We start from the raw sequence: 270,762 nt of genomic DNA on the forward strand, positions 1-270,762 counted from the left end.
TTTATAAAGTAACTCTGTTGCCTATCTTCTTTCAGTACTAATTCATATTTTTGGCCATTTCCTTAAAACGATGGTGACTAATCCATGGAATGTGTCGCACCCATGAACATCAATTCGGATTGTTCAAATTGTGGGCCCCAATGGAGTTAAGTACATCTGAATGCTACACTTATTGAATGATCCTAGCTATCTAATTGGCAACCCTGAGATGGACAGTTAAATAGAACATGGCCACCAGACCAGCTTCAGCCAATGGGCTCAGACCTTGATATCACCCAATCAAGGTAATTTTTGGGTTATGTTCATACATGATTTGGACGGTCTGGATTGGAGTGCGGGGCAGATGAGACTCCGTGATAGTTTACCACCATTTTCAAAATGGTAATGACTCGGCCTTCTTACATGTGGCGTCCATCCAAAGTGCAGGGCGCATTATCCATGGGAGCATTGCTAAAAAAAATTTCACACTGATCTAACAATCCTAACCATGCAATTGGCAGCTATAAGATGGATGGTTAAAATAAAATAGCCAGTGTTCCAAATTCCATGAGCAAAAACAGATGGCTACTATCATCTGCTGCAGTGTGGATTTTGGGTCATGCTCTATATCCCCAATCAGGTTTTTGACTTGAAATTTTGGATGTTCTGATTGCCTTATGACTATCCTGAATGCTGCTGAACTGTGTTAATAAAAGTACCCACAATCATCATCTTTTTCAAAACCATAGTACCAAAACTAAGTAGCTAGACTTGAAACTTAGATGCTGAGTCTCTTGGTAGCTTGTTGATGAGTGTGATTCAGTCCAGTCAGGCTCTCCGTCAACTCGACGCAACTTGTCATGGCTTCATTGAGTCGGTCACCCAGTCAACTTGTTTATTGCATGAGGACTCAATCTATTGACCTACCTCTGGAGCATGCAAACTTGCTACAAGCTAGGAGTGCAACTTGGGCGTGTTGGGTCAGGTTGAGGGGCTAGGAGTGCAACTTGGGTGTGTTGGGTCAGGTTGAGGGTCAACCTGTGCCCGACCCGACCTGAAGAGGACTCAACCCATAACCTGACCCAGCCTAAACTCCAACCTGAGGTGCCCAACTTGAAGCCTGATCCAATCCAACCCAAACACGAGCCGACTCAATCTCAATCTGACCCAAATACATGTGATTATTCACAACCCGACTGCTCAACCCAAACCCAACCTGAATTCAAATCGGGTTTGTGCTTTCCAAACTGAACTCTCTCACACACACACACACGCACAAATTGTTATTGGATTGGAAAACCCCTTCAACTGGAAAAATACACCCGTCTGTGACACTTCTGCATTTAGGGTTGCCCTCGTAATTTTAATCTTAAAAAAGGTGAATCAGAGTAGATGTATATTATGCAGGATATGAAAGAAACTAAGGGCTTCAACCCATGTGGGGTGTGTGTAAAAATAAAATAAAATAAAATTTGGGCTTCAACCCAAACATGCCCAAATGATGTATGTAATTCTTTATTTTTTTTAAAACAGTTAAAAATGTCTTGGAACATCTCTCTCTCTCTCTCTCTCTCTCTCTCTCTCTCATTTAGAAGTGTTTGGCAAATTAGCAAAGGGGCGTTCAGGGAGAGTGGCTTGGCTCAGGTGGACCACACCACAGGAAGGAATGGTTATTGACCATTAAAAACCTTTTGTGAGCCACGAAAGTTTTGGATCAAGCTGATATTTGTTCTCTTCTTTCATCCAGGTCTGTTTGACCTTATCAACAGGTTGGATGGTCAAGAAACATTCTGGTGGACACTAGGAAGTTTTTAATGGTGGGCATTCAACGACTATTGTTTTCTGTGGTGTGGTCCACCTGAAATTTGTATCTTCTTCATTTTGGGACCACGCTCTAAAATAAGCTGGCAAAACATATGGACATCATGGATATACTTTCCTCAGGAGAGAGTCAGCGGACCCTTCATCCTCTAATTCCTTCCATTCTACTGATGATCTTTGGTAATTCACAAATCCGAATAGGCTAATTGTTCTCTGATAGCACTTGCTCTAATAGAAATTTCTTTATTCTGTTGGAACAAGTTAATAGGATCTCCCTTTTTACAACCCCATGCTACTCCCATGTGGCCACATGGGGGTGCAAAAAGGAAAGAGAGATGAACTTTCTCTTGCTTTGGCATAGTACGCCTCCTCGTGGGAGGTCTACAAGGGCTATTAGCTCAATGATAGAGTGTGCCCTTGATAATTGCGTTATTGTTGGAGGAGAAATGTGGAGCCCTTCCATATTGATCAACTCGACATTGCTTGACGGGTAACAATCCCCCTGAGATTATGATACTGATGTGCTAGGCAAATGGAATTCATTATGTAGTAGGAGCTTTGCGAGTGAAGGAAAATGAGAGCGAGTTCAGTTTAGCTTGCTTACACTAAAAAAATATTTCTTTAATTGACTTGTAATTAGAAATAACTGACTTGGAGTATTAAACACGAGCATAACTAATTATGAAAAGAAAGTTCTGGAGTATGGAGCCCTTTTGTTTTTTTTTTTTTGTTTTTGTTAGCTTGTTAATACACCCCACTATCAGTTCACACTTCACTGTTAGCCACCTTGGAGTACGAAACGAAAAACGAAAGAAATAAGGTCCGCCGCTGAGAATTCAATTCTGCCCCTTGCCCCCCCTTCACAGAAAATGGAGAGATGAATTGATGGATTCATCGGATTCTAGGTCGGGACTGACGGGGCTCGAACCCGCAGCTTCCGCCTTGACAGGGCGGTGCTCTGACCGGTATCGAGCTGGAACAACCTGTTCTTCCTGAACACCCCAATTCAACGCCAAAGAATTTCCTGCCGCTACCATATAGTATTCATCTCTACTTGGTGATAAATAAACCATCTGTACTTCTTTGGATCTCTCAGATATTTCATAAAACGGACTCTCTATAGACCCCGGGGTGGGTAGGAGCGGGTCGAGTCCATATCGCCGCGGAGCAACTGCAGCGTCCGGATCTGATCTATCTACTCGGCAATTCATCCGGTGACTTCACGGTCGCCAAAGAAGCCCCAAGAACCTTGGAGTATGGAGGCCTAAGAATAAACTAGTCTGGTAACTGTGAGGTCGCCTGAGTCACCGCCAAAGACATCCGCGGTAGCATAAGCTGCCCATCCGCAGTAGCATAAGCTGCCACAAAGTCGACGTGGTGGCTTATGGGCAACTTGCGGTCCATGCCTCCTATTTGTTCAAGGTAGGTGGTGTGACCTTTGATTTGATCTGGGTATTCAATGATGGGAGCATAAGCAATCTTATATTAGAATTAAACAAGCAACAGAGAACGAAAAAATTCAAGCAAATATAGACACGAGTTTTAACGTGAAAAACCTTGTGGGAAAAAAATCATGACACAGAGCGATAATTAATCCACTATAATTAGAAGAAGGTTTCAGGAGATGGAACAACTTATAGTAGAAACCCTAACTTTCCCCCTGAAAACCCTTGAATATTCATGCTAGGCTCCAAAGACATCTTTCTCTCTCTTCTAATCTTAATCGTAATTAGGAGGGTATTTATACACTCTCGTACAAAATTAAGAAATAGAACCTGCACTTACGTGTTCCGTCGGTCGGACCAACAGGAACCAACACAACCACCAGTTGAACTGAAAATATGCAAAAGGTCACATCATACAATATGAGAATGCGCCCACTCTTTCGGTAGAACCGGTAGGGATACGAGTCGAACCAACATAGGTTTTCTCTGCACTAGGATTAAAGGTACTCAATCAACAATCTCCACCGTGACTTTAATCCTCCAGCCCCACTGCTCTAAGTTGCTACCACCATCTCTAATCATCTTCAATATAACGCCATCATCACTTTGTGCACACTGTCTTCATTTCTTCTTTGCCAAGCCCAGAGAAGTCGAGCAAAACTTGAGCTTCTCTACAGGAATAATCTTCAGAAGTATGTCCAATGGATTCTCACTGGTGTGAATCTTTTCAAGACTGACATCTCATTCCTCTAACATATGCCAGATAAAGTGATGATGAACATCAATGTATTTAGTCCAAGAGTGATACACTTAATTCTTCACCAAATTGATTGTGCTTTCGTTGTCACAATGCACATGCATAACTTCTTGTTGAAGCTCCAACTCATTCATCATCCCTTTCAACCAAACATTTTTCTTAAATGCTTTCATTACTGTCATATATTTAGCTTTGGTTATGAAAAGTGCAACCAAAGATTAAAGCTTCGACATCCAATTGATAGCTCCACCCGCTAACACAAACGAGTAACTGGAAGTCTACCTTCTATTATCCATATTTTCTACATAATTTGCATCAACATAGCCTACGAGTTTCTCCTAAGAATTGTCGAATGCCAAGACATAGTCTGTTATACTTCGCATGTACCGAAGTAAGCATTTCACTGCTTTATAATGCTGCTTGTGGGGTTATATATATATATATATATATATATATATATATACTCACAACACCAACCACATGTGAAATATCCGGTCTAGTATAAATCATGTCATACATAAGACTGTCAATCACGCTCGACTGGGGTACACAAGACATAACTTCGAAGAAAGCCAAAAGTTAGCAGCGTGTGGAGTGCTAACTAGTTTTTTTTTCCAGTCCAAACTTGACTAAGACATTTTCAAGATATTCCTTCTAAGACAACTATAATCTGCTCCTTTTCGTCTTTGTGTATATCGATGCCGAGAATCTTCTTTGCAGCCCCTAGATCTTTCATCTCAAGTGTCTTGGATAACTGAGCATTCAATATGTTGATTTTAGACATGCTATGGCTAGCGATAAACATATCATCGACATACAACACCAGAATAATGAATTCCATGTCACTTAGTACTCTAAAATAGAAACAATAATCGAATTCATTTTTGATAATGGCTGACTTAATATGAAATAATAAAATTTCTTATATCACTGCCTAGGCGACTGTTTCAGGCCGTACAACGACATCTTTTAACCTGCAAACTTAATTCTCATTTCCCTGCAACTTGAACTTTTTGGGTTGCTTCATGTAGATATGTTCTTCTAATTCCCCATGTAGAAAGGTAGTCTTCATATCTAACTATTCCAGTTTTAGATTGTATTGGACAACCAAAGCCAATACAAATTAGATAGATACTTTACCACTAGCGTGAATAGCTCACCGAAGTGGATATCCTCTTTCTGAGCATAACCCTTTGCTACCGATCTTATCTTGTACCAATCCAGTTTTTTTCGAATAAATCCACTTGCAACCGATTGCTTTTCGCCTAATGGGTAACTTCACCAACTCCGACATTTGATTTTTGTACAGATAGTCCATCTCATCATGTATCGTTGTCATTCCCTTTTCTGCATCCTGTTTTTTAGTGCTTCTTGAAAAGTAGACGGATCCCTCTCATCTGTAAAGAGAGCAAATGCAATGTTTGAGTCATCCTTGTATTTTAATGGTAATCCGTGATCCCTTGGTAGATTTCTCCTGACAGGTGGTTACTCCACCTCTTCCTGTACTTCTACCTGCGGTTTTAAGTTCTTTAAGTTTTTCACCTTTCAACATCAATAACTGAATTTTCTATTTCCTTGTTCTCATCCTTCTGAAACAATGAACTTTCATTAAACTTGGCATGCCAACTAAATATGATTTTCCAGGAAACCTTGTCATACAATCTGTAACCTTTCACCCTATCATCATAGTCGACATAAGTACACTTCTTAGCCCTTTAGTCTAGCTTATCTCTCTCAACCGACAGTACATGAGAGTAATCATTACAACCAAATATCCGTAACCCCAAGTAATCAACTACCTAACCACTCCATATTTTTTTCAAAATTTTATAATCAATAGCTGTAAATGGAGATCGATTTACCAAATAGCAAGTCATAGAGATAACTTCGACCCATAACTCCTTACCCAACTCAAAATTACTCAACATGCTCCAGGCCCTTTACAAAAGAATGGTTCATACATTCAGCCACACCACTTTGCTCTGGTGTATGTCTCACTATCCTCTCACTCTTACAATATTGGTTAAAATTCCTTGACGTCTATAAATTCACCGTTGCTATCCGTCATCAGAAATTTCACTTTCCACCCCATCTGATTTTCAACCATTACATTCATGGTCTTGAAAGTGGAGAAAACATCAGATTTATGCTTCAGAAAGTAAACCTGAACCTTCCTAGAGAAGTCGTCAACGAATGTAACAAAGAATGACGACTTTCTTCTAGAAACAACATGTGACGACCTCTACACATCAGAATACACATAGTCCAGTTGACCTTTACTAGCATGCTTCCCAATTTTAAAGCATAATTTTAATTGTTTCTCATATACGCAATGCTCACATATTTAAATTAAAATTTTTAAAATTAGGAATTAAACGACGATCAGGAAGTACCTTCATACCACGCTTGCTCATGTGGCCTAGGCGCGCATGCTACAAACATGCCGACGTAGACTCTACTACAGACACATCAGCTTCACCTAATATAGTATTCTCGATCAACTTGTAAAACTTTTCACTCCTCTATTCTTTCATAACTGTGAGCGCCCCTTTTGCAACTCTCAGGATACATTCACAACCGTTAAACTTACACCTAAGTGTATCTAGAGCTCCTAAGAGATCGTATTAATTTTCAAATCCGAAATGTGCCTCATATTGGTCAGAGTTCGCTCCACCCCATCAAAAGTCTTGATGCGAACTGAACCAGTTCTGACCATCTTACAGGCATGATCATTACCCATAAAAATCAGGCCAACATCATACTCGTTATATGTTGTGAACCAACTCCGATGAGGACACGTATGGTATGATGCTTCCATAATAAAAATCCACTCGTGATAGATGTAACCGATCTTGGACATTGATAATATGTCACAACCATCCGATCATTCATAGAATTTTGTTGAATTGGCTTCTTTCGGCGAATCATTTAATATCTTCCCATTCTGGATTTTGGAATATTGACAGTCCTTCTTCATATGTCTAATCCTCTGACAATTTCTACACTTCAACTTTCATTTGCCTCTTGACTTGGATCTAGATAGCGACTTCCCATTCACTCGCTCGGACAGTCTTTCCTGAGAAAACAATGTATCCATAGAAGTACATTCGCATCCACTCTTCATTCTCAACTACTTCGATTGAGGGGCTGAGATAACGATCTCGATGTCCAAAGTATCCCCAACATAGCAGAGAGTATCAACCAAATACCCACAGGACTCCGGAAGATATGTCAACAAAATAATGGCTTTGTCCTCTTTATCAATCTTTACCTCTATGCTTGTCAACTTGCAAACCAGTTTGTTGAAGACGTTAATGTATTCAGAGAGATCCAACCATTTTGTCATCTTTATTTAGAGTATAAAATTGTCTCTTTAGATATAGACGATTGGTGAGTGACTTTGTTATGTAGATGCTTTCCAACTTTGCTCATAAGCCCGCGATATTCGTCTTATCGATGACATTGTAAAGGACTTCATTGGTCAAACATAATTGAATTATGTTAATCGCCATCTAATCAAGTTCATCACAATCCTCTTCCTTCATATATTATGGACGATGCGCTTTCCCAATTAGTGCATGTTGCAAACCTTGTCGAACTAGGAGGGCTTTCATGTTCAACCTCTATAGTTCACAGTTATTTTTTCCTATGAACTTCTGTCTCAAAATATTCGATTCCCTCAATACCATATTTCTAAATTCAAACTAATACCCCTACTTACGTGTTAATACCACTTGTTGGGAGCGAAAACAATCTCATATTATAATCAAACAAGCAATAGAAAATGAAAAAATCCAAGCAAATACAGAGACACAAGTTTTTACGAGGAAAATCCTTGCGGAAAAAAAGCACGGCACAAAGCAATGATCAATCCACTATAATCAGAAGGTTACAAGATATGGAACAACTTACAGTAAAAACCCTAGCTTTCTCCTTAAAACCCTTGAATATTTGTGCTAGGCTTTGAATCACTCTCTCTCTCTCTTCTAACCCTAATCGCAAGTATGAGGGTATTTATACACTCCATATAGGATTAGGAAATAAAACCCACTCTTGCACGTTCCGCCAGTCGGACGATGGGACCGACACAACCACGGGTTGAACCGAAAAATGTACAAAAGGTCACAACCTGCAATTTGAAAATGCACCCACTAATTCAGTCGAACCGGCAAGAATACTCCTTGAACTGACGGCGGTCTTCTCTGCACTAGGATTAAAGGCATTCAATCAACATTCAATCCCACTGCTGAGTGCTCTTTAGTTGTTGGATCAAACCAAATGTAAACTACAAAAAGGGAAAAGAATAGCACTGCATTAAACAAACTTTTTGTAACCTTAATAGGTGTCATAATAGTAGTCGCTGGAGCCTAGCAAGTGAGAGGGGAGCGTATTTTCAGATTATTGAGGTCAATCGAGAGTCCATCAAGGATAGGTTATGTGCTACGTAACATGTCGGATGGTTGAGCAACAAAGAAAAGATTTGTGATTGATGGGCTCGCCTCATAATACACAAGTAGTGAAGAAATCTTTCTTCCTCAAGACTGATGAATCGATGGTTATGTAACATGCGGCGGATGGGAAGCTTTTAATCGCCCCATGATACCTAAACAGTGAAGAAATCTCTCTTCCTCAGACCGATGAATCGGCAGTTACGTATTATCTGACGGATGGGAAGCTTTTGAAGCTAGTAAAGACTTCAAAGCCCATATGTTTTTCAGCTTCAAAGCCGTTGCGCAGAGTCCATATTCCAGCCAACTGACATGGTAGGAAGTTCTACCTTCTGGTGTGTTTTTCGCTGGTTATTTATCTTTCCCATCCCTGCAGGTGCCCAGAATTCATGGATTCTAGTGTAGGGGGGTTTTGAGGTGGAATTCTTTGGTAGGCTGAGCTCATCATCTTGATAAGACAATCACAGGCTTTGGATAGTGGCCTGCACATATTTAAATGAAAAGTCCCAAGACTGACTATAATCCATCAGCAAACACCAACAGACCAATGGTCTGGATCAACCGTCTTTGTAAGAAATTGCATACACTGCTCCCTTAGTGGCTTGATTCTCAAAGAGAAAACTGGTGAGGTGATTTTACCATCCAAGTACACCCTTAGTGGCTTGATTCTCAAAGAGAAAACTGATGAGGCGATTTTACCATCCAAGTACCAACGTGGCCCACATAAGGAATCAATGCCGCTCATCAGTTAGGTGCCAGTCGTAGCCCAACCTGATGAATGGCACAGATGACTAGCACATGCTAATTAGTGCATACATTGCAAACCTACTCTTCAATCTAGCATGGCACTTATCACGTCATACATGCAACCCACATATAAACATGATGAGAGATCCGGCCTGATTTACAGTCCAAAGATGTAAGTTGCCTTGGTGACTCGTATCAAATCATCCGGATCTTAGTGGAGTTGCAACTCACCTGAGTAGGTGTCAAATGGGCCCAACTCAAAACGGAATTGGTAATAATGAATCCAAGCCAACTTAGGATAGGCTGTAATATCAGACCTGTCCAACTCTTAAAACCATTCAAGGTGTGGGCGGAAACCAAGCCGCATTATTAGTCAGTATCAAACTGGATCAAGTAGTCAGCTTGCACTGGACAAGCTCACCCCAAGGTGTGGCCCACTTGCCGTTTTATCACAGCAGAGGCCATCTTCAATCTCACACTAAATAGCACTGCATTCTTCTCATACATATGACCTACATGATGGGTTGTTAGGATATAGATTGTCCATTGATGCAGCCCCGACTGATGACTTGTCAGCGCAGCCCATCTCTCTCACGTGTGCCAATTTTGCACCACATTAGCACTTGCTCAACTTGACAAGACAGACTTGCCTTTAAATGATGAACTACATCTTGCTCCCCCAAACTATGATTTTCAATAAGGCTCGATTGGGGTCCATAGTCCACTGGTAATGATCATTTCTTAAAAATCTCCTTCACATGACAACCCTTAAATCTTTGTGGGCTCTGGACAGACAGTTTTAAGAGAGAGAACGGGGTCATGCAACCATCTGGACACAATTCAGGAGTTTTAACGCCCTGCTTTTTCAGTAGCCTCGATGAAAACAAATTCATTTGGAAGTTGTCCAGTAAGGTATTTAGCAGCTACTTTGCTTAGAAGGGGATGAGGCAGGGTCAGCAAAAATGCATCTAAAAACATAATGCAAAACACCGCATCTGACATCCCTACTGAAAAGAGTCTAAAGAATCTTACAATCTGGGAGATAATTTTAAGAATGGCCCGGCCGTCCACAGTAGCACACAAACGGTCGGGATTGCTACTGAAGACCATATCCTCAGGTTGAGAATCATCCAATTATCTTCCCATGGATATCCTATACCCTGCACATGGCATAGGAATTTTCAGTCTGTACACGAGTGGGACCAGACGTTCAGTGACTGCCACAGACGGGCAACGGCCCAGAAATCTCGCAGCTTGGAAGATTCTATCCTCTACAGATGGGCTTTCTTATGCCGTATTTCTCTTATCAACCGTCTATTTGCAGGGGAGGCATCGAAAAGATGGGATCATACTATCAAGGTGACTCGCATGATCCATCCATGTTGGGGTCTGGTAGAACAATGATCCGGATCCCCAAACCATGGGCCCCACATGTAGAACCACATTATTGGGATGAAGATTTCAACCCCAGCCTCCAAGAGGTCGAAAGCACAAGTGCTTCAGCAAATCACACACCATATTTCGTAATAGAAATGCCAAAAAAAGAAAAACAAGAGTAATTCTGCAACAGAAGAAAAATCAATCTACCAGTTCAATGTCCAATGAATTTAGCATTGGTAGTAGTTGCTCAGGCTGCAGTATATTCAGCATTTAATAAAAGGGAAAAAGAAAAAAGAAAAAAAAAACAATCTAAAATGATAGCTCAGTATTTCCTACAGAAATGATGGCGAGCTTCGCTTGAAGAACCTAACCAAAAACATTGTATAGAAAGGAATACCTCAGAAGATGCGGTTCGGCTTCCCCATTGTGCTCTTCAAGTACAGGCACCTCACCTGCATTTTACACCCACATGACAAAACATCAGAACTGAATGAACAACCAGGTTTTTGGTAAGCACTGCTTGCGCATTATACATCACCACACGGCAATCGAGACCGTTAATCCAGTAGGTCCTATCTTGGATGGGTTATGCGACAAAAGTCTCATAGGAGATCTTCACTGACCATGTTTAGGGCAGTTGGAAATGACAGTCCACATTTCAACACCTTTGGGAGGGGCAGATATCTGATCAATGAGATGAGGTCCATCCACACTTGTGGGCCCAATGGAGGAACTAAATGGATTTTGCAAAGCACGGTGGAAACCAGTGAAATTTTGAATCAGGCAGGAGTGTGACCCAGCTAGATCTAAAGATGGCTGTGCATGAGTGGGATGGCATACACGTGTGAATATGGATGGGGTGGATAGACTATGATTTAAGTTTGCCAGTGTCAAATGATGGCATTCATATAAATCTATCCTAATCACACTTGGGTGATCTTGAGTAACACCTGCTTTTGCAAATTGAGTCTGGAGGTTGACCATGTTCTTTTAAACCATCCATTTGATGGACCTCCACTTGGACAATTAGGACCATTCAATTAGCGCAACTTCCAGGCAGCACTCCATCTACAATGAGGCCCACAATACGGGCAGGTTTTGATTGATGTACATGTATGCATGCATTTGAGAGCAACTAATAATAAATAAACATGGGGTATGAACTAAGCACAAACCATTATAATCACGCTGCAGGAAAGTTGTGTGGGCCCCACTATGATGTGTTGACGACATCCACTCGGACCATCATGCAAAACATAACTAGTTTGGCCATGGACCCAAAAATCAGGCCAATCGATGAATGAGCAGGAACAGTTGAGGGGGGAGGGTGTGCCCTCACAACTGTTCCGTATGGTGTGGCCACTTCAGTCATGGATTGGCATGATTTTTGGGGCTGGGCCAAACATGGGAGGGCATGTAAGATGGTCAGGGTGGATGTCATCAACACATCATGATAGGACCCACAGTGCATTTGCACATAATTGTGATGAAACAATTGTGCCTGATCAGATTCCATAAATAAAAATTCTCTTTTAATTTGAAAGTGGAACCTCAACAAAGAGACATTATAGGCTATCCTCCAACCCAAGGCTTCACATGGTATATTTGAATTTTCAGTTCTTGTAAGTGGAACCACAGGCCCACAGTCACTGCCTGAAGTCTCCCCAATTGAAGGATCCTAGGCCACCCATCTAGGACCAACTCAGTTGGCTGTGAACTGCTGCTGTGTTCCCTATTTGTAGGCCACGTATCCAGGAGATCTCTGGGACATGGTCCAAGCATAAAGGGGACATGGTCTTGATCACTGAAGCATAGCCCCAACTTGTCCAGTATGTTAAGCAAAGCATTGGGTTGTTGGTCCTATAATTCCACTTGATATTGCCCCAAATCCATGCAGATAGGGGGTGCAAGGCCACTTCTCGGACGTCAAAGCAACAAGGCAGAAATAAAACTCCCAAGGTACCAATCAAAACTAAGATATTTGCATAAAGAAATGAACAAAGTGGAGCAGGCAGCAGCATGTTGTCCTTGGTTGTCTTATAGATTGAAGGGGTCATTAAATGGAATTACAGGTTACAAGCAAGGGATTTGTACTGCAAAATTCCTCAGGAATTCACATTTTACCAAATAACTCATGAATGGTTAGAAATTCTAGGGAAATGCTTTTTTGAGGGGAAATTTACCAAACTTCCCTCATCTTTTTTAATTTTTTTCCCTTTAAAACATAGCATTAGTTGGCAATTGTGGGACCCGCATGATGTTTAACATCCAGCCCATCCAACTTATGCAACCCATGATGGCAATCACATGAACAAAAAATCTAGCTGACCAATCAACAGAGGGGCTACACATGAGTTTGGATGTTTTCCAAGGCAGCTCCAAAATTACCCTTTGTTCTACCAAAAAGGAGATTTGGTGTTTCCTAATAGAAACCCAATAAGATATTGACGTTATTTTAGACAGGGTAAATGATTCGGCATTTTTAAATGGATTGAACAATTTGCCCAGTTCTCTGGGCAAAGACAGCATCTCTCATTCATCCCCATGTATTGGGAACTCCTTTCTTGTATAAGGTTGATTTTTTTTAATAAACTTCTTGTTACCAAAAAAAAAAAAGTTGAATTTGGACTGACGAGAAAGATAGTGCAAAGGATGAGCAAGTAAACTCACATTTTGCCAGTTCTTCTTCAGCAAAGATACAAGGAAGTTGACGCTAAGTTGCACATTCTGAAAGATTTGCTTCTCTTCCATCCCGCAGTTCCCAACGGCAACTCCCATGCAAAGCACCTTCTTCAGTTGGAACTTCACCATAGCTTTTGTCTCATTAACTTTTGCCTCTAGGGATTCCTGATGAGACACCAATGTGGGGAACTTTCCTGCATTGACAAAGGGACAATTGGAAATTATGAAACAAGATGGAAGAATCAGGTACGAAAGATCTCTATGCCAACTCCACCTGGAAGCCAGCCAGTCCCAAGCCAGGTTAAGGGAAAGAATTGAAGTCATGTGGGCAGCCGGTTGTGCAACTTGTGAAACACAATTATAACATTCATGTTCCAAACATAGTTGACAAGCATGCGCATGCACTCATACATAAAACAGGATTCATAAAGCCAACCCTGAATTGCAGACACGGCTAAGATGATCATCAGACACATCCATACACAGTATATCTGATCTATTTGCTAGTGCCTAGAGGAGGGGGTTTTAGATCAGCAACAAACAGCAGACAAGATCATTAACACTATAAATAACTTGGAAAACAATACCCTCTCATGTTCAGTTTAAGTTCTGATTCGGGATTTTTCTTTTTGGAATTCTTTTACAAAGATCCAAATACTTGAAAGGAAAGAATGGTAGAGGGAGAGAAACTGGTTATTTGTTCCTCATCTATTTTTGATTTCACATAACAATTTCATGTATTCTCTTTTCCTGCACCAATGAGTAGCTTAATTACTTAGATACAACAAGGACAGAGGCATAGACCCTACTGGATAGCCTTAAAAAAAATTCTCCTTTACGAAGCCTTACACAAAAGAGACCTCTTCCTAAGCACCAGCCAGATGAGAATCTGGATATTTGTCAATGAGAACCATGATCTTTGCCCACCTACCACAATCTCCTTATACAGCGACCATAGGGGGAAAAGAAAAGAGGACCACCGCAGCAAAAGGAGAAGTCTGTTAATCATCTCTTTCTTCTATAATTCACTAAGACTTGTGTCTTTTCTTTTTCTCAACCAATATAAACTGCTGCTACTTCTTAATGAAGATAACTGCTGTACAGTAATAAGCTAAAGCAAGGCACATAGGAAGCCATTGAGCAAAAGACTGGTTAGGAGAATAATGGCATGTGGAAGTTCATTTTTTTATGGCAGTTCATGGAGGGAACTGCAGACAGCCATTAGCAGTGATCAGGGGAAGGGAATTGTCGTGTTTTCAGGGCCCAATCTGGAATGCTGACTCTAGTAAAGCTGAGTTCTGTTCGGGCGGGTATGAAGGAACTCAAACGGTTACAAGTGCCACGCAAGGTGACTCAATGCGATTAATTGGGCTTCATCTGTGGGTGGCTACCATTGCAGATTGGTTAGATGCGTGGAGAAAATTAGGAAAATGAGGCAGATTTGGATGACCACTTGTTCTAATAGTATTTCTTTCTTTTTTCCTTTTAAAGAATCAAACTCTCCACCCTCTGAAACAACAAAACACAAGTTGCAGGAAGCAGGAACCTTCATAGCAACAGAAAGTAGACAATTAGCAACGACCCATCTATGATCACGTATGGACCCAACCATATGGGAGCAGCACTGCATGTAGAATATTCATGCAAGTATAACCCTGACAACAGAAGGAATCAATGCCCTGCTCTTGATAGCAATCAAGAGGAGTTTTTGGTTGCTTGACTTTACAGTGTCCAGACACGCAGGCCTCGGTGCATGCAGGTCAAATGGTTTTGTGATCCAAACAGAGCCATGGATGGAGAATGCCCAAGCAATTCCCCAAATTAGAAGGCCATAGACCTTTGGTCAGTCGCTTAGAAAAAGAACATTAAAAAAAAGTCATGGCAATGTCATTCAAAAAAGATTAAAAAAAAATAAAATTTACAGCAAGAGTTGACATCCAACAGAAAATAGACCAATGATCAAAGAGTTGAGATCTTGTATGATGTAAATTTTGGGGAATCCACATCCTCAATGGTTTCCATCAGAACAACAGCCTGAATCACTAATCCATAAGGCCCATGCATATTGAATCTCGTGCCTCACTGTTGTTGAGGCCCAATACCCTATAATTTTTTCTAAAAGGTTAGTACCTTATAACTCCTGGTCAATCATCAGGGCACAATTCATTCCTATAACCATAATCAGTGAATAACAACTGAAAATGCTTGCCTGCTTTGTTGAGACCAGGGCCCAGAAGTCGAGGGATCTGCTTGATGATGGCTTCTGATGCTAGAAAAGCATGGTATTTCTTCGCAAGCTTCTTGACCAACTTCTTGTTTTTGTTCATCTTCTTGAGTCCTTCAACATCCATATAGTCCAATCCTATCTTCTCTGCCTGCAATTAATATGAAATAACATTACAAAAGTACCAACAGGCAAGGATCTCAAAACATGGGATATTTGGGGGATATGGTCCATCCCCAGTAGGGCCCATCAGATCAACAGTCTAGATCATTTAACCATGCACACCCATGCCCCAGACTCTACAAACAGAAAACTGAGGGTACTGCAAATATCCTTGGGTTGAGGATCCACATAACTTCTCATGAGATAAATACCATAAATTCAAACCAAATACAGTGAATAAAATCTTGGTTAAAGTTTTGGCAATTAAAACTAAATTTACCTCTTCAACATGCTGGGCATCACCAAGCATGCAGACCTTCATTTTAGGACGAGGAATGTGTGGCAACTTCACAGACCCACTGAAACGCTTATCCTTTTGTGGATCATAGTTTTTTAGCCCAATCTGCAGCTCAATGGTCTCCGTAAAGTTACGCTTTTTCTCCTTGGCATCGCTGACAAGTTGGGTGATGGCCTCCCTCAATGCCTCACTCTGGAGCTTGCTGTTAAAAAAAGGAAAAAAATTCCAATGCAATCAGGGCCATTGAGAGATGAAAGTAATCGTAATTTACCTCTTATTAAATGTAGCATTTGGAAAAACTCTTTTTTCGCTGTCTTGGCAGTTTTTCAAGCAGTTTTTTTTTTTTTTAATACTAAAATCATTCATAACTCTTCGAAAAAAATGTAGCATTTGGCAAATAACTCGAAAAAAGCAGTTACACACGCACTCAGAGAGAGAGAGAGAGAGAGAGAGAGAGAGAGAGAGAGAGAGAGAGAGAGAGAGATGTATGCAGGTCTGTGTATATGGACCATGGCAAAAATCATTATGCATGCAGGTCTGTATATATTGACTATGGCAAAAATCATGGCTCCCAAGGAGAGGCAGCAAATGATGGGACTTCGTTGTTACACAAAGGTGAAAAACAGTTTTAAACAGTTTTTTTTAATGTTCCATCCGCATCTTTCCAGCTTAGTTGCAAGAAGCATGAGGGGAAGAGATAGCAAATTTATGTGTGGGATCAGGGAAGTGTTTGTTTCAAAATATTAGCAACAAGTTGAAGGCTTTGAAGCATGAGCCAAAGTATGAGCATGGGTTTTCAATTCTTCCTGAAAATAAAGAAATGTACCTGAAACTGAACCAACTGCCAATTGAGTGAAAAGTTTTTGGTTTGTTTTGAATGAGAAGCTCTCAGTTTTCAAGCCATCAAAGGACTTAAAATGGGATCGTATTTTCAGGTGGATGTATAAACTACATAGTGGAAGCTATTAGCCTATTACACTGCAAAATGCTTGGTGGGATCACCCACTTACAATCACCAATTAACGTTAGATAGAAGGGGCCCATAGCAGATCAAGTGTGGCCCAAATGACTTGGACCCAAAGACCAGAGCCATCCAGTTAAGAGCGTGAAAAATGGACAAAGACCAGAAAATGATCTTACCGTACATCTTACAAGCCCTTAATACAAAAATGTTATCATCTGATGATCAGGATGATTTTGGCAGCATGTGAATTCCATAGTGGCCTCTCCAGTGAAATGATCCACCACAAATGCAGGTGTTCCCACCTCAGGCACAAGAGGAATTTGCACACAATATGGTACAAGGAATTCTTACTTGATCATTATTCTACACAAAAGAATTGTCAGTTTCTTTTATATAAAAACACATTTTTTCTGTTCGACACAATGATTGTGGCTACATTTTGCAGGTTCTGACACACACACACACACACTCCTCAGCACAAACAGATTTGCTCAAAGAAACTCTGTTCACTCAAAAGAAGAGGTTACTAAAGGAAGAAGAACAATATCATACTATAGCAGAACTAGGTGGATCATACTCATTCATGGACGATTGGATGGACATCAGTCACAATTTTCCATTTCCATGTGCATGCATTGATAAATTTTATGCTTGTATTTTTTGAATTTGGGGAAAATTGAACCATTTAAATAGCGAGTGGAGCGTCAAAACATTATATGACACTACTTGTAGGCCGATCTACGGATTGTTGAAACTTTCTCGAATTTTCAACAAAATTGTTTTAAATTAAAAAAGGAAAAAAATATTTAAAAACTCATTTTCAGAGAAAATATGGTGATCAACCAAAATTGGTTTATCTGTCTTTTGATGAGTGTAAGCTGATCTATAGATTGGCCACACTATTGTATTTTGGAAATAAAATTAATTTTTATAAAGATTTATTTAAAAATATTTTTTTTTTACATAATGACTGAAATAAATATTAACTGTAACTAAATGATACAATTAATCTGCTCATACATGGTATGTTTCTGGAAAATATTGGAGATTAAAATATTATTACTTGTATTGTATTATTATAGCCACATCACTTTTGTTAGAAAGCGCATAGTTTATGCCTCCATACAAACAAGCTTATCATGCATACCTTCTATTTTGTACGATTTTTGAGTTCTAAGCGTGTGATCATGTCTCTTTTAAAATCCTATGAAGGTCCATTGAAAAAGTCCGATACAACCCCCCCATGTGATGCTGAAATGTTTGTATCCCAGGGGTGCAAACTGTGCAATACAGGCAGCGTTGCCAATACTTTATCCACTGTGCACATGCACTTCAATCCATCATCCATATTTTGGGGCCCATTTTGGATGCAGCATGCACGTCAACCAATTGAGGGTACAATGGTCAGTAGTCCAAATTCAATTATCAAAATCACATGGTTAAGGTCATAAGTCAGTATGAATTTCAGGCTACACTCCATACACAAAAGGACCAATGATGGATTGCACGAATTATAAGGCTCTGATGCATCTGGATGTAAACAGCATCCATATACATCTCTTCTATACAACTGGTGCCCATATTTAGTGATCCAGACAATTTATATGATGAGAGCTACCATGGATTGAGTATGGCCAAAACTAATTCCAATCTGGATGATTCTACATATCCCATCTGTCGCTGTAACTCTGGACCGTGTTATGTTCTCTCCCTAACCATTTACTCCTGGGCCACTGATCCAAGGGTTAGAATAGTTGGAATGTGGATAGTTTTATGGATTGTAATCTGTTGTTGGTACCATCATAGCAATGGTCATTCCCCAACAGCAGAACACTATTTAAGTTGATAGGTTTCGATACATCAGCACCGCATAATTCCTCTTTGGATGATCAGATTCTCAAACATGTATACCACTATTGCAATGGATGATAAATCACAAGTTCACAACAATAAAGAAAAACGTAACTGGTGAACTATCACCGTACAGGGCCAACAGTTCCCTTGATAAATGCCAAGACATTTTGCATGAGGAAATATCGAGAAGATGATTCATGAAACACCCATGATTGGGCCACTCATGAGGGGGCCACCATGAACATGCTTTGGCCCAAAATTCGACCGTTTACCAATTAGGTAGGCTACATGTATGCATTGAACAGATTGTTGACCTTGGTCATCTTTTTATCTAACCGTCCATTTTTTCCCTCATACATATGGCCCACACGTTGAGGGGAAAGGCCTGAGTTTGGTCCATGGCATGCTCACAGTGCCCCCCACCAGATGAATGGCCTGGATCTTGCACATGCATCCCACATGAGCAGGCATGTTGTGAATTGCCTCTTCAATCTCTCCATTAAATCGCTCTAGCACTTCACATATTTTGTCAATGGGGAAGAATCCATCACAAAATGTTAATATCCATGTTAGTCATCAAACACTCAAATCTCACTTGATGAGGCACACATGTATAAGATCCAGGCCATTCATCCTCACCCTTGATGGGCCATACACCAAAAATCACACACATCGGACAATCCTATATGCTAATTGGCGGAAATTTAAATTCACCATTGATTGGACCTTCATCTAACCGTCTAAATTTCTATATTAAAAAATCGTACAATCAGTGGCGTTGACTACTCGACAAGCATAATCATCAGGGGTACCCCCATCCAGTGTAGGACCCAACAAATGAAGGGTTCAGATCTACTACATGCTTGCCACGTGTACCTAAATGAGAGATCAATAAATACAATGGTAAAAGGAGGAAGAAAAGGCCTAGGAATCCAAATACCTCATGATTTTGATCTTCTCCTTTCTGAAATTCCTTCAGAAATTACTCTCCTGATTTCAGAAGAACAAAAACACTCAAGTATTAGTCGGATCGGATTATCAACAAAAATGAAAAAAATGAGATTTTTTGTAGGACGAGAAAGCGAGAAATGAGGGTTTTGTATCTTGACATGAATCCAGATGCAAAAGCCTAGAATTTCAAATTGATAAAGCTGGTAAGGAGAGATACGGGCCAGATGAGGAGGCGGAGAATGGAGAAAGAAAAACCCTAGCAGGCACTCTCGCCTTTATATAAAAACCCTAGTCGGGCTTGTCTTCGTATTGTCTAGAGTGCGCAGGGTGCGCAGTGCGCGAACTCATGTAAGGGCGGCCGAGCACCGCATGTGAATTTCCTAAGCACAGAGCCCGTGTAACCAAAAGAGCTGTGGGGCTCACAGTGATGTCTTTGGGAAATCCAATCCGTCCATCCGTTTAGCTAGATCATGTTAGGACTTGAGATGAAAATTCAAGTAGGCTAAAATCTCAAGTGGACCACACCGTGAGAAAAAAGAGAGGATTGAATGACCAGCATTGAAACATTCCTCATCTTCGTGTGAATTACTTTTTGAACAAGTTGAATGGCATATAAAAGTCACGGTGGGCCTTGGGAAGATTTCAATGGTGAGCGTTTCTGTTCGCCTGTTTTTTTTATTTTTATTTTTTATGTCGTGGCCCTTGAATCTGCACCATTCTTTTATGTAATGCGGGTGGAACCCTGGTGGCAGGGCTCACCTTGACGTATGAATTGTTTATCGACATTGTTCATCTTATTTTTCAGCTTATTTTAAGCCGTAGTCCATAAAATGAAGTAGATATATCTTTCAAGTGGACCGCATTATGGAAAATAGTGGCTGAGTTCAATGCTCATTGTTAAAAACTTCCTAAGCCCCACCTAATGTTTATTGACCATCCAAAACTTTTGTGCCTAAGAAAGGTTTTTAACAGGCAATAACCACTACTTGTGTTGTGATTCCTGTATTTGCTTCATTTTTGGTAGCATGGCTTAACATAAGTGGGTAAAAATGAAAGGTTGGTTCTTTTCTTTTTCTTTTTTTTTTTCTTTTTTTTTAAAAATTTTTACACACGCACACACACCCCACACACTCATGCTAGTGGAATTTCACCACATATGGATACTTGAACCCTTAACCGTGTGTTGAAACTCCTGCGAGTCTACCACCTGAGCAAGAGTAAGGATCATGAAAGGTTGGTTCTTACTTATGCATTAGAGACTTATAAGTAGGGGTGCACATCAGACCAGTAGAATTGTGGAACTGGACTAGAACTGACCAAACTATACGGTTTGGTCTAATTCTAAAGTGCACCGGATTTGATTTCGAAAATCAAAGAACTGATTACTTCAGTTCGGTTCTTAGTTTGGGGGTATGTAGAATTGAAACAAACCGTGGATATGAATCGTGTATCTGAATCGTGAACCAAACTGTGGATCCGAACCATAACCGGACCTTATTATTATTATTTTTTTGAAAAAAACATAAACTATTCATTCTACCTTCAGTCTTCACGTGCTGCTCCCCCTGCTGCAAGCCTGCATCTTGCGACAATGTCTGGTTAATTATCTCTCTCTCTCTCATAACCGTAGAACTGATCCGGAACTGAATTGGTTTTAACGGTCCGGTTCCGGTTCGGTTCCGGTTTCACCCTGGAATTGGGCCGAACCGATCCATGTGCACCCCTACTTCAAGAGTTTTAACACGAGGTTATGGGTTTGACTATCCATTGTAGTGAAAATCTATTATAGTATAAGTGTGTGAGTGTGTGTTGGGTGTAAGTACCTGTGTGAAAAAAGAAATTATGACATAACAAATACATACATCAAAAGTGGGCTGTACAGACTGTATGGATTTCCTAATAGGAGAAAGAAAACTGAAAAACTTGGGCACAACTTAGCTTACCTAGAACTAGCAATGTGGGGTGGAGCCTTGACTAGGTGGCCTACTTGATGTATGTGTTGTACATTGTCCATACATTTTCTCAACTCATTTTATAGCATTAGCTCAAAATTAAATGAAGTAATAAAAATCTTAGGTGGACCATACCACAGGATCCATGGTCATTAAATGCCTACATTTAAAAACTTCATAAACCTACTGTAATGTTTAGTTGCCATCCTAAGGTTACACATAGCTAGATGAAAGGAAAATGCAATTATTAGCTTGATACCAAACTTTTGTGACCCACAAGAAGTTTTTAATAGTCAATCACTACTAGAGTTGTACATGAGTAGAAATGAGTTAAGCTTGGTGCAGCTCGGTTCGGCCAGCAAACTACTCTAGCTCGAACTCAGCTCAGCTCGATCCTTGAGCCTGACTGGATAGACCGGTTCAGCTTGGTCACTGGCTTGGGCTAGCTCAAGCCAAGCTTAAGCTTGAATATTTCGAGTTAAATTCGAATTTAAGCCTAAATTGATTCAAACTGAGTCAAGTTTGAGTCAAGTTCTGGGCCGAGTTGAGCTTGGTCTAACTGGGACTTTGGCTCAAAAATTTTTCAAGATCAAAAAAATCAACTCAACTTGGCTTGAACCTAATTTTGAGCAGAGTCAACTGGAGCTTTTCAAACTCAAGTCAAGCTAGTTAACCAAGTTAACTCAGTTCACGTACAGCTCTAATCACCGCAGTTTAGGGGTGTGGTCCTCTTGATATTTACATCATGCTATAAAATGAGTTGGCAAAACAGATGGACAACATAGATATCAACGCATGCGTTGAGGTGAGCCCCACAGTCAGGACACCACTCACACCACTGGTTCCAGGTCCCGGCCAAGTCGCACGTGGGAATGTGATGGGGATAGAGCGAATGTCATGCAGTCATCACGTCCGTTGCAAGAGCTCCCTCAAACAGGTGTTGTACGAAAATAGCTTTTATGGCTACTTGCTGTGCGCATGAGTTCAGCCCAATTATTGTTGGGTCCGAGCTGGGCTCGGGTTCAATGCTCTTTGGGTTCGTCCGGAGGCACCTTCTGTAGTGGTTCTTGAGGTGGGCCGTGCATAAGTCGAGCCTAATTTTGGTTATGTCTAGCCGAACCGTCATGTCCTTTGAGCCCATTTGGACACACCTTACGAAGGGTGCTTGAGGTGGGCCTTGCAAGAGTCCAGCCCAATTTGGTTGGGTTTGGGCTGAGGCTCCATGCCCTTTGGACGCACCCTCCGAAAGGGTGCTTGAGGTAGGACCTGCTTTGGTTGGGTCTGGGCTAAGGGTCCAGCCCGAGCTCTGGCCCAATAGATAAAAACCTCTCACCTACCCTTGGCAACAAAAATATTCCAAAAACCTCTTAATTGACAAATATTATCCATGGAATCATGGCCGTCCATCTCCTCAACGTGTCCTCTCCTCTCTATTCAGTCTCTCTGATGGTCTGGATCGCTACACATCAGTGCCTCGTGGGAGTAAAATGAGTCACTATCATTTTTAAAATGGTGCAAAACTAACATGGAGTGCACTATTCTTCACCTGCCAAAACCCTCTGCACCCACTTTCTGCAGGGCCCGTCAGTTGTATGTAAAATCCACTCCGTCCATCAGGTTCCGTCCTTGATTATAGGCCATCACCATAAAATAAATCAGATCCACAACTAACGTGGACCACACCAAGGGAAACAGTGAGATAGGATGCCGATTGCCAACCGTAGGTTTGTGTGAACCTTTCATCAAACCCGTTAATCAGTTGTACTCATCAGGATAAAGTGAAGTTACAAAAATACGCCCATCTAAAACTTAGGTGGAACACATTGAGGAAGGATTTTGAGAGTAATTTTACATTGATGTGGCCATCAGGAGGTTTCTTAGTAGTCTGATATTTTGTATGTACAGTTCAAATAAGAGTTCCCACCTGATGGACGAAGTGGATCTACATGTACAACATAGTGGGCCCCACTTATCTTGGGTGACCATCCCGTTCCCTTTAGACTAAACTCGATCGGATGACCATTGCAATGAGTTATTTGATGCACTGGCGAAATAAAACACTTGATACACAGGAGCTCCTAAATTAAACACGTGTCATAAATTACCCCAAATTAAACCGATTAAAAAAAAAAAAAAAAAACCAATGTTACTTCTACACTGTACAAAAACTAGAATGGTTGAACCATCCAAACCCCTGATTCGTGGACACTTGTATAGTGAAATATAATCATAGGATAATTTTCAAAATATAATCATTGGATAATTTTCATTTTTAACCGTTCAATAAATATTTACCAGTGAATCTTTAGCTTAGTTGGTTGTAATGGAATTTATGGAGAGGAGGAATAATGCCAAGTAATTGCTCCCAATCATCATCAGTAATCAAAGGGAGCCTTTGTGCACAAGGAATTAATGGACTGTGGAAAGGAAGACCCAAGTGTAAGAATGCATCCAATTGCCTAATTCCCCATTCCCTACACAGCAACTGAAAGGTACGGGTTTCATCCCTCCAGCGCTCACAGAGAGCCGCCATTAGAAATCGATTGCTGGGATTCTTCTTAAATCTCAAGCACAACAAATTGGAGAAGGGAGTGTCCGTAAGAACTCTGTAATTTGGGCTTTATTGATTAAACGTCTGGATTGTCCAAAGGGTTGGATCATGTGATCAGCTGCACTAGCAGGCCCCACTAAGTTGTGATACATCCAAATTTGATGTAAGGGGTGGTGTGCTACTAATATAATATGCACACAATGTCTTGATGTAATTGGGATTACCAATTCGTGTGTAGTCACCACGGTCAAAACTCCTCTCCTTGAGAGGCTGAACACGAATTGGTAATCCCATTTCTATTAAGACACTGTGCATATCACAATAGTAGCGCACTACCCATTACACGAATTCTAGATGTATCACAACTCAGTGAGGTCTGCTGGTGCACCTGGTCACATTATCTAACCTTTAGGACAATCCAGACTATTGATCAATAATGCCCACCTTATAGAGTTTTTACAATGTTGACTAAGACAACATCTAGAAAGGGTCGAGAGCCAGGAAACCACTCATCCCACATCTCGGGAATACAAACACTCTTTTATGTTAGGGAGTGGAGCACTTTCATGAGCTGTAAATGACATGTGATGATCGAAGCACGGTATATATGCTGGATCTAACTCTGGCTTAGAAAGAATGGAACGGCCATGCGTTCCTCCAGACATGGATACACAAAGGCAAGATTGAGATAAGAATCTAACCGCCACTCCCTTAAAAGTCTAAGAAATTCGGGGCACACGGGTGAGTCATGAAAGGCCACATGAAAAACCATTCCATCCCATGTTTCATCAAGGGTCATAAGAGATGACACCCAATGAGGAAAGGAAGACCCACTTTGAATGTCCCTTTAAGGAAGCACATGTACCAAAGAGGAAACCATTAAGGATGTCCAATGAAGAAAAAGGGTAACTACCTCATGTGTTGGCCCATGGAGATATACAAATAAGCAATCTCCTTTTTTCCAAGTACTCATCAAAGACTTGGGAGCTTAATCAAATCCCTTCATTTACATCCACATGGGACTCAAAAGCAATTCAAGGCCCACTTGAGTCTCAAATAAAGAAAAAGGAAAATGGTCGTTCTAAACCAAACCACAAGGACCCAACAAAATTGTTCAAGGAAAAGCTCACAAAAAGGGGTTGCCTGAATGTCTATATCCACATGAACCTGACAAGTTTCGAGGCCCACTTGAGACAAAAGATGGTGCAATGGATTGTGGGCCGATCTCTTATGCCCATAGCAAAGTTTAGGCACTTTCACAAAAGACCTTGACGAAGCAAAATTTGACGTGGGCCACCCAAACTTCATGAGGGCCTAACCATCTTCAAAGATACAAAGGGAAAGGAAATATGAGAAAGAAAGAAAAAGGAAAAAAGAGAGAGAGAGAGAGAGAGAGAGAGACAAAATGTAAAAGAGGGAGCCAAAATGAACCTTGGGCTCACCAAAGTACACATGGGGCCCAAAGGTTCACTTTGGAACCATTTGTTTACATGACAAAGTCTCTTCTCAAAAATGAAATTCTCCCATGTATACTGGGCATACATGAAAAGAATGACATTTGTACAAATGGGAGAGAGAAATAAAAATGGAAAATGGATAAATAAAAAAAAAAAAAAGGAAAAAAAAGATGAAAGCAGAAATAAGAAGAAACTTCAACTCTATTTTGCACCACCTTGGTAACTTGAGAAGCACTTAAACTTGTTGCACTCAGTCTCCTTTGAACAATCCAAACACCACCTATGGAGATAAGAAGAGAGAAGGAAAAAACATGAGAATGATGAAAAGAAAAAGAAAGAAAAGTAAATAATGAGAAACGAAGCTTACCCACACACTGTTGTTGTCCAAAAAGCCTCCAAATGACCACCACAAAAAAAAAAAAAAAAGTTAAGGGGGAGAAGAGAAGAAAATGAAGAAAGGAAAGATAAGATGAGAGAGAGAGAGAGAGAGAGAGAGAGAGAGAGAGAGAGAGAGAGAGAGAGAGAGGATCTTGAAACCGATGCCAAAAATTAAATGGCCACCCTTGGGCCACATTATATAGTAAAAGTCAATGCATACCATTAACTAATGCATAAAAAAAATCAATGGAAAAAATAATAATTGAAGAAACAATTTAAACATCAAATATTCATTAAAAGGTTCATCCCTTAGCCTTAGTTAAGAGATTAGCCAAGTATGACTAACATTTTAAACAAAACATAAGAAAAATTAGACAACACGAACAAGAACCGAAGGATTTAAAAGAAATGGAGATTCCGAAGAGGCTCCGTAACTCCTAAGTCTCTCTCCTCTACCCTAATTTATACTTAAAAATGCTTAGAACACCCCTTTAACTAGGAAAAGTTTGCATAGATTTGGAACCGACTTTAATTTTCGCACTTTTATTACGCTTCGGTCACACTGATAGTCACCTTCGGTCACACCGAACATTACTTTGGTCACACCAACCAAATTTCTTCAATTTTCTTCTGAAGTCTCTGTCTCCCTTAGGTCACACCAAACTGTCCTTCAGTGCCACCAAACCTAGCTTTGGTCGGACCTATATGTCGAGTCGAATTAAGTTTGAAAATTACAATTTCTTGATGGACTGCTTCGTGCACATTCAGTTAAACCGAACCAACATCAGGTGGGACCGAAGACTATGCTATTTCTATTATTGAATTGTGTAATTTTTCAATCATTCGTTCATCTTTTGCACTTGGTTTTCTTGGATCTTTATCATGTGGACTCTTCATTAATGTCTTCCAATTCTCCAAGTCTTTTATTGATTAATATTTTGAGCTTTATTCCTTATTCTTAAGTATGATTTCATCTTTGTTTTTCGGATTACCTCGCAATACAAAATATATGTTAGTTAACCAAGAAAGCACTTTGAATGCGTGAAAACTAGTGCAATTAAGAGGATAATATATGAAATATTTAGATGTTATCAGGTGACTTTTATCAGAAAACTTCAAAAATAGTGCCTGACTTCAAAGGCACTAAGAGATCTTCCATATTTTTGCGTGGGGGCCAACACAAAAGCAAATAAGATCTGAATACTCTTGGTTTTTCCAAAAATGTTGGATCCTCACGTGCACAAAGTATGGTCAGTCTGAACTCAGAGTGACAGAAAAATTGTATTAAATGTTAATACCATGAATGAATGATAAGTCAGTAAGTCTTAGTCAAAAGAAACCATTCGAAAGGGTGAAAAAGACAAATTGTAACCTAACTATTAAAACCAACAGACTGCATAGAAAAAGATCACCTACACATACATAGTCCTGGATATTTATGTACCTTGATCAAGTCCAAGTCAGTGTATTGAGATCCTTGTAAGGCTGCAGAAAGTGTAGAGTAAGTTAACCATTTTGACGATAAAATGAAACAAGTACTCCTGTGGTGATCTGGGAAGAAACGGGCATTCCAGTTCCAGATAGTATCCTCGTAAGGCCGTAGAAAGTGCATGGGCTCTACTATACTGGGTTCTTCCGATCTTAAGTGAAAAGGTCGCGATTAATTATTTGTGAAGCAGCAGAAAGTGCAGGGACAATCACAACATTTTCTCCAAACCCTTGTGATATGTACAAGTCATTTACTTTTAACAATCAACTGACTCAGATACAAAGGCAGGAAACATGTTTAAACCGCATTTTAATATGACAATGGCGGGTACGGTGTCCATTCGCTTTGGCATTAGGTTCTCCCAAAGATGGGCATCTGTAAACACCCTACCTTAGGCCGATAAGCTTGATTGAACAGAAATCATAATCCATATTCCATACCCTTAACCCTAAAATCCAAGGAACCAACCCTAAAACCCAATTAACCTAGTCACAATAACCTGACAAAACTCTAAACCTGGTCCCGAACCCAAACTTTAGAAAAAACTCAACCTATAGAGTTAGCCTTTAAGTCAATCCACCGAGTCAACTCACTCAGTTAGATCACATATCCTACCCAATCAACTCACCTTGTCAAACCAAGTCCATAAACCCATTTTGGCCCATGCCCATTTCAAAGCCCAAATTGGAGGAAAGAGGAGGCAACAAAGCAACTTCAGAGGACTAAAGCTGTCAACGTGTACAGGAGGAGACTCCCTTCGAAGCTGGAGCAAAAGTGGAGGACGAGTGGCACCTAGGGTGCTGCTTGCCACGTGACATTGGCTAGCTGCCTACTCGTATGCATCTATCCTCCCTGCTTATTTCATGCATGTGCGAAACTTTGAAATTACTCTGAAACTTCTCTCTTAAGCCAAAATTATACCTTATGCTATCTAAACCAACACATGAGATTTTGATAGATGACAATCTTAAATCACAGCTATCCAAACCCTTTTTAACTTCAAGCTTTACAGGAATGACTAGAAAACTAGGTTGGAGGGCTATAAATACCCCAATTCTGTTCACATTTTGAGGCATCCTCAATCAAGCATCCATTATCATTCTTTTATCATTCACTAACCATCCGTCTCATCCACAAGCCTCTTTCAAGCATCCTAAACCCCCTTAGCCATCTCCCACCAAGGAGAGTGAGAGTGAGGAAGAGAGCTTAGCCTGGGTCCAGCTCTAACACCGGCCTTGAGCCGACCCAAGTTCAATCCAAGCCACTTGATACGATCCTTGTGACACTACCATCCGCCCAATTATTTTCAATCAACTTTCATCTAGCCATAGCATTTGCATAACACAACATTCATCTCATCAATTAACACATTTTGCACCAAATTGGCTCAAAAGTATGCTATGAGGCTTGACGATTTAATCGGATCCTGCTCAACAGAAAACATACCAATTACTTTACATTTTGTCATAAGTATTACACACATTTATATACGAGCACCGAATCATAACCCTCAAGAACAATAAGATCTTGTGATGTAGAGACCATACATCTGCACGAGTAGAGTAGGTGCCTAACACCTTCCCTCTCTGTAACCGCAGTCCCCTACAAAATCTTTGATCGTAAAACCAAATAGCCATCTTAGGGCTGCAAATCTTTGGATCCCTACCCTAACATTTGTATAGGGTCTGACCAGCTGTAGAGATGAAGAAATTGTCTAGTGGTGACTCTGGTAAAAAATAATCAATCAATCACAGTGCAAAGCCCTCGAAAAGAGACAACCCATAGAAAAGCTGTCTTGAGTCGATTCCGACCCAGGATCTCAGCGTCCACACATGTAGAGCTTGTTAATAACTTTATAATGACATATTATATGCACAAAATGGATAACCGATTGCAAAGCTATGATCATCGGAAGCCATATCACATGCTAGATCCTATAATCTAACTCCCTAACCCGATTTCCTTTGATCCTAGTTGTCTATGTAATTTTCATTACCATGTCCTTGACAAAGTAATTCTAAAAAGCTCATATTATCCATCATAGTCTCCTGAAATATATCAACATTAAAGCCTCTCACTTCTAACTTTAATAAGCCGGGCAAGCTCATGTGCATATAAGAATACCATTTTCATGCATCACATGTGACTATATAACTTATAAGTGCAATATCCAAGTTGGCCATCAGGTGACTTTGATTGTGTGTATGCCGTCTCTTTGAATAAAATCTAATTCATTGATCAGGTGGGAAAGAAATTAAGAAAATTTAAATGAGTTTAATTAAAGTATTTTTTAGCCTTATATCCATTTAGTAAATTATGTCACACCTAAAAAGTGTACAAACCTAATTATAGGGTGAGAGCATAGCCATACTAGTCCTCTTTTGATGAATGAATTAGCCCATGTACTAATCTATCATGTTGCTACACATGGAAACTCTTGTCATGCGGATGTGATGAAAGAGAAATGGTCTAATACTCACATGCTTATTGGCTACCATACAAATATCATAACGATAAGACAATCTTAACCACGTGGTCAATAACCCTTAACATGGGTAGCCTAGATCATTTATTAAAAAATAGTTTAATTAATATTTTAATGTTAGCATTATGGGCCACGAAAGAGGATTGTGTCCAACCCCCGCTCGGACCTAGAAAGGTCTGAACAGATCTATGTGGGGCCTACCATGATGTATCTGTTTATCCATGCCGTCGATTATGTTAAGGTATATATGGGCTAAAAAAGGAGGCATATCTAATGCTCAAGTGGACCACACCAAATAGTAAGCTTGGGTTGCATTAAATACACAAAGCATTAAATGCACATTACTGGAGTGCTGAATCTGTCTCATTTTTTAAGGCCATACCTTAACATGATCTGAGAAAAGGGATGGACGATGTGGATAAACAAATACATCACGGTGGGCCCCTACACAAATCTAATTAGACCTTGTTAGGTCTAAGCGGGGGTCAGATACAATTCGCTTCTATGGGACACACATGACATCAACAAAACAAGCATTGGGTTACTAAATTGGGCATTAGGTGGGGCCCATAGAGTTGTGGTGCATGCAATTTATACACTAAAGTACCATATTCTCCTTAACAAAGAGATAAATATGTATTTTTTTCCCTTAGGATGTGTTACGTAAAGGTGTGCATGAGAAGGAAGAATCTTTCCAACCATTATTATCTTCCTCATCTAGTAGAGCTTGAAGATGACCATTAAAGACAAACAATCCAAGCATGTCTATCACCTTAATCTCCTTGTGTAAAATGCAAGTGATCCATTAATTTATACTTTAACATTTAATCTATCTATTTGTTAAGGCTATATAGATTACTTTTAATTGTAAAGAATATTATTTTAGTTAGTCAATCTTAACCGACCAATCCACAACATAAAAAATAAAATGGATTACTAAAAAAAGACTAAATTAAAGATGGATTGTCCAACTAGTGAGACTTATGCATGGAAATGAAAAGGGTTAGAAGAGCCTAACTAATTGGGGCGCCTTATCAATAGAAGGCTCCTGTGCTGTGGGGGCACCATTACTATACAAGGGCTTTGAAGGCATGATCCTCTCCTCGCTTGAGAGCGAAAACACTACTCCATCCTCTAACCGACTTACCTATGGAAAGGAAGGAATCTGACAAGAGAGAGATTGCACAAGTGGTACGGTAAGGCGATATTGAAGTATAGATCTCAAGTAATACGTATTAACTTTTTTTTTAGTCAGCTTGTTAGTACACCCACTGTTAGTTCACACTTCACTATTAGCGACTGTAAGGCTCGTATCCTAGTCCGTACCATTCCTTAGACTTCTGCGATCCTCCCCATTGAATTTCGACAATCCGCGACCTGTAATTGGCATTTGCGCGCGACCCTAAGTCGCATCCCGTATATCTGAGTCGATTCAACCCAAGACTTGTATCCTAGTGACTGCACTATCGTCGCAGTTTCAATGCCGTGTCTTGCGCACCGATGCGATACCTGGGCCAGGAGTTGTGGGCTTGCGTTTATTTCGAGGAAAACGCCGTGCGTTACAAATTCCAAGAGAATCTCTACCATCCATCACATCAATCAATCAAATACAAGTCAAGTACATAACCCATCCCCCTCTTACACAAGCCATTCTCTAAAGTCAACTCTCTCTCTCCACCCATCCCTTTCTTACACTCACCCATCTCTTCCTTACACCTATCACCCATCACTCCACTTATCACCCATCTTCTCTCTCTTACAACACCCTCTTTCTCTCATTCTCTACCCATTTTTCCCAAGCACCCAAGGAGAGCAACTGTCCAAGTTAGGGAAGCTCCAAAATTTGCCAAGTGTGGCCCACTCCCTACCCCTAAATCTTCATCTCCACCCTTCAATCTTCATCATCTTCCATTAAAGAAGAAGCTTAGGAGCTAAGAAAGCCAAGGGACTAAGAAGGAGTGCAATCGGTGGGTGGGTGATCTTAAGATTTCCACCATTGATTTTATTTGAGGGCTCACTTGTGGTGGGACCCATTTTGATGTATGTGTTGTGAACTGAGAGGAGCTCATAGTGGCGAAGCTCCTCCCTCACACACACCGTCTCTCTCTCTCTCTCTCTTTCTCTCTCTCTCTCCCCTGATTATATGGCCCACCTATGATGTATGTATTTTTATCCATGCCGGATACCCGTGGGGCCCACCTTGCCGACGTCCAGCAGTTGGCTAGACGGTCCAGTGCTGTTGGCATTGTCCAACAACCTGGATGAAGGAAAAACACAAATATCAACTGATCCAAAGCTTTGGTGGGCCACCACGTGGACCCACCTTTGATGTATGTGGTGTACCCACACTGTCCAGCAAGGGACGATGGGTCCCACGCTACTCTTAGCTGCTGTATTGACGTCAGCAAGTCTGTGGGCCTGATCATGTAAGACCCGTATCCTAGCCTGTCCCATTCCATAAACTTCCGCGGTCCTCCCCGTCGAATTTCGACGACCCGCGACGCGTAGATAACATTGGCGCGTGCTCTTGAGTCACATCCTGTAAACCCAAGCCGACTCAAAACGAGACCTATGTCATTGCGACCACGGCATCGCCGCGGTTTCGACGACGCGTCTCGTGCGCCATTACGATGCTCAGATTATGAGATCCGGCCCGTGCATTATCTATGTCGTTGATCGCTTGATCGTGGGACCCACCTACCCCTATTGTTGTACTTTCCTAGAAAAAAAAAAAAAAATAATAATAATTACTATGATGTCACCCTAGGGTGACATCACCCTACCCTACCACCTTACCTTCCCTTTTCCCCATAAGTCAAACTCATTAATTCCCATTACCTCACCATCCCTCTCTCCCATCACTCCCTTACATCATTTCTCTCTTTCACTTCTCTCCATTCCAAGCAATCCCTCCATGGAGCAACCCACGTCCATGGCTCCCATGAGAGAGCTAGTGTGGCCCACCTCCCTATCTCCCATCTCCACCATCTCAGGATCATCTCCACCGTTGAAGTTGTCTCTTTGGGGCTCTATCATGCATTGGCGGAAGAAGGAAGAAGAGATCTCGAGGTGGGTGTTTCTAAAGTAGATCTTGACCTTTGGATCCTAGTGGGACCCATCTTGATGTATGTGATTGTAAGCTAGAGGGGCCCATAGTGGCGGAGTCCCTCGGCCCATAGTGGCGGGGTCCCTCCTATTTCCACCAATCTCTCTCTCTTCCTATTTTGTGGACCCCGCTATGATGCACGTATTTGATCTCCACCATCCATCCATTTTGCTGTCCAAGTGGTGGGACACACCATGACGTGTGTGTTGTATCCACGCAGCCATCCATCACCATGGAGCCCACCTTCATATGTGTTTCATCCATCCGTCCAGCTGGGACGGTGGAGCCTGGATGAAGGCAATCATAAATATCAGCTTTACATGGAGCTGGTGGGTCCCACACGTGTGGACCCACCTCAATGTATGGAATTTTTTTGTTGCTGACCGTCCATCTGCTGATGTTAGCGCCAGCAGGTAGTCTTGAGGTATGTGTTATACACATAACAGCCATCCATTTTTTTTGTCTGGTGCATGGGACCCACCCACACATGTCGCACGTGTGGGGTAGGGCCCACCTTGGATGCATATATTCTATATCAACGCCATCCATCCAGTTCTGCACCGGGACGTGGGACCACCATGATGCGTGTGCGCTATCCAGCACCGTCCAGCAAGACGGTGGGCTGGACGTTGGAGATTTTAACAATAAAATAAAATATATAATAATATTATTACATAATATATTGTATTATATACATTCATCATATTTAATTATATATTAATATACCTAGGATATGGTGGGCCCCACGTGGGACCCACCTGCTTGGAAGGATTGGCTGGTGTACGCTATATGGTTGAAGTTTTTACGTCAGCAAGTTATGTGGGCCCCACATGCGGGACCCACTGTGATATATGTCTTTTATCCGTGCTGCCAGCGTGGCCCCACATGTGGACACGTGTGGCATCCTCACCGTCCAGCAAGGACGGTGGGATCCACCGTGATGTAAGTGTTTTATCAAAACCGTCCATCTACGTGTGAATTTCACACGTGACTGTGGGTCTAAACATAAGGTATGTATTAATATCCTACAACTTCCATCCGTTGTGGACCCACTCCACACGAGTTGTACAGGTGGAGATGGGCCACATTGATGCATGCACTCTATCATCCTCACCGTCCAGTGGTCTGGACGGTGGGACCACCTATAATGTATATGATGTATACTCACTGTCCAGATGTTTTTGGATGGTGGGGATTCACCAGATGTACGTACTGGCAGCGCGTGGCCCACCAAAATGTAAGTGTTTTACCTACGCAGCCCACCCATGCGGCTTACCTTGGTGTATGTATTTTTGAATCCATGCCGTTCCATCTAGCCGTCCACTGGAATGTTTTGCTGGGTGGGGCCCTTGTTGATGTATGTGTTGTAAATCCATCCATCCGTCCATCCTTTGGACGGTGAGGCCCACCACATGATGTATGTATTTTCAACCTCGCCGTTCATCTGAATTCTGGGCAAGTAGGGCCCACCTTGAGGTATGTGATGTTTTCACACCGTTCACCGGGCTGGACGTGGGCCTAGCATACTGTAAGTATTTTATCTAGGCCGTCTATCCCTGGACGCGGACCCCACCATATGATGTATATGTTATATCCAAACCAGCTATCAAGTGGACCATCCTGCAAGAACAGTGAGGGGATTGAACGGCTACCCTTAAAACCCACTTAATTCAGGTCCTTGTGACTATATGAACAGATTGGGTAGAAAATAAATGTTACGGTGGCCCTATGGGATTTTAACGGTGGAAATCATTATCTCCATTGCTACTTGTAGTATGGTCTGGATGATCTTTCGATACGATTTATTCTTTTTTTTTTTGGGAATGTGTGTGTGTCCCACTTGATATGTATGAGGCCCATTAGTGCGGCCCATTGATGTGGCCCACTTGTCGTATATGAGGCTCATATGATGAGGCCCGACTTGATGTACACCAGGCCCATTATGATGTGTATTAGGCCCTTATCGTGCTGCCCATTATGACGTGTATTAGGCCCATGACGCGTTGCCCATTTGATGTATTCGAGACTCAGATACGTGGCCCATTTGATGTTACGAGACCCATGTGTAAGGCCCACCTATTGTGTATTCGAGGCCCATGGGTTGTGGCCCATTGCAATGTATTTTAGACACATGGGCGAGGCTCGATGTGATGTATGTGTGGCCGTTACGTTGCGTATAAATCCCGTATGTGGGCCACTCCTTGGGAGCAATGTTGGTTAGATGTCCCCATTGTGACATTCCCTTAGGCTTTGTTAAGGCCATTCTTACCAATTTCGATTGTCGTGGTCGATTGATCTCGATTGACATGACCGATTTGCGATTTTGATCATTGATCGATTTCGATTGTCGTGATCGATTGCCGACTCGATTGACATGACCAATTTGCCGATTCGATCATCGATCGATTTCGATTGTCGTGACCGATTGCCGACTCGATGGACGTGACCGATTGTCGATTTCGATCATCGATCGATTTCGATTATCGTGACCGATTGCCGACTTTGATTGACATGACCGATTTGCGATTCGATCATTGATCGATTTCGATTGTCGTGACCAATTGCCGATCTCGATTGACATGACCGATTTACGAATCCGATCATTGATCGATTTCGATTGTCGTGACCGATTGCCGACTCGATTGACATGACCGATTTGCGATTCGATCATTGATCGATTTCGATTGTCGTGACCGATTGCCGACTCGATTGACATGACCGATTTGCCGATTTTGATCATTGATCGATTTCGATTATCGTGACCGATTGCCGACTACGATTGACATGACCAATTTGCCGATTACGATCATCGATAGATTTCGATTGTCGTGACCGATTGCGAATTCCGATTGACGTGACCGAGTTTCGATTCCGATCATCGATCGATTCCGATTATCGTGACCAATTGTCGACTAATGTGACTGATTGCCGATTATGACTATCAATCGATCCCTATTGTCGTGACGATTGCCGACTACGATTGACATGACCGATTTGCATATTCGATTATTGATCGATTTCAAATGTTGTGGACCGATTGCCGATTAGCGTGACCGATTTGCCGATCCCGATTATCGATCGATTCCGATTTCGAGACCTCTATGATATATACACGACCCATAGTTAAGGCCTATTATGATGTGTATTCGGTCGTGTTTAATGCCTAATGTGAATAGGATGTCTATGTAATAAGGCCCATTATGATGAATGTTAGGCCCATGAGAAAGGCCTATTGTGATGTATTCATGGCGCATGATGCATGGCCCATTTGATGTATTCGAGACCCATGTGTAGGGCCCGCATGTCATGTATTTGAGGCCTACTGTTGTATATATGTGGCCCTTGAGTAAGGCCCACTTTGTTGTATATCAGGCCTTTGCGTGAGGCTGTGGGCCCATTATATGTTTAGCCCTATATGAGCCATTGTCCACATTGTCGAGGTCGATTGTCGATGCCGGTTGTTGATACCGGTTATGAGTATGTGACATCATAGTATCATGATACATGCCCATACACATCATCTGCATGTTTGTTATGAGAGGTGGTTGATCATTACATATGTCATTAAGCATGTTGTTATGAGACTCCCTGATAGGTGGAGGTTATCTCACGTGAGCACGCGGTATGTGCAGGACTGATGCATGACTGGATTGTATGACTCATGCATCTCGCATTATGATTACTGTACGCCCTAGCGACATCAGGGCCGTAGCCTCCACAGGCATATCGTGGATGGCCAAATGGGACACTGGAAATGTTTGGTTTTAGCATACGGGCGCCATAGATGTCCCTGGGTGAAAATCCCTAAACCTCCGTGGCCAGGAGACGCCCCAATGTCGAGACCGAGTGGATATATGAGCGCTCGAGTGCCGAATACCAGGAGGCCGCGTCTCCCACTGTGTCGTGGTCGGTTGGGAGGGGGTGTGGCCTTACCCGCCCGAGGATAGGGGGCAATACTAGGCTGAGTTTGACCAGCTCGTGAATGGGTCCGCTATCGACATGCCGGATAGGTATTGGCAGACTATTGGTCAGGCGGATAGTGAGGTTTCTTACGCTCACTTGGACTGGGCCGCTGGGAGAGCGGCAGTGCCATTTGGAGTGTACTAAACCCCGGTGATGATCCCAGAGATGAACCGTACTGATATGTGGACTTAGTGAGTAGGAGTTGCATACTCATTCATTCATTCATCATTCACTATCCACTCGGGCTGGTGGTGCGCAACTATTTATTACGTGTACTTTCACAATGGCCAGGATTTCGGTTGGGGCGCGCGACTAACCTGAGATCAGGAGTTTACCACATTGGGTCTGACCATCCAAATTAGGTATGGGACTAGTTTGGATAGAAGTCCATTGTGATGGACCCCATAGCCTGTGATACTACGTACTACCATACCGACTTCACACTCCAGCATGGTCATTCCATTTGTACTGCATGTTGCATTATATCCGCAGCATATGGTATGGTTGACGCTATTCATTTTACTTATCAGGAATGTATATTGTATTGCATCCTCTGCATCTGATACTTGGCTCTCTACGACTCTTCATTTGCATACTGATTTGTATCGTGTATTTTAATATTGTATGATTTGTGCACTTATCAATATTTTCGCTTACTCTGTTATCGTGTGATTTATGATTTTGTCAGTATTTCTGCTTACTCTGATAATTCATGATCTTGTCAGTATTTCTGCTTATTCTGATTATGTACGATTTATGGATTACTAGTATTTCCCATATTGTATGATGATGGCATTGTATTGAATGCTTGACACTTACCTTGTGCACATACTTTCACCACCCTCTAAGCTTTCTATAAGCTTATGCACGATAGATGCGTGCAGGTGTTATTAGGTTGCAGCAGCGTTGAGCTTGGAGCGTGCAGTTGTATTCTGGAGCTTTGGTTTCGATATATGTATTTTCTCTTTCAGCATTGTACTCAAATGATTATATCAGTGGATATGTGATGATGATGTTGCCTTTGTGAATTGGGTAATCTTGTGGTTATGCTTATTATGAGTTACATGTACAAAAAAAAATCCTCCTTGTAGGATCTCAGGATCGGAATCTGGCGTATGGACGCTAGGACCCGAGAATGGGGTACTACGGAGGCTGTCGGCACCGAATTCGGTGATCGGGATCCCTGCGAATCCGATTTCCGGGTTTGGGGCGTGACAGATCATGTGGTACATGTTATATCCCAACCTTCCATCTGTTTGACGTCTGCAAGTTCAGGGGGTCTGATCATGAGGTAGGTGTATATCCAGACCGTCCATCGAACTCCCTGGCCATGGGCCAGGGAATGTGGCAGATTAAATCTCTGGTGGGCCACGCACGTGGACCCACCATGATGTATATGTTGTATCCTTACTGTCCAGATAGGCTGGATGGTAGGGACTTGCTGTGATGTATTTTCAAACCATCTGTCCAGTTTGCTGGATTGGTGGGCCACACGTGTGGACCCACCTTGATGATGTGCTGGATCCACACCGTCCAAGCAAGGACGATGGGTCCCACGCAGCATGCAGTTGCTGCTGCATTAACGTTAGCAAGTTCGGTGGATCTGATCATTAGGTATGTGTTATACCACACCGTCCATCCATTGGCGGTGTGGGACCCACCCCACACGTGCTGCACATGTGGGGGTGGGGCCCACCTTAATGTATGTAATCTATATCCACACCATCTATGGTTGGGACGGTGGGACTTCACCGTGATGTATCTGTTATCCAAGCTGTCCGTCCAATGCACGGACGTGGGGCCCACCTTGGTGGATGCCTTACATCCACACATGTGGGGCCCTACCTTGATATATGTATTCTTTATACACACCATCCATTTAGAAGATGCTGTGAGAGGTCGACCGTGATGTATGGGTCCAATCCGCACCGTCCAGCACTCTGGACAGTGGGACCCACCCCATGTATGTGTTGTATATCCAGTCCGTCCATCCCTGGACGGTACTATTTGGGGCCCACCTTTGATGAATGTATTGTACATCCACCCCGTGCATCCGTGAGGCCCATATGATGTATATCCACACCGTCCACATGGGACGTGGGCCCCACGTAATGTATGTGTTTGATCCTAGCCGTCCATCTGGTGGGGCCCATTTAGAATGTGCATGGCCCACTTCAATATAATGTATTTGAGGCCTGATGTGTTGTATTTGAGGCCCATATGATGAGGCCAGATGTGTTGAATTTGAGGCCCATTTGGTGAGGCCTGATGTGATGTATGAGGCCTATATGATGAGGCCTGATGTGTTGTATTTGAGGCCCAATGTGATGTATATAAGGCCCATATGATGAGGTCCGATGTGATGTATATGAGGCCCATATGGCGAGGCCCGATGTGATGTATATGTGGCCCTTGAGTGAGGCTCATTATGATATATATTAGGGCCTTGTGTGAGGCCATGGGCCCACTATATGTTTGGCTCTATATGGGCCACTCCTTGGGAGCAATGTTAGTTAAATGTCCACATTGATGGACAATGATGGTTAAATGTTTAGGCCCATTCTTATCATTCTCTAAGTGGGTTGACCCTAATCATTGGGCCCCATTTGCATGATCCATCTATTCTCATTGGGCTAACCCAAGATGTTGGGCCCTCATTGGTTGTTAGTAGGATCATTTCTTTTATTTTGGAGTCTATCTAAGACTTATTTGGGCCCTCTAGGGCATCTTGCAGGGCTATATGACAGTATGGAGAAGGAACCCTTTCTGGATCCTTAGGAATTTAGGTAGGCCACTTAGGCCCAACCTTGATGTGAGGAGAGTTCATCATCGCTGTAAACGGAGGGATCCATGCTATTAGATTTGTTATACCCACAGTTGAGGACTGACCTTCATGTTATGGGTCTGCTGTCCATCTATGGACCCTGCCTTGTATATAGGCCGGTTATCGTACTGATTATGAGTATGTGATAGCATAACATCATGATACATGCCCATACGCATCATCTGCATGCTTGATATGAGATGTGGTTGACCATTGGATATGCCATTGGGCAGGTTATTTATGGGACTCCCTGATAGATGGAGATGTCCCACATGAGCGCACGGTATGCTTATGATTAATGCATGATTGGACTACGTGACTCATGCATATTGTGTTATGTGATTATGATTACTGTACGCCCTAGTGATATCAGGGCTGTAGCCTCCACAGATATAGCGTGGACGACAGGATTAGATACCAGAAATCCTTGTTAATCACGGGGGGTGCAAAGGATGTCTCAGGGTGAAAGTCCCCAAACCCTTATGATACCATGGAGGATGCTCCAATGCCTAGACTGAGTGGATGTATGAGCGCACGAGGGCTGAATACCAGAAGGCTGCGTCTCCCACTGTATCATGGTCGGTTGGAAGGGGGTGTGACCTTACCCGCCCGAGGGTAGGGGGCAATTACTAGGCTGAGTCTGACTGGCTCGTAAATGGGTTTGCTATCGACGTAATGGATAGGTATTGGTAAGCTATTGGCTAGACGGATAGTGAGGTTTCTTACGCTCACTTGGACCGTGCGCCTGGGGAAGGGGCAGTGCCATTTAGAGTGTACTAGACCCCAGTGATATTTCAGAGAGATGAACTATAGTGATATGTGGATTCTAGCTGAGGATTGGTGTGCTTGCGTTGCATCTTGCATATGACATTTGGCCACGTAGGCCTTACATCGCATAACCTTGATATGGCCATTAGCATTGATGCATCTTGCATCGCATGGCCTTGGTACGGCTGATAGCATTCATGGACTTACTAGTGTGTTTCCGCATTACTCTGATATTTCATTCTTGATTGCTATCTTGCGCACACACTTTCACCACCCTCTAAGCTTTCTATAAGCTTATGCACAATTGTTGCGTGCAGGTGACGCTAGGACGCCGCATAGCATTGAGATTGGAGCGTGCAGCGGACTGCTGGAGCTTCTGATATTGTTATTGTATTTCCTTTTATGTATTATACTTAAAAGTTTTTTTTATCACAGTGGAAATGCGATAGAGTTGTTGGTTGTTGTTTGTGGATTATGCTTATGGTTATGCTTATTACGAATCAAATTCATGTTGAAAATCCTCCTTGTAGGATCCCAGGATCGGAACCTGGTATATGGGTACCAGGAGCCGAGAATGGGGTACTACGGAGGCTGTCGGCGCTGGATTCAGCGATCGGGAATTTTGTGAGCCCGGTTTCCGAGTTTGGGGCATGACAGCGACCCCCACTAGGGAATCGATATCAAGACCTCACTGTTAGCTTGTTATTAATAACTTGGATTTGTGATAAATTGTAAAATACATATGCTTGGAACAAGGAAGATAAGTCACAATAAATCAGTGATTTCTTATTACTAATATTAGAAAGCAATTTTTTTTATAGTCGAAATAAAGTAAATTGCATTTTGATTTGTTTCATCAATTCCTTTGGACATTCGAAGGATTAAAGCCCCTAGTTCTTCTTCCATCGTCTGTTGTTATGAATTCTGCAACTTTCTTCTTGATATCCGCGTCTCCTATCTGAATATCCGTCGTCGGAGGGATTTGTACTGGGAATGGTTTCGTACCCGTCCATTGGACTGTCCAAATAATCCGATGCAATTCAAAGTACTCTAACAAGTGCATTTCTTTGTATATTATAAAATAAGTAATTTTGACTCTATTTAATTGGAATTATTTTGGCTTTCAATTCAAACCTTATTATAATACCCAAACGTATTTGTCACTGACCTTTTGGCATCTACATTTTATTGGTGAATTTTTAATTATATTTTTAAAGGGATTTTGTGATAAAATTCCTTAGAATTTTGGATTTTACCAATAGTGCCTCTAGTGACAAAAAATCTAGGGTGGTGGTTTTTAAGGAGAGAATTACATAAATGCCCTCATATATTTTTTCTTTGAAAACTGGGGAATTGAAAAATGTGGGACTCGGTTTAGCTAGTGATCCCAACACCAACCAGCTAACTGGTGTCAAAGCTCTGTGTGCCCTACCATGATGTATGTGTTTTATCCATGGCATCCATCCATTTTTCCAACTCATTTTAGGGCATGAGCCCAAAAATGAGGCTGATCCAAATCTCAGGTAGACCACACCATAGGAAAATAGTGTTGATTGAACGTCCACTATTAAAAACTTCCTAGGGCCCATAGTAATGTTTATTTGTCATCCAACCACATAGACCTGGCTGAAGTGAAAACAAAAATATCAGCTTGATCCAAAACTTTTGTGGCCCCCAAAATGTTTTCAACTATAAACGTTTAATCCCTACTATTTCCTATGGTGTGGTTCACTTGAGATTTAGATCTACCTCATTTTTTGACTCTTCCCTTGAAATGAATGGGAAAATCGATGAACGGTGTGGATAAAACATACATTGTGGTGGGGTCCATAGAGGTTTGACTTGGCTAGCTGGCTAGTGTTGAGGTCACTAGCTAGACGAAGTCTAGATTACAAGGCCCGCCTGGTATGTGTTTTACATACAACCTATCCAACCGATGCATGCCACCATGATTATGGGATGAATTAAATATATGATTGATCCAATCATAAGGTGGACCAAATCATAAAAGATAATATATATCACTCAAAGACATACAAATTCAAGTGTGGCCTATCCGATGATTCAATCGGCTAGATTTTTGGTTTGTATTTTCAACAATGGTGGGGTACATACGTTGGATGATTTGAATGTCATACATATACCATGTTGACCTGGAGAATAGCAATAGAGTTGTAAACGAGTCGAACCAAGTTGAGCTTGGCCCAGCTCAGCTCAGCTCAGCTCAGCCAGCAGACTACCCTAACTTGAACTTGGCTTGGCTCAATCTTTGACCTGACTGGGTAGCTTGACTCAACTTGGTCAGTCTAGTAGCTTGGGCCAGCTCGAGGCAAGTTCAAGCCGAGCTCCACTCAATTTTTCGAGCCAAGTTCTTGTTCGAGTATGCGAGTTGACTTCGAGTTTAGGATTTATAATTTTTAATATATATAATATATATTATAATATAAATAATATATAATTTATTTAAATATATAAATATATACAAAATATTTCTACTAAGTAAACCTGACCGAGTTGAATCAGCTCTAACTGAATCAAGTTCCAAGCCGAGTTGAGTCGATTTTGGTCTAGCTTAGACTTGGCTCGGAATTTTTTCGACCTAAAAAAATCAGCTCAACTCAGCTTGAACCCAGTTTCGAGCCGAGTCAAGTCGAGCGAGTTAACCGAGCTAACTGAGCTCGTCTACAGCTCTAAATAGCAACGGCATTTTGGTGATTTTACTCGTCTGATATTTGGAAAATATCACGATAACATCTGTCATGATATTATCTCGATATTCTCAAACTCTCGGGGATATTTCTCATGCCGGTGGGCCACCATTATAAAAAGGAATGGGCTTAATGTGGATTTAAAAGGATTTCTGGAGACTTCATTTTTTAGACCGTTTGGACGACAAAAATTTCAAGAGATTTGGATTTTAGGAGAATTAGAAATTTAGAATGATTCAAAAGAACCTTTTTCGCATTCCTTTTTAAAAAGATGATTTGCAAAATCCACGCATTTTGGATTGCAATGTATTTAAAATTTATGCTGCCAAACGAGCCCTTAAAACCAGATTTCATATTTCAATTATCTAAGTTGCTTAAATGATGGGACATACCATCGGTGGCCCGAACCTGTGCAGATAGGGCCCAGCCCAGCTTTGGGCCTTTTCATCTGGGCCAGGGATTAGAAGTCAAAAAAAGAAGTACACGATTGACGGTCTATATTCAGTGAAGACGGGTGGCCAACGTGAAGATTGGAACGACTTGATTTGTGGGCCAGCACATTTTCACGATGGCTATCACCTGATCAATGGTCCAGATCTTGTAATCGTGGCAACTAGACTTGTTGGGAGCCCAAGCCATGTAGCCAATTAAGCACACGTGTGAGATATCCAACTTTCCACCAGGTGGGCCACACCGATTAGGTCTTCTAATTAGAACTCAGGGTGCTTCAATCCTTAGGTGGGCTAGAAGACAAATGGACGGCTGAAACACTCGTTTTATAGCCACCCATCTGTTCGGTGCTATTGCTACTGCCTAAGGAGGGAAACGGCCTGATTTTTTTAGGTATATACAGTACGCCCCACGTGATTTAAAGCTAGGATATCACACACGTGCGCTATGTTGATACGTGTGCTTTACGGCAGATGGGCAGAGAAAAGGAGAGATGGTATAGTGGAGCATTGCGTCATGGGGGCACGCTCAACCTTACGGTGGTAAACCCAGATGTGGGGCATCGTGATGTTTTCACCGAATCCAATCCGTCCATTGGACGATTCACTTGAAAAGGAAACCATTTCTAAAAATTCAGCTTGATCTAATACCCATACGGGCTACAGTACACGAAACATGTTGACATTGAATAATAACCGTTGATTATAATGGGGGCCTACCATTATGTATATATCGAATCCAAACCGTTAAGGTCCTTCATCCATGCTAGATGAAGGGTAATGACAAAATATAAATATTTTAATATTCAGGTATACCTCTGTAACGGGCGTTCCCTCCCAACTTGTTTCCGTTGTGGTATCCCATTTGAATTTTATGTCTATCTGAGTAGTTGGCCTCACGGGTTTTCTGAGGTGTTTCATCTGATGGATGGTCTGGATGAATAATCACGTGGGGCCCATATCTGTCCTGTACCAGCGTAATTCCGGTGGTACCTGTACCACTGGAATGCGCCGCCCAATTTGGAATTGACTCGGATTGCGTGGCGAACCCAACACCACGTAGCCACGTTGTCGGACGCGGATTTCCTGCGAAAGCCTTTCGCAGGAAGTTCCTGCGCAAGAATGCTGTGTGGGGCCCACCATCATGTTTTTGAGAAATGTACTCCGTTCATCCGTTTGGTGAGCTCATTTTAGGAAAATTGACCAAAAACAAAGTGGATCCAAAACTAAAGTGTGCCACACGAGAGGGAAAATTGGGGAAAGAAATACCTACCGTTGAAACCTTCCTGGGCTCCACCTTGATGTTTATATGCCATCCAAACCGTTTATAAGGTTATTGACACAAGGATGAAGTGAAAATATAAAAATTTATCTTGAAACAAAGCTTTTATGGTCATAAGAAAGTTTCAACGGTTCTAACTGAATCCCTACTGTTTCCTCTCGTGTGGCCCACTTGAGTCTTGGATCCACCTCGTTTTTTGTAGCTTGTCCTAAAATTATCTTGCAAAACGGATGAACGGAGCATATTTCCCAAAAACAATGGTGGTGGCCCCACCCAGCATCCTTGCGCAGGAACTTCCTGCGAAAGGCTTTCGCAGGAAATCCGCGTTCCACGTTGTCTAAGGACTCTGTGGGGTCCAAAGATATGTATTTGTTTTTATCAACTCCTTCCATCCTATTTTCCAGATAATTTTAGAATATGATGTAAAAATTGAATGATATCCAAGGCTCAAATGGACCGCACTAGAGTAAACAAATGGGAATGAACGCTTACCGTTGAAAACTAATTGAAGGCCACAGAAGTATACATCAAGATGATATTTGTATTTTCCATTCATCAAGGTCTTTTAGACCTGATCAAGAGGTTGGATGATAAATACACATCACGGTGGGCCCTAGGAAATGTTTTAACGGTGGACGTCATTATCCCCACTGTTCCCTGAGGTGTGGTCCACTGGAGCTTCGGATATTTTTGGATTTTGGGATCATACTCTAAAATGATAGTGAAAAACGGATGGACAGCGTGGATAAAATACATACATCACTGTGGGCCCCACAGAGTCCTCATATCATGTAGCTACGTGGTATTGGGTTCACCACGCAAGCCGCGTCAACGTGGACGTGGAACGTTCTCTACTTTTCACAACCGAATGCAATGTCCTGACTCACGAGTTTAGTTAAGCTCACACGTGCCAAAATGTGGGACATCCGACCTGTGCATCGGGTGGATATAGCCCACACATCATGGTGGGATCTACACAACTTGCTAACATCGAGTGAAATTGGTACGGGAACCAATGCAATTCCATCTAATCTAATTCCAAGCTTTTCCATTCCCCCTAAACATTGGGCGGAATTGGCAAGAACCGAATGCAATTCCATCCCACCTGATCCCATCTAATACTATGCGCCAAACACCCCCTTAGGTCACACCAAATTGTCCTTCAGTGCCACCGAACCTAGCTTCAGTCAGACCTATATGTCAAGTCAAATTAAGTTTGAAAATTAGAATTTCTTGATGAACTACTTCATGCACATTTAGTCAAATTGAACCAACATCAGGTGGGACCGAAGATTATGCCATTTCGGTTATTGAAGTGTATAATTTTTTAGTCATTTATTCATCTTTTGTACTTGGTTTTCTTAGATCTTTATCATGCGAACTCTTCATTGATGTCTTCCGATTCTCCAAGTCTTTTATTGATTAATATTTTGAGCTTTATTCCTTATTTTTAAGTATGATTTTGTCTTTGTTTTTCGGATTACTTGGCAACACAAAATATATGCTAGTTAACCAAGAAAGCACTTTGAATGTGTGAAAACTAGTGTAATTGAGAGGATAATATATGAAATATTTAGATGTTGTCATGTGACTTTTATCAGAAAACTTCAAAAAGAGCACCAGAATTCAAAGGCACTAAGAGATCTTCCATATTTTTGGGTGGGGGCCAACATAAAAGCAAATAAGATCTGAATACTCTTGGTAGGTTTTTCCAAAAATGTTGGATCCTCACATGCACAAAGTACGGTCAGTCTGAACTTAGAGTGACAGAAAGATTGTATTAAATGTTAATACGATGAATGGATGATAAGCCAAGTCTTAGTCAAAAGAAACCATTCGAAAAGGTGGAAAAGAGAAATTATAACCTAACTATTAAAACTAACAGACTGCACGGAAAAAGATTACCTCCACATACCTAGTTACCTTGATCGAGTCTAAGTCAGTGTATTGAGATCCCTAAAAGGCCGCAGAAAGTGTAGAGTAAGCTAACCAATTTGACGATAAAATGAAACAAATACTCCTGTGGTGATCTGGGAAGAAATGGACATTCCGGCTCCAGATAGTATCCTCGTAAGGCCGCAGAAAGTGCATGGGCTCTACTGCACTAGGTTTTTCCGATCTTAGTACTGATCTTAAGTGAAAAGGTCACGATTAGAGCAGCAGATAGTGCAGGGACAATTGCAACATTTTCTCCAAACCCCTTGATATGTGCAAGTCATTTACTTTCTAACAATTAACTGACTCAGATACAAAGGCAGGAAACAAGTTTAAATCGCATTTTAATATGACAATGAAGGGTGGGGTGTCCATTTGTTTTAGCATTAGGTTGTACACAACTTCTACCAAAGATGGGCATCTGTAGACACCTTACCTCAGGCCGATAAGCTTGATTGAACAGAAACCATAATCCATATTCCATACCCTTAACCCTAAAATCCTAGGAACCAACCCTAAAACCTAGTTAACCTAGTCGTAATAACCCGACAAAACTCTAAACCTGGTCCTAAACCCAAACTTTAAAAAAAACCTAACCTATAGAGTTAACCCTTGAGTCAATCCACCGAGTCAACTCACTCAGTTAGATCACATAGCCTACCCAATCAACTCACCTTGTCAAACCAAGTCCATAAACCCATTTTGGCCCATGCCCATTCCAAAGCCCAAATCGGAGAAAAGAGGAGACAATAAAGCAACTTCAGATGACTAAAGCTGTCAACGTGTACAGGAGGAGACTCCCTTCGAAGTTGGAGCAAAAGTGGAGGACGAGTGGCACCTAGGGTGCTGCTTGCCACGTGGCATTGGCTAGCTGCCCACTCGTATGCGTCTATCCTTCCTGCCTATTTCATGCATGTGCAAAATTATACCTTATGCCATTCAAACCAACACATGAGATTTTGCCAGATGACTATCTTAAATCACAACTATCCAAGCCCTTTTTAACTTCAAGCTTTGCAGGAATGATTAGAAAACTAGGTTGGAGGGCTATAAATACCCCAATTATGTTCACATTTTGAGGCATCCTCAATCAAGCATCTATTATCATTCTTTTATCATTCACTAACCATCCCTCTCATCTACAAGTCTCTTTCAAGCATCCTAAACCCCCTTAGCCATCTCCCACCAAGGAGAGTGAGAGTTAGGAAGAGAGCTTAGCCTAGGTCCAGCCCCAACACTGGCCTCTTGAGCCGACCTAAGTTCAATCCAAGCCACTCGATACGATCCTTGTGACACTAGCGTCCACCCAATTATTTTCAATCAACCTTCATCCAGCCATAACATTTGCATAACACAACATTCATCTCATCATTTAACACACTTTGCACCAAATCCTGCCCAACAGAAAACCTACCAATTACTTCACATTTTTTCATAAGTATTGCACACATTCATATACAAGAACCAAATCATAACCCTTAAGAACAATAAGATCCTGTGATGTAGAGACCATACATCTGTACGAGTAGAGTAGGTGCCTAACACCTTCCCTCTCTGTAACCACGGTCCCCCACTCAAAATCTTTGATCGCAAAACCAAATAGTCATCTTAGGGTAGAAAATCTTCAGATCCCTACCCTAACATTTCTATAGGGTCTGGCCAGTTGTAGAGACAAAGAAATTGTTTAGTGCTGACTCTGGTAAAAAAATAATCAATCAATTACAGTGCAAAACCTTCGAAAAGAGATAACCCATGGAAAAGCTGCCTCGAGTCGATTCCGACCCAGGATCTCAATGTCCACACATGTAGAGATTGTTAATAACTTTATAATGACATATTATATGCACAAAATGGATAACCGATTGCAAAGCTATGATCGTTGGAAGCTATATCACATGCTAGATCCTGTAATCTAACTCCCTAACTTGATTTCCTTTGATCCTAGTTGTTTATGTAATTTTCATTAACATGTCCTCTTCAAAGTAATTCTAAAAAGCGTATATTATCTATCATATTCTCCTGAAATATATCAACATTAAAGCCTCTCACTTCTAACTTTGATAAGCAGGGCAAGCTCATGTGCATATAAGAATACCATTTCCATGCATCACATGTGACCATATAACTTATAAGTGCAATATCCAAGTTGGCCATCAAGTGACTTAGATTGTGTGTATGTCGTCTCTTTGAATAAAATCTAATTCATTGATTAGGTGGGAAAAAAATTAAAAAAATTTAAATGAGTCTAATTAAAGTATTTTTTAACCTTATATCCATTTAGTAAATTATGGCCCACTTAAAAAGTATACAAACCTAATTATGGGGTGAGAGCATAGCCATACTAGTCCCCTTTTGATGAATGAATTAGCCCATGTACCAATCTGTCATGTTGCTACACGTGGAAACTCTTGTCATGCAGATTTGATGAAAGAGAAATGCTCTAATACTCATATGCTTATTGGCTACCATACAGATATCATAATGATAAGACAATCTTAACCATGTGATCAATAGCCCTTAACATGGGTAGCCTCGATCATTTATTAAAAAATAGTTTAATTAATATTTTAATGTTAGCATTATGGGCCACGAAAGAGGATTGCGTCCAACCCCCACTCGGACCTAGAAAGGTTCGAAAAGATCTATGTGCGGCCCACCAAGATGTATCTGTTTATCCATACCGTCGATCATGTTTTAGAGGACAGAGTAGTGTTTTCGCTCTCGAGCAGGGAGCGGATCATGCCTTCAAAGCCCTTGTATAGTAATGGTGCGCAACCCCCCTCCCCCCGCAGCGCAGGAGTGTTCTATTGATAAGGCGCACCAATTAGTAAGGCTCTTCTAACCCTTTTCATTTCCATGCATAAGTCTCACTAGTTGCATAATCCATCTTTAATTTAGTCTTTTTTTAGGAATCCATTTTATTTTTTATGTTGTGGATTGGACGGTTAAGATTGACTAACTAAAATAATGTTCTTTACAATTAAAATCAATATATATAGCCTTAACAAATAGATAGATTAAATGTTAAAGTATAAATCAACGGATCACTTGCATCTTACACAAGGAGATTAAGGTGATAGACATACTTGGATTGTTTGCCTTTAATGGTCGTCTTCAAGCTCTACTAGATGAGAAAGATAATGATGGTTGGAAAGTTTCTTCCTTCTCGTGCGCACCTTTACGTAGCACATCCTAAGGAAACATATTTATCTCTTTGTTAAGGAGAATATAGTATTTTAGTGTATAAATTGTATGCACCATAACTCTATGGGCCCCACCTGATGCCCAATTTAGTAATCCAATGCTTGTTTTGTTGATGTCATGTGTGTCCCATAGAAGCGGATTGTGTCCGACCCTCGCTTAGACCTAACAAGGTCCGATTAGATTTGTGTAGCGGCCCACCGTGATGTATTTGTTTATCCACATTGTCCATTCTTTTTCTCAGATGGGCTTAAAAAATGAGACAGATACAACACTCTAGTAACGTGCATTTAATGCTTTGTGTATTTAATGCATCCCAAGCTTACTATTTAGTGTGGTCCACTTAAATATGCCTCAATTTTTAGCCCATATATACCTTAAGGGCGTGTTTGGATCGCAGGCCCAAAATGTATTGCATCGTTTTATTTTAAAATAATACATTAACGCGCGTTTGAATTTAATTTGATATCCGCCATACATGTGCCGCCTGTGTACGTCGTCGAACCAAAAAATGATGGCCACACGTCTTGATGCAATTGCCTCTTCACATCGTGCAGTGCAACGCCTTCATTACGTTGCCTCGCCTTTGAACAAAAAACTTTTTCTCTTTGGTGTTTCGAGATACCATAGCGCGTTTCTGCGCTCTCATTCTTCTTCTCCGTTCATCTTCACCTCTGGGACGCTTGCCTAGATATTTGCCTCAGCGTCTTCGGCTAGGACGGAGATAAGATGAACTTAGACGCTGCTTCATCCTGCCAAAAATCGATCCTTCTTTTCCCTAATATAGATCATTCTAACAGATTCTGTAAGACCAGGTAGTGTATTTTCTATCCATTGCAGTTTTAGGGACAAAATTCGATCAGTGTTTTGAGTTGACAGTATCCATTCTCTATGTTGTGGATGTACTTTCTCTCCATGTACCTTCTTTTGTTAGAGCAGTTGAACAGGGTTGTGGAGATAGTTCTCTCCTATACCCTACAAAGATGGTGTAGTATGCAATACACCCGATTTTGATTTTCTTCAAATGAAAATTTTCATGACAATGGTGCGTATCAGAAGTGTATCTGGGAGATGGATTCACCTCCCGACACCTTAGACATGACTTCTGCATGTCATCCAGTGTGAGAGTAATGAACTTCACTGACCGATACTAACTCTATTTCATATATGGCTATAAAAGACATTGTTATCTTCCATCTTTGGCTATAAAAGACACTGTTATCTTCCATCTTCTTCCACAAAAGAAAAACTTAGTTCTGAAAATATTTTGTAGGTTTTCTAACATCTAGTGGCTTGTTGATTGTTGAAGGTAATATTCTATCTTCAATCTTACATGATTTAGAATGCATCAATATTTTTCACATAAGGTCGATAGGATGCATCTTCAATCGCTTGTTTGTATTGATTGTATCCTAACTTATTATGAATATTTGTTGGCTGTGATAGATGTCTGAAGGACTAATATATAATTTCACATTTTGCAAACTGTTTTTTTTTTTTTAAATACACCAGGATCATTTCAATTTTGTATTCCATATTATTGTTCAATACAGTATATATTAACATCTATACGTCGCCCACTGGTGCAGACAAATCTCGCAAACGGTTAGGTAGATCCTGATTAACAAAGGTGCGTAATTACAGTGCTGATACGCAGTTAAAATCAAACATATATTACTGATCACTCTTATGTCAGTCTTATAGTATTTTTGTTTATGTTATTGTTAAACTTCTCCTGCTCACGAACTCATTTTACTCGACTGTAACATGTGTTATATCTGAGACTGTCTGACTATAATATACTGAACTGATATATATATTTTGCTGATATGAAATCCTCTGAAGAATCCATATGCATTGATTTCAACTCACCTTCTGTGTACTTGAATTCCTTGCTGTACATATAGTATTCTACTGTCATTTGCACTAATAAATAGAAAATAACTGAAAAGAATAACAGGTCAGTTCCCCATTTGTCTTATAGGATCTCATAATGGTAAATCTAGTTGTGATCAGTCCTCCAGTAGTGATTGGAATGAAAATAAAATAGCAGCTGCATTAACCGCAATTGCAGAGTCTGCGTGTGTTATAGGAGCTGCTGAATATTATCGTCGTTATTGTATAAAGGCTTCGCCTAGAGGTGGTCATATAGAGAGAAATAGATTCATAAATGGAATCATTAAGAAGAGCGATGTTGACTGTCTAACACAATTAAGAATGACTCGGGATAAGTTCTTCGAATTGTGCTATCTAATTAGAGATAGAAATTTACTTTCTAATTCAAGGACGTGCAGCTTAGAGGAACAAGTGGTATTATTCCTCCATACTATCAGCCACGATGTACGAAATCGTGTTATTGGTCATCGATTTTCAAAGTCTAGTGAGACAGTTAGTTGTTATTTTCATAGAGTTCTTGATGCTGTAATTGGACTTTATTCGGAATATCTGAAGTTCCCAAGTTTACATACTCCAAAAGAGATATCTGATAATCCTATGTGGTTACCATACTTTCAGGTAAAATAATTTGTGTTATAGATTTATATGAAATGAAGTATGTACTAAATACTAAATCTTGATATAAAAGTCATAACTACTTTCTTGAAGGATTGTACTGGGGCACTTGATAGGATTCATATACCCGCATATTTGGCCAAGGAAGCAAGCGCCACCTTTCAAAATCAGAAATATTTTTTGTCTCAGAATATAATGGCAGCTTGTACTTTTGATATGAAATTTGTATATGTGCTTGCGGGTTGGGATGGTTCGGCCTCTAATGCTTGTGTTTTGCAAAATGCGTTAACCCGTCGACCAGATTGTTTCCTTATTCCTCATGGTAAATAAAGATTGTTGTTATTTCCTCTAAAAAGTAGTAGAAGGTCAAATGTAATACCCTTAATATCCATACCTTGGTTTGTGTAGAAAAATACAATGTCGTTGATGTGGGATATGAGCATTCTCCTGAGTTTATGACACTTTATCGAGGTGTCAGATATCATTTGAATGAGTTCCGTACAGGACGAAAGCTCGATAATAAGAAAGAGCTCTTCAATTATCATCATGCACAGCTACGAAATGTTATAGAATGTTGTTTTGGTCTCTTGAAAGGCCGTTTTCTTATTCTACGTGTAGCACCATAGTTTAAGTTTATAACTCAAGTAAAGATTGTTATAGCTTGTTGTGTTATATATAACTTCATCTGTGTTTGTGGTGAAGATGGTTTTATAGAAATAGTTGAGGATAGTGCAGATAGTGCTGAGGAAATCTCGCCATCTCCTATGGACGTAACTGCGGCAGAAGAAGATCGCGCTTTATCTCACGTGATAGATAAAGCAAGAGAAGAATGGCCGAAAAAGAGAGATGAGATTGCACATAGGATGTGGAATAACAGTCTCTCTCAAACTCGATAGCGACATTGACTTTGTCAATGTTCTGTTTATGTATAATGTTATTTGTGTAACAGTAGAATTTTTTTCTGACAGTATTTTGGTTTATGGGATATGTGATGAATTTGCGGTTAAGGTAGTTTTGGATCATGCATGAATTTTATTATCACAGAAACTTATTCTGTCTGCTACCTGCTATATAAAAGTTACTGTCATATACTATTTAGGATGTCATCATCTCTAATTTATATCGGGTCATATATCTGCAATGTTTCTTAATTTCATGTATTCCTATTCCCATTAATTATTACTAATGCGTAGGTAAAATAAATTTCTTATGGAGTTTGTACAAGGGAAAAAGGTGTTTGATTGAAACGAGTTCCCCCACAAGTGATACGAGCTCCCCAAAAAAACAACTGCATCTCCGAGTAAGTTATTCGGTAGCCCGAGTAAAAGAAATTCGACACCGAGCAGAAATAGAAAACCTACGAGTAGTAAGAAATCAGGGCAGATTCAATGGACAGACCCTATGGATAATGCATTAGTGGATACACTAGTCAAATAAGTTAATCTCAGAAGGAAAAGTGATATAGGATTCAAAGCAGAAGCATATAAGGCCACAATAACTGAAATTTTTGATAGATGTAGTATTGATCTAGAGAACAAACACATTTCAAACTGCTTGTGTACCTTAAAAAGATTTTATTGGGCCGTACAAGACATGCTGAATGCTTCTAGGTTTAGCTGGGATAATAAAAAGAAAATGGTGACAACAACAGACGAAGTGTGGGATATGTACATTGCGATAAGTAATACTCATAACTCAAAGTATATATCTTTAATTTTGTATGTTGCTAAAAACGTGCTGCTGAGGGTCAAATATTGCATAGTAGACCCCATTTATTACATGGATTTATGAACATGGTATTGTTTAACGGCTCAATTTAATCGTGTTTGTGATGCAAGGTGTATTTACGAGCTTGGATTGAAAAGGGGTGCTAAATGTATGGATTTGACGCTCCAGAATCACCAAGGTAAGGGATAGACCCCAGGGGAGTGAGATCGACGGATTTACACACCTGAGATCCGAGAAAATTGAGAAACTGAAGCTCAAGTGGCCCGAAATTGGTCCAAAATGCAAGATCACAGGGTTCCCACTATCTGCTCGGCTCGAAACTTCATACATGGCCTGAGGACGATGAATTAACCGTATAGGTCGAATTTCAACCGTTCGATCCCTGTAGAAGTGGCCCAACGGACAGATTAGCCCCATAAATCCTTAAGTGGGGCCCACCTGATCTCTGAATACTCTTCAATTTTGGACTCAACGCCTTAAATGAGGCAAAAAAATGGATGAACGGTACGGATTTCTCACAAGCATTGCAGTGGATCCTAAATATACAGTAAGTGTACATAGTGTACACGCACCGGCTGTGCACCGGACGGTCAACCCGGTCAAAGACGGGCTGACCCGTCTTCTTCTTGCGCAGGAACAGCGAACGGACGTTGTCCGTCCATTTTTCAGTAGTGGGGCCACTCATCATCTGGTTCGATGATCCGAACCGTTCACCTGTCTCAGGATATAGCCAAGACCCTCTCCTAGGTGTCCTTATGTTCCCATGCGTGCACACATATGTAAATCGCGATCAAACGCAGGATGGACGGCGGAAGAAAAACATCACTGAACCGCACCAAAATTCGACCAAAACTACCCCTTCCCACTGGATTTTCGCAAGGAATTCAATTGACGGTGTGGATTTCCCAACTGATTTTAATCATGGGCCCCACCAGCAGCACATCGGAAGAAATTCGCTTTTCTCTCTGTCTACGCAAGAACAGAGCCTGCGGAGGAATCTTGTGGGCCACCACCGTGCTTCATCAGTCGGATTTAGACCGTCCATAAGAAGCCTACGCTCCCTATCATCCACCTAGATAACAAAATTTCAAGAAACAACGAAGATCGGTTTTCAACCGTCTAAACGGAGGACGAATGGTGCAACAAAAAGTTATGAAGGCCACACCAAAACAGAAGAAAAACAGTCATGTCCGACCAGTTTTCCGTGATGATCTCAGTGAACAGAGTGGATTTTCTATCAGAACTCGTTTATGGGGGCCGCCAAACATCAGCCTAAAAGCTATACGCAGGGTAACTGCGTAAGTGGCCTACCGCCTCTCCCAATGCCGACTCCAGCACGGACTCTACACCACTCAGGCTGTTTATAAAAAGGGAGATAGAAAGAGACAGAGGGGATCGAGATCTGACCAGTTGGAGGCAGCCGTGGAGCAAACAGAGAGAGAGAGAGTAATATTTAATTTGTATTTGTTTTATTTCTACTATTTCTTTCAGGATGTTTAGCCTAATCATGTTGCCAGGCTAAACCTCTTAGCTAAGGCTAAGAGGTGAAGCTTATAACGAGATGGGAGACTCTATTTTATGCTTTTAATTTAACTTAAATTTATGAACTGAATTTGATTTTAGTTTGATTATTAAGGGAATATTTTTAGTCTTTAATGGTCTGTTGTGACTGAAATTATAATGGGTTTGCAATGGCTTTGAGCGTGTTCCTTTCCGTTTCATGTTTATGACTGAAGGAAGCCCTGTTGTTCGCCATCGTCTCTTGGGCATGGTCCGATGATGGTACCCTTCCTAACCTTCATATCATTTTGATTGGTTTTTAATTAGTTTAATTCTGTTGTTTACTTTGTCTCCTGGGCATGGTTTGGTGATGGAATCCATTCTAATTCGTATACCTTTCATCTCTTGAAAACTATATCAAAGGAAGTTCAGTCTTGATTTCCATGGTTACACCCTTCAACTGGATGAAGATGGGACTCTAAGTCCAGTTGACTTCTTGAAACAAGCATAAGATCTCTCTGATCTCTACAAGTGGATCCTCTGAATCCCTAGTGTCCTTTCTCTGAATTCTTTAAGTTTTAAATAATTATTTCATCATTATTCCTCAATTTACACTCGATTTAGATTTCATCTTAGTCTAAGTTCTAGTTCTATTTAGTTTCAGATAACGTACAGGTATCAGTCCCTTGGGATTCGACCTCGGTCTCACCGAGTTTATTACTACATCACAACCCTATACTTGGGGAGTGAACAAGTTTTTGGCGCCGTTGCCGGGGATTGACGGTTACGTTTTTCTAAGATTAACTAGTTTTAGGATTAGTTTAAGATTAGGATTTTCTAATTTTAGGTTAGAATTTTTTCTGTTTTTAGAAACTAATCTGTTTTCCTATTTTGTAGGATCTCGACATAAACTTCTAATTTGGTAAACCCTTTATAACTTCTCTACTTTTTCTATTTTTAGAATTAGGATTTTAGTTTTAGAAACTTTCTATTTTTAGGCTTTTATTTATTTTAGAAAGTTTTTTTTTTCCCTCTTTAGAAACTAACCTAACTTTCCTGTTTTGTAGGATTCTGAGATAGGTTTCTAAATTGGTAATTTCTTTCTTAATTTCTTCCTTGCTATTTCTAAATTAGGATTTATTTTTTTTAGCAAGTTTCTAATTCTAACTCTTTTAGAATCTAACTTTGTTTCCTAATTTATTTCTAGAAATTTTCTACTTGTAGACTTTTTGTTTAGAAACTAACTTTACTATTTTGTAGGTTTTTAAGATAGAAATTTCTAATTCGGTTTTTAACTTAGGGACTCCAATTTGGTAACTTCTTTTCAACCCTCTCTTTCTTTTTAGATTTTCTTTTCCTTTCTTAGGATTAGGTTTCAAATTTGATTGAGGGCTGCGAGTGTTTCATGCCCAAGTGGGCCCGTGACAACACTCGATGTCTCTTGACCGAAGGAGGATTAGTTAAGGGGCTAACTATCCATCGCAGGACTAAATACCACTTGAAATCCCTTGAGTTAATTGAAGTGATGGGTGAAAACCAACCTCTTCTACCCCAGCCTAGGGTGGAGGACATTCAGGATGAGAATGAAGTGCATCAAGCACCCCCGCCTCGTACTTTACGAGATTATTTACAACCAGCGGAGGTGAGTACGCCCTCATGCATGATTTTTCCTGAAAATACAGGACATATGGACATCAAGCCAGGGGTTATCCAACTCTTTCCTAAGTTCCATGGGCTTGAATTTGAAGAACCATATCTACATTTGAAAGACTTTGATGAGATTATAGCCACTTTATATTTTCAAAATGTGTCTGAGGACACAGTCAGGCTGAAACTCTTTCCTTTTTCCTTTAAGGAGAAGGCTAAAACGTGGTTACATTCACTGCGTCCTAGATCCATTGGCACATGGAATGATATGCAGAGGGAATTTATAAAGAAAATTTTTTCACATCATAAAACGATTACCCTTAGAAAAGCAATCATGAACTTCACCTAAAAGGAGGATGAAACATTTTACCAATGTTGGGAAAGGTTCAAGGATTTGGTCAGTTCATGCCCACAACACGGTTTTGAAATGTGGCGCATTACAAATTTTTTCTATGATGGACTGACATCTTCCATGCGCCAAATGGTCGAGACAATGTGTAATGGAGAATTCATTAATAAAAATGTTGACGAGGTATGAGATTACCTTGATAGTCTTGCTGAAAAAACACAATCATAGGACTATTACCCAAAATCAAACACCACATCTAGGCCGACTCAATCTAAGGAGAAAGGTGGATTGTATCTCTTGAAAGAAGAGGATGATATCAAGTATAAAGTGACTACGCTCATAAGAAAATTTGAGGCCATGGAAGGAAAGAAAGATAAAGTTAATGAAAGTGTTTGCGGCATCTGTGATTGCAACATTTATACAACTGAAAATTGTCCTACGATACCCGCCTTTCGAGAAGTGTTGAATGAACAATCCAATGCTGTAAATACTTATCAAAGACCTTTCAATGGACCGACCTCTAATACGTACAATCTTGGTTGGAAAAATCATCCAAACTTTAGTTGGAGAAATGGACAAACTGCTACCCCTCAAAGTTTCTTCATTCAAAATCCAAATCAGGGGAAATCTCAAGAAGAACCGGTTCAAAATTCCATGTAAGAGCTGACCCAGGCAATGCGAGATTTTATGCAAAAGATGGATTCACGTATGACGGTTATAGAAAAGGGGATGTTTCCTGCACAACCGCTCCCCAATCCTAAACCGCAATACAAGATAAGTAATCCCAGCTCTTCAAATCAAATGGAGCACGCTAAATCCATCACTACTCTTAGAAGTGGGAAGATCATTGATAAAACCCTTCCGGTTAGGCCCGCAAAACCTTAAAAACCAGAAGAGGTCAACAATGATGGATCTAGTGAGGCCCCGCAAAAATTAGAACCGGAACTGATAGAAAAGCCAGTTGCTCCATTTCCCCAATGGTTGGTCTCACCAAAACCTCTCTCTAACTCTCAGGATATCCTAGAGGTATTAAAACAAGTGAAAGTAAACATTCTTCTACTTGATGTCGTAAAACAGATACCTTCATATGCCAAATTTCTGAAAGACTTATGCACGACCAAACGACGGCAGAGTATTCAAAAGAAGATCTTCTTGACCGAGAAAGTGAGTGCCATCCTAAAGTAAGATGTGCCACAGAAATTCAAAGATCCCGGTAGCACAATTATATCATGTGTAATCGGGGACCATCGAATTGATCATGCACTTCTTGACTTAGGAGCGAGCGTCAATCTGATTCCCTACTCAGTATACAGGTAGTTAGGTTTAGGGAAATTAAAACTCACCCTAACCACACTACAACTTGCTGATCTCTCTGTTCGTGTACCAAGAGGGATAATTGAGGATGTATTGGTCCAAGTTGATAGATTTTACTACCCTGTAGATTTTATCATCCTGGACACCGAACCCATCAATAACATGAGCACTCAGATTTCCGTTATTCTTGGTCGCCCATTCCTTGCCACTTCAAACGCAATTATCAATTGCAGGAATGGTGTCATGACTATATCTTTTGGGAATATGACATTGGAGTCAAACATCTTTTTCAATAACGGCAGAAACTCATAGGATGATGACGATTTTCACGACATTAACATGATTAACTCTTTAGTGGAAGATACGACACCTCTGACCTTATCCTCTGACCCTTTAGAGCCATGCCTGGCCCACTCCCATGATTTTGATGATGACATGATTAGGGAGACGTGTGCCTTACTTGATATTGCACTGGTACTTGAAGTTAACCGGTGGAGGCCACAATTTGAAGAGTTGCCCCAAACTGATGTAGTGCCTTTACCATCTAACCTCAAGCCGCCGAAGCTTGACCTAAAACCTTTACCCTCTGATTTGAAATATGTTTATTTAGGTCAAGATGAGACATACTTGGTGGTGATCTCTGCCCACCTAGAGAAAGAACAGGAGAGTATGCTCATATCTACTCTCATTGAGCATAAGGGAGCCCTTGGATGGACGATAGCGGACCTCAAGGGAATCGACCCCTCGATTTGTACTCACCGCATCTATCTTGAGGATAATACGAAGACCACTCGGCAATCACAACGTAGACTAAATCCAAACATGAGGAAAGTGGTTAAGGCCGAGGTTCTTAAACTATTGGATGTGAGTATCATATACCCCATATCCGATAGTCAATGGGTGAGTCCAACCTAGGTGGTTCCTAAGAAGTCCGGGATCACCATCGTAGCCAATGCCAATAATGAACTCGTGTCAACTAGAGTTACTACTGGTTGGAGAATGTGCATTGACTGCAGGAAGCTGAATACCATCACGAGGAAGGACCACTTTCCTTTGCCCTTCATTGATCAAATCTTGGAAAGGATAGCTGGTCATTCCTATTACTGTTTCCTTGACGGGTATTCGGGCTACAATCAGATTGAAATCGCCCCTGAGGACCAGGAAAAGACCACATTTATATGTCCCTACGGCACCTTTGCCTACAGAAGGATGCCATTCGGATTATGTAATGCCCCTGCCACCTTTCAGCGATGTATGATGAATATCTTTCTGACATGGTGGGGAAATATCTAGAAGTTTTCATGGATGATTTCTCTGTTTTTGGTTCATCTTTCAGCGAGTGCTTAGAGAGTCTTAAATGTATGCTGAAAAGATGTGAAGAAAAGAACTTGGTACTTAATTGGGAGAAGTGTCATTTCATAGTTCATAAGGGAATTGTCCTTGGACATATTATCTCGTCCAAAGGAATCGAGGTGGATAAGGCAAAAATCGATCTTATCTCTAACCTACCTCCACCCAAGAACATTAGAGACGTGCGATCCTTCTTAGGACACGTAGGATTTTACAGGCGATTTGTAAAGGACTTTAGTCTCCTCTCTCGTCCTTTATGTAATCTACTTCAAAAGGATGCACCATACGAGTGGACTGAGCCATGTCAGGAAGCTTTCACTAAGCTTAAGGGCATGTTGACTAGTGCACCCATCATACAACCACCCGACTGGGGCATTCCTTTTGAACTTATGTGCGACGCATCTAATTATGCTCTTGGGACGGTTCTAGGCCAGCGACTCTTGGCTGTAGTGTTCACTTTGGACAAATTTTGGTCCTACTTGATTGGATCCAAGATCATTATTTATACTGATCACGCGACGCTCAAGTATCTTCTGTCTAAGAATGATGTTAAGCCCCACCTGATACGATGGATCCTCATACTCCAGGAATTTGACCTAGAAATAAAAGATAAAAAGGGAGTAGAGAACGTAGTAGCTGACCATCTTTCTAGCCTTAATCCCTCTGATTCCCTTGAAACGACACATATCAATGACATGTTCCCTGATGAACAATTGTTCAGAGTCTCCCATTCACCTTGGTTCGCTGATATTGCTAATTATCTTGCAACAGGTTCCATACCGACACATTGGACTGCGCAAGATAAGAAGAAATTTTTCACCGAGTTGCGCAACTTTTTTTGGGATGATCCATATTTATTTAAATATTGCCCAAACCAAATCTTAAGGAGATGTGTGCTAGACGTTGAGCATCAGTTTGTCATCTCTTTCTGTCATTCACAGGCCTGTGGTGGTCACTTTTCTGCCAAAAAGACCATAGCCAAGATTTTGCAGTGTGGCTTTTACTGGCCCATTATATTCAGGGACACTCATTAGTTTTGCAAAGCTTGTGAGCATTGTCAGAAATTGGGAGCGTTGTCCCGTCAAAATATAATGCATTTGAATCACATTCTTATCATCGAGGCATTTGATTGCTGGGGCATTGATTTCATAGAACCATTCCCCCAATCTTTTGGAAATCTATATATTTTGTTCGCTATAGACTATGTTACTAAATGGGTTGAAGCGATTCCATGTCGGAATCATAACCATCGCACGGTCATTAAATTTCTAAAAGAGAACATCCTTTCCCGATTCGGAACGCCTCGAGCTATCATTAGTGATGGGGGCTCACACTTTTGTAATAGACCATTCGAAAGCTTAATAAAGAAATAGGTATCTCTCACAAGGTGAGCACCCCATACCATCCACAGACAAGCGGACAAGCTGAGATTTCCAATAGGGAGATCAAACAAATCCTAGAGAAAACGGTTAACCCTGATCGTAAAGATTGGTCAACCCGATTGACCGATACCTTATGAGCATACCGTACTGTATTTAAAACCCCTATTGGAACGTCTCCCTTTAGACTTGTCTATGGGAAGGCTTGTCACTTACCTATGGAGTTGGGACATAAAGCGTACTGGGCGATCAAAAATCTGAATTTTAATCTGGACAACGCTGGCTCGCTACGCAAACTCAGTTGAATAAACTCGAAGAAATTCGGAATGATGCATACAAGAACTCGAGAATTTATAAGGACAGAATAAAGGCGTTTCATGACCAACGTATTCTACGGAAATCATTCACACCTGGTCAGAAAGTCTTTTTGTATAATTCTCGATTACATCTCTTTCCAGGTAAGCTTCGATCTCGTTGGACTGGCCCTTACATTGTGGTCACTGCGTATCCTCATGGGGCTGTTGAGATAAGATATCCTGACAATGGCAAAGAGTTTAAAGTAAATGGACATCACTTAAAGCCATTTGTCGAGAAATTTGATTCAGAGGACATGTCCATACCTCTGACTGATCCTGTTTACCAGGATTGATCTCCTAGTCTGATGGAGGTATAGGTAGGTTTCCTGTTTTCATAAGACTAGGGTAGTTTGCTTTGTACTGTTCTAGGTTAATTTGTTTTCTATATTGTTTTATGATAGTTTTCTTTTGTTGGTTTCTCTCTTATGCTGACTTGCTTTCATGCTGAGATCTTTGTGTAAAAACTTCTTGAATCCCTTGTCCAGGTACAATCTTCCCATCACTTCTCATTTACTTTCATTGTCTCATGTACATTGCGAGCATATCTTTTACATTGAGGACAATGTAGACTTTAGGTTGGGGGTGGGAGATTAGGTCTCCTAATCGGTGTTTTCTTGGTCTTAAGTGCGAAAATTGTGAAAATTTTTAAATTTTTCTGGAATTTCGTATGAATTCGAAGTGATTTTGACGGCCATCTTGGATTTAGAATTACAAGATAAGTGATGTTGGAAATTTATGACTCTTAGATTCAGCTATTTGTTAGATTTCACAGTTAAGTTCGAACTATTAATCCATGGTTAGAGGTTTTAAATATTGATTGAGTCATGATTTCACAAAACATATCTCACTTGCACATTAAGGGTTCAGTTCGATATTAAAGGATTAACTTGGTGATCACTAAGCTTGAAAGGAACCAACCTGAGAAATTGAAAGGATTGGGCGAATGGTCTACACTATAGGTTTGCTCCCTATAGGTGTAGATTTAATTCCCCATGGATGATATGTGAAGAAAGTTGGGTGTATAGTCTTCACCATAGGTTTGCTCCGTATAGGTGAGGATTTGATTCCCCTTCTTGGCGTGACTTTTACTAGAAAAATCAAAAGCTAAAAAAATGAAAAGATGATCTATGAGGCAAGTTTTGGTTTAAGTTTTGGTTATCATGAATTATCTTGTTGGTTACCAATGATATCCTGAAATAAAGAAGTGAATTTTAATAATGATAAGTTGAGATTACACTATACACTCATGGAACTCAATGTTTAGAATTTTTCTAATTGATGGAGTAATACTTTGAACTTGATTATGAAGTTTACCGTGCGCTTGAGTCTAGGAAAAAGTAATACTTAACATTCATGAATCTTAGAATTCTCGTATCTGGATTATTTTGCAAAAATCACTCGAGTTTATAGGAATTGTTCTGTAATTCTCAACTTATTTTTCGCATACTTTGCTCGGGACTAGCAAGATGCTGGTTGGGGGTTGTGTTGAGGGTCAAATATTGCATAGTAGACCCCATTTATTACATGAATTTACGAACATGGTATTGTTTAACGGCTCAATTTAATCGTGTTTGTGATGCAAGGTATATTTATAAGCTTGGACTGAAAATGGGTGCTAAATGCATGGATTTGACGCTCCAGAATCACCAAGGCAAGGGATGGACCCCAGGGGAGTGAGATCGACGAATTTACATGCCTAAGATCTGAAAAAATCGAAAAACTGAAGCTCAAGTGGCCCGAAATTGGTCCAGAATGTAAGATCACAGGGTTCCCACCATCTGCTTGGCTCAAAACTTCATACATGGCCTGAGGACGATGAATTAACCGCACACGTCGAATTTCAACCATTCGATCCCTGTAGAAGTGGCCCAACGGACAGATCTGCCCCTTAAATCCTTAAGTGGGGCCCACCTGATCTCTGAATACTCTTCAATTTTGGACTCAACGCCTTAAATGAGGCAAAAAAACGGATGAACGGTACAGATTTCTCACAAGCATCACAGTGGACCCTATATATACAGTGAGTGTACATAGTGTACACACATCGGCTGTGCACCGGATGGTTAGCCCGGTCAAAGACGAGCTGACCCATTTTCTTCTTGCGCAGGAACAACGGACGGACGCTGTCCGTCCATTTTTCAGTAGTGGGGCCCACTCATCATCTGGTTCGATGATCCGAACCGTTCACCTGTCTCAGGATATGGCCAAGACCCTCTCCTAGGTGTCCTTATGTTCCCATGCATGCACACATATGTAAATCGCGATCAAATGCAAGATGGACGATGGAAGAAAAACATCACTGAACTGCACCAAAATTCGACTAAAACTACCCCTTCCCACTGGATTTTCGCTAGGAATTCAATTGACGGTGTGGATTTCCCAACTGATTTTAATCATGGGCCCCACCAGCAGCACATCGGAAGAAATCCACTTTTCTCTCTATTTACGCAAGAACAGAGCTTGCGGAGGAATCTTGTGGGCCACCACCGTGCTTCATCGGTCGGATCTGGACCGTCCATAAGAAGCCCACGCTCCCTATCATCCTAGCTTAGATGACAAAATTTCAAGAAACAACGAAGATCGGTTTTCAACCGTCTAAACGGAGGACGAATGGTGCAACAAAAAGTTATGAAGGCCACACCAAAACAGAAGAAAAATGGTCATGTCCGACCAGTTTTCCGTGATGATCTCAGTGAACGGAGTGGATTTTCTATCAGAACTCGTCTGTGAGGGCCGCCAAACATCAGCATAAAAGCTATATGTAGGGTAACTGCGTAAGTGGCATACCGCCTCTCCCAACGCCGACTCCAGCACGGACTCTACACCACTCAGGCTGTCTATAAAAAGGGAGATAGAAAGAGAGAGGGGATCGAGATCTGGGCAGTTGGAAGTAGCCGTGGAGCAGACAGAGAGAGAGAGAGAGAGTAATATTTAATTTGTATTTGTTTTATTTCTACTATTTCTTTCAGGATGTTTAGCCTAATCATGTTGCTGGGCTAAACCTCTTAGCTAGGGCTAAGAGGTGAAGCTTATAGCGAGATGGGAGACTCTATTTTATGCTTTTAATTTAACTTAAATTTATGAACTGAATTTGATTTTAGTTTGATTATTAAGGGAATGTTTTTAGTCTTTAATGGTCTGTTGTGACTGAAATTACAATGGGTCTGCAATGACTTTGAGCGTGTTCCTTTCCTTTTTATATTTATGACTGGAGGAAGCCCTGTTGTTCGCCATCGTCTCTTGGGCATGGTCGGATGATGGTACCCTTCCTAACCTTCATATCATGTTGATTGGTTTTTAATTAGTTTAATTCTGTTGTTTACTTTGTCTCCTGGGCATGGTTTGGTGATGGAATCCATTCTAATTCATATACCTTTCATCTCTTGAAAACTATATCAAAGGAAGTTGAGTCTTGATTTCCATGGTTACACCCTTCAACGGGATGAAGATGGGACTCTAAGTCCAGTTGACTTCTTAAAACAAGCATAAGATCTCTCTGATCTCTACAAGTGGATCCTCTGAATCCCTAGTGTCCTTTCTCTGAATTCTTTAAGTTTTAAATAATTATTTCATCATTATTCCTCAATTTACACTCGATTTAGATTTCATCTTAGTCTAAGTTCTAGTTCTATTTAGTTTCAGAAACGTACAGGTATCAGTCCCTTGGGATTCGACCTCGGTCTCACCGAGTTTATTACTACATCACAACCCTATACTTGGGGAGTGAACACGTGCTAACGAGATTCCATTACCATTTTTGCAGTCTCACCCATTCGCAGAAAGAGTGCGTGGGAAAGATATTGACAGATACATGATCTGGCATTCATGTTCGGCAACGACTGTGCCCATGGGTCATTTGCGAACACGGCTTACTCGTTACCACTTTCTAGTCGACGACGATTTAGAAATGAGTTCAATTTTGACTATGAATCCGTTGATTATGGGTTTGAGACAGTTCGCCTTTCATCTGACTGTGGGGAGGACCATGACAGTGGTTTAGCCCTTTGTGTCAACGATGGATCACAACAACCAAACAGGGTTAACACAGTCCCTATTGAGACCTCTAGGGGGTCGAAAAACACTAACTCAACTGCTACTGGCTTGACCCAACAAAAAAGGGGTAAGTCGAGTGATGTCATCGGTGATAGGATGAGTGAAGTGGCTGATGCTGTCAAGTCTCTGACTATCACTATGTCTCAGGGCAAAACAATGACCAGACTCTAAAAATGTTGGGCATACTTGAAGAAGTTGACGGACTCAGCCCCGAGGACCAACTTTGTGCTGCCCGGTTGATACAGGGGGATCTTGTTAGCACTAGCTTTTTCATGAAGATGAGCCATGAGAGGAGGAAGGAGTGGGTACAAAAACTCCTCGAACGTAGTGGCCCTATCTAAAAAAAAATTTATGTTTGATAAACAAGACTGAAGAAGTTGATGAAACTGAACTCTTTCTTTGTTTTTGTTTGTTTTGTATAACTGTTATGGTAATCTGGGTTTGGATGGGTGCTCAATGGAGCACAGATCACTCTAGTTTTTGTTAATTTTGGATAGTGGTGATGCTGATGGGAACACCAGCAGCAATTTTGATAATATATATATTATACCGTAATTTTATTTGCATAGATGTTACTATATTTCAACTAACTTCATATGAAATATTGGGCAATGTATGTAGGTTGGTTAATGCAGTAACCTGCAGTAATGTCTGTCTGAATCTTTACATTTGGGTTTGGAGTTATTGCTGTTACTATGTTTCATTATATCATCTCAGCCAAATGTTATAGTTGTTATAATCTGTTATAATTGTGATAATTTCTACATCTGATCAGCGTTGTTTTTACAGTCTAATTTCATATCATGATATTAGAACTTGTATGATTCTTCTTTCAAGTAAACAAGGTCTGTTAAATTCTATTTACAACAACCAGGATTTGAATCCATCACTTGGATGGGTAATATTATGTCAGTTTGAGATTAAATGAAGGGTCCGTATCAGGTGAGTAAGCGAATGTTTATATTGTAGAGAGAATTTTCATTTTTTTAGTCTATGAATTCCATCTTAAACTCCTCATGTGCTGTTTTTAATTACATCTATACAAGGCTGAAGAAAGTGCTTGACCAGTCAATGCACATCAAAACTGGTGTTAAATTACTTATTTATAGGTACAAATGAGGAAATATTATGTGGTATTTGTCGGTATAGTGCCTGGAATTTATGACAAGTGGGAGCTTGCTCGGGCACAAGTAGAAGGATTCAGTGGGTGTAAACACCAATCTTTTAAATCTTACGCATCGGTTGTGATAGAGTGGACGAGATTCAAGGTATGAATTTTATTTTTATATGCATAATTTGATTAATTTGTTGCGTATTTTGGTTATGAAGAGATTTGTAAACCATATCATGTAACAGAATAATAGATGGTCATTCCAGTTCAATGAATCTAGGCCACTCAACAGAATGTTGGATCTTTCACCAATCCTGCTACTCCGTACAAGACCTTAGCAATCATGAACAAAGGCCTCACCAAAAGAGTTGAAAGTGAAGCTGCTTCGTTTCATCGTTCGGCTTCCAGTGACGAATTTGAAGTTAGGGTGCACCTTCCTGATCTATCGAACTCAGAGGTGAATCGATATGATACAGAAGGAGGGATTATGGATGCCATTTCAAAGTTCTTATTGGAGTGGTGCTTATATATGCAGTGATTTCATGGTTTGTTTCATCTTTGTGATGATAAGGATGGGATCAATTGCTTAGCTGGACGATTGGGGCAAGAAAGATGGATACAGGGACTCAGAAATTGCTCTTTTGGTTTATTTTTGCTATACTTTTTTTTTACTTTTTTGTTTAGTTTAGTTAATGGACATATATAATCAGTTATTTGTATTAATTGTATTATGTTTCTGTTATGTGAAACCAGGTAATTATTTTTTTCAAATTGGGTATGTGAGTGCTGTGGACTGCTAAACCATACTAATCAGCCACATGGCTGGTGGTCGGTGCTCTGTAGGCCACACCATGATATATGTGCTTCATCCATTCCGTTCATCCAAATTTTCAGATGATTTTAAGGCATGATACAAAATTATGGGAGGTATATGAATCAGAGGTGGACTAGACCACATTAACACAGTAGTGATTGGATATCCACCACTTAAATCATCTTAAGGCCCACTATATTGATTATTTGATATCCAATCTGTTTATTAGGTTAAAGAGGCTCAGAGGAAAGGCTCAAATAAAAATCAGCTTGATCCAGATCTTTTATGGCCCCAAAATATTTTTTAATGGTGTCGATTGATTGAACATTGTTTCCTGTAACCTGGTCCACTTTAGATACCAAATATACCTCATTTTGGGTATCATATCGTATATTGATCTGTAAAAGTAGATGGACAGTTTGGATGAAACACATACATCGTAGTGGGGCCCCCAGAGCATCGAACAACATCCATTAGGTGGTGTCAGGTTTTAGTAGCCAATCCGTGGTCCATAGCAAGTATTGTATGTGGTCTGTGTTATAGACACTTTCTCACTACAGAGTCCGATCCTTCAACAAACAATGAATTAGGTATATCCACTGATTACATTTCCAAACCCACTCCATACCAAATATTCTGCTTATCAATGATAAGACTCGTTGATACAGTCTACAATGTTCGGAGTACATGTGTCTGAAAAGGCCAAGCTATATGTCCTAGAGGGGGGGTGAATAGGACAATGCCAAATAAAAACTTATAACAGCGGAATAATAAAGAAAATGATAGCCAAATTAAATAATAATGCAGGAAAGAAAAACAACCTCAAAATTCAGATCTTGAGAGGTTGATACAAACGTTATTCTAAGGACAACCTTACACCAAAAACAGAGTTTATGGTAGGACAACCTTATTTCTAGAAAGGTCTTTGTATCAAGTCTCAAATCGAAGAGGAATACAAAAACAAATATGAACTGAATTGAAATAACTTGTAATTAAAGATGTATTGTTCTAGGGACAGCCATACACCATAAAAATGGCAGGGCAACCTTGCTGGAACAACTTTCAAAATGAAATTGAAAATCAAGCTTATAAAGGAATAGCAGAAAGTAAATTCTAAGCTATTACAACATTCTCACAAAGCTTGAAATAATTACAACATTCACCACCATACATACATCCCACAAAAAGAATAAAAAAAAATAAAATTAAAAGAATAAAATAAACAACCACAACACAAGGGTTTATAGTGGTTCGCCTGTATGTTCACCGACTGTTATCCAACAGCCACACAAAAAGCTACTCCACTCCTAATATCCTCACACAGGGGATATTAGCGTTCACTAAAGATAGGTTTTCTCAGGTTCACCCAAAACCCTTACAATTGTGTCTTTGTATGTGGGCTTACACAATTAAAAAACCCCCACTTCTGAGTTTTCCTGGCTTTCCTCAGATAACCAATATAACAAGATTTTTCTGGCAAATCTTGAAAGAAACCAAAATAATAGAAAGGAATTTACAATATGTAAAATACCTGAATATCTTCTTCGTTGTAGCAGCCCGGTAGAACCAAATCAAAGTAGATGATTGAATGTCCAAGTTCAATGTCCAGTACTCGATTACAATGGTTCTAGTTCTAATAGATTTTAAATTAAACCAAATAGGGCTTGCCTTAATTGATTTTGATTCCAAAGAAAGGGAATAATAATTCCTCTTTATCAAATCAGATTGGAATATAAGAAACAAAATCAATTAAAATAAAGCTAAGGAAAGAGAATATTAAATAAGCACACTTAGCTTAAATGGAGCACGAACTTATCTCACAAGTTCGACGAAGATTGGCTTGAATACTATAATTAAATCGATAATTTCTTCTCAATTCGTGCACTATATATAGGTGAGAAGATCGGGTCTTCGGCTAGAGTGCTCTACGACTAGTCGAAGCTCTAACAGATATTTGAAAAATTCGGCGGGATATGCTCGGACCGAGTGGTCGTAGCTCTCCTACGATCGTCGTAGGTCACCTACGATCGTCGTAGGTTTCCTTCGGCGTCGTAGGTCCGAATATCTTCATCGGACTTCGAGTCGTAGATTCTACGATTGGTCGAAGATGCGTCGACACTGTTCCTACGATCGGTCGAACATTCCAGGACTAGTCGAAGGCTAACAGATTTTATCCGAAATTTGTAACAAACTTACAAGTGGTCGAGGATTTTCTTAGACTGGTCGAAGCAAGTCTAGGACTAGTCGAAGAAGGCCTAGGACTAGTCGAAGAACAGACCAATCACATGTAAAATAACATTCGACTTATGTATCCGAAATGACCTACTTCTAAGGTCATCCTATGGTCAAACAAACCTCAATCATGAAGTATGGACATTGAAACAAGAGACCATGAAGAATGAGCCTTGAAGTCTTGATGTAGACTAAACCTTGAAGTAGCTCAATCATGAAAGTGGCTTGAGTTTCAGCTTGAGTCTTGAGTTCAGCTTGAGTCTTGCCTTGTACTTTCTTTTCGGCTTGAGTCTTGTTTTGTGAGCAGCTCTTGCATTCAAGATCTTGTCTTGTGATCAGTTCTTTCATTCAAGATCCTGAGTCTTGTACTTGAGAGCTTTACTTGATGTGAGCTTAGCTTGTTCATGTATGTTGATCCTTGAGAGAGCTTCACTTAAGCAGGTTATATATAACATAACAGTGATTTTGGCACCACAAATTTGACAACAAACAGGGATATAAACTATAGCACTTACAATCTCCCCCTTTGTCAAATTAGTGACAAAAACACATAACCAAACAAAAGTAAAACAACTGGTTAATACATGCAAATCAATAATCAACATTTAACATTCAACCAGTTTCAACATTCAACCATTATCATTCAACAAGATCAAACATATATTCTCCTTGACACCCCACTCCCCCTGAGTAACATAACCAATGCTACTCCTCTCACAATCACATTAACAACAAACCATTCTCCCCCTTTTTGTCACAATATGACAAAGGAGAACTAAATAAAGGAATGAGAGTAAACATGAGGAGGAAATAGAGTAGAGCAAAAGAGACATAGAGATACTCAAGATAGCATCACAGATATCCAGCATAAATATTACAGTAAGAACAAATATCCAGCATAGAATCCAACTCAAACTCAATCAAACAAGAGCAAAGTAATAAAGTTATTACATACCAAAAGTCTCATAGAAACTAGTCAGAATTAGAACTTGAAGATGGAGCAGGAATAGAAGGATCAAGTTGGTGCATGCCTTTGTTCAAGCGCCTTAGGTATTTGCGCATGTACTTGAATTGCAAATCATGAGCAACAGACATGTTCTCCAACTTAACATTAATATTCTCAACTCTACCTTCTAATGCACTCAAACGTGCATCAACATCAGATGGTACAAAATCTGGATCATTAGCAGAGTCAGAATCCAGTTCCTCAAAAATATCATCCATATTAATATCAACACCAGCTTCTTCAGGATCACCACCAACACCACCACCTTGTTCAGGAAGCAGATCCAACTTCATCTTATTAATATTTGTATTGTTGAAGATCAGATGATGGATAGGTGCTTCATCAACAGGCATATCGACTAACATATGAGTAGCCAATACAGTCATAAAGTATGCAAATGGAATGTCACTATGACCAGGATGGAGTCGAAACTGAAGAATGAAATGACAGATTAAGGAAGGTAAACAAATCTGAGTACCATTTGAGATAGCATGGATAACACGAACCATAAATGAAGTTAAATCAGATTTATTACCCGATCGAGGATACAGATTAGACACAAAGATTCTGTGAAGAATTCTGTATTTGGGTAACAAATACCTTGCGGGGAGCGCATTCCCTTTTTGAGTCCATTGAACATCCATATTACACAGGTCTCTAGTGAGCATGCGTTTTTCAGCCATTGAGGGTTTATCAGTTAAATTATGAATTGGAATACCCTCATCATTCACAGGAATTTCCATAAGGGCTGAAATTAAATGACGATCAACGTCAAATGGCCCTTCTCTAGTAGAAATTTGAAAAGTTAAATTATCCTGTGAAAATGCACTAATACATGAAAACATGGATTGGGCAATGGACCGGTATGCAGGCCCACCCCAATGCAATAAGTTAGTCCAACCTACAGCTTCAAGCATAGGAAGGATGTCAAATGGAGCAATATGATTGACATCAACAGGATGTTCAACGATAACCTTACGAGATCTAATGTCCTTAACAAATGATGAATCATCATTGGGAACAAGAAGATGACGTTTAGATATAGGGGTAGATCTGGAGGAAGAAGAAGGACCACGTGAAGTAGTTTTCTGACCTCTAGAAGCCATTTGCAACAAGGATTTAAAGGAATAAAGAAGTTGCAAAGGATTGAGAAGAGGGTTTGCTCAAAACAGATTTTTCAAAATCTCAACCCCAAATCTCAATGATTTTCAAGATAGAAAGCTTCAAGAGAGAAAAGGAAGCAATCTTGACACAAATATGCAAGAAAAACGGATTTGGAACACTAACCTTAAAGAACTTGAAGGATGGGTTCGATGAGTCGAAGTTCGGCTCCAAGGAGAAGAAAGAAGAAATGAGGAAGAAAGTGAAAAATCCCCAATATGAAGTGAAATCCGTGCTCCATGACTGGTCGTGAGTATCTACGACCGGTCGTAGTACGACTGGTCGTGTATACTCACGACTGATCGTACAAACCCAAAAATTCAATATCTTGCAATTTACACAAAAATTAAAATTTAATCTAGCAAATATATACAATAATATACAAGAAGGCATAAATTATCAATTTAAAATGCACATGCCAAGATCAAATTTCATCTTTTTGAACCTGCTTTTATCAAGAGGTTTTGTGAAAATATCAGCGCGTTGATCTTCAGTCGGAATATATTCTAGAGATATAACTTTTTCTTCTACTAATTCCCTTATATAATGAAATCTAATGTCAATATGCTTAGTACGAGAATGCTGAATAGGATTTTTTGAAATATTTATCGCACTGGAATTATCACAATGTAATAACATAGAATCTGTTTAATTCCATAATCACTTAGCATTCGTTGCATCCAAACAAGTGTGTACATGCATTACCAGCTGCAATATTCAGCTTCAGATGTTGAAAGTGATATAGAATTTTGTTTCTTACTAAACCAGAAACTAGACAATTTCCAATGAAAAACAACCACCACGGTTGATTTTCTATCATCTAGATTACCACCCCAGTCCGAGTACCCAACTAATTGAACATTGGTTTCATGAGGATACCGGAGACCGAGATTTACATAATTCGCTTGACAGGAATCAAGTGAGATTCTTTTGGATCGATTGATATCTTGCGCAAATACCAACACTTAGAGAAATATCGTGTCTACTAGCAGTTAGATATAACAAATTACCAATTATACTCCGATAAAGTTTTGAGTCAACATTTTTACCATTAGAGTCTTTTGATAGTTTCGGGTAGTACTCATAGGAGTATCGAAATTCTTGCCATTTTCAAATCCAAATCTCTTAATTAGATTCAAGGCATACTTAGATTGAGAAATGAATATTCCTTGATTGTTGCTTTACTTGCAATCCAAGGAAATAAGTCAATTCCCCAACCATGCTCATTTCAAACTGTGATTTCATCAAATCTGCAAACTCAGTAGTCAAGTCAGTACAAGTTGATCCATCAACATAAATCTGTACCATTAAGATATGATCATTTTGTTTTTTAACAAACAGAGTTTTATCAACAGATCCCATTTAAAAATTATGAGTTAAAAGAAATTTCGTTAGTTTCTCATACCATGCCCTAGGTGCTTGTTTTAATCCATCAAGTGCCTTTTAAGCCGATACACATAATCAGTATTTTTGGAATCTTCAAAACCCATTAGCTGTTCAACATAGACTTCTTCATGTAAATCGCCATTTAGAAAAGCACTTTTTACATCCATCTGATAGATCTTTATCTTTTTAAAACATGCAATGGATATAAATAGTCTGATAGATTCAAGACGTGCTATCGGTGCAAAGGTTTCATCGAAATCAATCCCTTCAATTTGAGTATAACCTTGTACCACCAGTTTAGCCTTGTTTCTAATTATATTTCCACGTTCTCATCGGACTTATTTTTGAAAATCCATTTTGTTCCAAAGATGTGTTTATCTTTAGGTCATGGTACGAGAAAACAAACATCATTTCTTATGAATTGGTTGAGTTCATCTTGCATCGCAACAATCCGGTTTCTCATCAGTGAGCGCTTCTTTTACGTTAGATGGTTCAATTTGGGATGTAAAACATACATAATTACATATATCCTCAAGTTGTCTACGGGTGCGAATACCGGTGAGAGGGTTTCCAAGAATTTGTGTGGTTGGATGATCTTTAACAGTCCACTCAGAATCAGTTTGATTTGATGAAGTATCGGGTTTATCAATGATTAGTACTTCATCATTATCTGAATTAGAAGTTGGTGTGTTTAAATGATCATCAATGACAACATTAATGGATTCTTGAATCACACCAGTCCTTTTGTTCAGGACCCTATAAGCTCGACTGTTTAAAGAGTATCCTAGAAAAATACCTTCATCACTCTTCGTATCGAACTTTCCCAAATTTTCACGATCACGTAAAATATAGCACTTGCTGCCAAAAACTCGAAAGTATTTAACAGTAGGCTTTTTATTGAACCACAATTCGTAAGCCGTCTTATTATTATCCTTTTTTGTGTAGACTCGGTTAATAATATAGCAAGCTGTGTTGACTGCTTCAGCCCAAAGATTTTTAGAGAGCTTCATGCTATTCAACATGACATTAGCCATTTCTTGAAGCACCCTATTCTTCCTTTCTACAATTCCATTTTGTTGTGGAGTTTTGGGAGCAGAGAATTCATGTAATATTCCTTGGTCGGTACAGAACTTCTCAAAATTGCTATTCTCAAATTCAGATCCATGATCACTATGAATTTTACTGATTTGAGAGGATTTTCCAGTTTGAATCCTTTTGAGAACTTTTCTTACTTCTTCAAGGGTTTCAGATTTATCCCTTAAGAAGACTACCCAAGTGAATCTGGTAAAGTCATCAACTATTACCAAGATGTACTTTTTCTCACCTCGACTTTCTGTTCTGGTAGGTCCTATCAGATCCATGTGGAGAAGTTCGAGTGGTCTTGATGTGGTATTTGAATTCACCATTTTGTGTGAGTTCTTTGTTTGTTTGCCTATCTGGCACTCACCACATATTTTATCTAATTTCTGAAGTTTGGGTAAACCTCTTATAAGTTCTCGTTTGCTCAATCGATATAGATTTCGATAATGTACATGTCCAAGACGTTTGTGCCATAAATCAGTCTCGTCTGTATGGACCATGTAACATGTTTGATTAAATGAGATGGATTCGCTAATAATATAGCAATTTTCAGACGTTCTACGTCCAGTTAATATTACAGAACCCTTATTATTTAGTATTTCACAGCTTTGATTAGAAAACCGAACATTATGGTTATTATCACATATTTGTGATATACTAAGCAAGTTGTGCTTTAGGCCTTCAACATATAAAACATTTTTAAACACTGGAAGATTAAAAAGTTGAACCGTACCTTGGCCTAAAATCTTGCAGTTGCTTCCATCACCAAATGTGACTGAACCATCAGTCATATCTTTCAGATCGGTGAATAAGGCTTTGTCACCTGTCATATGCCTGGAGCATCCACTGTCTAGGTACCACTTTGAATGACTTGTTGCTTTGAAAGCAGTGTGAGCAACCAAGCAGGTGACTTTAGGAACCCATTTCATAACTGTTTTGGGTTTAGGAACATAGTTGGTCTTCTTTTGTGTATACTTGTAGGAATGACCTATAGAGTTAGATTTTAATAGCTCCTTGAGTAAATCAACTATCTTTTCAGCTAGTGGATTTCGATTCTGATTAAAGTTGACATGGCTGCTTCTAGGTTTTTGAAAAGTTTTTGAATTTCTAGAAAAATCTTGATAAGTACTTTTCCCTTTTGAGTTTGAGGACTCTCCTTTAACAAACATAGGAGGAGTATACTTTTGTTTAGGAGGTTGATTTTTATCATAGTCCAACCCGGATCGATCGCCACATTTTCTTGATCCGGATAACAATTTTTCTAACTTTGGATCACCTTGGGCATATTTCCATGTGTCCTTTAAACTCAGAAGAGAGGAAACTTCAGTTTTAAGTTTCTCAATTTCAGATTTTAAATCAACAATTTGAGAGTTTTTAAATTCCAAATCGTATTTTGATTTTTCAAAATTATCTGAAATTTGTGATTTTTCTAAGACAAGCGATTCAAAACAATTTTTGAGTTTAGAAAACTTTTCTTTTTGAAGTTTAAGCTTTAACAATTTTACAACTTTCCTTATATAGGGCATTGTAAGCATCTTGAAGATCATCTTCATTTTAACATTCACTATTCAGATTTTCTTCACTTGTAGAGTCATTATCTGAAAATGTGAATTTGGCTAGAGTCATAAGAGCTTTGACCTCATTGCCCGACTCGGTTTCAGAATCTTCTGATTCAGAAGAACCTTCAGAATCAGATGATTCATCCCATGTAGCCAACATACCCTTCTTTTTGGGTTTGTCCCTTTTAGGACATCTATTTGCTAAGTGCCCATATTCTAGACAGTTATAACATTGACTATCTTTCAAAGATTTTCGAGATTTGGGTCTAAACTTCTTTTTGTCATTTGATTTTTGAAAATCAACTCTTTTCTTGCTTTTGAAAATTTTGTAAAATTTTTTAGCTAAAAGAGCCATGTCATCTTCTGAATCAAAATTTTCTTCTGAACTACATTTAGAAGATTTTAGAGCGATAGATTTACCTTTAGGAGCTTTAAAGTTTAACTCGTAGGTTTGTAGAGAACCAACTAGTTCTTCAACCCTCATATTATCCGTATCACGAAGTTCCTGGATTGCAGTTACTTTAGAATTGAACCGTTCAGGAAGTGAGCGTAATATTTTTGCACATACTTTACTTTCTGGGATTTTATCGCCAAGACCCCACATTGAGTTTACAATGTCATTCAATCTGGTGTAAAAGTCTATAAATATCTCATTTTCCTCCATATGAATTTCTTCAAATCTGGTTGTGAGGAGTTGGACTTTAGATTTTTTGACAATTGTAGTACCCTCGTGTGTCATTTCTAATATATCCCAAGCTTGCTTTGCAGTATCACAAGAGATGATTCTTTTGAACTCATCCGGTGATAGTGCGCAAGTAATTGCATTTAGTGCTTTAGCATTTGCACTACTCTCACTTTTCTGAAGGGTGGTCCATTGGTAATATGGTGTGGTTTTCATAGACTTTGAACCATCAACCCCAATAACTTCCATGATAGGAGGATTCCATTCAGTCACTGTGGCTTGCCACACATTTTCATCTATTGATTTGAGGAAGATCCTCATTCTGGCTTTCCAATAAGCATAGTTGGAGCCATCAAAGGGTGGAGGCCTAGTGACTGAAAGGCTATCAAAATTTGACATCTGAATAGCTTAAATCGTTAGCTCAGGAATTAAATCCAAGAATTAAAAAGGAGCTATTAGGCTTTGATACCACTTGAAAAGGCCAAGCTATATGTCCTAGAGGGGGGGTGAATAGGACAATGCCAAATAAAAACTTATAACAGCGGAATAATAAAGAAAATGATACGTGAATCCAAACACACCCTAACTGACTTACCTACGGAAAGGAAGGAATCCAACAAGAGAGAGATCGCACAAGCGGTACGGTAAGGCGATATTTAAGTACAGATCTCAAGTAATACTTATTAGTAACTTTTTTTTTGTTAGCTTGTTAGTACACCCACTGTCAATTCATACTTCACTACCCCCCACTAGGGAATCGATACCAAGACCTCACTGTTAGCTTGTTATTAATAACTTGGATTTGTGATAAATTGTAAAATACATATGCTCGGGACAAGGAAGATAAGTTACAATAAATCTGTAATTTCTTATTACTAATATTAGAAAGCGACTTTTTGATAGATGAAATAAAGTAAATTGTATTTTGATTTATTTCATCAATTCCTCTGAACATTCGAAGGATCAAAGCCCCTAGTCCTTCCATCATCTACTGTTATGAATTCTGCAACTTTCTTCCTGATATTCACGTCTCTTGTCTGAATATCCATCGTCGAAGGGATTTGTACTGCGGATGGTTTTGTACCCGCCAATTGGACTGTCCAAATAATCCGATGCAATTCGAAGTACTATAACAAGTGCATTTCTTTGTACATTAGAAAATAGGTAATTTTGACTCTATTTAATTGGAATTATTTTAGCTTTCAAATCAAACCTTATTATAATACCAAAACGTATTTGTCACTGACCTTTTGGCAACTACATTTTATTGGTGAATTTTTAATTATATTTTTTAGGGATTTTGTGGTAAAATTCCTTAGAATTTTGGATTTTACCAATAGTGCCTCTAGTGAAAAAAAATCTAGGGTGGTGGTTTTTAAGGGGAGAATTACATAAATGTCCTCATATATTTTTTTTTCTTTGAAAACGGGAGAATTGAAAAATGTAGGACCCAGTTTAGCTAGTGATCCCAACACCAACCAGCTTTGCTGGTGTCAAAGCTCTGTGTGCCCTATCATGATGTATGTGTTTTATCTATGGCATCCATCCATTTCTCCGGCTCATTTTAGGGCATGAGCCCAAAAATGAGGCAGATCCAAATCTCAGGTAGACCACACCATAGGAAAATAGCGTTGATTGAGCATCCACTATTAAAAACTTCCTAGGGCCCACTGTAATGTTTATTTGTCATCCAGCCACGTAGACCTCGCTGAAGTGAAAACAAAAATATCAGCTTGATCCAAAACTTTTGTGGCCCCCAAAATGTTTTCAACGATAAGCGTTTAATCCCCACTATTTCCTATCGTCTGGTCCACTTGAGATTTAGATTTGCCTCATTTTTTGACTCATCCCTTAAAATGAACTGGAAAATGGATGAACGGTGTGGATAAAACATACATCATGGTGGGGTCCATAGAGCTTTGACTTGGCTAGATGGCTAGTGTTGAGGTCACTAGCTAGACTACGTCTAATTACAAAGCCCACGTGGTATGTGTTTTACATCCAACCTATCCAACCGATGCATGCCACCATGATTATCGGATGAATTAAATATATGACTGATCCAATCATAAGGTGGACCAAACCGTAAAAGATAATATATACCACTCAAAGACATCCAAATTCAAGTGTGGCCTATCCAATTGTTCAATTGGCTAGATTTTTGGTTTGTATGATCAACAATGGTGGGGTACCTACATCGGATGATTTGAATGTCATACATATACCATGTTTACCCAGAGAATAGCAATAGAGTTGTAAACGAGTCGGCTCAGCCAGCAGGCTACCCCAACTTGAACTTGGCTTGGCTCAATCTTTGACCCGGACTGGGTAGCTCGACTCAACTTGGTTAGTAGCTCGGGCTAGCTCGAGGCAAGCTCAAGCCGAGCTTAACTCAATTTTTCGAGCCAAGTTCTAGTTCGAGTCTGCAAGTTGAGTTCCAGTTTAAATTTTATAATTTTTAAAATATATAATATATAATATAAATAATATATAATTTATTTAAATATATAAATATATACAAAATATTTATACTAAGTAGACCTGACCAAGTTGAATCAATTCCAATTGAGTCAAGATCCAAGCCAAGTTGAGTCAATTTTGGTCTAGCTTAGACTCTACTCGAAATTTTTTCGACCTAAAAAAATCAGCTCAACTCGGCTTGAACCGAGTTTGGAGCCGGGTCAAGTCGAGCGAGTTAACCAAACTAGCTGAGTTCGTCTACAGCTCTAGATAGGAATGGCATTTTGGTAAATTTACTCGTCCGATATTTTGAAAATATCACGATAACATCCGTCATGATATTATTTCGAGATTTTCAAACGGTCGGGGATATTTCTCATGCCGGTGGGCCACCATTATAAAAAGGAATGGGCTAAAAGGATTTCTGGAGATTTCATTTTTTTAGACCGTTTGGACGACAAAAATTTCAAGAGATTTGGACTTTAGGAGAATTAGAAATTTAAAATGATTCAAAAGAACCTTTTTCGCATTCCTTTTTAAAAAGATGATTTGCAAAATCCACGCATTTTGGATTGCAATGTATTTAAAATCTATGCTACCAAACGAGCCCTTAAAACCAGATTTCATATTTCAATTATCTAAGTTGCTTAAATGATGGGACATACCATCGGTGGCCCGACCTTGTGCAGTAGGACCCAGCCCAGCTTTGGGCCTTTTCATCTGGGCCAGGGATTAGAAGTCAAAAAAAGAAGTACACGATTGATGGTCTATATTCAGTGAAGACGGGCGGCCAACATGAAGATTGGAACGTCTTGATTTGTGGGCCAGCACATTTTCACTATGGCTCTCACCTGATCAATGGTCCAGATCTTGTAATCGTGGCAACTAGACTTGAACCATATAGCCAATTAAGCACACGTGTGAGATATCCAACTTTCCATCAGGTGGGCCACACCAATCAGGTCTTCTAATTAGAACTCAGGGTGCTTCAATCCTTAGGTGGGCTAGAAGACAAACGGACGGCTGAAACACTAGTTTTATAGCCACCCATGTGTTCGGTGCTATTGCTACTGCCTAAGAAGGGAAACGGCCTGATTTTTTTAGGTATATACAGTACGCCCCACGTGATTTAAAGCTAGGATATCACACACGTGTGCCATGTTGATACGTGTGCTTTACGGCAGATGGGCAGAGAAAAGGAGAGATGGCATAGTGGAGCATTGTGTTATGGGGCGTGCTCCAGTGGTACTGGTACCACCTTAACCTTACGGTGGTAAACCCAGATGTGGGGCCCAGTGATGTTTTCACCGAATCCAATCCATCCATTGGACGATTCACTTGAAAAAGAAACCATTTCTAAAAATTCAGATTGATCTAATACTCATACGGGATACAGTACACTAAACATGTTGATATTGAATAATAACCGTTGATTATAATGGGGGCCTACCATGATCTGTATATCGAATCCAGTCCGTTAATGTCCTTCATCCAGGTTAGATTAGGAAAATAACAAAATAGGACTATTTTAATATTCAGGTATACTTCTGTAAAATTCAATAACGGGCGTTCCCTCCCAACTTGTTTCCATTGTGGTATCCCACTTGAATTTTATGTCGATCTGGGTAGTTGGCCTCACGGGTTTTCTGAGGTGTTTCATCTGATGGATGGTCTGGATGAATAATCACGTAAGGCCCATATCTGTCCTGTACCAGCGTAATTCCGGTGGTACCTGTACCACTGGAAAGCGCCGCCCAATTTGGAATTGACTCGGATTGCGTGGCGAACCCAACACCACGTAGCCACGTTGTCTAAGGACTCTGTGGGGTCCACAGATATGTATTTGTTTTATCAACTCCGTCCATCCTATTTTCCAGATAATTTTAGAATGATGTAAAAATTGAATGATATCCAAGGCTCAAGTGGACCGCACTGGAGTAAACAAATGGGAATGAACGCTTACCGTTGAAAACTAATTGAAGGCCACAGAAGTATACATCAAGATGATATTTGTATTTTCCATTCATCAAGGTCTTTTCGACCTTATCAAGAGTTTGGATGACAAATAAACATCACGGTGGGCCCTACGAATGTTTTAACGGTGGACGTCATTATCCCTACTGTCCCTGAGGTGTGGTCCACTGGAGCTTCGGATATTTTTGGATTTTGGGGTCACACTCTCAAATGATGGTGAAAAACGGATGGACAGCGTGGATAAAATACATACATCAGTGTGGGCCCCACAGAGTCCTTATACCACTTAGCTACGTGGTATTGGGTTCACCACGCAAGCCGCGTCAACGTGGACGTGGAACGTTCTCTACTTTTCGCAACCGCATACATTGTCCTGGCTCACGAGTTTAGTTAAGCTCACACGTGCCAAAATGTGGGACATCCGACCCGTGCATCGGGTGGATATAGCCCACACATCATGGTGGGATCTACACAACTTGTTAACATTGAGTAAAATTGGCACAGGACCCAATGCAGTTCCATCTAATCTAACTCCAAGCTTTTCCATTCTCCCCGAACATTGAGTGGAATTGGCACGGGACCAAATGCAATTCCATCCTACCTAATCCCATCTAATACCATGCGCCAAACGCCCCCTTGGGTCACACCAAACTGTTCTTTAGTGCCACCGAACCTAGCTTCAGTTAGACCTATATGTCGAGTCGAATTAAGTTTGAAAATTAGAATTTCTTAATGGACTACTTCATGCACATTTAGTCAAACCGAACCAACTTCAAGTGGGACCGAAGACTATGCCATTTCTGTTATTGAATTGTGTAATTTTTCAGTCATTTATTCATCTTTTGTACTTGGTTTTCTTGGATCTTTATCATGCGTACTCTTCATTGATGTCTTCCAATTTTTCAAGTCTTTTATTAATTAATATTTTGAGCTTTATTCCTTATTTTTAAGCATGATTTCGTCTTTGTTTTTCGGATTACTTCGCAATATAAAATATATGCTAGTTAACCAAGAAAGCACTTTGAATGTGTGAAAACTATTGTAATTAAGAGGATAATATATGAAATATTTAGATGTTATCAGGTGACTTTTATCAGAAAACTTCAAAAAGAGCACCAGAATTCAAAGGCACTAAGAGATCTTCCATATTTCTGGGTGGGGGCCAACACAAAAGCAAATAAGATCTGAATACTCTTGGTAAGTTTTTCCAAAAAAGTTGGATCCTCACATGCACAAAGTACAGCCAGTCTGAACTCAGAGTGACAGAAAGATTGCATTAAATGTTAATACGATGAATGGATGGTAAGCCAAGTCTTAGTCAAAAGAAACCATTCGAAAAGGTGGAAAAGACAAATTGTAACCTAACTATTAAAACCAACAGACTGCACGGAAAAAGATCACCTACACGTACCTAGTTATCTTGATCGAGTCCAAGTCAGTGTATTGAGATCCCCATAAGGTTGCAGAAAGTGTAGAGTAAGCTAACCATTTTTACGATAAAATGAAACAAGTACTCCTGTGGTGATCTGGGAAGAAACGGACATTCCGGCTCCAGATAGTATCCTCGTAAGGCAGCAGAAAGTGCATGGGCTCTACTGTACTAGGTTTTTCCAATCTTAGTACTGATCTTAAGTGAAAAGGTCGCGATTAGAGCAGCAGATAGTGCAGGGACAATTGCAACATTTTCTCTAAACCCCTTGATATGTGCAAGTCATTTACTTTTTAACAATTAACTAACTCAGATACAAAGGTAGGAAACAAGTTTAAATCACATTTTAATATGACAATGAAGGGTGGGGTGTCCATTCGCTTTGGCAATAGGTTGTACACAACTTCTACCAAAGATAGGCATCTGTAGACACCCTACCTCAGGCCGATAAGCTTGATTGAACAGAAACTATAATCCATATTCCATACCCTTAACCCTAAAATCCTAGGAATCAACCCTAAAACCTAGTTAACCTAGTCGCAATAACCCGACAAAACTCTAAACCTGGTCCCAAACCCAAACTTTAAAAAAAACCTAACCTATAGAGTTAACCCTTGAGTCAATCCACTGAGTCAACTCACTCAATTAGATCACATAGCCTACCCAATCAACTCACCTTATCAAATCAAGTCCATAAACCCATTTTTGCCCATGCCCATTTTAAAGCCCAAATCGGAGGAAAGAGGAGACAACAAAGCAACTTCATAAGACTAAAGCTGTCAACGTGTACAGGAGGAGACTCCCTTCGAAGTTGGAGCAAAAGTGGAGGACGAGTGGCACCTAGGGTGCTGCTTGCCACGTGGCATTGGCTAGCTATCCACTCGTATGCGTCTATCCTTCCTGCCTATTTCATGCATATGCAAAATTATACCTTATGCCATCCAAACCAACACATGAGATTTTACCAGTTGACAATCTTAAATCACAACTATCCAAACCCTTTTTAACTTCAAGCTTTGCAGGAATGATTAGAAAACTAGGTTGAAAGGCTATAAATACCCCAATTCTGTTCAGATTTTGAGGCATCCTCAATCAAGCATCTATTATCATTCTTTTATCATCCACTAACCATCCCTCTCATCCACAAGCCTCTGTCAAGCATCCTAAACCCCCTTAGCCATCTCCCACCAAGAAGAGTGAGAGTGAGGAAGAGAGCTTAGCCTGGGTCCAGCCCCAACACTGGCCTCTTGAGCCGACCAAAGTTCAATCCAAGCCAGTCAATACGATCCTTGTGACACTACCGTCCACCAAATTATTTTCAATCAACCTTCATTTAACCATAGCATTTGCATAACACAACATTCATCTCATCATTTAACACACTTTGCACCAAATCCTGCCCAACAGAAAACTTATCAATTACTTCACACTTTGTCATAAGTATTGCACACATTCATATACAAGAACCAAATCATAACCCTTAAGAACAATAAGATCCTATGATGTAGAGACCATACATCTGTACGAGTAGAGTAGGTGCCTAACACATTCCCTCTCTGTAACCGCGGTCCCCCACTCAAAATCTTTGATCACAAAACCAAATAGTCATCTTGGGGCAGAAAATCTTCGGATCCCTACCCCAACATTTCTATAGGGTTTGGCCAGCTATAGAGATAAAGAAATTGTCTAGTGCTGACTCTGGTAAAAAATAATCAATCAATCACAGTGCAAAACCTTCAAAAAGAGATAACCCATGGAAAAGCTGTCTCGAGTCGATTCCGACCCAGGATCTCAACGTCCACACATGTAGAGCTTATTAATAACTTTATAATGACATATTATATGCACAAAATAGATAACCGATTGCAAAGCTATGATTGTCGGAAGCTATATCACATGCTAGATCCTATAATCTAACTCCCTAACCTGATTTCCTTTGATCCTAGTTGTCTACGTAATTTTCAAAGTAATTCTAAAAAGCTCATATTATCCATCATATTCTCTTGAAATATATCAACATTAAAGCCTCTCACTTTTAACTTTGATAAGCCGAGTAAGCTCATGTACATATAAGAATACCATTTCCATGCATCACATGTGACCATATAACTTATAAGTGCAATATCCAAGTTAGCCATTAGGTGACTTAGATTGTGTGTATGTCATCTCTTTGAATAAAATCTAATTCATTGATTAGGTGAGAAAAAAATTAAGAAAATTTAAATGAGTCTAATTAAAGCATTTTTTATCTTTATATCCATTTAGTAAATTATGGCCCACCTAAAAAGTGTACAAACCTAATTATAGGGTGAGATCATAGCCATACTAGTCCCCTTTTGATGAATGAATTAGCCCATGTACCAATCTGTCATGTTGCTACACATGGAAACTCTTGTCATGCAGATGTGATGAAAGAGAAATGGTCTAATACTCATATGCTTATTGGCAACCATACAAATATCATAATAATAAGACAATCTTAACCATATGGTCAATAGCCCTTAACATGGGTAACCTCGATCATTTATTAAAAAAATAATTTAATTAATATTTTAATGTTAGCATTATGGGCTACGAAAAAGGATTGCATCCAACCCCTCTCGGACCTAGAAAGGTCCAAACAGATCTATGTGAGGCTCACCATGATGTATCTATTTATCCATACTGTCGATCATGTTTTAGAGGACAGTGGTGTTTTCTCTCTCGAGCGGGGAGCGGATCATGCCTTCAAAGCCCTTGTATAGTAATGGTGCGCACGCGCGTACAGCGTAGGAGCGTTCTATTGATAAGGCGCACCAATTAGTAAGGCTCTTCTAACCCTTTTCATTTCCATGCATAAGTCTCACTAGTTGGATAATCCATTTTTAATTTAGTCTTTTTTTAGGAATTCATTTTATTTTTTATGTTGTGGATTGGACGGTTAAGATTGACTAACTAAAATAATGTTCTTTACAATTAAAATCAATCTATATAGCCTTAACAAATAGATAGATTAAATGTTAAAGTATAAATCAACGGATCACTTGCATCTTACACAAGGAGATTAAGGTGATAGACATACTTGGATTGTTTGCCTTTAATGGTCATCTTCAAGCTCTACTAGATAAGGAAGATAATGATGGTTTGAAAGTTTCTTCCTTCTCGTGCATACCTTTACGTAGCACATCCTAAGGAAAAAAACACATATTTATCTCTTTGTTAAGGAGAATATAGTATTTTAGTGTATAAATTGTATGCACCATAATTCTATGGGCCCCACCTAATGCCCAATTTAGTAATCCAATACTTATTTTTTTGATGTCATGTGTGTCCCATAGAAGCGGATTGCGTTCGACCCTCGCTTAGACCTAATAAGGTCCGATTAGATTTGTGTAAGGGCCCACCGTGATGTATTTGTTTATCTACATCATCCATTCCTTTTCTCAGATCATAATGAGGTATGGGCTTAAAAAATGAGACAGATACAACACTCTAGTAACGTGCATTTAATGCTTTGTGTATTTAATGCACCCTAAGCTTACTATTTGGTGTGGTTCACTTAAGCATTAAATATGCCTCAATTTTTAGCCCATATATACCTTAAGGGCGTGTTTGGATCGCAGGCCCAAAATGTATTGCTTTGTTTTATTTTAAAATAATTCATTAACGCATGTTTGAATTTGAATTGATATCCGCCATACATGTGCCGCCCGTGTACGTCGTTGAACCAAAAAATGAAGGCCACACGTCTCTGTGCAGTTGTCTCTTCACATCGTGCAGTGCAACGCCTTCATTGCGTTGCACCGCCTTTGAAAAAAACTTTATTTTGGTCTCTTGAAAGGCCGTTTTCTTATTCTACATGTAGCACCACAGTTCAAGTTTATAATTCAAGTAAATATTGTTATAGCTTGCTATGTTATACACAACTTCATCCGTGTTTGTAGTGAAGATGGTTTTACAGAAACAGTTGAGGATAGTACAGACGGTGCTGAGAAAATCTCGCCATCTCCTATGGACATAACTGCAGCCGAAGAAGATCGCGCTTTATCTCCCGTGACAGATAAAGCAAGAGAAGAATGAGCGAAAAAGAGAGATGAGATTGCACATGGGATGTGGAATGACAGTCTCTCTCAGACCCATCAGCGACATTGACTTTGTCAATTTTCTATTTATGTATAATGTTCTTTGTGTAACGGTAGAATTTTTTTCTTACAGTATTTTGGTTTATGGGATACGTAATAAATTTACGGTTAAGGTAGTTTCGGATCATGCATGAATTTTATTATCACAGAAACTTATTCTGTCTGCTACTTGTTATATAAAAGTTACTGTCATATACTATTTAGGATGTCATCATCTCTAATTTATATCAGGCCATTTATCTGCAATGTTTCTTAATTTTATGTATTCCTATTCCCATTAACTGTTACTAATGCGTATGTAAAATGAATTTCTTATGGATTTCGTACAAGAAAAAAAGTGTTTGATTGAAACGAGTTCCCCCACACGTAATACAAGCTCCCCAAAAAAATAACTGCATCTCCGAGTAAGCTATTTGGTAGCCTGAGTAAGAGAAATTCGACATCGAGTAGAAATAGAAAACCTACAGGTAGTAAGAAATCAGGACGGATTCAATGGACAGACTTTATGGATAATACATTAGTGGATACACTAGTCAAACAAGTGAATCTCAGAAAGGAAAAGTGACATAGGATTCAGAACAGAAGCATATAAGGCCACAATAACTGAAATTTTTGATAGATGTAGTATTGATCTAGAGAACAAACACATTTCAAACCGCTTGTGTGCCTTAAAAAGATTTTATTGGGCCGTGCAAGATATGCTGAATGCTTCTGGGTTTGGCTAGGACAATGAAAAGAAAATGGTGGTAGCGACAGATGAAGTGTGGGATGGGTACATTGTGATAAGTAATACTCATAACTCAAAGTATATAGTTTTAATTCTTTATATTGCTGAACTCTTTCTTTGTTAATTTTGGATGGGTGCTTAATGGAGCACAGATCACTCTGATTTTTGTTAATTTTGGATAGTGGTGATGCTGATGGTTACACCATTAGCAATTTTGATGATATATATATATATCATACTGTAATTTCATTTGCATAGATGTTATTATATTTCAGCTGACTTCATATGAAATATTGGGCAATGTATGTAGGTTGGTTAATGCAGTAACCTGCAGTAATGTCTGTCTGAATCTTTACATTTAGGTTTGGAGTTATTGTTATTACTATGTTTTGTTATATCATCTCAGTCAAATGCTATAGTTGCTATAATCTGTTATAATTGTGATAATTTCTACATCTAGTCAGCGTTGTTTTTATAGTTTGATTTCATATCATGATATTAGAACTTGTATGATTCTTCTTTCAAGTAAACAGGGTCTGTAAAATTCTATTTACAACAACCAGGATTTGAATCCATCACTTGGATGGGTAATATTATGTCAGTTTGGGACTGAATGAAGGGTCCGTATCAGGTGAGTAAGCGAATGTTTATATTGTAGAGAGAATTTCATTTTTTTAGTCTATAAATTCCATCTTAAACTTCTCATGTGCTGTTTTTACATCTATACAAGGCTGAAGAAACTGCTTGACCAGTCAATGCACATCAAAACTGGCGTTAAATTACTTATTTATAGGTACAAATGGAAAAATACTATATGGTATTTGTCGGTAGACCTGGAATTTATGACAAGTGGAAGCTTGCTCGGGCATAAGTAGAAGGATTCAGTGGGTGTAGACAACCAATCTTTTAAATCTTACGCATCGGCTGTGATAGAGTGGACGAGATTTAAGATGTGAATTTTATTTTTATATGCATAATTCGATTAATTTGTTGCGTATTTTTTGGTTATGAAGAGAATTGTAAACCATATCACATAACAAATTAACAGATGGTCATTCCGGTTCAATGAATATAGGCCACTCTTCAGAATGTTGGATCTTTCACCAATCATGTTGCTCTATACAGGACCTCAGCAATTATGAACAAAGGCCTTACCAAAAGAGTTGAAAGTGAAGCTGCTTCGTTTCATCATTCGGCTTCCTGTGACGAAGTTGAAGTTAGGGTGCACCTTCCTGATCTATCGAACTCAGAGGTGAATCGAAATGATACGGAAGGAGGGATTATGGATGTCATTTTCAAAGTTCTTATTGGAGTGGTGCTTATATATGTAGTGATTTCATAGTTTGTTTCATCGCTGTGATGATAAGGATTAGATCAATTATTTAACTGGACGATTGGGGCAAGAAAGATGGATACAGGGACTCAGAAATAGCTCTTTTGGTTTATTTTTGCTATACTTTTTTTCTTTTTTGTTTAGTTTAGTTAATGGACATACATAATTAGTTATTTGTATTAATTGTATTATGTTTTAGTTATATGAAACTAGGTAATTATTTTTTTCAAATTGGGTATGTGAGTGCTGTGGACCGCTAAACCATACTAATCAGCCACATGGCTGGTGGTCGGTGCTCTGTAGGCCACACCATGATATATGTGCTTCATCCATTCCGTTCATTCAAATTTTCAGATGATTTTAAGGCATGATACAAAATTATGAGAGGTATATGAATCAAAGGTGGACCAGACCACATTAATACAGTAGTGATTGGATATCCACCACTTAAATCCTCTTAAGGCCCACTGTATTGATTATTTGATATCCAATATGTTCATTAGGTCAAAGAGACCCAGAGGAAGGGCTCAAACAAAAATCAGATTGATCCAAATCTTTTATGGCCCTAAAATGTTTTTTAATGGTGTCGATTGATTGAACATTGTCTCTTGTAACTTGGTCCACTTTAGATACCGGATATACCTCATTTTGGGTATCATATCGTGTATTGATCTGTAAAAGTAGATGGACGGTTTGGATGAAACACGTACATCGTGGTGGGGCCCCCAGAGTATCGAACACCATCCATTAGGTGGTGTCAGGTTTTAGTAGCCAATCTGTGATCCATAGCAAGTATTGTATGTAGTCTGTGTTATAGACACTTTCTCACTACAGAGTCCGATCCTTCAACAAACAATGAATTAAGTATATCCGCTAATTACATTTCCAAACCCACTCCATACCAAACATTCTGCTTATCAATGATAAGACTCGTTGATACAGTCTACAATGTCCGGAGTACACGTGTCGTACAGTAAAACAATGCAATACAACCCTATACACAAATCCAAACACACCCTAACTGACTTACCTACGGAAAGGAAGGAATTTAACAAGAGAGAGATCGCACAAGCAGTAAGATAAGGTAATATTGAAGTACAGATCTCAAGTAATACTTATTAGTAACTTTTTTTTGTTGGCTTGTTAGTACATCCACTGTCAATTCACACTTCACTACCCCCCACTAGGGAATCGATACCAAGACCTCACTGTTAGCTTGTTATTAATAACTTGGATTTGTGATAAATTGTAAAATACATATGCTTGGGACAAGGAAGATAAGTCACAATAAATCTGTAATTTCTTATTACTAATATTAGAAAGCGACTTTTTGATAGTCGAAATAAAGTAAATTGCATTTTGATTTATTTCATCATTTCCTCTAAACATTCGAAGGATCAAAGCCCATAGTCCTTCTTCCATCATCTGCTGTTATGAATTCTACAACTTTCTTCCTGATATCTACGTCTCTTGTCTAAATATCCATCGTCGGAGGGATTTGTACTGTGGATGGTTTTGTACCTGTCAATTGGACTGTCCAAATAATCTGATGCAATTCGAAGTATTATAACAAGTGCATTTCTTTGTACATTATAAAATAGGTAATTTTGACTCTATTTAATTGGAATTATTTTAGCTTTCAAATCAAACCTTATTATAATACCAAAACGTATTTGTCACTGACCTTTTGGCATCTACATTTTATTGGTGAATTTTTAATTATATTTTTTAGGGATTTTGTGGTAAAATTCCTTAGAATTTTGGATTTTACCAATAGTGCCTCTAGTGACAAAAAATCTAGGGTGGTGATTTTTAAGGAGAGAATTACATAAATGTCCTCATATATTTTTATCTTTGAAAACGGGAGAATTGAAAAATGTGGGACCCGGTTTAGCTAGTGATCCCAACACTAACCAGCTTAGTTGGTGTCAAAGCTCTGTGCGCCCTACCATGATGTATGTGTTTTATCTATGGCATCCATCCATTTCTCTAGCTCATTTTAGGGCAGGAGCCCAAAAATGAGGCAGATCCAAATCTCAGGTAGACCACACCATAGGAAGATAGTGTTGATTGAACATCCACTATTAAAAACTTCCTAGGGCCCACTGTAATGTTTATTTGTCATCCAACCACGTAGACCTCGCTGAAGTGAAAACAAAAATATCAGCTAGATCCAAAACTTTTGTGGCCCCCAAAATGTTTTCAACGATATGCGTTTAATCCCCACTATTTCCTATCGTGTGGTCCACTTGAGATTTAGATTTGCCTCATTTTTTGACTCATCCCTTAAAATGAACTGGAAAATGGATGAACGGTGTGGATAAAACATACATCGTGGTGGGGTCCATAGAGCTTTGACTTGGCTAGATGGCTAGTGTTGAGGTCACTAGCTAGACTACGTCTGAATTACAAAGCCCACGTGGTATGTGTTTTACATCCAACCTATCGAACCGATGCATGCCACCATGATTATCGGATGAATTAAATATATGATTGATCCAATCATAAGGTGGACCAAACCATAAAAGATAATATATACCACTCAAAGACATCCAAATTCAAGTGTGGCCTATCCGATTGTTCAATCGGCTAGATTTTTGGTTTGTATGATCAACAATGGTGGGGTACCTACATCGGATGATTTGAATGTCATACATATACCATGTTTACCCAGAGAATAGCAATAGAGCTGTAAATGAGTTGAACCAAGTCGAGCTTGGCCCAGCTTGGCTCAGCCAGCAGGCTACCCCAACTTGAACTTGGCTTGGCTCAATCTTTGACCTGGACTGGGTAGCTCGACTCAACTGGGTCAATAGCTCGGGCAGTTCGAGGCAAGTTCAAGCCGAGCTTAACTCAATTTTTCGAGCCAAGTTCTAGTTCGAGTGCGCGAGCTGAGTTCCAGTTTAGATTTTATAATTTTTAATATATATAATATATATTATATATTATAATATAAATAATATATAATTTATTTAAATATATAAATATATACAAAATATTTATACTAAGTAAACCTAACTAAGGCGAATCGATTCCAACTGAGTCAAGTTCCAAGCCGAGTTGAGTCGATTTTGGTCTAGCTTAGGATCCACTCGAAATTTTTTTGACCTCTAAATATCAACTCAACTCGGCTTGAACTCAGTTTCGAGCTGAATCAAGTCAAACGAGTTAACCATACTAACTGAGTTCGTCTACAGCTCTAAATAGCAATGGCATTTTGGTAATTTTACTCGTCTGATATTTTGAAAATATCACGATAGCATCTGTCATGATATTATCTCGATATTTTCAAACTCTCGGGGATATTTCTCATGCCGGTGGGCCACCATTATAAAAAGGAATGGGCTCAATGTGGATTTAAAAGGATTTCTGGAGACTTAATTTTTAGACCGTTTGGACAACAAAAATTTCAAGAGATTTGGATTTTAAGAGAATTAGAAATTTAGAATGATTCAAAAGAACCTTTTTCGCATTCCTTTTCAAAAAGTTGATTTGCAAAATCCACGCATTTTGGATTGCAATGTATTTAAAATCTATGCTGCCAAACGAGCCCGTAAAATCAGGTTTCATATTTCAATTATCTAAGTTGCTTAAATGATGGGACATACCATCGGTGGCCCGACCTTGTGCAGATAGGGCCCAGCCCAGCTTTGGGCCTTTTCATCTGGGCCAGGGATTAGAAGTCAAAAATAGAAGTACAGGATTGACGGTCTATATTCAGTGAAGGCGGGTGGCCAACATGAAGATTGGAACATCTTGATTTGTGGGCCAGCACATTTTCACTATGGCTCTCACCTGATCAATGGTCCAGATCTTGTAATCGTGGCAACTAGACTTGAACCATATAGCCAATTAAGCGCACGTGTGAGATATCCAACTTTCCACTAGGTGGGCCACACCGATTAGGTCTTCTAATTAGAACTCAGGGTGCTTCAATCCTTAGGTGGGCTAGAAGACAAACGGACGGCTGAAACACTCGTTTTCTAGCCACCCATGTGTTCGGTGCTATTGCTACTGCCTAAGGAGGGAAACGGCCTGATTTTTTTAGGTATATACAGTACGCCCCACGTGATTTAAAGCTAGGATATCACACACGTGTGCCATGTTGATACGTGTGCTTTAACGGCAGATGGGCAGAGAAAAGGAGAGATGGTATAGTGGAGCATTGTGTTATCCTTAGGTGTGGTCCACTGGAGCTTCGGATATTTTTGGATTTTGGGGTCATGCTCTAAAATGATAGTGAAAAACGGATGGACAGCGTGGATAAAATACATACATCACTGTGGGCCCCACAGAGTCCTTATACCACGTAGCTACGTGGTATTGGGTTCACCACGCAAGCCGCGTCAACGTGGACGTGGAACGTTCTCTACTTTTCACAACCGCATACATTGTCCTGACTCACGAGTTTAGTTAAGCCCACACGTGCCAAAATGTGGGACATCCGACCCGTGCATCGGGTGGGCCCCACCGTGTGTATGATCCGTCCCTTAATATTAGATTGCTAAATGACCAGGCGGGCTGACCATGTAGTGAGCGCGGGATACCTTACGAATCTTCGTAGACCGTCCATTTGTTTTCATGCAGGCATGACGAGACGTATGAGCTCACCGTCCAGATTTTTGAGCCAGTCCATCTAAATAAAGAGGCCCATGTGATACATGGCTGAGATATCCCGTCCACATGCCGCGTGTGGATATCCGTACGAGACTCACCAAAGTTTCCTTGTCACGACGTAATGAAAATTAAATATAGAGGGTGAGATGTTTAATAGGAAGAAATCCAATACCCGTCCGGTGCATGGAATTTCCATGCTCCCATGTCATGGACTTTACAAATGCTACATGATCTAATCATCCGAACCATTAATCCTGTGGGGTCTACAATAGATGACCCAAAAAAATCCTTTGATCGGACTATTCTAAGCATCTTATAGAAGAACATGAATGTAACCCATCGCTAATGTTTGTCCTCTGGCCGAAAACTAGGACGACATCAAATTAAATGCTAGGATCATCCAAAAATATGTGATTCATATATGTGTCCCATCTAAAGTTAGACTCACTGAATGAACGGTTATGATTTCACTTGTACGTGCCACATGTGCAACAATGACATGGAGCGCCATGCATCCACAGAAAGATGGGTGTGAAGAGATAACCAATGGTTAGATGCAACATCGTATAAAAAAATCTCTCCATGGGACCCACATTCTACATCTCTACATCCATTGGAATCTTATTTACCCTTTACTTGATGTGTCTACACCACCCAAATCCCAATCACAATCTATCATCTCATTGGTCCAAACACCTTTAAAAATCACTCACCCGATCAACACCAACCTCACACACCCTCTTCTCAAAATGTGCTAACCAGGAACACGTGTACATGATCTCATCCGTTCATCAGGCAATCCAAAGACTAAGATATCATATCTATAAAAAAAATGCTTTAATATGAAAAATGGGCCACACCAATACAAAATAAATGAACAGTTAATTAAATGGTAAAAATGATGATAAAATATGGGCCTCTTCCAAAGCCTATTTTGTCAACTTTTAAATGGGGGGAGTATAGACGGTGAGAAAATCTCGATGAACGGATCAGATCTTACACACACATGATCTATTTCCATATGTGCAGCGAGAGTGTAATTTAGAAACATGCACCAACGAATGAAATGAGTATTTATCATGGAATTTTCCATGACGTGAATCAGGCCACAATCTCCAGCCTAACAACCAACATGACACGTACCTATGTCCGGCACCATACAAATGAACAGTCCTATGATGACACGTGTCCATAAAAGACCCACCCATTTCCTGTCCTTGGATTCGTTCTCACACATTAGAAATTCATGTGGTCTGTGACGGATCCAAAACTCAGCTAACATAAGAGGAGAAGAGAAGAGGAAGAGAAGAAAAGAAAAGAATCCCAATACCCATTTCTCATTCAATTCAGAAGAGGCCCATCAACATGATCAAACGGCAGCGCATCAACGACAGCCAATGGATACCGTCAATTCCCATCGACCCCACAAAGACCCATGAAACGGACGGTGATGATCGCATCAAGTCACCACCACAATCCCCACCCGTAATGGCTCCATCTCCAGGCCCGGACAGCGGCTGCATGGAAACTGCTAAAGAGAGCGCTGATATGGATACGACCGTACTTGAAGGAAGTGGCCGTGAGAAGCTACAGAGACATCGAACTGATGTAGCAGGCCAGGTCTGGATACCAGAGATATGGGGCCAGGAGGAGCTACTGAAGGATTGGATTGATTGCACCGCCTTCGATAACTCGTTGGTCCCCAACGGAATAATGTCGGCCCGTGAGGCGCTGGTCGAGGAGTGCCGGCGGGCTTCGGATCGAAAACCGGTGTTGAATTATTGTTAGAAAAAGAAAATCATGCCGGCTGTTGATGTTCTAAAAACTGTTTGTTTCTTACCCCATTGTCCCTATTTTTGTTAATGTCATTACAAAAGAGAAGATATTTGAAGATATTTCTATGGTTTTAATTTGAAGAAGGCATCGCTGAATCCAATCAACTTCGATATTGGGTTATATTTTTCGAGTTTTTCAGGAAGTGTTCATGCATGAATCCATAATATTTGTTTCTTATTTTGTTTGGTAGAGTTCGCTAGGTGTGTGTTTGGGTGTTCACTTCATGATAGGGCCAAATCATATCAAGAAAATAACTAGCCCCTCGCCGCGGGACAACGAGGGTGCTTGAATTCATCCAGACATAATTAACATCCCATAATTTTAAAACTCAAATAAAAAAATGATGATTCGATTCAATTCAAGTCCATCGTCTTTCATCAAATCAAGATTCCAAAAATAAAAAATAAAAAATCATCTCAACTCATCAAAATTTGCCGTGACTCAAGATTAATTTCATATATGATTATATTTTATGTAATAAATACTAGAAAAAACTCATAACGGAAGCTCGAAAAAACTTGGTGATTCAACTCAGCTCGACAGTCATGGAGAAAAGAAAAGCTAAGTTCCATGGTTTTCTTTTATTTTGCATATGGTGTTTGATGAAGCTGGGTTTGAATCAAGGATTGAAGAGCGGTTTCTGTATCTTGATTCAGTTAACACTAGCTACAAAAACCGGATCATATCGCTCCGTATTAGGCTGATACCGTTCATGGACAAAACAGGTTTGTGTCGGCTCGATGTGTATAGGTTTCAGAGAATACTTCAAGCCTGCTGAGTTTGAATTTCATTCACCAAAATAGGAGAAATGCAGTGGTGCATCTGTCATTTACTGGTGCATGACATATGCAAGGTCCACACCATTTGGGCGTTTGGGCCACGAAGCAAAACTGCATAAGCATGTCATGGAAGATTTTCTAAGTCATGGGTGGCCCCGACGTGGATGTCGCCTATGTGTTTCTTCATTACCATGATCGAACCCCATTGCTAATACCGTCCTTTGGCCACTCTTCTTATCATGCATGGATAGGTAATCGATAGCCATATGGGATTGGCATGATCAGCAACGCATTCTCCAGTGTCCAAATGCATGGCTACTGTTGTGCGATCTGTAGATGAAGGAAAATGTGGACCATGTTCACAAAATCATGTTTGTATTTAGTAAGCTAACCGATGATGATTTCACCACCGTATTGATATAGGTTGTTGCCTTTACTGAAGCTATTCATAGTCATTGGAGTAGCAGTGATCACTCAAGACAATTTGGAGAATTCTCTTATAATTTCTTATATGTTACTTTATCCCGAGTAGGGCTTAAATAGAAGAGTATGATGTATATACAAGGAAAGAATGGATTACATCTATTTAGGATCACATATACATGGAAATAACCCATTTATAGCCACCCCCCAACCTTCGTGAGAATATCTGCAATTTGATCCTAAGAGGCTACATGAGGAAGAGATAATCTTAGACTAAAGTTTTTCTCAATCAGCCTCAATATGTTTTCTCCGTTTACCGTAAAAGACATGTGATGAGGACATCATGTACACCTTTGCATATGTATTAGAGGAGGAGGCGGGCTGTATCGATTTCTCTATGGTTAGGTGAGTATCCATTATCATGTTGAAGACCCCCATGTGCATGTGCGAGCATATGGAAGATCCCACATTGGGAAGATACACATGGGTTGCTTTAAGGAGTGATTTGGACATCGGATTTGAGGGACGTGACAATTGGGCCATTAGATCGCATGGATTACATGATCGGATCATTGATCGTAGACCATTAACATCATCATTAAACATTATTATGTTTTAGGATTTAGTTTATGATTAATTTATGATTTGAACACCTTACGAGTGACTTTATTTGATTTTTCATTAGACTATGGTTATTTTGGTCAAAATTCACTAAACAATGTTTAATTTGTTATTTTGAAAAAGGTCTTGAGACTATAAAGATGTGGGGGGAGGGGGAGCGAGGGGTTGACCTCCTCATTACTTGATTTTGTGAAAAAAAAAAGAAGAAGAAGAAGAAGAAGAGAACTCATTGTTTTCTTCTCCAATCTTCTGTGATATGAAGATGTCTTCCATGTGACATAGAAGGAAGATCAGTGCGAAAGATTATCTACATCAACGGAAGTACGGGACTTCCATCTATCCCCACACTCACATCTCTTTATCAACAATCAAGGTGTTTCTTCAAGTTCTTCGTGTCTTCTTTCCCTTTCTTTAAATCCATCAACAACATTTTGTTTCTCATCATTTATACATTCCTCGACAATCAGAATCCTACACATCCAAAACCTACCTACGTAGCCCACACGTGTAACCGTATGACGACACATGTGAACCCACAAGGTTGGCCGTATGGCCCCACCCATACTCCTTTGGCCTCCCACTACCCACATAACAAAACCCTACCTTCTTTTGTCCAAACCCTAACCCTAAACCTATAAATCCCAAATCTTCCCATTTTCCCAAATTAACAAACCTTAGATCTTCTCAATCTTCAATTAAACTCAAATTCCTACGTTCCCTTAATCCAAAACCCTAATTTCCTTATCCTAATACCTAAACCCTTTAATTCATTTACCTAATTTACCCCATTAACCTTGATTCTAAGTTTTTTCCAATTTTTCTAAACCCAAACCTCACCCTAGTTAGTATTATACATTCTTCTTTGAAATAGGCTTCACCCTATGTTATTTGGATGTTTCTACATCTATTAGATCTTACTTTTCTTTATTTAATGGTCCTATAGGATGATGCTTAGCAACCTAAACTTGAATTATGCGTGATCTCCCTTTGGAATCTTGATATTTGTCATGATGGTAGTAAGTTTTGTGATTTTTGTTAATTAATTTAATTTTGTTGATTGATCTCTCACAATATTTGAGTTCATGCACCAGTCTTACATCAAATTTGATATCAGAGGCCATAAGTTTAACATAGGATTTTTGTGTTGCATTTAGGTTAGAGTCATATATAGGGTTAGCAGAGCATACATTGCATCTAAGATCATATTACTGATATATATTTTTTATTTTTTGTCATAGTTTAGAGTATCCTATTGCTGATTTTTCAGCTAGCATTTCCACTTATACCATTGTTGAATTTTCAGCATAGTAATCTCAGGTTTTCACCTTGCTGAATTTTCGACTTGTAATTTTCATATTACACACTTGCTGAATTTGCAGTCCGCTATTCTCAGATTATTGCCCTGTTGAATTTTCAACATAATATTTGAGAGTAATGGCTTGCTGCAATTTCAGATTAATGTCTTTAGTATGTCCAATTTGGTCCCTAGGTTGGTTGTGTCCTTGCCACAACATTACCCTATGATGTAGGTTCTTTTCCTAAGAGTTACCCAATGTATGCTCACTCATTACGGACGTGATTTTGGTCCACATCCCATAATGAATCTAGAGCAGATTATCGATGCCCTTAATGCTATTAATCATCGTCTGATAACAATTGAAACTCACAATAGAACCACCGCTACTCAATTGACCGCGACCAATGCACGTGTCAATCAACTTGAGGCCTCCATACAGGCAAACTTCGACATTGGGGAAGATGTTCAATATCAAGTTGGAGATTAAGTTGACAGGCGAGGGAGTGGTCAAGCACAAGTGCAACCATAACGTGAGGAACATCATGAGCGTCATGACCCAGACGCGCAAGTCATGAAAGGTGTAAAAGCCAAGCCGTCCATCTATCTTGGACGTGGGACCCACCCACATGTGTCACATGTGTGGGGTGTGTTCACTCCCCAAGTATAGGGTTGTGATGTAGTAATAAACTCGGTAAGACCGAGGTCGAATCCACAGGGACTGAAACTTGTACGTGTCCTGAAACTAGGTAGAAATAGAACTAGACTAAGATGCTATCTAAATCAAATAGAATTTAAGAAATAATTGTGGAAGAATTATCTAAAACTTTAAGGAATTCAGAGGAAAGGAACTAGGGATTCAGAGGATCCACTTGTAGAGATCAGGGAGATCTTATGCCTGCATCAAGGATTATGGAATTCAACTGAACTTACTTGATTTGATTTTCAAGAGATGAAAGGTATATGAATTAGAATGGATTCCATCACCAAACCATGCCCAGGAGACAAAGTAAACAATAGAATTAAACTAATTACCAACCAATCAACAATGTATGAAGATCAGGAAGGTACTGTCATCCTACCATGCCCATGAAACAATGATGAACAACAGGGGTTCCTGACTTCATAAACATAAAAAGGAAAAAAAATACTCAAAGCCATTGCAGATCTATCGTAATTTCAGTCACAACACACCACTAATAACTGAAAGTATTCCTTTGATTGAACGAAATCCAAATTCAGTTCATGAATTGAAATCAAATTAAAGGCATATGAATAAAATCCCCCATTTCACTACAAGCTTCACCTCTTAGCCCTAGCTAAGAGGTTTAGCTACACATGATTGGCCTAAACCCCAAAGCAAATGGAAAATACAAAGAGAAAGAAAAGGGCAAAAAGGAAAGAAATAATATAACAGGAAACAAAAAAAAAATAATAAAACTTCACTCTCTCTCTCCAATCTTCTAGCTTCGTCCCCTGTCCTCCGGTTCAATCCTTCCCCTTTTTGCTCTTTTTCCCTTCTTTCTTATAGCCCCCGGCGCCCTAGAGACCTCGTTTGATGTTCTGCTGTAGGTGGAATTCCTTACGCAGCAGCGTGCGCAAGCAAAGATTGCGGACCGAGCTGCGTTGTTGGTGGGGCCCACGATCAGTGTTGCGTGAAGAATCCAGTCCGTCCACTGGATTGTGGACGAAAAACCAGTCAGACATGACCGCTTCTACTCTAGTTTGGTGCAACCAATCAGGCTTTCAACTGTACCGTTTATTCTTATGTTTACATGAGATTTGCCTGTGTGGGCATGCATTGAAGCAAAAGGAAATCTTGGCTGGGGTCATCCCCATCCCCTGGAGCCTGTGTACGGTCCAGATGGACCATACAATCAATGGTGGTGGCCCACGGAAGGCCGGACACGCGATCGCACGTCCCTGCGTAAACAGGGACTGCGTAACTCTTATCCTCCATTCCCTATCTATTTAGTAAATCCATGCCGTCCAATGTTTTCTTCGCGAAAAACCGGTCGGATATGGTCGGTTTTGGATCGACGCTGAAGCGGCCCACCTGATTTTTCATATCACCGTTCAACCTAAGTTTCGACGGTCAAAATCCGCTACCCGCTGCTTCCTAGAAAAATTCCACCTAGGCATTGGTAATGTGGACCAATATGATCTAATGGACGGTTTAGATTGGTCTTTGGGACCGTGATGGCGGCCCACTTGATCGAACCGCTATCCCTGTTCTCTTCCGCTGGAGAGAAGTCGAGTCGGAGAGGGAGAGCTCGGTCAGCGCTTGCTGACCGAGGTTCCGAATTTTGGTGCGCGTCCTGTGCTACACCACCCCGTATACACGCGTCACGTGTTCGGGTTCCAAGGCGATGTATGTGCACAATCTGATCCGTCCATCCGTTCACTCATCTTATTTTAACCGTGGGGACTGAAGATGAAGCGCATTCATACAGCAGGTGGGCCCCATATCACTGTTTTAGTGGCTGATCTGTTCATTGGGCCACTTCCACAGTGATTCAGGAGCTGAATTTTTATGTGTACGGTTCATTTATGGTCCTCAGGCCACGTATGAAGTTTCGAACTGATCAGATGGTGGGAACCCTATGATCTTGCATTCGAGAAGATTTCAGGCCACTTGAACTTCAATTCCTCGATTTTCTTGGATCCCTGGCGTGCAAATCAGTCGATCTTGATCTCCTGGGGTCCATCCCATGCTTTGGTGTCATTAGAGCGTTAAGTCCATGCTTTAAGCACCTTTTTTCGGTCCAGGCTCGTACAAACACTCTGCATTACAAACACGATTAATCAGGCCATTACACGGTATCATGCGTCCTAGTTTTGATGGTTGTGTGGATCCCAAAGCATTCATTGATTGGGTGGCAGACATGGACCACTATTTTGAATGGTATGATATATCTGATGTCCATCGAGTGAGATTTGCCAAGATGAAGCTGGTGGGCTAGGCCAAATATTTTTGGACCAACATGGAGCGTAAAGTTGAAAGGAAAAGAGAACCCCTAGTTGCGCACTGGGCTAAGATGAAAGAGGTCCTTAAAGAAAAGTATTTCCCTCTCTCTTATCGCCAGAGGCTCCTAAACTAGTGGTAGGCCTTGCGCCAAGGGCCTATGACTTTGCCAGACTACATCACCAAGTTCAAGGAATACATGATGTGATATCACATTGAAGGGGACCCGATGATTACATTGTCCAGATTCAGGATGGGCCTCTTATTCGAGATTCAACGAGAATGTTATTCTTATGACGTTGACACATTAGAGCACTTGTACCAAGTGGTGAAAGACATCAAGTACTATCTCAAAGCACCAGTTGGTAGGTATTATGACTCTCAGGATCCGAGTGTCAAGACTTATCCTCGAGGGACTAAGTCTACCATGGGGAATCAATCCAAGCCCCAAGTTGGTTCCTATTCCAACCCTAGAGATGTCAAAGGAAAAGGGATAACAAGTGCTAGCTATAGAGGATGTGAACAAACGCGATGCTTCAATTTCAAAGGATTTTGTCACTTTGCACATCCATGTCCCTCGAAAGAGAGGAATAAGGCTCTAGTGATTGATGAAGGTGAGGAAGAAGGAAAAGAACATGCCAATTTTGAAGAAGAAGTCTATCAAACCAATGTCACTGATGATAGTGATGAGGAAGTAAAGGAAGAAGAGACCATACCACTTGCAGTAGTTAGGCACGTCTTGACCAATGCTAAGGAGAATGATGTTTGATGAAGCCGGGTTTGAATCAAGGATTGGAGAGCGGTTTCTATGTCTCGATTCAGTCACTCCAAAAACTGGGTCATATCGCGCCATATTAAGCCGATATCGTTCATGGACAAAACGGGTTTGTATCGGTTTGATGCGCATAGGTTTCAGAGAATACTTCAAGCCTGAGCTTGAATTTCATTCACCAAAATAGGAGAAATGCAGTGGTGCATCTTTCATTTACTAGTGTAGGACATATGCAAGGTCCACACCATTTGGGCATTTGGGCCATCAAGCAAAACTGCAAAAGCATGTCATGGGAGATTTTTTAAGCCATCGACAGCCCCGGCGTGGATGCCACCTGTGTGTTTCTTCCTTACCACAATCGAACCCCATTGCTAATACAATCCTTTGGCCCACTCTTCTGATCATGCATGGCTAGGCAATCGATAATGATATGGGATCGGCATGATCAACAACGCATTCTCCAGTGTCCAAATGCATGGATATTGTCATGTGATCTGCAGATGAAGGAAAATGTGTACCATGTTCACAAAATCATGTTTTTGTTTAGTAAACTAACTGATGATGATTTCACCACCCCATTGATCTAGACTGTTGCCTTTGCCTTTACTGAAGCTATTCATAGTCATAGGAGTAGCAATGATAACTCAAGACAATTTGGAGAATTCTCTTGTAATTTTTTATATTTTATTTTATCCCAAGTAGGAGTATGATGTATAAACAAGGACAAAATGGATTACACCTATTCAGGATCACCTATACATGAAAATAATCCATTTATAGTTATCCCCATTCCCCCAACTAATGTGGATGGTTAACTAGAAACAATTTGCAAACTAAAAAAGAATCTTTGGTTGTTGTTAGTGTTTTCGTGAGAATATCTGCAATTTGATCTTGAGAGGCTACATGAGGAAGAAATAATCTTGGACTAAAAATTTTCTCAATCAGCCTCGATATGTTTTGTCTGTTCATCATGAAAGATATGATTATGAGCAATATGGATAGCGCTGGCGTTTTCTACATGAAGTAGAGCCAGGGGAGCAATACAAATTTCAAAATATGAAAGAAAGTCTTGTAGTTAGACGATCTCACTACGGGCGAAAGACCTACCTCAATATTTAGCTTTCATGCTAGACTTAGAGACTTTGGATTGCTTTTTACACTTCCAAGATATAAGAAAAGTGCTAAGAAACATATAATACCCAGGTAGTGACACAACCGGCCTAATCAACATCAATATAGGCAACCACTTCAATGAAAGATGTAGATTGGAATAATGAACAATCTAAGGTACCTCTCAAGTAATGGATAATTAGTAAGATGATAGTCATATACAAGGTGCGGTGTTCAGCAGGAAATTGACATACGACTTGTACAAAATATGCGATGTTGAGTCTCATCATCATTAAGTTAATAAGACTTCCAACAAGGGAGATCACCATCTTGTTTATCATATTGGACATTTAACTCCATCAGTGTTTCGATGGTTCATTGATTAGAAAGTTGTGCCATATTATGAGATCCTGAATATATTTTCACTAGCTGACAAGTATACCCCGATTGGTACGAGAAACTTTCAATCCGAGAAAGTATGTAAGATGGTCGAAATTTTTCATGTGGAATGATAACTGAAGAACTTGCTAAAGCTCCATGATTCTGGCTATGTCATTGCCAATCAAAAGTAACCAGCATAAACAAGAAAGATCATAATAGAATGTGATAAAGATCATATGAATGAGGGATCGTGATAGCTTTGTTGAAATCTTGCACCACATATAACCTTGTGGAATCCTTGAAACCAAGCACAAGGGGCCTGTTTTAAGCCATATAATGCTTTCTAAAGTTTGCATACAAAAATTTTCTGGTCTATCTTGAAACCAAGGGCTAAGCCATATACATAGTTTCTTGTAAATCACCATGAAGAAAAGCATTATTTACATCAATCTCTCGAATAACCTAACTACAAGTCGCAACAACTACAAGAAGCATATGAGTAATCTTCATTTTGGCTGCCGAGACAAAGTTCTCCTCATAGTCGATACCATACTCCTGCTTATAGCTTTGGCCCATAAGACGGGCCTTAATTATATCAATCAAGAGAGTCATCCAACTTAAGCTTAATAGAATATACCTATTTACTACGAATCACCTGTTGACCAGGTGGACAAAGAACCAGATCCCATCTGTGATTATTTTCTAGTGCCTGTAACTCGTCTGCCATAGCGTCCCTTCAACATTGTTGTGTAAAAGCCTCAGAATAGGGGGTATGTACAGAAATAGACTTAAAAGTAGAAAATATGGAGCAAATGAGTGTGTTTGAAAGGTGTGATGCATGAGTAGAATGATGTACTGTCACGCCCCAAACCCGGAAATCGGATTCATAGGAATTTCGATTACCGAATTGGGTGCTGACAGCCTCTGTAGTGCCCCATTCTCGGCTCCCAACGCCCATATGCCAGGTTCTGATCCTAGGATCCTAAAAGGAGGATTTTCCAATGTGCATTTATCTCGTAAGAGGTATAACCACAAGTTTACCCAAATCACAAAGGCAACATCACCATCACATATCCACTAATATAAATATTCGAATACAATACTGAAAGGGAAATACATATGTCGAAATCAAAATTCTAAAAGATAGCTACACGCTCCAAGCTCAACGCTACTGCGACCAACGTCACCTGCACACTCCAAGCTCAACGCCGCTGCGACCAGCGTCACCTGCACGCATCTATCGTGTATAAGCTTATGGAAAGCTTAGAGGGTGGTGTAAGTGTGTGCACAAGGTAAGTGTTAAGTATTCGATACAATACCATAATTATACAACATCGGAAATACTAGTAAGATCATGAATCATATAATATCAAAGTAAGCAAAAATACTGACAAGTTCATGAGTCAATCAATATTAGAATGCGCAATACATATCAGTTATGCAAATGGGGAGTCATAAAGAGCCAAATACCAGACGCCGATGATGCAATGTAATATACAATTCCTAATGAGTTCACTTATATCATCAGCCGTACCTAGACCATATAAATGCAGAAACACAGTAATCCAAAATACCATATGTCGTGGATGTAATGCAATATGTGGTGCGAATGGAATGACCATGCTGTATTGTGAAGTCGGGATGATGGTATGTAGTATCGCAGACTATGGGGTCCATCACAAGGGACTTCTATCCAAACCAGTCTCATACCTAATTTGGATAGTCAAACTCAATGTGGTAAACTCCTGATCTCAGGTTAGTCGCGCGCCCCAATCGAAATCCTGGTCATTGCGAAGGTACACGTAACAAATAGTTGCGCACCACCAGCCCGAGTTGATAGTGAATGAATGAATGAATGAGTATGCAATGCCTACTCCACAAATCCGTACTGTACATCTCTGGGTCTAGTACACTCTACATGCAAATTGCTGCCTACTGACTCGGGACCATGTAAGTGGAAGATACCTCACTCTCCGCCTAGCCAGTAGTCAACCAATATCTACCAAGTACGTCGATAGCGGACCCATTCACGAGCTGGTCAAACTCAGCCTAGCTATGCCCCCTACACTCTGGCGGGTAAGGCCACACCCCCTCCCAACTGACCACGACATAGTGGGAGACGCGGCCTCCTGGTATTCGGCACTCGGCGCTCATGTATCCACTTGGTCTCGACGTTGGGGCGTCTCCTGGCCACGGAGGTTTAGGGACTTTCACCCACAGACATCCAAAATGACTAGATGCTGAACCAAACATTTCTGGTGTCCCATTTAGCCATCCACGAGATGCTTGTAGAGGCTGCGTCCTTGATGCCGTTAGGGCGTACAGTAATCACAACACACAATGTAAGATGCATGAGTCATACAATCAAGTTATGCATCAACCTTACGTATACCGTGCGCTCATGTGAGAAAACCTCCGCCTATCAGGGAGTCTCATAACAATCTGCCCAATGACATATGCGATGGTCAACCACATCTTATAACAAACATGCAGATGATGCATATGGGCATGTGTCATGATGTTATGTTGTCACATACTCATAATCAGTATTAATATTTGGCATTGATAATGTGGACATTTAACCAACATTGCCCCCAAGGAATGGCCCACATAGAGCCTAACATATAGTGGACCCATGGCCTCACACAAGGGCCTAATATACAACACCATGGGCCTCACTCGATAGCATAATACACATTATGATGGGCCTTTCACATGGGCCTAACATACATCACAATGGGCTCCATCGCCTGGCCCTCAAATGCATCACAATGGGCCTCATCCCATAGGCCTCATATACATCATATTAGGCCTCAAACACTGGTCGAATGTGCATCACAATGGGCCTCAAATACGGGCCACATATTCATCACATTAGGCCTCGACAATCGGCCTCGGTATCTGGCCTCGACAATCGGAATCGATCAATAATTGGCCTCGATTATCGGAATCGACAATCGGCCACAACAATCGGAATTAATTTATAATCGGCCTCGATAATCGGGATCGACAATCGGCCACAATGATCAGAATCGATCAATAATCGGCCACAACAATCAAAATCGATCGATAATCAGCCTCGATAATCGGAATCGGCAATCGGCCACAATGATCGGAATCAATCGATAATTGGCCTCGATGATCAGAATCGACAATCGGCCACAACAATCAGAATCGATCGATAATCGGAATCGATAATCGACCACAACAATTGGAATCGATCGATAATCGGCCTCGATGATCGGAATCGGTAATCGGTCACAATAATCAGAATTGATCGATAATCGGCCTCGATAATCGGAATCGACAATCGGCCATAACGATTGGAATCGATTAATATTCGACCTCGATGATCGGAATCGGTAATCGGCCACAACAATCGGAATCGATCGATAATCGATCTCGATGATCGGAATTAGTAATTGGCCACAACAATCAGAATTGATTAATAATTGGCCTTGACGATCGGAATTGGCCTCGGCAATCGGCCTCGATAATTGGCCTAACAAAGGGCCTAAGGGAAGGTTACAATGAGGAGTTTCAACTATCATTGCCCATCAATGTGGACATTTAACCAACATTGCTCCTAAGGAGTGGCCCACATAAGGGATTCATACACAACGTAACGGGCTATACATACATCAAGTCGGGCCTCATCACATGGGCTGAAAATATATCATAATGGGCCACGTCCCATGGGCCTCGAATACATTACAATGGGCCATAACCCTTGGGCCATGTCCCATGGGCCTCGAATACATTGCAATGGGCCATAACCCATGGGCCTCAATACATCACAATAGGCCATAAAAACGTCACATCGGGCCTTACAGATGAGACGTAAGTAAATCTCAATGGGCCTCATGCCTGGGCCCTAATTACATTACATCGGGCGTCATTAAATGGGCCACATATGCATCAAGGTAGGCCCCATGATCTGGACATTCTGGGTGACCCAGATGGCTAGACGGTTTGGGTATAACAGGTACCTCAAGGTAGGCCACATGTCCAAGGGGCGGACGACAGAAATATACAATACATGTATCAATGGTAGGCCCCACATGGCACCATCCAGCGATGGACGGTGTAAACATAGAATACATATATCAAGGTGGGCTGCATTGCTTAAGATAGATGGCGTGGATAACAAATACATCACGGTGGGGCCCACGGCACTGTCTAAACATTATCTATGTAAATCAGCACTTTCCAAACATTGGACATCGCCGTCCAAATACTATCCATGCAAATTTGCACCGTCCAAATGTTGTCCAGCACCGTTCAACACAATCTGGACGGTGTGGAAGAAATAAATACATGATGGTGGTGTTCACCGTCCCATGGACGGGGCAAACATACAACACATCAACAATGTGGGACCCACAGAACTTGCTGACATCTAAGCAACAGCTATAGCTGCTGATGAGGGGCCCACCGTTTGGACGGTGTTGGTGAAATACATACAGCATGGTGGAGTCTACACGTGTGTGGGTCCCACAGTTGCAATGCAGCAGGCATAAAACACACCTATCATGTGTGGCCCACGAAATGCATGGTGTGGTTATAACACGTACCACATGATTAGACCCACTGATCATGTCGACGTCCATACAGTAGCTATAAAAGGTACACCAGCCACTCCATTTCCATAGCAAGTGGGTCCCACGTGGGGCCACCACATATACATATGCTATACACGTACATATCATATATATATATATATATATATATATATATATATATATATATATATATGATATTCATTTATTTATTTACTTCGATCCAGTGTCCATGTGAGCTGCACGGACGGCCTGGATGAATAATACATCAAGGTGCGCTCCCACCAATCACCATCCAGAAATGGACGGTGTGATATACAATACATACATCAGTGGGTCCCACGTGGGGCCCACCATAACGTTTATCTGTCATCCAATTTATTAATAAGGTCACAAAGACCTAGATGGAGAGGAAAAACAAATTCCATGATGATCTAAAACTTCTATGAAAACCCCAAGGGGTTTCAATGGCAGACGATTCAATCCCTCACTGTTTGCTGCGTGTGGGCCACCTGACTTCCACGTACGGCTGATTTTGGGAGGGGGGCCACTGCCCTAAAGGGCCCTGCAAATGCATGGCGTTGATGTTCAACGCACATCATGATGGGGCCTACGCAGCATCTTGATACTGCAGCAGCAGCAGTGTCAACTGCTTTATTTATTTATTTAATTATTTGTTTTTGGGTTTTCTCGAGGTTTTTCTTAGGTGGGGCCCATATCCAAAAAATCCAACTCAGCCATTGGATTCTATGGCTCAAGATAGTTTAAATGAGCCCAATATTCAATGTGTTTTGGCGAATTGAAATATCAATGTGGGTCCTAACAGCCTTGAACGGTAAAAATTACAGTTTTCTATGGTATGGCCTGCTTGATTATCAGATTGGTCTCATTTTTTGGCTCAACGCCAAAAATGAGCTGGGGAATAGGATGGATGGCATGGATTGAATTCATACATCAAGGTGGGGCCTGCATGAGCAGTCCACCCCAAGGCTTGTTGAATTAAGCTAATATTTTTGGTTTTATTTCACGTCCAGCGTCCTTAGACGCTGGACGGTTTGGGCATAATGCCTATTTGAGGTGGGCCCTGATCAGTGGGCCACTAAATGGCTTAATGGTGTGGGTAAGACATACATTAAGGCGGGGTCCATCTGGGTGGGCCACACGGCCATATCATCACCCAAAAATTTAAAAAGAGAGGGAGAGAGAGAGAGATAGAGATGTGTGATGGAGGGACCCCGATACTATGGGCCCTCTCTTCCATACATCACAACATAAATCAAGTGGGTCCCATTACATGTGGGCCCACCAATCAAAATCAACGGTGGAGATCCTTTCTCCACCAAAATGCAAGGTCTAGATGACCCTATTCATGCAAGAAAAATAAACATCATGATAGGGTCCATGGAAAATGGTCCCATCATGGAATGATGATGAGGATCAAGGTGGGCCATCGGCCACGCCTAGAGTCCAAAGTGAGATCCATACCATCAATCGGTAGGCCTAACTTGGCCCATCATAAAAGCATTAAATCTAGCCCTATAAAGCACCCACCGTTCGATCTTCTTAGTTTGATGGAACACCGAACTCCTTGTGTCTCCAACGGTCGAGATGAACTTTGAATGGTGGGGATGGGAGGTAGGAAGCTGGTAAGGAGTGGGCCACACTTGACACTCTCATAGGAGGCTTGGACATTGGCTCTCCTTTGGTGCTTGGGGATGGAGTGAGAAATGAAAGAGAGGATGGGTTGTTATAAGGGAGATGGGATGGAGGGTATGGTTTCTTTTGACTTTTGGTAAGAAGGGAATGGTTAGGTATGGGTGTTGTTGACTTGGTGAAGAGGGAGGTATGGGTGAGTGATGGCTTTTGATGGGATGTACTTGACTTATGATTGATGTGATTGATGGGACATGTCGTAGAGATTCTCTCGAAATTCACAACACGCTGTATTTTTCTCGAACTGAACGCGGGCCCACATCTCCTGACTAGGGTATTGCCTCGGCGCGCGAGACGCGACGTCGGAAACACGACAACGGCGCGGTCGCACTTGTACAAGTCTCGAATCGAGCTCACCCTAATATGTAGGACTCGGCTTAGGATCCCACGCAAACGTTGATAACAGATCGCATGTCGCCGGAATTCGACCAGGATGACTGCAAAGGTCTACGGAACGATATTGGTCAGGATACGGGTCTTACATGTACCTCAACAATAAATGGATCAGCTGTAGGTTGAGCAATAAGAGGGGAGGGGGTAGGTGCTTCTCTCTCTCTCTCTCTCTCATCATTAAGAATCCTGCAGAGGAGCTAGAGGCACATGTGATGCACATGATTTATCTGAAAACCTAGTTAGGCTTGTGGGACTAACAAAGCTATTACTTGGAGTTGGTGAGAGTGGAGCATGAAATAGAACATGTTCTAACAAGACAACATTTCTGCAAACACAAACACGATGGACATTAGGGTCATAGCAATGATATCCTTTCTAGGTGTCTCCAAAATCGAGATACGTGCATCGGACAGACTTTGGAGATAGTTTATTTTGTTCATGTGAAGAAAGATTAACATAACAAACACATCTAAATATGTGAAATAATGAGTAAGAAAGAAGAGAACCAAAGGGAACAAAATAAGAAAAATTATTTTAAAATTTTTTGGTTAACATATGAGATAGACAATGTGTAATATTGCCTTTGCCCAAAAGGTATCTAGAGTAAAGGTGTCTACCATTAAAGTGTTGGCTGTCTTGATAATGTGCCAATTTTTTCATTCAGCGACACTATTTTGCTGAGTATCTCTACAAATCTTCTGATGAATAATCTCATAATCCCGTAGATATGCTTTAAACTCTAAAGAAATGTGTTTTCCCTCATAATATGAGTAGATAACCTTAATCTTTTTTTCTTGAACTGTGTGGCTACTATAGCGTAGAATTGTTGGAAAAAATGAAAAACCTATGACTTGGAGTGCATTAAATATATCCAAGTATATCCGGTGAAATCATCTATGAATATCACATAATAACGCATGTTAGACATGGATAAAACAAGGAAGGGCTCCGAACATCATCATGCGCTATCTCAAAAGAGAATGAAAAGTATTAGAAGAAAAATATAAATATTTACTTTTAGACAAACAATATGAAGACCACGATAGATCGAGAAAAAAAATTATTTACTTTCAATTTGTCTAAAACACTAAAAGAAAACATGTGAGATGATCTATTAGAGTATGGATGACTAATGCGACAATGTCAAAGTTTTCACACTTTATTTGCAAGTATAATGTCAGTAGAATGAGAAAAAAAAAAAAAAAGCAAAAGTAATGGAGCGATCAATGTTCAACAAAAATAGTTATCATTTCCTCTTACCCCTCCTAATTACTTTTCTCGTTGTCAAATCATGCATGAAACAACCATCAGGTAAAGAATCACCAAGCATTAGTTTTGGATTAACTAACGCACAAAGATAAGATTAATAGACAATTATTTTACATGAAAGACATCAACCAAGATAAATTTATGATCCCGAGAAGAAGAGAAAGACGATGACACAACTTATGAAATAGGTAACCAACTCCATTTGCAGTGGATATGAATTGGGTCCCTTTGTATGACTCAACATTAATTATGGAGGTAAGAGATGGTATCCATCACATAATTGGATACACTGAAATCAAAATACCAAGGAGACTGAAGGGATGCACTTGATAAATCAACTACAGACAAGGCCTGGATGATCTTTTAAACATCTTGAGAGTAAGAGGACTACTGGGAGTAAGCATAGTACTAGTAGATGAATCATCAGTCGCAGCCATGTAAGCTTTTCGATGGGCCTTATTCTTCTTCTTTCTACACTTGTGGATATTATGTCCGCGGATTCCGTAAAGCTCATGGAATGGTCTGTCTTTGTAGGTGATATCAAGATGATCGAACTTCTTACACCAATGACATTGGACGCGAGACATGTCACGTTTTCCTGGTGTGGAGGAAGATGCCAAAAAGATAATATCTGAGGTGGTAAGAAGCTATGGCAGACTAGAAAGAGCTTTGAGACTCTGTTCTTCTACCAATAAGTCAGACAGATCACAACACTCATGGTAGGAAGCGAACTGTGGTTGAATAACTCAGCTTCCAATATTCAAATTCCAGGCAGAGTTTCATAAGAAACCACCGAACACGAGTCTACTTGCGCATGTTTTGAATAAGGGTGATGGCATATACTGGAAACTCATGATCCATAATCAACATCTTAGTTCAAATGGCCACGATTGCATTATAAAATTCCTGAATTGTCTGAACCCCTTGTGTTATTTGAGCTAATTTTTATTATAGTCAATACAGTTGAGCATAATTGATTTGCTAATATATCAATTTTAAATGGTCTCACATAAACTTTTATAGTTATGTGAGAAGTGAAGCCAACGACAATAGTTTTGTTGACCAAGTCCGGTATCCAAGTTACAAATTTTCCATTCTTTATTTTCCAATCTACCAATTCTTTAAGTTGAACAAAAGGAGGAATGGGGTCGGTTCAATTAACCATTCCCCATAATCCTCGTCTTTGAAAAAAACTTTCAAAATGGATGACCCAAAGTCCATAATTTATGCCATCAAACATGAAATGAAAAGGAAAATCACAATCCATTATTTGAGGCATGAATGATGAATGCTTGGCAAACCACAATGTGGGTGGAAAAAAACTGAATACAAGATGGGCCTTTCCCTCAAAAGAATTGATCTGGTAAGCACAAAGCTGATGGTGGTCCCCTTGTATGCAGTGATGGAAGTGTGTCGCAAGATGGAGACCCAAGTGCTTTGGTGTGCACCCACAGGCTAACGAGGCTTCGTGATGGATGCTCGGGATGCACGGATCTAATGTTATGCCAACGAAATGGCAACCAACGATCAGATTTAATGGCCTAGATTTGATGAGTGGATGAGAATGGGCAGAGATATGGTAACGGTGTGTCGACAGAGATTGGAGCACTACACTGGTAAGGGGGCAATGAAGTCGTAATGCAAGGATGATTCTCGAATTTAAGCCAACAATAGAATAACAAGATCCAATAGCAGACAATGATGGTGGTAATGGTGGAAGTGATTCGCAGAGAAGAGAGGGTTGTGTTGTCGGGATGATGGATGCAATGGAGATGGCTTTCCACTAATGCCATTAATAGAGATGACATTGAAGGCAATGGATTGGCACTCAGGTGGGAGGTTGGAGCAATAGGGGCTGCGGGCTCGACATGGAGCTATGGGCAGATGACAATGAGTTACAATCATGCTAGAAACAAATGAGCTTTCATGGGTTTTAGGCCTTGATAGGGGCAACAATAGAGGCTAATGGGTTTTAGTGCGATTACCCGATGACAAAGTTAAGGAGCAAATTTGTAATAGTAGATCTGAGAAGACAATGGCAACCGAGGATGGCTACTGGAAATAATGAAAGTAATGGTAGTTTGACTAGAGATAGATTGTGGTTGCTGCAACTGCGATGGATTCCAACGTCGTTGTTGTTGATGAAGTTCGTCAGATGGGATGGCAAGGCCACTTATGATTTGGCACTTCGACTGAGAGAGGATTATGATGTGTTGGTCACCAGTGGAACCAAAGATCAGAGGTCCAACAAGAGTAGTGAGTAGGGTCATGGTAGTTTTGTAAGTGCTTGTATTCAAAGCACACATGTAGTTGTCAAATTTCGTAGACAAAATGCTGGTTAGATCTTCAATACACTTCATTCCTCTACGACACTTCACAAACAGTGGCTCAACATCACAAGATTAATAGAAGATTCGATATGGTTACAAGTGAAAGATGTGAAAGATCAATGTTTATGCCAACCATTAGGTAAAATAACCCTAGGTAAAGACCTTAGGTTAAAGGTTTTTTAACATGGCCCTTATAAAGGTTTTTTAAATTCAATTAGAGAGTTATTAAATTATAATCCACAACTATTAGGGTTTTTTTTCTTTGAAAAACATTAGATTCCTAGATCCTTTATAGTTAAGCATACACTGTTTCATCGTCATCCAAGAAAGAAGATCGCTGCATCAATCAAAGCCTTGACTTCATCAATTATCTTCACATGTACGTTTTGTCATCTGAAGATAAGTATTTATTTCAGTTTATTACTTTATTTGGGTTTGTTGAGATAGCCCGAAAATCTTAGTGAATTGATTGGTAGTTAGCTCGTGAAAATCACTAAGAGGTTTTGTTGTGGTAAGCCTGTGAAAATCACAAGAACTATAAGAGGTTGTTAAGTTAAACCTGTGAAAACCTCAAAATAGTGGAAATCCAAAATAATTTGGGCAGTAATTTTGCGGGTAGAGTAGGTGTGTGTTGAACACTGAACTACTATAATTCTTTGTATATTTGCGGTAATTGCTTTATCTTATTCTCTGACTTTATTATTTTGAAAGATTGATTTCAAGGACGTCGCGAAATAAGGTTGTCTTGCCTAAAGATTTAGATAAAGGTTGTCCTACAAATTAATTGGAATCAATGTTTCAATGCTTTATGCGATTGTGAATATATTTTCCGTGATTTATTATAAGGAATTGGTTTAGTCCTATTCACCCCCCTCTAGGACATCGATAGCTCATCTTTCAGTAGTGCTGCTGAGACAGAGACAAATTTGGGTTTGATGAGGGTGGTGGTGCGATTTACAGATGACGATGGTGAATTTTGTAGTGGTGGTAGATGTGAGGGTTTGGGGCCATGGGATGTCGCCGGTCATGGGATTTGAGGCAACAATGGTGACAATGACAGCAACGTTAAAGTGCTAAGATGGATTGTGGATGGGATGAGTTTGAGGTTTGGGTGGTGTTGGGATTTGTGTTACTAGATTGGGGGCAATGATAGGGCAACAACAAGGAAGGATGAGTTGTTGGATTGGGGGTTGGGACAAGGTAGTGACAAAGTAGCACATGTTGCTAGCAAGCGGCAACAAGGATTACGAACTTGGAGATTGTTGAAGTATAAGAACTCAATGATCAATGTTCCATATGAGCCGCTTTGATACCATGATAACCCAAGACAATTTGAAGATTTCTCCTCCGATTTCTTGTATTTTAATTTACCCCAAATAAGGTTTAAATAGAGTACAATGTGTATACAAGAATAAATATACATGGAAGATAATAAAACTAGAATACATAGAAAGTAATAAAGTTTACACCTATCCAAGATCACCTGTACATGAAAAGAATAATTATAGCTATTAGGAAATGGGCCATCCGGCTAGGATGAACCCGGGGTTTAGCCATAGTCCCCTAAGTCTTTACCTTGGCCTTATGCCAGGCTCGAAGGGCTAAGGTTGACTAATAAGGAAAATGACAGGCTTGTAAGACTAAGGTTGGCCGATAAGAAAACGATTTAAATGATCAAATGTTTGAAATAATCAGATTTGACTTTTTTTCATCCTCCATCTACAATGATTATCTTAATATAGATGTTTTGGATGACAGAAACATAACCCAAATCCAATACAGGCTCACAGGACTAAGGTTGGCCAATAAGAAAAAGATTTAAATGATCAAAGGTTTGAAATAGTCATATTTGACTTTTTTCCCATCCTCCATCTACAACGAGTATCCTGATATAGACGTTTTGAATGACAAAAACATAACCCAGATCCAATGAGCACCTTTACACTACACATGTCAAGTGAATGGAAACCATTCATAAGTGTCTAAATCACCCATTCTTTCTGTCTAAATCTCATCTTTCTGTATTCTCCTCCTCTCCATTTTTCTCTCCACTAATTTACATGGTATCAAAGTTACGTTATTTCTAATCCTTCTCTTTCTCCAATTCTTTCTTATTTCTTCTTTTCTTTTATCCTCTGGTGCCCCTTATTTTGCTTGTATTGAAATTTTCTTTAAAAACATATTTCCCTCTTTTATGTGTTGGGCCTTTTATAATAGTCCATGTACGCATGGGGAATGAAGGCATTGACTTCTTGAATGATATCACCTCACGTGAGATCATTACAAACATCCTAGGTATTTGTCATGTTGGATAGTGTGTTCATGACTATATTTCTTCATGGCCAATTGGAAGTAGTGGATGTGTGGGCTTTTTTCTCTTTTTTTTTTTTTGTCTATGTAACATGTATATCATGTGAAGTGTTTAAGTGCGGTGATCATTGATTGTGCTAGGTCAGCCCGCGTTTGTGCTTGTGAAGTACTCGTCCTTTATTTGATATGGAGATAAAAAGTAACCCAAAATCTAAATTTATAATCTCATTTGATTTTTTTAGAGGTCCAAATAACATTTATTAATTGAAATTAGAAAAATTATTTACGGTGGTTTAAGTCAATCCAAAGTTTTTTTTTTTCATAGCCTAAGAAAAACTGAGATATCTAACAATGGGGAAACCTAATGAATAATGCAGTACTATGACCAATGGATTTAAGAAAATGCCCAAATTATGACCAGCTGGTTATGGAATAGTGTGAACCCCTTCATAAATAAAAATGTCATATTACTAGATATGACTAAGGAAGTGCACAATGATTTATGAGAGATGTATTCATATAACTAGATATGACTGAGGAAGTGTTCGAGCTTCAATAAGGAGATAAATAATTAGATGAATACTATTCCAAACTCAAACAATGTGAGAAGAACTTAATGTGTATCAGCCATTTACTACGAATTTGGAGAAGCTACATCAGTGACATGAAGAATTTCAAGTGGTCGAGTTCTTATTTGGGTTAAAATGTAAGAATAAATCGATTCGTGCACAAATTTTGAGTGTTAGAGATGTGTTATCTCTAGACGAGGCGAGTGCATGCGTCTAGTGTGTATCTTTGAACTTTACAAGTGGAGTCAATAACATCACAACTCTAGCATCAATCTTAGGAGTGGTGAAAGAGGTGATCATGATAAAATGGGAAGTGGTCATGTGCGACCGCATACGTGCATCTGTGCATATCCATATGCGATCATGGCACATATGCGATCACATATGTGGCATATGAGAAAATATGCGATCGCGTATGCGATGTATGCGATCGCATACAGCATATGCGATCGCATATTGGCCATGGCACATTGAATATTTTATTTTCGTTTTTGCAAAAAAAAAACAACAATTTGCCTATAAAAGGCTTCCAAATCTCATCCATTTCCAATATTCTCACTCAAAAATTCTCTTACTCTATTTTTCTTTTAAATTTCTTAATTACAAGTGGTCTTAATCTCTCTCTCTCTCTCTCTCTCTCTCTCTCTCTCTCTCTCTCTCTCTCTCTCTCTCTCTCTCTCTCTCTCTTGGAAGTTGGAAGATCAAGATTCAAGCACTTTCAAGTTTCAAGGAAGATAGCTTGTTGATTTTCTTTAATAATAAATAAATAGCTCGTTGATTTTGTTGTTTTTTCTTATTAACTATATTGTTATGTGGATGACTTGATGTTTAATTCATTGTTTAATTGATTTTATCTCTCTCAAATGTATTTTAAATGTGTAAAATTAGTTATCTATTAACTTATAAAAGTTCTCCTTAGTTCTTATATTTTTTTACTTTTTTTTTTGAATTTTTCCCTATATATATATATATATTAATTTTTAAAAAAATGCGGTCGCATATGCGATTCGACGACATTGTGGGCAATCTAATCATTTTATTGAAAAATGCCGAGATTTCTATGGACTAATCAAGCTTCCTACACTAGAGAGAGAAGCTGGCCTCCCTTGGCTAATTCTACATCCACTGATCTGCAAACACGTATTATTGGTGAGATGATTACTCTAACTCAAGAAAAATATTTCAAGTTGTTAAACAATGTAATTCTAATACTTTTGTAACTACTTCCATACCTATTGTTACATTCATGGCCTCAAGTATGGCTTGTTTAGGATACAAGTAACATACTTTATAGGTAATTAACTTTAGAGTGTGCGAACATGTGACAAGTCAGTTTAATGTGTTTTCTTCTATTGATGGCTTATTAATGGGCTCTTTTGTTATCCTGGATGATGGTATCCAATCCAAAGCATTTAGAATAGGTATCGTTCATATAAGTCCCTCTTTTTCATTATCCTCCATTTTATTTGCTCTAAAATTTCTTCAAATCTTGTCTGTTAACAACCTTACCAAATATCTTAATTGTTGTATCACTTTCTATCATTTAAATGGTGTTTTTTAGGACCTAAAGATGAAGAGGAAGATTGGTGAAAGACATAAGCATAGTCGGTTGTACAATGTTGATTGACATTGTGGGCACAACAACACAAAAAAAGGCATGTTAGCTTATTAGTGGCATTGTCATCTAGGCCATCCATCATTTAAGATTCTTAAGAGTATCATTCATTCCTTGTCAACGATATTATATCTAAAGTGTAGTGTGAGTTGAGTAAGCATCACTTTGCTATTTTTCCACCATGTGTTGAGAAGTATCATTTAGTTACTTTATCTTTGGTTAATTTAGATGTTTGAAGTCTAATTAAAATATTTAGTAGATCTGTGTTTAAATATTTTATTGTATTTATTGATGATTATTCGAGAATGGCATAACTTTATTTAATGAAAGATAATTCTGAATTATTTTTATTTTTAAGACTTTCTATGTGAAAGTACAAAATCAGTTCAATTCAAAAGTGTATGTTTTTCAGCTTAATAATGTCAAGTAATACACGTCCCAAACTTATTTAACAAAAAAAAAAACATAAATCATATTTTAGATATCATGCGCACACACCACACAATAAAATGGGATTGCAAAAAAATGAAATCAAAAATTGTCACTTTCTTGAGGTCACTCATGCTCTCTTAATTCAGGTAAATGTTCCTAAGAGTTTTTGAAGTGATATAGTATATGCAGGATGTTTTCTAGTAAATCAAATGCCCTCGTTTGTTTTAAAGGATCTATATCCTTATCATGTTTTGTTTCAAAATACTCAACTGTTTCCTCTACCTACTAAAGGGTTTTTTTTTTCTTTTTTTTTTTTCTTTTTTATTAAATTTTTTTTTGTGTATGTATTTGGTTTGTCCACCAATTGGAGTTTAGCTATGATAGGTTTGATCATTGATTGAGTAGTTAAATGTATTTTTCTTGGATATTATTGGGCACAAAAGGGTTATCATTATTATAATCTATTGCTTCAAAGACAAAATGTAGAGTAGATGTTACCTTTTTTTAGTATACTCCGTTCTCTTCAAAAGAAAATAAATCTCTTGCTACAAAATTTTTTCACATACTTATTACGTACAATGAAGTCATCTGACCTCCATCATCTACTGCATCTTCGATTCCTACAATACCTTAGTTGAATGTACCCTTATGACGAAAACGAATAAATGATATAGTCAACCTTGACGTGCCGTCCAATATATTTTCTTTAGAAACTTGTAGTCTAGTGAGCTTTCCAAATACATCTAATATTCCTATTACCCTAAGAACATATAACCATACGTATACTGATCATTCCACCTCTAAATATATTTCCTTTCTTTACTATCTCCAAATTTTCACAACTTTACCATGTTCTTATTTTGTAACTTTGTTTCCAAGTCATATGAGGAAGCGCTATTACATAAGGGTGTATATAAACGGACTATGGAGGAAGAGATTGATGCACTTCATTAGAATGCCACTTGGGAACTTACCATTCTTTCAACAGGTAAATGTGCTATGGGTTGCAAATGAGTCCACTCATCCTGAGGTATACTCAAGAATTTGGTGTTACCTACGGTGAAACATTTATACTATGGTCAAGTTAAATTCCATTCAAGTTATATTGCCTATAGTTGTTAATCATAACTAGCTCATCTTCTAATTTGACATAAAAAAAATGTCTTACTTCATTGTGATCTTACAAAGAAAGTTTATATAGAGCAATTTCTCGGATTTTTTGTTTAGGGGGAGTCTAACAAAGTGTGTAAGCTACAAAAGGCAATTTATGTGTTAAAATCATCTCCAAGTGCATGGTTTGACCATGTAGATGATATTATTATTATTGAAAGCAACAACAAGGGAATTGAAGAACTAAAGAATCTTCAACAACATTTTCTCATAAACGATTTGAATTATCTTTGATACTTAATTAGTTTAAAAGTAACTAGATCCAAAGGAATTAATCTATCTCGACAGAAATAGATTTTAAATTTAATAGGTCTTCTTAGGACTAGGCTAGTTGACACTCAAATAAATTCTAGTCACAAGCTTATAAGTGATCAAGCAATTACCAACTTTGCATTACTTCAAAGGAGCACCAAGTCAAGAAAATATAGTCACATCAAAGAGCAGAATATGGTGGCCCAATTGAGTGCTGCTCATACCTTCCATGAGTTTGAAGTACATCAAGAAATTGTTGCAAGGAATGAGATTTACAATGCACCTACCCATACCATTATTTTGTGAAAATCAAACTGCTTCACACATAGTAGACAATCCGTAGATTACAAAAAAAAACCTAAACACATTAAAATCAACCGTTATTTCATACATGAAAAAGTTTATAGTGACGAAACCTCTACTCCATATATTCCACTCAGGACCAATTTCGGATACGTTTACCAAGACTCTTCATTACACTCAGACCACATATTCCGACTCTTCATTACACTCAGACCACATAGTCCAAGCTTAGCATGGATAATATCTATACTTCAAGAGGGGTGCAAATATAGACCTACACAGATTCACTTAGATGAGTTATTTTGGTCTAAGATTGAGAATTTTTTGCTTTTGTTATTGACAATATTTTTATAATTACGTAACTTTCATAATATAAGGGGGTAACTCCACTTCAGTCCTTTCTCCTCTCTGCGCATTCTCTTCTCTCTCTTCTTCTCTATTCCTTCTCTTTTCACTAATCTACAAACTCCAACCACCGTTTCCAAGCACTTGTCATACATCCACTCCACAGGATAGCATTCCTCTGGTGGGCCCTACCCTTGATGAGCCATTCCCATGTATCAAATAGGTTGCATGATTCTAAACAGGTCAATCAACTGTCAACATTCAATGGACCAGCATATGCTCAGAGGGTTCATCTGACCACTTTTTTTTTCAGAGCACAGCCCACTCACTGTAGGGCCCACGAGATGAATGCTCTGGATCTCATGTGCAAGATAGAAAGTTGGAAAAAAAGAAGAAGAAGAAGAAAACAACGACAACAATATCAATTGGATCCTTTCCCATTTCTAAGTGGCCCACTGCACAGATATTATTTTTTGAAGTGGTCAAAAACATAGCCAATGCTCAGATAACAACCATCTTTTTACCAATGTTAAAATTTTCCAAAGCTCGACTCATTGAAGTATTCTACACTTTCCACAAATACATGCCCGCATGCGTACATGAAAAAAGCATAAATATAGAACACAAAGATGGGCAAATTATTAGGAAACTACAGCAAATTCCCATATCTTTACAGTCCCGTCATCGCTCGCCGAAGCTAGAAGTCCAGGATCCTGAAACAAGATAAAGCACACAATGAATAATCTTATCTCAATTTCATGTGTGATGTGTAGCTGGTGCGTTCAATTTTCATTCCTTTTCTTTTAGAATGCTTGATAACTAGGATATTTGGGTCCAAAATGTATTCTACCAACATATGTCATGCATCGGAGATAGAATGCTTGATAACTTCGATATTTGGGTCCAAAATGAATTCTGTCCTTTTATCAGATTGGAGCCTCGAAAGGAGAAAAAAGGAAAAATAAATAAATAAACAAAACAATAGTCCAGCCGATAATTTAAATGATCATTTTTTTTTTGAAAGCCTATAATTCAAACAATCATCGAGTGGAAAATGAAACAGCAATAAATAAATACAGCTCACCTTGGGATTCCATTGCACTGAATTTACATCCATGTCGTGGGCCCTTTCGTTCTTCAATAGCATTTTGTAAGATGGCCCATTCACCTATTTGGTGTACATTTGATGTATAAGAATATCCAGCAAGTACTGGAAATAATAATAATACTAATAACAACAACAATCTAGAGAGTGTGCATTGATTGATAGAGACAAGCATTCATTTAACACGTCTTCAATTGTTTGATGCACTAATCAATCACAACTTTAATGGGATGGTGGCTTGCTGTTGTGCCCCAACCTTGAGGTCTCATATTCAATGTCCAACCCCAGCATACTTATCAGAAACAAATCGAGTTCACTGTATACATACATCTTTCTCAAAATCCGATAGGGTTGGATTGGCTGTAAAATTAGTTTCATTACTTCATATGAGAGAAACAAGATAGGCTTGAGATAGCCTATAGGAAATGGAGGCTCGCTCTCCAACAGCTCACATTGGGGCAACCAGAACTGTTGATCTGATGGGCTACATCATGGACAGACCACTCACATGGAAGCCCAACTGATCAATGGCTCTGATCCCTAAGTATGCCATGTCGCAATTGACTAGCAAGCTTCCACCACCAATAGGCTCTTGCAAACTTCCCTATAATCTGCCGGAGCGATGTAACCATGAGTATTAAACAAAAGGGATTTTTGGCACAAAAGTCCTCAGGTGTTGTCATTTACCAAATAATGCCTCCTCTGATTGAAATTATCAGGAGGCAGTTTTTTGAGGAGAAAACTACCAAAATCCCCTCTATAATCTTCTTCTTCTTCTTCTTCTTTTTGAGAAAAGAATAAACATATATTGCTGAAAGATAAAGAGATCCTGAATACAGCACGGAAAACAGAAAAGGAACAAAGCTGAGAGAGAATAGAGGCTGATGGCAGGTTAAACAAAGAATTTAAAAAAAGCTGCAGCCTGCAGCGCCATCTCCTATCCACCAGATTGGACCCCTCGTGAGCTAAATCATTTACAGATAGACCACATAATTTTGGAAACAACTAAGCCCATTCAATAATCCATCCTTTAATTTTCTCTATCAAGGCCTCCGTTGATATTTGAGCAACTTTAAAGATCTTGTTGTTTCTTTCTTTCCAGATCTCCCAGCAATAGCAAGAGGAACAAGGTTAGACTCAATTATGCTCATACTCTCAATTAGTTCTCTTCTTAAAAATTGCGGTGAAGTGGAGAATATGGGGCCCATGTGGCATGTATATGACATCCAAACTGTCCAACGTATACACTCCATGATGATCAGTCAAACCAAACACATGGCCGGCCAAATCATAAAGATGGGTTACACGTGAATTTGAATATTTTGGGTGGTCAACATTGTTTTCTAATGGTCTATCCCACCTTATGATTGGATTGTCCAGATTTTTGGTTCATCTGATTATCATGGTGGGTTGCATTTGTTGGATGGCTTGGATGTCATACACATTATGTGGCCCCAGAATTCTTGGCTTCACCACTTTCTAAAGAAAAATATAAATAAATAAGGGTACTTTGGTAATTATATCCCTCACAAAGTACCTTCCCAGAATTTCAATTACCTGAGGCACTATTTGGTAAAACCCCAATTGCTGAGGAATTTTGAGGTAAAAATCCCAAAGCAAAATTATTTATAATTTCTTCATCAACCAGATTCAATTTATGTAAAAGCTAAAACAATAGTAGATAAATCTGACACTTAAGTGTATTTTCTAATATCATACACATCTGAATGAGATATCGACAGTTTGAGGTGGGATACAGTCAGACTCAATTCAGGTGTGGGCTTGCCAAGATCTCAAACTCGAAATGAGAAAATACCAGTCAAGCAAAGCAACCAAGTCCTTTTCAATGCATTCCTACCAAGCTCAACAGAGAGGAGAGCAGAAACAACCAATTTCGTGAGGGGGGATGTACCTAGGAAATGTGGTGGGCCTTAAGTGAGATCCTGCTGAGCTTGAAGCAAAGCAATCAGTGTAGTGCATAGATTTTTGTTCAGTTTGAATAAGGAGATTGTGACCCATCTTCATTTTTTTCCTCTCTTGGGCCTGTTTGGTTCTTGGAACTCATTCCCTGGTTCTCATTTTTCCTGGGGAATGTTAAAGAAGGCCTAGTATTTCCTGGGGAAAGATTAAATCTTGTTTGGTTAATACACTGGGTTTTTGGGAAACTGCAAAAAGTCTAAAATTATGTTTTATTTTTTGGAGAAGAAGCTGGGGTATGGAATTCCTAGGGAATGTAAAAACCAACCAAAAAGTATGAATGAAACATATTTTTCAAACAAACCAGCAAATTACTAAGTCGAGAAATATAAAAACCAGCAATCAAATACCCCTTAATATTTTGCTCGTTTCTCAGAGCATGCTAAGGCTAATTGGAGTAGGATTTCCATCCAACTCTCACCACAGGCACCAAAGCTGCATGTGAGATCCGCCAAAAATTAGGCTGTTCATCATCAGATGAGCCAGACACGTTTTTTGAATGTGGACCGTTGTTGGTCAATCCTTTTAAACTGTCCATTTTTAAAATACACGCACAGTACACCTAATGACTGGACCATACTAACTTTCAGGCTACCACACAAAGGGTAGGGCTGAATGGGATGAATGTCCCAAACCTCAAACAAGTGTAGCAATTGCACGCATGACAGGACTAGGATCCAATATCCAACTCTAATACGTAGCATTTACTGAAAGTGATTTGAAAGGGATGAACCATCAAAGGTGGGCCCCAAATGATGGACAGTCCATCAACGATCGGACCTTTGTAGTATTATCAACACAGATCACCCATTTCCATAGCCATTGATTGAATGGTTAAGATCATCCAATCAAACTGATTTAAGAGGGATGGGCCATCAAAAGTGGGCCCCACACAATGGACAATCCATATCAACAATTGGACCTCTTCTAGTAGGATCAATATGTATCATCCATTTTCATAGCCGATGATCAAAGTTTTTATGACATTTTCTAGACCCATATAATGGGTCCCATGCCTATTGATGTGTGTCGTGCGGCCCATTTACATGTGTTGGGATATATACAGCAGATCCATATTTCCACGGCTATACAGGACAGAATGCTGTTCATAAGATAAGTGTAGTTGAAATAAGGATATTGAGATGGATCAGTAGCAAAACAAGGATAGAATTAGAAATGAATGAATTCAAGGGAACTTGGGTAGCACCAATAGGTAATAAGATGAGGGAACGTAGACTTAGATGGTTTGGTCAGGTGCAATAAAGAGACCAAGAACTGTGTGTGTTAGGAGGGAGTTGGTATAAGTTGAAGGCTCTAAAAGGGGCAAGGTGAAAGCCCAAAAAGATGTGGGTGGAGGTAATAAGAAAAGACTTAATGACCTATGGTCTAACTGAAGTTATGGCCCTTGATAGAGTAGAATGGCGGAAAAGGATTCATGTAGCTGATCCCAATTAGTTCGGATAAGGCTTAGATGATGATGATGATGATGACCCAATATTTCCATAATGTGTACTAACAACGTAGCCAGGTCAAAATTTAAGTAGAGAGAGATTTTCACACTTTTATGTTGTAGTGTAAACAACTGTAGAAAAATAATTTTCATAGGAAACAATACACCAAAACAGCAAACATAGTAAAACACTTGTATGGTAAAAACTAAAACTATCCAAATGGATGCATAAGAAAATACTTCACAGCATAAGGCATTTGCATATGCAAATTCTCTGCAGAAAAACAGGCCTATGTGTTTTCTATTTGCACAACCTTGAGCTCAGAAATATTTCCATCCACGAAGTCCGATGGGAAATCCAGTCAAATCAACTTTTTCTAACAACCAGAACAAAGGTATCCTGCATGAATTTAGATCTCTCCATCTTTTGATTTCGTCACACAGAGCATGAGGGAGAGTGGGAGCATACACAGGTGCAGTGCAGGAGCAGGGAACTAGCAAGATCTATAAGATTTAGAAGGTTCCTGAAACTATGCTTCTGAGATTTAAATCTTTGAAAAGAGAATCCATACTTCTAAAACTCACCGAATCGACTCAAAATGGCTTAGTCAACTCGATTCGGCGAGATTTAGAAATCTCGTTGAGTCGTCAGGAAATTCGGTGGTACTATGTCTGACTCGGTTCCAACTCCGGAAGACTCACTGAGTCCGCTTGAAGATTCAAGCTGACTCGACACAACTCAAGTTGATTCGAACCAAGGCACTCACCTTGTCAAGTCAATTTAATAAAAATAATCTTAACGGGGGAAAGAGAGTCAAACCTGTGGCAGGAAAAGCAACTTTTTTACCAGCAGGCTACACAACATCTTGTTGATTGGTGTTGTATTCTATATATTTCATATACAAACATAAATGTTTTATTTACTACTAATTCAATTATTTTTCAGTTTTAAATTATTAAATATTGAGTCGAGCCGGATCAAGTCTTTGAATCAACCATACCCAGCTGCACATTGAGTCGAGTTTTTGGGTTTTTGAGATATGAGAGAAACTTCCAAAATAAAGCATTGACATAATTTGTTTTTTTCTAAGAAAAAATATTATACATCTCAGATGTTAATGTCCACAAAGATCAGTAACGCTAATATAAGCTACAATATGAGTTCCCTTACCAGTGAAGCAATCATCTTTAGTTTTAAGCAATCATGAGTAGTTGCTAAAAAGAAGAGGGATGTGATCTTACCAAGTCATCTTTGCTCTCGACGAAAAGACGTATAGCATCATCGGCTGCTCCGCTAGCAATTACACCTTCCCTATTTCGCACGTGAATGAAAATTGTTACTGGAAATGTATTTGCACTATCCGGACATGACAATGTGGAGTCTTAAGTTGCAAAAAGATTAGTTGGATGCAAGGTATTCCATATCGGCATCGGTTGGCGTAACGGTGCCCACCGATACCGATACGTATACGGGGGTGTAACGGCGATATGGGGGCATAACGGTAACGGTGCAATTTTTTTAAATTTTTTTTTTTTTGCCCAAAAAATATGAAAAAATATAGATTAAATCCGGAATATTCTAAGCATTCCAAATATGCATTTATTTATAAATTGGAACATGTTTATGGTGGTTTAACGGTCCACTCTTTGGTGAGAAGTTGCACCGGACTGTTTGATGAATTTATGAACCAGACAACCTGGATTTGACTGCAAAACTCATATATTTAATTTTCTAACTATCTACTATCAATGATAGATATATTAGAATTTTTTAAAAAATGGCCGAAAATAGTGCGTAAATAGAAAAACTTTATAAAAAATATAAAATCACATCCAAAATCTGAAAAATGGACATTAATATGTTCTAATATGATTAACACATCATATTCTACCATTAAAATAGCAACACAAAATAAAAAATGATTTTTCGAATTTTAAAAAATAAGGGCCGAAAATAGTGCGTAAATAAAAAAAAAATTATAAAAAAAAATATAAAATCACATCCAAAATCTGTAAAATGGACATTAATATGTTCTACTATGATTAACACATCATATTCTACCATTAAAACAACAACACATTAAATAAAAATGATTTTTCGAATTTTATTAAAAAAAAAGACCGAAAATAGTGCGTAAATAGAAAAAAATTATAAAAAAAATAAAAAATCACATCCAAAATCTGTAAAATGGGCATTAATATTTTCTACTATGATTAACACATCATATTCTGCCATTAAAACAGCAACACAGTAAATAAAAAATGGTTTTTTGAATTTTTTTTTTTAAAAAGGCCAAAAATAGTGTGTAAATAGAAAATAATTATAAAAAAATATATAAAATCATATCCAAAATCTGTAAAATGGACATTAATATGTTCTATTATGATTAACACATCACATTCTACCATTAAAACAGTAACGCATTGAATAAAAAGTATAAATACCTATTTTTGAGGAATTTCTGAAAAATGACCCACGGAGCTTCGAATCAAGAAAATCCTTAATATAAGTTGTTTTTATCTGTAATTTCAAGCTAAGAGTGGTCGAAAATTGCTATAGAATGATTTAGAAAGAGTTTGGAAGAAAGAAGTACCAAAAAAAGTGAAAAATCGGACCTTAAAAAGAAGAAAAAAAAAACTAACCATTATTGGACCGTTACGTCCTGACCGTTACGCATACAGAATCGGGGTGGGGGGGTGCCCGTTTCTACCCCGTATCACGTAACGGTCCAGACTGTTATTGTTTGCTTAGCATTCTCAGGGCGATTAGAGGAGGACGATTCCAATCGGGTGTAGTCAGAGGCTATTAAAATTGGTCTTTATTTACTGACTATTTCTCAGCCCGTATTTGTTGAAAATGGCTAGTCGAATGCAATTGCATGGGTTTCAGGTGTTACTTTGCAACCTATGATGAGAAGCTTCATTGTTAAATTAGAGTGCAATGCTTTAGAGGGAATTGATCCAGTCATGAATGCCAGTCTAAGGTTTTAAATAGGTGCATCCAGTATGGTATCATTGATCACCAATACAGCCCCATTTGGCTCAGGCTGTTTCGAGCTGATATAGGCTGATTCAGCCGTATCATTCATGGGGGATACCGGTATGTATGGGGCGATACGTACCGGTTTCAGATGACTCTTTAAACCTTGTATGCCATCCAAGCACAAGAGTGACAGGGTGTCTGCCTGTTTCCCCAAAAAGAGGGCTGTAACTACACTGCCAGACTATGCTTTACAATAACATGCTACGGTACCACTGCAACATGCACTATGGTGATCTTCTTGTTTAGGGTCTATTTGAAGTTATTTCACTTGGAAATAAATGGCAAAGACAAAAGGCCAAGATTTTTCTGGGATGATGTGTAGATGGGTGATAGGCCCTTCATGATGACTTCCCAAGGCTGGCCAGTCCCTCCCCTAGGGTGGGCATCTCTGTTGCTAGTTGCTACTCGGTTGCAGGTAGTCAAGTGGTTTGGACCCCTTCATGCTGTAGAAACCTTCTAGAGAAGAAAGAGGAAGAGTTCATCACTCTGTCGTTGAGACTCAAAAGCATCCTTCCATCCCTTTCATCAGTGGATTCAGCGGTTAGGACCGCATACGGTCTGCTCTGTTAGTCTTCTCCTACCGACAACTATGAACATACCACCTTTCTTTGGTTTTATGGTGCTCCGCCCAAGGTTGTAGCATTTTCTTGGCTGATAGGCAGGAGGAAGGCGCTTACATTGGATAATATGTGTCAGAGGAAGATGACTCTGTGTTTGTGGAATGAGGAGATATTCAACCTCATTTGCTAGGGAGTTTTATGATCTAATCTTGGACTTCTTTGGAAGTGCTTGTGTTATCCCGAAGTCAATTGAAGGTTTCTTGCTCACTTGGCATGGAAGAGAAGTGGGGAAAGGGGGGAGTGAGGTTTGGAGATGGGCCTTGCAAGCCAGCCTATGGGTTTTATGGTGAGAAGAGTAATCAATGCTTCCGAAATATTAGCGGGTATGTTGCAGACGTCTTTAGAAGGGAAAAGTTTGATGTATTGGAATGGGCTTCGATCTCTCAAGTGATAGGAGATCTTCCTCTCTCTTCTTCCTCTTGGGCATATTTGTAATTCTTTGTATTCTTTAGCCGTTTTGGCTCCTCTTCAATAAAACCGTTATTTTCCAAAAAAAAAAAGGGGGGGCCAAGATTTTAGTAGGGCTTTCAGGGTTATAATGTGGGACTGACAGACTCTTCATGGCTGATGTTTGAAGTAGTGTTTTGGTATCTTTTTGCTAGAATCTCTTTTATTGTGGATGTGATCTCATAAATCCATGAAGTAAAGATCTTCCAATTTTTATGGTCATTCCTCCATTATTCACTTTAGTGATTTCTGATTGTTTTCTAGGGTTTAAGGCAAAGTAGAGGACTACATTAGTTGCATGCATCATTATTCAGTTTTTATGGTGTATGCACATTAGTTTCATACACCATCTACCTCGTGCCGCTCCTACTTTGAATGCGGACATTTAATTTTTTTTTTGTTAGCTCGTTAGTACACCCCACTGTCAGTTCACACTTCACCGTTAGCCACCCCACTTTGAATGCGGACTTCCGTCCCCACCATATTGACGAATCTTGCTCTCGGCAATTTCTAAGCCCGGAAATTTATAGGGAGATTTCAGATTTTGGCATTTATCTCGTGATATTATCGGGAAACTCTCACTAAAAATAAAATATTTAAAAATATTATTATAAATTACTAAATAATTATAAAAAAGAGTATACAAGTACTAACTGAATTATTTTAAGTTGTAACTATGTTCTCCGCTGCAATCGCGATAATTTTGTGATAAAAACTTTAAAAAATTAAAAACTTCTTAGATTTTGAAAATCTCGTCATATTATTGTGATAATATCATTTAATCAAGCTTCCATAATGATATTGAGAGATTCTCAAAATCTAGGCAATATTTATCACAATGGTTTCCACTTCCTAGCTGTTCATACTTGCTAACATTTTTAAAACTGACACTTCCACACTACTGCACATGAATCTATGACGGGTGACCTTCATGCTTCTTGGAACCATATGCGGGGTGCGATCATGTGTCGAGATGTATGTGAAATTCGCTGCTATAACCACTGAATGATGGTGTGTGATTACCAGAGAATAAAGCCTTACCTTTCCATCGCATATAGATATCAGAAATAATAAGCTCTATTTTCCATAGTGAAAAATCTCTTTCTCAGCAATTTCATGCCATGGTAATTTATCAGAAGATTACGTTTTTCTCATGATATTATTGGGAAAATCTCACTGAAAATAAAATATTAAAAAATATTTATTACAAATTAATAAATAATTTCAAATTTTAAAAATATGGGTAAATATTTATTTTGATGAAATCGCAAAAATAGAAAACTGCTGAGATTTTGAAATTTTCATGATATTATTGTGATAATATCGCGTATTGAATTTTCTGTGAAAATATCATGACATGTTCGATTTTTTTGGTGATCTTTGTCTCAATGCTATTTTCCAATCCCCACCATGCCATGATAGGAGAAAAAATACGCAGAAAGCTAAGAAAAAAAATATATATATATATATATATATATATGATAAGCTTTTCTTAGAGATAAGATAAATATGAATTATGATAAGTTAGAACCTTGACCAATGAACTGAGAATATAGTCCGGTCATGATATCCCGAGAGAGTGCAAAGATGTCTCCTGAAGGAACCAAGAAAACAATATAATCAGATGCATAAAGATAAAAGAAAGAAAAAAGATCATAAAAATATGTAACAATGGCAATCCCTACTACATAGAGAATTGCAAAAATTAGTCCTTGCCTTCATATTAAATGAAGAGAAATGCTCCAGTGCTCTGCCTCTCAGAACACTATGCATTACAGTGCTCCTTGCATTGTTCACTAGAACAGTCCAATTGATTGATCTGAACCGTCCATTAAGTCAAGAGCACATTTCATGGACATTCACGCAAAAATTCACTGATTGGATGATCCAATTCATCCTTGATTGGGTCTTATTTTCTATAGCCATCCTTTTTCCAGTCCATGGATGGGATAGCTAAGATGGCCCGATGAAAGTGATTGTTTTGAATCATAAGCAATCTATGATGTGCCCTAACAAATAAATGGACTAGATTGCTGATCAGGCCTATTTTGGAATAAATAACCTTGACATTCAACTTAAGTCCATCCATCCATCAAATGGTTAATATTTGTCAGATTGGTGGCACGTTTGCTTGGTGATCTAATGAACAGTTTGGATCAGTAGATTGGACTGGCTTAAGTGTCCAAATGCAACTAGGAGTGCTATAACTTATAGTGCTCTGAGAGCACTGGAGCACTTCCGTTAAATGAAAGTGCGATTAATTTTGGCAGATATGCTGCACTTAGGTAACCAAAACCTAATGCCTCCTGGTATAGAACTACTGAACCAAAAGTGTGCTGTGCCAGTACGACAATCATGCCACTACATGGAGAAGTTTCAGTTCAACTGCAGCCTACCTACCAAAAAATAAGAGCGGAACTAAAAGAATTATGTTGCATTAACTTTAACCATGCAGCTTACACTAAGTTAAAATATTTGCATGACTTGGACTTAAAAATTATGAAGCAATACACACCCAATTCAGCAAGCAATTTGCAACACAGAATTCTCCAAATTTAAATAAAAGCCTGATAGATAGCTTTCAGTCCCAAATCCCAGAAAATCATAGTTCAAGAACTTGGTGACTCGACTAAACAAGATTGCCAGTGGAGTCATTACGAAATTCAGATGAGCATGACTCAGAATTGACTCATCAAAACTCACAAAGACTAAAACAGAGTCGCTTGGTTGAAAAGAATACTTTGGCAGAGGGGGGAGACCAGCATAGCAGAAGACTTTTTATTTTTTTTGGCAGTTTTGTATATTTTACATGTATATCCCTACTCTAACTAGTACAATAAATGACTTGTCTACCAACGGGACATTGAGTCCAGTATTGTTTTCAGGTTTTTGAACAGCGCAATAAATAACAAATGCAACACTCTCAAAAAAAAATAAAAATGCAACACTAGTATATCCTTAGGAGCATACATACCGAAGCAAATGGATGTAACATACTATTCAGAATACAAAAACAATCAATCGAGAAAACTGAATACAAAATGTGTATAAGAAAAAATCTTGAATGTTGTGAAGCATATGGCAAACTCAGCTGGGACATTACGGGATGATTTACAAAAAGAATGAAGTGCACTACCACATCTGATGATAACAACCACATGCTGGAACTAAAGAGCATACAATATCTTCCCAACAGGCAGACGGCAGTGTTCGATCTGAAAGCAACTAAAATTGAAAATGCAACTGTAAGATATGAATTAATCGTCATCAAATCACACAGCCTGCTTCTTCTCAAAGCATATTTTATTTACAACATGCATCAGAAACAATATCAACCTCATGAATATGAGAATGTTTAGATTTGGGAAGGCCTCAGTACACACATAATCTGGATGGAAATCATGGATCACATAAATGGATAAATCAAGTAATTTACATATTTTCTCAATCATCACAGACCTCATGAATATGAGAATGTTTAGAGTTGGGAAGGCCTCAGTACACACAGATGATCCGGATGGAAATCATGGATCACATAAATGGATAAATCAAGTAATTTACATATTTTCTCAAACATCACAGACCTCTGTTACCGAATTCACTTTATAGTAGCACAAACTATGAATTGGTTGAAACATCCTGGTTCACAAAATGGTCTCCTTTGGTAGTAATTTACACATTTTCTCAAATATCACAGACCTATGTTACCAAATTTGCTTTGTAGTAGGACAAACTATGAATTGGTTGAAACATCCTGGTTCACAAAATGGTCTCCTTTGGTTCAATACAATCCCCTGAACCATGCAAACCAAGGAACCACAAAGGGTGTGGAATCACTTAGGCCTATTATTTAGGTTATGCAGACAAACAAGCTCTTTACATTAAAATCTGGTAAACTAGATATTGAGCTTTGCTAAGCCCACACATATTTGCAATAAAGCTAACGTATACGCTACACATGTGCCCGCATGGCATGATAGGTCCAAGATCCAATCCATCCGTGAGAATGGCACCACAGTATTGATGCCCTATCCAACAAGCAGGTTGATCCACAGGTAAGGTGGGCCACAGTTTTCGAAACAAATGTAAGGCTCTGAAAAAACTTGGCCGAAGTTTTCTAACCCATCCACTAGTTTCCAATATTGGGGCCCACATGCTTATTGGAAAAAATGTACAAGGCCAGCAAAACCTGATGGATGTATTAGATCTTGCACCTATCTGCCTTGCTGGCACATACATGAGCTTTATTGCACATGTATGCGCTTAGCAAAGCTCCTAGAAATCTGACTCGATCTTTTAACAGTTACGAATTGCCCTTTTATTTTCAAAATATATCTGAAATATCCTCACCTTCTTCTGTCCTCTTTATATGATCACCCCACCAAAGAGAAATTGGAGAACCACTGCTAATGACATGGGTCCATTTGAAAGTTGCAAAGAGAGTCCAAACCAAGCAACATGACAAACCAGGTAACTTACTTCCAAATAAATAGCATAATTTAACCCAAAACAAACATCTGATGAAGTGAAGCACGGGCCAGAGCATGGATGAGCAGTTTGTGATTCTCTTATAGGATTAGATTGTTTCAGCCCTAGCAGGTTTCCCAATTATGCAAGATTTAGACCCATTTCTATAAAGGCTGCAGTTAAGGAGATCTTGGTAAACAAAATGGGATCTGCAATTGCAGTTTTTATCATTGAATAGAAGAAATGCATTTTGGTGTATTTCTTTGAGCCTTTGGGGTCTCTTTTGAAGTACCCACGCAGAGGATATTTGTTCCCTACAATGGATAAACTTAACATTTCAACGTAATACCACCAAATTCACAAACTCTGAACCTTCTACATGTCGGGATAGTACACATATTCTTCATAAGCACTGCCAAACTAATCTTCCCCACACCAAGTTCCTTTACAAGTTCCTTTAGAGGATGATAACCCCACCAATCATTTTCTGTGTTTGAGATGGACGTAGAGTTTTAGGGAGGAATATACATGATTGACAATCCATGGTCCCTACTGCTGCAAATAAAAAATAAAAAAATCCGGCCAACAACCTCACTAGCAAGCTTTTGATATCAGTATTTAGAGGGGAAATATGGATACAATACGCCCAATATGTATCAAATAGTTAAAACCTTGCTTGCTAGACAAGGTATCCGGCAGTATGTAGGTAGTATCATGTATTCTATTCCCTTGATTTGCCCTTTTGTTTTAATAAAGTTCAATAACCATAAAAGAATAAAAACATGCATGTCCATTGCTAATTTGTAAAAGACAACTTATTAATTCAATCGTTCATTTTGTATTTAGTTCTTGAAATTCAAGTAGGAAAAGACCCAAAGAGCAAAAATTGAGGATGTTGATACATTTTTTAAAAAAAAGAAGAAACATAAACAGGCAGAGATGTCACATGCAGCATGCTCCTCATATAAATATTGTTGTTTCCAACGATGACAATGCGACAGCAATTAGAAAATATAATAATCGCAAAGATAAAAGGGTAGCAATGATTTATTACTAACGGTACTTGAGGCTGTCAATAAACTCATCCTGGTAGTTATTGCACCAGTCACTCCCCAGCCCAGTAAAGGAGGAGGATCGATATCAGGTGTGCAGCCAGTTATTGAACATTTTTGCCAAGCTACCATTTCATAAAGCCAACCGAAATTAGCTAGGGAAACATGACGGTGGTGGTTATGACCTTTTTCTTTTTTCTTTTTTTTTTTTTTGTGGTGGTTATGGCTTTTGAATTGCTGAGTGGAAAACAACGCATTAAATTGAAAATGAAGTTGGTTAATAAGGACCATGTATTTCATAAAACCGACTGAAATTAGCTTGGAAAAGGCTATGATGGTGGGGGGTTATGGCTTTTGAATTGATGAATTGAAAATAATGTATTTAAATTGCGAATGAAGATGATCAATAAGGATAGTTTATTTATAAGTGTCTCTTCTTACAGTTATTTTCTTACGGAAAGCATAGTTTTGAATGATAGAATTACTTTCTGGATTGGGGTATGAATTCTCTATTGATTGCTTGAAAAATCATGCAATATTAGAGAATAGGATTACAAGAAGATGCTGCAATATGGATCCATTTCTTCTTCTTCTTTTTTTCTTTTTTTGAAAAGCAGCTGATTTTATTAAGGGCAAAACAACCCAGAGAGGAACAACAAGCTACGGGCGTCAAGGAAGCGACCCAGCTACAAGACTAAGATATCCAGATTACATCCCTTAGTTTTGGAGTTGGCCTCCAGGCCCTCCACCCATTCGGCAATCAGTAATCTAACTCTGAAAGCAACTCTGTTTGCCTCCATTTTGGAATTATCGAAGCACCTGGCATTCCTTTCCTCCCAAACTGCCCACCAAATGGCTAGAAGTGACATTCTCCAGATTTCCTTCTTGATATTAGGAAGGGATGCTGATGCGGACACAGGTGCATTCAAGGTGTACCAACGAAGAAAGCGCCAACCACAAGTGCCGTCCTTGTGGATAAGCGAATATTGAGGAGCTGAAGACCTTTCACATGTGATTGGACATATAGAAGACCCCACTTAGGGAAGACACATGTGAAGGAAGATTGGAGAAATAAGACTGAGCGCCCAAACTTTCCCATACTTATGTTATTTGCGCGTTTTTTGACTTAGTTAGGGGTCTTTTAGTAATCTTATATCTTTATTTGCTTATCCTAGGGGTATTTTAGTAATTTTATGTCTTTATTTGCTTATTTAAGTGGGGTAAAGCCTTAAACACGAATTTCAACTATTGATTAATGAAAAGCAAACCCTTTGGTTGCCTCCTTCCTCTCTTCTCTCTAATGGTGCTTCTTCTCTCCCCTTGATCTTCTTCTTTTAATTTCTTCTTGTGCCCCTCCAACTTCCTCAAGGTAATAACTTTCTTCCTTCTATTTTTCAGTTTTGGTTAATTCTTCTTCGATCAAAATCTTGAGAACCGATCTAAACCCTAAATCCCCAAATTCTCAAATCCCTAATCCGAGAAACTTCTTGGTTCTTCGGACTAGTGATCTTCATTGATCGATTGGGTGTGACCATGCAAGATCGGGAGGTCTCATCCCTCGCCGGATCCAACCTAAGTAGTAATTGAATTCCATACTCCATGGTTGTAGTGATGGCCCGCTCCATTGCATGTTTCCTTTATGATTTTCTCAGTTATGATGATTACTGTTAGAATTTTATATCATTTATTCCTTTTATTTCCGCTGTTTAATTATCTCCATGAGCATGCATCATAATTAGGGTTGTCCTGCGTCAGATGCACCATGTCACGCCAGCAAACAAGAATCCACCGCACTCGGCATGGTCCACCTAACTTGGAAGCGAACCAAAATATCTGCCCAAATCGGCTTCAAGAAGGAACAATGCAAAAACAAGTAGTCGACGGACTCTCCATCTTGCATACACATACAACACATGTTCGGAATAACCATGGCCCTTTTCCTTAAATTATCTATTGTGAGAATTCTCTTCCTTCCCACAAGCCACCCGAAAGCGGCTATCTTTGGGGGGACAGAGTAAGACCAAAGGAATTTAGAATAACACTACTCTCTGGATTGCCCGTCAAAAGAGAGAAAAAGGACTCTACCGAAAACCGACCTGAGGGATCTACTTTCCACACCCTCTTATCCAAATCGACTTCGTTTGGGGCGCAAGGGGAGAAACGCTCCAAGAGGCCGACATAATCGGAAACTTCTTCGTCTCGGAGGTTGCGTCTACAAGGGGGGGCCCGCACCACAAATCCTCCAATGCGAGAGAAGCAATCAGCCACGAAAACCGAAGTATCCGGCGCCAAGTTGAAGATAGAGGGAAAGACGTCCTTTAGAGCGTAGTTGCCAACCCATTCATCCTCCCAAAATCTGATTTTTTGTTGTTGCCTAGGGAGAACCCAACACCTTTCAAGAATGAATCTTCGATGGCAGAGACATCTTTCCACAAGGCAGTGACCCTATAAAGAGTAGAATCTCTAGTCCACCAACCATCCCTAGAAATTCCATATTTACAAGTAAGGACCTCTTTCCAAAGGGCCCCATCTTCCTCCCCAAACCTCCAAGCCCACTTGCCAAGCAATGCCAAATTCATAGCTTTGAGGTCCTTGATCCCACTTGAGAAGGTGGAACTTGTTCTTATCCTCCGCTCCTTGCTAAAAGAAATACCACCTTAGCTTCTCGATTCTAGCGATAACCAGTGTTCGCATTATCAACGAATTGTCGATAATATCGATGTCGCTAGACACCGAAACCCCCATTTTTCGTTTCTCTTTGGATTATCGGCGAAATATCGGCGATATCTTCGATAATTTTGGATTTTTTTCTGACAAAATAGGTAAAAAGCGAAAAAAATCGAAAAAAAAAAAAAAAAAAAAAAAACTTTGATTTCAATAATACCTGGTTGATGGTTGATCGGAACTCGGAAGAAAAGAATCTCATGGGCAGAAATCGACAGTGCTTGTCTCGTGTGACTCACAAATACATGATTTTGGCGAAAAATCAGGGATTTCGGCGAAAAATTAGGGATTTCGGGAGATTGTTTGAAACCCTCAGTCGAAAATTGCCCCTCTTCTCCGAAAACCCCTCTTCGCAAACGAAATCCCCTTTTTTGTTTTTTGTTTTTTGTTTTTTTTTTTTTCTTTTTTCTTTTATGCTTCAGAACTACGGAAGCAAACCAGGCGCATGGTGTGCTTCAACATACTAAGTAAACTTTCTAGGCCCACCGTGAATGTATGTGATTTATCCATGCCATCCATTCATTTTTCTAGTTCATTTTAGGGGTAAATACCAAAATTAAAGCATATCCACAGCTCCAGTGGACCACACTACAAGAAACAATGAGAATAATGATTTTCACCGTTGAAACCTTCTTAGGCCCCACAGTGATGTTTATTTGTCATCAAACCTTTTTTAAAATATAAAAAGGCATGGATGAAGGGTTAAAATAAATATCAGCTTGATTCAAAATTTTTGTGGCCACCAAGAAGTTTTTAATGATATGCGTTCAATTCACACAGTTTCCTGTGGTGTGGTCCATTGAAGATTTGAATGTGGTTCATTTTTCGGATCCACTAAAATGATATGGAAAAATGAATGGATGGCGTGGATAAACCACATGCATTCAAGGTGGGCCCCCAACAGAGCTTACTCGGGATGGTAAGAGGATTTGCCCGTGTACCACACAAAGCTAGTAGTAGCTAGCTATAGGTAAGTGTCGTGCGAAGACGAGCACTGGCGCTCCTCGAGCTCCGAGTTGTACGAACGGTTCAAAGGAGATCAAAGTTACATCAGCCCTACAGTGATATATTTATTATATTTATACCGTTCATCTATTTTTTAGAGCTAATTTTAGGGCATTATTCAAAAAAAAAAAAAAATCATATTTAAAATTTATCTGGACCGCACTACAAATAACAACAGGGATCAAGATTTTCACCATTAAACAATTTATAGGGACCACCATAAAGTTTATTTTGCATCCAATCTGTTCATAAAAACACAAATATCTGAATGAAGAGGAAAAACAATTTTCATATTGATCAAAAACTTTTGTGACCCCAAAAAGGGTTTCAATTGTAAACATTCAATGCCCCACTGGTTTTTGCAGTGTAGTCCACTTGATAGTTATATCTGTCTTATTTTTCGTCTAAAGACTTGAGACGAGCCCTTCAAATGGATGAACAGTTTGGATATAACACATACGTCATGATCAAACCCACATAACTTGATAATGTCGGTGTGAGATACACCAGCCAATCCGCTTCCGGACTGCGCCAGAACGGAAGTGAATTGCATACTGAGTAAACTCAGTGGGCCCATTGTAATTGCGAATTTGATCCACTCAGTCCATCCATTTTATTAGATGATTTTAAGGCACAAGCCAAAAAAATGAAGCATATCCAACGCTCGGGTGGACCAAACCACATGAAACTGTGTGAATTGAATGCTTAACATTGAAAAATTCTTGGGGCCACAAAAGTTGTGTATCAACCTGATATTTCTGTTTTTTATTTATCCATGTCCCTGTGATCTTACGAACAGTTTGGATGACAAATAAACATCACCAGGCCCTATGAAGATTTCAATGGTGGAAATTATTATTACCACTGTTTCATATGGTGTGGTCAACTTGAAACTTAGATAAATTTATTTTGGTTATTATTAGAATAATTTCTTATGGAAATGTATGCTTTTTTGGGCCCCATTAGATAAATTTATTTTGGTTATTATTAGAATAATTTCTTATGGAAATGAATGCTTTTTTGGGCCTCATTAAATGAACACTTATTATTTAATACATTTTTTTACTAATTTTTAATTTCTAAATATGCAAATATGTGTATTTAGGCATGTCCTGAAGTTTCATTAAAAAATTTCACCGTTATCTCCATGTTTTCGCATATTTCTCCGAATTTCCGGTTATCGGCGATAACGATATTATATCTTTATCTCTGGCCAACGAAACTTGTAGCGATACCGACAACTCGAACACTGGCGATAACCGACATTAGTCACTTGAACAGTGACATGAAATAGACGACAAGGTTTGAAAGAGCCACTTTGATCAGAGTAATGCGGCCCCCAACAGGCAAATATATGCTTCTCCATCTTGCTAGCATCCCCTTGACTCTTTTGATCACTTTGTCCCACAAATGCTTAGCTCGCTTGCCCACACAAAGAGGGATCCCTACAAAAGTAGCTGGGAAAGATCCGACCACACAACTAACAATCTCTATGAACCTCTCCACTTCATGGGTCTCCATCCGCACACCAAACATTTTGCTTTTGGAAAGGTTGACTTTTAAGCCCGAAATAGCTTTGAAGCACTTAACAATGGTGCACATATTCTCCACCATCTCCTGAGAAGCATCACAAAAAAGGAGCGTATCATCCGCAAATTGAAGGTGCAAAATAGAAGAAGGCATACCTTCTATCAAGAAACCTAGAATGAGGCCTTCTTCTTGGCCCTTTTGGAGCATGTTGCTTAATGCCTCCATAATCATGATGAAGAGGAAGGGAGACAAAGGATCTCCTTGCCTTAGACCCCAAGAGATACCGAAGAAGCCTTTGGGGGAGCCACTAATAAGAACCGAAAAGCGGGTTGAAGAAACGTACTCCCGAATCTAGAATCTTCATTTCGAGCCACAACCCAATCGCCTTATCATATAGTCGAGGAAAGCCCAATTAACATGATCTTAGACTTTTTCAATATCAAGCTTGCATATAATCCCTATTTGTCCCCCGATGTGTCTAGAGTGAAGGCATTCATGAGCACTAATAGCGTTATCTAGAATAATAGTTGTTGAAAACCTTCTCAAGCTGGATCGACGACCAAGAATTGGTGGATCTTCATTTGATTGGGGCCAGATTCACCTGGTCTAATGAACGGGCCAACCCAACTCTCCCTAGGCTCGACAGATTTTTGGTTTTGACAGATTCGATAGAAGCCTTCCCTTTAATCTCCCAATCTATACTCCCAAGACCCACTTCTGATCACAGCCCGCTCCTTCTATCAACAGACGTTGAAAATTGGGGCCTAAAACCGTTCTGATTTGACATTTCCTGGCTGAAGATAAAAGGTTTTCAACGACTTATTCAGGAATGGTGGGCAGATCTCAAAGTGGAGGGCTATGCAAGTTTCAGATTGTGCAGAAAGCAGAAATTATTGAAAATGAAGATAAAGGACTGGAAATTAGTTGAGTTTCGCAAGAGGGAGTTGGAAACGAATGATATCCTTGCCGAACTGCAATCAATTGATTCCAATACTGAAACAGATCAACGGATCAGAAGACTTCAATTAATCAAAAACTATTCAACCAGGGTCCTTGAAGACGAAATTTCCTAGAGACAGAAATCGAGGAGCAAATGGATAAAAGGAGACAAAAACACAAGATTTTTCCACTCTATAGCCTCTGCTCGAGCAAGAAACAACAAAATTATCAATCTGGTGGTGGATGGGGTCCAAACAGAGGACAAAGAGCGAATAACGGTAGAAGTTATTCAATATTTAAGAAACCTGTTCTGCGAAGAAGGATGGGCTAGGCCAAAGCTAGATCAACTCCATTTTGATCGCATTTCAGCAGAGGAAAGCAGCTAACTTGAATCTTAGTTCTCTCTTGAAGAATTAAAGGAGCGATAGATGAATTACAAGGAGACAAGGCCCCCGGTCCAGATAGATTCCCGATCATATTCTTTCAAACATTCTGGGATATCTTAAAGGGAGATATTTTAGATTTCATATCAGAATTCCACGACAGAGGCAGAATATCAAAAGAATTAGGGGCTTCTTTCATGGTTCTCATCCCAAAATGCCCAGGAGCAAAATCCGTAAAAGATTACAAACCGATCAATCTTTTGGGAGGCCTTTATAAGATTCTGGCTAAAGTTTTGGCGTCCCGTCTTAAAGGTGTGTTAGGAAAGATTATTTATGACAACCAAAGCGCATTTATTCCAGGTAGACAAATCACTGATGGTGCTCTAATTGCATCAAAATGCTTGGACTCCTGTTATATATCCGGTTGCAAGGGACTCATATGTAAGCCTGACCTTGAAAAGCAAACGACCACATAGACTGGACTTTCCTTCAGTACATGCTGAATCGGATGGGTTTTAGGGAAAAGTGGATTCGATGGATGGTGGAATGTGTCTGCTCTGCTTTCTTTTCCGTATTACTTAATGGATCCCCAAAAGGATTCTTTAGTAGTTCTAGAGGACTAAGACAAGGCGACCCTTTATCCCCATTCTTATTTCTAATCGTTGGTGAGGCATTATCTAGAATGTTGAGAAAGGGTTAAGAAGGCATAGTCAGCGGATTCTAGGTGAAAGGGATGGAAAATTCGATATCTCATATTCAGTTTGCCGACAATACCCTCCTATTTTGTGAAGTAGAGCAGACAAAAGTGAGTAATCTGTGCACTATAGTTCGATGCTTCAAGGCAGTCTCAGGTCTCAAAATCAATCTTGCAAAATCAAAGATGTTTGGCGCAAATATGGAGGAAGAAGAAATACAAAGTTACACTAACCTTTTCGACAGTCCGATGGGAACTCTTCCAATAATGTTTGTAGGCCTGCCTCTATGTATAGGGAAACCTCTAAAGTGCTTATGGGACAAAGTAATTGCAAGATTCAAGAAATATCTTGCGAGATGGAAATGCAGATACCTATCTTTGGGAGGTTGGCTAACTTTGATAAAAATCAATTCTATCAAATCTGCCCCTATATTTCATGTCCTTGTACAAATGCCAGGCATCGATTCTGCTGACTCTTGATAGACTTAGAAGAGACTTTCTATGACATGGAAAGGAGGGAAAAAAATTTCATTTGGTTGAATGGAAGAAGGTGTGCAAGCATGTGCAAGATGGTGGTGCAGGAATCAGAAATCTCAAAACAATGAACCAGTCACTTCTAGGTAAATGGTTTTGGAGACTCAGAATTGAAAAAGGGTCGTTGTGGAATACACTCATCAAGAGCAAATATGGCAACTCAGAGGGAGGTTGGTGGACAAAGGAATCGTCAGTAAAGCCTCAGTTTTATGGAAAGGAGTTCTTTCTTCAAAGATGGAGGTTATCAAAGGTATTGGCATAGCAATAGGAAAAGGTGATAATACACGATTCTGGGAAGACATATGGGTGGGGGAATCAACCTTAAAAGAAGATTTCCTGAATATTTTTCGTCTCGCTCCAAATCAATCCATCCAGGTGGCTGATTTCTTTTCTATTATAGGGGGCGAAACAGTGTGGAATCCCATCTGCAGAAGAAATCTCCAAGACTGGGAGATCGAAGAATATGCAGCCCTGCAAGGCCACATCATCAGATGCGAGATAGATCAGGAGAGAGAAGACAGATTAATATGGAGATTCGACAAATCGAGCTCCTTCTCGGTTAAGTCTTTGTACAACCTTATTGATAGGAAATCATCCTCGGTGGCAAAAGCTAGGACAGACGTAGTGTGGAAATTCAAAGTTCCCGCAAAGATAGTTGTGTTCAGCCGGTTAGTTGGGAAGAACAAGGTGCTGACTGTCGACAACTTGAGGAAAAGGGGTATGACAATTACAAATATTTGCCTTTCTTGTATGGACGAAGAAGAATCAGTGGACCATTTGTTTGTCCATTGCCCTTTCATATGTCAAGTGTGGACAACCATTCTTCAATTCTTCAATATTTCTTGGTCCTTCCCTGAATCTACTGGTAACCTGCTAAAAACCTGGCATGGGCCAAAGTTAGGAAAAGAAAGGACCACAGTCTGGAGAATGTTTCTTTTGGCTGCTTGGTGGTCGGTGTGGGAAGAAAGAAACGGGAGATGCTTCAATGGTGTATCCAACTCGGCAGGTACAATAGTTCAGAAGGTGCAACAGTATGTAGTCGAGTGGGCTTCTTACACTGTTAATATAAAGGGTTGCAATTTGTTTCATGATAGAGGATAATCTTCTCGCATTCTCAGCGAGCTGATCTTCTTTTTTTGTAATCCTCTTTTTAATCAAATCATCGTTACCTCTCGAAAAAAATTTATGACAACCCGGGACAACGGCACTTTGATTCGCAGAGATGACACTTCCTATAACATTCTGAAGCTACACAGCCAAGACTTCTGCTAAGATTTTAGATGGGCCCCCTAAAAAACTTATAGGATGAAAATCCTTCAAGGACTTCGCATTGAAAACTTTAGGGATGATAGCAATGAACTAAGCGCCTAAATCTGATGATAAGTGGCCCCTTTCATGAAATTCCTACAAAAACTTCATCACGTCATCTTTCATCACATCCCCAAAAGGTTTGGAAAAAGGCCATCGTGAAGCCATCCGGGCCCAGCGCCTTGTCCCCTTCTAAAGCAAAAATTTCTGCTTTGACTTCTTCTTCCAGAAACGGGGCCTCAAGGAATGTAGACTGGAACTCGAAAAGGCAATTGTAGTTGAGATTGTCCAGCTTAGGCCTATCCCACTTTTCACCCTGCAGCAAATTTTGGAAGAACAGAGGGATTTCTACTAAGATATTATCTTTACCTTCTACCCGAGACTCGTTAATAGAGATGTTACTGATTTTGTTCATCCTGGCACGAGCGCTTGCTATGCTGTGAAAGAATTTCATGTTCGTATCCCCTTCCTTGAATCAAGCATTCCTGGAGCGTTGTCTCCATTTTGTTTCATATTCTAGCACCCTCCCTGCGTAGGCTTGATTGAGACTGATTCTATCCGCAACCTCCGCCTGGGACAAAACGTCCTCTTCCGCTTTGATGTCCAGGTCTTGAAGCTTAAGAAGAATTTTTGTTGTTTCCACATCTCTATTATAGATAACCTCTTGCTTCTACTCTTTAATCTTGCTTTTCAAGAGAAAAGGCTTGCGAGATAGTTGAAACCTTGTCAAGCCCTCCACCTCGAACGATTGCCACCAATCTTTCAATTTCGTCTGAATGGCTTCGGACCCCAATCCTCATCGTCCACTTCTAAGAGCAACGGACAATGGTTTGAAATGATTGGGCCATGTGAACCTCGCTCCATCCGGGGGAAGGTCTGCTAGCTCTAGAGAATTGATCCAATACACACACACACACACACAAATCGCATACTAGGAGTAACCCGACCTCCATTTGATTTTTCTAAAGCACACCGAGAGATGTTGAAGTCCCCTCCAATGCACCACGAGCCATCGAATTTGAGGCAGATGGCAGAAATCTCGATCCAGAACTCAGCCCTTCTACCTTCTTGGTTAGGACCGTAAATAGCAGTAAACAACCACTCCCAACCTAACAATACATCTTTCAACAAAACAGAGGCTGAGAAGGATCCATACCACGCATCCGATTTCGACCAAATTTGAGAATTCCATGTGACCAAAATCCCTCCCGATCTCCCTATAGCATCCAAGTGGATCCATTCTGCAAAATCGACTCCCTAAACGGTCATCAATAGAGCTCGGCTGAATCCCTGGACCTTAGTTTCCTTAAGTGTAATCAGTTGAGCTTTATACCTCCTGCAAACATCTTTGATCTAGTTTCTTTTCTGTTTATTCCCCCAGCCCCTCACGTTTCATGAAATTATCCTCATTTGGAAACTGAACTTAACCCTTCTCCTCTTTCTCCTTCCCAAATCGACAGGAACAAACTTAATACTAGAATTACGACTAACAAGTTCTCTGTTGCTAGTAAGAATGTTGGTTGTGCTTTTCAGCGATCTGGGATTGCATTTAGGTCTGCCTCGCTCCTCGATCACTTGGAAAAGAGCTAGGTAGTCTTTCGGGCAATCTCCAAAAGACATGCCAATGAGCCTCCTGAAGTGGCCCAACACTTCCCTAATCCAGCGTTTCTCTTTGACAACTTCCACAAAAGCTTCCCGTCTTGGTTTCGGTTTATCTTCGAGGAGCAAGGTCCTTTCTATTGCATCCACCGTTACTGCCTAAAGAGGGGCGATTTCGAGAGTCTCCCCGCTATCACCTACAGGTCTCAGAGACACCGCTGCAGCAGGTCTTTCTCCTGGAATAGTTCGACCAACGCTTCCATATCAGTCGTATGAGTTTTCGCGTCAGTTGATTCAGCCCCCCATTTCCACTCTGATTCCCCATTGTAGAAAGATGCAACAACCTCATCTTCCTCGGAGGTCATACCTAGAAATAAAAGAGCTTCGCGAGGAATAAAGATCGGTTCCCTTAGGCTGGGTATAGCGTCACACGTGGCATACTTAAGACTAAGGTGTGAACATGTGAGATCCTGAAAAAAGTTCGCACATGTAACGTTGCCGCACGAGCTAGTGCTTCTGTCCAAATGCGGATGGGACCCTAAGCAAGCCGTACGGACTCCAATTGTACTCTGCGCCTCCATGCATTCCACATCGGAACCAATAGAGGGATCGAGAGCCGAATCCGACCCTCTCCTCCAAAGAAATGGCAGATGTCTCGTCCGAAGACGCCAAGCCTCGCTAGTTCATTTCCGGACCAAGCATGCCACCTAAAAAAAGGAATCTGAGCCTCGACATCCACGCCTCCTACCTTCAATTCGCGTCCATGCGTCTCACCCTCAACTGCTGCAGCATCAGAATCCCCAGATCTGTACCTTCCAGAAGCTGTGACCTTCACCCACAATTGCCACATGTTGCAAGGAGGCCTCTACATGAGACACGTAGTCTCCTTTGGGTCTCGAGTTCCTAAGGAGCATCGAAACAATACTCCATCATCCCTGCGAGTCGATGAAGCCGTGTCCATGGTTGACCTTGAACTAGTGAGCTCCAAGATGATTCTTGATGGGTGGCCACTATCCACATTAGAACTGTCTTTGCCCGCATCTTCCTTGAAAACTCGAACCTCCCAAGAATCGTCACCTACCAGGTGGCACTATCTTCCAGATTCTCCTAACACACCCAGCCCCAACAGATTTCCGTCCTGGAGATGGTCTACGGATCGATGGAAACCACCTCTCCTAACCACTCTCCAATTAGGGCAAACGCCTCCCCCATCCACAATTCCAAGGGGAGTCCCTACACCTAAAACCAACACACCTCTTCCCTAGCGAGGAGAACTCTGACCACCTCTGCAGATCCACCACAGGGCCTCCAGCAACCGCTGCTCTTGGATTTAAGATCCGATCAGCCTCCCTTTGCAATGGGAATGGAATCCACACTTGGTCTTCGTGGATGATTTTGAGGTCCTGACTCAAAACTTGAGCCCCCAGATGCAGCAACCATCCGAAAATGTCTTCCAAAGTCACCCCTCTATTGGCTTTCACAACCAAACTCAACTAAGGGACGACCTTGGTTGTTCCGCCATTGACGTGTGAAAGTGGACCCCAAGACAATCGAGGGTACCTACCTTCCAGATTAAGTAGGAGATGGGAGAGCCTTTATAATCGAAAGGGGGATAGATGATACTGTTGTGATTCGAGATTAGCGCTTCTTTATAAGAGATTTAGTGCCTCAGTTGTTCTCCTAGGGCCTTATCCCATGCCCGAGCACAACATCTTCATTCCCACCAGCACTGACCCGAGCATCTGCCCTAGCGGGCCTCCGATAAGAGGATTTGCGATAATCCCCCTTTTCCAAAAGTCTTCTCTTGAGATTCACTTTCTCCAATCCGTGGCATGCAACTTGGACTGACAAGGGGATCCCATCAAACCATTTGTCGTGGCGGTCATTTATCGCCCTTTTGATTTCTTCTGTTGTTTGGAATCGAACAAACATGAACCCACACAACTCTCCAGATCCCTTAAATCTTGGAACCACCACCTCACATACCTTCCCCGATTTGCCAAATACCCCTCTGAAGTTGATCTCAAACCATTTAGGGGGAAAGCTATCCATGAATAATGTCGAAAGCACTGGCAAAGCAACGTCGTGTGCATATTTATCATTTGCAGACCTTCTTCCCCTTTTGAGCACGGGAATCCAAGGACCCAAGCTGTCTGATGCTGAGTCATGTTTCTCTTCAGAAGTCGAGTTATACAGACAACCATCAATGACGACCACCGATCTCTCTGGGAGATTACAGGCCGTAGCCCCATATCTCCGACTCTGTTCCCATCGCCTATCGCTATTGTTGATGTCTCCGAGATTGGGGTTAATGTAGATCTTCTAGCAGATGGTTTTCTTCCCTATTTTCTTAGAAGATACATATCACTGCATTTTTTTCTAGAAAATAGCTGTTGTTTTTTAGAGAAATTGAACTCCAATTGAGAATTGAGATGAAAATATCCGACCATGTGATGCCAATCAACCATCCTTGTGATTCGATACCAAATTCAATTTTGACAACCATGACTCTGCCATCCACATGTATCCTTGTTTGGCATTCATAATATAAGTCCTCAATTCTTACCGTTAAAAAAGAATAAGACTTCAATTTTGCCTCTCAATCCCTCTTAGAAATGGAAACAAAGAGGAACAAGCAAAACATGAGTTACTACCCGTCTACCCCCCAACCATCTACAATGAAACTAACTGTGAGAAAGCTACAAGAAAAGGAAATAGAGAAAAATACAAAAAGAAAGGGTATACTAGACGGTCAAAATGCTCCCTTTTAAGGGTGTTTGAACATTTGAATGGATTACAAAATATAAAAATAAAACCACTTCGCATTCAAAAGATCTTGTAGAATCTTTGAAAAAAAAAAAAGAACGGGGATTTTTACCACAAAATTCATCAAGAAACCTGATTTTAGCAGACAATGCTTAGATTAATTGAAACGGCCAAAAAAGTGTGTTTTTGGCAGTTGAAATGACCAAAATGTGTCTATTTTTTCCAAGGAGCGTGAAGTTGAGCACAGGCCCCTGTGGTGTGTATATCACATCTGACCCATCCACCAGAGAACCTCACCATGACAATCAAAATAACCAAAAATTATACCAATCCAATCATCAGGTGCGCCACATGAATTAGGAGGTTTTTAAGTGGTGTAAATTAGCTCGCTTGATTATAGGAAAGGCTAATATTTTTGGTTCGCCTGATCATCATGGTGGGGTGCACTTGTTTGATGGGTTAGATGTCATTCACTCACCATGTGGGCCCCACAATGCTCAAGCTCACCGCCTTTTAGAAAAATAAAAATAAAATTAATAGAATTAAATAGATGATGGCATTTCTGTCATTTCACTTGTCAAACAGCACTTTTTGGGCATTTCAATTAATCAAGACATTTTTTTCATAAACTCGGAACTCTTGGGGATTTTGTGGTAAAAATTCTAAATGAAAAACATAGATTTTGCCTCTTGAAGTGGAGTACAAACTGGAATTATAGAAAGTTGAGAGTCTAAGCTAATTTTGAGAGTGCATGGGAGATCGTAGTTTATTTTGGTTGACAAAGTCATTCAACAAGATTGTGCTAACGAAGAAAATGCCAAATAAATGGAGGAATAGTGTCGTGGTACCTATTTACAAGAATAAATGAGACAGAGCTGCATGAAGACATGAGACGAATGTATTAGAAAATCATTTTGGATTTATGATAGGAAAGTCAACCATCGAGGCTTTTTTCGTACTTAGCTGATCGAGAAATATAAGGAGACTAGGAAGGATCTCCATATGGTCTTTATTAACTTAGAGAAAGCAAATGATAGGATCTCTTGAGAGTTGATCTAGTGGGTGTTGGGAAAGAATGAGTCTCAAAAGAATATATTGACATTATTAAGGATACGCATCAGGGAGCAGTAACAAATGTGAGAACCACCAGTGGAGAAACAAGTGAGTTCCTAGTTGTTGTAGGCTTACAACAAGGCCTAACATTGAGCTCGTATCTTTTTTTGCACCGATTATGAATGAGTTAAGATGGAATTTATACAAAAAGGTCCCATGGTGTATGTTGTTTGTGATGACATAGTTTTAATTGACGAAATGAGAAGGGGGTAAATACAAAGCTAGAACTATGGACGGATGCTTTAGAATCTAATGGTTTTAAAATTGGTCAAATTAAAACAAAGTATAAGGAATGCAATTTTAGTAATGATAGAAGTGAAAACAAGGAATTAGTTAAGATTGATAACCAAGAACTACCCAAAAAAAAAAAAACGTCACGAGTTTGGGTGAACGGCTTCGGTCATGTGTTTACTCCCCACAGACATGAGTTTGATTCCCTTTCCTGTGGATTACATGGTGCACATGATTCGCGAGTGATTGCGTGCATCCACAGGGAATAATCTCGCCTTAAAGGGGTGGGGACACCCTGCCGTCATTTAAACCCAAAATGACCATTTTTAGTATCCTTTTTAGTAATTTGTTAGAGCAGAGAGATAGAGAAGGATGTTACTTGTCGAATTCAAGACGGGGGGAAGAAGTCACATTTAGAGTTTTATGTGTCCCCCATGTGAAAATCAAACTAAAGGGGAAATTTTATAGCATAGTTATAAGAGCAGTCATGCTTTATGGGACAGCATGTTGGGCAGTTGAAGAACAACATGTTCAAGGGATGAGCGTAGCTTAAACGAGGATATTGAGATGGATGAATAGCAAGACGAAAAAGGAAAGAATTAGAAATGAATCCATTCAAGGGAACTTAGGAGTAGCACTAACAGATAATAAAACAAGAAAAAGTACACTTAGATGGCTTTGCCATGTGCAACAGAGACCAAGACCTGCACTAGTTAGGAGTGAGTTGCTTCAAGTTGAAGGACTAAAAGAGCAAGGGAAGGCCCAAAAGGATGTGGGGGGAGGAAGTAAGAAAAGAATTGATGACCTATGGTTTAACTAAGGATATGGTCCTCGATGGAGTGGAATGGCGGAACAAGTTAAGGCTTAAATATTGATGATGATGACGAGTCTATGATAATTTTCTCAATGATTTGTAGAAACGCCCTTGCTTTTCACCAAAATATCATAAAGGGGCCTATAATTTCTAAATCTTGCAAGCACAAACAAGAAAACGTGAAGTAGAAAAGATTGCAAATGTCTTTCAAAGATTATGTGGAAGATAGTGATAACATCCAGTGTTCGAGTTGTCGGTATCACTACAAGTTTCGCTGGCCAGAGATAAAGATATAATATCGTTATTGCCGATAATATCGCCGATAACCAGAAATGCAGGGAAAAGAGGGAAACATAGGGAAAACGATGGAATTTTTCAATGAAACTTCAAGACATGGCTAAATACACATATTTACATATTTAAGAATAAAAAAATTGCGAAAAGAATACATTACATAATAAGTTTTCATTTAATGGGACCTAAAAAGCATGCGATGCCATAAAAAATCACTTTAATAGCAACCAAAATGAGTTTATATATTACAAATGCAGCTGGCATACAGTAATTAAGACACGTAAAAGTAAATGAACTCAAAGAAAAAAAAAAACAAATATATGATTGATCCAGAACTTTTGTGGCCCATTAATCATCAATCACCACTTTTTCCTTTGGTATGGTCTACTGGATAATTGGATGTGCATATTTTTTGGATAATAAGCTAAAATGATTTGGTATCTACACTGTTAACTCATTTTGACAAATCATTTTATGGTATGGGCCAAAAAATGAAACGAATCCAAATCTTAGGTGGACCACACCACATGAAAAAGTGATCATTGAATGGCAACCATTAAAAAATTTACGGGGGCTACATAAGTTTTGGAGCAAGCTAATATTTATGTTTTCCCTTCATCCAGGTCTATTAGACCTTATGAACAAATTGGATGGAAAATAAACATCATGATGGGCCCCAAGAAAGCTTCAGCGGTGGATATCATTCCCACCACAACTTCCTGTGGTCATCATTCCCACCACAACTTCCTGTGGTGTGGACCACTTGAGCCTCATATCTGGCTACATTTTGGGCTCATTCCCTAGAATAATATATCAAAATGGATGGACGGTGTAGATAAAACAAATATATCATGGTGGGCCTTACAGAGCCCTGACAGACCATCCATCTCTAGGCTCCTGATCCGCGCCAACATGGATTTTCCCCGCAGTGGAGTTATCGTGAGAACTTTCTGAGAACTCATCATATGTGATGTGAGTCCAAAATCTGAACAGTCTAGGTGATGCAGCACTCCATGAAACTTCTATGGTTCAACTTTTGCTTTCATCTAAGACTTCAGTGGGCCATTATAAAAGAAAACATTTTTCTCCCTTGATTTGCATCTTTCTTTGCTATGGCCCACCAGAGTTTTAGATCAGGGTAAAATTTGGTCCCTGGGAGTTTCATAGGATGCCACATCACATGAACCGTTCAGATTAGAGGCCCACTACACGTGTGAAAAGATATGCACGTGCCTCAGTAGCCATGCCTGATAAAAAAGGATGCGGATTAGCTATATGACAGGTTGAGTAGCGAGACTCGCTACTTAAGTGACGTCACCAAGTTATGTGGATCCTATCATGATGTATGTGTTGTATCCATACCGTCCATCCATTTGGAGAGAACATTTTAGGGCATGATCCAAATAATTAGGCAGATCCAAAACTATAATGGACCCCACCACGGAAAACAGTGGAGTGAGTTACACCCACCGTTGAAACCTTCCTAAGGTCCACCGTGATGTTTATTTGAGATCCAATTTGTTCATAAGTTAACACAAACATTAAATAAGGTAAAACACAAATATCAGCTTCATTGAAAACGTTTGTGGCCATTAGAAATTTTTAATGGTGAGCGTCACTCTCTCCACTTTTTTTGTGGTGGGGTCCACTCGAGATTTGGATTTGAATCATTCTTTGGCTCATGACCTAAAATGGTCTCTCAAAATGGATGGACGGTGTGGATACAAAACATACATCATGGTGGGACCCACAGAACTTGGTGACGTCACTTCAGTAGCGAGTTGGCTACTCAACCCGTCAGTAGCGCATCCGCGCCAGATAAAAAAGGGGCTCTGAACCCATTTTTTATCCAAGAGACCCTGAAACCCTGGATTCTTCCCCAAATCTCTCAATTTTTTTTTCCCGCATTTTCTTCCTAAATCAATTCCGTTTTCAAGTAACAATCTAATAGAAGAAAGAAAAAAAGGGAATCGAGATTTTCTTTACGCTAACCTACGAATGGCGAGCTTCGATTCAAATGGCCCACTAAATACAGCTTCCAATCAGGGCAATCTATTCTACAGGTGCAGAAATCCACCCTATTGAAAGTTTCTCTCTCTCTCTCTCTTTCCAATTTTTCAGAATATTTCTTCCGACGTGTTTCGTATCGTTGGACTGCGATACCGATACTATCGGCCGATATTGCGAACACTGAGTGACAACTAGACTTTTCGCAAAAAATCAATAAAATCGCCGAAAAATAGGCGATATTAGGAAGAGAAACGAAAAAAAGGAGTTTCGGTATCGCAACTCTAGCGATACCGAAATTATCGGCAATAATTCAATAATATTGCCGATAATTTAAACACTGATAACATCAAGGTATTCCGTATCCGTTATGAATCTTATGATACGCCCGTAAAGGCTAATACGTATAGGTAACGGTCATGACCGTTACGCGATACGGGGGTGAAACGGGGCAGTTGATTTTTTGGGACCGTATCGGCCGTTATGGTGGACATAAAGGCCGTTACGGGGCATAACGACCGTTACCCCCGTAACGGTCAAAAAAATGCCACTTTTTTTATTTAAATCTATTTTCTCCCTTTTTTATACTTTTTTTCATTCCAAAAACTCTCCTAAATCATTTTACAATAGATTTTGACCACTCTTACTATAGTTTTAAATATTAAAATCGTAGATTGAAGTGATTTGGGCGAATAGAAGCTCCGATGCCCTTTTTTTTTTAAATTGAAAAAATAGTATTTATGCAATTTTTCTTATTTCTAGTTTTAATGCTTGATTGTGATGTGTAAACATTAGATACATATAATCATGTTCACAAATTCACTAGACAGCCCGATACAACACTGTCACCAAAGAGTGGACCGTTACACTACCATAAACATGTTTCATACAAAAAATGAATACATATTTGTAATATTTACATTATTCTTGATTTTCTAAATATTTTTTCAGAATTTTTCAGGCAAAAGAAAATTTTTGACCGTCACGGTGGTCGTAACAATTGTTACGCCCCCATATCGGCCGTTACAGCCGATACCCGTATCAGTAATGGTGGTGATCGTTACGGCCACCATTACCGATACGGAATACCTTGGATAACATGCATGGTACACCATACACACACAGATATATGTGGGCGCATGTGCATGTACAAGTCACACTAACATGGCACCCGGCTATTGGGGGCCCATGTGATGTGTGCATCAAATCCACCCAATCCCTTACACGAGACCTTCGATGTGAGGCAATGGGCACCAAAATCAGCCCAACCAGAAACTCAGGTAGGCCGCACAACAGGGAATGGTTGGGAGAGGATGCCACCCATTAAAATCTTCTAGATAGTGGGGCCCACTATGACGTTAATATGCCATCCAATCCATTCATTTATCAAACCACATGAGAGGTTTTAGGCATGATTTTACATTGTTTCCTATGGTGTGGCCCACCTGAGTTTTGGATAAACCTGATTGTTGGCCTCTGCAGTCCAAAAAAGGGACCCGCGTGGCGGAGATGTGTGGGTGTGTGAGAGAGTATACTTAAATGGTTTGGCCAAGTGCAACAGAGACCAAGAACATGAGTGGAGGTAGTAGAAAAGATTTGGTGACCTATGGTTTAACTGAGGATGTGGTCCTTCAAAGAGTGGAGTGGAGGAGCAACATTCATGTAGCCGACCCCAATTACTTGGTAGAAAGATTTAGATGATGATGATAGGTGTGTGTGTGTGTGTGTGTGTGTGTGTACACGTGTGTGCGTGTGCACACGCATACACATGCCGGAAGTCCGATCTTCCAAAAACTTCTTAATCCTTGCAAAAACAAAGTGGAAACCATCTCACCGTTCCATTTGCTACTGTGAATCCTGACCAGTGCTGCATATTCCTGTACAATTTGCTAAACACTGCTGGAACTTCCTCCTGAATACTTTTAAATAATGGAAAAGAAAGTCGGCTTGTGGTTGCCACTATACCATCAGCTGACACTGGAGGAAGCCCCATGATTTGTATGGGCCCCAAATTGTGTCAGTCGACGAGGTCAACAAGCTTCCAAGTCCACAGAAAACATAGCCAGTTCTCCTTTAAATAACCCTTTCATTTTGTAACATTGACCATACGACTCATCCTATCACTCATTGATGAACACTTACTAGAAATGATCTGTGCCCTTTCTCTATATACCAAAGAAATTACCTAAATATTAATGAGCAAGATATTTCAAAAGATTCCGCACAAGAAAACATGAAAAGGTTTATATACCATAAAAAATCAAATATGCGAGAAGCACGCCTCTCACCAGTGTCCATAACCATCACCGCTTGTCTGGGTAGGATTGTTGCTTGTGTCCCATATCTTTAGAGTAAGATCATCACTGCAAAATTTGTCAACCCCTACTTGAGATTATTTAGGTGAGAAGTTTAAGTTTAGATCATCCATATCTTATTTAAATTTTTCCTTATCAGTACTGTTACTGAATACTGTAGAAATATTGTGACAAAGAGAACTACTTATCAGATTGATATGCATACCTACAAGTAACCATTCTATCCCCCGTAGAGTTGAAAGATAGTGCCCATACTGTAGATGAATGTCCACTATAAAGCACAAATTTCCGCCACCAAAAACAAATATCAAATATAATTGCATAGTAACAAGGATAATTGGTAAAAATAAACATAAATGTAAACAGGTAAACGGTACATAACTGGTAAACATGCATAAATGGGAAACAAATTTGGTGCAGAATATGCATCAAAATAACATTTAAACAGATCTGGAGATGACACTATGCGACAAACTTGTCCAGAAGCCAAAAGAAATGATGTCTAGGAAATGGCTTGGGTGACAGATTGATAGTTGCTTAAACATTTCATTCTGACCATATAAGAATGTAAGACTAGAAAGAGGACTGATGCCTTGTTCAATTTGGTGACTGTCAACTCCAATAATTTAGCTTAGGCACTCTTAAGTGGGCTATGGAAATGTTGAATACTTTGTAATCATAGAACATCAGCAGTCCTTGTTGAATCACAATTGCCTCATTTTTAACAGAAAGTTTTGTTAAGGAAAAAGATAGTTAATCTTCTTGTCTTCAGTTTTCTTTTGATTTTCTATTGGTTATCTCACTTTATTGTCCTCGTAATAGAACAAAGCAGTTTGGCGGTTTTACGTCTCCATTGCACTCCATATGGGATGTCCAGCCCTAATCTAATTCGATGAGATTTTTTTTTCTTTTTTTTCACTTTTGAGGCAATAATGAAGATTTTATCAAAAGTAAAAGACCTACAAACAGGAAGTGAATTCCCACAACACAGAGCCTGAAATGGATTAAAACTATTTAGAATTGTTTGTTTAATCTTCCTAGGATTCTATTTTCTGCTTCAACTTGTTATGGAATGGTATAGTATTCTGAAATGAGGAGTATCAATAAATGATTTTACTTATAGCAAAGCTGTACGGCACTCCATAAATCAGTCAAACATTTAGACCCCTAATGTCAGTAATTCACTTAATCCAGCAAATAATACCAACCCCCTCAGATCAGTGAAATGAAACAGATGAATCCTGCAGTCGTCCAGCCATGTGCTTTCCCAACTTGCAGAGGACTAGTTCAGTTCTAATCATGTTAATACCATAGAATCCACCTTTCAAATCCTGATAGCTTATAAAAACCTCAATTAACAATATTAACTTTAGTGTAGATATCACAGGTACAGGAACCAACTAATAAACTAGAAGCAAGAAGATGGCAGTAACTCCATTCTCTAAGGGGGTGTTTGGAGCATGGGATTAGATGGGTTTAAGTGGGATGGAATTACCAAAATGTAATGATTACACTGTGTCAGGGATTGTCGTCTAATCCCATGGCTTGGAGGTCATCCCACTTCATGTTTGGGAAACGGATTGGCTACTCATCTTGCCACTACCGGTCGGTGCTCTGTGGGCCCCACCATGATGTATGTGTTTCATCCATGCCGTCCACCCATTCTTCCATGTCATTTTATGGTATGAGCCCAAAAATGAGTTTGATCCAAATCTCAAGTGGACCACACAGTTGGCCCTAGGAGGTTTTTAATGGTGTAATTCAATCACTACTGTTTTCCCATGGTGTGGTCCACCTGAGATTTATATCTACCTCATTTTTGGGATCAAGCCCTAAAATTATATTTCAAAATGGATGGACAGCATGGATAAAACACATACATCATGGTGGGGTCCACATAGCACCGACCACTAGCCACACGAAACCCAAAGTAGGATTGCAGAAACCCTTGCCCCGGCGCTGATTCCAAGAAGGGGCTTCACAACCCATACCTTATGTGAGTCTCAAACAGGACATTGCAACGATCCATGGAATCTTAAAACCCACTCCCACCTAATCCCATTTAAACCCATGCACCAAATGCCCCCTAAAGAAACTACACAAGTTATTAAAACAAAAAAAAAAAAAAAAATGTTACCATTTCAATACCTGCTAGATTCACCTAACGTTTGAACACAGTGCCAGTCATCGCTGTCGCCATCCTCTGCCCAAACCTGCCAATATATAAATCAAACCATGTGCACCATCCCCAACAAGAAAACCTTTTCAACTTTATAGGGCAAACATGTAATACTTTAAATGCATTGTGTCCATATAAATGACTCCCAACAGTCATACCTTAACAGAGTTGTCATAACTGACAGAAACCAAAACATCCAAAAATGGGTGCCATTGCACCATCTTCACATCCTGCGTATGTCCTTGCAACACCGAAACACACTCAAATTCATTCCCTAGCTGCACTTCCCATATCCAAACAGATTTATCTCGGCCACAAGTGGCCAGTAGAGAACCAGATGAATTCCATGATACACTTTTGACTTCATTTTCATGACCCTATACACACAGGAATGAGAATCAACAAACTATTGGGTGCAAAAGAGTGCAGCAGACACCACCATCAAACTGTGAGTATCACATGTACAAGAATTATACCTCCAAGGATGCAACACATTCAAAATCATTTCCAACATTCTCCCAAATTGCAATGGTAGCGTCGAAACTTGCCGTAGCCAATTGCTTCCCTGATGGTGACCAAGCACAAGACCTGACAGTCCGGGTATGTGTTTCTTCCAAAACAGCCTGTACGATAAGTAGCCAGAAACCAGTTACTAAAAATTTTGACATAAGAATTTTTTCAATGTATGATATGTATTATGATGGCTCATAGAAAATGAGAATGTAACTATGGAAGAAAATATAATCAGCATGATTTTATTTTATTTTTAGGATTAATGGGAATTTTATTAAATTAAAGGCCCACTTGCAAACAAGCAGGAAAAGAATACAACGAGGAGAACACTACTAATAGATTACATCCCAACAATAGTTTTAACAAAATCTGTGTCAACTTTCAAAGCAGAAGCCCATTCCAAAATATTCACTTTAATAGACAGCAGTAAAGCATCAAAAGAGCCTGTGGAATCTCAAAACCGGTGTCTATTTCGCTTGCCCCCAATGGCGAGCAGAAAAAGGTTCCAAATAGGCCTAGCCTTCTTAGACACACCCCCGCCATGCCACACCCAAAGAAGGCAAAGAAGGGCTGACACAAATTGCGGCACCACCCAAGCCATTTGAAGTTGAGATAGACAGTGCTCCCAAACATAGGCAGCACATGTTCGAGATGATCATTGCTATGGAAAGCAGGAAAGAGAGAAAAACCCCCACCCCCACCAAATAAAAAAAAAAAACCCCCGAGAGATGATATTTAATTAAACATACCTTGCATTGTCAGAGAATGGTGGATGATCATCATGCACTCTCTCTCCTTTCAATGAGCCATGAAGCTGGATACAAAGAGCATCTTCCGTGTCTCTGTTAAACCCCCAGCTGATGCCAAATGTGTTTAGGAAGAAGGCTCAAACTGATCCGGCCAGCTCATAGTGAAGAAATAAATGAACCACAGATTCCAATCCCACCTTACACACACTGCATCTATTGGGCATCACCCAGTGTTTTAGTTATTGGCGACAATATCGAATTGCCGCCGATAATTTCGGTATCACTAGCTCTCCGAAATCGAACACCACATATGTCGTGTCTCTTCCAGATATCAGCAAATTTTCAACGATTTTTTCGGATTTTTCAACATTTTGCAATTATCGCCGATAAGTTGCTGTTGCCAGCTATCACAAGTGACATTCTAGCCAACATCCACCCTTTTATTGCCGATAAAAAGGTAATATTGTCGACATTTTCATCCAGCGACGGAGTCAAGGCAAGTCCAAACTCCATATTAAATATTGGAAAATTTAAAAAAAAAAAAATCAAAAAATAGAAAATACCTTCTCTTTCGGATTGTTTGAGAAATTCAATTTCAACAACTTTGAACCATTATGGGAAAAATTGGAAATAAGGGTAAACCTTCACTTTCTTTTTTATATTTCAATCTCTTTTTATTGTATTTCAATGTAATGAGCCATAATTCACCAAATCATTCTTGATTTGTGTTCAATTAGGGCCCATTTAGTTGATCTTCAATAAGTCGAACCCACGAATGACATTCTCATCAAAAAGAATAATCCAATACACCATCATATGCATGTCCAAAATACAAAAATAAATAAAAATAAAAATAAAAAATTGCTAGATTCTTGAATATCTTATTATTCTTTTTTTCCCTAATATTTTCCCACCAAAAGCAATCTTGTTCTGATCCGAAACGCCAAAGCCACTGAGAGAAAGATAGCAGCTTCTCCACTTGATTAGTTTCCTCTCGATTCTTTCTATCACCTTGTCCTAAGATGAATCGCATGTTTCCCAATACAAAGCAAGAGACCCAAATATGATGAGGGAAAGGAGTTTTCCTTGCAACCGAAGGAGGATGCCAGACGACGGGTCTCATGTTTTGACAAGCAGATTCCCAACAATTCACTCTTCCCTATGTTAATTTTCAACCCATAAATTGCTTCAAAGCAAAGCACCACTTTCCTCAAGTCTTCCACCATCCCTGAGTCTGCTTTACAAATAATAAGCATGTCATCACAAATTGAAGGTGCGAGGCCATGTTTTTATCTCCTTCTTTCAGCCATAAAGCATGCGAACACTGTCTCCACTTAATTTCTTCCTCCTTCAAGAATTTGAAATAGTCCACCTCCGCTGCCCTCTTTTTACAATGTCTTTGGGGGAGGCCTCACCCCCTTCCTCCTTAAGATTGATAGCATGGAGTCAATCTAGGATATTTGAAACCTTAGCCTCTTTAGCCCCGAACACTTCCCAGTTCCACTCCTTTAAATTGCCCTTGAGAAGCTTCAGCTTCTCATGCAACTTGAAGCCAGCCGAGCCCACCACCTAAAAGGAACGCCACCAACCAGACACCGTCTCCTTGAACCCTTTATCCTCCAACCACATCAGCTCCAACCAAAATGGTTTGGGCCCCCAACTTTCAGACGCAATCTTTAAAATGATAGGTTTGTGGTCAGAGTCGTCAGACGCAACTCTGGGCAAACCTGAATCTGGACCAATGGGAATTTAGACACCCAGTCGGAAGAAGCCAGAAAGTTGTCGAGCCGCAACAATGTCGGGAGGCAACGCACATTAGACCAAGTGAACTTGGCCCCTAACATAGGAATATCAACTAAGTCAAAGCTCTAAATCCATGCAGAAAAATCGTGCATGCTTCTGGTAACTCTCGTACCCTGGGATTTCTCGTAACTGAAGCGCACTAAGTTGAAAACGCCCTATGCAGCACGGGACTAACCACCAAGAAGGGATAGATTTCAGCTCCTCACAGAATACATGCCTTTTGTTCACTTTGCAAGGACCATAAATAGAGGAAAAGATCCAACGGAAACCAAAGGAAATGTCGACAAGGACAACTGAAACTAAGAACTCATGGCAAGGAGGATGGTTTTGGATGGGCCATTCATTGAGCACAAAATGGTGGATGAATGACAAAGTATGGCAGCAACGGTTTCCTATTTAAAGCAGACATGGAAAAGGCTTACGACTGGGTAAAGTAGAATTTCGTGACTATCTACTTGGGCGAATGGCTTTTGAAGATGGATGGAGAAGATGGATCAAAATGTGCATTTCTTCTTCATGGTTTTCCATTTTCTATCAATGGTACACCTAAATCATCATCATCATCATCACATAAGCCTTGTCCCAACTCCCAACTAATTGGGGCCAGCTACACGAATCTTGTTCCACCATTCCACTCTATCATGGACAATATCCTCTGTCAAACCATAAGTCCTCGAGCCTTTTCTTACTACCTCCACCAGCATCCTTTTAGGCCTTCCCTTTGCCCATTTAGAGCCTCCAACTTGAACCAACTCATCCTAATCAATACAGTTCTTGGTCTATGTTACATGTTGTCAGACCATCTAATTACACTTTCCCTCATCTCATCACCTATTAGTGCTACTCCTAAGTTCCCTCAAATGCAATCATTTCTAATTCAATCCTTGTCTTGCCACTCATCCATCTCAACATCCTCATTTCCGCTATGCTCATCCTATAAGCATGTGTCCTTATCTACCTAACATTGTCCCATAAAGTATGGAAACATAGCCGGTCATCCTATAAAACTCCAAAGGCACATCTCCAATTCTTCCACCCATCATGAATTCAACGAGCAACATCCTTCTCAATCTCTCCACTCTCATAAATAATTGACCCAAGATATCGAAAATGGTCATTTTGGGGTACTTCTTGTTCTTGGTCAGCAATCTTAAATAATACCCCACTTCCAGTACTATCGTTGCTAAAATAGCATTCCATATTCTCTGTTTTAGCCTAACTATTTTTAAAACCTTTGGATTATAAGGCATCCCTCCACAGTTCTAGCCCTGTGTTTACGCCTTCCCTCCATAACAGACTAACAATACACCTAAAGGGTTCTTCAGAAGTGGTTGCAATCCATCAAGGGGATCCCTTATCCCCTTCTTATTTATGGTCTTTGTTGAATGTCTGAGGAGCATGATGAAGAAAGCTTTGTAAATCAGTTTGATTCAATGGATGGTAGTTACAAATGCTCCATTTCGGCCTCTCATGCCCAATACACCCAATGATATGGTCTTATATGGAGATGGTACTATTGGAGAAGCCCAAACCTTTAGAGATATTCTTTGTTGCTAAGAAATTGTTTCTGAGCTAAGGTTAAATCTCTCACAAAGTAGCATATCTGTCAATGAAAGCTCAGAAGTAGAATCTATGGCTCAAGAGTTTGGTTGTGGTATGACAGCTCTTCCAATGTAGCTTTTAGGGTTTCCTCTCTATGTTGGTAGACCAGCTATTGAGGTTAGGAACTCATTAACTGAAAGACACAACCATAAGTTGGCTAACTAGAAAAGTAAGATGCTTCCTCTGGGGGACAAAATAACATTGACCAAGGATGTTTCTTGCTAATGTGTCGTTATACCCCATTTCTTTATTGAAATGACCCTCCAAAGTCGTTGCTAAGCTTGAGTTTATTCAAAAGGTCTTATGGAATGACACTAGGATTGGTCACTTGGAAGGAGGTGTAATCCCATTAAAAATGGTGGTCCAGGAATCAAACAAATCAACCAGCTTAACAATGCTTTATTAAGCAAGTGGCGGTGGAGAATTGGTAGCAAGAAGGAGTCTAGTCTCAAGAGTATCCTTAGGGGCCGTTTGGATGGGGAGTAAATGGAGGTAAATGGGTGGAATTAAAAGTAAATTGAGCTAAATGGTATTTGAGGTGTGTTTTGATGGGAATAAATGCATGTAAATGAAATTCAATGGGAGTAAATGTGCATGTAAATGAAATCCTCTCCATGAGAGAGGATTTGGAAGTAAATGGGGGTGAAATGCCTTTTTGAGCTCCCTTGGAGAGTCCCACGTGTAAACAAAGGTGTCGCTACGCACATGTCTGCCTTTCATTTACTCCCATCCAAATAGACTCAAATCCATTTCATTTACTCTCATCCAAACACAATTGTGTAAGCCATTTACTCCCAATACATTTACCTCCAATTCCATTTCTCATCTACCTCCATTTACAAGCTCCCAATCGAGCCCTTATTGTGAAACACGGCATACGAAAACATGGGTGGGATGTGAACTGCCAGCAAGAGATACAGGTCAGCAATTTAGAGATAAATTTATGTTGTTCATAGCATGTTCTCCAGCCATATCAAATTCAGGATCAGTGTGGGTGACAGGATTCGCTTCTAGGAAGATCAACAATGTTGTGGGGTTCCATTTTGTAGGAAATTCTAGAGAGAGGTAAAGTAATTTCTATTAGCATATTGGCGGAAATATTATATGGGTGCCAGCCTTCAGCTGTAATCTCAAAGATGAGGAGATTGTGATGCTAACTCAGATGTCAGCAATGCTCGAGGAGGTTTATATTCCTCGATTTGGTATTGATAGAAAGACATAGTAGCTTTAAGCATATGGATGATTTTTGGTTCTGTCCTTTTTAGCCCTTTTTTGTGGAGCACAGCCTTCTAAAGCATGCACTTAAGAGCGTGGTTTGCTACAATTCCATTGAAAATTAATGCCTTTTGATGAGCAGGGAGTTTAATAAAATCTTGACCCATAACCATCTCTTTGCCTAACAAATGTGTCATGTGTTTTAGTTTAGAGGAAGACCATATGTTGTTGCATTGCTCTTTTGCATGGACTTTGTGGTCTTGGTGCAACCTAGTTATCGAGTCTGAGATATTGAAACCGAATTGCAAAGAAGTAGACAAGAATTACACTCACAAAAATATTAGAGTAGAGAGAGAGAAATAACTTTATTCATATCAAACTTCTTACAATACTTAAGAAAAACTCACACTTAGAAAAATATTGGAATTAACTACTTCCTACACCACCACCCTTTTTATAAACTCTTAAGTGAATATCTAATGAGAATCCCCCCAACTAAGAGACTGATTTCAAACCAATCATAGTTGACTTTAAATCAATCTAATCTACCTAAGATGGTAAACGCCTAACAATAGTATAAACAAATATAGAAAATCCTAATTACATCTCTAAATCAACCCTATATCTTCAATCACATCTTCAAATCAGCCCCAGTATCCTCCAAATATATTAAATTGCAATCCTTGATTTAAGCTCCCAAATTTATAAATAAACAATCCAAAAATTAGCACATGTTGGGCCCCCTATGGTGAGTTATGGGCCTACATTATTGTTGGGCCCTATGGCATGCTGTCATCCTAGGTAGGTTGTGAGCCTAAGTGGGTCATGGGCCTACATCAATTCTCCTTGGCTTTGAAAGAACTCGTCCTTGAGTAGGAAACCAAACTCAACCTTTGGACTTGTACTACTTCTACAACAAATCTTCTTCTTCTTTGGTAGAAGCTGGTGGTGCAACCCTAAACATCGACTTGGCATAACCTTTGTTGCAGACCACTATAAATGATGTCTCATTCACTTGTTTTTTTGTGAGTGCCAACTTTTTTGTTGTAACTTTAAAGTTCTCCGTGGATTCTGCAACATTGGCCTCGTTTTTCATGCCAAATGGCATCTTTTGCAAAGCTACTCTAATTTGAGGGTTGAGACTCATTGGCATGTCTATATGAATGTGAAGGCCACTATCAATGAATCCCTCAACTATAATTGGTGAATTCAAGTTTAGTTCCAATGTTAATGCATCGATTACTTCAGATGTCAACTGTTTCTTTAACTCTATGGATCCTGTTTCTTTGACTCTATGGATCTTTTTGTCATTTCTGGAATTTCTACCTCAATTATGGGTTTCATGTCATGTTCCAACAATCAAAGGATTAGATTATTGGTGTCTTTGTAAGCCGGGGCCGCCCGTTGTTGGTTAGAACATTGGTGGAGACCTTCCCCTACGTGTTCACGTGTTCCAACTTCAATCTCTGGATTCCCTCCATGTCAAAGCTCTCACACTTGACTAGTGAGATTGCCCACCGCATGCATGAGTTGACCTACCCGCTCCGCGAGTGCATGGATTAGATTATTTGCGCAAACTCTTCTTGTGCGAACCCCTTCGAAGCCATTAGGAGATGATATAGAGTTGACAATTCCCTAATGATAACCCGCTCTAATAACAAAATGGTGCAACCCAATTATCGAGTTAATGAGATATCGACACAAAATCACAAAGAAGTAAACAAGAATTACACTCACCAGAATATTTGAGTAGAGAAAGAGAAAACTTTATTCATATCAAACTTATTGCAATACTTGAGAAAAACTCACACTAAGAAAATTGTTAGAATTAATTATTTCCTACAACAACCAACCACCCCCCCTTCCCCCCCAATCGGATCTTTAAATCAGCCACTGTATCTTCCAAAAACAGTATATTGCAATCCTTGATTTAAGCTCCAGATCTATAAATAAATGGTCCAAAAAAGCAGCACATATTGGGCCTACGGTGGGCTTACATTATTGTTGGGCCCTACATTGGGCCTAGGTGGACCTAAGTAGGCCGTAGGCCTGTGGCTTGTGGGCCATGGGCATACATCAAGTCCACAGCAACTACTATAGGCATTGTGTGGATGATTCCGATATCAAATTTAGCTCTTTCCAGGAGAAGGTGGACTGAAACCATGGGGCTAATTGGTCAATTCCTCTACAAACTAGCTATTCAAGCAACCCTTTGGTGTTTGGGGATAGAAAAAAATAGTAGGATCTTTAAGGGGAAATTAAGCTCTGTGAATATAATCATTTGGAAGATATTAATGTGATTGTGGAGTGGAGTAAAGTAGATAAAAGAATGAAAGGCATCCAAAGAATCTGTTTTGGTCAACTTGGGAGGTCATATTATCATGTGGATGGAATGAATTGATGGTGGAAGTAAGATTGAGAAGACCCATGTTAGATCCTTTAAATGGAATTTTGACAACTGCTCTCTGGGAATACTTGCACAGTAGGGATCAAGGCATCATCAGAATGATCAAGGAGTCACTGTAGCTAAGTTCTCTGAGCCAAATGGCGTGTGTGATTCTAACTTTGTGGAAGCAGTGGCCATTCTCCATGGAGTGAAATTAGTAGTTATACTCAACCTTTCTCCAATAATAATAGAGGGTGACTTGACAAATGTGACCAGGTGGGCCACTACTGATCACTGCCCATCCAACCTAATTGAGGAGGCGACTAATTTACGTGACTTGTTGGAGGAGCATTTCTCCCACATGCAGGTGAAGTGAATTTTCAAGCGAACAAACAGTCATTCTAAATAGGGAGTAGGGAGTCTATTTGTAGTCATCAGGAGATGAGGGTTGTTTGTTATTTGAACTCAGTTGAGAGCTTGGTTGGCTGCTTTTTTATGTTGTTTGTTGATGTTCTTCTTCTTTTCTAATAAATGTTTTTCAGTTATTCGTATTTATAAATAATAATTAAAAAAAAAAGTAAGCCCAGCCCACCCCAACTTATTTAATATTAGTGACTGAGTATTGAATTTGTGGGCCCCACGCAGTATAATACCAATTCCTTAGCTCATGAGCATGGCTGGGCATGACTCTTGTCCTTAGATGATGGGCTAGACCTGGACTTGCTTCAACCTGGCCAATTTGCCACTCTACATATGGTTCCATCTGATGAACAGACCAGCCTTATTTATGGCCCAGGGCACACCCGGATCTCACACTCATATATGGCAACCCCCCCACTCGATCTCTTCAAGTGCAAGTGGTATTAAAATCTCTCAACCCATTAGACATTGAGGATTGACCAATCAGTGAAATTATTCTATAGCGGATGGTCCAAAGTGCAGCCTGTCCAATGAATGGTTCGGATCAAGGATTATCAAGCCATGCCCAATTCCGGCAGGAGATCAATGAGGAGAGGAGGTACACCACTTGTAAAGCCACAAAAGGAAAACCATTTACAACCCCCTTTTTTTCTTGTTTTGTGAATTATATTATTCTCAAGCAGTGTATGGCGCTTGATATGCAAGTACTCCAAAATTGTACACCTGCATTAGATTCACTCAAATTAAACGGAGTAGATTGTGGAACCCAATGTAGCTAAGTCAAAGTCCCACAATCAGATTGATTGAACAATCCTAACCTCTGATTCATGGACACTTGTTTGTTGAAATAGGTCCGTCGATTTTATTTTTTTTCCATTTTAACCGTCCAATAAAGGTTCCCCAATCCGATATCTGGGTAATCAAATAGGTGCAATTTTTTGTTCACGATACATCTAAACTGGGAACAATGATTTCAACAGTTTAATTTGACTTACTCTATGACACGTACAAAACTTCTAAGTAATTTCTAAGAGACCGTGTATCATCCATCATACTGTGCCAGAGTATCAAAGTCTATCTTTTTTACCCAAACACCCTTTCTAAGAGCCTATATTCCCAGTATAATCCACAAATGTTGACAAAAGAGAAACACCCAAAGTGAAAAAAAAAAAAAAAAAAAAAGGTGCGTGCATAAAAAACAGAGGGTGTAAATATCATTTGCCGAAAGTACGGAAAAGAGAAAAAGAAAAAGAAAAAAGTCTGACCTTGCATTCCCATGCATCTGATTTCATGGCGGAGAGATTCTGCTGCCAGATTCTGACCGTCTTATCGCCGCTGCAAGAAGCCAGCATCGACGGAATCCCAGCAGCTCCCGTCGCCGGATTCCACGCCAGCCCCCAAACCCTATCGGTGTGGCCTTCCAGCTTCTGTATCTCCTTCAGTTCCATCCCTCGGTCGAGGAACTCCATGAGTGGTTCTTCTCTCAGGGATGGAATCGGATGGATTCCACTCGTTCCGAGTCGATTCGATATGGAGAGAGAGAGAGAGAGAGAGAGAGAGAGAGAGAGAGAGAGAGTCGGACCGATTGCACTCTTTCCGAGTCGATACGGAGAGAGAGAGAGAGAGAGAGAGAGAGAGAGAGAGTCAGACCGATTCCACTCGTTCCGAGTTTAGAAGAGTCGAGTCGATACGGAGAGAGAGAGAGAGAGAGCTGTTGGGCATTTTATATCAGTGCGGTGAGTTCTTTTTGCCTCCGTCGCGACTTATGATTCATCGTGTGTCTCTGCGCACTGGGGCCTATGTGATGAGTTTTCTAATAATCTGAACCGTAGAAGTTATGTAATCCATATATATAAAGCATATATTAGGAAAGTTAAGCTGAAAATATGGTTTTTACAATAATACGAAATTAGCACAATAGGAAGGAAATTTTCAATGGTTTTCATTCAACTCTAGAAATCGAAGGTTAGGATCAACAGTGAAGCGTGGTTATGGAATAATGAATTATTTATAGAAGTAAAGAGAATATGGACGGTTCAAATCGTCGGACAGTCTCGGAATGGCGAGATGCAATGTATCCCTAGTCGTCACAGAGGCAAAACGAACTCCGGGCGGCTGCGGAAGAAGATAAAACGCTTACGTTCCTCGCGTAGGTACCAACCGGAACCACTCTCTCGAACGTGGGACAAAACACTTAACGATTATGAAATCCACACCGTCCCATCAGATTCTTCACCTATTTTTATCATTATTCCAAAAATAGGAATTATTAAAAACTTATATGGGCCAGCCTGTAAATTATTCCTAAACCTCGAAAAAATCACATGGTACGGACCAAATGATTTTGGAATGCCGTAATTTAGTAGTAATCCTAATGAGATAGATCGAATGAAAGGATTAGATGGAATATAAAAACCACGATGGATCCTACACAAACTAATGGTGAGCGCCCCATCCTAAACTTTTTTATATATTTTGGCTCACATGTATATTTTTCATAATTATTTTTGGGTCATATGATTAAGGTGAGGTATTATACATGTTGGACGGGTTGGATCTTATGAAAATTTCATCCACGTGGCTCTCAGTTAGCGAAACTTACCTCGCGAGCAATCAGCGCGAGGTACGCTAGCGTGCTTCTTTAGAAAGTGCTAGGGCGACTCGCGCGCGGAGAGAATGAAGAAGCCTTTCTCGTGATTCGTGCCCGTGTGGCATACGTATGTGGGATCTCGTCTATTTATCAGGTGGGGAGAATATCTACCCGGCCAAAATTCAATCTGGTCTACTCATCGGATAGATGTGAGTGTCTGAAAAAAAAATGTGCTGTTGAGAAAATGATCTCAAATGGTCTATATCTGTTTCTGGAATGCAGACGACCTCAGAAATAAAACGTTCTGATTTTTCTCATGGAGCATTATCTCTGTGGTACCCACCTGATGAGTGGATGTGATCCAGACCAAATATATCAATTGGCTAATACCCTGCGAATCGCCTCTTCGCTCTCTCTTCGCGCAACTCGCATCAGTTCTTCTCCGAAGAGAGTTCACATGCCTGGAGAGAGTTACTATTGGTCAAAGGAGTGTGGAGGACTCGTGGTGCTGTTAAATTACACAATACAATGGTAAAAAAAATTATAATAATAATAATAACAAACCCTTGAAATGCGAAGATGTGGATTGGACCCAGCAATGGACGGCCCGGGCCACTTTTAGGAAATCGAAGTCGTCCCATGGCCTCATTACGTAATGGGTCATTTAAATGTCTTTGAAATAATCATAGACAATAAATAGAGAGAGAAGAATGCTCACCTTTGCACACGGTTATGGGCATAAAATCTGAACGGTCCACGTGATGCGGCACCCCTTGAAACTTTATGGGCCTAATTTTCAGTTATCAAAACTCTAATAGGCCTTAGCAAAGAGAAATGTAAATTAAGAGATGAAATTGTTTTCTTTTGCCATGGCCCATCAAAATTATGTATTAGGCTGAAAGTTGGTCTTTATTTGCATTTCTCTTTTTTATAACATACTAGACTTTTGGATCTGGCTAAAAATTGAGCCCATAGAGTTTAAAGGGGCACCGCATCATGTGAACTATTCGGATTTGGTGCACATAACACGTGTGCGTGGGTGCTCACGTGAGAAAGTGTGCAGGTGAGCATAACAACTAATGAGTCACTGAAGAAGTCACTTAACTAAGCATGTGCATGTAAGATTCTAAAGATGATAGATCGGCTCAATATATTAGAAATTTAGAATAAGTTATTTCATCATTATCATTATCAACCTTCATGCTTTCAAAAAGTTCAAATATATGTAAACAGATGTAATTGGAGGGTTACAGCTTTTGTCTACTGTGATGATAAATGTATTTTATATTGTTATATATATTTACTATTTAATGTTTTAAAATATCATTAAGTCATATTATTTTCTTCATTGAGTCTTAGTAGCTCATGACACATCAAAACATTAGTGTTCTTATTCACGTATGTGCATGTGTATGTGTACGTGTGTCCAACATTTACTTGTGGAGGATTTTGGGATATATTTTATTTAATAAATTTTCATGAAAAAATAGGCAGAAAAATAATATTGTACCATCTGCTTATATTATTGATACTTTGTTCAGAAAATAAACATATGTTCGTAGGATTTATTCTCTCCAACGGCTTGTTTGTTAAATCTGAATTTGAAATATGAATCTAAAGTTTGAATATGATGTCAAAAACTAGTGGTGAATCTATAACAACCAAAAACTATTAGTGAATCTATAACAATTATTTGTTAACTAACGTCTATAATGTTTAGAATATGCTAAGATGGATCAGAAAAGGCCCGGTCGACGACAGAAGTGATCCGGACCATCGAACCTTAAATCGGGCGTATCTTGCAATCCGGAATGAGTTATCCGACGTAAAATATATGATTTTGGGGTAGAACGAGCTACTGAAGCCAACCAACCCGCTACGCTGGTTGCGCAAGCCGGATTTGCAAAATACCTCTGGATCGACGGTCGTTTCCTGTTTTAATTTCGTTTTTACTATAAATAGTAAGTTTTAGTTTGATTATAACTCTTCATCCGTCAAGCTTTAGGTGTGCCAACGTGAAAAGAGCTTAGAATAATTAGGAGAACAGGTTTGGTGAAGCCAAATAGGACACTTACTATTTTTGGGCGAAAACCTTGTGCACTAGGAGAAATCATGCCGTCTATAAATAGTTAGTTTACTATTTATAGTAAGTCATGATTCTAGGAGTTTGAGTTGTAGTTTGATTCTAATATCTTTCTCATTGCTCGGTACCCCTATTTAAAGGGTTGTGAACTCGTTTTTAGTCATCAATTAATCAATTTCGAATTTATTAGAATTTATTTTTATTTTCGCTTTCTTTCCTCGTAGATTCGAGAAGTCTCGTGAGGAGTCCAGAGAAGCTCAGCAAAAACTACCAGTGACTCTATAACAACCTTTTGTTAACTAACGTCTGGAATGTTTGGAATATGTTAATTTGACACATTTATCCATGTGAAACAATCGTGATTGAATCCCTACCATTAAAAACTTTATGGATTCCATCGAAATATTTATTTTTCCATCCAACTTGTTGATATGGTCAAAAAGACCTAGATAAAGAGACCACACAAATATATCTTAATCCAAAGCTTTTGTTGCTCACAATAAATTTTTGATGATCATTTATCATTGTTCATATACCATGGTCTAACTGAGATTTGAATCTGCTTCATTTTTTAGATCATGTCCAAGAATGAGCTTTTAATAAGGATGGACATAATGGATGCAGTCACATACATCATGGTGGGCCCTCATAGTCAAGGGTCCCACCCACCTCGGTGGATCTATATTGCGTATCAACGATGTCAGTAACCCCTAGCTATTGGACAGTGTTGTATGGCCCCCATCATGATGTATGTGTTTTATCTATGCCGCCCATCCATTTTTCCAAATCATTTTAAGGATTTATCCCAAAAATGAGAATGATCCAAATTTCATGTGGCCTATAACTTTCGCGGCTTATTAATGGTCAATCACCACTGTTTCCTATGGTACGGTCCACTCGATGATTGGATTTGCTTCATTTTTTGTATAATGCTCTAAAATGATTTGGAAAAACAGATGAATAGAGTCAATGTAGAATATATACATCAAGGTGGGCCCCATGGTAAGGGTCGCACCGTCTTGGGTGAGTATCAAGTGTGACGCAGAAGGAAGGTCGATGGCTTCTAGCACACCAGGTTATCGGAACATGGATTTCCTGGGAAATGGTTTCGCAAGAAGTTATGCGCTGGGATGTTGGTGGGGCCCATCGTGATGTTAGTGAGAAATCCACCCGTTCATCCATTTTGCGAGCTCATTTTAAGACAATGACAAAAACAAAAATAAAAAATGATGCAAATCCAAAATTCATGTGGGCCACATGAGAAGGGAAATTAAAGAACGAAATGCACACTAAATATCTATTATTTAGATTGATAGAAAACTTTTGTGGCCATACTAATATTTAAACAGTGGTCACTAAATATCTATTATTTCCTCCCGTGTGATCTACTTGAGTTTTAGATCCACACCATTTTTTGTATCGTGGTATAAAATGAGCTCGCATAGTGTATGAACTGGGTGGATTTTTCACAAGCATCACGGTGGGCCCCCACCTAGCATCCAATGCAAGAAGTTCCCACCAGAGAGTTTCGCAGAATATCCTGGAGTGGATTATGTGAGACCCAGTATCTACCAACATGGGTATGACCTTGACTGTGGGGCTCACAGTGATGTGTGTACCTTAAATCCATACCATCCAACCATTTTGAAAGTTCATTTTAGGGGGGTATCCCAAAAATAAACCTGACACAAATTTTAGGCGAACCACACCATAGGAAAAAAAAAATTGTGATTTAATCCTCACCATCAAAAGCTTCATGAATTCCACCAAAATGTTTATTTAGCATCCAGCTTATTGATAAGGTCATAGACAACTAGATGAAGAGACCACATAAATATCATCTTGATCCAAAGCTTTTGTGGCCCATAAGAAGTTTTTAATGGTCAATCACCATTGTTTCCTGTACTATGGTCCATTTGAGATTTGGAGCTGCTTCACTTTTTGAATCGTGGCCTAAAATGAGCTTTCAATACGGTTGGACGGTATAGTTGTAGTCACATGCATCATAGTGTGCCCCACAGTCAAGGGTCCCACCCACGTGGATTCGAGTTCTCACCTAATCCACTCCCCCCAAATTTGGACAAGGATTGCGTACTACCCCCACCAGGATCTAGAGACGGACAATCCAGTCAAAAGGCTTTGTGGGGCTTACCATGATGTATATGTTTTATCCACACCGTCCATCCATTTTACATATCATTTTAGAAAATAAAACAGATTTTAGGCTCAAATGGGCCACACTACAAGAAACAGTGGGAATTGGGTGCTTACCATTAAAAACTTCTTGAGGCCATAGAAGGCTTTGATCAAACTGTTTTTTGTGTTTTCCCTTCATCTAGTTCTTTATGACTTTATGAAGAAGTTAGATGGCAAATAAGCTTCATGGTGGACCTTAGGAAGGTTTTAACGGTAATTGTTCCATTCCCACTACTTTATGTGGTGTGGTGACTTAAGGTTTGGATGTGCCTATTTTTTGGGATCATGCTCTAAAATGATATAGAAAAGTTGATGGATGGTGTGGATTTAACACATAAATCATGGTGGGCCTAGAGAAGTGTCACACGTTAAAAGTTGGGTTGTGTATTACGTAAAGGAGAAAATTTCTATCAGGGCAATTTTGGATTTTATTTTTATTTTTTTTTTAAGTTAGCAGAGTGCATTATGGATTCACCATTAAGTTAAACCTTGGTCGTCGAAAAAATCCAACATAAAATTACGGAGTGCTTTCCACGTTCGGCGTTAACAAACACCACTAAAAACCGAGTGTTTTCTGAATTCCGCATTAAAATAATAATAATAATAAATCAATGTTAACAAACAGGGCCTTACCATCCTTGATCTTAGTATTTATAATTGGGGAAATTTATTTAAAAAATAAGGGTTTCATTTCAATAACCACCTTAGTTATTTAGATACATCCACTCTTCGATTTATAATCTAGCTAAATAATATACTTTTGCGCATATTTTGTCTTTCATAGCATAAAATGAGTATAAATAGTAGCTCTTGTATAACACTACTAACAGATTGGTTGTCATCCACTACCAAAATCTAATTCTTAAAATAATTGAATAAAAAAAGTGGTGAGTTCAAGAGGATGGCATCATTATTAGATACTTTTTACCAATATGTCGTGATTGTATAATTACAAATATAATGGATGATAATGATATTCCTATAATTGTTGACTCATATCCAAAACCTTCACAAGCTTAGGTCTTACTTGATTAGATTTAAAATAATCATCTTTACCGACCATGCGGCGTTGAAATACTTTCTTTGTAAGAAAGATGCTAAGCCTCGTTGCTGAGATGGATCATTTAATTTCAAGAGTTCGATATAAAAATCTAAGACGAGAAGAAAGTAAAAAACGTAGTGGTTAACCATCTCTCATGGCTTGTTCTATCCGATTGTATGAAGACGACACCTATTAATGATATGTTCCTTGATAAACAACTCTTTAAAGTCTCATAATTACCTTGGTACACTGATATTGTCAATTATCTTGCCACATGTACAATTCTTACTCATTGGACTGCTCGAGATAAGTAGAAATTATTCATCGAGATACACAAGTTCTTCCGTGATGATCCTTATATTTTTAAGTATTATCCATATCAAATCATAAAGAGATGTGTTCTCGATCATGAATAACATGGTGTCATCTCCTTTTGTCATTCATACACGTGTGGTGGCCACTTTTCATTTAAAAATACCATAACAAAAATTATGCAGTGTGGCTTTTATTGGTACACTATGTTCAATAACACAAATAAAATTTGTAAAGCGTGAAAGACATGTAAAAAAATCGGGTGGGATATCCCATCAAAATATAATGTCATCGAATCCATTCTTAATCATTGAAGTATTTGATTGTTGGGGCATCGATTTCATTGACCATTTCCTCCATCTTTTAAAAATTTTTATAATCTAATTGCCATCGACTATGTTTTCAAATGGGCTGAGGCAATTCCATGTTAAAATAATGACTATCGCACAGTTATTAAGTTTCTATAAGAAAATATTTTGTCTAGGTTTGAAACGCCTCGAGCCATCAATAGTTATGGAGGATCTCACTTTTGCAATAGACCATTCGAAATATTAATAAAGAAATATGATATTTCACATAAAGTGAGCACCCCTATCACTTACAGACGAGCGGCCAAGCTAAAATATCAAATAGGGAAATCAATCAGATTTTGAAGAAAACGGTGAATCTAGATCACAATAATTGATCACTCCTACTAACCAACACATTGTGGGCTTACCGTATGACATATAAAACCCCTTATTGGTTCATCATCTTATAAACTTGTCTACAAGAATGCTTAGCACTTGCTTGTGGAGTTGAAACATAAAGCGTATTGGGCTATAAAGCATTTCAACTTTAATATCAACAAAGATAACTCACTACGCAAATTACAACTAAAATGAACATGATGAAATCCGGAATGAGGCTTACAAGAACTCTCGATATACAATGACAGAATATAAATGTTCCATGATAAGATCATTCGTAAAAAATTTGAACCACATCAAAAAGTTATTATTATTATTTTTTAATTTGAGATTGCTTTTTTCTCGAAAAACTAAGATCTTGTTGGACCGGCCCTTCTACAGTTAAAATGGTTTATCCTCATGGGGTTGTTGAGATAGAAATTTTGGCAAATGGTAACATTTTTAAAATAAATGGTCAGTGCTTTAAGCCGTTTGCTAAGAAATTCAATTCAGAGGATATGTCCATCCATCTGGAAGATCATGTTTATCAAGATTGATTGCCTAGTCTAATGAAGATTCTTTCTCTTGCTTTTCTAAGATTTAGTTATTTTTTTTTATAGATTAGAATGTTTTGTTTATAATTTTTTGTCATTGAAGCATCGATCTTTAAAATTCGCTCCCATATAGGTTGTCCTTCGGGTATTTGTTTCCACCTACTCTTATTTTGTTGCTCTCATGTTGTGCATATTGCATATATTTTATACATTGAGGACAATATAGATTTTATGTTGGGAATGAGTTTCCTTACGAGAAATCTTTCAATTTGAGTTGAATTTTTAAAATTTTTGAAGGAAGATTTCTATAATCTCAGGTAGTTTCAGAAGAAAAATCCGATGAGTTTGAAGATTTAAATATTGAGTATTTTTTAAACCTAGATGATAATATTTAACGAATTTTAAGATTAAGTTTAGTTTAATATTATTTAGTTGAAAAGTTTTGAACATTTATTAAGTCATGAATATAATATGTTATATGTAACTTACATATTAGAGGTTTGGTTGGATAATGAGTTTTTAACTTGGTAGTTATTGAGAATGTTACGAACCAAGCCAGTAGAATTTGTCCATCATGTTCATATGATAAGTGAAAGACTGAGAGATAGAAAAATACCCCAAAAAAATATCAACAGGGGTTACATATTGAATTGTCCATAAAAAGGTTGTTTGGTGTGTGTGTGTGTTTATATATATATATATATATATATATATATATATATATATATATATATATATATATATATATATATATATATATGTATAGATATATATAATATGTATATGTTATAGAGTAAAAGTTGTCGATGGACAATTCAAAAGCTGGAAGAGTGAAGTGTTGAATTGTAAGACAAGTTTCTGTTTGGGCTTTGGTTGATCTGATCATTCCTTTGATTGTCTTTGTGGATATGAAAGTGGAAAAACTAAATTTGTGGTGGTGATAATTCTAGATTTTATAGTGCATTCATAAAACTTAATGTTGGAATTTATTCAATTATATTATTATTTTAAACTTAATCAGAATACTCATTTAAGTACTAGAATTTATGTGAAGGTTGTACTTGATATTAATATAATTGATTCTCTCTGAAATAGATTGGTTTTGAGAATTACTTGAGATTATATGATTAATTCTTCTAAGAATTTGTTTTTGGATTCAACAACTTTTACACGTTTTGCTCGGGACTAGCAAAATATTGGTTGGGTTGTATATTGAGACTCAAATATTGCATTCGTTTTCCATTAATTTGAGTATTAATTTAATATACTTATATGTGTTTTTATGCATGCGAGGTGATTTGGAGCTCAATGATGAAAAAATGCTTTCAGTGATAGAATTAGAGTTCAAAAGAAGACACAATGAAGAATTGAAGATTCTAATGTCATGAATAAGGATTTAAAGTGCTAAAGGATTAAGGAAACAAAGTATAAAAAGATGAGAAGTGAATATTCAAACTAAAGTTGTAAATAGAAGAATTTCAGAGACCTTTAATCCCATCGATGAGAGTTCGATGCCATTGAGTGGACTTCGATGGGAGGTTGATGCCATCGAGTATAAATTAAGGAATTCCGAAAGCTTGACGAATAAAAATCTGTATTTCTACTTGATGTCATCAAATGATTTTCGATGCCATCAACATATTCCCAAAAATTAAAAAACCATTGCTGGACGTTTTATGTTTCTACTCGATCCTCGAGGTGATCTTCGGCGCCATTGACAGAGATTTAAATGGAGTTTAATGTCATCGAAGACCCATCGATAATACACGTGGCTGCGTAAATTCAATATTGATTTGTGATTTTCCTGAGGTGGTATGTAAGATGACTTGTAAATCTTATAAATAAGAATTCCTAAAACATATTTAGATATCAATTTAAGGTTTTGGAGATGGAGCAATGATTACGGAGCGTCTAGGGAGTCGTTCTTCCTCTCCAATATTTCAGTTCTAAGTTGATTTTCATGTTTTATTGGAGTTTAGTTTAATCATAACTATTGTTGGCTAAATCTTTTAAATGGGGCTAAGAGGTGAAATTTGTAATAGTTTTTAATATCCTAGTTTACTTTGATTCTGGTTATTTGGTTTGAATATCGAACAATTCATTAATATTAGTTTAAATATAGCTTTAGTTTTGGTTTATATAATTACCTCGGCACGCTGATATTGTCAATTATTTTACCACATGTACAATTCATACTCATTGGACTGCTCGAAATAAGCAAAAATTATTCACCAAGGTACTCAAGTTCTTCTATGATGATCCTCATCTTTTTAAGTATTATCCATATCAAATCATAAAGAGATGTGTTCTCGATCACGAATAACACAGTGTCATCTCCTTTTGTCATTCATATACGTGTGGTGGCTACTTTTCATTTAGAAATACCACAACAAAAATTATACAGTGCAACTTTTATTGGCCCACTATGTTCAAGGACACAAATGAATTTTATAAAGTGTGAGAGATATGTAAAAAATTAGGTAGAATATCCCATCAAAATATGATATCGTTGAATCTCATCTTAATCATTGAAGCATTTGATTGATGGGGCATCGATTTCATGGACCATTCCCTCCATCTTTTAAAAATATTTATAATCTCATTGCCATCGACTATATTTCCAAATGGGTTGAGGCAATTCCGTGCCGAAATAATGACCATCGTACGATCATTAAGTTTTTATATATAAGAAAATATCTTATCTAGGTTTGAAACGCCTCGAGCCATCAATAGTTATGGAGGATCTCATTTTTGCAATAGTCTATTTGAAACATTAATGAATAAATATAATATTTTACATAAAGTGAGCACCCTTATCACCCACAGACGAGCGGCCAAGCTAAAATATCGAATAGGGAGATCAAATAAATTTTAGAGAAAATGGTAAATCTGGATTGCAATGATTGGTCACTCCCACTAACTAACGCATTGTGGGCTTACCATATGACGTATAAAACGCCTTATTGGTATGTCACCTTATAGACTTGTCTATAAGAATGCTTGCCACTTGCTTGCAGAGTTAGAACATAAAGCGTATTGAGTTATAAAGCATTTCAACTTTAATATCAACAAAGATGACTCGCTACACGAATTACAGCTAAATGAACATGATGAAATCCAGAATGAGGCCTATGAGAACTCTCGGATATACAAGGATATAATGAATGTCATGCCCCAAACTCGGAAACCTGGCTCACAGAACTCCCGATCACCGAATCCGGTGCCGACAGCCTCCGTAGTGCCTCATTCTCGGCTCCCGGCACTCATATGCCAGATTCCGATCCTGGGACCCTATAAAGAGAATTTTCAATATGATTTTTTTTTTTGTAATAGAACATAACCAAGTCACAAAACAACATCACCACACCACATATCCACTATATAAAAAACTTTGAGTACAATGCGGAAAGGGAAATACAAAGATAAACAAAAGCTCTAAGATGATTTAACTCTTTCGGCTTGCATCCAACGTCGCACAACGTGTCGTGCATAAGGTTATAAGCTTAGAGGGTGGTGTAAGTGTAACACCGACTTTTCAGGACACGAGTATACGACCCATTTCCCAAAAACCCTAGTGTTAACTTATAGGGCCAATTTCAGATATAATATTTTTCTTTTATCAGAGTTAACAGATGAGTGTAGGATGGACAAATCAACATAAGGAAAATTTTCAAGTTTCATTTAGAGTATACAAGGGAATGCCATAATGACTTATACAAACCAATGTCTACATTCTTACCAATACAAAATGAAATAACAGTACATGTGAAACAAAGTAAATTGCAATAATCTTGAGCTGTGAAATCGTAGCAACCCTTAGCAAACACAATCATGCACCCTTGTCAATTATAGCTGCTCCTCACCAATATGAATGTGAATATCATCTGGGCCACTTATACCCATACGATTATATATGTGATGGATGAGTGGCCAACTTAGTGTGAATTCCCTTCAAGATTATACACCGCCATATTAGATAAGCATAGTTATAAAACAAAGCATACAAAACAATACACGATGCAGTCTTATTAGATGCGTGAATGCGTGAATGCAATCATCGCCCGGAGATGCTCATCCGTGCGACAGTGGGCTCGTCACCCATGCAATCATCTACCTAAGAATGATCATCCGATCGGACAAATACATTACAATGGGCCACACCCATCGGCCTCAAATAAGATGAACGGCGTGGATGTAAAACAGGTGGACGGCGTGGATGTAAAATACATACATCATGGTAGGCCCCTCCTCAACACATGTAGTACGTGTGGGGTGGGTCCCATGGATGCACGGTCTGGGTTTAACACATATGTCACAGTGGGTTTCCACCGTCCAAATAGCTAGACGGTGTGGATATAAAATATATACATCACGTGGGGTCCACGTGTATGGGCGGTGTGGATTACAACACATCCATGTAGGTGGGCCCGGCGTGGATGAAATCCATACCTCATGTGGGTCACGTCCAGATGGACGAATGGTATAGATAGAACACATATGCCATGTGGGTCCCCACACAGGTGGACGGTTGGGATGAAACACATACCTCATCATCAGACCCACTGAACTTGCTGACGTCAAAACAGCAACTATATGGCTGGTGGGTTGCATTATCCACAGATGGACGATGGATAAAACACATATCAGGGTGGGTCCCACTTGAAATATATATCTATCTCATTCTCTTTGTAATGTCATAAAACGACCTCTACAAATGGTTGGATGGTATGGATGAGACACATACATCACGTGGTCCCACCGTCCCATCTGTCTGGACGGTGTGGATTACCACATACATCACAGCAAGCCCCACCGTCCTTTGCTGGTTTGGACGGTGGGGATAGAATACATGCATCAAGGTGGCGCCATGTGGGTGGGCCACCGGGATCTGAATCAAGCTGATATTTTGTGTTTTGCCTCTCCAGCAGTGCTTGCTATTGGACGGCGAAGATACAACACATATATCATGGGTCCCACGTACGAATGACTTGGATAGAACATGTACATCATAGGTGGGGTCCAAGTGAGCGTGGCCCACTATTTTGGATCAAACTGATATTTGTGTTTTCCCTTCAGTCCGGGCCAGTCCAAACGGACAGCAAGTGTGGGCCCCGGACATGGCAGCGAGGTGGGTCCCGCTTGGACAGCGGCGTGGCCCACTAAATGGACAGCGTGAATCAAATACTTGCATCATGGTGGGCCGCAAACAGGAGAGAGAGAGAGAGAGAGAGAGAGAGAGAGAGAGAAAGAGAGAGAGAGAGAGACGTGCGATGGAGGAGAGGGGCTCCGCTACTATGAGCCCTCCCTAGGTGAGCCATGTAATTACAACACATACATCAAAGTAGGCCCCAAATCATGTAGGCCCTAAATCATAATAATTAAGGATGAAGATCCTTTTCCACCAAAAGATGCAAGGTCTAGATGGCCTTTCCATAAATGGAAAAATAAACATCATGATGGGGTCCATGGAGAATAGCCCCATCAGAGGATGATCATATGAATCATGGTGGGTCATCGGTCACACCTAGGATCCAAAGTGAGATCCATACCATCAATCAGTAGGCCTCACTTGGCCCATCATCAAAAACACAATCTAACCTACAAATCACCCACCGATTGCTAATCTTCTAGGCTCCTTAGAATATTAAACTTCTCGGCTTCGATTTTGATGGAGGATGATGGAGATTGAAGGACTAGGATGAGAGATGAGGGGGTAGGAAGTAGGCCACACAGTTGGGGTTCTCTTGGGAAGCTTGGACATCCACACTTTTTGGGTTGCTTGGAGAATGGGTAGAGAATGAGAGAGAGAGAGAGAGAGAGAGAGAGAGAGAGGGTGGTTGTAAGAGAGGTGATGGATGTGAGTGACATGAGGGTTGACTTTGGGGAGGGTTGTTTGTCTTCAGGAGAAAGAAAGCATGGGTTGTGATGGGATGTGTACTTGACTAGTACTTGATTGATTGATGTGATGCATGGTAGAGATTCTCTCGGGATTCGCAACGTGCGGCGTTTCTTCAAGATATACGAGAGTCACAACTCTTGGCCTGGGTATCGCACCGGTGCGCAAGATGCGGCGTTGGAACCGCAGCAACGACGTGGTCGTAATGGTACAAGTTTCGGGTTGAGTCGACTCTGATCTATAGGATGTGACTTAAGGTCGCGCGCAAATGCCGATTACATGTCGCGGGTTGCCGAAATTTGACGAGGAGGATCGCGAGAGTCTATAGAATGGTACGGTATAAGATACAAGCCTTACAATGAAGGTGTTCCATGATAAGAACATCATTCATAAAAAGTTTAAACCACATCAAAAAGTTATTATTGTTATTTTTTAATTTAAGATTGCATATTTTTCTCGAAAAACTAAGATCTAGTTGGACCGGCCCTTTTACAGTCAAAATAGTTTATCCTCATGGGGTTGTTGAGATAGAAAACTTGGCGAATGGTAACATTTTTAAAGTGAACGGTCACCGCTTTAAGCCATTTGCTAAGAAATTCAATTCAGAGGGTATGTCTATCCATCTGGAAGATATTGTTTATTAGGATTAATTGCCTAGTCTAACGGAGATTCTTTCTCTTACTTTCCTAGGATTTAGTTTTTTTTTTTTTTAATTATAGAGTAGAATGTTTAGTTTATAATTTTTAGCTGTTGATGCATCGATCTTTAAAATTTGCTCCCGTACATGTCGTCCATCAGATACTTATTTCTACTTACTCTTATTTTGTTGCTCTCATGTTGTTCATATTACGTATACTTTATACATTGAGCACAATATAGAGTTTATGTTGGGAGTGAGTTTCCTTAGGAGAAATCTTTCAATTTGAGTTGAATTTTTAAAATTTTTGAAGGAAGATTTCTGTAATCTTAAGTAGTTTCAAAAGAAAATTCCGATGAGTTTGAAGATTTAAATATTGAGCATTTTTTAAACCTAGATGCTAGTACTTAATGAATTTTAATATTAAGTTCAATTTAATAATATTTAGTTGAAAAGTTTTGAACATTGATTAAATCATGAATATAATATGTTATATCTAGCTTACATATTGAGGTTTGATTGGATAATGAATATATTAACTTGATGGTTATTGAGAATGTTACAAACCAAGCCAATAGAATTTGTCCATCATGTTCATATGATAAATGAAAGAGAGAGATATAGAAATACCAAAAAAAATATTGAAAAGGGTTACATATTGAATTGTCTATGATATATATATATATAAGGTAGTTCCCCATGAGGTCGAGCTGTGTGGGCCCCACCATGATGTATGTCGAACATCTACCCCATCAGTTAGATGCCAAAAGAAGATGGACCGTGAATTGACCATAACTTTTGATCCGGGTATCGTTATGGGGCGTACAACCTATCAATCTTTACTGAAACAGACCATCCGAGGTGAACCGACCCACAAAGTGAGTCGTATCTATCTGTTTCGTCAAAAAACGTGCGCTTTCAGATCAAAAACGAATTTTTAGAAGTTTTTTACTATTTTTAGTAATTCTGATTTTTAATATTTTTAGAGTTTTAGATTTTCTTTCCTTTTAGAAATAACTTTTAGTTATACTAGGACTCTTCTAGAGAAAGTTTATTTGTAATTTTTATTTTTAGAAATTAGGCCTTAGAAGAGTTTTATTAGAATTAAGATTTCTATTAGAGTTAGAATTTTGCTATTTTTGGTAATTACGAATTTTAGTTTATTTCTTTTCTATATTAATGGTGTAAGGAGACACATTAGACATTATCAATGATCAATTAATCAATTTCGAATTTATTAGAATTTATTTCTAATTTCTGCTTTCTTTCCTCCTGGATTCGAGAAGTCTCTGTGAGGAGTCCAGAGAAGCTCCGTGGATTCGGAGTAGTTATCCTCATCACGTTCATCCTGCGTCAGAACTCCCCATGAGGTCGAGCTGTGTGGGCCCCACCATGATGTATGTCGAACATCTACCCCATCAGTCAGATGCACCATTCCATAGTGGGCCTAGGGCTTATAAATCAAGTCAATCCGTGACTTGTGTGGGCCACACCACATACAAAAGTTGAGAGGGGTTACCCTCCATTAAAACATTCATAATCATTTTTTGGGCCCACCGAGATGTGGTTCACAAATCCAACCCATCCATTATGTGTGTCCCACTTGGATGAGGGGTCAGACCAAGTTTCAGATGCATCCAAATTTCAGTGGGCCCCACCAATTGATTTTATATGTTTTAGGCATGGCTTCACATGATTTTAGATGGTATGGCCCACCTGAGTTCCGTATACGACTGATTTTTGGGATATCCCATAATTTAAAGGGGACCCATCAAATGCACGGTGTTATTGTTCGACATACATCATGGTGGGGCCCACACGGCTCGACCTCATGGGGGTTCCCATGAGCTCGACCGTATAGAACCTTTTCCATATATATATATATAGAGAGAGAGAGAGAGAGATATATATATATATGGAGAGAGAGAGAGAGAAAGAGAGAGAGCAATGGTCTCCGGCGAACCATCCCGCATCCTACTTGGTGTGGTCCAATTCCCACAGCAGGCTACCAAGTTCCGTGGACCCCACCATGATGTATGCGTTGTATCTACAACGTCCATCCATTTGGAGATATTATTTTAAGCCATGAGCTAGAGAATGAGGCAGATCTAAAGCTTTAGTGGACCCCACCATAGAAAACAATGGGAAGATTGATGCCCACCATTGAAACCTTTCTAAGGCCTACGATGATGTTTTTTTTCAAAATCCAACCTGTTTAAAAGTTAGCAAAGATATTAAAGAGGGAAAATACAAATATAAGCTTGATTGAAAACTTTTGTGGCCTTCAGAATTTTTTAACGGTGGCATCACTCTCGCCATTATTTTCTGGGGTATGGTGGAGCTTTAGATATGACTCATTCTTTGGATATTACCTTAAAATGATCTCTCCAAATGGATGGACGGCGTGGATACAAAACATATATCATGGTGGGGCCACAAAATTTGGTGACGTCACTTCTCACCTTGTCAATAGCCAATCTGCGCCCAGGTCTCCTGCAGGGAAGTGGACTACGTACTGAGTAAACTTTGTGGGGCCTTTCATGATTTATATATTCCATCCACTCCTTGCATCCATTTTAACAGATAATTCTAAGGCTTAAGCCCAAAAATGAAGTATGTCCAAAGCTCGAGTGGGCCACACCATAGGAAACAGTGTGAATTGAATGTCAACCGTTGAAAATTTTCTTGGGGTCCACATGTTTTGGATCAATCTGATATTTGTGTTTCCTTTCATTCATATCTGTGTGATCTCACGAACAGGTCAGATGACAAATAAACATCACTATCGACCCTAAAAAGGTTTCAATTCCCAATGTTTCCTGCTCTATGGTCCACTTGAGCATTGGAAATGATTTAATTTTTGTCTCAATCATTAAAATGCGCTTGAAAAATTGATGAACCGCATAGATAGACCATATCCATTCACATGGGGCCCAACAGAATTTACCCAAAATGCAATCCGATTTCCTCTTTGCCCGCACCAAATAGCCTGCGGGATGGTTCGCAGAATACCATTACTCTATATATATATATATATATATATATATATATACAAAAGATTAAAAAAATAATAATAATAATAATAAATAAAGTGAAAGCCGTTGATAGAAAAATCAAAGCTGGAAGAGAGAACTGTTGAATTGTAAGACAAGTTCTTGTTTGAGCTTTGGTTGATCTGATCATTCCTTTTATTGTCTTTGTGGATATGAAAGTGGAAAAACTAAATTTGTAGTGGTGCTAATTCTAGATTATATAGTACATTCATAAAACTCAGTGTTGGGATTTATTCAATTATATTATTATTTTAAACTTAATCAGGATACTCATCTAATTATTAGAATTTAGGTGAAGGATGTACTTGATATTAATAGAATTGATTCTCCTTGTAATAGATTGGTTTTGATAATTACTTGAGATTAAATGATTGATTCTTTTAAGAATTTGTTTTTGGATTCCAAAACTTTTGCACGTTTTGCTCGGGACTAGCAAAATGATGATTGAGGTGTATATTGAGACTCAAATATTGCATTCGTTTTACATTAATTTGAGTATTAATTTAATATACTTATATGTGTTTTTATGCATGCGAGATGATTTGGAGCTCAATGATGAAAATGTGTTTAAAATGATGGAATTAGAGCTCAAAAGAAAACACAATGAAGATTTGAAGATTCTAAGGTCATGAATAAAGATTTGAAGTGTTAAAGGATTAAAGAAACAAAGTATAAAAAAGATGAAAAGTGAATATTCAAACTAAAGTTGCAAATAAAATAATTTTAGAAACCTTCAATCCCATCGATGAGAGTTCGATGCCATTGAGTGGACTTCGATGGGAGGTCGATGACATCGAGCATAAATCAATAAATTCTGAAAACTTGACGAATAAAAATCTGTATTTCTACTTGATGTCATCAAAGGATCTTCGATGCCATCAACATATTCCCAAACTTTAAAAAGTCATTGCTGGACGTTTTTATGTTTCTACTCGATCCTCGAGGTGATCTTCGATGCCATTGACAAAAAATTCAAATGGAATTCGATGTCATTGAAGACCCATTGATAATGCACGTGGCTGCATAAATTTAATGTCGATTTGTGATTTTCCTGAGGTGGTATGTAAGATGGCTTGTAAATCTTATAAATAAGAATTCCTAAAACATATTTAGGTATCAATTTAAGGTTTTGGAGATAGAGCAATGATTATGGAGCGTCTACAGAGCCGTTCTTCCTCTCTAATATTTTAGTTCTAAGTTGATTTTCACGTTTTCAAATAGTTTACTTCAATCATGACTATAGTTGGCGAAATCTTTTAGATAGAGCTAAGAGGTGAAACTTGTAATGGTTTTTACTATCATAGTTTAATTTGATTTTAGTTATTTGGTTTGAATATTGAACAATTCATTAATATTGGTTTATATATAGCTTTAGTCTTGGTTTACTTTGATCCATTTCAATTCCGAGCACTTTGGATGCTTAGGAAGGCTAAGATTGATAGCTTATTTAGTTTGTAAAGGATTGATTTGTAAAATTCATTGATCTATCATAGACTAAGAGCACGATAAATGCTTGGAATTACCTGTGATCAATACTTCGATGTCTTATGTGGGAACTAAACCAATTGAAGTTTAGATCAATTGATTTGTAAAAATGATGCTTTAATTAAAATTTTTATGAATAATCCTAAAAACAATAAGTTTAACTTCAAATTTACGGACTTTCAATCAATATTTTTGTTATATATATGTAATCGCTCATTAGATAGATTTGGACTGAATATTATAGAAAATAATAATTACATTTTCTTTACTTGAGCCCTCTCAATCATAACTCAAAATAGGTTCGGTTATACTCAATAGCTTTAGAGAATATGAGATTTAGAATTAAAAAAAATAAATCTATAATAATGTTTCATTTAATGATTTAACAGTTTGATTTCTAAAAAATAATATTCCCCTTAATGTAAGTGAAAAAAATTTCCACATATGAAGAGCTTGTCAAATTATAAATTTCGTTGTGCAAAATGATTTAATATTTATTAGACCTCGTATAGAACATACTAGAAATAAATAAGTTTTATATTTACTTACCATGCTAGGTATTAAGATTTTAAAGTAATGTGCACAATAGCGGGTAAAAAGGCTAAAATTTCTTTATTGGATGTTAAATGCCAGTGGAATTTCACCTTCTTTTTTTTTTATGTTATATCTTTCATATGAATTTAAAAATGTCATAATCGAGTTTTACTTAAATAAATATTTTAATTATTCTACAGCTAATATAGACCGGGACATTACAAAAATAATAAAAGAATTTTTACAAACCTTTTATAGTGTAACCACAACTTTATTTGCTATTTACTATCCAACGTCTAATCAAACTATAAACCAAATATAAGTTTAAAGTTTTCAAATTATCAAAATATAATTGGTTTATAGGAAATTTCTGCAGTAATAAAAGAATTTTTTATAGAAATATAGGAGAGATATTCTTATAATTTTTTGTCTAGCTTCTATTATATATCCTAGAATAAAATATATGGTTAAATTTTTTTTCTTTAGGAATGTAGTAAAAATATGAATACATATAGTTTAATCTATATGTTCATTATTAGGACAACATTAAATGAACTTTCTAAAGAACATCATAACCAATTAGGTGCTAGAGTAGGAACAAGTTCTACCCCTACCCCGGCATTTAACGGGATATGATCCATATTGGTTTATTGTTAATAGAAGAACATGTAGATCATCTAGTAATTTATCACCTGAATTAGCTATTTATTTTGAAAATGAACGGCTTATTTTTTATACTCCGGATGAGACCACTCATTTCGATGTTTTAGCCTAGTGAATGAGACATGAAGCTATCCTTCATGTTCTTTTCGCCATGGGCAGAGATCTACTAACTGTTATAGTTTTTACAGTTGTATCTAAATCGGCGTTTAGCGCATGTAATCGCATGTTGGATGACTACAAGAGTAAATTATCGGCAGGGACAGTGGAGCGTTGTATGTACTTGAGAGATTAGTTTAAAGTGAAGAGTAGATAGTAAAGCTTGATCGATGAAAATGCTTTTAGAGATGAAATCAATCAAGTAGAAATTTAACAATTTGTTTAATTCAACATTATATGTAATGTTTTCTTCTTAGTTATAGTTTTTTTTTTCTTAATAATTCTTATATATATATATATAGAGAGAGAGAGAGAGAGAGAGAGAGAGTCATGCTCCCCTGCGCAGCTACGCACGTGCGCACCTTATCACTGGTGTCATGGGTGTCTAATCCAAACGGTCCATGTGATGCGGAATCCCATTAAACCTCAAGGGACAAATTTTCTCCTTGATATAAAATTCTGGTGAGCCATAGAAAAGAGAAATGCAAATCAAGGGAGGAAACTGTTTTCATTTTTCATGGCCTATCAAAATTTTGGATCAAAGTAAAAGTTGGGCCCTAGATGTTTCATGGGGTGTTGCATCACGTGGACCGTTCAGATTTTAGAATCACATCACGTATGATGAGTTCTCAAAAAGTTCGCACGAGTTCCATTAATAATTCTTATAAAAATAAAAAATATATTATTATCAAGTAACCTTTCTTTTATTACTGTCAATCGGCATAGGCGAGTAAGTGCAAACCTAGTTGGAATGTACTAAACCAATGATGATTTTTTAGCATTCATTTCAACATTTGATCCACATATTAAATAAAGCATAATTTTCAGTATATCAATGTGTTTGGCTTCATTTTGAATAGACGAATAGGCACGACCTATTAGGTATGATCCAACATGGCACGACCTATTAGGCACATTATCACATTACGCACGCGGGCCGTGTCGGGCCTTACTTTCCCAAAAAAAGGCACAACATGGCACTACACGATACATCATCCGACACAACACATCACAACACGACACGAGGCACGGTTGGGCCCGAACTATTTAGGCACAACCTGTTTACATCCTTATGCAAGAGTGTCAGATTCTACTCGACTCAAGGTTTAATTGAACTAAAGGTGTTCCCTCGCATTGAGACAGAAGATTCGAGACTGGACACATGATCCATTTATCTTCTCAACCATCGATTGTACTTAGCATTCAAGAGATTTGTGAAATGGTAGAAATATGATTCCCTACCGTTTGTTTAATAGTAAAAATAGATAAAGAAGGTACTTAAGCACTTTTTCTTTCAGCACAATTCGCTACCGTAGTTTAACAGTAAAAATAAATAAAGAAAATATAAGCTGAAAATGTTCTTTTATTAAGGATTTTTACAATAATGGCACAATCGGCTTGAGGGATGACGATACATTCGTTATCCATTTGGGACTAAAATTCATAGTGAGACGATCATGATATGCAGGATGGTTGTCTACCCATCACTCAATTGAAAACTAGGCTTCAGGGCAAGAGGACCGATGGAGGGCGGATCTTCGACAATCTATTCATTATTCGGTCGGAACCGGGATCCATGGCAAGATGGTCGATGAGATGACATCATGTTCATGGTCTTGGTAGGAACCGAGCATGTAGCAAGACGGTCATAAATTGATTATCCGTTCGTCATCCAGTGCGGACCAAAATTCGTGGCGAGATGGCCGACGAAATCACATAACACATGAATAAAAACCTCTTAGTTTTTCGTTTGAAATTGAGCGATCTTCCTTATGATCCGACGGCATGTCGTGGATGAAGGATAGTAAGATAAACTTAAAACTAACTAGGGTTGAAATTAAAATAAAATAAAATAAAAAGATAAATGTCTATGGTAGATGAATAAATAAGAATTGTTTGATTGTATTGGCAAGAGGCCTAAGGCTCTTCATAGAGTGTTGTTTATATAGACTTTTGTAAGGTAGTGGCCTTGTGTAATCTTCAGGATCATAAAGTATTTGGGCGATTGGTTGTAAAAATCTCATTCGTTCTTCTACACCAGCATAGCCTATTGCGTATGGCAACATGCACAATAGATATATCTCACGTGTGTCGGCTGAAGTCCTCACTTCTTTGGACTCATATATTGGAAAGTTGTTGTGATCCCTACGTTACTAGGTTTTGGCATCCGTAAAGAGTTACTTTTTGGCAAAGCTCTATCAATTAATGCTAGATAAAAATCTCCTTTAAGAGAGACTTGCTTTAATGAGATTGTTGTTCTTCATGTAGAGTACTTTTTTTCAATAGAATTCTAGCATTTAATGTTCTATTTCTATTTCATGTGCAAGCCCCTACTTCCCTTGATCCAAAACTTTTATGACCCTCAAAACGTTTTTAATGATTAACGTTCATTCAACACTGTTTCCTGTAATGTGGTACATTTGAGATTGACATATACCTCATTTTTTCTTTTATACCATAAAATGATCTATATAAATAGATGGACGGCATGGATGAAATACATACATCATGGTGGGGCCCACAGAGCACCGACCACCAGCCAATGACTGGTGGCAGGGGGAGTAGCCAATCTGTTTCCATCATCCATCCATTTTTTCATATTATTTTAGGATATAAGCTCGAAAATGAGGAATATCAAAGGCTCAGGTGGACCACACAATTGGAGTTAAAAATCTACCGTTAAAAACTCCTTAAGGAGCCACAGAGGTTTTGGATGGAGCTTATATTTGTGTTTTCCCTTCATGCAGGTCTACTGGACCTTATGAACGCGTTGGATGGAAAATAAACATTACAGTGGGCCTTAGGAAGGTTTCAACGGTGGCTGTCATCGTCGCAGCTGCTTCTAGTGGTGTGGTCTACTTGAGCTTTCGATCTGTCTCGTTTTTTTGGCTTACATTGTAAAATGATATGGGAAAGAAGATGGACGGTGTGGATAAAAGCTAGAAATCACGTGCAGAATAACACGTGGCAACATTTTTTTTTTCTTGAAAAAGACGAAAATACCCCTACTTGTACGCAAGAAACGCCCCGCTTTCTTTTTGAAAGATTCTAACATCACAGAACTCATCTTCTCATGAATGAAAATTCGGGAGCGGCGGTTTCTCCACACTCGCATGCTCAGGGACACTACCGCTTTGGCGCACGTTATCCAATCCTACGCCAAAACGAAGCAAGTCTACAAGGGCAAGCAGCTCCACGCCCAGCTAATCTGCGCCGGTCGCGAACCATGCACCTTCCTCACCAACCACCTTCTAAACATGTATGCCAAATGCGGAGAACTCGGTTACGCCTACCGCCTGTTTGACGAAATGCCTCAACGAAATATCGTCTCTTGGACGGCCATGATTTCGGGATTTTCCCAGAATGGGAGGTTTCCGGAAGCTCTTACGGCCTTCTCCCACATGCGGGCCGCTGGGGAGAAGCCTACCCAGTTCGCGATTTCTAGCATAATTCAAGTGGCTGCGTTCCTGGGTTCGCTCGAATTCGGAGAACAGATGCATTCGCTTAGTTTGAAATCGGGTTTGAGTGTCGAACTGTTCGTTGGCAGTAATCTTGCCGACATGTACTCAAAGTGTGGTGATTTGGTCAGTGCCTGCTGGGTTTTTGATGAAATGCCGGTTAAGGATGAGGTCTCGTGGACTGCGATGATTGATGGGTATTCAAAAAATGGAAATTGTGGGGAAGCTGTATTGGCATTTAAGAAGATGCATGCTCAAGGGATCACCACTGATCAGCACGTGTTTTGTAGTGTGCTGAACGCTTGTGGGGGCCTCGAATATGCTTCTGAATTCGGGAAGTCTCTTCATTCTTGTATAGTGAAGTTGGGCTTTGAAACAGAGATTTTCGTGGGCAATGCACTCACAGACGTGTACTCGAAATCTAGAGATATGGAGAGCGCTTCGCGCGTGTTCGGATTCAATTCAGAGTATATGAATGTAGTGTCTTGTACTTCTTTGATCGATGGGTACGTTGAAATGAATCAGATTGATAAGGCCTTGAGTACATTCCTGGAGTCACGGAGGCACGGGGTTGAACCGAATGAGTTTACATTCTCTAGCTTGATCAAGGCTTGTGCGAGTGAAGCCGCTCTTGAGCAAGGGTCCCAGCTTCATGCCCAAGTGATCAAAACACATTTTGATGATGACCCATTTGTTTGTTCTGTTCTTGTTGATATGTATGGGAAATGTGGGCTGATAGACTCTTCAATTAGGGTGTTTGACGAGATCTCTGACCCAACTGAGATCGCCTGGAATTCGATGATTGGTGTGTTTGCTCAGCATGGTTGCGGCAAGGAGGCTATAAGAGTCTTCGATCGGTTGGTTACTAGAGGAATGAGACCAAACGAGATTACATTTGTCAGTCTTTTGATGGCATGTAGCCATGCCGGACTTGTAGAAGAAGGATTGGGTTTTTTTAATTTGATGCAAAAGGCATACCGAATAGAGCCTAGGCAAGAGCACTACTCATGTATCATTGATTTGCTGGGCAGGGCTGGGAGGCTTGAAGAAGCAGAGGCATTTATAAGCCGAATGCCATTCGAGCCAAATGCTTTTGGATGGTGTTCATTGCTTGGGGCATGTAGGACCCATGGTGATAAGGAGCGAGGTGAGCTCGCAGCAACGAAGCTGATGAAACTGGACCCCGATAACAGTGGGACCCACGTCTTACTCTCGAACATCTATGCGACGGCAGGCCAGTGGGAGGATGTGAGAAGTGTGAGGAAGATGATGAGGGACAGCAGGGTGAAGAAACTGCCTGGATACAGTTGGGTTGATGTGGGCAACAAGACCCATGTGTTTGGAGCTGAGGATTGGTCCCACCCTCAAAAGAGGGAGATATATGAGAAGCTTGAAAGCCTTTCTAATGAGATAAAGGGAGTTGGGTATGTTGCTAATGTGGACCGTCTTTCATGCAATTTGGAAGAGAGCTTAAAGGAGAGGATCCTTCATCATCACAGTGAGAGGATTGCTGTTGCATTTGCATTGATAAGCATGCCTGTTGGGAAGCCTATCATTGTGAAGAAGAATATAAGGGTGTGTTTGGATTGCCATACTTATATCAAATTCATTTCTAAGATGGTTGGGAGGAAGATCATTGTGAGGGACAACAGTAGATTCCATCATTTTGTAGATGGGTTGTGTTCATGTGGAGATTATTGGTGATTTCTTGTCTAATCCTTCAAGAAAGAGTTTCAAGCGATCTTGGTGATGAGGGATTGGGGTGCACTTGATAGTGGGCCCGATAGGACAAGGACTGGTATGAAATGCCGTTTCACACTGACCACCGGAAACTAAAATTCATTTATTGGCAATTGGGGAGTCCGATGTGGTATCAAGGTTCTTTGTCAGTCTTCTTAGTATACTCAATGTGGTGCATGTCGACCAATCAGATGATGATAGGAAAGTGCGACTACAAACGGTTCACAATATGTTTTTGGCCGAATCCTTCTTCTCGTTCATGGTGGCGCAGGAAGAAATATCTCCTTCATGTGCAAGAGTGTGGAGGGCCCTAGCCCTCGAATGATTCTTTGTGGCTTAAGATAATTTAAAGAAAGCAGAAATGGCTTTTTCAAACATGTGCTTCATGTGTGGGAAGGATGAAGAGGTGATTGACCACTTGTTCTTTCATTGCTTTCTGGCTAGAGAAGTATGGGCTTTCTTCCTCTCTCTCTCTTTTAGGGGTTGAATGGTATATTAACACTTCAATTGGAAACACGGCGGTGGACCATTGGAGGGTTTTAAGGAGTCTCTATGGAAGATGTGCTTGTGGGATCCTATGGGGAGTGTGGAAGGAGAGGAAATCTAGAATCTTTGAGAATATCCTTTCAAAGGTTAAGTTATAAGAAAAAAGGATTTTCACATTATTATTAATTGGGCCCTCTCAAGATGAGAATTCTGAGGCTGCTCCAATATTTTGTAATTTTCTTTCATTGTTTTTGCTTAGGCAGGCTTGGTTCCTGATTGAGAAGAAGGTCACTTGTTTTCTGTAATGCTCATCTCTACTATATATAATGCCAATGGCTTGGACATTTTCCCCTTACAATTAGTCTTCCCAATGTCGGTTAAGACTGGGCAAATTCATCCTAAAAATGTAGTTGATCGACAGACAACTGTTGAGATTTCACTGCACAAAGAAGGCTCAAAACCCGCATGAAGCATGTGCTTAAAGGACCCAAGCTCTGTGGGTCCACTATGTTGTATATGTAAAATCCACCCCTTCCATTGGGTGAGAAGCATTATTCAAACCGTACAAAAGATAAGCCTGTTTAAAAGATCAAATGGGCCTCATCAATGGGAAGAATCTAACATTGGTCCCAAAATTGCTAAGTTCACACGCTATGGAAAGGGTGGTGAGCTCGACCTGATTATCAGGTTTGATGATGGATACACCACATGGTGGCCCGATATAAACCGATGGTCGGCATCCCATTCCTACTATTCCGTATGGTGTAGCCGACCTATATCTCTCCCCTCAAAAAGTATCTTATTTTCTTTCTATATCCCCTCCTTGCTCCATGTGCATTGAACATGCCGTACTCCCTTGTCTTATGCCAATAAAATAGTCAATTTTCAATAAGAAAAAAAGAAGTGATTACATATCATCATCATCACCACCACCTTAGCCTTCCTTGTTCTTGCTATTTGCTACTCCTTCCTATTCACACATATATTCATATACCTTTTCACCACCTCAATTGAAGTCATTTTCAGTCTTCCCATCAACCCTAATCAAAGTTTTCACTTCTCATGAAGTACATGCCAAATAATATTGACTAGCTAAAAATCAATCGTTATGGGTCTCTATCTCTTGGGCGTTTTTTGTTCCATCCTTCCAAGTTTTTCCACAAACCCATCTCAAACAGCAGAAGGCCCAGGTCAAAGGTGTTAGATTGGGCGGTTTCCTTCCTTACAAATTGTAGTCGATTGTACCTCCCCGTCTCGAGTTGGGTTAGTCTTTCTTGCTTGTTTTTCACCTTTTGGTGTTTTCTAATATCATACCATTGCTTAAATAGCACAAGGCCGAGACAAGGATGTTGAGATTGATGTTTGGAAAGACCAAAAATGATAGAATTAAGGACAATTAAGGCAATTTGAAAAAGAAGAAGAAGAAGAAGAAGAAGAAGAGAACCTTTTAAGAGTAGCATGAATGGAAGATAAAAATAATGAAAGCTGACTGATATCGTTCCCTCACGAGGTATCAAAACTGAAGATGGCCTCAACAAAGATAAAGAGCTCAAGTTTGATTACTTCCTATCCGTGGGCCATTGAAGCATGCGAGGATTTGAAAAAGGAATCGATCGTGATTTTGAACTTGGTTCTTTCCATGACCCATCTTAACTGAGATAGGAGATATGGACTTCAAAAAATGGAAGAAGGCGATAAAGGGCCTAGGTCCAAGTCAGTAGACATGACAAATATGTTAATTAAAAGCTTCTTCTTCTTCTTTTTGTGGCAGGTAGGGAGGCTTTGTCACCATAAAATCGATCCTTCTGCCTCCCACCTGATTTGTGGATTGGCTTGATTTTTGCATTAGGTGCACATCATGTAGGTATCACCTGTTAAATGGGTTGCATGTCATGCACACACACCATGTGGGTCCCCAAATAACTAGTTCGGGATAACAAGCCATTGAAGCTATCAATCAAGTCCGAACATATAGGTGGGCCTTGCCCTAAATCTCTTCCATCAACTGGCTGTCTGATTGATGTCCGTTGAAATGAACAGCTACAAAAAAACATACAAACAAGGGTGCATATGGAAAAGGAAGAAGGCTGGCAATTGGACGGTTAGGTTCGCCCACTTGAGGAGGTTCACATCACCCGAATGGGTATTGAGTCACCGAATGTTGGGCCCATTTGTTGGTTTCAGGCGAGCAGCTAAATGCCATTTTAGGGTCACCGAATGTTGTGTTATCTCTCTTGAATCAATTAAGGGGGGACTGGATTCAGTGCCTCCATGTTTCCACAGCTGGGGCACACATGGTCGCAATCAAACTGTTCAGATAGTGAATGTGCCTTAGCCCAAACATCACAATCCTCATACGATCCTAGCCTTTTACCTTGCGGCGAGCTAATGAACATGAAAAGGCAATTTTCGACAGCTCCCATTCAGTGGCAAAGGGAATTAATATTGATTAAACACACATGATAAGGTCAGATGCTACAGTTTGCTGCTGCGCAGGCTTCTGTATATGTGGGACCCACAGGATATGGACTATCGGCAGATGGGTCCCACAATGGATGGAGGACACACTGAAATCTGGCATATCAGAAGATAACAGCCTACAATTTGATGGCTAAACGGTAATCTAACTCAACAGCTCATATTAAACAGAAGAAAGCCGAAGAATGAGTAAGGATCTTCAAACCTGGGAGTTTTTTGTAGCATCCCCCCCAACCCATCCACAGCGGGTCCCATCAGATAAATGGCCCAGAGGGCCCCACATGTATGGAACCCAGTGGAGCGAAAGTGGGACCCTCCACGGGGATCCCACCATCCAACAGATTATTATTTAAGATAAGAGTGAAAAGCAAAGGGGGATTATTTAAAACAAGAAAGAATCCCACTGTATACGGCATTTGAATCTCCTCTAAGAGGTGTTTCAGATGAGTGGGATGGGATTTTCAATCTACATAAGAGAAGCATAGGGAAAAAAGAGAAAAGAACAAGATATTACTACAAAGAAAAAAAAGAAAGAAAGAATTATCTCAAGCTCTAGGAAAGCGTGAACGCCCTTTCTTTCTGAGGAACTCAGGAATCTCAACGGAACCACCGTCAGTGAAGGAAGAGGATGGGCGTCGGTTGATTCCAACGTTGGCGTCTCCATGCCCTAGCTGATGGCTTCCCTGTATTCAGCACAAGGCAAGAACCATATCAGGGGGGTTATTTGATACTCAAGCTGCTTATGACACTTGATACACAGGCACTTGGAAATGGTACACCTGGCATAGATTAACTCAAATTAAATCATTTAAATTATGGAACTCACTGTCGTTATGTTACAAGATTAAAGTCAAGTTGGTTGAACAATCCTAATTTCTGATTCGTGGACATTTGTTTTTAAAATACAACTATTGGATTTTATTTTTTTTTCATTTCCAACTGTCCAATAAATGTCCAGCAATCAGATATTCCGATAACCAAGAAAGAGAAGGTTATGGTTCTTGATACATCTAATAAACTGGTTCCCGTCATTTGGAAGGTTTAGCTTGAATAAATTTATTCCACACAAGCAATTTCCGAGTAATTTCTGACTGCTTGTGTATCATCTTTCACACTGCCAGAGTATTTCTTCATTATCAAATCAGAGGAAAAGGGGGGGATCCATGAGGGAGAAACAAGACATTATATTATCCTCAGTGAACCCACATTATCTGTTGCTAGGTCCCACTGTGGATGCCCCGCAAACAAAAAGTATTGCAGATAGGACAATCCCAACCTTCAGATCATGACCTGCAAATCAATGGTTGACAAAAATACACACTGATCGTCCAAATTCAATGGAAGAAATGGCCAAAGATTGGACGGCTAGGGGAATCCACACGGATATATGGTTGAGACCGCCTAAAGATGTACAGTTGTAGGAACCCAAGGCCCAAGGACATTGTGTAATTCTAAACACTGAAAAGAGGTACCTGCAGAGGTCGGCCTTCTGCTTCATCTTGGCGCTTGAATCCAGTAGCGATCAGAGTTATGCTGACCTGAATCCAGAGCGATGAAAAGAAATGTTGAATTCGCTAACAATCTAAAAGAGAGATACTTACATCCATGATATAATGTCGCACGAAAGCATCTATGTTATCTAGTTGACAAGATGAACACATACAAATCGTAAAATTTCTTTAACCATTTTTGAATTTAAATACAGGGGCTCGTCACTTGTATGCTTGGAGGATCTTTAGTCCCACAGACCTTAATCACTTGAAGTGGGTGTGGATTCTGGTGTGGGAATGAGGAAGCAAAGACTCTCAAGAAGATGAATGAAAGAAATATCTCTCATCTGTTAATGCTCCACATCAAGCTTCAGGTGGTGGAGGAATCACAATTAAAAAGAGAAGTAGGAACAGGCATGGGTATGCAGTCCAGTAACCATTCTCAATATGTTTTTCATTTCAAAACCCGAAAACTTGGTTCGATGTCCAACCAGGTCGGGTTCAAAGACTCAATAGAGTCTTTACACAACCCGACTTGATATTTAATAATTAAATGAAAATATTAGTGGATGTAAAGACTTCCAAAAGGTGACATTAGGTGAGGTAAGTTTATGGTCAATTACTTCTTCCAAAAGGCGACATTGAGCAATTCAGGCCCTTTTCCTTCTTCAGTTTGGGATTCAATTGTTCTTCCTCGAGTGTCTGCCTTAATGTAGACTACAGTGAACGTGGTATTAAAAACAGTTACTATTGGCCGGTATGTAAAGGAAATGGTCACCCCTGTTACATGATATGAGGATGAATAAGTCCATTGTGAAAAGATATTGGCCATACTGGCTGATGGGCCGATATAGCTGTAGTGTTACAAGATGCTACAACCATAAAGGGCCCATTTTGAAAAAAATTATTTCCAAAATTTCTCCTGTCTTTCCACTTCTTTCTTCATTTCAGCCATGAAGGAAGCTTACAAACTAAATTGAACTAGATCTAGGCCTATTTTGATGATCAAAACACAATTTGATTCGGGTTCGATGAATCAAAGCAAATGGGCATTTTGGAAAATATCATCAGGAGTAAACCAGCACTTCTTTTTTCTTTTCTTTTTTTCATCTTTTTCATTTTTCCATCTTATTTTTGTTGCATTTTATATGTAACGGGCCCTAATCCACCAAATCATGCTTGATTTGTGTTCGATTATGGCCTATTTGGTCAACTTTTAGTGGGTCAAGCTGACACTGCCCAACAGAAAACATACTTTACCGAAGTATGGGCTGTTACACCATCAAATACATGTTTTTACCAACACTTTTTGAGATTTTCATCCAAGGAAAAAAGAAGAAGAAGAGGCTGTCACAAGGTCATATCACATCCACCAGCAAGCTATCCGGTATGCCGGCCAACATTACGTAATACCTTTGAAAGAAAAGATTTTAACACTTGAAGTCTTTGAAGGAAGGAATTTTAACTGCCAAACAGATCTGTCATCTGTAAGGGCATCAAGTAATCTACTTCCCATCTCCGACAGAAAACAATCTTACCAAAGAATGGCCTGTTACATCATCAAATGCATATCCGAAATAATAAAAATATTTGGGATCCTCATTTTTTTCTTAAATAATTCTCGAGATTTTTCCTCAAAAGTTTTTTTTTTTGGGCCATTGCAGGGCCATATCACTGGCCGATGTGCCAGCCAACATTATGTAATACCTTGGTAATGAAAGAAAAGATTTTACCACTGGAAGTCTTCAGGTGAGGGAATCTCAACTTCCAAACAGGTGTCACGTGTAAGGGCAACGAGGAATCTACTTCCCATTTTGCAAATCATTGCCTGGTCCCATCAACAATTCAGTGTAGGCACTTCTTGATGTTTCGCATTGAATGGCCTGTGTGCGAAAAGTTATTTGGATGGACAGCTCAGGAGGTGGCCTGTTTAGAGCTGGGTGGCCTGTTTAGTGCTAGAGCAAGAGTATTATAGAAGATTCTTGCAATTGTGGTGTGCTGGGAGATCTGAATTGAAAGAAATAGACTCACATCCAATAGTAAGGAGTCTTCAATGGAGAAAATAAGCCGGAATATCAAGGCAAATCTCAACTCATGAGTGTTGGGTCATAAATCTTTCAAAGGCCTATAAGAGGCTGACATATTTCCCAGTCGGAAGTTGGAATAAAGTTGCTCTGGATAGGAGGCAGGTCCATTTGAGTGTTGTCTGAAGATTCTCGGTTGAAGCGGCTTTCAATGCTATAGATAGATCCTTTGGGGTCAAAGGGGCCCTCTTAAATGAAAAGGTATGGTACTTGCTTTTCTGTGCCCAACGAATGCTGATTCCATATCCAAGGCAGCAGCGGTGGCTTTGTGGTAGGCCATCCTGATAATTCATAATCAGTTTCAGAGGCAATCTATCCTGATAGAGGGCTCTCAGGGTGATGTTATGTCTTGGGCTAATGGTGGGGATCATCATTCCCTGGGCTTTTAGATTTTGTGTTTAGAGACATGAGATCTCTAATAGGAGAGCTAAACACATAATTTGCCCTCTCAGCCAGTGTTCTTGACCCTTTGGTGTATGATCTTGTGCTGTTAGAGGCTTCACGCTCTTTGCTTTGTATTGGGAAGTCCCTTTCAGTGTGACAAATATCACTGAGATTTTGAAAATATCTCCATAATATCACGGAAAATACACTAAACGATATTATCACAAGATTTTCAAAATATCGGTAGATTTTAAGATATCACACTTTTGTCACGATATTAACTTGAAGAATAGTAAAAACCTTAAGGAATTTGTTATATAAAATTTACATACATATATTTAAAATATTTTTATTTTCGGAGAAATATTCCTTATAATATCCCGAGTAAAACCTCAAAATTTGAATATCTCCCAAGGAATTTCCGGACTGAGAAATTGCTGAGAAAAGATTTTTCACTATGGTCCCTTCACCTCTAGTTTTTTAATAAATTTTGTTATCTTTCAGAAAATATTACAATGTAGTTAAGAAATAAAATAGCAAGAGTAACATGTTTGGTGCACTAGTGAAAGAGCTTGATTCTCTTAGGAAAGTTTTGAGGGTTTGAATCTCCTCCACCACCTCTTGAATTTTATTAAAAAAGAAAGTTTGATGGGGTGAGTGACTCAGTTGACTCGACGAGTCTCTCTAAAACTCAGCTTGGCTGTGAGTTTCTCACGGACCCAGCTCAAGATCTTCAAGTCAAGTCAGCGAGTTTTAGAACTAGGATTTTAAGTCCCTTTGAAGAGGAAACATGTATTCAGAAACAAATTGAAATCAACACATGCATCACAAAAGATTAACTACTACGACCAGCTCAGATTTCCTGATTTCTTTATATCTTTTTTTGAAAGTAATAAAAATTTTATTAAAAAGAAAAGGCCAAGAAGGCGGCAATCAAGCTACAATGACCACGACCCGACCCAAGAAAGAGATACACTCGGCAGATACGTTTAAGGGAAAAAACCAATCCAACGTATCTGACTTCACCCTCCGAAAGACCTCTGAAACTGAACCACTTTGATCCTGAAAGGACCAGTTACTTCTTTCCCCCCAAATAGCCCATAAGGGCCTGTTTGGATTCGCGTATGGTATTGTATTGTATTGTATTTGGGTACTTTTCATGTATACATTGGACAGTTTTCAGAATACAGCTAAATCAATCAGATACTATTCAATGTTTGGATAGGAGGTATTGTTTGGCATAGTATACAATACATTATACAGATCAATGTTTGGATATGACGTATTATGTCTACGCATTGTACAATCTTAATTGGGTCGGGTGGCCTGTTTGACGCATGGAACTTTCTGATTTCTAGCTCAGATGATTTTCATGTTGAAATGTACCAAATGAACGGTCCCGATCTTACACTGCATAGGTACCAGATATCTTGTAATTGTACAAATTTCAAACTTTCATACGCTGCCGAATACAGCGCAATGAATACTAAGTATTGACGGCAACAGAACCCACTGACAATACTCTACCGTCGGTTCGAAAATTTGGTTAGAGTTTGTATTTGCACGCATGGGATTCAACTCCTATTCACTCCAATCCAAACACGGTAAACGTCAAATCATAACTTCTAATACGATACAATACATCCCAAAACGCGTATCCAAACAGGCCCTAACCCGGCTAGCAAAGACAACCTCAAGAAAACCTTGCCACTTTTCCCAACACCTCCGCCATGCTAAGACAAGAAAAAAAAAAAAGCCCTCAATGGCCCCCGACAACTCCCACAATGTATTAAAGAGCCCTAAAAATCTCTCCCACACCAATCCAGTAAATGGACAATGGATAAACAAGTGGTTTACTGACTCCTCACCACGCAAACACATGGGGCACAAGATAGGAATGACGATTGACCTTTTTTTGGAGAGTGTCAATGACCTTCAACTTAGAATGATCAAACCATAAACTACAAGTCTAATATACCTAACAAATTTATTATTTTCAGCAAGAAAACCAAGAAAACACAATCACTTAGCACATTCGTTATGCAAAAACATACATTAAGGTTCAAGAAATAAGGTACGGAAATTGATATTTGCGATGAAGTATAATGGTAGATTGATAGATGAAGAATTTCTTCTAGCACAACTATAAAATACATAGCATGGTGGAATAGAGAGTTTTATACACAATTGTATTTGTATTGATGAAATAAATGAACCTCGATCAAAGGATAGTATAATCAGGTCCTTAGTTTCCACAAATGGGGTTAATCATTTGGTGATCAAGGCCGTTAATCTAATGGGCCCCAGGAAACACAATGGATGGACAATGGCCAAAATCTCCTCGTGGGACAATCCTAACCTCCATCCTAAAATACATGGTTAAGAAATACAGCAAAACATCCATATTAAACAGAAAATCGTCAAAGATTGGATGACTAGGATCTCCAATATGCAAGATTCTGGGGCATGGTCCATCCATGATGGGACCCATCAGATTAATGGTCAAGATCATTGAATGATGAGCCCCACTTGCACGAAATGAAAAACATGTGTATTGGGGATCACATAGTTCCTTGTATTTTAATAGCCAAAATATGTTCTAACCATAAATTATAACCACACAATTTCCAACTTATCAAATTGAAGAAGAAGAAGCACTGAAGAGTAGGGTTTGCAACGTACCTGGGCTAACTGGGTTCGGGGGTCCGTTTCAGCCAGGTCTAGTTCTTGAACAACCAGACCTGGATCTGATTGCGTTCAGGTACACGTCAGGTACCCATTGGATCTTTGGATCTAGGTTTTATGTCGGGTTTGGAAAAATAAGAGCATTTACATGGTTGGGACCACCCGATGGATGGATTAGATCGTATGGTCTGCAAATGGGCTCTCTTACAGGTGTATGGCTTAGCAATCATTTTCTTACTAAAATCATCTATATGCGTGTGTGTGACTGGACCCGACCTGACTTTAATTGGGTCTATCACATGGATCCAAACTGAACCTGGCTATGCCCGAATTTTTACTGTGTACAAAAGATGAGACCAAAGCCCGACCCAGTTTCTCAATGGATCCAAAAGATGGGACCTGGACCCAATAAAATTGCATTGGGTCCATTGTCCAGGTACTCTTTATAAACCTACTAAAGAGAGCAATGTTAGCCTAATTAGAAGGTCAGCATCCATAAAATATGTAGAGATTTAGTTCATTTCAACCATGAATTGACATCTTGACTCCTAATACCCAGTCACGCACAAGTGTTCTAGCACTAAAATAAGAAACCACCTTCCCAAAAATGCAAGGCAATACAATTTCTGAGTTGGCCCCAACTTACTTGACCACTGAGTGATTGGTCTATCACAGCTCCAAATATCAAGTTTGCACTTGGATCGACAAGATCGTATATCACTTCAGCCGCAGCATTTACCTGCAATTGATTATTAGGAAGAGAACACTAAGAACACATACCAAAATGGGTAACAAAGATGATCGATGCAGCCATTGTCGTCAAGAGTGATGGACAAAGACACCGATATTTTTTAAAAATGGTACATTGGGTAAGACAGCCATATATACATTTATTATGCTAGTATGCAGCTTGTTGCATAAATATCATGTGTAGTTCCCTCACAGTACACATGGCAAACATATCAGGTAATCAGCACTGTTGACCTGATGGGCCACCACATGGATAGGCTATGGCCTAAAAATTGCCACGGTTGTCCAGAGGTTATGACTTTTACTGGTTGCATGCAGACTGTTGCTCTAACTGTTACTTTTGCAGGCCACTTATTGGATGGCTATATCAGTCCGACTGCTTTGCTTTTTGAGATTTGGCTTATCTACGTGGTGTCCCACAAATACAGCGTAGTTCTGATCACCATGCCTATTTCCGCATGCACCGGGAGAAGGGAACTGCCTGGCACTTCTATTCAGTGACCTACATATAAACACTTGTATACATCCCGTCAAATCATTGGCTGTCCATCACCACAGTTTGGTCCACCCAGTTTGTGAACCAACTTGATTTTCGCACCAGGTGATCTTCATGGTGTGGCTAATGATCCAACTTGACTCAAACACGACATGGGAAAGATGGGGCTGCATGTGAATTTTTCACATGCCTGGGACATACGTGAACTTTCACATGCAGCCCATCCTTCCTACCAACATATCCTTATATTGGACATCCAAGCAGGGCAAATGTCTGGCAACACAATGACGATCACCTAGCATGAAAATCAGGCTGATCCACTCATTAGGTGGGCCACACCCACATATTGAGTTGACTTACTGGCAGTCCGTTGATTTATTGTGTGGTCTCCCTAGTCAGTGAACCAATGCCCCGATTCACACACTAGGTGATCTTCATGGCGTGGCCCACCTTTTTTTACATGGCTCGAGTCTATGTCATCAAATCTTTGAATTAGACTCTTTTTTTCTCAAACAGGAAAGATAAGCGTAAATTATAGCACTTATGGATATGGAAATACCAACATTGACGAGGAAGAGTTTGCAGTACTTCAAAATCAATCCCCAAAAAAGTGGCAAGAGCCAACACAAATGAAATTGGTGAAGGATTAAGATCAACAGGTGGAATTAGTTCAACAAAGTTGTAGCATCTGATGGCCCAATTTATACTCAAATGTTTGTCAAACAAATTATACTTCTTGAACATCAAATATATATATATGAATGTAGCATGAAGTATTAGCTAAGTAGTAATATTCTTGCAATATAGTGATGGCTACCAAAGCAGTTGTTGCCAAATGTCTGAAGGGTGAAAATTTTTACAGTAATAACTACAATGATTGGTCCTAAAATGTGAAAATCCTCTTTGATGAGGATGTATAGTACATACTCTAGAAATGGTTTTTGAGGAGCCTAACGTGTAATGTAACTCAGCCATTGTTAGGGCCAATGTTTTAAATATCGACGATATCAGCTGATATATCCCACAATATATCTTATATCCCACCAATGCGATACGAAATGCACAAATAGTGCCGATATATCCCACATGTTTGATCCGGTGAGCATTTTCAATTTCTAAACCCCTTTTATTGAAATTATGTTAAATCAGTGTCAAATCCATTGGTTCTTCATGTTTTGCATGAAAAAAAATTCATGGAGTTCGATCTTTGATTTCGATATCCATTGGTTCTTCTTGTTCTCCATGTTTTTTTTTTCAAAATTTTCCTTCAACTAGCTATCAATTAAGAATAATTTTGAAGTATTTAGGAGAATTTGATAGAATGGTCATCATATACACTCTAATTTCGAAATTGGAGTCGAGGTGGTCCAATTTGAAATTTCACTAATTTCTCCCAAATTACTTGCAATGTTGCACTCCAAACATGAAATCAAGCATGTATGAGGGCTGATCTACTGATTTGTTAAGTCCTTGTCAATTTTCAGAAAATAAAAATAATTTTTAATTAAAAAGTAATAAAAAGTTATTAAAATATTTTTTTAAAATTTCTCTTGAACCTTTCAATTGAGACTAATTTTGAAGTATTTAGGAGTGTTTGATGAAATGATCATCACATACACTCTAAATGTTATGCACTCAATTTGAATATAGTTGCATTAGTTCAGTCAGACAACGCATAACTTAAGACCCTATACTAAGGAAACCTATTAGGCGCACTTCTTTCTTGAGATGTCATCATTTCAAAGTGTGTATTAAGGTTTTTTTCAAACAATCCCTGAAGTTTCATTGAAAAAACCAACCATTTTCCCAATGTTTCCCCATGTTTCCCAAAAAGTACAATAAATTACCCGATACAAACGATTTATCCCGTGCGATAACCAATACGTATCTATATCCTAAGGATGCGATACGTAACGCGAAACCAATATTTCAAACATTGATTTTGGCTACCCCGAACCATTATGAAAAATGGCACAGGAATAATCGTCCAGCTCGTAACATCTTAATGAGCACTATGCACAAGGAGCTTATTCCACCATGAGGGGTGCATGAGATCCCTAAAGAACTGTGGGAAGCACTAGCTGGTGTGCATATGCAAAAGTCAGATTCACACATCAGGGCAATGGAAATGTTGTTTCAAGCATACAGGATACCTATCGGACACACTATTAAGTATCATATCAGTAAGATGGAACACACGATAAGCAACTTCAAGAAACCTAGGTGCAGTCATATCCAAAATCAAAAAATTATTGCGACACACCGTTCCTTGACCAAGTCGCAAGCCATCACCAAGAGGATCCTAAATCGTAAAGATTCCATCATGATATTCATAGACCTCTATTTATGGCCACCTAGTACCAGAGGTTGAAATGAATGTAATTTAACCTAGTAATTTTAAAGCCATCGCAGCTAGGAGTGACAAGCCGAAGGCTTTTAAAAGGAGTTTCAGAGGGGGGAAAGAAGGCTAAGAAGAGCAATCAGCAACAAAAACCCATGACAGCTCTTGCAAATCCCAAGAAGGGAAAGGAAAGAAAAAGTGAAAGGTATCTGACGCCGCCTACTCCGTCTATGAGAACTGCCATTACGTATGTCAGTGCACTGAAAAAAAGAAAATAATTCCTGAGGCACCCCAAACTTTGTTTGTAGACAGTTGTTTTGAAATCCTAATTGTAGATGTTCAATCTAACAAATGGATTTTGGATTTACCCACAACAAAGCATGTGACACAAGTTCTGGAGGACTTGAGGAATTCCAATTGGTAACTACAGAGACAAGGTATACACAGGAAACAACATCGCGAAGACATTGTAGGAATCGACTTCTCTTGTCTTTGTACATGTGTTCGATGCAAATTGATTCACAAAACACACTCTTTATGCACCAGGCATGAGCCAAAATTTAATTTCCAATTCTGCTTTGTCGAAAGATGCTTTTGACATTTGTTTTTTAACCAGTGTCCTTAAGACTAAATAACCTCATGTGTCCTTGGAAAAACTTTTGATTCCTGGTTTCAGATGTAGATCATGACATGGCACCTTTAGCTTTATTGTTATGTTTGATATATCTATTATATTGAATATGTCGAAGGGCACTCAAGTTTAGGTCACATTACAATGGTCAGATGATGAAAATAGCTCATGATATGACACCTTTTGATATGTTTGATATATCTATTATATTTGAATCTGTAAAATGACACTCAAGGTTAGGTCACATTGGCTATGATTGAATGATGAAAATAGCTTGTGATGGTCTATTAAAGTTCCTTGACCAAAATAGATCTTCAATTTTGTGAGCATTGTGTTTGCAGGAAAGTGTCTAAGAAACCTTTTCACAAAGCAGCTAAGTCAAGGGGTCTGCTAGATATGACATCTATCAACCTTTTAACGCGTGTCCTATAAATGGATGCCAATTCCATGCCACTTTTATTTTGATTACCACACGCAATATGGATATGCATATCTAATATCTTACAAATTTGACGCTTTTAATTGTGTTCTTCAATGTAAAGCTAAGGTGGAAAATCAACTTAAGAAAAAAATCAAATTTCTGAGATTTGATAGAGATGGCAAGTACACATTTGAAACTTTAAAATCCTAATGCGAAATTGCTAACATTCTCCGACAGTATACAATGGCTCAGATTCCACAATAAAATGGATTTGCAAAGAAAATGAACAAGACATTGTTAGACATGGTAAGATCAACGATGGCACATGCCAATTTCTCTACCACATTTTGTGGAGGTGTGCTGCCCACATCCGTCTACATATTAAATAGTCTTTAAATCTATCTCCAAAACCCCATATGAGATGTGGACTTGAAGGATTCTTTCTTTAGCCGAACTACGCCCTTGGGGATCTCAGGTATATGTTTTGTTGCCTACTCCTCACCAATGTTTTACATAGTGTGAAGTGTATAGCATAGTGTTCGACCTTCTATAGTGTGTAGCGTAAGCTACATAATACTTCTATTTTTTAATTAAAATAATAGAAAATTGTGATAAATAATAAATATAAATATAATAGAAAAGAAGCAAAAGTATAAGAAAAAATATTTCAACTTTCAAGTAAAAGAATGTTCAAAACAAGTTATATGCAAGACAAATCAATAACATCAATAAGTTTCAACGAAAAGTACCTTAGTTAATGTATAAACGAAAGTATGAAACATGAACAAAACAATAAAAACGGTCTCATGTTCTACGTACATGGAATCGGCTTCCTAACAAGGGAAAAATGAAAAGAAGGTCAAAACATACCTTAAATCAATCATTTAATAAATTAAAATAAAATAAAATAACTAATTGAAACTAAGAGTCGAAAAAAAATAAAATACCTCTAATATCTTTAAATCAATCAAAAAATGAAAATCTCAAACTTCACAACCGTACGGACATGGAATGAGGAAATCTTGTTTTCCCCTTTGTTTAGGCTCCAATGTCCGTGATATTTTAGCAAAGGATCCTCTCACAAGACCGATTTTTTGGCACGTGAGTCTTACACCATTTAAAATTGTAATGACTCTCCAACTGTACGCTTGCATGCCCATATGCAAATGGTTAGGATTGTGCAATGGATGTGATTATTAAGATATGCCCCATAGATAATAGGACCCACAATTTGGATGCTCAAGATTGACATATTATGGTGTTATGTGCGACATGGATGAGTCACCACCATTTTCAAATATGTGTTGAATTAACAGGAAAGAAAAGGAAAAAAAAAAAAGAAGTGTTTTTATGTAGCATATGCCTACCATGGACTTACGCTATTTACATATGCTATATAGCGTTTTAGCTACGTTACATGGTGTATGCTACACCCTACGATACAGCACTATTTAAAATACTACTCCTTACGAGGGTAAACTAGATAGTAAAACCATCAAATGCATATTCAATCAGGTACCCTACCGGTTCAAAGGCATGTCTTAGTTCGTGAGGATTGGAGAGGATGGACTGAGATTGAATCTCGAGACATGATACCCCAACCGAGCGAAATGGAAAGTTGAGATAAATCCCCAACGTATCTTAGGAGAGTGGGAGCTTTGCTTTTCATTAGAATGGTACTATCATAATTCATCAATATATTGGAATTCGGAAATGTTATTTATGAAGCTCCTAAACCATGCCTAAGTAGAAAAGGACAAATTCCTTGAAGATACATCCAAATCAAGGGTGAATTATTCTCTTGCATAGTGATTGACGATGATGAACTCGGTACTCATTATAATGCATTGTTGTGTCAAATTCCGTTGATTAGACAATTGTCATGAATGAGGGGAGATCAACTTCTTGGCAAAAAATCAGTTCGAGAACTTTTAGATCTGTAATTCAATTGTAGGACGATAGGGAACAAATGGGTACTCAATATAAAAGAAAGACACATGGTATAGTGAATAAATATAAGGCATCCCTAGTAGCAAAGGGTTTTTACCCAAATTGCAGGCGTTGATTGTGAGTTATTTTCACTAGTTGTGAAGTTCTTCATCCGCGTGATTTTGTCCATTGTCTAAGTTTGGACTTGAGTGTCCTAAACCCCTGCTCCACCATTAATGATAAGAAAGCTACCCTATGATAATCGCCCTTATCCTCACATCGCCCAAATGATGTATGAGTCCCAAAAACCCTATGTTAGATGTGGAGACCTCCACACCTGATTTACGGCTTTGTATTGACACCGACGGATACTCTTGTTCACATCTATGCTGTTTGGATGATGAAATCAATTATCATACCACTCGTGAAAAAGTAAACCGTATCCCAGAGAATTGACAACGCTTTTACCATTGATTTAGCAAAGAACCCTAAACACTACTAGAAATCCAAGCACATTGAAATCAAGTATCATTATGTTTGTGAAAAAGTGAGATATAAAAGAGTTGTGCCATTTACATCCCCACCAAAGAAATGTTGATAGATCCCATGATGAAACCAATACTCAGAGATCTATTTTAAGTTCACATTAGGTAAATCGCATTGAGAAGGGTTTTGAGTTATGTAGTTATGTTTTATCTCTTATTATTCTATAAGAGATCATTCTTTTTTGTTATCATGTATTGCAGACAATCTTAAACTAGATATGTAAATCATCAACATTAACTTTGAGATCTTTAGTTTTAGGTGATCTTATCGTTGGGAGGCTACCCTAGTGGATAGTTAGGGTATAATTGGGTGATGTTTACACAGCAAGGTGTAAACCACTCTCTCCTCTATTACGAAGAATAGAGGATGGGGACCCAAGAAGTTAGAAAGTATCTACCTTCAATTCTAAAAATTGAAGATGAGACAGTTGAAATAACATAATTGCAATCTATTGCTCCTTTGTGAGGTGAACATTATGGCCTGTCGTTACCTGCATATTGTAAACCTGGCATATATCTAGTGTTGTCTACTTTACGAAGTAGATTTGTAGCCATGAAAATGGACCTTTTACCTATTGAATGCTTTGATTTGATCTAATTATTGCATATTGTAAACCTGGCATATGTCTAGTGTTGTCTACTTTACGGAGTAGATTTGTAGCCATGAAAATGGACCTTTTACCAATTGAATGCTTTGATTTGATCTAATTATTGCATCGTGCTAGTAGCCAATCCCATTTGGCGACATTTTATGTCCTTAGCTACCCTCTTGTGTATAGTATGATAAGATTGAGTAGTCTCTCCCGCGTCTCTAATTCTTTTGATCATGGTCAAATGGTTTTGGTTATTTTGAGACAAGCACTATGGACAATAAACATTGTGACCCTCCCACAATGTGGTTGGGTGGGAGAAGCTAGACTTGGGCCCACTTGTGAGCAATCACTGGTCGGTGAGGAATATATGATATGAAATAAAGTTGCAAGGGGCAGACAAAGTAAATTGGTGAACGGAACCTACCTCATACAAAGTTAAATCACTTCCTCCAGTAATATTCCAAACAATGCCAGTAGCTCGTTCAATGCCAATATCAAGTAGCGGTGACTGAATTGCATTTAATGCAGCATCTCGTGCCCTTGTCTTGCCTACAAAGAAACATGCATAATGAAAATTAAGAAAAACATGCTAAACATAAACTTTTAACACTTCGGGTGTGAGTCACTCATCCAAATCCAGAAGGTAAGGTTTCGGCATCTTAGTTGTAGATTTCATTACAAAAAATACAAGTGGCACTTCTTTTCACCATAAAATGACATCATAAACCATTTATCTAATACGCACAAGCAACCAACAATAATTTTCTTGACAATGTAAAAATGGATATGGTGTTTGTGGCTTGTTAGCTAGATGCTGGTTTCTAGATGGTTTGCTTGGATACAGTGTTTCACCAATGGTGTATAACAACAGTCTACAGCTCAGGCCAATCGACGACCCAACTGAAGACATTTCTTTGAGACTTGTTTCACTTCTAACACTCATAATCTCTATACCTTGTGGGACTTGTTACATTCCAACATTATGGATGAAGCCAGACCTGTCCACCCATAGGATGGTTTTGCTTGATAATGGGAACTCCTGTTAAAAAGAAAAGAATGACCCATTTTACAGGATATTAATCAAATAGACATGTTCTTTTAATCCTTGTGATTCTTGCAAGGTAGCCAACGAAGAATGGGTGGACCAAATGGGCGGTCCAGATGCCAGATCAATTAAATCGACTAACTGTGACAAATGCAACTAGGTGCACTAAAAGCTCCAATTGGGTAGTCCATTTGGGCCTTTTTCCAGATTTGCATAAATACAAACATACACATAAATATCTGCACAGATAAATGTATACATGGTATTTTCCAGACCACAATTCACCAATGCAGATGTACTATGGAGCCCTTCTACTTCCTATCCACTGTGACATTCTAACCATTGGACATTGTTATAAGGAAGGAAATTAGAGATAAAATTGGCATGGTATCCAAGTAAGCAGCATTAAAATCTCATATCAATCAATATAAGTGAATTTACATGGTATCCTTCTTTTTGGTTTGGTTTAATAATTTTTTGAGTTGCCATTCAAAAGGAAAAAGGTAAATTTGACTTTAAAAATAGAAAGGAAAAAAAAAAGGACATTTGCAGAAAGCTTGAGCTAAATTTCTGACATGCTTACAAAAAATCCAAGATTGTTAAAAATAAAAGGTTCTTGAAACTACCTGTTGCAGTTCCTATCCCCATTAGAGAGGAACCTGCATTCGCCATAATAGCTCGAACATCGGCGAAATCAACATTAACCAGACCAGGAACCTGAAATCAAAATACTCCAATTGTTCAAAAAAAAAAAAAAAAAACAAAGAAAGAAAGCATATAGTTTGTACAAAGTCTGTGCGTGTGCGTGTGTGTGTGTGTGTGTGTATGAATCACTCCAAAAAAGGATACCTAATTCAGCAAGCAAATAGCATACTAATCGGATGAGCAGGTGTTTGGAAAATGAGGGATCATTGGGTTCTCAAGCCTCAAAAATCATATAGTTTGCCAATGCAAAGGATGCCTTGCATGCAGGGGCCTTTGGTAGTTCAGACCATTAATCTGACAGGCTGTGGATCTAGAATACCCCCAAAATCTCTCAGATTGGGATGTAATGTTCATTTGGTAGCTGTCCTAAAAAATGAATAGTTAGGGGGAAAAAAAGGATACAGGAATGGTCCACATACAAAAGAAAATAGGTCAAAGAACAAATGGTTAGGATCTTCAAATATGGGAGATTTTTGGGATATATCCGACATTCGGATTGGGACCCCCAGATCAGTCTGGATTGTCAAGATATACACCCAACATGTACAGAATCCTGAGCATCAGCAAACTGTGCATTTGCTGAGGGTTATACTCTTGGAATGGTCCACAAAGAGTAAATAAAACAACTCAGGTTCACAGATCGCTATGAAATCTTTGTGGGGCAGTATGATTTACTTAAAAAAGGAAATAGTAAAAAGTTTTTATTTTTTATTTTTTTTATTTTAAAGTACCCTTTTTTTTTAATCATCATCATCACCAACCAAGCTTTATCCCACTCTTCAAAAAAAAAAAAAAACCTAAGCTTTCTCCTAACTCATTGGGGTCAGCTACATGAATCCTTTGCTGTTCGGATTCATGATGGAAGTAATGGCATAAGTTTGATGCCAGCTGCCAACCTGACGGAACCCTCCTTGATTAAGGATTGGGACCAACAATGAGAGCAAAAAACTCCCACTAGCATTTATTATTGAAAATTTTATATATATATATATATATATATAAAACAAAAAAAACAAAACAGAAACAAGTACCCTTTCTTAATAGGTAATGAAATTTATTGAAATCGGAAAAGGAGCACACAGGAAAATGCCGAGAAACGAGTGACCCATTGTCACCCCAATAAAAACCAAACAAACCCCAGCAAGGAAACCAGGAGCTATGGATCAACAAACAGACCAGAAACTTTGCCCCACAAGCAGAAAGCTATGCACAGAACATTCCATTAGGTATCAACAACCTCCATTTTTGCAGTCATTACACTTCTCCAGTCCCTGAGCAGCTTCTCTTTCGAGACACTTCTAAATTTTGTCCTCTCCAAAAACACACTCGACTGAAATAGCATTCACCGAACATTTGATGCTTTCCACGGTTTCATCTTGTTATCAAAGGTCTGTCTATTCCAAGGTATTCCAAAACGGTTACGTAATGGTAACGGTAAGGCTGCTATGTAACAGCAACAGTGGTAACCGTTACACATTACGGGGCCGCCGTTATGGAAGTAACAGCCCCGTAACTGTCCATTACAGGGCCTAAACGTGGTTTTTTTAAAGGCCATAACAGCCATTACAGCCCGTATTGTAACGGTAATGGCAGTGGCCGTAACGGCCACCATTACCGTTATGAAATACCTTGATCTATTCCATTCCTTCGAATGCACCATATAACAGTAAAAGGAACCATCTTCCTCACAATCGTTCCTCTCCTAGGAAATGTTCCACTAGACCACCCCATAGTTAACATTAATGGATGGGAGAGAGGGAGTGAACTTAAAAAGTGTGCAACAACAAAGTAGTGGAATTTAAAAGGAGAGAGCAATGTTATTTAGAAATAAACTGTAAACAAAGGAAAGTGGAATACCGTGGAAGAAGTTAAAAGTTATCTGCAATGAGATGGTTGAGTTCAGTAAGAAAGTGGCAAAAAAATTCAATCTTATAATGAAACATGGTGGTGGAATGATCATGTGCAAAAGACTATGAGTAAGGAACCATATTTTACAAGGCATCACACGGGACTAGAAATGAGGAAAACATAGAAGAACATAGACATGCCAAGAAAATGCAAAGAAGAAGTAAATGAGGCTAAACTTAAGGTATGTGATGATTAGTACAATGGGGATAGAGAAGGCAAGAAAGATGTCTTGAAACCCGCAAAAAATGAGGGAGAGGAAGTTTACAAACCTAAATCATGTTAGATGCATTAAGAGCAACGATTATAGGGCATTCATTAAGAACGATGAGATCAATGAAAGGTGGACAAGTTATTTCTAGAACTTGTTAAATGATGATCACTCCAAGAGATTAGGGATAGAAAGAATCATAAAGTCAAATTAGGCTAGAAATCATAGATACTTCCATAGGATCAGGAAAGCTAAAGTGAAAGTAGCTTTGAGAAAGATGAAGGCAGGAAAGGCCTTAGGATCACATGGTCTAACAGTAAAAGTTTGGAAGTGCACCGAAGAGATTGGCTTATCTTAAGGCTGTCAACGGGCAGGGCAACAGTTTGCATATGCCCAATACATGCTAAAAATGGTGGGCTCAAACCTGAGCCTTGCCATGCCCAAGCCCATGAACCACCCTGCTGAATGGCTCCATTCCATTCACTGCTCTGTGTTGTCACACATGAGACAAGTGAGTGCCAAAAAAGGTCCAAAACGCTTGAAGAGGCATATGAAGCACATGTTAGTATGAACCACCTATGCGAGATTTGGGCCATTCACTGGGAGGGCCTGACCATGAACATGTCAAAGTCTCACAAAGCACCCCTGTCGAACCATCATGTTGGTCACGGTAACATAAGAAATATGAACTATGAGAAAGAAATTCATCAATGGTCTATATTCAATGCGCACCAGCGACCCATTTGGTTAATCGACTAGCCTATATTTTGTAATAGGCCATGATCATGTTGATCGCCACATGATACATGGCTAAGATCCATCAGATATGTGCCATGTGGGTACACATGTTAGAATTCACCCCTGCAGTCGCTTTAACGCTTCCATTTGAAATTTCATAGTGATACAATGAATCCCAAGGGGGGCAGACTCCTATGATAGTTTACCATCATCTTTAAAATGGTGACGATTCTCAACTATACACATGGCATAGTTGTATCTTGTATGACAAAACAGACCATTCAAACTTTGACCCAATTAGGCATGGAGCGGCCCTTTTTGCCATTGATGTTGTCTCTCAACCCATTGACATCAAGCTTCCAGCCTCACTTTTTGGATCAAAGGAAGAGAAACCTCCTTTGGGGTGAATGAAGGTCCCATGTGATCCAAAAAATAAACTAAGCAAATGATATTAACCACTGATTTTGCCCTAGATTGAGACTGGTCAGTTTTACTTTTAACATCCATTTGATAACATGATTTCATATTTACTATTGCTGGGTCATTGTGACTTACATGCTCCATTTAAAATGTACCTGATAATTTGGATAGGCTTGATAGCCATACACAAGTGCCACATGTAAGGAGGATAAATCACCACCGTTTCAAAAATAATGGCTAACCATTATAAGAGTCTAGTTTGCCACAATATGAATTTGACTTTAAAATGTTGATGGTAAACATTCATATTTTGAAAGATCTTCATGATCCACCTGCATGCACACAAGGCACACACATGGCAAATACATATTTCAACTTACCAAAAAGAAATATGATTCCTAATACATAACGATGAGGGAGAGTGTAAGCATAAAACAAGATTTATGGAGGGATGCTTTAGAATCTAAAGGATTTACATCAGTCAATGTTAAAATAGAGTATATGGAGTGTAATTTAGTAATAATAGGCATGGAAACAAGGACTTAGTTAAGATTGTTGACTAAGAAATATCCCAAAATGACCACTTTCAATGTCTCGGGCTGATAATTCATTCGAGGGCAGAGATTGAGGACGTTGCCCATAGAATTCAAACTAGGTGGAAGGAATGGAGATGTGCCCCTGCATTTTATGTGATCATCGTGTACACTCAAACTGAAAGGGATTTTTTTATTTTTTATTTTTTTTGGATAGCTATAAGACCAGCCATGCCTTATGAAACAGAGAGTAGGGCAGTTAAGGAACAACATGTTCATAGGATGAGTGTGGCAGAAATAAGGATGTTGAGATAGATGTGTGGCAATATGAGGAAGGGTACAAATAGAAATGGCTGCATTCGAGGGAACTTATGTGTAGCACCAACAGGTAAGAAGAAAGTAGACTCATGTGCAAAGGACCACTTAGGCAGGTGAGTTTGAAGGCTCTAGAAAGGAAGGGGGAAGGCCCAAAAGGGTGGAAGTAGTAAGAAATGTCTTGATGACCTATGGTCTCACTGAAGTTATGGCCCTTGATAGCGGGATGACCAAACAGGAGTTGTGCAGCCAGCCCCAGTTGGGAACTTGGGATAAGGATTAGATGACGATGACAATGAATCTGTACAAATAGTGGGTCCCACCGGAGATGGGTCATAAAACAAAATGTAAAGTGCAAATATTAATTAGGCTGCTGGTGGACATCTAGTAATGGTTTGGGTACAAATAGTCAACAATCTAAACTAAACAAACAAATGCCAATCCATTATAGCTCAGGACTGTCTAATAAATCTAATTGAATAGTTGTGTCTCATCTAGATTGTGCCGCTACTTGGACAGTTTGGATTTTATTACATGCATGACTCGTGCTATGACCCAGTGCATGTGAATGGCTCCCAAACTCTTGCAACTTATTGAAGAATTCCTCTTGCATCTCATTAACACATACTTAGCATTTGAAGTTTAATTTTCCAAAGGAGTAAAGACATATTTCCATACCTTCTATTATTGATTTGGATTAATATACACCCTAGCATCCAATTGGATGGCTCTCATCCACAGTACATGCTAACTCTACGTCTCTACCATACACATAGCCCATTTAGATAACTTACCAATGCATGTGTCTATTGCTCTTTTAAAACCCTAAACAGACTAGGATGGGCCAATGGACTTTTAGACGTAGCCCGAGCCCGATTGGATAAATAAATGGGCTGGAATTTTCAGCCCGGCCAGACCCTCTGTCTGATATATTAGTCTGATCCCAACCCAAGGCAAGCCATGCCTGAAAGTCAAATAGGCCAGCCCAGCCTAATGACATCCCTTCTTGTTTTGGTTGACTAAGTTGTTCATCAAGATGGAGAAGCATGAAGAAAATGCCAAACCATCATACCCTTTTTCTTACATTGACAATTAGTACCATCGTACCTATTTACAAGAATAAAGAAGACATACAGAGCTGAACTAACTATCATGGAACTGAACTTATGAGCAATATGAAATTTCAAGGGAGAGTGGTTGGGCAAAGACTAAAGCATGATACAAATGTATTGGAAAATCAATTTGGATTGTGCCGAGGAGGTCAACCATTGAGGCTGTTTTCTTACTCAAACAATTGATAGAGAAGTCCAAGAAAAGGAGAAAGGATCTTCACATGGTCTTCATTGACTAAGAGAAAAAATACAAGAGGTCCCTATAGAGATAATCAATAGGTGGCGAGAAAGAATCCGAGTCTCAAGCAGATATATTGACATGGTTGAGGACATGCATAACAGAGGGGTAATTAATGCGAGGACCTCTGGTGGAGAGACAAATGAGCTTGCAATTACAGTAGGCCTACACCAGGGTTAGGCTTCGAGTCCATATCCTTTTGCATTGGTTATGGACGATTAACTACGCATTTACAGGGAAGAGGTCTCAATGTTTATGTTGTTTGTAATATGGGATAGTTTTAATTAAAAAGACAAGGGCAATGATAAATGTTTATGTTGTTTGTAATATGGCATAGTTTTAATTAAAAAGACAAGGGCATGGGTAAATGTAAAGGAAGAAATATGCAAGGATGATCTAGAATCTAAAGATTTTACAATCAGGCAGACAAAAACATAGTAAATGAAATGCAATTTTAGTAAACATTAGGCGAGCAAACAAGCTATTAGTTAAGTTTGATGGCCAAGAAGTACCCCATGTAACCACTTCCGGTATCTTGGATCGATAATTCATGAGAACGGAGAGATTGAGAATGCAGTTGCTCATAGAATTAGAGCAGGCATGAAGAAAACATGTGCCTCTAGAGTTTTATGTTATTGCCTCATGCCAATCATCAGGTGGCCTCATCTTGTAGATGACATGGCCCAAGAATCAGGCAGATCATGTCATTAAATGGACCACACTGTATGTTTTATGTGGGACTGTGGTATGTATTTTTCAGTATTTTAAATAGCAAATAGCGGGCAGCATAGTGTTAACTCCTTTGAAGTGTGAGGCGTAAGCTACATGCAACTACTAGATTTTTAATCAAGGTGCTTGGTTGCACCAATGTCATGATATTTTGTACCAAATTAGACTGATTAATAATGAAATTCAACAAAATTTCATTATTTTTGGTGCAACAAAATGGAACCTAAAGTAACAAGAAAGGGCAATGATTAAGTATAAAGGTAAGGAAAGAGCAATGAAACTGATTTACTATTGCTTTTTATCTTATTTTACTAAAAGCATTAAAAAGGCTGATTAACTTTGATTATTAGTTTTTTGAAATATGACGAATTTTATTAGAAAACTCGCGGGACGCAAGAAAAAGAAACAAGAGCAAGACCAAAGCAAAACACCCAGCAGAAGACAGCGTAGGCTGACTTTACAAAGATAGCCCAATCCCCCAACAGGACTTCAATCCTCGAGATCACCTCCATAACCTCTAATGTACGGTTTTCAAAGCAGCGCTGATTCCTAGCTCCCCAAATAGACCACATCACTGCCATAAGTGTGAGTCTCCACTTGGCCTTTCTGGACCCACCAACACTGCCATCGTGCCAAGCCCAAAGCAACTCCTCAACGCACCTCGGCATCACCCAAGCCATATTGAAGAAAGCAAGAAAGTGACTCCACAACTTAGTCGCGAAGGAGCAATGGATGAAAAGGTGGTCAGTGGACTCTCCATCCTCCATACGCATCAGGAAAATATTAAGAAGAATGATTGCTCTTCTCTGAAGATTATCAATGGTGAGAATTCTTTTCCTTCCCACTAACCACACAAATGCAGACACATGAGGAGGAGCTCCATAGGACCACCGATGGAACGAAGGTGACGGATAATCAGGATTGAAAACCCCAATCACACGAACAAGCAACTTAACCGAAAATGTGCCATTGGAACTCTTAACCCAAATCATCAAGTCCTCTTTGATTGGAAATGGACAAATGTAACAAATCATCAAAAACATAATGTGAGCTACATAGCATGAAGCGTAGTTACGTAGCAATTAGCATGTGCAAATTTTCATGTGGCATATGTTACATGTGGCTTAAGCTATTTTCATGATCTACGTAGCATTAAGCCCATGCTATGCTACGTAGTGCAAGCTACACGCTACATAGCGTAGCTATTTAAAACACTTGTATTTTTTAATCATCCTTTGTTCGAATACAAGTTTATCTGAACTGCAAAGTGCAAACCGCAAATCTCTCTCTCTCTCTCTCTCTCTCTCTCTCTCTCTCTCTCTCTCTGTAAAAGCTTATAGATTGGAGTCCAATCTATCACATATTTGTATTTGACAGACTCCAATCCAATCAAATATAGATTGGAGTCTGTCAAATACAAATTTCATTACATAATGACACCGTGTTTACATTCTGAAAGTTAAGTTTTCATCATCATCATCATAGCATTGCCCTAGCTATTTGGGGCTGGCTTTATGAATCTTGTTTCACCAATCATCGAAATTCAAAACTTCTATTTTCCCTTTACCACACAAGCAGTGTGACTCCCCACTGTCAATGGCTTGGAGAGATTTCAAAGCTTATTATCCCTTTATCCATTGCTGTTTACCCTATCTTCCTATCTATTTTACCCTTTTGGTACATTTCCTGCTGCTTAAACCTTCGTGTCTGCTGGAACTCAGTCCTCATGCACAGTAATACTTGCTCGCATTTCAGTTGTTTCTGCACCTATCTCACAGAACTGTTCCAGAAATTCTTTTTCCAGATCTGTCCCATGTTAGAATTGGTGGGCTATGACATCGATGGATCATATCCCAAAAGGAAAAAAATGATCAAACAGCAGTAGCCATATGATAAACGACATGATTTCAGATGCTTAACTAAAAAACGAGCAACATTCCATAATCAATGGCCCAATACACGCAATGATGGGTACTCAAAGTTCACCACTACGAGTTTTGGCTGATAGGCGATAGCCATCCACAACGTGTCCAACTCCAACCACATCAATACACATGCTTACCACGTGAAGAGTGGGGATGGCACTTCATATAACTTCCATGAACTGTACATCATAATAGTATTTCTTGTACAGATAATACACAAGCAGTTCTTAACAGGAGGGATAGAAGGCAATGCAGAAAGCTATGCATAAAACTGAAGTCAATGATATGAAATCTATACCGTAATGATATCAGAGATACCACGAACACCTTGTCGAAGTATATCATCAGCCAAATTGAATGCTTCTGTCACAGGTGTAGACTGGGAAACAGCAGTCAGCAACTTGTCATTTGGGATGACAATCAGTGTGTCAACATTGTCTCTCAAAGCTGCAATTCCTTCCTGTGCTTGAACAGCCCGCCTTCGTCCCTCAAAAGAAAAGGGGGTTGTAACAATTCCTACAGTCAGGATGCCCATCGATTTTGCAACTCCTGCAATCACTGGAGCACCACCTGTGCCAGTTCCCCCACCCATTCCAGCCTGCAAAAACATATAGGCTACATATATCAGTGTAGGTTCAGGTAATCAAAAGAATTACATTTCCCCAACTTAGATTTATTTATTTTTTAATGCATGATGATGATTCAAGAGAACGAATGGATTTTTTTTTAATAAATGATGATGATTCTAGGCAATGGAAATGTGTCACCAACATACAGATATTGAATTACTACACCTTTGGGCAAAACATCAGCCAAGGAGTTTGCCTCTTGAAAACTGATGCAGGAGGGCGTGCCAGATCCACAGTGTGGCCTCTCGCATTAAGGAATCCGAATCCAGCAGGCATCAATAGCATGGACCATCAGAAATACTTCAACATCAAGTAATCCATGTGTTTCTCTTTTTCTTTTTTTTTTCTTTCTTTTCTTTTTTCTTTTTTTTTGTTTTTTTGTTTTTTTTTTTTTGTTTGAAAGGTAATGATTTTATTGAAGAACCGCGAAAGGCAGGAAAGAATCCAAAAGAGAGAGAAAAAAAAAAAGGCAAGCAAAATGACATCCCCAGAAGGGCAATCAAGACACAAGCATCCAAATCCTTGATGCCAACGGCCCACTCAATCACCCAATGAATTGCTTTTTGAGAGATGACCTCACTAGAAGCCGACGTGTTTTCAAAGCACCACCTATTCCTTTCTCCCCAAATGGCCCATAGGCAATCCATGTGCTTCTCAAGCATCGATTGAACCCAAACTCAACAAAAGCAAGAGAAGGGGAATCTCCTACCTCTTCTTCTTCTCTCTCTTTCTCTCTACTTAAAAGAGAATCAATTTTCATTTTTCAATTGTTCAGGAACTAAGATGACGAGGTTGAGAACACTGACAACAGCCCCTTATCTTGTTGAACCTGAAATATTGCTTCGAAGGACATTGGTCCAGTAACCCACACTAACATCTTTTTGAGTCCCCATCAATGATAACCCCTTATCTAAGGAGCCATGGATGGTCATGGTGATAAGGGGCGAATGCGGCGCTCTGGTGTGGAAAAAGGAAGTGTCAAGAAGGTTCTCGATATGGTGCTTCAATCAGCTTATTATTTGATATCCCTCTGGGAATCAGTGTGGTCACACTGCTCAATCTATGACACTATGGGGCCCATCCTAAGGTGGCAGCTTTCGCCTAGATGGTGGGCAGGAAAAAAGGTGCTCACGATAGATAAACTTTAAAAGAGGGGAATGGTGATCCCAAACATTTGTACGCTGTGCATGCAGAATCAATAGATTATCTCTTCATTCATTGCCCTTTCAGTAGAGGGGTGTGACCATGTGGGCGTTCTTTCTCGAAGCCTTCCAAAAGTCATGGATGATGCCAGGTTCTATCGAAGTTCTTCTCCTAGTGTGGCGTGGGGGAGGGGAGGATGATTTGGTTGCTTGCCCTCTTGGCTGGCTTTTGGGCCTTGTGGGGGAAAAGGAATGAGCAGTGTTTCCGAAATAGGAGAGGGACAGTGCTGGAGGTCCTTTACCCTTCAAAAAAGAAAAAAAAAAAAAAGAAAAAAAAACGTTTACGCTTTTAAAAAAAAAAAGAGTTGGAGGTTTTTTGTAGGGCCAAGTTTGATGTTTTGTGCTGGGTGGCATATTCTAAGGCCCTTCTAGGGTCTTCCTTATCCCTTTTTACTTAGCCCTTGTGGTTGCATACTGTATTTTTTTCCTTAGCGTCTCTTTGGCTTTCTTAATAAAAATTATCATCTTTCAAAAAGGAGCCAAGTATGGCAGCATTCAGATGCAGCCCGCTTCTATAACTCCTAGCTCCATCAGTCCGAATGGAGTTCCCAATCCTGAAAGGATCAGAGGAAACAAGCTTGGTTCTACCTTAGTCATCTCTAACAATTCCCAAATGCCAGAGCCTCCACACTGAGCTTCCACCACCCTGCTGGAGGTGGAAACCTGGCAATTTTTTTGGCAGCTTCCAATAAACACTCTAACACTTCACACCCTCTTCTATCAAGTCCATCGACAGAAATACACTACCAACTTTTTCATCACTGAACCCCGATCCATAGGTATAATTTAAATTATCTTCTTTAAGGTATATGTGGACAGGCGAGGACATATCTTCAAAGAATCATTCATTATGTTCTTTCTGGATACTCCGGAGAATAACCATATCTCCAAAGAATCTACATCTAGCCTTAAAAAGGACCATCCCCCCACCTTTCAAGAGACCCGACACTGACCTCAGCCAAACCAACAACCAAAAAGGTTAAAGAAGTGTCAAATATCATGATCCATTATGTCATGCAGGAAACGGTGCTCAACTGTCACTTCATCATCCAGTGTAGAAAACACACATTCGGAAGTGCCAAGTTGTGTTCAACTGTTACTTCATATTCGGGTTACTGTTGCTTCACCTTGTCAATCTAATTCACACTAGTGAGATGTGCTTGTCCTTTGACTACGACACTCTCAACTCAGTTTTCTAAAAAATTATACAATGATAAGCAACAATGAGCACTTAAAATTCAGTCAGATTGATGTGAATACACGGTTTTTTAACTGATTTAAACAAAGCTAGTTTGTACACAATAATACACCACAAACATACTCTCAAATATCACAATAAAGAATACTCTTGAATATTTTGCAAATCACCAACCCTCTTAAGGACTATCTTGGAAACAACATTTCACAAATAAACTAGCATGTTCCCTGTTTTTTCTTTTCTGAAATAGTTGGATTTTGTACCCCTGATTGGTATGAAATAAGGGTTAATTCAAACCTATAAAGTGCGATTTAGGTAACCGTTTTGGCAGTAGATAACTGATCATATTGACCTCTTCCAAGTTGGACAAGTCACCTCAACAATGAATCGATTTTTATCCAACATTTAACATTCAATTAAATGAGGTTTCCCATGATTATCATGGCGTCAAAGCTATGACCTGAGGAATCTCAAGGTCCCATAACTTCTTCATATGACCTGAACTTGAGTGTTGCAAAAAAAAAAAAAAAAAACGATCCACAATAATATAAAAAAGAATATTCAAGCGGTCCAAGTGAATAGCTACAAGAACAGAGAAACTATAAATCAAACTGTAATAAAAATAAATAAATAAAATTCAATATGGCACCAAACATTAGAATTAAGATGAGAACTTATAGGATCCTAATACATCATGAAGTGTCATGATGTGCCAGTTGGTGCAGGGGGGGGCTCACGGCCACATGATCCAAACCATTGAGCTGATGGGTCCCACCGTGGATGGGGAATGCCCAAACAATCTCCTAAGTTGGAATATCCTACCCTTTGATCACTGGCCCATGAATAGACAGTTAAATAAATGCAATAATGGTCCAGACAAAAAGTCCAGATATTGGATTGCTAGGATCTTCCAATCTGAAAGATCTTACAGGTGTTCACCAACATTGGAAGGCCCATCAAGTCAGTGGTGCTGGCCACATAACGAAGGACCCCATACCAACTGGACACAGCAGGAGAAATCCACATTTTGATCAATCAGAACCCTGTAATTTCTCAATTAAGATGGAAAATTGAATGGGATGAATGGGAACTTACTGTCACAAAAACCATATCGGCACCATAAACAGCCTCCTCTATTAACTCTTTGCTTTCCTTGGCAGCATTCATGCCAATATCAGGGTTCCCACCAGCACCAAGACCTCTAGTTAACTCTTGGCCAATTTGCAAACGATTGTCAGGAAACACAGGTGACATCCTCATCGCCTGTACATCTGTGTTAACTATCCAAAACTCAACGCCCTTCATGGAACTCTCTATCATCCTATTGACAGCATTGGAGCCACCACCACCAACACCGATAACTTTGATTTTGGCCTCATTGTAATTATTTGGAACAGACGAGTCACTCAAGTTCTCGGTGATACTGCGGTCTGAGCTCTCCTTTCTCGGATTAATAACCATGTCATTCCCCTCTCCCCGGAGCATAGAAACTTCCGGGTGCAAATTCAAGAAAGGATCTTTATTATGATGACGGCTGACACTGTGAGAATTTGCAGAACAACTAAAACGCTGAGAACTAGAAACGATTTTATGCCTGACACCATCGACCATTCTCAGAGAGCTAAATCTGCCCGCTCGATTCTCCTCTACGACCCACCCTCCGGAAACAGCCAAGACCCCGACTGAATTCCGGCTGTCAGATGGAGTGGTGAAACATGGTGCATATGTCGACATCTTTACATAAGACCAAAATCTCACTGATTTGTAAAATGGGAGGATTTTTTATCACCTCAAAAGATGCTCAAATGTCTATAATTCCATCAGAAACCTTTCTTTCGAGACTTACACATGGAAACAAAACAACCCAACAGCACCCTACAATTACAAAAGAAACAAAAAATGTTAGAAATCTCATGCGTAACACAGTTGATGTTCAAATCATTAAAATAATCCAAACAATCCACAAAGCAAACCATAAGAAAAACCCACACTCAATGCAACAAAAAATAGACATAGACATTACAGGCACAATCCTAATCCAAATGAAATGCAGGAGGGAGGGAGGGAGGGAAAAGTATATTCAAATGAAATCTACTACATGTAAAAAAAAAAAACCCACCTCTACTAGAATGCATAATCATCACTAAAGCATCAAAACTGTAGAATGGTAAAAGAAAAGGACAGTAAAAAATCAAGCAAGGTAGATTGAAGAGTTCCATATTGCAACAAAATAAGCAACACATAACACATCTAGAACGCGCTTAAAAGAAATGCCAAAATCCCAATGACACAAGTCAAAACCACATTTAATGCAAAAGAGTCAAATACATTCAAACGAGTCTGAATATTGATAAAATTAAAAAATAAAATAAAATAAAAACAGAAAGAGCCTCAAATCATAATTACATGGATCAAACCACATTCAGCCCAAAAGAGGAAAAAATACATTCTAATGAAATATAGTGTATGATTTCAAGTTTGAACAAAAAATCACAACAAAAAAAAGCCCCGAATCATTACTGCAAGAAGGAAAAAGAAAAACATAAAAATAAAAAAAAACACATCCAATGCAATATAAATAAATAAATAACTAAATAGTCCAAATAAAGTTATGAATTCACAGTTTGATGGGGGGAAAAACAGTAGAATTCCCAGCATAGTGGCAAGCTGTAAAACTTTCCTTTACAAAGGTATAACACTTGAAGACAGTTGGTAAAAAAATTATCAAGGAATTTGTCAGCTAGAATAGTTCGTGAACACGTCAAGTATTCTCACGCCCGAATCTATACTACTTCACGATGTACTAGTTTAAGATTCCTTCATATAATCTTGTTTCCTATAACCCTTGATAAAGGAAAGTTTTACGGCTTTCCTTTATCAAACTAGTACAATGTATAGTGGTATAGATTAGGGCTCACGCCCTAATCTATACTACTATACAACGTACTAGTTTGAGATTCCTTCATACAATCTTGTTTCCTATACCCCTCTATGTATATAAAACCAAAGAGCAGAGGTTCCTGGTTTCAGCTGATTGGGAAAAATTCTAATAGTGACCCAGCATGGTTTGGTCCATCCAGTCTTATATCATGCTCCATTGTCTTGGAATTTTGCATGGAATCATGGTTGGCTTGAAAGGAAGATTCTATTGCTAATACGGCGGACTGGTGGAGCTCTCTCAAGTTGGAACTAGGAAGCTGAGGCTGGCCACAGATTAATGATAAAGCTTGAGAAGCTCAAAAAGTTGATTGAATGGTGAAACTGTCAACAAATGAGCCAATATCTATAGCCAACAACCAGTAAACAAAACGACAATTGGTGCTAGGCACCCACCCGATGCTCGGAGGCACCAACAACACTTCGTCACGTTGAGCAGCTGGGGTCATTTGTTGACACGTGAATTTTGCAACTAAGCCAACGCGAGCCTCAATGCATCAACAGGCACCATTGCATCACACCAATACAACTCCAGCAACATTGCACACGTCGCCACGAGAAGCGGTTACACCACATGTAAAACCACATCGTAAACCAGCACAGAGACATGAGCACTAAAAATCTGCCATGAGTCCGAAGAAGCAAGCACCGGGAATCTCGGGCCTACCCTCGCCTATAAATACCACGCGACGCTTATTCAAAAGAGGTTAGACTTCAGACACGATTGAACTGATGGACTTCGGACATTGTTGGACCATTGTTAAACTTTGAACATGGTTGGACGTGTGACATAGTTGAATTTCAGAGAGGGAGAGAGGGCGCTGACACTCGAACTTCATGCACCCACGCTCCCTTCTTTGGATAAGGTGAGCCTTAATATGCCTAAACCTTCCACCCATCCCTTAGGGGAAGCCCTGAGCCATGTGTTGGAGCACCCATAAGGAGAGAAGCCTTGCACCAACAGGTCGAGTTCCAACCAGTGATCGAGCTCTACGCCCACACATAGGAATGCCAGCAAGACAACTATGGGCGCAAACAGCTTGCAATCAGCCTGTACAGCCATGCATTAAATCCAACGCATGCCTCCCTCATATGGTTGGCACCAAGTGCAGGGTGCCTTATCAGTGGTGTGCGGTAACGGCCATTACAGCCCATTACATAAAGGTAATAGTAGCAACTGTTACACGTTACAAGGTCGTAATGACCATTATGAAAAAATGACCCATAACTGCCGTTACGACCCCCGTAAATACGGAAACAGCCCCATAATGATCTGTTATGGGGCAGATACAGGTTTTTCATTTCGTTTTCAATAACAGAAGAGACCGTAACAGCCATTACATATCATAAAAGTAACGGTAGTGGCTGCTACAACCATCGTTACCATTACAGAATACCTTGCTTATCACCTTGTGGTGAGAATTAGAGCGCCATCCCCCTCCTTGACTATACCACATGAGTCCCCACGACATTGTTAATACCACATTTCATGTACGCCCACGGCTATCACAACCATCCTGATTCAGACGCTCTAAAGATGAAGAACCAAGGACCAATGAACATCTAAAGCCATGTTATAGGACAATCTACTTTGTTTTTACCTTCTAATCAAGGGTTTTTCCCATATATGTAATTAAGGGTCCATGCTAGACCATGGCCTGAAATGTTTTACCTAGTCTGACTTTTTTGGGAATGTGATGAGTAGCCACCTGCATTCGTAGACAAATAGAGGCGAAACATCCGACAAATTCTCAAGAACAACAACAATCCCTTCAATGCGACCAAGACATTCAAGGGTCTATACTAATCCATTCCTTTTTCACACCTCGCTAGCTAATCGACCAGCTAACAACATTACCTCTCATGGTCAACCCACGACACCAACCACGGCTAAATGAGATGTCTAATGCCCTACGAACAACGAAGAGGTCAATACACTATCCCTCAAACGGTCAATTCCGCTTCTAGCACAACAAGCATGCCATCAAAATGCCCTAGACACAGCTCCCCAACAAACAAATGCACCATAACTCAAAAGACAATTTTTACACCAACAGCAACCTATCCTCATATGCACTATCCTAATATGCAGGTTCTTCATATTCTGTGCCATTTTCAGCTTTCATTTGCATGCAATCGAGAGTGTCTTACATATTCTCCTTCCTCGAACAATTTTACTTTAATTCTAGATTGATGTCCAGGACAGTGAAAAGAACAATGTCCCAACTGCCAACACTTAAAGCATGTGAAAGAAGTGTTGTTTTTCCCTGTTTTGGTTGCACTAGCCCCTCATCCATAACCACCTCTCCACGGGTGGAGTTTTGGATTCATTGTTGGACGTTGGCCCATTGTCCCTCGACTTGTGGAAGGCCATGTGTTTTCCTTATGTGGGAAGTTAGCATGCCGCCCCATCATTGAGGACAGATCCCGTAAGGCACCAAATTGTCTCACAAGTCCCCAATTAATTATCTCATCAGCTTTTAGTCAAAGTGCATCTTCATAATGTTCAGGTTAAGACCACTGAGATATCTTGAAATCTTTTTATTATACTAACGAAACCCTGCCCATGGTATGAATGTATGGAACTCCCCAATGTATTCATTTACCAATTTGTTCCCTTAACATATGTTATGGGTAAAAATGAACTAGTCGGAGAGATGAGGTCGGCTTATATATATGTGCACGTCACGTGGTCGGCTAGCGTCGATCACGACCAATGAGCTCTTCAACGGCCGGATAGTAGTAGTAATCCACTGCGAAGAGATCTGCCTGCCTGATGGCTTCGTCCGCCGAAAGATGAAGTACCTCCACTTCCTTCAAAAAAAGACGAACACCAAGCCCTCTCATGGTCCCATCCATTTTTGTGCTCCTGCTAAGATCCTCTTGGGGCCATCCGAGTCATGATCCCGCACAAGGCCAAATGCAGGGCTGCGCAGCTCGAAGCTTGCGAGGGAGTCTCTACACCATACGATAAGATGAAGAGGATGATCATCCTTGATGCCTTCAAGACACCATTAAGGTCCCAAAGGAAGGCAGTCTGGCTCTGCTACTCGGACATTTGGCTACAACGCGAAGAGTCGACAGGAGGCCAAATATATATTGAAAGAAGAACCCACCACAGTCTAACGAGCACCCAGCTCGGGGAGGTCGTCGTCAAAATGGCCATATGTTTAAATTTTGAGGTCGGCTCGAATGGTCGACCTCGGCCACCAACCTCATATGTTTTCAGATCTTGACCGTTCGGCCTTATCATCACCGAGGATCTCGGGAAACGGTTGTGAAATGGCTACTAAAAGCACGCCTATTATTTAGGGAGCATTTCTATCCACGTAACCGACTCTTGGCCTATAAATAGAGGCTGCATCTACAGTGAAAGTTACGTCCCAGTTACCCCTAAAACCTACTAGACCCAGATCCCTCAAGATTTCTAAGTTAGGCATCAGAGGGTCCCCCCTGCCATAGCCAAGGTCTCCTTTGTCATTTTTTGTGTTGCAGGAACTCAAAGGTCTCGTTAGGGTTCACCGGATTTCTGCATCAACAACATATATTGTGACATCTTTGATGGAGGTTCCAGGTAAGAATTTCCTTTTTAACTTTTTTTCATTTTTTTCTCAAGAATTTGCACTCCTTACCTTAATGGAATCATTTGGCTTGGAGATTGTCCCACCATGCAAATGTGTAAAGTGCAAAACTTCTACTGACTTAACCTTCCGATTGTCCACGATTTCCTTCTACTCATACACCTTTGCCATCTTGCTCAGCCAATTGAAGTCATCAACATGCAAACAACCATGGAATTATGGAATTTCTATCTTAATTATGGGCTCTCTATCACATTCCAACAACTGAAGGATTCAATTGGTATCTTCACAAGCCAGGGTGCCCGTTGTTGGTTAGGACCTTGGTGGGGACCTTCCCTTACATGTCCACGTTCTCCAGCTTCGGTCTCCAAATTCCCTCCACGCCAAATCTCTCCAACTTGGTTAGTGAGATTGCCTACCATATGCGCGAGTTGACATCCTCGCTCTGTGTGTCCACAGATCAATTTACTTGTGGAAACTCTCCCTTCGAAGCTATTAGGAGGTGATGTAGAGTCAAATATCCCCCAAAGATCACCCTCTCTGATACCAAAATAATGCAACTCAGTTATCGATTCAATGAGATCTCCATAACCGAATCTCAAAGAAATAGACAAGAGTACACACACAAGAAATTTGAGTAGAGAGGGAGAAATAACTTTATTAATATCAAACTTCTTCTCTTACAATACTTACACAAACTCGCAAATTAGAAAACGTGGAATGGCTACCTCCTACTTCCAGAAGAGCCCTAAATGAAAGTCTACAACATTAATTCAGAGTTCGATGAAAAACCCACTTCCAGAAGAGCCCCAAATCACCATTTAAATGCATCGAAGACGTCGAATCCAAAGAAACAGAAGAAGAAGAAGAAGAAGTACATTTGGGTAATGTAGAAAAACAAAGCTGGGGAAGGAAAAAGGTACCAGTGAGAGAGTTCTGCAATGGTAGGATCTCTTCCAAGCATTTCAGATGAAGCTGTTAGAGAAGGTAGTAGACAATGCAGGCATTTCCAAGAGAATGGCGGTTGTTGTTTTGAGAGAGGGAGAGAGAGGTGGGCTCACGGAGAAGGGAAAGGAGAGGGGGAGAGGGTTTTGGCTGTTGATGAGAAGGAATTATCTGATACGCGACACGAGGATGTGATGTGCAGTGCGGCTTTTCTTTTCTGACGAGTGAGGCCCACGAATCGGTAATCTGGACCTTTGTTTTCTTGAATCTCACATTGAAATATCTAAAATCTAAAATTTTCATGCATGGAAAACTAACTATCTTTTGATTTTTTTTATCCTGTAGATAAACGGTTGAGAACAAGAAAATGTCTACTTTCCGATTCTCAGATGGAAATTTCGGTGGAAGCTTTGATATTTTTTTGTTTGACCATTGACATTGAATCACAGCAGAACAACGGTCTGGATTAGAGTAAAATTGTCTCAAATTATCGGAAATGGAAAGTGGAGTATAGTCGCAGAGACGAGTGTCGCGAGTTGCGTAACTCCTCGTATGATTGGCCCGCCCTGAAAAACTGCGATGATCAGATACAGCGGCTGTATCGTACATTATGATACAGCTGCATTTATTTCCACCAACATATCACATGTGAAGAATATTCTACCTCAAAAGGTTCATACTAACCATAATGATTACCTTATGTGAAAATGAGGCTCATCCACTCGTTGTGTGGGCCACATCAGTACTCGTACCATCAGCCGTCCATTGATATTGACATTGTGTCCCGCTTATTTATTCATCACTCTTAGTGTCAGGTGATCACCATGTATATGGCCCACCTCTTGTACGGATAGGATTTTTTAAGACTTAATACATCAGTGAGAAAAGAAATGGTTGTTCTAACTGATTGTACATCTGCTGTATCAGATGATTTCTCCTCTCCCGCTGGAAGCCGAATTATATTACGCGTGGCCCACGCATGATTCAGTGATCCAGACCAGTGGTCTGTTTCTCGCTACCGTGGATGGACGATAAATAATAAATTTCATTTTAGGACGATCTTTAAGCTTGGATGTATGGCCCACAGATTGACGGTTAAGAACAGAAATATAGCATTTATCCATCGTTCAGCTGAAAAGGTTCCTATTCTGGATACTTTGCGAGGATGGTCCTGTGGGACCCAGCTGACTAACGGTCTAGATTACCAAACGACGTCTCCAGTTATCAGAATAAAAAAACTCGTGTATACTGTTCCTAGATGCGGACACTCGTATCATGCACACTATTTTGCTTGCACGTGAGGCCCGTGGACCGGTGATTTATACGGACGTTGATCCACCATACATAGTGGATGGCCCAGAATTTCCAACGGTTGAAGACTCTGCGCTTTGATATTCGTTTTTTTTTTCTGGATGGATGTGAGCCGCTCGCTTACATCTTTAATGTCCAGTTAGTAGCCACCGGTGGAAGGTTTGAGATCCTACATTTGATGGACACCCTACCTCAATCTCGATGCGGACTTCCTGGTGTGGGGCCCACCGTGATGTATGTGTTTTATCCACGCCGTCCATCCGTTTTTTACATATCATTCTATAGCATATGCCAGAAATGAAGCATATTGAAAGCTCAAGTGGACCACACCACAGGAAACTGTGGGAATTAGACGCCTACGGTTGAAAACTTCTTGGCGCCCACGAAAGTTTCGGATCGATCTTATATTTTTTTTATCCCTTCTTCCATGTCTGTGTGACCTTGTGAACGGTTTGGATGACAAATGCACATCACTGTGGGCCCTAGGATGGATTCGATGGTGAACATCATCATCCCAACTGTTTTCTGCGGCGTGGTCCACTTGATTTTTGTATATAATTAGATTTTTGTCTCATGGACTAAAATGATCTGAAAAAACGGATGGACGGCGTGGATGAGCCACTTACATAACGGTGGGTCCCACAGAGATTTATTATGCAATATGCGTCCTTGCACATGGGGCCCGTAGACTGGGGATCCGTCAGACTTTGATAGTCGACTTTACCTCGTTGTATGTGAGCCGCTCGTGTACATCTTCAATGTGGACGGTGATTGCGTGGTAATCCCACCGGAAACGGATTGGCTACTCCCCCAGACACCAGCCAGTGCCTGGTGGTCGGTGCTCCGTGGGACCCACCATGATGTATATGTTTCATCCATTCCGTCCATCATTTTACGATTGTGAACAAAAATGAGTTATATCCCAATCTTAATTGGACCACATTACAGGAAACAGTGTTGAATGAGCGTCGACCATTAAAAAACATTTTAGGGCCATAAAAGTTTTGGATCAAGCTGATTTTTGTTTTTTCCCTTCATCTGGGGCTGTATGACCTAATCAACCTATTGGATGTCAAATAAACAGTACAGTGGGCCTTAGGAGGATTTTAATGATGGATGTCCAATCAATATTGTTTTCATGTGGTGTGGTCCACCTGAGATTTATATACCTCTCATTTTTGGGATCAAGCCATAAAATGATCCATAAAAATGGATGAACTGAATCATGGTGGGGCCCACAGAGCACCGACCACCAGCCACGGGGCTGGTGTCAGGGGGAGTAGCCAATCCGTTCCCAATCCCACCACCCAGTAGCCACGTGGCTTTAGGATCCCCGGGCTTATAGTGACGCGTGTGTTTTGTCCACGCCGTCCATCCATTTTCTTGTCGCTAATTTCAGGTCACGATCGCGTTGCTGCTCAATTGTACACGTAGCCACGCGTGCAATGCATGCGTAATTTTGGGTGAGACTAGGTGCGGGTGGAGCTCGTTAGATTTGAATTATATTGATTGCTTATAATTCAACTGTAGAATTAGTGGAATTAGGATTAAGATGCGCGAAGGTTGGCATGATCGATGCTTGTTACTATGATAAATCCATGAGAAAGAGAATATTGTTTTGAATGAATCTTTTCACCTTGTAGATGAGATTTTTTTTCTTTCAATGGTAATTGTTGGGGAAAAATATGGAATGAACCAACTCTACTGACACCGTCCGGAAATCTAAGGCAATAAGCCTAATCAAGACGGAGAAGTAAAAAGCCTGAAGGAGAGACTTAACTCGAATCGCGAGGAGTAAACCCCGACCGAAACTTATAAAGTCATGAGCCGCAAGACCAAGCACATAAGATGCATAAAGTTGACTCGAAAAACGATGAAGCAACATCTAAAGAGGCCAATAAAAGCCCAAGGCGTAGAAGCCACTCGGAGCCACTTGACCGACCATAAAACCGACTCAAACTAGGTCAGTTACAAGATCGGCTATCGGGGTAAGAGAGGATACCGATTATGGATCGGCTCCATCTCGCCCGTGTAACGACCTTGGAATTTTGTGCTAATCTTTCCTTAAGTAGTTGTTTTTGGGGTAATTAGCGCTTTACTTGATTGCTTGTGAAATTCGCATCAATCACTTTAAATTGTATCCGCATGGCTCTAAACGTGTAGATTAGTGAGCGCTGTTACTCTGAAATCCGGGATCCATCGCTAAATCCAGTTGTTCGGGAATTTTGGAAGATCTGGATCGGACTGACCGCGCGTCGAAAGTCCGATGGCGATGATCTTAGGTTATGGTCACCGAGTTGGGCTTGGTCTTCACCTCAAAAATCAAGTCGATCCGATGTTCCGGGTCAATTTGGTTGAGTTCGAGTGAAGAGTGTGAGAACGGTTGGAATTTAATAAGCTTTTTATGAAATTGAGTCGTGTCGTTGCGCGACGATTTTAAGCATTCCGACCGTTGGATTCTCGACCCAATTTCACCCTCGAATCGGGAAGTTGGCCTGGGCATATCCTAGTGCTTGTGGACTCGATCGAGTTTCGGGGATCGTTGAATTGAGTGTGGTCCGCCACTACTGATCTGAAGAGCCGGTCAGGGCGTTACACTGACCTAGATCCATGGTCGGTGAGCTTAAGTCCGACCTTTCGTGGTTATAGGCCCACCGAAGTGCTTCGTTGGATCGAGAAAGGCGTACTTTGGTTATAACCTAAGTATACCTTGACCCGGGGTTATTTCCATCATTTTAAGGCCTATATATAGTCCTTAAACCCTAGTTCTCATTTCCATACGAATTTTCTCTAACCCTAGCTTGGAAAGAGAGTGGAAAAGAGAGAGTTAGTGAGAGAGATTGGTTGGTGAATCATCTTGATTCTTCCTTGTTCTTCTTCACCTTTGAACCTTCACTTTGAATCGTTCTTTCTGACGATTCTGAGTTCTTTTGGGGTAAGTTAACCTAACCCTAACCCGTGTTAGAGCTTAGATTAGACTTGGTGTTGTTGTATCTCATTTCTATCCTTATTTTAGGGTATTCTTGCGCCGTTGACGAAGACAACTCGTCTAAATCAGTTCGGCGGTTCTTTCTTTGCTTAAGGTGCGGACTTTAAGTGTATAGGTTATGGTTTTCAAGGCTTTCAATCCCAGTTAGTGATTTATTCTTGTTATGGATGAGATTTCACATGTCAAATGTTATGTTTACATTGCTTTCCTGATATGCATGTGCTATATTGAGATTTGTGTATTCTAAGTGTATTTATAAAGTACCGTATACGTATAAAATACGCACTTGTGCTTGCCATGATTATTGGTCATGTATGTATGCTAGATGCATGTATGACAACTCCTTGGTAAAGGGAATTGTCTAAGTGCATGTATTCCAACATACGTCATGTATGTTATTCCTGTATGCTAAGTGTTTGTAGAAATGCATGAATGACCTAAGTGTAACTGATTACACTAAATGTAGGCGTTGAGAAGTGATTCTCAATACTTCTATGGATGCGCATGATTTCCCTTATGCATTTACATTCCAAGTTATTTAAATTCAAGCATTCCTATGCTTACATTTATGTTAAATTGATATTCTTCAGATGTGTATGCACCATGATTTGAGTGGTTGTTCCATTTCTGTTTTACATTCCATATGAATATCTGTCGTAGTGTAGGATGTTTGGGACTATGCCTTAGTCCAGGAAATCGGTAATTGACCCTTTGGTCGTGGTTGAGATTGCTTTCGCCACGTGAGATGCATTAGACGAACCCGAGTCGTATTAGAGTTGGCGGCAGTGGTTTGGCCACGCGGAGTGTTTGCGCACTCTATGTCGGTCAATTCAACGTGCGCTCGTGCTAGTCGAGTTCGTCAACTAACCCGATTGTCCAGTGTATGTTAACCATGTATGGACGCTACTGCTTGAATCTAGGGTACCGAACTTACCAGTGAAATCCTAATAACCATGGTACCTGATCCGCTAAGACTCATGAGCCGGACATGGTGGTATGGGACACCGTGGTCGAGCTGTCGGCCTACGCTGGGGTGACGAGCCTCCCCGTAGTGACCAGTGAGCAACTAAACTCGTGAGCCGATTATGGTGGTATGGGACACTATATTCGTCGTCGGCCTACATTGATTGGTGACGAGCCCTTTGTAGTGACCTCGAGCATACCTGGATACCGCAAGGAGGTGACGAGCCGATCTGTGGTAGTAAGGGCATGAAAGGCGTGCATTGATTGGTGACGAGCCCTTTGCTACGACCTCAACTATATGATCGTATGAGATGTCTAGGATTGACGACCCTAGTATGGATCACTGTTGGATGGTGATATGAGGAAGGTATCTTAGCTTCCCAATCCTGCTGTATGAATTGGACTAATAACAACTTGGTAATCATGTTCATGCACCGCATTTGCATGTGCTTTGTAGATGTGGCGCACTTTGAGGCGATGTCATGCGTAACGTAAGATGAAGACGCTGAGGGTGTACGCGTGAGGGCACGCATCATACCGCATTCATACTTGCATTAATAAGAGTACTTAGGATTTATTTAATTGTCCTGCTTTATCATTACTGTTTGATTGAACTGATAACATGTTAACCAGTGCCTTATTGTTCCACTGAGTTGATCACTCACTCCCACGTTCGGCGGTGTTACACACCCACCGGACTGTCTTAGGCCCCGATGTTGCAGATGTGGATGCGACGTCCGAGGCAGAGGGAGCTGGATGACGACGAGGCCGCCTTCTCCTATATGCAGTTTGACGGGTTCTAGCGAGCCTCTGTCTGTGCGGGATCTATGGGATTACTATTTTGGGAATCGAAATGATGTAACTTGTACTTATAATTTTGATGAATAACACTTTTACACGATCTGGTTGTATATGTAATTCAGGGACTTACACTTGTACACATATTTTACTATAAGTCTTCCGCTTGCTTTATTCACTTACCCCTGAATCATATCTGCGTTTTGGCTTAATCTATCCCATGTTTATGTGCTAATACAGTCAACATACATCATTCATTAATTATGTTGCATAAGTGATGTTTTGGAACTATGGAGCTGAGTTATGCTCGACCCCCGAATTTCAGTGCGTTAGTTGGTATCAGAGCATGATCTGGATTAAACCGGACCTGGGTTATGGTCACACACCGCACGTTGTCACCACTATAGTGTAATTGGGTGCGGGTCTATCATCGCTTTGTGTTTGTGCTCCGTAGTTTCTATCGGCGAAAGTTTCCTGAAAACCTTGCCGAGATCGAGTCTGTACCCTTACCTGATCACACACAGCGACCCGAAACCTGTTCTAGACCCTCTATTAATGAGTGTAGATGGTCTACCCTCCCATTATTCATTTTTAAACCTTCCAGAAATCGCTGTTTGCATCAGATTTCTGTCAGAATGACCCAATAAACTTCAAATTACACAAGGGGCCAATCGGGGCATTTTCCGTGGGACCCGTGGGGAACCACATCATTTGGACCAAGGAGGACCAGGAGGACCTCGCCAAATCGGCGAGGCATCGCCGATATGTCCAGAGACCGGCGATGCCATCGCCGGTTCGGCGAGGGATCGCCGGCCAGCGGGCCAGGCCGGCCGACGGGGGCCGATCGTCCATGAGGCTTGTGTGGCCCACCCCTCCACGGGTTTCACTTTAAAACCACCCCTTTTACCTATTTCCTTTACAAAACCCTCTTCCAAGCTCTCCTTTTCTTCAACAACCTCTCCAAACTCTCTCAAATCTCTCCCAAATCTTCATCTTCCTTCCATTTTCGTGCAAACCCATCACCCCATTCTCAAAACTTCTATTCCATTGATGATTTCTCCATTTTTCCCTCTCATTTGAGCCCTTTCATTCCCTTTTGGCTCATAGTTGTGTGGAAGCTTCACCATCTTCCTATTTCTCTCTTTCTCTCATTTCTCATGGCCCTCTTTGAGATTGTGACGGCCATCTTTTCCATTTCTTCCCTTCTTTCCTTGATGGGGAAGAAGAGAGCGCCCGTGGATGAAGCCGGCCGAGCCGCCCAACCCGTGCACGGAGGCCGAGAGGTGCCACCGCGAGCACATCTGCCACGCGTGAATTCTAGACGAAGCAGGACCTTGATCCTCGAGCTCCCGTTAGTAGGACTTTGTTGGTGGAGTTGTCGCATGGAGTCTATGAGGGGCGTAGAGTCCTTTTTGAGGCTCATGTTGATCCGCGGCTCTTTGGTGAGTTCTTTTTGTTGGAGCGCCTAGAAGGGGCTGGTTGGGGTCCCTTGTTCAAAGGCGAGTATCGCGCGAATGCTAGCACTGTTCGGGCCTTCTATGCCAACATTCTGGAGCCTTCGCTGGATCCTCTGCAGTTCAAGATTTCCTGTGGTAGCGGTCGAGTTGGAATTGTCAATGTTGCTTTGATATCCCGACTCTTGAAGGTGCCACTTGGAGAAGTGCATGCCGCGAGAAGAATGTGGACAGTGTGGGCGAGAGGGATCGTCGCACCCGATCCTTGTGTGGTCGTCGGTCGAATGGCGGCCGAATAGGAGTCTTTTGGCTTCTCACATGACGGACGACTTCCGCTTGCTTCACCACATCTTTACGTTCAATGTGTATCCTGTGGAGCAACCGCAATGAGTGTACGCGCCGATGGTAGATTTTCTATATCGATGGGGCAAGATGCGAAGTTGTGTGTGCCGACGTACGTCCCGCGCCAGATTATTCTCATCGCTCGTCTCGAGTAGACGGACCGAGTCTCTTCCCTTCGCCGCCTCATTTGCAAGATCGCACATGAGTTTGGCTATAGGCTTCGAGCAGAGAAGCCGGTCCCTGGTCGCTATATCAACTTGAGGACCCTTAAGCCGATGGAGGTTGGTTCGGTCGGCTTGCCTCCGAGGGTGAGGCCGGGTCTGAGAGTGATGATGAGAGTTATGCTCAAGGTGGTGCGAGTCTGAGGAAGAAGCAGAGCAAGACGAGGAAGAGATTGGGGCACAGGATTCGAGTGATCGCTCTCCTCCCGTGGTGTCAGAGCAGGGCGCAGAGCAGGTTGCCAGAGATGCCCGTCTTACACGGCTTGAAGAAGGGCAAGCTGCTTTACACCAAGAGATGGTGGATCTTCGAGGCTTGGTTAAGCACAAGTTCAAGAAGATGTCCCGGACTTTGAAGTCTATCCCGTGTTGCTTGCAGGATAAGGGTGCTCCGCCTCCGTCTCCTGACTCCGACGAGTAGCATCGTCGTGGCCGTCTTTGCTTTGTTTGGTGTTTCTTTCGGTGTGTAGCCGTTGTTGGCTTGGAGTTGGAGTTGTGGTAGTGTGGTAGCTGTTAGTGGTTGTAGTAGTTGTGGTTGTGTGTAGTGTTAGATGTTGTTGTTTTCATGCTTTCCTAGTCGTGATTCATGTATTGCCGCACTACTTGTATTGCGACGATTTTGGTTAATGGAATGCATGTTGTTTGTTTTTGGAGTTGTGCTGTTGTGTTGTTGTTGTGTGGATGGATTATGTGACTTAGAATCGGACAGGTTGCATCCTTTGATTTAATGTAGGGATGCCTCCTAAGGGTTCAAGACTTCGGCCCGTCTTTCTCTGATTGATCGCTTGCAGGGGTTCCTCCCTTGAGCGATAGCCATTCGGATCCGCAGGCGGTCCATCTCGGGCCGGTGTTGGGTCGACACCTATGGCTCCTCCATTCACACCCTCGGTTCCCGAGCCGAGCCATGCACCTTCTTCTCCTCCACTGTTGATAGGTTTGAGCAGATGATGTTGTTGATGCAGCAGTTCAGCAGCAGCAGATGCAGCAGCAGCAGCAGCAGCAGGAGTTCCTCTCCTCCATGGCCGGCATCGTTGCTCAGTCAGTAGGGCCGACTCCACCTGTTTCACCTATGCCTCCATCTGGGAGTGCCAGAGTCAGTGCCAGCGGCACATTCGAGCGATTCCAGCGCTTGCGACCTCCTACTATTACGGGTTCTCACAGACCCGAGGAGGCCGAGTATTGGATTGACCGCATCTCTAAGATGCCGAGGCCGTTGCACTGCTCTGAGGTCGAGCAGTTGAGCTTGCCACCTTCATGTTTGAGAAGGAGGCCGGTTTGTGGTGGGACAGTGTGCCACTGTCGAAGAGGACTTCGTGTGGTCGTGGCGGGCGTTTGAGGCGCGCTTCCACGAGAAGTATTTTCCTGTCGTATCGACATGAGAAGGAGAGTGAGTTCCTTCGCCTCCGCCAGTGGAGGGTTGTCGGTTACGGAGTATGAGAACCGGTTTCCTCTGAGTTGGGGCGGTATGTTCCTTTGATCTTGGGGATCAACCGATGAGGATGCGGCGTTTTTCGGAGGGGCTGCGACCTGAGACCCGATCGAAGTTCTGTGCTAGCATTTCTTCATATGCGAGCTAGTGAGCATGTCCTCGCGAGCAGAGCAGACGGAGATAGAGCGTCCCGCATGCGAGCACCGATGCCTCCTAGGCCGAGACCGGATTTCCAGGGTGCACCTTTCCTTGGCAAGAGGCCGCGTGTTGATTCTCCTCCTAGGCGTTCAGCGCCGCCCGCTCAGCAGATGAGAGCTGATCTGAGATGTTCTTATTGTGGAAAGGTTGGGCACTTGGACCGTTTCTGCTTTTCCCGTATGCGAGCAGGTGGTTTTACTCCACCGCAGAGGGTTAGCCGTCCGATGCCTCCGGTTATTTCTCCTCCTCCTCTTCGATCAGCACCAGCTCATCCATCCTTCAGACCTGCAGTTCCTGGTTTCAGGCCACCTCAGCGGCCCATGGTTCCTCCGCCGAATCGTCAGCAGCAGGCTCGTGTTCATGCGCTTTCAGCTGAAGCACCTATGTCTGACTTGGTGCCGAGGTCCTTTGAGGTGACAGCGCATATTGAAGGTATTCCCGTTTCTGTGCTAGTGGATACAGGGTCCACTACTTCTCTTATTTCTTATGCGGCAGTTAGGCGTTTGGGTTTGAGATTTGTTCCTATGCAAGGAGTGACGCTTATTACCGCTACAGGGATGTCCTCTGCTTTGGGCAAGCGTTGTATGGATTGTTTGGTCAATCTGGGAAGTAGATCGATCCGTGTTGATTTGCTAGTCGCATCGCTTTATCACTACGATGTTATTATGGGTATGGATTGGCTCACGAGGATGCGAGCTGAGATTGATTGTGAAGCTAGATTAGTGACGATCCATGGACCTGAGGGCGAGATTGTTACTTTCCCAGTTCAGGTCCGTTACCCTATTCGTATTGATTTTTATTCTTCTCTGTTGGAGAGTTCGGCCGAGTCGGCGTTGGTTAGAACGCCAAACTTCGGGAGTTTGAAGATGTGTTTGAGTCGATTCTGGATTACCTCCTCAGCGTGAGATTGATTTTGCCATTGATCTTATGCCCGGTGCGGCGCCCATTTCTTTACCCACCTATCGGATGCCTCCGAGTGAAATGGAGGAGTTGAGGAAGCAGATAGATGGTTTGCTAGAATTGGGTTTTATTCGCCCAAGGTGTCTCCTTGGGGAGCACTGTCTTCTTTGTGAAGAAGAAGGATGGTTCCTTGCGATTGTGTATTGATTATCGCAGTTGAACTGGTAATCGTGAAGAATAAGTACCCTTGCCCAGGATTGATGATCCGTTTGATCAGTTGAAGGGGGCACGTACTTTTCGAAGGTTGATCCGCATCATCAGTTGCGCGCCAAGGATGGGGACGTGCAGAAGAGCATTCAAGACCAGCTTCGGCCATTATGAGTTCCTTGTGATGTCGTTCGGCCGACGAACGCACCGGCCGTGTTCATGGATCCGATGAACAGGGTATTTCGGCCTTTCCTGTTTCGATTCGTCATTGTATTTATTGATGACATCTTGATTTATTCAGCGCCGGGCAGAGCACGAGGAGCACTTAAGAGCGGTTTTGGGTACTCTTAGGGAGCATCAGCTTTTCGCACAGTTCAAGAAGTGTGATTTCGGAAAGAGGAAGTCAAGTTCCCTGGGACATGTGGTGTCCAAGGAAGGTATAGCCGTCGACCTTGCCAAGGTAGGTGCAGTGCAGGACTGGAACCTGGTTCGGTTATCGAGGTGAGGAGTTTTCTTGGCCTTGCAGGATATTATCGACGCTTTATTCAGAACTTCTCGAAGATTGCAGACCGTTGTCGCAGTGACACGGAAGGATTTGAAGTTTGCTTGGAGTGAGCAGCGGAGTTAGCTTTTCAGTGAAGGACAAGTTGATGTCCGCCCTGTGCTAGTATTGCGAGCAAGGGGTTAAGTATATTATATATACCGACGCCTCTCGTGGGTCTCGGTTGTGTCCTTATGCAGAAGGACAGGTGATTGCTTATGCTTCGCGCCACTTAAGGAAACACGAAGAGAATTACCCTACGCACGACTTGGAATAACACATGTCATCTTCGCATTAAAGCTTTGGAGACATTACCTCTATGGTGAGGAGTTCGAGCTCTTTGCGACCACAAGAGCCTTAAGTATATTTTCACGCAGCGTGATTTGAATATGAGGCAACGTAGATGGATGGAAACATTGAAGGACTTCAAGTTCGATGTTTCTTACCATCCTGGTAAGGCAAACCTTGTGGCAGATGCGTTGAGTCGCAAGAAGGCTTTGAGTTTGCGGCTCCGCCGATGATAGCAGAGTGGGAGATGTTGGAGTTCGTGCGCGATTTTGAGCAGAAGCTTACGGTGGTTGAGCCGTATGAGGTTATCGCACACATTCGCGTACCCCGCTATCGACGAGAGGATCGTTGCGGCTCAGGCAGATGATGAGCTTTTGGTGAAGATGAGGCAGCGGGTTGGTACAGATGAGAGCTCCGACTAGAGTGTTAGTTCTGATAGGGGCCTACGTTTTTGTGGCCGGTTATGTGTTCCCGACATCCCTGACTTGAGACGTGAGGTTCTCGAGTTAGCCCATAGTTCTAAGCTTGCGATGCATCCAGTAGCACGAAGATGTATCAGGATATGAGGAGATCATATTGGTGGGATAATATGAAGGTCCAGATTGCTGAATTTCTTTCTCGTTGTCTCACGCGCCAGCAGGTTAAGGCAGAGCAACGCCGACCTCCTGGGTTGCTGCAGCCCATGCCGATAGCAGTGGGATTTCATCTCTATGGATTTTATTTCTGGGTTGCCGAGGACGAGAAGGGATTTGACTCTATTTGGGTGATCGTCGATCGATTAACGAAGTCGGCGCATTTCTTACCGATCGAGTCACTTACTCTGCAGACGAGTTGGCTAGGTTGTATATCAAGGAGATAGTGCGTCTGCATGGAGTTCCCCTGGAGATTGTGTCCGATAGAGACATGTGTTTTACATCTATCTTCTGGACTCGTATCCAGGAAGCGATGGGTGTGAAATCGAAGTTCAGCACCGCGCTTCATCCGCAAACAGATGGGCAGACGGAGCGCGTGAATCAAGTCCTGGAGGATATGTTGCGAGCTTGTGTTTTGGATTTCAAAGACAATGGGATGATTGTCTTCGTATGCAGAGTTCGCGTATAATAATAGTTTCCAAGTAGTATCGGCATGGCTCCCTTCGAGGCGTTGTATGGTCGCCGTGCGAGCACCACATTGTTGGGCAAATTGGTGAGCGTAGTTTGCTTGGCCCGAAGTTGTGCAGGTGACTTGAGAGAAGGTTGACATCATTCGACGCCGACTTCTGACATCAGAGTAGACATAAGAGTTATGCCGATACGAGGCGTCGACCGCTTGAGTTCATAGTGGGAGATCATGTTTTTCTGAAGTTTTCCCTATGAAGGGAGTTTTGCGGTTCGGTAAGAAGGGAAGCCGACGCCGAGATTTATTGGTCCATTTCAAGTTCGATCGAGTGGGAGCGGTAGCTTACCGCCTTGCTTTGCCCACACCTCATCGGGCGTGCATAACGTATTTCACGTTTCTATGCTGAAGAAATACGTTCTCGATCCTTCGCATATTATTAGTTGGGGCAAGTGCAGTTAAGTGAGGATGCCACTTATGTACCGCGACCGACGCGTATTCAGATAGAAAGGAGCAGGTATCGCGTAGCAAGGTTATCCCTCTCGTGAAGGTGTTATGGTCGCATCATGGCGTAGAAGAGGCTACTGGGGAATCTGACTGAGGTCAGGAAGACCTACCCTCCGATCCTCGAGGATTATATGAAGGTATGAATTTCGAGGACGAAATTTTCTTTAAGGGGGGTAGATTGTAACGACCTTGGAATTTTTGTGCTAATTTTTCCTTAAGTAGTTGTTTTTGGGGTAATTAGCGCTTTACTTGATTGCTTGTGAAATTCGCATCAATCACTTTAAATTGTATCCGCATGGCTCTAAACGTGAGATTAGTGAGCGCTATGTTACTCCGAAATCCGGGATCCATCGCTAAATCCAGCTGTTCTCGGGAATTTTTGGAAGATCTGGATCGGACTGACCGCGCGCGAAAGTCCGATGGCGATGATCTTAGTCAGTGTCACCGAGTTGGGCTTGGTCTTCACCTCAAAATCAAGTCGATCCGATGTTCGGGTCAATTTGGTTGAGTTCGGAGTGAAGAGTGTGAGAACGGTTGGAATTTAATAAGCTTTTATGAAATTGAGTCGTGCTCGCGCGACGATTTTAAGCATTCCGACCGTTGGATTCGACCCAATTTCACCCTCCGATCAGGATGGTTGGCCTGCATATCCTAGTGCTTGTGGACTCGATCGAGTTTCCGTGACCGCTTGAATTGAGTGTGGTCCGCCACTACTGATCTGAAGAGCCGGTACGAAAACTCAGCCTGACCTAGATCCATGGTCAGTGAGCTTAAGTCCGACCTTTCGTGGTTATAGGCCCACCAGAAGTGCTTCGTTGGATCGAGAAAGGCGTACTTTGGTTATAACCTAAGTATACCTTGACCCTGGGGTTATTTCCATCATTTTAAGGCCTATATATAGTCCTTAAACCCTAGTTCTCATTTCCATACGAATTTTCTCTAACCCTAGCTTGGAAAGAGAGTGGAAAAGAGAGAGTTAGTGAGAGAGATTGGTTGGTGAATCATCTTGATTCTTCCTTGTTCTTCTTCACCTTTGAACCTTCACTTTGAATCGTTCCCTTGGCGATTTTGAGTTCTTTTGGGGTAAGTTAACCTAACCCTAACCTGTGTTAGAGCTTAGATTAGACTTGGTGTTGTTGTATCTCATTTCTATCCTTATTTTAGGGTATTCTTGCGCCGTTGACGAAGACAACTGTCAGTTCGGGGGTTCTTTCTTTGCTTAAGGTGCGGACTTTAAGTGTATAGGTTATGGTTTTCAAGGCTTTCAATCCCAGTTAGTGATTTATTCTTGTTATGGATGAGATTTCACATGTCAAATGTTATGTTTACATTGCTTTCCTGATATGCATGTGCTATATTGAGATTTGTGTATTCTAAGTGTATTTATAAAGTACCGTATACGTATAAAATACGCACTTGTGCTTGCCATGATTATTGGTCATGTATGTATGCTAGATGCATGTATGACAACTCCTTGGTAAAGGGAATTGTCTAAGTGCATGTATTCCAACATACGTCATGTATGTTATTCCTTGTATGCTAAGTGTTTGTAGAAATGCATGAATGACCTAAGTGTAATTGATTACACTAAGTGTGGGCGTTGAGAAGTGATTCTCAATACTCCTATGGATGCGCATGATTTCCTTATGCATTTACATTCCAAGTTATTTAAATTCAAGCATTCCTATGCTTACATTTATGTTAAGTTGATATTCTTCAGATGTGTATGCACCATGATTTGAGTGGTTGTTCCATTACTGTTTTACATTCCATATGAATCTCTGTCGTAGTGTAGGATGTTTGGGACTATGCCTTAGTCCAGGAAATCGGTAATTGACCCTTTGGTCGTGGTTGAGATTGCTTTCGCCACGTGAGATGCATTAGACGAACCCGAGTCGTATTAGAGTTGGCGGCAGTGGTTTGGCCACGCGGAGTGTTTGCGCACTCTATGTCGTTCAATTCAACGTGCGCTCGTGCTAGTCGAGTTCGTCAACTAACCCGATTGTCCAGTGTATGTTAACCATGTATGGACGCTATCTGCTTGAATCTAGGGTACCGAACTTACCAGTGAAATCCTAATAACCATGGTACCGATCCGCTAAGACTCATGAGCCGGACATGGTGGTATGGGACACCGTGGTCGAGCCGTCGGCCTACGCTGGGTGACGAGCCTCCCGTAGTGACCAGTGAGCAACTAAACTCGTGAGCCGATTATGGTGGTATGGGACACTATATTCGTGCCGGCCTACATTGATTGGTGACGAGCCCTTTGTAGTGACCTCGAGCATACCCGGATACCGCAAGGAGGTGACGAGCCGATCTCGTGGTAGTAAGGGCATGAAAGGCGTGCATTGATTGGTGACGAGCCCTTTGCTACGACCTCAACTATATGATCGTATGAGATGTCTAGGATTGACGACCCTAGTATGGATCACTGTTGGATGGTGATATGAGGAAGGTATCTTAGCTTCCCAATCCTGCTGTATGAATTGGACTAATAACAACTTGGTAATCATGTTCATGCACCGCATTTGCATGTGCTTTGTAGATGTGGCGCACTTTGAGGCGATGTCATGCGTAACGTAAGATGAAGACGCTGAGGGTGTACGCGTGAGGGCACGCATCATACCGCATTCATACTTGCATTAATAAGAGTACTTAGGATTTATTTAATTGTCCCGCTTTATCATTACCTGTTTGATTGAATCGATAACATGTTAACCAGTGCCTTATTGTTCCACCGAGTTGATTACTCACTCCCACGTTTCGGGCGGTGTTACACACCCACCGGACTCTCTTAGGCCCCGATGTTGCAGATGTGGATGCGACGCCCGAGGCAGAGCAGGAGTATACGACGAGGCGGCCTTCTCCTATATGCAGTTTTTTGACGGGTTCTAGCGAGCCTCGTGCTTGCGCGAGATCTATGGGATTACTATTTTGGGAACTCGAAATGATGTAACTTGTACTTATAATTATGATGAATAACACTTTTACACGATCCGGTTGTATATGTAATTCAGGACTTACACTTGTACACATATTTTACTATAATTCTTCCGCTTGCTTTATTCACTTACCCCTGAATGATATCTGAGTTTCGGTTTAATCTATACGATGTTTATGTGCTAATACAGTCAACATACATCTCTCATTAATTATGTTGCATAAGTGATGTTTTGGAACTCGGGAGCCGAGTTATGCTCGACCCCCGAATTTCCATCTCGCCCGACAGATGGCGAGCAACTTAATCCATAAAGCTGACTCAGACTAACTCGTTATTAGAGTCGGTCAGGACTGGGCCGAGCAAGGAAAAGACGGCGTGAATGAAAATGTTGTCCCGAAAATCTTGTAAAAGGATCCTCGATCCCGAAGATCTCGGGATCGAACGGAGACCAAAAACAGATTGAAATCAAATCTCCTAGATATCTAGAGAAGAATCTCTGCACGATGGGACCCTTGCATTCCTATAAATATAGGAGAACTCCAAGCTCAAAGGTACATAGAAAATTCCTCTCAAAACCCTTCCTATACAGTCCTATCACTGACTTTAGCATCGGAGGGTCCCCGGCTCTAGTCAGGGTCTCCTTTGTTTCTTCCTTTTGCAGGTGGTAGGACGACAGAGGGTGAACCTGTTTTTTATATCAACAGATTGGCGCTGTCTATGGGAAACGATATGAAAAGTTGTTTTCCAAGCTCTATCCAGTAGCTTCAAGCAAGTTCCAATGGCGAGAACTAGAAGAGTTGTTCAAAACGAGCCGGCTGAAGTCGTTACTGGACCACCTGCACTAAAAGGTCCGTCAGGTGCAAACTGGGCCCAAGAAGCTCATAACCAACTTGAAAACCGACAAGGTCCTGCCCCCCGTCTGGCATCCTCCGTTTCAACCAAGCATAACCAACGGAACCAAGGGAACAGTCGGTTAGATAAGGAAGTCCAAGAGTTCAGGATCGATCTGAACTATATGAAGCAGATGTTGGAGCAAATCTATCGCTAGCAAGTTCTGCCCCAATATGATAGTGGTCGAGCAAATGCTCTGCAACAATTCGCCGACCCTCAGCCTGTCGCTCCGCGATCTGTCCCTCAGCCGAGTCAGCACCAGGTTCCGGTCGAGCCTACGCCTGCTCATTCCGTGACCGCCCCACAGCCAGCTTCCGATCTACGACACGAAATAGATCAGAGGAGACGCAGCAGGCCTCCGGTGGAAGGTACGGCCGATAGTGACGAACCTTGAAAAGCCGACCTCTAGGACTTCAGGAGAGATGTGCGGGAAGAGATCGTTGACATGAAGCAGGGTCGTGATGCACATCAGACGAGGCCCGAAACAAAAGCGTCTTCATTCGTAAAAGAGATAATGCACGTTCGGTTACCAGAACGATTCCGTCTTCTGCAAATCAAGCCCTTCACCGGCAAGACCGATCCAACTAAGCACATCGAGTCCTTTCGGACTTATATGGAGCTGCATAATGCCTCGGACGCTGTGATGTGCCGAGCCTTCTCCCTCACTTTAGCCGACGTAGCTCGACTTTGGTTCAAGCAACTGAAGCCAAAGTCCATTAGCTTGTTCACGGAGTTCAGTGATGCCTTCCTCACCAATTTCATTGGTGAGAAAAAAAAAAAGCTGAAGCCACCTGCGCACCTGAACAACATAGTGCAAAAAGAGGGAGAGTTGCTAAAAGACTATATCAAGCTTTCAACTTCGAGTCGCTCCAAGTACGGAAAACATTTAGACGAGACAGTGCTCAACTCGATCATATAAGGCGTCAGAGACAAACCGTTTCTGGCATCCTTAGACAAGAACCCGCCTACGACTCTGGCTAAGTTTATGGCCCGGTAAGATAAGTACGCAGATGCCAAGGAAACCCGAATCATGCGCGAAGCCGCCCAAAATGCAAAAGTCCCGGCCAAAGAGTCAGCAAAGAAAGAAGTTGACTCGGCCAGTGGAAAGAAGCGTAAAGATGATCGAATGCGTGATGATCGTAAGTCGGGTAAGCGGCCAGACCGCAAGTTTTCAATGTATACCCCGCTCAACAAGCCGCAAGAGCAAGTTTTGATGGAAATTAAGGGCGAAGGATTCGTCAATTGGTCAGATAGACTCCGAAGCAACCCGAACCGACGAAGCAAAAACAAGTACTGCCATTACTATCGCGACTATGGGCACAACACAAGTGATTGCGTTCACTTGAAAGAATAAATCGAGCGACTCATCCGAGAAGGTCGACTCAGAGAGCATGTCGAGAGAACCGGGACAACGAAAGAACACTCGGGTGACAACCAACCCACGAAGGAAATCTGAACCATAGTCGATGGTCCCCGAGGCGGGGGCGACTCAAACAATGCTCGGAAAAATTATGCCCGGGCCATTAATCGACCTGAGTCCGAAATCCTAATTTTGGCTTGGCCTTCAAAAGAAAAGAAAATGGAGAAATACTGCATTTCGTTCACCGATGAGGACGCTCGGGGCATCTATCATCCGCACAATGACGTATTGGTCATCACCCTTATTATATCGAACTGTAAGGTATTCCGCATTCTCGTTGATACAGGGTCGTCCGCTGATGTACTGTTCACTCAGGCGTTTGACAAAATGAGTGTCAAACGATCAATGTTACGGCCGGTTCACAATCACTTGATCAGTTTCTTTGGTGGACGAACATTCCCCGAAGGAGTCATCTCATTACCACTCATTGCTGGTAACTCTCCGCACCAGGCGACAGTAATGGTCGACTTTCTGATAGTCGATTAACCATCGGTTTACAACGCTATACTCGGCCAACGCTCTCTCAGCCTTCTCCAAGTTGTGGTATCAACGTACCATCTCTCCATGAAATTCTCGACTGAGTTGGGAGTAGGAGTGGTAAAAGGCGATCAACATGATTCATGGCGCTGCTACGCAACAACTGTGAAAGTTCTGGCCGAGGTAACCACGATTGAATCGTTGGACCCTCGGGCCGAAACATACGAGCGAGGCCAGCCGGTGGAAGATCTTATTCTAGTACCCTTGTTCGAGACAGACGAGTCCAAAACAGTACAGATTGGCTCGTCTTTGCAATTGCCTCTGAAAGACAAGCTGATATCACTACTCCGATGATACGCTGATGTAATTGCATGGAGCCATGAATATATGTTAGGGATCGATCCCTCAGTAATGACTCATCGACTTAACATCGATCCGACCTACCAACCGATCCGATAGAAACAACATCCGCTCGGCCCTGAAAGGTACGCCGTCATTGAAGAAGAGGTCAGCAAACTCCTCAAGGCTAAATTTATCGAGGAGATCTACTTCCGGATTGGGTAGCCAATGTCATCCTTGTGAAGAAAGTCTGCCCAAAGGATAATTTTCCTCTTCCAATGATCGATTAGCTGGTGGATAGTACAGTAGGACATGAACTTCTTAGTTTTATGGATGCTTATTATGGGTACAATCAAATTATAATGCATCAATCGGATAAATTTAAGACTACCTTTGTCACCGACAAAGGACTTTACTGTTACCGTGTGATGTCATTTGGTCTAAAGAATGTAGGAGTGACCTACTAACGGTTGATAAATAAAATGTTCGCTCGGCAGATCGGCCAAACCATGGAAGTATATATTGATGACATGCTCGTCAAAAGCATACACGCGGCCGATCATATTGCCGACCTAGAGGAGATGTTTTTCATTCGTCGCAAATACCAGATGAAGTTAAACCCGAACAAGTGTGCCTTTGGGGTCGGCTCGAGTAAATTTCTCAGATTTCGGGTCAGTCAGCGAGGAATTGAGGTAAACCCAGAGAAGATCAAAGCATTACTCGACATGGAATCTCTAAAAATGATCAAGGATATACAAAGGCTGACATGACGAGTAGCCGCACTCAACCACTTCCTCTCCCGAGCTACCGATAAGTGCCCCCCGTTCTTTAAACAACTTAAGGGTCGGCAAACGGTAGAGTAGACGGAAGAGTGTGAAACAGCGTTCAAGCAGTTGAAGTCATACCTCGGATCTCCACCTCTCTCATCGAAACTCAAGCCCGGGGAAGCTTTGTTATTGTATCTGGCGGTTTCCGACGCAGCCGTAAGCTCGGCTTTAATACACGAGCATAAAGGAAGACAATTGCCAGTGTATTACATCAATAAAGCATTATTGCAGCCAGAAACAAGATATCTGCCTCTGGAAAAGGTAGTCATAGTCTTAGTCGTCTCCTCGCGACGACTTCGGCCATATTTTCATGCTCACACTATCGTCGTCATGACCGACCTCCCACTACGTCAGATCCTTCAGAAACCAAAAGCTTCCGGCTGACTAACAAAGTGGGCGATCGAGCTCAGTGAATTCGATATTCAATATAAGCCGAGAACAGCGATAAAAGGACAAGTTGTGGCCAACTTCATAGCTAAAGTTATACCACAAGCCGATCCACTTACCAAACTTGGAACCAAACGATCGACGACTACTTCTCTCGAGTTATCGCCCGACCCAATCCCCTGGAAGCTTTATGTCGATGGCTCATCCAACTCTAAGGCAAGCGGGGTAGGAGTCGTCTTGAAAACTCCCGATCAAACCTATATGCAATATGCCTTAAGACTTGAATTTCAAGCCTCGAACAATACAATAGAATATGAAGCCTTATTGCTCGACCTCTGACTAGCAGCCAGTCTGGGTGTTACTTATCTCAATGTATTCAGCAACTCGCAGTTGGTCGTCAACCAGGTTACTAGCGTGTATCAAGCACGAAAAGAGCAACTGAAAGCATACATGAAGAAAGCCAAAGAGTTGATCGATGGTTTTTAACTATGTATTGTGATTCGGATCCCTCGAACAAAAAATGTTAAGTCCGATCTACTGGCAAAACTTGCCTCTGCTGACGAAGACGACATACCCAGATCCGTTCCGATCGAGTACGTCGCTAAGCTGAGTATCGATGCCCCGGTTAACCCAACCGTACATGCAATTGATTCGGAACTTACTTGGCTTGACCCGATCGTCCAATATCTCGACAGTGGAGAGTTGCTCGAGGATCGTGCCGAGGCCTGACGATTGAAAATCTGAGCCTCTCGTTACACCATACTTAACGGGGTACTGTACAAGAAAGGATTCTTCACCCCTCTGCTACGATGCCTAAATCCCGACGAAGCCGATTATGTGCTACGAGAGATCCACGAAGGGATTTGTGAAAATCACTCGGGATGATGATTACTTACACATAAGGTCTTACGACAATGATACTACCAGCTGACTATACAGCACGACGCTCGGAAGCTCGTCCAAAGCTGCGATAAATGCCAACGATTCGCCACTGTTCCGCGACAGCCTCCCAAGGAACTGACTCCTATGATCGACCCTTGGCCATTCGTACAATGGAGAATCGACATCATCAGACCACTCCCTTTGGGAAAAGGACAAACCAAGTTCGCTGTTGTTGCAGTAGACTATTTCACAAAATGGGCCGAGGCCGAACCATTGACTAGGATAACCGAACAGAAAATCAGAGACTTTGTTTGGAAGAACATTATCTATTGATTTGGGATACCTTAGACCATTATCACTGACAAAGGAAATCAGTTCGATAATAAGCAATACCAGGAGATGTGCGATAATCTTGGAATCAGAAATGTCTACTTGTCCCCCCATCATCCTCAGACGAATGGACAGGTCGAGGCAGTTAATAAGATCATTAAATAGTACCTCCGAACTAAACTCGATTAAGCTAAAGGAGTATGGGCCGAAGAGCTTCCTAAAATACTATGGGCATACCGAATCACTGCTCGAACGGCCACAAGAGAAACTCCTTTCTCCCTTACGTATGGCTCGAAAGTCGTCACCCCTGTCAAGATCGGGTTGCCTACAGCCCGAGTCAGCTCGTTTAATGAAGAAGACAACGAAGAATTGCTAGCTCTCGGACTCGATCTCATGGAAGAACAAAGGGAAAAAGCTCGGATACGGATGATGGCTTGGCAATGTCAAGTAGCTCGGTTCTATAATACCCGAGTCAAGATTAGGCGTTTCCGAGTGGGAGACATGGTCCTCCAAAAAATATTCCTGAACACTAAGGAAGTTGGTGCGGATACATTGGGACCCAATTGAGAAGGACCCTATGTCGTCTCAAGTACCATTCGACCCGGAACATATCGGTTGGAAGACCTAATCGAGCAATTGCTACCCCATCTTTGGAATGCTGAGCATCTAAAGATCTATTATCCCTAGGTCGACCGTTGAGCATTTGCAACAATTCAGTTAAACAAAGAATGAAAAACATGTAAGTTGGGTCAAATGAATAAGAAAACTGAGTATATTCATTCACCAGTATGTGTTTTACATCAGAATACGTTAGTTTCTACTTTACAATTACACCGATGGAACCACAAAGATAAAGGCAAAAAGAGTCGGCCACAATATATTATGTCCCCTCTCGGTTGCAGATGCTCTCGAGCCCGTTTGGTGTGCTTGAAGTGCTTAACAGCTCCAAACCAGCTCTAAGGTTCATCAGGAGATAACTTAGAAGATAGTTTGGACTCAGCTGCTGCCGCCACTCGAAGCAACCTCTGGAACTGCATCAGATTCGACCTCGATACCAGCCACAGCATCAGCAGACCCAACTGCCTCGGCCTCCGGACCTTCCGACCCAGAGGCACCTTCGTCAAATCCCGACAGATCAATGTCGGGGAAGGTTTCCTTCATCAGTCTGACACACTTGATGCAACCATCCTGATACAATTGATCCCGCTCCTCTAGATACTCCCGGGATTCAAGAAAGACCTTTACGGCCTGATCCCTAACCTCTTCCTTGGTTTCCTCAATGGCAGCCCTGGTTTCAGCCTTGAGCCGAGCCAACTTGTCCTCTGAAGAGGGGCATGAGCGTAACGAATTCGCCGACTCTCCTCCTAGGCCTCTTTCAATAGCGAGGCCACATGAGCACACTCAGCCTTGGCATCCTCGGCGGCCTTCTTAGCAAGCCCCAAGTTACCGGTCATTATGCCGATCCGAGCCACGGCAGCTTCAAGTTGTGCTTCCGCCTCCGTTGCCCGTTTCCGAACTGCTTCAGCTTCCGCTGCCCGACTCTGAGCCTTGGCCATATCCACGCCAAGGAGCGAACTGTAAAGAAAAAGGCAAAGTTAGATTAAAATCGAAGGGATGAGCAAGACAAGCGAGAAGTCTAAGTCTCACCTTGAGGAGAATCTTTACAGCATGAGAGAGAGTCCGCCTCTAGGGAGCTTCGAAGAGGGCAGCGAATTCTTTCTTGCTCCCGTGAGAAATTGCCCAAGGGACCATGTCCGACACAACCCGTTGGAAAAATGACGCCTCCTGTTGAGTCGTCTCCCCTCCTGAGGGTTCCCCCCTCTGCTCCGGAACTGGCTATACAATAGGTCCTGGCTCAGGGGCCACCTGATGCTCAGAAGTCACTGCGTCCGCCACTCCGCCTCTTCCTCTAAATCAGGGATTATTACGGTTGAGATCTCAGTTGGGACGGCCGGTGTGGCTTGCCCCTTAGCTTTCGAGACCGTCTTCGGTCTCTTCGGAGAACGAGTCTCAGACCGAGCCTCTGACCGTGAAGGAGCTTTCATCTTGGAAGGCGGACGAAGAATGGGCCTTGCCTCAGCCATCTCTGTATCAGGAGAAGCAAGACGAGTCAAGCAAAATTCGAAGAAAACGCAACCAAATATCCAGAAGTTACCTGTTAAGACCGAGTTTAAACCCGAGTCAAGAAGATGCTCCAGCTAGAGAAGTGTCTTCCAAGACCGCTCTTCCTGACTTAGCGCCTTCAGATCCTTGATCCGAGTTAAAGCGCCGGCTCTGAGTTTCGGCCTTCGCTCGGGAATATCTGCAAAACATATCCTTTCAGACTCAAAGACACAACAGTGCGAGGAGATAAAGGAAAAAGTACATGCCGAGTCACTTGCTTGAGAGAACGTAAGAGGAACGCGAGGTTCAATGAGTCCTGGCTCGGCAGTCTCCCAGCGGCCGCATGCCCAGAACCATCTATCTCTTCAGTGCTTGTTGGAGGTAGGAGGGTCGGTTATCAAAGGCCCGCCCTTATTCCGCCAAGCACATAAAAAGTACCAGCCGGGCTACTACGGATTTGGTCGTACTTGATACAAATGGAGAAACTCGTTGATAGTCAGTGGGGGTTGTTGTCTCAGCCCACAACACCGAGCATCCGAACAAGTTCATCCACCCGTTTGGGACTATCTGCTTAGGTGCTATCTGGAGTTGGGAAAGCAAATCCTGAGCAATACCTTGGAGGGGCAGACGCAAGCCACATTGTAAGGCGACTTGAAAATTTACGACCATCCCAGTCGGAGGACGGTCGGGTAACTTACTCGGCAAGAAAAGGCGAAAGATGACCGAGTCCGGAACATGATACCCGACTCTGATTTTATCCAGATCCACCTCAGTTAAAACCGAGGGAACCGACCCCTTCTGTTCATCTTCGGCCTCCCCTCCCTCGGCCGCCGACTCAACAGCTTTTGCCAATCTCCGTGTGGAGACCGACTCACTGGCCCCTTTGATCTCCTCATCCTCTTCCTCCATTTCCTCCTCAGGAGGATTAGGTTTGTCAGGGGCAAGCGACAGTGACGCCTCTCCACGAGAAGGACCCACTGAAGCAGGGCGCTCCGTTGAAGACCTAGTTGCCTTTTCAAGTACTGAAAGGCCTCATTGGCACCAATGGCCATCTCCGCTAGCAGCGATGGCGATTCTAAGACATTCTAAAAATGTCTCACTTCGCCCTCGTCACCAGAAACTCCCTCCCGTTGACTTAAGGAACCGTGCATTGCCATTGAAATTCAAAAAAGAAAGGGAGAGAGAGAGTTTGAAACTCACCGGAGATATCGATACAGACCAGAAAAGGAGTGAGTGTGGAAGCAAAAATCAAAGAGGAAGAATGAAAATGGTGAAAAGCAGGAAGGCAGTGAAAACGAAAATGGGAAGAGAAGAGGGGGGGCGCGGAAATGAGAAAGGGGCGTCCCACTCCTCCTTAAATAGCCCTACCATGTGGCGAGGGCATTTAAGGAGGAGTCGAATCGACGGTCGTTTTGACTCCCCAGCCCGACACGTGACGCACGTCGACTGACGAAGATGTCGCCCTCGCCACGCGTCCAAAGCTCATTAGCCAAAGAAGCGCTCTGACGGCTTCTCGCGCGCGTGGCCCCGATCAATGAATCGATGCATGTTCAGGACGACATATGACTCTTGCAAACATTAAATGCTCCATTATAATATCGGTCTCCGGTCCAAGCCAACCTAAAACTCTTTACTCCTTAGCATCAGCAACGTTGACGCAAGGAGTAAGGGGGCTTACTGTTGGGGAAAAATATGACAAGTCTGGAGACCCGACTATGGAATGGACCAACTCTACTGACACTGTCCGGGAATCCAAGGCAATAAGCCCGACCGAGATGGAGAAGCAAAAAAGCCTAAAGGAGAGACTTAACTCGGATCGCGACGAGTAAACCCCAATCGAAACTTATAAAGTCATCAGCCGCAAGGCCAAGCACATAAGATGCATAAAGTTGACTCGGAAAACAATGAAGCAACATCTAAAGAGGCCGATCATAGCCCAAGGCGTAGAAGCCACTCAGAGCCACTTGACCGACCATGAAATCGACCCAAACTAGGTTAGTTACAAGATCGGCTATCAGAGTAAGAGAGGATACCGATTATGGATTGGCTCCATCTTACCCGACATATGGTGAGCAACTTAATCCATAAAGTTGACCCAGACTAACTCGTTATTAGAGTCGGTCAGGACTGGGGCGAGCAAGGAAAAGACAGCGTGAATGAAAACGCTGTCCCAAAAATCTTGTAAGAGGATTCCCGATCTCAAAGATCTCGGGATCGAACGGAGACCAAAAACGGATTGAAATCAAATCTCCTAGATATATGGAGAAGAATCCCTCCACGATGGGACCCTCGCATTCCCAAAAATACAAGAGAACTTCAAGCTCAAAGGTACGCAGAAAATTTCTCTCAAAACCCTTCCTATATAGTCCCATCACTGACTTTAGCATCGGAGGGTCCCCGGCTCTAGCCAGGGTCTCCTTTGTTTCTTCCTTTTGCAGGTAGTAGGACGGCAGAGGGTGAACCTGTTTTTTGCATCAACAGTAATAGTTTATTTGTGTTTTTTATTAAGATAATAAAAATGAACAAATTAAAAATAAATACTAAATTATTAATTATTAATTAGAGTATTAAGAAAGTACATAGGTAAAATAAAACAAAAGCGGAAGATATTACCAATAACAGTCTATGTTGTAAAAATAATCATATGAAAGTCATAAAATGAGATCAACATGACATGATCGAGGATATATCAAGTAAGAACTTAGTAAGATCGGGATCTGGTTAGGAAATCGTGGATATTTAAACTAACTTGCTGGAATATTATAATAATGAGTTAGACAGAGACAAAACTAAGCTAAGAACTAATGAATTTGGACTTCTTGTAGCACGGCACTAGACGAAAGTAAAGAAAGCTAAGCTAAGAAATTAAACTAATATGTATCCATAAGGACAAAAGAGGTAAGCAATGTAGAGTTAAAAGAGTGTGACTATATTAGCGTGTGGCCTTGAACACTTCTTCACATGTTACTCTTATAAGCCTCTAAGAGGTGGTGGCCATAAATAAGATCTCGTTACTTGCGCATGCTGGGATTTCCTCCCAGGCTCGACTGGTCGAGGTTGGTGCTCGACCAGTCGACCCCTGATTCAACTCAAAGTCCAGTGACTTTGGGTTTATTTTTCCCATGGTGCTCGACCGATCGAGTGGGCCACTCGACCGATCGAGGACACTGCTTGACCAGTCGAGATTATGCAAATTTTAGTCCAATTTTGTGTGAGATACGGAATTTTGAGGCGGCTTTCGCAGGGGTGCGAAAGAGAGTTTCCTAAACTATAAATAAGAGCTCCCTAGGGTTTTCTAGGTAAAGCAAGAGGGTTTCCTAAAGCTTTGCAAAGGTTTACCAAAGGGTTTAGGGCTATCAAAGGTGAGAGAGAGAAAAAAAAGAGGAAGCTTGTGGAAGGGAGTCGACGTCTCAGCGCTTCTACGTCCTCGTTATCGGTGAGATCTCTCAATTTTCTTTTTATTCTTTTATTGTTTATCCACTCTTGCGTGAGTAAAGAAGGTTTGATCCAAGCGGTGTGTACTTGTGATCGGTTGTAACGTTCTACTTGATAGTGGATTGTTGATCTGGATGAGGTCTCGTGGTTTTTACCTCTTTGAGGGTTTTTCATATAAAATCTCTTATGTCATCTGGTTTATGCTTTGATTGTTTTCATTGCTTTATTATCCCATATTTCTAGTGTTTTGGGAGGTTAGATCCTAAGGTTTTGTGCAAGGCCCCCAACAAAGTGGTATCAAAGCTAAGTTCATTGAATGGAGTGAGATCAGTTCTGAATTATGGAAGGTGACTCATCAAGGATGATCAGCCTCAATGGTTCTAACTGGACTATATGAAAGGCTAAGATGGAGGATTTGCTTTATTGCAAGGACCTGTAATCTCCAATTTTAGGCATGTTAGTAAAATTCAAGGATATGTCTGATGATGATTGGAAGAAATTGGACCGAAAGGCTGTGGGGTTTATTAGACAATGGTTGGCTGATTCTGTGTTCCACCATGTATCTACGGAGATCTTAGCCACTAGCCTATGGCTGAAACTGCAAGGGCTGTATGAGAGGAAGACAACCGGCAATAAGATTTTTTTGATATGACGACTTGTGAATCTCAAGTTTAAATATGGTGGTTCTATGGCTGAGCACATGAATGAGGTCAGCAATATAGTGAACTAACTCTCCGCTATGAAGATGGTCCTGGATGATGAATTACAGGCTTTGCTATTGCTTAGCTCATTGCCTGACAATTGGGAGACATTGGTGGTGTCTCTAAGTAACTCCGCACCAGACGAAAAGGTATCCATGGAACAGGTAATTAGTTGTCTCTTCAATAAAGAGACAATGAGGAAGTCTCAGGGGTTTACTTAACAAGAGGCCCTTGTGACACAAGAATGAGAGAGAGAAAATAACAAAAAGGGCGGGAAAACCCGAGATAAATCAAGAAGCAAGTCGAGTACTAAGAAGGATGTTGAATGCTAGAATCATGGCAAGAAGGGCCACTATAAGCATGAATATCGTAAGAATAAGAACGACAAGAAGGGAAAAGGAAAGGAGAAGGAAGATGAATCAGATTCCACTGTGGTCGCTTCAGATGGTGACGTTGTAGTTATTCTTTCAGTAGATCACGATGTATGTCTCACGGCTACGAGTCAGGACACCAACTGGGTGATAGACTTGGGAGCCTCGTTTCATGCAACTCCACATAGAGATTTCTTCACAAGCCACAAGTCAGGTGACTATGGGACCATGAAGATGAGAAATTCTGGCATATCGAAGATCATAGGGGTCGATGATATTTGTGTGAAGACTGATGTGAGCTGCACATTGGTTCTCAGGGATGTGAGGCATATCCCAGACATTCGCCTTAACTTGATGTCGACGGGAAGGTTAGATGATGATGGCTATGAAAGTCGATTTGTTGGTGGGCGCTAGAAGCTCATCAAGGGTTCGTTGATCACAGCCAAAGGAAAGAAGTGTTGCACCCTTTACAAGGCAAGTGTCAGTGTGTGCAAGGGTGGATTGAATGCAGTGGAAGATTCAGCTATTGACATGTGGCACATGTGTCTAGGCCACATGAGTGAGAAAGGGCTTCAGGTACTAGCGAGGAAGTGGCTCCTTCTAGACGTAACAAGTATACCTCTTAAAATCTGTCTTGATTGTTTATCAGGGAAACAACATAGAGTTTCATTTATTAAATCTGTTTCTCATGTTAATAAAGTGCATGCATTAGATTTGGTTTATTCTGATACTTATGGTCCTATGAGGATAAAAACCTTGGGTGGGGCATTGTATTTTGTTACTTTAATAGATAATGTATTTAGGAGGGTTTGGGTTTATGCTTTGAAATCTAAGGACGAGGGTTTTGGTGTATTTAAATTGTTTCATGCTATGGTCGAGAGAGAGACAGGTAGATCATTGAAGTGCATCTGCACTGACAATGATGGTTAATACATCGGTGACTTCCATGAGTATTGTAAGTTCTTGGGTTACGACATGAACAAACGGTTCCCAAGACCCCCCAGCATAATGGTATAGCTAAGCGAATGAATCGCACCATTGTTGGGAGAATCAGATGCATGTTATCCCATGCGAAGTTGCCCAAGACGTTCTGGGGAGAAGCAATGCACACGGCAGTATATTTGATAAACAGGTCTCCATCAGCCCCGTTGAATGGAGAAGTACCTGAGAAGGTGTGGACTAGACAGGATCCATCGTACAGTCATCTCAGGGTATTTGGATACAGGGCATCCGTGCACGTACCAAAGGACAAGAGGTCCAAACTCGATATGAAGATCAGACAATATGTGTTCTTGGGGTACGGTGGTGAAAAGTTCGGTTACAGATTGTGAGATCCAATCGAGAAGAATCTCGTCAGGAACAAAGATGTGGTTTTCTTTGAAGATCAATGCATTGAAGGCATTTGTAAGCCAGAGAAGAACTAGCCTAGTTCAGGTGAGCCAGAGGATATGGATCTAGTTACTCCTCCCGTGATGACTGATAACGGGGGAGTACAACAAGGTGTAGAGGATGAGGGAGTTTCTACAGAAGATGGACTAGGGGAGCAGCCTCCACTTGATCCACCTATTGAGCCATAAGTGAGGAGGTCATCTAGGGAGAGACAGTCATTCAAGAGGTACTCACCGCATGAGTACATTATGTTCACTGATGGGGAAGAACCAGAAGATTATTCTGAGGCCCTAGCCGACAAGCATAAGGGGGAGTGGTTGAAAGTTATGCAAGAGGAGATAGAATCCTTGCATAAGAACCACACCTATGATATGGTGAAACTGCTTAAGGGCAAGAAAGCTCTGAGCAACAAGTGGGTGTTCAGAAAAAAGATTGAGCAGAAGAATTTACAGACGGGGATCAAGGCCAGACTTGTGGTGAAAGGGTTCAGTCAGAGGAAAGGTATAGACTTCGAGGAGATATTCTCACCAGTGGTGAAGATGACATCCATATAGGTATTGCTTGGGTTAGCGGCTAGCGTGGATCTGGAGATAGAGCAGTTAAATGTTAAAACTCTCTTTCTCCATGGTGACCTGCAAGAATAAATCTACATGCACCAACCAGAGGGGTTCGAAGTCAAGGGCAAAGAGCATATGGTGTGTAGGCTGAGGAAGAGGTTATATGGGCTGAAACAAGCTCCATGGCAATGGTACAAGAAGTTCGACCCGTTTATGTTGAAGCATGGGTATGACAGAACAGAGTCAGACTACTGTGTATTCACGTGCAAGTTCTCAGATGGTGATTTCTTAGTTTTGTTAGTATATGTTGATGACATGCTCATCATGGGAAAGGACATCAAGAAGATTGACAGACTGAAACATAAGTTGGGCGAGTCGTTTGCGATGAAAGACTTGGGCCCGGCTAAATAGATCCTAGGAATGGAGATAACTCGTGACAGAAGTAGCAAGAAGCTTTGGCTGTTACAAGAGCGGTATATTGAAAAAGTCCTAGAGCGGTTCAATATGAATGCAGCGAAGCCGGTCAGTACTCCACTGGATGGTCACTTCAAATTGAGCGACAAGCAATGTCCCAAGATGAAGGCAGAGGTGGATGAGATACAGAAGATACTCTACGCATCGGCAGTAGGAAGCTTGATATATGTTATGGTGTGTACACGCCCAGACATAGCATATGCGGTTGGTGTTGTCAGCTGGTATCTTATCAATCCTGATAAAGAGCATTGGGTAATGGTGGAGTGAATACTGTGGTATTTAAAAGGCTCATCCAGGTTGAGCCTATGCTATAGTGACGAAAAACCTATGTTAGAGGGCTACAAAAATGTAAATATGACAGGCGACATAGACTCCAGGAAGTCTAAATCAGGGTTCATGTTTACATTTGCAGGGAAAGCGGTCTCTTGGCAGAGTAAGCTACAGAAGGTCGTAACATTGTCGACGACAGAGGCCGAGTATATTACAGTCACAGAAGCATGTAAAGAGGTGCTTTGGATGAAGAGATTCTTACATGAACTTAGCCTAAAGCAGAAGCAGCACATAGTCTATTACGATAGTTAAAGTGCTATACACTTGAGAACGAATCCAAGTCAGCATTCTAAGTCGAAACATATAGAGATTCGGTATCACTGGATCAGGGATACTTTGGAACAGAAGGTGTTACAGCTTGAGAAGGTCCACATGGACGTTAATGGGTCAGACATGATGACCAAAACTTTGCTAAAGGGCAAGTTTGAGGTTTGTAGAAACTTGGCTGGTTTGAAGAAGGGTCAATCCCTCTTGGGTCGAAAAGGGGGAGTTTTAATAGGATTTCCTCCTAGGCTCGACCGGTCGTGAGCCTCACTCAACCGGTCGAGGGTGGTGCTCGACCAGTCGAGCCCTGACTCGACTCAAAGTCCAGAGACTTTGGGTTTATTTTTCCCGTGGTGCTCAACTAGTCGAGGGAGATGCTCGACCGATTGAGTGGGCCGCTCAACCAATCGAGGTTACGTAAATTTCAATCCGATTTTGTGCAGGATACGGAATTTTGAGGCGGCTTTCGCAACAATGCGAAAGAGAGTTTCCTAACTTATAAATAGGAGGTTCCTAGAGTTTTCTAGGTAATGCAAGAGGGTTTCCTAAAGCTTTGCAAGGGTTTGCCAAAGATTTAGGGTTATCAAAGGTGTGTGTGAGAGAGAGAGGAAGCTTGTGGAAGGGAGTCGATGTCTCAGCGCTTCTACATCCTCATGATCGGTGAGATCTCTCCATTTTCTTTTTATTCTCTTATTGTTTATCTACTCCTGCGTGAGTGAAAAAGGTTTGATCCAAGCGGTGTGTGCTTGTGATCGGTTGTAACGTTCTACTTAATAGTGGATTGTTGATATGGACAAGGTCCCGTGGTTTTTACCTCTTTGAGGGTTTTCCACGTAAAATCTCTTGTGTCATGTGGTTTATGCTTTGATTGTTTTCATTGCTTTATTATCCTATAATTTTGATGTTTTGGGAGGCTAGATCCTAAGGTTTTGTGCAAGGCCCCCAACACATGTGTCTTTCAATTTCATAGTGGTTGTATCTTACTTGGATTTGGTGTCATTACTATATTATTTCATTGTAAAAGATCTGCTTATATTTTTAGATGGTTGCCCGTTGTTTGCTTTAACTTTCTTGTGGCTTTTAAAAAGATCTCGAATGTTCTCTTAGAGAGTTTTCTTTTTTAGTAGAAATATTAGGACGGTCTTGTGTGAACGCTAGATCGTAAGGATTGTTGGGCCTTTTCAGGCTATTTACTTGTGTGGTTATGGTTAGACTTGGGGTGTTAGATGTTTGACTTAGAGTTGGCACCAACTAATAAACTCATATTTCTATAGCCAACTAGATCTTGCAAAATCTTAAAAATCATAGGATCTAGATATTCCTTATTTTATAATAACTCCTAATGTACAATATGAGATTTTGGATAACCGATCACGATAACAGAAAAGGAAAGTGTTAGACACTTATACTCGCACGAATGTGCAGTCTGTACTTTATGGAACTCAGTTAAGTATGAGGGGTCAAATAGTGCGATAATTAGATGATATGCAATGCAAGTGTAGAGTGGGAGTGAGGAATCGAAACATAGGCGATCTGCCGGGACCCATTTGATTGAGAGAGATGATAAAGAAAAATGAAAAGGACTCCAGTCAATTTTAGTTTTTAATGTGGCAAGAACCAAAATTTGGCAAGTCCCAGAACATGTACCCAAATAAATTAAAGAAGCAGTGGGGTTGAGGAGGGATATGGAAATACTCAAAATGATAGTGGGAGCGAGGGATCAAAACATGTGCAGTTCTCCAGAACCCGTTTACCTTAGATGGTCGACAAAGAAGAGAAAACTCTCCCGGTCAGTTTAGTTTTTTTTACGTGACAAGCTTTAGGTAAACCAACAGACCCTAAAACATATGCTCAAATCAACCAGAGAAGTAGAGGGTTTAAGGGAGAGTAAGTGTTGTGACTACTTATGAGTAGAGTAAATGTAATAAGTAAATGCATGCAAGGTGACTGATAAAACAAAGATATGGGAGAGGGAAGAAGAGACCTGACAATCTTCGTAGAAGACATGATTGGATATTTTCAATTCCAACCATGCTCTATAATATATAAATTGTCAAGATGATTTGTATTGATTCGATTATAGATTTTGTAATGACCCTGAAAATTTTGTGCTAATCTTTCCTTAGTAGTTTTTTTGGGGTAATTAGCGCTATACTCGATTGCTTGTGAAATTTGCATCAATCACTTTAAATTGTATCTGCATGACTCAAAACCTGTAGATTAGTTAGCGCTATGTTACTCTGAAATCTGGGATCCATTGCTAAATCCAGTTGTTCTGGAAAATTTTTGGAAGTTCTGGATCGGACCTGGACCGTGCGTCGGAAGTCCGATAGCGATGATCTTAGGCTGTTGTGGTCACCATGTTGGGCTTGACCATCACCTCAAAAATCAAGTCCAGAAGATGTTCTGGGTCGATTTGTTTGAGTTCAAAGTGAAGCGTGTGAGAACGGTTGGAAAGTAAATGTGATTTTATGAAATCTGAGTCGTATCGCTTGCGCGACAATTTTAAGCAATCTGACCGTTGGATTCTGACCCAATTTCACCCTCTGATCAGGGAAGGTGGCCCAGGCATGTCCTTGTGCTTGTGGACCTGATTGAGATTCAGTGACCGTTGAATTAAGTGTGGTCCGCCACGGCTGATCTGTAAAGCCGGTCCGTACGAAGACTCAGCTTGACCTAGATCCATGGTCAGTGAGCTTAAGTCCGACCTTTCGTGGTAATAGGCCCACCGAAAGTGCTTCGTTGGATCGTGAGAGGCTGGTTTTGGTTATACCCTAAGTATACCTTGGCCCTGGGGTTATTGTCATCAATATTAGGCCTATTTATAGTCCTTAAAACCCTATCTCTCTTTTCCATACGAATTTCCTAACCCTACCTTAGAAAGAGAAAGGAAAAGAGAGAGAAAGTGAGAGAGAAGTTGGTGAATCATCTTAGATTCTTTCCTGTTATTCTTCATCCTTTAACCTTTACTTTAGAATCGTTATTCCGGCGATTCTGAGTTCACCTTTGGGTAAGTTAACCTAACCCTAATCTGTGTTGGAGCTTAGAATAGTCTTGGTGTTGTTGTATCTCATTTCTATTCTTGCTTTAGGTTATTCTGTCGTCGTTGACGAAGACATATCGTCTGAAATCAGTTTGGTGTTCTTTTCTAGCTTAAGGTGCGGACTTTAAGTGTATAAGTTATGGTTTTCAAGGCTTTCAATGCCAGTTAATGATTTATTCTTGCCATGGATGAGATTTCACATTCCAAATGTTATGTTTACTTTGCGTTCCTGATATGCATGTGTTATTTTGAGATTTGTGTATTCTATGTGTATGTATAAAGTACCGTATGCGTATAAAATATGAACATGTGATTGCCATGATTAATTGTCGTGTACTTATGCTAATGGTATGTATGACAACTCCTTGGCAACAGGAATTGTCCAAATGCATGTATTTCATCATACTCATGTATGTTGAACTATGTATTCTAAGTGTTTGTAGAAATGTCTGAATGATCTAAAGTATAACTTATTACACTATTTGCGGGCGTTGAGAAGTGATTCTCAACACTTCTATTGATGTGTATGATTTCCTTCATGTAAGTTACATTCCTTGTTATTTAATTTTAAGCATTACTTATGCTTACATTTATGTTAAGTTGATATTCTTCAAATGCTTACGTACTACATGATTTGAGTTGTTGTTCCATTACTATTCTAAATTGTAGTTATGAATATCTGTTGTAGTGTAATGTGTGTGGGACTATGCATTAGTCCAGGAAATCAGTAATCGGCCTTAAGATCGTGGCTGAGGTTGCTTTCGCCACGTAGGACGTATTAGACGAACCCGAGTCATATTAGAGTTGTCGGCAGTGGTTTGGCCACGTGGAGTGTTTACGCACTCTATGTCGCTCAACCCAACGTGCGCTCGTGCTTAGGGGTGCACACGGTTCGGTTTGGTCCGGTTTGGGGTGAAACCGGAACCGAACTGTTCCTAACGGTTCTAGGAAATTTGAAACCGGAACCGAACCGTTGGCACCCTAGAACCGAACCGTTAAAACCGGTTCGGTTCCGGATCGGTTCCACGGTTCTTGGCTTTTTATAATCTAGCCCAATTGTAAGCCCATGTCCATCCATGTTGTGGTCCATTTGATGAATGGTTTAGATGTTGTATAAGGTGTTCAAAAATACATTTAAGAAAATAATTGTAAGATATGCAAAAATACATCGGTTCGGTTTAAGGTTCGGTTCCACGGTTCGGTTCTACGGATCGGTTCGGTTTTACATACCCCCAAACCGAGAACCGAACCGTTATCACCGGTTCTTTGATTTTTGGAACCGGAACCAGAACCGGTGCACTCTAAAACCGGACCAAACCGGACCGTTTGGTCGGTTCCGGTTCGGTTCTACGGTTCTACCGGTTAAATGTGCACCCCTACTCGTGCTAGTCGAGTTCGTCAAGTAACCCGATTGTCCGATGTATGTTCACCATGTATGGACGCTACTGTTTGAATCTAGGGTACCGAACTTACCAATGAAATCCTATTAACCATGGTACCTTGATCCGCTAAGACTCATGAGCCGGACATGGTGGTATGGGACACCGTGGTCGAGCTGTTGGCCTACGCTGGGGTGACGAGCCTCCCCGTAGTGACCAGTGAGCAACCAAACTCGTGAGCCGATTATGGTGGTATGGGACACTATATTCGTGCTGTCAGCCTACATTGATTGGTGACGAGCCCTTTGTAGTGACCTCGAGCATACCTGGATACCGCATTGAGGTGACGAGCCTTAGTGTAGTAACGAAGGTGTGATAGGCGTGCATTGATTGGTGACGAGCCCTTTGCAACGACCTGAAAACATATGATCGTATGAGATTGCCTAAGACTGACGACCCTATAATGGATCACCGTTTGGATGATGATATGAGGAAGGTACCTTAGCTTCCCAATCCTGCTATATGAAAACGACTAATAACAACTTGGTAATCATATTCATGCACTGCATTTGCATGTGCTTTGTAGACGTGGCGCACTTTGAGGTGGTGTCATGCGTAACGTAAGATGAAGACGCTGAGGGTGTACGCGTGAGGGCACGCATCATTCTGCATGCATCCTTGCATTAACAAGAGTACTTAGGACATGTTTAATTATTCTGCTTTATCATTACTGCTTGATTGAACTGATAACATGTTAACCTGTGCTTTATTGTTCCACTGAGTTGATCACTCACTCCCACGTTCTGGGGCAGTGTTAAACACCCACCAGACTCTATCTTAGCTGCTGATGTTGAAGATGTTGAGGCGACCTCTGAGGCAGAGCGGGAGATGGATGATGATGAGGCTGCTTTCTCTTTTATGCAGTTTTCAAACGGGTTCTAGTGAGCCTTGTTCTGATGCGCGGGATGCTGGGATGTCTTTTGGGAATTAAATGATGTAATTTAATACTTGTAATTTTGATAGTAACACTTGTCAGAACGACCTGGTATGAATATGTACTTCAGGGATTTACACATGTACACACATATTTCTTTAAGTCTTCCGCTTGCTTTCTTCACTTATCCCTGAATTATATTTGCTATTTGGCTTAATCTATTCCATGTTTTATGCACTAATACAGACAACATACATCCATCATTAAATATGTTGCATAAGTGATGTTTTGGAACTCGGGAGCTGAGTTATGCTCGACCCCCGAATTTCAGGGCGTTACAGATTTAAACGGGTTGGATTGACTTAGATATGAGCTAGGATTTTGATGGTTTGGGCTGTTATGATTGGACAGATGAATGCTTTTGGATAACTTGGATGGTTAGTATTGAATGGCGTGGCTTCAATGAGCTAGGTTGGCTAGGCAGGATGGGTTAGGCAAGGGCTAGATGGATAAGTTTAGTTGGAAAATGTGGGTTAGGTTGGATGGATTTACTTGGGAAATATGACATGGGCTAAATGAGCTAGGCTTGGAAAGGGGAGGGCAGGTTGTGGATGAGAGCTATCTCCTTCATCTCCTATTAGTGCATTGGTATGAATTGAAATTAGAGGGAGTGGGGATATTTTTAGGCGAGGGAGTGACAATAGCATAGTCTGGGGTATTTAGATGGATAAGTGGAGTCTCTTGATTGGTTGAGAGAGCTTTGGTGCCACATGTCACCTCCACATTAAACCACAGGGTGATAAAATGTATAATTAATAAGACATCCAAGGGCATTTTAAAGAGAGAGAGAGAGAGAGAGAGAGAATTGGACTTTTGGACAAACTCTTCCCTAGTTACACCTCCCTTGAAAGCTTTTATCTTCTTCTGTACAACGCACCACAAAATGCAGAATTATCCACGTGGCATATGACTCATCATGAGCCACCCACCTCATAGGTTGCTTTTAATTTTCATGAGGAGCTCTGGTGAGCTTTGTGGATGCCTATGAGGTTCCTAGTTGGAGCTATAAGTCGGTCATGCAGGGTACAAACCTGAATTTAGGGTTCGAATTCAGGTTGTATTTTATTTATATTAGGCTTGCATTTGGCCCAAATTTGACTCACATTTGGCTTAGGTTTTTGGTAGGCTTCGGTTTAAACTTAGGACTTGGCTTGGACTTATTTTTTGACCTGTAATTGGGTTTGACTTTGGGAAAAAATACATATCACACACAGTCTAGATCTTGTTGTAATTGGTCATCCCATGTAAGGTGGGGTATCTACACCATGTTGCGTATATGTTGGCTATGGATATATGTCTTTTAGGCCAAACTTCTTCTACACGCTAAGGTCTATGCGTGCCTTGCATCCATTGGTCGCGTGTTATGCAAGAGTCAACCACCTTTTAGGTTATAACTCTATGTGTGGTTATAAGCATCCGACTCTTTCAGCAGGATACATGTCTTTGGTAGATAGGCATCTACGATCGCTCTTGTTGTGAGTATGTTTTTCTCCCATTTTTTATATGAGTGTGCTGACACGTGGCAGCTTCTCAATCGCTGATCTAGATTGCATTAGATTAGGTATAAGCACTCATCTTTCTGTTATTATTTATGAACAATATGATATTCGAGATCTGCCCAGTATAACGGGTCGGTTAGATAAAACTAACTTTTATTGGGTATTCAATTTCTTCATTTAGTTTTAGGATGACTTCAGGCATTTTATCCTTATTGGTTGCTTGAATGACCTAAATCTTCTTTTATTGGGAGATGGTGTTTAAGTAAAGGCAAGTATCTTATGGTAATCTTGGGCATAGCCATTATAGAACTCCTTAAGTAGTGTATCATCTCAATCTGGCATGGGGATCCATTGTTGTACTGATATAGATTAATTGTGGGTCCTCTCTTGTACTAATATTTTTCACCTCCAATATCGGGTCATAGACATCAACATTGGCATCATCCATTCTGGTTCTAGTTCGAGGAACGTCACACCATCTTTAACAACCTCATCTTTTTTAAGAAAACATTCTGCAATATTGATATGACATCTATCATAAACTTCTGCATGTTCAATATAATCTTTTATTTTTTAATGATAATTTTGGTTTACACTTCTCTCTTAGTCTTCATTTCTTGATCAATCAAGGAGCCTCTTGAATAAGATAATTTATAGATTGTCAATATAGGATGATTGTATTCAACTCGCTTGGAGGTTATTGTATTAGATTGAAAACAATATTGATCCGGGAGTCAAGGTCTAACTCAGGGTTTGTTTACAACGATGATCTCCGTCAAACAATTGTATTTGTCTCAATTGATGAATTGCAATGGCCATATTTGCTCGTCATAATAGCGGGCTTCGGTCGCTTTGGACTTGATTACAAATAGTC

At 40.2% G+C, this 270,762-nt stretch overlaps 6 protein-coding genes and 1 non-coding gene across 7 annotated transcripts in view; 3 read left to right on the forward strand and 4 right to left on the reverse strand.

The window, feature by feature from the left end:
• The window catches only part of LOC131234743 (iron-sulfur assembly protein IscA-like 2, mitochondrial), a 15,016-nt gene extending 14,995 nt beyond the window's left edge, over positions 1-21 (forward strand). Inside the window, exon 4 of the mRNA XM_058231683.1 lies at positions 1-21. This exon is cut by the window's left edge and continues 276 nt beyond it. The gene's annotated coding sequence lies outside the window, so the exon portion shown is untranslated.
• A 10,760-nt stretch (positions 22-10,781) lies between these two features.
• LOC131234361 (large ribosomal subunit protein uL1-like) lies at positions 10,782-95,441 on the reverse strand. Its single transcript, XM_058231179.1, has 6 exons — positions 95,428-95,441; positions 19,702-19,752; positions 15,926-16,145; positions 15,469-15,634; positions 13,248-13,453; positions 10,782-11,029 (listed from the first exon to the last, which is right to left on the reverse strand). Exons 2-6 carry the CDS (start codon positions 19,704-19,706, stop codon positions 10,976-10,978), a joined length of 651 nt encoding a protein of 216 aa, XP_058087162.1. The 5' UTR covers positions 19,707-19,752; positions 95,428-95,441; the 3' UTR covers positions 10,782-10,975.
• On the reverse strand, positions 57,963-58,069 carry LOC131235847 (small nucleolar RNA R71). Its single transcript, XR_009166366.1, has one exon. It is a non-coding gene; the product is annotated as a small nucleolar RNA R71 (small nucleolar RNA).
• Positions 95,411-96,097, forward strand: LOC131234362 (protein BIC1). Its single transcript, XM_058231180.1, is given in 2 exon segments — positions 95,411-95,893; positions 95,895-96,097. Coding segments are annotated over 2 exon segments (411 nt in total). The 5' UTR covers positions 95,411-95,504; the 3' UTR covers positions 95,917-96,097.
• Positions 96,098-121,994: 25,897 nt separating this feature from the next.
• Positions 121,995-168,482, reverse strand: LOC131235541 (protein CIA1). Its single transcript, XM_058232732.1, has 10 exons — positions 168,130-168,482; positions 158,653-158,799; positions 158,335-158,553; positions 158,146-158,210; positions 156,203-156,268; positions 155,971-156,045; positions 131,754-131,816; positions 127,355-127,424; positions 122,665-122,748; positions 121,995-122,293 (listed from the first exon to the last, which is right to left on the reverse strand). Exons 1-10 carry the CDS (start codon positions 168,331-168,333, stop codon positions 122,222-122,224), a joined length of 1,065 nt encoding a protein of 354 aa, XP_058088715.1. The 5' UTR covers positions 168,334-168,482; the 3' UTR covers positions 121,995-122,221.
• Positions 168,483-191,763: 23,281 nt separating this feature from the next.
• On the forward strand, positions 191,764-194,775 carry LOC131235160 (pentatricopeptide repeat-containing protein At4g14850-like). The gene has a single exon (XM_058232299.1). The coding sequence runs from the start codon at positions 191,811-191,813 to the stop codon at positions 193,893-193,895; it is 2,085 nt and encodes a 694-aa protein (XP_058088282.1). The 5' UTR covers positions 191,764-191,810; the 3' UTR covers positions 193,896-194,775.
• A 2,481-nt stretch (positions 194,776-197,256) lies between these two features.
• Positions 197,257-231,749, reverse strand: LOC131234382 (cell division protein FtsZ homolog 2-1, chloroplastic-like). Its single transcript, XM_058231216.1, has 8 exons — positions 231,591-231,749; positions 225,245-226,024; positions 221,419-221,718; positions 212,916-213,006; positions 211,669-211,793; positions 204,185-204,277; positions 198,368-198,433; positions 197,257-197,578 (listed from the first exon to the last, which is right to left on the reverse strand). The coding sequence occupies exons 2-8, from the start codon at positions 225,881-225,883 to the stop codon at positions 197,441-197,443; spliced, it is 1,452 nt and encodes a 483-aa protein (XP_058087199.1). The 5' UTR covers positions 225,884-226,024; positions 231,591-231,749; the 3' UTR covers positions 197,257-197,440.
• Positions 231,750-270,762: the final 39,013 nt, after the last annotated feature.

This window comes from Magnolia sinica, chromosome 19 (genome assembly GCF_029962835.1).
Source record: "Magnolia sinica isolate HGM2019 chromosome 19, MsV1, whole genome shotgun sequence".
NCBI lineage: Eukaryota > Viridiplantae > Streptophyta > Magnoliopsida > Magnoliales > Magnoliaceae > Magnolia > Magnolia sinica.

Coding starts and splice junctions, on each gene's coding strand:
- LOC131234361 (XM_058231179.1), bottom strand. Junction 13,454..15,468: donor CCCTGGTCTCAACAAAGCAG/GCAAGCATTTTC, acceptor TTGTCAATGCAG/GAAAGTTCCCCACATTGGTG. Junction 11,030..13,247: donor TGAAGAAGAACTGGCAAAAT/GTGAGTTTACTT, acceptor TGTAAAATGCAG/GTGAGGTGCCTGTACTTGAA.
- LOC131235541 (XM_058232732.1), bottom strand. CDS start 168,333: ATGGAGTTCCTCGACCGAGGGATGGAACTGAAGGAGATACAGAAGCTG. Junction 156,269..158,145: donor ACGTTAGGTGAATCTAGCAG/GTATTGAAATGG, acceptor TGTGCTTTATAG/TGGACATTCATCTACAGTAT. Junction 127,425..131,753: donor TTCTCAGTTCATTGGTCAAG/GTTCTAACTTAT, acceptor CGTGCGAAATAG/GGAAGGTGTAATTGCTAGCG.
- LOC131235160 (XM_058232299.1), top strand. CDS start 191,811: ATGAAAATTCGGGAGCGGCGGTTTCTCCACACTCGCATGCTCAGGGAC.
- LOC131234382 (XM_058231216.1), bottom strand. CDS start 225,883: ATGTCGACATATGCACCATGTTTCACCACTCCATCTGACAGCCGGAAT. Junction 213,007..221,418: donor GTATCTCTGATATCATTACG/GTATAGATTTCA, acceptor TTTTGATTTCAG/GTTCCTGGTCTGGTTAATGT. Junction 197,579..198,367: donor CAGAAGGCCGACCTCTGCAG/GTACCTCTTTTC, acceptor TGCTGAATACAG/GGAAGCCATCAGCTAGGGCA.